The 258,069-nt window shown below is 38.0% G+C and overlaps 1 protein-coding gene across 1 annotated transcript; it reads right to left on the reverse strand.

Annotated features, from left to right (window-relative positions):
* Positions 1-30,869: 30,869 nt before the first annotated feature.
* HOMER1 (homer scaffold protein 1) lies at positions 30,870-194,254 on the reverse strand. The gene is made up of 9 exons (XM_020998449.2): positions 192,201-194,254; positions 132,328-132,484; positions 124,668-124,799; positions 113,344-113,436; positions 102,780-102,919; positions 53,645-53,801; positions 50,546-50,656; positions 49,772-49,852; positions 30,870-31,505 (listed from the first exon to the last, which is right to left on the reverse strand). The coding sequence occupies exons 1-9, from the start codon at positions 192,203-192,205 to the stop codon at positions 31,317-31,319; spliced, it is 1,065 nt and encodes a 354-aa protein (XP_020854108.1). The 5' UTR covers positions 192,206-194,254; the 3' UTR covers positions 30,870-31,316.
* Positions 194,255-258,069: the final 63,815 nt, after the last annotated feature.

Here is a 258,069-nt window from a genome sequence, read left to right on the forward strand (position 1 = left end):
AAGTTAAATTCCTTTGAATGGTTACAGATCTTTCTAGGAGGCTTTGCAATGTCTTGCATCTGGATGCAATCAATACAGTGTAACTTACAAACAGGGGTATGTATGTGTCTGGAGGACTACACCATTGAGGGCAAATTCCTCCTCAACTGGATTCCATGCTCTATCATGGTGGCAAATACTTTGGGAAAGCATACATCCTTCTTACTATTTTATTTCTCAGCTGGGTCGTTATTATCACAGGGTCATTGAACAAGGCTATTTCTATTATATCTTTCAAGGAATCCTGAATGAACTTGATATATTGATGGGAGACCCCTTTTTGTAAGAACACCTATAAGGCAGTATTTTCTTCTACTATATCAATTTTTTTTGTTGAGAGAAATTATTATTAATAACCAGTAATTTGGGGAGATCCAGAGTTCCCCCCTTTCTCTAAAGTCATGATTTCAAAAGTTCAGTCTCTTGAAGAATTACTGATCATGAGATTGAATTTACTGATAATGAGATTGTCCTTATTTTCTTACCAATATTGTTCAAAACCCCACTGGAAGCTATTGTGCTCTACTCAGGTATGGGTGGGGATAAATACTTTGAATAGATTGCCCAAAGCTGGAGGTAACTTAGACATAAATGACACAGTCAAAGTTCATTCGAAGATGTTTGGCCCCTCATTGCAATATTCATTCTCCATTAATTTTTAACCAATCAGAGCTGATTACTACCCTCAAGGGAATACGTCTCTTCCAATGGGCATATAAGCAGTGAGCCTAAGCCATGATCGTCTTTGGTCTAAGAGGGAGATGACCAAATGACCATCCTTTTATTAATAAACATGCTGACATTATTAAGAAAATAATCAAATTACCCAGAAATTATGTCTCTGGAACCTTTTAAACATCACATTTTGTATAATTAATGAACAATAAATATAATGAGATCTTCTATTCTCTACATCTTTCAGACAACTATGAGGTGATAAAGATGTGGTCAATTGTTGAATGTTATTTCCAAAAGTCGTGTTGTTACCCACCAATACATTCATTGAAAATGAATTCAATCTGTGGGCGCCATGTCATGCTACTGACTCATATCGAACTTAAAGGCAACACAGTTTTCATAGGAAAGGCTGTTCAGCCAAGGCTTCCTCATACTCTCTTTGGTCAGTTGATCTTGGGGACCTATGTGTAGGGTTTTACATTCATCTCTCTTTCATTTCTTATTAGATTCTACCCTTCCTTCCAATTCATCAAAGTCTTTTAGGATTCCAATACTGTCATCCGAATACATTAGCTCTCTCTTCTACTTTTGTCATCTGAAGATTTGATAAGCATGTCATTGAAAACTTCAACTTACTAATGAAACTGCTGAACAGAACAGGATCCCACATAGAACACTGTGGCTCTCCACTAAAGACTTCCCCATCAATCGTTTGCATCAATCACTGTTCTTTGGGTCTGGATGTTCAACCAGTCCTGAAGCCACCTAGCAGTACTGTCATCCAGCTAATATACAATCTTGTCAGACTATAACATGTTATGCTGAAACTGAGCATACTATATCTATAGCTCCTTATTGCCTAAGGCAGGCCAGCACAACCTGCAGCCACTTGCAGCACACCAAAGGATTTACTCTGCACAGAGGATGTTTTCCTCTACATTTTTCACAGGCTACCCAAAATCCTTTGGCAAGGTGTCAGCTGCCCAAGGGCCATAAGCAGCCTGGGGCCACAGGTTGTGAGGCCTAGCCTATGGTATTAAATTTAAATTCCTTTGTCTATCATTCAAGGTAATTCACATTTGGACCTCAATCAACAATGTTTTCCCTGACCTACACCCTAGATTATGATTTTAAATTAATATCTTGTTGATGAATCCTTTCATTTACATTGCTGTCATTTTCAATGAACTAACCCCCCAAATAACAAGGTATCATTAAACAAAACAAAGCAACAAAAGAGTATGGCAATGTATGCCTTGTTCTGCACCTAAAGTTCCCTAACTGTCCACAATTTCTTCAGTCAAATGACTGAATGACTCTTATTAAGCTTATATCATGTGCCACAGTGCTAAGCACCTTGGCTATAAAAACAGAAATGAAGCAATCCCTGCTCTCCAGGAGCCTGCATTCCATCAGGTAAAACAGCATTTTGCATATGAATACAAAATATATACAAAGTAAACCCCAAAGTAATTTCAAGAAGGGGGTGGGGTTGGAGCAGAGGGGTGGGAGGTGGGTGGGCAGGAAAGACTTCACATAGGAGGTAAAGCCTGAACTGAACTTTGAAGGAGGTTGTTGTTTATCCCTCATTCTCAAAGAGGATCACGATATCAGGGAGGTGATGTCATGACATGCAAATGAAGGAAGCTAGGATTTCAAAGGAGTCTACCCTAGGCGTGGTAGAGAGTCCTGCAAAGACACAGACAGGAAATGCAATATCATGTACAAAGAACGGTAAGTAACCAGTTTGGCTGGATCAGTATGTGAAAGGGAATAGGATGCAATAGCCCTACAAAGTTAGGTTGGAGCCAGATTGTGACAGACTTTAAATGACAAATGAAAGAGTTTGTATGTTATCCTAGTGATAACAAGGAGTTCCTCCTAGAGTATTCCCTAGTTTATGGGCACCTGCTTCAGTTCCAGTTTTTTGCTATCACAAAGACGGCAGCTCATATGAGACTTTTTCCTTTATTCTTCATCTCCTGGGGTACAGTCCAGCAATGGCATTTTGGATCAATGGGTGTGTACAGTTTAGTGACTTTTCTAGTATAGTTAGAAATTGTTTTCCTGAACTTGCAGACCAATTCATTCATCTACCAACTGTACACCACCAGGAAGACCAGGCCTGTCTTCCTATAGTCCTTCCAACATTTACAATTTTTACCTTTTGTCATCTTTTCCAATCTGATAAGTGTGAAAATTTTACAGCCGTTTTCATTTGTGTATCTCTTATTGTGAGCCATTTGGAGAACTCTTTCACATTATATTTCATATATATGTATGTATGTTTGTATACATATACATAATATTATTACAGGGTTGTATATTACATTTCTTCCTTTATAAATTGCCTGTTCATATCCTTTGGGGTGCCTGGCATGTAGTAACTACTCAATAAATGCTTATTGACTTGAATTGACTTGGTGATTTATCTGACTCATTCTTAAATATTTCTATCCATTTATAATTGATCAGATATCCAGACCTGCATCAATCTACTTTTCTAATACTGTTTCCTACTAGCCACTTCCCCAGCTTCATACACACATTTCACAGAAGGACGATTCATTTCTTTATTGTTCCTGTGTGACCTAAATTTCATGTCTTTTTTCATGCTGCTCACTCACCCAAGAATGGCCTTGACTTCTCCTTTGGCTCTTCAACCCAACTTCATGAAGCTTTCCTTGTCTCTCCATCTCATATGGATCTATCCCTCATCTCAACTCCTGAGCATTTATTGTATTTTCTTATTATTGTCTTTTTTAAAAAACACTATGTTTGTCTTATCTAGGCAGTTAGGTGGTGCAGGCTATACCTGGAGTCAGGAAGACCTAAGGTCACATCTGGCCTCAGTCACTTATTCACTGTGTAACCCTAGGCAAGGCACTCATTTTATAGATGAGGAGAATAATAGCACTTACCTCCCAGGGTGTTGTGAGGATCATATGAGATAATATTTGTAAAGTACTTTGCAAACTTTAAAAGACATCTATTATTGCGCAAGCTAGTCTTTTCTTCCCCTTTGGAGGAGGGTGGGTAGCCAATGGTGTGCTAGTAAACATTTAACAACCAGCTCTCTGAAAAAAAATTTTTTTTGAACAGGACACAGTTTTAAGTTTAATCTGCATTATTAAAATTTTCTCCATCACTTTCTTAAGTCTAGAATTCAACAAAACAATAAGCCAAGCCCTGACTTGTAATGTTTCTTGATTTTCAAGCTATAAATGCTCACACTGAAAATTTAACAACTGACCCTCTTGAGCCAATATGAGTTGGCTCCAGCACATGCAGGTATTGCCCATGGTATCTTGAAGTAGCAATGCTTCAGTAATCTCTGCTGTCATTACTGTGGGTCTTCCTCCTGAGGTCTTGTGACTTGCAGTAACAGAAAAATGCGCTGTGGTGATAAATATCTTCAAACTTAGCTAGGTTGTTCTGTAACTAAGAAACACATAACCTCATTACTGGGTCTATGCTTTGAGACTTACCAGCTTGGTAGGACCTGGACTCTGACCTCCACTGGCATAGGCTTCCAGAGCCAAGCACCACTGCCATACTATGGGAACTTAAATGAAAGAAAGCATATGACAGGTGCTTAATAAAAGTTAAGGGAGGGAAAGGGAAGAAAGGCATTCATAAATGAGCAAAGATCTGTAGACTGTCTTAAGACAGTTTCCAGCCTAGGTGAGAGAGAGACAGTGAGAGACAGAGACAGAGACACAGAGACAGACAGAAGCATAAATGTAGAATTTGTTGCCAAGGCAAGGTCACTTTTCTAGAGAAAATTAGAGGCTTTTAGTAAGAGTGAATACTATAAAAGGAAGTAAAGAAGATATCCCCTGGTGTAGCATTTTACCGGAAGAAAAGGTCCTCCGGTCTCATGTTTAATGGGGAAAAACAAAGGCGCTGGCATGACATTTCCCTTTCCCAGGTTTTGGTTTTATGTTGCCTCAAGGGATCCTCCAGGATGCTTTCTTCTCTATGGGTTTCTATGACCTTAGTCTTTCCTGTTCTCAGTCTCTTTTGCTTACTCATCATCCATATCACACCAAGGTTCTACCCTAAGCCACCTTTTTTTCTCCCTTTATACTCTCTCTGTCTCTGTCTCTCTCTGAGTAACTTCATCAGCTCCCTTAGGTTTAATAATTATCATCTCTATACAGGTATATACAGCTATAGATATCAATCTACAGTAACATATATATACTGCATAAGAGATCTATATATTTATCTATCTGTCTAATCTCCTGCATGGAGATAATGCTTAGCATCTAATAGTGGCAGATACATATAGGCTTAGTTATCTTGTCTATGCAGGTATGTATAGATATCTATATAAGTTTTATACATCTAGATCTAAGTGTGTATCCATATACATGCATAGGTGTGTATATTTTGTGTGTATATATGTAGAAATATATACATATATACATGTGTGTACATACATATACACGTGTGTGTACACACACGTGCACACGCACACACACACACATACATATATCCTGACTAGGAAGGCCATCTCCAGTCATCCTGATCCATATATTGCCACTGGACCCGGATGGCTCTGGAAGAGAAAGTGAGGCTGGTGACTTTGCACAGCCCTCCCTCACTTTAATCCAATTCACCTACTTATTATGGCATCACCTCCCTGATGTCACAGTCCTCTTTGAACACAAAAGACAAACAACAATATACTGCACATATATAATCATCACCTCTATGCAGGTATGTGTGTATACATATATATGTGTATATGTATACACACACGCACACATATATGTACACCTGCATAGAGATAATAGTTATATACCCACACACACACACACACACACACACACACACACACACACACACTGAGCTACACCTCCATAGTATTCCTCTTCATTTCTCTGTCTCTGTCTCTCTGGTTCTCTGTCTGTCTGTCTTTAATATGTATGTATGTATGTATGTATGTATGTATGTATTCACACACATACATATAATATAGATATATTAATGCTTTATCTGTGTCTATATATCTCCACAATCTCTCCCCGAGCTTCATTAAGTTCTTCATCACTAATTCTCTATTGGATATTTTGAACTGGATATCCCAGAGACATCTTAAAATCAACTCATTATTTTAACCCTTAAGCTGTCCCTTCTTCCAAATTTCCCTATTTTTATTAGAGAAGCCATCATCCTTCCAGTCTCCTCAGGTTCAGAACTTCAGCATTGTCCTGGTCTCCTCACTCTCACTAATCACACAAATCCACTCCCTTACTAAACCTTGCCATTTCTCTTTTACGATATCTCTTTCCTCTGGGCCCTTAGCTGAACTCAAACAGCTACTGCCCTATTTGCAGCCCTCATCAACTCTCACCTAAATTCTTGTAGCAGCCTCTTAAATTGGTCTCCCTGCCTCAGGTCTCTCCCTACTCCATTTCATCCTACACACTCCTGGCAATTATTGACACAGGTGCTACATTCCTCCCTGGGTCAGAAATTTTGCAATCCCTTGCCAAAAAGCACCTGGATTATGCTTGAAATCTATAATCATACAGTACTTGCATCAGAGTAAATATCAACTCTTTAACAAGGGTGATTATCCTAGCACTTTAGGCAATCATCCCACAGTACCATTGAAAACAAAAGAGCATTAACAACACATAGAATAGAAATAGCTGAGCTATACCAATTGCACTTGACAGGATGCTTCAGTTACTTAAATGTCTGAGTCATAAGCAGGATACAATCTATACACATCTTTAAAGTACATGCATAGCCATAGTATACAAGCAAGTAATTATAAACAGTAATTTTTTAAAAACGCCTAGCTAAGTAAAACAACATCAATGGGCCTATAAATAAACATGGTATAATGTAGTATATACACAAATACACAAGCAAGACAGTGCAAAGCTAATAAGCAGATGCTACTATGCTATAATCTTAAGCTAAGTACAATAACAAATGAATATAATAAAATGACAAAATAAAAGCATAACTCAAACATACAGCAAATAGCATGTTCATCAATGAACACATACAATTACATGCAAGGCGTACTTTACAGAGTCTGGTCACTGGTCTGGTGGCCACCTGCCATCTCTTCTGTGACCTGCTGACCTCTGTGTCTCTATATTTAAGTTGGTTGATAGTATGAGATGATGATGATGATGGTGGTGGTGTTGGTATAATGATGATAGGCCCATTCTTTAAACCCGAACTTGTAGGAAGGTCAGGCTGAAAATCAGTAGTGCCATGCTCTGGGGGTTGTCTCTGTTCCCTAGAAATATCTATAGTAGAAGTTTTAGGCAAGAAAAAAGTTGCCCACTTCATTTGTGGCAAGGTTGTTGAGTAATAATACACAGTGTATCCTTCACTGGAAACATCACTTTCAAAGTGAGTATTTGGTTCGGACAATCTGTAAAACTGATCGGCAGTTTCTTTTGCTTAAAGTCTTATCTATTGAAGTAAATGTCCATCACTCTTCTCCCCTTTCCTCACCAAGAAGTCCAGCTAACTAAAGGCAATAAAGTGTGATGAATTGTCTTAACCAGACCACTCCCCCCTCCACTCTCTGAGACTACTCTGTAAACAGACCCAGTCTCCCCAAAACTTTGTTAAAGTTAGATTCCCACTGGTCTGCTAACTCGTGGGTCCTTTGAACACCAAAAACATATATGTCCACTATATACAAGTATTTATATATATATCAATAAAGCTGTCCTCCTGCTGGAGGTCTTGACGATATACTCTGGCATTCATTGCATGATCATTTGTTTTTGTCACAGCTTTTCTGAGCTGAAGTCATGGTTTCCTGGTCGGCTTCTTTCATCCTCTCTTTCAGCTGAGAAATCTACTGACTGTGAGTCCTTGAATCAGCTCCATCCTCTGAGATTCCAAAACACCAGTCAATATAGTTGGGAAGTGACTGCCTCCCAAATAGAAGCAAATGTGGTATAAAGCCTGCAGCATTATTCCTAGTGGAGCTGTACTAAATGTACTAAAATGCCACACACTGACTGCTCAGAGATTTCTGCTCTGGTCATAGTGTCCCTCCCCAACACATTCCACAGCATGAGATTGGAATTCTTAGGATGTGGGTCACCTGAGGATGGTAAGGAGTAGTTCTAGACTTCTTCATACAGGAAGAAGCAAAACACAATTTGCCTTCATTGACTATGCCTTGGTCAGAATGGATTCTGGAAATTAAACTAAGAAGCAAACATCTTATTTGCATTATTAGTAGATGAAGAACTAGAAGTAGCTGAAGACGGTTATTTTGATTACATATGGATCATATGTTGCTGAAACATTAGGGATGTTAGGGATGACTTGTTTCTTTTCAAACCTATTGATAGCAATGCCATATCAGGAGAAAATGTTCATCTAATTGGTGGGTTTTTAAGTATATAATAACACTCACTGGTGGATCTCAAATGGAGTTAGGACAAAACTCAGGTTTGCAAGTATTAGTTTAAAAAGTCCCCCCCCCCATGTAATGTGGACACATTGTTTCAGCAATCATTCATCCAGAAATACTGAAAGTACCGTGTACAAAGTAACAGTGATATTGTAAGATGATCTGCTGAGAATGACCTAGCTATTCTCAGCAATACAATGATCCAAGACAACTCCAAAGAAATTATGAAAAAAATGGATCCATCTTCAGAGAAAGAACTGATGGTGTCTGAATACAGACTGAAGCATACTGTTTTTACTTTCTTAATTTTTCTTGAGATTTTTTTGTCTTATTTTTTTTCATAATATGGCTATCATGGACATGTATAGCATGACTACACATGTATAACCTATATCCAATTGCTTGCCTTCTCAATGAGCGGGGTGAGGAGAGGGGGAGAGAATTTGGAACTCAAAATTTAAAAAACCAATGTTAAAAATTGTTTTTACATGTAACTGGGGGAAAATAAAATACTAAATGAAAAGCAAAACAGGGTTTTTTAAAAAGAAATATTGAGTGAGGTGCTAAATACTGTTTTTATCCCCCCTTTACCCCACCCCCAAACAGGACTTTCATTCATGTTCTAAGAAGTGGCGATCACTGGTAGTTTGAGCAAAAGTCACTCTCAGTAAATTACAGCTATCACCTTCCTTTCAGTCTCGAAGTACTTTTTTTAGAAGGGGCAGGGGGAGAATAAGGAAGTATTCATTAGGCCAGCCCATTCTTGGAAGGGGGACAATCAGTGGCAACACTGATAGAGTGCCTGGATGCCTCATATTTGCTCACACATACTGCAACCTAGAGTTGTAAGCTCAGGACACTGTGTTCTCCACATCCCCGTTCCAGTCACACACAGTGCAATGTACTTCTGAATTGGCCAAGCAGCCTCTTGGCTCCTCAAGGCATTTCTGGAAACATTTGTTTGTCATCCTTCCTGCCTGCTGGCCATAGCAATCTGAACAAATACCTAAAGTCAGCCAGGTGCTCACTACTCATGCAGTTTTTCCAGGTTGTGATTAGAGTAATCATCTTTTATAAGAGCAGTCTTTTAAAAGGAAGCTCCTTTGCCAAATACTGACACTGTATAAGGGTAGAGCATGGGCACTTTAATATTGTTGCAAAATATTCTGGCTTCCCTGTGCTAAACTACTCTGAAGGGATTTTGAACTAAAAGAAGAAATTGTCATTTCTCTTAGAGAAAATAGTAAAGATGAAGCAAATATATTTTATTGCAAAAATTTCCTCTGGACACTTGCAGATTTGAAGTATATTTTTGAAAAATTGAGTCCTCAAAATAAATCAATGCAAGGCCAAATTCAGACTCTGATCCAGAAAGTAATTGCATTTATGAAAAAGAGCTATAGACAATAAAATTATAAAATATTTCAACACATTTACCAATTTAAAACACATAGGTTCTGAAAGCTAAATCAAAGAACTACTTATTAACCACTTGACCAATCTACAGTGGCAATTATCATTTTTATTTTAAGGAATTACATGTTTTAAAATATCAATGGGTATGAACTCTTTTGCCATGAACAAACCACACATTTGGTCTTGCTGAACATGAACAGTTAATAGACTTGCCCTATGAGAGTACATTGACACAAGTGTTTGAACCTGAAAAATTTCATTATGTTTTGGCTGTGAGTAAACAAAAACTTCTCTGGTTTATCGACCAAATAAACATAAATTTTACTACCATTTATCTTATTTGCATGAAATGGAGTTTTCTCAGTACCAGACAAAATACTGATCTGGATTAGGGGTCAAAAAAGAATGAGTGGCAGTATCATCAGTGACACACCCTTCACAAAACAAGCCAGCCCATCACATTACTATTATTATAGTTATTTTTCCATAAGCTACAAATATAAAATTTAAAGGAGTTTATCAATGAATATCTATGTATGTTCCATTATTTTTATCATATAGGTAAGATCTACATGTTATAAAAATTGTTACTGAATTTTATATGAATGAAATATGAGCTAAGAAAATATTTGCATAGATCACCCTTGGGGAGGGGGAGGGCAATAAAAGGGTGAGTTGCAATGCAAAGTTTAGAAACTTCTGTCTTAAGGTGACACCTAGTTAAAATGTTGCCAGGCACCCAGTGAAGTGTCTCCCAACTGCAACCAAATCCCTCTGTCCAGATTTGGAGTAGTCAATCTGAATTTTTTTGCTGCACAGCACCACAAGGGATATAAAGAATAAGAAAGACCCTGCCCTCACGGAACTTACAGTCAGGTAAGAAAGTTAAAGAGAAGAAAAATACTTATAGAGCTTTGGTTGCAATGATTTTTACTAAATTACCTAACATCTCCAGTAAATTTTTAAAAATCACTTTCTATGTTTTTATTCTGCATTTAACAACCATCAAAAGTCACAAATATTCAAGCACACAAGCAAGAACAAAAAATAATGATACATTAATCCAGAAACTTCCATGATCTATTTCTACTCAATTTATGGGGTTTACCATCATCAGTTAAATTCCAGTTGGCTTTCTGTTTTCCTGTCTTTTAGGAAAACAAAAAACTGCCCTGCTAAATGCCAAATAAAAATGGAATGAGGAATTAAGGTAATCATCCACATAATCCATAAAAAAGAAATTACCTCAATTTTCAGGATTCTTATTTTAGGTCAAAGTTGTTATTTTGGCTTGAATTATTCAAATAGTTACAACTCAGCATTCTCAAGCAATGTTACAAAATACTTTTCTCATAAAAACCTTGTGAGGTAGGTAGTACAGATATTATCTCTGTCTTAGAAATGAGGAAACTGAAGATGTGAGGAGTTTAGAAACATGATCAGACAGTGTCAGAACTAGAATTTGAAACCAGAACTCTCAGCTCCTGGGGCTCTTTCCACCATCCTACACTGCCTCAGTTCTCCTCCGTACTTAGTTTGTATAGAAATCCTCGTTGACATACTCCTGGTCATCACATATTTCTAAATTATTTAGTAACTTAATGCCAAAATAGGTATGTCTTTGTATGGCCTCCAAAGTGGTTTCTAGTAGTGTTACCACATGGCTGGTCTTGTCTTGCCCTTCACAGTTTTACTGGAGCTTCTGCTATCCATCGAACTCAATAAAACCACTGAGAAGGGAGCACCAGGTTTCACCAGCGCTCATTCTTTGGGAAAGTTCATCTCTTGCTCTTGCTCCATGAATTATGAAAGGTCTGATCTAGTTTCTTCCAGCTGGATGAACATCCTCCGAACTGAATAGGTACTTATCCTACCCCATTCTAATCTAATCTCTACAAACAGAATCTCAGTGTGGGAAGGAAGACTGAGAAATCTAGCACAATAAACATCTCCGAGTAATAAGGGGAAGGAAATAAAAATTTCTGTGTCATCTACTATGTGCTGGGCACTGTGCTAAGTGCTTCACAAATATGATCTCATTTGATCCTCACAACAATCTGCTATTATTATCCCCACTTATAATTATGGAAACAATTGAGGTAAACAAAGGTTAAGTACTTGCCCGGGGTCATACAGCTAGTAAGTGTCTGAGGATGGATTTGAACTCAGATCTTCCTCAGCCCAGGCCCGGTGCTCTATCCACTAAGCCACTTAACAAAACTTCTAAGAATGCCTCTGCTGGGGAACAAGAAGAGAGTTAACTCACACATTGAAAATACTCCTTTTCCCTCCCCAAATAACTATGAGAGCCATAGCTTTCTTTTTCTTTTTTGTTTTTGCTGGTTTGTTTGTTTAGACCACCTGATTCCATCTATGGGGGGAACTCCCAGGGTCAAAACTGTACCAACCCATTTATAAATTCCCAACTCCAAGGCTAGTTCTCTCTCCATTATGCCACATTGTTTCTGTATTGCTGAAGACTACCTCAGGATAGATAGAGAGCTGGCCTCAGAGTGAGGAAAGTCTGGGTTCAAATCCTGCCCTTGACACACTGGCTGGAAGACCCTGGGCAAGTCCCTTAACTTCTCAGTACCTAATATAACTTTCCAGAACTCCAAGTTGGACAGCAGGGGCAGAACTGCATGCATAAAGGGAATTTCCTTGCCAGCAATTCTTTATATCAACGAATTCATAGTTCTGTCCCATCCCTTCCCTCCTCCTCCTGCAAAAAAAGAGAAATCAAACAAAAAAGCCTCAGAAAATTTTTTGTTGTTCTTCAGTCATGTCCAACTCTCCACGACCCCATTTGGGGTTTCCCTGCAAAGATACTAGAGTGGTGGCCATTTCCTTCTCCAGCTCATTTTACAGACAAGGAAACCGAGGCAAACAGGGTTAAGTGACTTGTCCAGCATTACACCGCCAGTAAGTATCTGAGTCCAGTCTTCTGGCCCTGTATCCACTGTGCCAACTGGCTGCCTATTCAATTGACTGCTCTTACCTAAATATTAAGAATATTTTAATTAATTACTTAAATTAATGTAAATATTTAAATATCCATATTTTTTTTAAAAAACTGTCCTTTGGCACCCTGGCACACCCTGCTGGGCACAATCAATGATCCTTTGCATCAAGTCTCTGAATTCATCCTGGGCACAGGGTGCAATATGGGAAGGCAGATGCTCCCCACATTGTTTATTTTTACATTTCTTTAGAAGCCAGAGTAGCTCTCACTTCTGATACAGCAGCATTCTGTGACTGCCATCTTCAGCATGGCAATAGCAGGAAAAAGGAAAGTGTGTATTTAGAGGGGAAAAAATTATTACTTGACAGTAATTGGCCATAATTTTTGAAGAGAAAGAAAATCTCTTTATAGACTCTCAAAAGGGAGGCATTTTTAGGTTGAGCCTGGCTAAATCAGCTACCTGGTCTTTCTTTTTTTTTCCTTTTTCTCTCTATCAGGGATTAAAAAGAGAGGAGTGCTAACACAAAATTTCGGAAATTCTTCAAGCAACCATGTAATTGTAAGAAAATACCATTGTCGAGCAAAACGTCGCATGTGTCACATTTACAAGCTTGTCAGTTTTCACAAAGGCCCTTGAGGATCTGCAGAGAGACAAAAATCATCAGCCTCACTTCCGCTATTTTTACTGTTTGAAGATGAAGGTGAATCAGGAATGCACCTGTACTTTCCTGGCTACCTTTAACAATAAAGGATGCACACGTTTTCTTAATTATTGGGATATTCGGTCAGATGCTTATGCCTCTGTCTTTAGACAAATGTCAAAATGGAACCAGTGGGCTAATTTTGGGGTTCCTATGTTCCTTCTATAAACACATACACACATAATACATAAATCTTCAAAGACGGAAAGTGAGGAGAATGACAAAGGTTTGGGTTACTTAGTGGGTTGAGGTCAACAGAGAGGAGTGTGAATAAAGTTGGAGGCAAAACTTAAGAGTTCAAATCCTTCCTCAAACACTTACTGGCTATGTAACGCTGGGCAAGACACAGCCTCTCTCAGCCTCACTTTCCTTATCTGTAAAATGAAGATAATTCCAGCACCTACCTCACATTGTCTTGAGGATCAAATGCATGAATGGTCAGGTGCCACGTAAAACTAAAGACCGATATAAACTGGTATCATTTGTTCAGTCATGTTCAACTCTTGGTGACCCCATTTGGGGTTTTCTTGGCAAAGATCCTGGCATCAGTATCTTCCTGCATTGTTTGGCATGTCTTTCTCCAACTCATTTGACAGATGAGGAAACTGAGGCAAACAGGGTTAAGTGACTTGCCCAGAGTCACACAGCTAGGGAGTGTCTAAGGCCAGATGGGAACTCAGCAAGATGAGTCTTCCTGACTCGAGGCCTGGCCCTCTATCCCACTGTGGCCACCCAGCTGTCCCAAAGCCTATAGCACCCAGTATTCCAGGGTAGTCTCCCATCCAGGTACTAAGTAAGCCTGACCCTGCTTTGCTTCCAAGATCAAACCAGATTAGGCACATTCAGGGTGCTATGGCTGATGAAAAGTAGTAGTATTACTGCAACCAATTTCTAGCTCCTATTTCACGTGCTCAGCTCCAAACCACTGACTTCTAAAGTGCGAAAGGAAAGAGGGAATTTTCGTGACTAGCCTATCATTCCTGGACTTCCTATGATCTAGCCGCTCTTCAGCCTCTAAGACCCCCAAGCTCCGTAGGGCCTTTGCAAGTGACAACTGCAGCTAGGACCAGCCTACAGACACCACCTGTGCTGTTCTCCCCTCCCTGGCTCAGTGCTTTGTTTTCCTCTTGTACTCCCAACTGTTCCTGGGCTCTCACCTTTAGGCCAGAGCACGGAGATTGGTGGCATCAGAGCTGTTTCTGGATTCAGATCTGGTTTGGAACATACACCAGAGTGGGGTGGATGGCCATCTGCTCCCTTGGCCCTTAGTTTCTCTCTTATCAGGTCTCTACGACGGAGGACAAGTTTGCTCTTAAATGACCTCCAAGACAGGAATCCTTGCTCATCGCCGGGCAGAGAACAGAGGAGCATTTTTAACTTCCTTCCCATACTTTGGTTTTTCCACCCTCTCCCCCCACATTCCACAGTCACAGCAGCTTTTACACGGCTGTGGGCAGGGCTCAGAAGTTCTGCTCAGTCATAGCTGACAAAGAGACTCCAACTATGGATTCCAAGTTCCCTTGTTTTCAGGCTCTGTTGTTCTGGATCAGTACCTTTCTGCATGGAATACCAAAGCTAGAAGGGACTTTAAAGAGCCTTTTGTCCAACCCTTGCATTTTACAAACAAAGAAAGTGCAGAGGGAAAGTGGCTTGGGTTTTTTGTACTTTTACACCTGAGTGAATTGATCACAAGTACTTGAAACCTTGTTTTGCTGAAAATGAACAGGGGACATCTCTATCCAGAAGGACACTTCTCCAAAAAGTGACAGGCAGCACAGGCAGACTGGGATCTGGCCTCAGCATGAGGAAGACCTGACTTCCAATACTTACTGGCTGAATGACCCTGGGCAAATTATTTATCTTGTCAGGGCCGGGGGCAATTCTCAAAAACTAGAAGATGTAAGGGGCAGCTAGGTGGTGCAGTGGATAGAACACCAGCCCTGAAGTCAGGAGGACCTGAGTTCAAATCTGACTTCAGACCAAACACTTGACACTTACTAGCTGTGTGACCCTGGGCAAGTCACTTAACCCCAACTGCCTAACAAAAACCAAAACAAAACAAAAAAAACCCCCTAGAAGTTGCAAAATAAGTACAGATCTACATAGGGAAAGGAATTTTCTCACTGGGAGTTCCCTATGTGAAAGAAATCTTTGGCTTGATCTCCCCACCCCCCACCAATCCCTCATTTCCCCACTAGCTGCATTGCTTTTGGATTTTTTTTGGAATTCTCCATCATGGCCTAGAACGCTCATCATTGGGGAAATCTCATCATCCTGCAAGATCAAATCAGCCTTGGTATTCATATCTCATCAGCACCTTCTGCCCTCTGATTGGACCCTTTGATTGGAAGATGGAACCATGAACTTAAAAACCTCCATTTGAGGAGGCCCAGGACAGTCATCTTCCTATTTCCCACCAGTTACCCGGTCGCTGGATTGAGCTTCGTTATGCCCCCATGCCGGGTACCTTCTCCCACCCATCTTCAACCCTTTTCAGTTTCTTTTTGGCTTGTGGTCTTCCTCCATTAGAGTGAAAGCTTTTTGAGGGCAAGGATTGTCTTTCTTTTTATTTGTATTTGTCCCCCCACATACACTTTGCACATGCTTGGCACATAGTAGGTGTGTTTAATCAAATTTACTATTGACTAATGGGAACCTCCTTGTGGCATGGAGGTGACCCTGGCTTCTTAAGGCTTTGTCAGGGGAGCACAGGCTATCACAGGTTCTACCAAGCTGGAAAAGCTTTGAGTTAAGACATGGAGAAGAAACTGTACAATTATTGTCTGAATCCCTGGTTTCCTTCTAGACTCAGGTGAAATACAACCTTTTATATGAAGCCTTAATTCCCCACGTATGAGTGCCTTCCTGCCCCAAACCACCTTGTATTCTTCTTGTTTATATTCTGCATCTGCCTCTATACGTCCATAATGATTCCACTAGAAGGTAAGCTCCTAGAGGTAGGAACTGTTTTACTTTTGTTTTTGTATCACCAATGTCTAGCAGTGTCTGGCACATCGTGCATGATGAATAGTGGTTGACTGCTCAGCTGAGTTAAATTTGAAGTGATTCAACGCTAGATTGGTCATAGAGACATGAACTTTTGGCCAGAGCAGCCCTTGAAGACCACCCTTCCAAGCTGTAGAGGTGCATCACTAACTATGTCAACGAAAGACAACACTGGATGAAATTAGGGATCACCAAAGTATTGAAATAAGTTTTTAAAAGTTGATACGACGACTTAAATTGCCTGTTCTATCAAATCCAAACTTAGCCTGGAATTTAGGCTCCTTCCTTTCAATTCCTTTTCAGCTCATCTCAAAATCTCCTCTGCTATTGGGGCTGCTAGGTGGCACAGTGGATAGAGCACTGGGCCTGGAGTCAGGAAGACTCATCTTCCAGAGTTCAAATCTGGCCTCAGACACTTAACGCTTACTAGCTGTGTGGCCCTGGGCAAGTCACTTGACCCTGTTTGCCTCAGTTTCCTTATCTGTCAAATGAGCCTGAGAAGGAAATAGCCAACCACTCCAGTATCTTGGCCGAGAAAACCCCAACGGTCCTGAAGAATCAGACACCACTGAAATGACTGAACAAAAGGATGCTATTCCTGACCAGCTCGGCTCCATTGTGCTTCCTCCCCATGAGGGCTTTTCTGCTCCCAAGTTTTTAATTAGTTGTCACAATGTGTGACTTACATGATAAGAATTCTGGGAGTTAGTTCATGAGAATCTTTCTTGTATCCTCAATGGTTTTTCCTTAACTTTTCCAGTCTTTAATAAACCTATGATCTTTTTTTTTTGAGGGGGAGGCAGCTGGGGTTAAGTGACTTGCCCAGGGTTACATAGGTAGTAAGTGTTAAGTGTCTGAGGCCAGATATGAACTCAGGTCCTTCTAACTCCAAAGCTGGTTCTCTACTCACTGCATCACCTAGCTGTCCCCTAAACCTATGATCTTACTGATATATATTAGGGTTGGGATTGGGATAGGGAGAGTCTATTTTTAGCTCTGCCCCTTTACTTCCAAGTTTATTGTGTAAGCACTGCCCGCCCCTTCTTTCCTCACCAATTATCACCTCCACTGAAGGCTCTTGGAGTCACACATTCTAAGTGGAGTGAAGAAGCCCATGAAAACATCTTATACCGAGGATAGATAGGGGCAACTAGCTGGCACAGAGGACAGAGTGCCATGCCTAGAGTCAGGAAGACTCCACTTCCTGAGTTTAAATCCAGTCTAAAACACTTACTAGTTGTGTGACCTTGGGCAAGTCACTTAACCCTGTTTGCTTCATTTTCCTCATCTGTCAAACGAGCTGGAGAAGGAAATAGCAAACCAATCCAGTATCTTTGCCAAGAAAAGCCAAATGGGATCACAAAGAGTTGAACAGGACTGAAAAGACTGAACAACAAAAATGATAGATAGATAGATGAGTAGGTAGGTAGAGCATTTATTAAATGCTTACTATATGCTGTGCACTGATCTAGGAGTTGGGAATACAAAGACAAGTAAGCTAGACAGTCCTTGCCCCCAAGGAACTTGCATACTAATGGCAGAAGAAGGGAGAGGAAGGGGGCAGGGGGAGACATGGTGAGGGGCATAGCTGCAGATGTCCAAGCAAGACAAGGCCCATCAAAGTCCATGGAGGTTTTAGGATGTGGCCTAGAAACACTGAACCACATTCAATTCTTAGAGCCCAGTGAGGGTTTTTGTTTTGTCCTTTTGATGTCTCTCACTACCCAGGTCCTGGAAATCTCCATAGCCTGATACCTCTGCAGGTATGATCCCAGATTTAGGAGGCCCCTTGGAGGGCTTCTATTCCAACCCTCTGATTTTCTAGAGGAGGAAACTGAGGTTTATAGTTTGCTGGAGGCCACACAGGTAGAATGTGAACCCAGGTCTTCTGTTTCTTTTTCTTTTAGGATTTTTTTGGGGGAAGATAATCAGGGTTAAGTGACTTGTCCAGAGTCAGACAGCTAGTGTCAAGTTTCTGAGGCTGCATTTGAACTCAGGTCCTGGCTGCTCTATGCACTGCCCACCGAGTTGCCCCAAGGTCTGGTGTTTCTAAAGCCTGCATTCTTTCCATCGTGTCATGCTGCCTCCCCCACAATCTGGTGATCATAGCAGGTTCTCCATCTCAGTGGAGGATCCATAAAAGGGAATGAAACTCTCCTGGCAGGTCTGGCCCTGAGTCTTGCTCTACCTCATTCCAAAGTCAGGATCATTTGTTTTTGGTTTTTTGTACCAGAAGTGAAAAAGAGGCTATGGCCCTTTACCAAATAATGTAACTTCTTCATCTTTCTGCTCCAAGCAGACAGGAGAGATATTGAGACTTTTATTAGGATTATTGGATTCTAGACATCTTGACTTGATGGTTCAATGCCTAGCCAAAGAGAGGTTTTACATTTGCTCTTAGTTGAAAGTAGGATCATAACCCCACTGGACTTTCAGGGATGCCAGGATCCTACCCAAAAATCTTTCTCCACATCACTTTTCTGAGGCTTAGAAATTATGTTTTTATGTGACCCATAACTTCCTTAAGTCTGGACTTAGAAAGTTTCCCCTCTAGGGATGCCCATCCATTGGAGAATGGCTGAATAAGTTGTGGTATGATTGTGATGGAATACTATTGTGCAATAGGAAATGATGAGGGGGATGGTTTTAGAAAACCCTGGACAGACTTATATAACTTAATGCAAAGCAAAGTGAGCAGAACCAGGAGAACACTGTACACAGTAACAGCAATATCATAACAATGATCAACTGTGATCTTAGCTATTCTGATCAATACAATGATTCATGACAATTCCAAAGGACCCCTGATGAAAAATACTATCTACCTTTAGAGAGAGAATTTATGAACACTGAGAACAGGTTGAAGTATATTTTTTTTGCTTTACTTTTTTTTCTTTTTTTCTTTTTTTAAAAGCAACATGGATAAAACAAAAACATTTTACATACCTGTATAACCTATATCAAATTGCTTGTTGTCTCAGGGAGGAGGGAAGGAAGAATTTGGAAGTCAAAATTTAAAAAAATGAATATTAGAAATTATTTTTATATGTAATTGGAGAAAAAGTAAATATTTTTTAAAAAAGGAAATGTTTTGCATTACTTCACATGTATAATAGTGCTTGATTTCTCAATGGATAGGAAAAGGCTGGAAGGGAGAGAATTTGGAACGCAAAATAAAATAATGAATGATTAAAACAAAAACACCTTTCCCCTCTATCAGCTCAAGGAATTGCTAAATGCCATTGAAGGAAACGGTCAAAACAATGATAAATAGCTCTGCTTGTGCCTTTGCCATGTTGTGGTTAGCTCAATGGCTGGTTTGCAGAGATGGGAAGGAGGTAGTGCCTATCTGGCAGCCTGAACTGGGTTTCTGCTCTGAGTACAAGCTCTGCAATAGTGCCCAGTCATCTGGGGACAGTTGAGCTTGACTATCATATGGGTCAATCAATAATGGTAACTACTGGCGAAGCTCTCATCCTGCCTCAGACTTGGGTGACTGTAATCATGTAGCACAGTGGATGGCATGCTTGCCCTAGAGTCAGGAGGACCTGCATTCAAATTTAACCTCAGACATTTACTAAGTGTGTGACCTTGGGCAAGTCACTTAACCCCATTTACCTCAGTTTCCTCAACTGCCAAATGATCTGGAGAAGGAAATAGCAAACCACTTCAGTATCTCTGCCAAGAAAACTCCAAATGAGGTCACAAAGAATCAGACACAACTCATTGACTAAACAACAACAATCATCCGAAAAGTACAAATAACAGTACAGTATAAGTAACTCCAGGCAATTCCCCAAATCGTGAGCCAGACAATATAACAGCACAGGGGCTACTCACTTCTTCAGTATCTGCTGGACATTCTCTCAACCTCTTTCTTCCCTGAAACAAGGAAGTATCTGATCAATCTTTACTAATTGATTGAACATCTCCACTTGGGTGTAAAGTGATCTGAGGTGAAGCACTGGGCATTGAAATGAGCCCCTTGTTAGCAGCTCTGGTACAGGGATGATGGAGTTCATAACAAACCGTTGTTCATACACTCCAGCCATGAATACACCCGTTCCACAGGACTAAGGGATTGATAGGCCAGAGGATGAGATTTCTGTCACTAACCCACTGGTTTTATGTGACTACTTAAACTCAGAATCAGTATGGTAGCAGTGTAAGGGACTTGGCCGATCATCTCTTCCAATCCCTTCATGTAACAGCTAAAGAACCAGTTCAAGGGAGGTTTAAGAGACTTTTTTTGACTTGGACTTGTGATTCCATTGGTATAGGGAACTCCCAGTGATGAAACTCCCTCTATCACTGAGGATCAGCAACTTGTGTGTAACTTAAAGAGTCTCAGAGAGTGGCCTGGGCCACTGACAGCTTCATTAACTTACCCAGAGGAACATAGCCAGGATATGTCGGAGGAAAGACTTGAACCCAGATCTTCCTGGCTGTAAGACCAATTCCCTATCCCCCACCAACCAAATGGTGTGAAATGATGAGTCCCCGGCAAATGGCCAGGTATTGATTGGCATGTCTGGTACTAGAACTTGCAATGTGTCTTTAAAAGATTCGATTGTTCTAGAGAATGGCTATGAGAAAACTCTTCCTTGAATTATTCCTATTAGTGAATGTCATTGTTAAGAGAAGACCAAAGCATTAATATAGGATCATGAGAGTTAGAACTAGAAAGGACTTTAGAGATCACCTAGTCCAGGGGATTTTTAATCTTTTTTGTGTCATGGCCAACCTTTGGCAGTCTTGGGGAAGTCAATGGCCCCCTTTCAGAAACGCTTTTAAATGCATAAAACAAAGTTCATAGGAATACAAAGAAAACAAATTATTTTGTAATAGTTATAAAATATTTTTAAAGCCCTAAATAAGAATCCCTGATTTAATCCAACACCCCTCCCCCAATTTTACAGATAGAGAAATTGAGGCCCACAGAGAAGTGACTTACCTAAATTCACTGTGAGTTAGTTACAGAGTCAAGAATTGAACCCAGGTCTTCCAACCCCAAATCCAGTGCTCTTTCCACCACACCATGCTGTCTCCCCTACTACTATGGACCATTGGCCAAGTCTGAAAAAGTGGGGAAAATCATGACCAAACTTGTAGCAGCATTAAGAAATACCGAGAGGATACAGCAACATTCCCACTTAGACGGCAGTCAGACTTTGCTGGATGACAAGCAACTAAAACACTGTTCTGAAGAAATAGAAAAGGTCTCTGAGAAATGCAGAAGACAGCTACCACAAAGTCCATGCATTTTATTCCACAGAACAACAGAATCTACTGGTTAGGATTGAATATAAAATTAAACAAAGGATGACGACTGATGAAACAAGCTTGATTATATAGTTTCTCCTGGTAGCCTTCATTTCCTTCACTAGGTTACACTGCACAGGTGAGATTACAGCACTACTTAAACTGTCAATTGTGACCCCAAATGGGGTCATAAAAAATTTGGCAACAGTAAAAGGTTTCTGAATGCACAATGACCAAAAATTAATTAAAAATCAAATGTGTAATGAATCTGAGGTGTTTCTGGCATCTCTTGCCCATGTTGCATCGTGCAACTTCACTGCAGCCTTGGTTCTGAACACAAAGCATGCACACTGTGCACTGAGCATGCCCTCAGGCCACGTAATGCCAACAAAAAACAAGAAAAGGATTCCCAAGTTGAAAAAAAATCTAAGAAGCCCAGGTTTAGAAGCAGGGCTAAGGGAGGTGCTGCTAGAATTCAGACCCCCTGATGACAATGAGAAGTGACAGTTCATCATGGTTAACAGAAAAGACAGAAGAAACATCAGTTATTAAAAGCACAATAATATGGTGCTATTTTGTGTAGAGCTGAATAATTAATCTTGCATACTCTAAATAGCCTCTGAGAGAATCTCTAAATTACTATATTCTATGATAGCTGATATTTAGGTTGATGCCTGAAATCAATCAGGGAAAAGTTAAATTGATGACAATCTTCTTTACCAAGGCAGAATATGTGTGATGTATTTTAGATCTCCACAGAGGTAATCAGTTACCCAGATGTTTAAAACATCCAAATTACCTCATTAAATGACAGAGAATATTCGGTGCCTGGAAGCTGATCAAGTCTGAATTTAATATATTAGAATCCATTCTTTAAGGTGCCTTCAATCACCGAGAATTTAGAAAGAACTTCTCTTGGATAGATGAAACAACAGAAAAGCTGAAGAGATGAAGAAAAGAAGGGAGGAGAAAAAAACAAGGTAACCGAAGGCTTAACACTTATTTTATGATCAAAACTGAATGAATTCCCTGGTGACTGAATGAGTTAGCACTCGTGACCAAATCATTTGACTCTTCCCATCCTCTTACTAAATAAGAAGTTAAATAGCATTGAATTAAAACCTGAGATTAACCTACCTATCTCTACATAGATATATCTATATATACTGGTATATGTGGATTCTAGCAGCACCATCTTCTAATCTATCCAATGTAACCTAGGGAAGAAATGAAGACTTCCAGGAGAAACTAGAATCAAGCTTGTTTCTTCAGTCCTTTGTTTAATTTTATATTCAATACTTATCACAATTGAATGTGGATATATCTCTGTCTGTCTGTGCATCTATCTGTCTCTACCACCTGGCACTTTAGTGCCTGCATTTCATGGGACAATATTTGTCCACCAACTGGTTACATTTGGGATCTTTCATGACTCAGATAATGCTAAGCCTAAGATAATATTCAAAATACCACTAAGTTATTGCCACATAATCACGCAGAAAAATGGGCCAATGGAAATTATTCAGATGCATTATCCCCATGTCTACTTTGGTTATTATGTGCAGTCAATTTTTAATCCCAGTCATATACCCTTCTTCTCCCCTCCTTTACTCAATCAACATACTCAGGCTATTTAATTGTGTTTCTCAGCTGGTGTCTGCTGAAGGAAAGAAAACTAATTTTAGTTTAAGTGAAACATAATGAGGAAGCTAACCCTGCTAGTTAGGGGTGGGGAGAAATCATATGCTGTAGTCCAAAACCAAAAAGAGGATTTCTGGAATCTTCGGCAGGGTGTTATCTCTACTATGGGTAATTGGCACTCTATTCACCTCTGGATGTGGGCCAACCTGAAAAACATTAAGGGCCATTTAAAAAAAACCAACTAAATAACTGAACATACTTTGAATAAAGTCTATTATCAAGGCAAATGAGAAATCACCCAATACTAGCAATAAACACCATTTAAAAATAAATGGTAAAAAGAAAAGAAAGAAAGAAAGAAAGAAAGAAAGAAAGAAAGAAAGAAAGAAAGAAAGAAAGAAAGAAAGAAAGAAAGAAAGAAAGAAAGAAAGAAAGAAACCCAGTACCCATTAGAAAGTAACTGTGAGACATTCAGACTTTGAGGCTTTGGTAAATTAAAAAACATGGAAAGAATAGCTCTCCATCTCACTTGGGCAGAAGCTGGTTTAGTCTTACAGCATCTGAAAGCAGAGTCAACAAGGGCTGTCTGACAAGGGGGCTGGTCAATTCCTAGATACACATTACAACATGTTCTTATGGAAAGTATAGGAAACATGTTCCCATAAAACTATTTGCAGAGGTCCCACAAGTAAAATGATAGTTAAGAGTTTCTACGGTTTTGTATTACTATCCTCCATAAAATAGGTAACATTTATTTGACTCTGGAAGACTTCTAGGCTTTCTGTAAGTATAGGATAAAAGTCTGTTTAGAAAAATCTTCAGTATTTTGGCCCCAAATCCACAGACTCTCACCATTAACTGTGTATTCGTGAACTTCTAGTTGGATGATACCGTGCACTCTCAAACTCATGAATTTGGTCCATTTTGATACAATTTTGGAAGAAAGGGTGATTATATGTCCTTGAAAGTTCATTTTCATTTAAACAAAACCAATAGAGTGGCTAGGTAGCATGGTGGATAGAGCACTGACCCTGGAGTCAGGAAGACCTGAGTTCAAATCCAGCCTCACACACTTACTAGCTGTGTGATCCTGGGCAAGTCACTAACCCTGATTGCCTCCCTCCCAAAAAAACAAACAAAAGCCAAATAAAGATAAAATACCAGTAGTTTCCAACCAGTCCTACAGTAATCATCTATCTGAAAGGTCCTAGGCAGAATATTTCAGTTCTGGGGCTGATGTAATGATTTGGTCCAACCTGGCAAGGACTTGATCACCATCTTCTTCAGGGATTTTGGGGCTAGGATCACATAAAAGTCACACACAACAGCATATACTTAAAACTTGTACCTATGGCTCAGTTAATATTCCCCATTTCTATAGCTCTCTGCAGATTGGGGTTTTTCCCCCAATAATTCTGTGAAAATAGTGTAATATGACCCCAATTTTATAGATGAAGAAACTGAAGTCAAAAGAAATTAAGTGATCTGCTTAAGGTCAAACAGTTATCATATCAGAGGCAGAACTCAAACGCAGTTCTTCTGACTTCAAATTCATCACACTGAAGCACTCAGTTGACCTTAGGGAATGAAGATAAAAAAGGAAGGGTAATTGAGACTTTTAAATTCATTTGAAAAATAATTATAAAACATCTACTGTGTGAAGTACTAGGCACTGGAATATACAGATGTGAAAAAAATGAGAGTTCCTGACCTCAAGGAGTGTATGTTCTCGCTCTTGGACTTGAGTTTCACTATGGAATTTAGCCATGAGTTTGCCTTCCAACTTCCAGAATCTCTCATTTTCTATTTTGTCACATTTTGCAAATTTGCAACTCTAAGGTTAATGTTTTTTATTACTTTAGCCTCTAAGTTGAGGAATTTTCAGGTTATAAAATATATTAGATATAACAATATATTAGATATATTATAATACATATTAGACAAGAAGATCTCCTAGTAAAGTATGATTTGCAATGTAATATTATTTGATACTAGAATACCTAGGCAAAAGGAGACTAAAGAAAGCAAAGCTTAGATGAAAGTATGTTACCCAAGTATAACAGAAATTTGTACTGTCCATGAAGACTGGCTTTTTAGGCAGTGATGGAGAAGGAATCCTCAGAACTGGGAAGGAGCTCCAAAATGCTTTATAAAAAGTGTACTTTTGGGGAAGTTTAGTCTGTCTTTGCAAGAAACAGAAAGACAGCACACTGTAGTGAGGAGATCATCAAACCTGGAGTCAGAGGACCTGGTTCAAATCCTGACTCTGCTACCTACTAACTGTAGGACCCTGGACAAATTACTCAAGTGCTCTAAGCCTTGTCCTCCTTACCTGGTAAATGAGGTTGGATTAGACCAAAGGGGTCAAATGAACTCATTGCCCAGGGCAGCAAAACTTCAGAGTATGACCAGAAGCAGATTAAAATGTAATTGGGAAATGTTCAACGAAATAAATAAGAACACAAGTAATGGTAATTTGCAGTTTTCTAAGTCAATACGAAGCTGTCAGGGATGTTTCTATTTGAGCTTGACACCACTAGACTGGATGATCTCTCAAGGTCCTTTTCACCTCTAAACTTCTAATCTTAGGATGCTGACTCATTGCCAATATACAAAAATGCCTGGAATGGCCCAGGGCAACTCTATATCATGTGGCTTAACTCATGTTAGGGGATTTTCCCATAGAAAGCATATCTTCAATTTCCTTATGGCAATCAGCAAGAAAATGCTTTGATTTACATAAATCTATTTGGTATTCCATAAAATAAATTACTAATAGAAGAGAAAAACCTCTATGTGTGTGTGTATATATATATATATGTATATATATATATACACATATATATACACACACATATATACGTATATGTGTATATATATGTACATATACATATATGTGTGTGTGTATATATATATATGTGTGTATATATATATGTATATGCAGATGAACAGATGAGTGGCTTCTAATAAATGGACAGGCAGAAAAAGTGATCAACTTGCCAGAAAAGTGTTTACTACACATACCATTTCCTCTGGCCACCTTGATTAGATGAATTAAGGCTTTATTGGGAACCATTACCACGGTAACTAGATGTCATTGCAAGAAAAAGCCATTACATCCTTCTAGCAGAAATATAACTGACAAAAATAGGTCAGAACCTCACACAACAACTAGTCCCTAGGATCAGCTATCTTAATCACAGCATCCTAGGATTCAGAGCTGGACTTGAGATCCTTATATCAAGTGATGATTTCAGATATTATGATAGGGTGTTGCCTGAAACTCTAGCTTATTAGCAACCACTGGGAGAGCCCTTTCATTCCAAAATGTTCACATTTGAATGGATTTGATCGGAGAAGACTGCAAAGGAAGAAGCTTTTGGAGGAATGTTATTCATGCTTTGATATCCAGACAGGCAAAATGAAGCACCTTATTAAAAGAAGGTGGCATGAATAACAGTTCCATCCTCCTTTTGGGGACTCATCTAAACCATTTTTGCTCCTAGCTCTTCCTGTCCTCTGGAAAACAAGGGACACAAGGCCATGACAGGCAGGCATAGAAAAGAATGACACATGGCCTCCATCCTGGTTAACACATGTCCTCAGGGCATCTGCATTTTCTGACCAAAAGCCACATTTTTGTCCAGTAATGAAAATAGTATTAATTATGGAAGTCATTTCATTATATCAAATAGATATTAACCATTTAGGAAGTGATTTGTATAAGTGAATAAGAAATCACAAAATTCTCCCCAGTCATTTCAATGCTTTTTTTTTTTAATCTATGTGACCTCTAGAAATGTTTTAAAGGCACTGCATTTAGAGCCAGAGGGCCTGGTTTTGAATCCCTACTCTACTATTCACCACCCATGTGACTATGGGCAAATCACTGGACCCTCTTTGTCCCTTGGTTTCTGCATTTGTAAAATGAGGGTGTTAATACTCGGTGACTTCTGGGGTCCCTTCTAGCTCTTAACTGATGATCCTATAATGTATACAGAAGAGAAATACATAAGAAAATGTTAGGATCGAATCTAATATTTAATGAAAGGATAATGCCCTGTTAAGTTTGCAATTCTACAAATGGGTCACAGAATGGAGTCAAAGATCCATTTACTCCCTCCCCACTCTACCCCCCCACCACGATACTTTTAAATAAACAGTTTCCAAAATAGTTTTTATAACATTTCATATATACATTTTATTCTGAGAAATGCAACTTGCTAATAATAACAGTTAAGCCAGATTCTAGTTGAGCTCTTTAAGAAATGCATTTGTATCAATCTCTGCTTCTTACCTTAAAAATTTTCTTCTATAAAGTTTCAATCGTGTTTTCCACATGAACAATAAAGGAACAATGTCAAGTTATCTCAGAGGCAAAGTTAAGATTCAATGATGCAAAAATACTTATAAATCCATAGAAATCATTTGAAGCTATTTAAAAAAAAGTATAATTAAAGCTAAGGTTAAAAAAAAGAGAGAGAAACACCTAACATCCTGATATTGTGCTAGATTTGACTGAGACCAAACCACAGGTGGCTCATTCTGTTCCAACTGGGCACCTTAACATCGGCAGACCAGGAGCTGGAAAGCCATGTCCTACTCTCAAGCTCTGCCACCAGCTCTACGATCTTGGTGTACAGCCTCTTAGAGCTCTAATTTCCTCATCTATAAATAAAAGAAGGGGGGTAGATGAGGTCTAAGGTTCTTTTCAGGGCTAACATTCAATATTTCATTAAGGCGACAGCACATATGGTGAAGAATAATTTAATTTTTGCTGGATAAAAAATTGAGTTTAAATATGTAGTTTAGTTTTGATAAGGGGCCCATGCCCTTAGGTCTACTTGTAAACATATTTCTCTTTTAGACTAACATGGTATCTAAGGCCACTTCGAGCTCTAAAGTTCTCCAAGTCCAAGATCATTTTATCTCCTTTTTTGCAAGTTAAACAACAGCAAGGCAGTAAAGATAAGTGGGTCCTAGAATTCTTCTAATGGGCCAAGAGAAATGCAATTTCCTGGAAATTTTGTTATTTACAGAGAGAGAGAGAGAGAGAGAGAGAGAGAGAGAGAGAGAGAGAGAGAGAGAGAGAGAGAGAGAGAGAGAGAGAGACCAAAAACTAATTTTCCACGCGGGGAAATACTTATAAAAACCTTTTATGTCAAAGTCAGGATTTCACAACATAACACACTAATGCAAAATCCAGTAGCACCTGTAAGATTTTAAGTAAATGCTGCCATCACTTAGACACTTTTTTTTAATACCTGTAAAAGATTTGAGAAAAGAAAAATAAAGAGAAAAAGTACATTCTCCAGAGAACAGCAAGTGTATTTCAAAATAAAAATTGTATTTTTGTTTTTCTTTTTTTTTTCCAAAATTTTTTTTTAACAAGACTCTACAGTTGTCATATAACAAGTTATACATGATGTGATTGCTCTGGTTCCCCCACCCCCACCCCATGTTGTTCCATATCCACTCCCATGGTTATCTTCTGCCCCAACATTATCTGCTGGCAAATACATATGTGACTGTGTCCCCACAGTTGGATCTAAAGATAGGTACACTATATAGTACTTTTCTCTGGGAAAAATTAGTTTTTCAAATATGTAAATGATCATTTTTATAATATAGAAATGGAGGGCCTACAGGAGGCACACAACCTAATTATGACTTGCAGATGTCAATTTCCAGATACTGACCTGCTGTACATGAACATTTAAAATATTCATAACAATAAAATTTTATTTATATATGCACTTATATCCACCTTATCCCATATAATGTACATGTCTTGTAACAATTTGGGAATTTAAAAGGTGCAGCCTTCAATAGATTGTTAATCTCTAAAAAAACCAAAAACTATCCACTATGGGACAAGGAAAAAAATCTCAAAAAAGTCCAATTTCAAATTTCATTTCAGTAGGAAAATATTAAAAATAATTTTCTGTGTACATACATATGCTTATATGTATATATTGAATGACACATGTCTCACATATTAACACAAGTCACGTGGAGACATTTTAGTGAACTATTTTCCCACATTTAAATGACACCTATGGCAAATTGTAAAAATATTTTAATTATTACATCATTAAAATGATACTTCACTTGCCATGCCATTAACTTACATCATTTTATTTCTTTATGACTAAATTCCCTGATCCCCAAGTCAAAACCTCCACTTAAATGAACACGCTTAGCGCTCCTGGTTCCTTGGGGACTATGTATATTACGACATTTTCTACTTCTAAATTCCATCCGCCAAATCAAATGAATCATGTGACTTACCACAGAAATAGTTCAACTCTGAGCATGTTTAGCTAAACTGTTCTCCCCAGAATAAGAGGTGAGAAAATAGCCTAAAATAGATGGAGGTGACTTACAGGATGTTTGAGCACATATAATATAGGATGATTGAGGGTCTGACAGAAAGTTTTCAGGAAACACCTGATAACTCCCTGTTAAAAGAAAATTGTAATTTTATAAATAAACCATTTGTGTTTATGTTCTTTCTTATATAAATTAAATGTGTATGCATTAGAAGCATACACACATAAATATAAACAGACCCAAATGTTCTAATACAGAGACTCTGTCTGTTAAGTGGAAGTTGCGGTCTGTTGTACAAATTTCTTAACTATCTTAACCTTGTATGTAAATTAACATGGGGTGCAAGTGAAAAATCAGTGCCTCTTGAGACTGATCTTGAAAGTCAGACACTCATTCATCCATTCTAAAAAAGAATCCTCTCCAACATTACAGGTATTTTACAGTGAGGACGGAGTTTGATGCAATTCCTACTCAGTAAGCAGACAAAATGATGCTTGGCTTACCTTTCAAAGATTTTCTTAAAATAAATATATCATATAAAGAAATGCAGGTTTGCCAAAAATCTTTTTAAAATTACATCAAAACAACTTTAAAACATGTTCACTGAGCATAGTCTAGTGAATTCAATTTCCGTGTTGAAACACCTAGTTAACAGTTCAGAATATTGCCTAGTGTGGTTTGGATACAAATGTGGTGTGAAGACCCAGACAGAGTAAACCTGTCTCTATCTCAATTTGCTTTTATCACAGCAGTGAGAAACAGTCCTCTTGGTCGGGCAAGTTCAACATAAATGTATCCCCTTTAAAACAGCTATACATCCTTAAAATGAGCTATAATAAACAGAGTTAGTTCCCCATTCGCCACTATTACACTTAAAATTGAAATGCATTGATCATTCAGAAAATATTTCTTGCAAAATATATAAATAAAACATCTTAATGTAACTGCATATTTTGTAAATATCCTTAACATTGCTAGACAGACCAGACCATTGACGGCCGGCTGTTATATTTCAGTACAGTATGTCAAATTTATCAGAAATTTAAAAAGAAATTTTTTCTGAGGGACTCAGCTGCCTTCATTTGTTGGCTTTAAAATGTGTAATAAAATGGGAGACAATATCTTGTCCTAAATACATGGAATCAATATGGAAAAGTAAACCATACACTGGACAGTATCATAGAACACCAGAGTGAACAAGAGTGAAACATCTTCCAGTATAAAAAAAGGGAAGAACTTTATACAAGCAGTTATATTATCTGTGTTTCAATTAAAGATGCATTTCTCTCTCACTCCTGGCAAGAATTAATTGGTAAAGACACTGCTTCTCAACAGTGCAAAGTATCCTGAGAAATCATTAAGGTTACAACAACAACATTAACAACAACAAAAAAAAAACCCCAAAAAAACCAAAACACAGGGCTTTCATCACTAAGTTTGGGTTGTTTTTTTTTTTGCACAAAACACAGCAGTTAGATATTTTAAATAAATAAATTTTAAAAGCAGGTAATCTACAACTGTGTCCAACACAAAAAAAAAGGGAGGATGTGACCCAGACACTGCTAATTCTCCCACTGGCTAATATCAGAAAAGGATTGCATCAAATGACTATGAATAGCTTTCTAGTTAACTATGGCCAATAATGTACAAGGAGGTAATTTGTAGTTCAAGTTTTTCATTTTGTTTTTAACTAGCTACAAGCTGAAATCTAAATTGTACACTGAAATATCCTATTCCAATTTGCAAATAGGTCCTCCTCGAGGAGGAGTAATATCCTAATTTTGTGCAACTTTGATGCAGAGCCCAAGGTAGTCCTATGAAGAAGAGTCAGCGCGTCTTTAAAAGGATCAGCACTGAAATCCCAGGTCCTTTAGCTGCATTCTAGGAGCTTGGCCAGGTTATCTCGTAACTCTGTTAGTTCGAATATTTTTCCATCAAGAATTTCTAAAAGTGTCTTCAAGTTATTGCGAAAAGCTTCTTGCTCATTCTGACTTTTCTCCAGACGCTGCTCTAGGTCAGAGAGTTGTCCTTCCAGGTCTTTGTTTCGAATTTCTACTTCCTTTAGAGAAAGAAGTGCAAGATGTTAATTGAATGTAAATATAGAGCCTATATCTGATTATGTGCCGTCTGGGGGAGGGTGGTGGGGAGGAAGGGGAAGAAAAATTTTCAACTCAAAAGCATATAGAAGTGATTGTTGATAAATCAAAATAAATTAATAAAAAATTTTTTTTTAAATAGAAAAAAAAGATGTTAATTCAAACCTAGAAGTAGATGTAATTGACTGAGTCCATATCACTTAAAGAGGTCAGGTGAAAAGCATGCAATTCTTTTTCTAGCTTCTCATCTCAAGATTCAAAGAGGTTCTGAGGTCAAAAGTTTAATAAACAATAGGGGAGAAGGGAGAAGGACAAGTCCTATGACTTTATTGGCAAAAGGAATTCTCAGATGAGGAAAACTCCCTCTACAGGTTGGGATCTTTTCTGCAATTTAGTCTTAGCCCCAGGGTCACACAAGGCAATGTGTTAAGAGGCTGCATTTGAACCAGGTTTTATAGGCTCTGAAGCCAGCTTTCTATCCATTTCTTCAGGAAAAAACATAAAACAAAACTGAATTGGAAGAAAGAAAAAAAAACAAGATCATTTAAACTGAGGTGAATTACTTATTTTCTTTACTTCTATTTATTTTATTTTCTATTTACTTATTTTTATATATTTTCAGGTTACAGAGCCAAAGTTAGTATTGCCAAGTGGAGAAATATCTGTTTTGAAAGATAATGTTATCTCATTTCTTTCATTGCTTCTTGTCTATTTTCTCAGATACAAGACACAAGGTTCTATTTCTTAAGGCCTTGCTCTCATTTTGCTATCTGCCTTTGGCACCTAAAATAGGTCAAAGAGAAAGGAGACGAAACATAAATCAGGCAACTTTGCTACATTACTAGTTTGGGCACAAGAGAAGGATGCCAGAAATGGTTCAAATGAGGCTAGAACATATCCATGGCTTTCATCAAACAGGCAGGCTGGCATTTTGGGAAGACTCTTACCTCCCTCCTGCCCCCCCACCCCCACAGCGCTTTCTACCATAGAAAATTACCTCCATATTTAATTTGATTCATAATATATATGTGTATTATCAGATAGCCATTGTGTTCAAGGCACTGTTAGGTATTACAGAGAAAAATGAACAAGACAAGTTTCTTTAAGAAGCCTGCAATCTAACAGGGGAGAGAAATACATGTATTTGAATACTGTGATGCATGTACTAAATACAAAAGGGAGAGTCAAAGAAAAAAAATCACATAAGAAAGTTGAGGAGAGAGAAGACTTTGAGCTAGGGGGACTAGAGAAAGCTTCATACAGAAGTTGACCCCTGAGCTATACCCTGAAGAAAGAAAACAATGTCAACAGGGAACGTGAAAGAAGTCTGCTCTTAGTATGGCTCTCAGGCTGGGAGAGTGTTCAGAGGCAGGAGAGAGAAAGGGAAGAGCAGGGAATGGCTTTGGGAGAGGTTTGCACTTAGGGAGGAGGAGGGAAGAAAGTCAATCAATAAAAGACCCAGAGGGAGAATTTAGTTACCAAATACTGAGGTGTGACTTGAGAGCTACATACAGACTTAGCATCGCATGACCCATTTTGGACAGGGAAGTAAAGTCAGGCCTCACCATGATATACAGCATTTGGATATAACAGATATAACTAAGCAGTTTTCTCTCACACAGTTTTCATTCTGAGCTTAACTATATGCTCTGTAATGTACTAAGCGTGTTGATATGCTGGGTAATATTAGCTAACAGCTAGGTGGCATTGTGGATAGAGCACTGGGCCTAGAGTCAGAAAGACCTTGAGTTCAAATCCAGCCTCAAACACTTAATAATTGGGTGACCCTGGGTAAATCACAACTGATGTCTGCTTCAGTTTCGTCAGCTGTGAAATGGCGATACCACTTGCCTCCCAGAGTGATTGTGGAATGATTGAGATTGAATAATTATATATTTAAATATATTAATAAAATATATAGAATTAGCACAGTGCTGGCTCATAGTAAGCTCTATATAAATGTTAATTATTACTATTATTACAACAACAGTATCATTTATGATCAGTACATTTAATATGTTGCAGAAGATACAAACAGTCTGAGATTGAGAATAATCTTATACCTGGATTCCCATAGGCATCTCAAACTCACCATACACAAAACTGAACTCATTATTCATCCCCACCCCCACCCCCACCTCTGCCCCCTGACCTGAAATCCATCCCTGGATAACTAAGTGGTGCAGTGGACAGAGTAATGGACCTGGAGTAAGGAAATTCAAATCTAGCTTTAGATACTTACTAGCTATGTGACCCTGGGCAAGTCACTTAACCTATTGGTGCTTCAGGTTTCTCATTTATGAAATGGGGATAATAAGAGCACATACCTCTTAGGGTTGTTGTGAAGATAAACTAAGATAACATTTGTAAAGTGCTTTACAAACCTTAAATGTTAGTTATTATTATTATTACTGTTATAATTTGTTAAAGGTTTTTTCTGCATATTGATATAATCATTTGGTTTTGGTTGTTTTAGCTTTTATTTGTTTGTTTTTTTAGGCAACTGGGGTTAAGTGACTTGCCCAGGGTCACACAGCTAGTAAGTGTCCAGTGTTTGGTCTGAGGCCGCATTTGAACTTAGGCCCTCCTGACTTCAGGGCCAGTGCTCTATCCACTGCGCCACCTAGCTGCCCCTTGTTTTAGCTTTTGATAGATACTATTAGTCTTATTGTTTCCTGAATTCTGAACCATCTTTGCATTCCAGGTATAAATCCAACTTTGTCATAGTGAATATTTTTATATTGCTGTAGTCTTGTTTGCTAGGATTTCATTTAAATTTTTTGTGTCAGTATTTATTAGTGATATGGTTATATGCTTCTGTTGCTCAACTCTATCTGTCCCTAGTTTAGGTATAGTGTTCTCATAAAATTAATCAAGTGGTATGCATTTTTTCTTAATCATTGAGACTGGGTTTTAATTGTTCTTTAGAAATTAGCTAGAGTTCATCTATAAATGTGCCTGGACCAGGGTTTTGTCTCCAATAGTGCTTTGTGATTTATTCAATTTCACTGTCTGAGACTGGGTTGGAATCTGATTCATGTTTGGTTAATTTGAGTACCTTGTGTTTCTGTAGGTACCTCTTTATCTACCGTTTCAAATTCTCAGTTTTGCTGGTACATAATTGTATATAGAAGGTTCTAACAATTATTTTTATTTCTTCTTTATTATAAAGCCACTTCATTTTAATTTTGATAAGTTGATTTTCCTCTCTTTATTATTATTAATATCTTTTTGGCTCAGTTGAGTCAAAAGGTTTATTGATTGTTAGCCTTATCAAAGAACCAACTTTTAGCACTGTGACTGTAGTCACTCTTTTCCATTGTATTCATTGTACTCTTCTCCAATAATTTTCAACATTTCTTATTTGGTGCTCATTTGGGGTTTGGTAATACATTGATTACTTGTTGTTCAGTCATGTCTGACTCTCTATGACCCCATTCAGGGTTTTCTTGGCAAAGAAACTGGAGTGGTTTTTTGCCATTTCCTTCTCTTATACAGATGAGGAAACTAAGGTAAATAGGGTTAAGTGACTGGCCCAGGGTCATATGGCTAGTAAGTGGCTGAAGCTGGATTTGAACTCAGGTCTTCCTGACTCTAGACCCAATGCTCTATCCACTGCACCACCTAGCTGCTGTCATTATTTCCTTAGTTTTTGAAATTATATACTCAGGTCATTAATCATTTCTTTTTTTATATTGTCAATGGAGGTCTTCAGAGATAATTTTTCTGTTGAGAACTATTTTACTTGCATTTTAAAAATTATATTGTCTCCTTATTATGGTTATCTTTCAAAGAGCTTTTAATTATTTCTATTTTTCTGTTTATCTTTGTTACATTCATCCAGCTCAGAAAGAGAAATATTAAAATCCCCTACAGTTATTGTTATTGATTAGGATTTTTTTTTTTTGCAATTCAGAACTTCTCACTAAAAAATTTAGACGTTATGCCTTTGCTGCATATGTTTAACACTAGCACTGCGTCATTGTTTTCGGCATCTTCAGACAGAATTTCCCTAATTATCTCCTTTGACTTCATGAATTTATTTTTGCTTTGCCTGACAACACCACTGTAACTCTAGATTATTTAGAATCATCTGATACATAGTAATTTGATTTCAGTTTTTCCTTTTTATTTCATACATGGGCTTCAGTTTTTATGTAGTTCTTGTATTTAACAAATTGCTGGGTTTTATTTTTGTATCCTTTTTATTGTTTTATACCATTTTATTAAATTATAGTAAAGTATAGATTATTATTTACCATTTATTAATACTGTTTGAACCTAGCTTTATGTGGCTAGAAAACTGTTTAATCCAAAAAGCTTACTGTAGAGGTCAGAGACGCTCCAGGGAATCCTGAATCCCACACAGTGCTTATTTTTGTTCTCTCAGGTCTATTCAAAACTCAAATTTTAAGTTCCCCAAAGATTGACACACTTGCTTTTATATGTGTGTGTATGTATATCTATGTATATGTGTGTATATCTACGTATGTATGTGTATGGATATATTTCAAACTGCCCTTCTCTTGGAGACCACTTACTGCCTTGGAGAGGTCAATCAGGAAAATGCATCTCCAGCTCCCCTCTGTTCTGTGCCTCCATTTTTCTCAACTGAGAAATTTCTCACAATATTATCCCCACCTTGTCCCACCTCCAAAAATATTTATCTACTTACAAAGGAGTGAATAAATATTAATTTAGTTCTTATTCATTCTCTTCTCCTGATTCTTTAAGATCGCCTGAAATCCTTAGCCCCTCATATACTTTTTGTCCCTGGTGGTGTAGTGAATAGAACGCTGGCCTGGAGTCAGGAATCCAGCCTTAACCTTTTGGTGCTTTGGTTTCCCCATCTGTAAAATGGAGATAATAACACAACCAAACTACTAGCCAACACAGGTGTGAGGATCAAATGAAATGACATTTGTAAAAAGTGCTTAGCATAGTACCTGGCACACAGCAGGTACTAGATAAATGCTTATTTCCTTCTCATCTGCTTCTGGTTCTTATCTTTTGTTCTTCAACCTTTTTTTAAAAAAAAGTCTAGAAAAATGAATTGATTCCATTGCCTTAGTGTTTTCTTAATTGTACTTATTCACTTTTCTTCTGTTTCTTTTTTTTTACAGTGAGTACCTGCCAATCAAATATTCTGCTCCTCTTTTATTTTAAACATCTCAAGTACCTCTCTTTTGTTAAACGTTCACCTTTTTTCATTGTTTCAGGTTTGTGGCATATGTTATTTTGAGTTGTAATTTGAATTAATTTGATTTTTGGAATATCCTACACCATTCTTTTATCTGATTTCTTGTGGGTATGGATTAATCCTCGGTCATGTGAATTGATATTTCTTCAGTGCTGAAGACTATCCTGCTAGCTGCTTGCAAAGTATGATGCTGGGATTGAAATATTTAAGTTTAACAACTTGGAGTTTCAAGAATTTTTTTTTCCTGGAGAGAATCTGTGGATCTTATCAATGATTTTCTTTCTCTAGTCAAAAGTTCTTGGCAATTCTTTTCTATTATTTACTGTTGTGTGGTATTCAAGTTTTCAAATTTATCATATTTTTCTAGGAAAGCTATGATCTTTAAAGTTATCTTTGCATCTTGTAGTCAAGGTCAATTACTTTGGCTTGTATAGAATTCATGAATTCTTTCAACGTTTTTGGCTTTATTCCCCCCCCCCACTAAATTTTCTTTCATTTCTCTAAGTCTGAGGTCCAAATCTCTCATTGTCTTTTTTTAGTGACCCTCCTACTTTGGAGAGATTGTCCATTATATGTTCTAGGTTGTCTGCTCTGTGGCTTGTCTTTATTAAATCTGATTTGAGAACTCTGATTTCTAATTTAATTTCCATCTCAATATTTTTTTAAATAGTCTTGTCTTACTTTTGACCAATTATGGAGTTTCTTGTTATTGATCCAAGATCTCTGGGGAGTCCCCAGAATTCTCTTTTTTACTGGCATAAAATTTTGGAGATCATTTTCCTTCATAGTGGGGGTAGGGAGGGAATAAGCATTTATGTTGCACTTACTAAATATCTGGCACACAGTAAGCACTTTTACAAATATCTCATTTGATCCTCACATCAACCCTGAAGGATTAAGTCCTGTTATTATCCCCATTTTACAGATGAAGAGACTGAGGCAAACAGAGATTAAGTGACTTACCTAGTCACAAAGCTAGTAAGGGTCTGAGGCCAGATTTAAGCTCCAGTCTTCCTGACTCCAGGTCCAACACTCTATCTACTCAACCTACCATAAGTTCCCTCAAGGGTACAACTTCATACTTGTTTAAGTACAGCCTTTTGGGGATTTTTTTAAATACTTTTTTTTGTTTGTTTTTATGAGTCTTTTTCTAGGCTTGTATTCCAGTCTCTTTCTCTTGGAACTATTGTCTTTCTGTCTCTGTCTTATTTTCCTAATGGTTTCTACCTGGCTTCTCCTCTCCCTCCTGGCTATTCTCTTGCTTCAGCACCCTTTCCCCTGCACAGCTCTCTTAGACTGGGTATCCTCATTCTTCCTGAACTGGGGTGGGTCCAAAATTCAGAGTAAACATTGTAGGGAAAGGTGTGACTCCAGCTAGGTTTCTAGTCACTTCTAGTCACAGTTTGTAGTCACAGCTAGCTTTCCCAGCCTTCACCCAGGTTGACACCCTTCATTTCATGTGGCTGGGAAGAATCAATGTTCTATGACTCTTACGGAGTGTGTGAATGTGGAGGAGTCAGACTGTGTTTGTGGTGTGAGGATATCAGGCAGAGCCCCCTCCAGACCAGGGCCCTGGAATTCATGCTTATACAATTATTAATTCTGGCTTCACCTGGCACACACAATGGGGTAGGGAAGAGGGCAGTGCACCTCTAAACACTGGTGTTCTTAGTCGTTATTCATGAGGCTTTGACCTTATCAAGTATTTCTTATTTGGTAAATTTAGCTATGTTTTTAATATATTTCCTTCTTTTGAAGTTTTAGGACAGATAGAAATGCAGAAACAGCTATTCTATCATCTTCCTGGCCACATGACCTAAGATATTCTGCCTCAATTGGCTTTTAAATGGAACAAAGTTCCAAACACTGGAGAAAGTGAGGAACAGGAAATGAAATGAAGAACAGTGTCTTCCATAAAAGCAAATCATCAGAACACTGAAGTGAGGAGAAGAAAAGAGCCCTGATTAGGAATTTGTTCACCTGGGCAAAACTTTGGTGAGATGGAGAATAGTGTCTGAAAAGTCAATATGACTGTGGGTTATTCATGAAGGCAGAAGGGACCAAACACACTCCGTCTGGAGGGTCTGGGAAGAAAGGTGGTCCCTGGAAAAAAGATGTCATGGCAACAGTGATGGGAGTCTTTCCTGGGGGTGGCTGAGGAAATGGAATTCTGCTATGCAGTGGAGGCCAGTCTAAGACTATGGAGGGAAGGTGGCTGTCTTTGAACTACTGTGGGGAGGGAGCATCCTCCCACCCCAGATACTAGTACCCTGGAGCCAAGTCTTGAATGCCCCAGACCTGTCTCTGGGTAGGGGAAACAGTCAAAACATGTGGTGTGAAAAAGATAGGAAATGCAAGACAATTTTTCTCTTTCTATTCCCTCCCTCCCCATTCCCCTCCCCACCACCACCAAAACCCTGTTGTTCCATGCAACTCCTAGAGATCCACCATTTAACAAGGGGAGCCAGAAGCCTAGTTTTTCTGTCTGAAGCTAAGTAGACTGGCTTCATTAATCAGTGTAACCCAGGAGAAAGTGCCATGCACAAATGAAGAGAGCAGTAATTACTAGGGCTCTCTAGTAAACAGACAAGCAGTTTGTTAATAAAGCTAATTTAAATGTAAAACTAGAGTCAGAGGGATACAATCGCTGACTTCTAGAGGTGTCCTATAATTCTATGATTCAAACACATCACATATTCTTAGCAAGAAAAAGTGTCCATTGGTTAATGAGCATTCTAATTTATTTCTCTGTCCCAGGTGAAAACAAAGAATTTCAGACTCTCTGAACAATTACAATGTACAAAAGTATAGCATATTCTATCTCCTTTGTATATGCAATTGGTTAATATGACGAGAGAGGAAAGCCAATGAAAACCAGAACTGTCATTCTAAATAGTTTGCTGTGATTTCTTGTGACTTATTTTTATTGATTAGTTTGAAGTAGATAATTCAATAGCTGGTCCTAAGTAATACTAAACCTCCTGGTGTACTCATTTAGATTAGTCACTGGCTACTTCTCCCCATTTGTTCTATTCCTACAGGAAACTATTTATAACAGAATGAATTCTAGGCTTCATGGTAAAAAATCTATTACCAGGCTAGTAGGCCAGAGGCATATCCATATAATGAAAATAAATTGTCTTCTCCTGGGTATATATTACTATTACACAAGATGTGTGGGTGAACAGAAAAGAGCCAATTCAGTTATTCAAGGGACTAACTATCCAGTCTCTGGGTTATTCAGACTTTCAGCCTTTCTTTTTGTCTACAATTGGCCCACTATACAACTTTTTTAATTTTTTATTTTTAGGCAATCGGGGTTAAGTGACTTGCCCAGGGTCAACAGCCAGTAAATGTCAAGTGTCTGGTCTGGGGCTGGATTTGAACTCAGGTCCTCCTGACTCCAGGCCCGGTGCTCTATATAACTTGATAGAAATTTCATATGAAGGCAAACAAAAAAACCAAACCAAAACCAAACAGATTTAAAAAAAAGGAGAAAAGTTAGCACTTCTGGGGAAGGGCCTGAATTAGAAGCCTAAAACCAGAGATTTAAACGATGGAGGGATTCTCTTGGTTGTTAATATTGAGTCATTTCAGTGACCCCATTTGGGGGATTTTTGGCAAAGATGCTAGAGTGTGGTCTGCCATTTCCTTCTCCAGTTCATCGTACAGATGAGAAGCTGAGTGAAAACAGGGTGAAGTGACTCGCCCAAAGTCACACAGCTAGTAAGTGTTTGAGGCCAGACTCGGATCCAGGAAGACGCGTCTTCTTGACTCCAGTCCTGGTGCTCTATCCATTGTACACTTCTTCTCTTGGTATACATCTATTATTCTTTTCCTTACTATCAAAAATATATAGGCTACAGTTCCATATGTAGTATGCAAATAAAAAGTTTAGACATGGTTGTACTGAATATGAAGCAAAGAAACAGTGTAGGGAAGAGAAGGGAGCAACTCCCCACTGTGGCCACCATGCCTATGAGAAAGGCTGAAGGAGATGCTTACAACCCAAGGCTGAGAATGAAGCACTGAAAAGACAGGCTGGGACTCCCTTCTAAACCCGCCTCTCCAAAGCCAGAACCCAGTCTCCAAAGGGCACCATCAGTAAGATAAAGGAAAAAACGGATGCTGGTAAAATGGGAGCAACTCTGCAGAAAAATGGAGACCAGGCACAGAACGCTGAAGATGCTCAAGATGCCAAGTGAATTGTGTGAATTTTTGACTACATGCTTTTGGTAACTGGACAGCTTGAAATACCATCTTAACTGGTAGCTGGTGCTTACTGCCTGGGCCCCAGGAGGATTTAGCTTCTCTCATTCCGAAGAGAGGGAGAAGAAGAGGCCATGAGAAAAGGGTGACATGAGAAACAGGGCCAGACCTCCCACTTCACTATCACTTCTTGTGGTGCCATGGCCACTGCTGCCACCTACCACACATGCCCTGGGCCACCACCCCTTGGGGCCTGTACTAGATGTGGGGGCTGAGGCCCCCAAAACAGCCTCAAGGGGGATTATGACCAGCAGAAGCTGCAGAGAATAAGTTCCATGGAAGGGGGAGCAAAGCCACAGTGATGAGACCAGCAGTGGATTCTGGGGGGCCAAGAAGAATTTCTGTGCTGATTCTTTGACTGAACTTGTCAGGGACAAGATCCCAGATGGTGACTCCATTCCCCTCTCTCTTCTTCCTCTCCAGGAAAGCATATATTTGTTCCTTTAAAGAAACTGTTTCTTTTCTGTTTCTTCAAAGTTCATTTTATGCTTCTGGTCACCTAGTCTCTAAAAGCTAGTATAAAGATAAAACTGTGGTTAACACTTGCTTTATTGGTCCATATGTGTTTCACTGCTCAAAGATGACTGAGAGGGAAAAGATAAGGAAAGAGAGAAACAGACAGACAGACAGACAGACACCTACTGACTTTCTAATCTCTAGGATTTTCCCCAGCTGGGAGCTCAAAACTAGACAGAAAAAGAAGTGTTATTAATGATCTATTTTTATAGCTTCTCAAATACAGAGAAGATCAAGTGAAATTGGACTCTCTGGGATGGAGAATGAGGCCAGCAGCTTGGGTGGGGGGCTGTATCTGCTAGACAGAGTGGAACTTCAGACAATTTTCCCCTTTCCCATTGTTCTAGCCTATGAAGCAGGTTTCCCAAGAAGCCCATTCCCCAAAGTGTAGGATTGAGGGCGTTGATTAAAGTGAGTCCTCCCAATGGAAGGAGCTGGGGACAAAAGGGTTCCAACCATACAAGGGTAGGGACCAATTATGAGGTACTGACCAATTCTCCTCAACCAAATGTTTTCTACCCCTACACTGGTAGAAGCATGCCACCACCATTGCTAGACCATTGTGACCATGTTTCATAAAAATGCAGAATTTTGTTTTACTTCTTTTTAAGCTATGTTGTTAGCACACAGAACCTTTTGCTTTTATTTAGAGAGGGAAAGGGAAGATGTCACTTACAGGGCAGATCATAAGTTGGGCTGAAATGGATGGGGGAGTTGAGATTTCTTCCTCTCCTAGTCTCTGGGGACTTGGAAGAGATTTCTGCATATCAGATGGATTGATATGAACACTGATGCCTCTAGCCTAGGTAGGGGCAGGGGTGGGTAACTTTTAAATTTCATTTGTACTTTTCATTGTAGTTTGCTAGAATCATCATCATCACAATATAATGATGACAACAGCAGCTAGCATTTATATGGCCCATTAAGATTTGCAAAGCACTTCACAAATATTATTTCATCTGATCCTTGCAACAACCATGGGAGGTAGTTGCTATTATTAAACCCATTTTTGTTCAGTTATATCCAACTCTTCATGACCCAATTTGATACTGAAGTGGTTTGCCATTTCCTTCTCCCGCTCATTTGACAGATGAGAAAACTGAGGCCAACAGGGTTAAGTGGCTGGCCCATGGTCACATAGCTAGTAAGTGTCTGAGGCCATATTTGAACTCAAGAAGATAGGTCTTCCTGACTCCAGACCCAGAATTCTATCCACTGTGCCACCTCACTGCTCTATGCCCATTTTACAGATAAGGAAACTGAGGTGAATTGGAGTTAAATGATTTGTCCAGAGTCACACAGCCAACAAGTATCTGAGGTCATATTTAAATTCAGGTCCTCCTGATTCCAAGTCCAGTGCTTTATCCACTCTGTCACCTAGCTGCTGTCAGTACAGACTTGACTCTTTCAAATTCAGGGGCCTATTAGGACCTACCTTCCATCTGTCTTCCTCTCCAAAATCATACATCAATTGTGTTGGACACACTAATCTTTTGGGTAATCTGGACTTAAATGATGGTGCTGAGAGGCTCTCCACTAAAATGAATCATGAGTCCTTTCTCTCATTCTGGGTGTCTTCCTTCTGATCAAGAATTCCACAGTTTTCATTTTGCTTCTCCATAATCAGGGTAGGCTCTTGAAAAGTTGTTAAACAACATATGCTAAATGTGAACATGTTCACCCACACTCTAAACTTTCTCCTGTTTAGAAACACAAGGAGGTTTCTTCATTGGGCTTGGCTTCACCGTAAGTCCATGAAAAGAGGGGAGTTTGAAAGTTGTCTTATAGTGCTGTCCTGGGTCCTGCCCGAATTATCATGATTGCTTCTGAAAAGTACCTTTAATAAAAATGAAGCAAAGAATACAAACTACAGAATCAAACTATGGCAGAAAGGAAGCCAAAGCTTCTGATGACCCATCTGTTCCACAAAGCTGAACTTGGTTCTCATCAAAAAGAAAATCTTACAGGAAGAGGTTAAAAAAAATCTCCCTTAATCAAAAACAGAATCAATTCTAGAATTCTCAAGAAAGTATTTAAAAATTATAACTACTAAATATCTTTTATGCTTTATTTATTTATGCATAGGCCAATATGAAAAGACAGCCCACCAAACGATACCCAGTATGGACCAGATGCTTTATTTTGATAACAAGAAAGACTCAAGGAGAGCACAATCCTAATTAAAGAGCTCATGAGTCCACATGGAATCTGTCAGTGAAAAAAGAGGCAATTATCCCTTGTGGAAAGCTCATTTTTGTACTAGGTGAGAACAAAGTTACCTCCTTTTCTTAAAAAATCACACATGTAAATTTAAAAGGACATGAAAGCATATAGGGATCCATGTACTTAATCTAGGGATTAAGTAGATGTAAAAATGAACAAGTCACAGAGGATAAGAAAGAGTCCAGTGTAACCTCTAATTCAAGGCTTCTTAAACTGTGGTCCATGGATAGAGATGAAGGGATCCATGAATCTGAATGGGGAAAAAAATTACACCTTTATTTTCACTAACCTTTGACCTTTGGTTTCCTCTGTGATTTTATATATTTTATGTATTTACAAACATTATTCTGAGAAGGGGTTCGTAAGCTTCACCAAACTGCCCAAGGGGTCAATGACACAAAATCAAGAACTCCTAACCTAAACAAACCTAACTGATCTAAGAGATTAGAAATATCTTCTACAAAAAAATGATTAGAAGAAAAACACACTGATAAGAAAGCATGCAATCATGAAGTCACTTGAACCTAAAGAAATGTGGGCTCCAGAGTCTTGTGTAATTGGGACTATGCTCTCCCCTTGTCTTATTTGTTATTAAATAAAGCATGTTGTGTGTCCTTTGGTGTGCTATCTTTTCATATTGGCCTATGAAAAGATTTAAAATTTAGTTACAATTTCTAAGTACTTTCTTGAGAGTCCTACAGCCTTGAAATATCAATAAAACAATTTCAAGGAATGTCGGCTAAAGGACTGGGAAAATGAAAGGAAGAGATGAAGCAGCTGGAATGAAATACGAATGAATCCAATGAATCTCCATTTGTTCTTTAAGTATTCATAGTTGGAAGTTTACCAGATGGCTTTTTAATCTCTTTCACTAGAATAGCCTGGAAGATGCTAGTAAAAGGAGAAGAGAACTGGAAACCAGTACAATATTTACAAACTCATAAGCCAAACTCATCAAGTTTCTGAACATGGGGTAAGACAGACGTTCTATGATAAAATGACAAACTTCCACTCATGACCAAAGAATCCTGCTGGCCTGCCTGCCTGCCTGTCCACACAAGCAGGCAGAAAGAAGAAGCTTCCAAAAAGAAAAAAAGAGACTCCATGTAATTGTACTTGCGAACAAGGAGGGACACCACCCAGTTTGTTCTCTGAAGACCTCCTGAAGAACTGAAAAGCTCTTGTTCTTGCTGATACTGGCAATTCTTTCAAGGCAAGGAGCAGCCAGGTAGAAGCCACAATTATATGTTTGGCAGCTGCTTCAAGAAGCAACATCATCCCTAAGCAGCTTCCTTTTTTAAAAAAAAAAATACATTCCGGAAAACAGTTTTAGACAGAAAGAAAATGCCTGCAAGGCATTCAAGCAGCTGACAGCCAAGGATCAGTACTGGTAGCCAACTGCTTCATTTGGCTTTTCCATTCCCCACCTGATATACCTTTTTTTCCATGTTCCTCTCTTCTCTCTCATTCTTCACTTGTTCCTTCATGGATCTTATCCTACTAGTTTTCTTTTTGCTGTAGCTTAGAGCCTATCCCTCCTTTTTTTCCCTTTCTCTATTGTCTAGTCTATGTAAAGCAGCTAGATGGTGTTTGGAGTTTGGAAGACCTGATTTCAAATCTTGCCTTCAGTACTTATTACCCAAGTGACCCTAGGCAGATCAGAACTTTCTCTCAGCCTGTTTTACATACTTGTAAAATGTTTTATAACACAGTGCCTGGCATACAGTAAAAGCTTAATAAATGCTTGCTGACTCAAAGGATTATTGTGAGGCTGAAATGTAAAGTGTGTTGTAAGCCTTAAAGTGTTATATGAATACTAGCTGTCATCACTGTCATCATCATCATTACCATCATCACCATCACCACCACCATCATCATGATCATCATTATCACGCCTGATGATACTGAACGGTACTTGAGTGTCATTTCTCAGAGACTCTACTATTGGGCTTATATCCCAAGGAAGCTAACGAGAAGAGGAAAGTCCCTATATATGAGTGGCATGTTTTTGTGGAAGCAAAGTAGAAGCCCATCAATTGGAGAATGGCTAAACAAAGTGTGGTATGTAAATGTAATGGAACATTTCTATGCTATAAGAATGATGTATGTGATCAATATAGAGAAGCATGGGAAGATTTACATGAATTGATGCAGCGTGAAGTAAGCAGAGCCAAGGAGACAACATGCACAAAAACTACAATGTAAATGGAAAAAACAACCACACACTAAAAAAATCAAGAGTGAATGTAACAAAATTAGGAAGATCAAGCATGACTTAATGAAGATATATGAGAAAACAGTTGAACTCCACCCCTTTGTGGAGGTAGGAAGTCCACAGGTTGTTGTACATTGCATGTGTTTTCAGACTTTTTTTTGGATATATTGAAAAATACAATTTGTTTTATGGAGTGGCTTTTTGGGAGGAGAAGGATACCAAGGATAACTATAATGACATAAGTAACAGAAGATATTGATAAAAAACTTTTTTTTAAACTTATTTTTGTAAAAAGAGGGAAGACCAGGAAAAAGGTGATGAGGGCTAGACTAGGGGGCGGAGAGAAGGGGAGAGATGTCAGAGATGTTTTGGGGGGGAGAATCTACAAGGCTTGGCAACTAATTAGATATGGGAGGATTAGAAACAGGGAAGAGCTAAGGATGATTTCAAGGTTGTGTACCTGGACAACTGGAAGGATGATAAAGCACCAACATCAAAAGAAGTGGGGAAGTTATTACATAAAGGATGTGTGTGTGTGTGTGTGTGTGTGTGTGTGTGTGTGTGTGTATATATAAAAGAGAGAGTTTGGGAAGAAAAGATGAACTCCGTATTTTAATACCAAGAGGATTAATAGGAGAAAAAACTTTATCTTTGAGACCCCAGTGAATCAATTATCTTTATTTTGGAGCATAAGTATGAATTATAGTGGGTGTCACAGTGTAAATTTTAGTTAGTAAGGTGATACTGTTGTGATGGGGACAAGGAAAAGCTAATGAACTCACTCAAATTAGACTGAAATTTTACATAGTAAGTCAGACTCTTCATAAGATCTGCTATCTTAGAACTCCTCCTTGTGGCCTCTTAAACTTGTTTCTCCCACTACAGAGAGATTCCAGATGAATATGTACTGAAGTTAGTCTAAATAGGATGAAAAAAAGTCTGAATCTGTAATCATAATTTCAGTTCCTAAGTGTTAAGTTCAATGAATGCAAAATCCGTGATCAGATGTGTTAGAGATGACATGAGATGACTTCAAAAGGCAAAACCCCACTATATTTAAATATAAGTAGAAAGTTATATGAGCTGTCAGCTACAATTGCTGTATTAGATGATATTGCTTAACTTTTTATGGTAAGGTTATTTATTTGTGAGGGATTTTTTTAAATTGAGAAGTGATTGATGTCTTTAATAAAAATCTATTTTAAAAAACCTACTCCATTTTCTCTTTAGGGCCAAGACAGTACGAATGCTTATGCCATTCAACAAGTTAACTAACAGGAGAGATTCTCAAAACTGATAGCTCAAGTGCGATGCTGCCTGAAAACAGTGTGATTTATATATTGTATAAGTTCTTCCAGTCTCTTCCTGCCTCTGATTTGTAGTAAATACTTTAGGTACCATGTAGATTAAAGAACCAGCAGAAGTTTAAAACAAATATTGGTCGTCACTTTTCATTGCCACTTCCAATAGTCTCCTTGCCATGGCCCACTCTCTAACCATATCCACTCCACCAGAAACTGGGCCTCCACCCTTGACTTCTGCAACTGACAAAGTGCGAGCCTCTGTTCCTTCTCAACATGCTTCCATGCTTGGGCAATATTTTCTTTCCTCCTGTTTCCTCCCCTTGACTTTCCAGAACCCCTTTATGGACTGTTTTCCCCCATTAGAATGTAAGCGCCTTGAGGGAAGGAATTGTCTTGTTTGCTTTTACTTGTATCTCCACTAGTAAGTACTTAATAAATGATCCACTTTCTCCCTCTGTCTCTCTCTCCCTCCCTCCCCTTCCTTCTCTCTCTTTCCCTCTCTCTTTCTGTTCTCTCTACCTCCTTCTCTCTCTCCTCTCTCTCCCTTCCTCACTCCCTCTCCTTTCTCTGTTTCTTCTTTCTTTCTTTCTCTCCCTGCCTATCCTCTCTCCCTCCTTCCCTCTTTCTCTCTCCTCTCTCCCTACCTCTTTGCTCTCTGTCTCTCTTCTCCCTACTTCCCTCCCCTCTTCCCTCCTTCCCTTTTTCTCTCTTTTCCTTCCTCCCTCTCTGCTCTCTCTCCACTTTCCCTCCCTCTCCTCTCCCTACTTCTCTTTGCCTCTAATTCTCTTTCTCTCTGTCTCTCTGTCTCCCTCTGGCCCTCTGTCTCTGTCTGTCTCTCTCTGTCTCTCTCTTCTCTCTCTGTCTCTCTCTCTCTCTCTCTCTCTCTCTCTCTCTCTCTCTCTCTCCTCTCTCTCTCTCTCTCTCCCTCCCTCCCTCCTGGCCCAGAAAAGGAAGACATGAAGACATGTACAGGAGCCAATTCAATGTAGTAGGAAGGCAGTAAAAATGTCGAGGAGGAGAAGTAAGGTCGCAGTAACTCATGTCATGTTATTCTTTCCAGCCATCTGCCTCCTTAGTGGAGTAGCCCTGCTACTAGGCTATCTCCTCAAGGTTCTCCTAAGTCCTAGGCCCTCCGTCACCTGATAACAACTGTCTCCAACTCTGGCTCTCTCCAGATTCTTCAAACCTCAACTCCCTGTCCAAACTTTCTTTTGTTCCCTTATTCAAATGCCAACACACTTCTAATCTACAGTTCTCAGGCAACTGGTCATGATCAATTCAGGACTCTGAATGGAAGAAGAGAACGTGAGGAGTACGGAAGTGGTTGCAGATGACCAGGGAGGACTGTAATTACACACCAACCAAAAAGTACGTAGTATCCAAAAGCAGGGTCTGGACAGAGGCAACAAATATCAAATATCAGGAGGTGCATTTTCCCATTAATATTAATTCATAAAAAAAAAAATTCAAATTAAAAGCAAGAAAAAAGAATGTTTCTGTATGAAGGTATAACAAAATCTGATTATGTATAAAGCTTTTTACATACCTGATCTCATTTGATCCTCACAATAAATCTATACAGTCATCCCCCACACCAATTCTATGTAACGCAGGCATTCTCACCCGTTTCACGTATGGGGACCCCGAGACACACAGTGGTCGACTTACCCTGAGGTCACCAGGGCTGGAGCTCAAATTCAGGCCCTCTAAATCCAGGACTCTTTCCTTGAAACCACACTACCTCCCCTCCTTATAAATGGCACGATTTAATAGAAATAAAACTATCTCAATGTGAAGCCACAATTGGGCACAGTTTCTAAGCTGAGTGAAATTAGTTAAGTGGTTTTTCTGTAAAGCAAGGATCTTCAAAATGTTTTTTCAGCTTACACGTGAAAAATATAACTTCATGTACACCTGGGGCTTTTTGGCTATGTAACATTTTTTATGTTAGAAGTGAAAAATATAAATTGGAATGATGTCCTTACTTAGTACAAAACATTAAAAGAATTTACAGAAAATAATCAGCATTTGTAACCGTGTTTAGACAGTAACAGATATATGTCTAGAGCTGATTATGAAAGATACAGACTATCTGAATGAGGTTGCCACACACATTCTGAAAAAACAATATGAAGCCTACAGAACTTGTCACTGTTCAGTCGCTTCAGGCATGTCCAGCTCGTTGGGACCCATTTGGGGTTCTCTTGGCAGAGACCCTGGAGTGGTTTGCCATTTCCTTCTCTAGCTCATTTGACAGATGAGGAAACTGAGGCAAACAGTAGTAAATGACTTGCCCAGGGTCACCCAGCTACTAAGTGTCTGAGGCTAGATTTGAACTCAGGTCTTTAGAGTCCAGGCCTGGCATTCTATCTACCGTGCCACCTACAGGACTAGAAAAGTAAATGACGGGGAACCTGGAAAATGAAGTTCTGGGGGGAAAATCACATTTAGTACATGATATTATAATAAACAGAAAAGAATACAATTTGTATAACATCTCACCTGTAGTTTCTGAGTCAGTGAGTCCCTCTGTTCCTGTAGCTCTCTGGCATTATCAATTTCTTGTTTCAATTTTTCTATTTCCTAGGAAAGGCAGAACATTGAGTGTCTTTAACCATGCTTAACCCTTATCAAGGAAAGGAGTGACCTTATCGCCTCCTGAAAAGATCACCCCAGGCCTAAGAAAACAATTTCAACCTTGAGCTGATGCTGACATTTGGGGAGAGTCCCTCCCTACACATATATTTCTAAGACGGTGTGATCTTTAATAACCACAGGGGAGGCCGCCACACGCCTTGGATGGCTCAGGTTCAGCTGTGCCCAGAGCCTGGACGCTGGTCTTGCTGACCTCCTGGGGGAGCTTCCAGCCTTCTGATGGTGACTCTTTCTTCAGGGATGATGGGACCTTGTGGCTGGCAATGAGCAACACTCTCTGAGAATGCGTCAGCCTCCTGACTGCATTTACTCTCTAATGATTTCCTTTACTCCTAGGGGACACTTTTACAGCAGATGCAATAGACAGAGCTTTAGAATGATGACAGCTTCATGACATGTTATGTGTACGTGCAGAGTGACAGACATGAGATCAGAGACTATGATAGCAAGTTCAGTTATTTAAGTGAAAGGGCTATTTTACAAAAACATCATGCTAAAGAAAGAAACCTTGTCTTCCACAGGAGCACCACTGCATTTCATAGTGAGGCACCCTAAATAACCTGTCTGCATTCTACCCATATCTTAGTAAGATTAGGTTAGTGAGTGAACATTAGCCAATACCTCCTCTTTCTTCTTCAGCGTTTCCTCTAGTTCCTGTATTGTTTGATTTAACTCGGCCTTGTGTGTATGGACCGCATTTGCTTGGCTGCTCACACACTCCAGCTCAGTCACCTAAAAAGGGAATGAGCCCCCATCAAATGAAGTGGTAGTAAAGAAAGGTTCCTTGACAATGACATGCATGATAAATGCCAAAGGGATTGCACATTTTGAATTAGTCCATAAAGGAAGATTAAAAAAAATAATGCCTGATCTATAAGAGGGAAGACCTATCTCCCTACCATAATTACCTTTTTAAAAATTCTACATACAAAAGTCTTTAGTGCAGCTTTTGGGCTTTAATAACTTAATAAACATTTCCACAGTGTTTTATGGTTTACACTTTACAAACATCATCTCATTTGATCTTCACAACCTTGTGAAGCAGATGCTATTATTATGCCCATTTTGTAGATGAGGAAACTGAGGCTGACTGAGGTAATGAGACTTGCCCAAAGTCATACAGCTGAGTATACTTATTTTGCATATAGTTTTATGTGTTTATGTTGTCTCCTCTTTTAGAAAAAACTCCACAAGGAGAGGGACAGCTTCATTCATGTATCCCCAAAGCCTGGCATACACTAAGTGTTTAATGAGGACTGAATGTCTGAGTGACAGACAGAGTTTCATGGGTTAGGATTAGGAAAATAACAAAAGCACTCATCACTCTTTCACATGGACTTGATAAAGTCTGAGAAATCAATACACAGTGACAAGTAGAGAATCCCATATTGAAAGTCTCTTTTAAACTTTTCTTATGAAAACAGATTTTAAAATCAGATATGGCCATCTGCGCCAACCCCCCCCCCCCAGCCCAACTTCTGATTTCTGAATTCTGAAGCTAAGAAGCTTGGCTTCTCCAAACAGTGATGTTTTTCTAAGCTATTTCCAAAATTTAAGATGGTCCAGAAAAATGACGAACTTAAAATACAGCTGTCATCATACTAAATTACACTTACTTTCATTTTAAGTAGCTCTTTTTATCCTGAAATGCACCAGTTAGTCAAAAAGGTGCTCACTTACTCCTCACATGAAGAACACAAAGGAAAGAACAAAGGTTCTGCTCTTGGGTACTTTACAATCCAAAAAAAATGCAAACAAAACAAATTTAATCTAAATAAACACAGATAATATATAATATGCACAGCACTAAAATAGACACCCCTATCACAGTGTCTTACATAAGCCAGTTTTCAACAAGTCTTTGTTGAAATACAAAATACAATTATATCTAAAATGAGTTAAAGAAATAGGCTCAAAGCCTTGTTCAGCTGTTGCTGTACAAACTCTCCCCAAAAAAGATAGAGCATGAAGCCTACAGAACTTCTTGTTATTCAGTCATTTCAGTCATGTCCAGCTCTTTGTGACCCCATTATGGAGTTTTCTTAGCAAATACAGTGAAATGGTTTTCCTGTTCCTTCTCCAGCTCATTTTATACATGAGGAAACTGAGGCAAACAGGTTAAATGACTTGCCCAGGATTACACAGCTAGTAAGTGTCTGAGTCTGGATTTGAACTCGGGAAGATGGGGTTTCCTGACTCCAGGCCCAGCATTATGGCGCCACCTAGCTGACCCACAAACCCACAAAGTTTTTTAGACATTACTCTCCTTTCATCTACTATGTTCAACTTGTCTCAAGTTCCACCCCTCTTTTCTTCCAAAATGTCTCTTTTTGGGACATCGAAAGACAGACTAAAATTAATTGGAAACTACATAATCTAATCCTAAAGTATGAGTGGGTCAAATAACAAATCACAGAAATAACCAATAACTTCATTCAAGAGAATGACAATAATGAGACAACATAGCAAAACTTATGGGATGCAGCAAAAGTGGTTCTTAGGGAAGTTTTATATTGCTAAATGCTTACATGAATAAAATAGAGAAAGAGGAGATTAATTAATTGGACATGTAACCAAAATGTCTCTTTTCTCACTGCCACCACCCTTGTACAGAATCTCATCATGCCTGGGTTTTTTGGACTAACAAAACCTTCCTAGCTGGCCTCGTTTGATCTAGTCTTGACTCACGCCAACCTATGCTATATATCACTGTTAGGTGGACCTTATTTTCAGTATGAAAGACAATGTGGTGCAGCAGAGAAAATGCTAGGCCTGGAGTCATGGAAAACCTTGGTTCAATTAAATCGTTGATGCTTACTATCTGGGTAAGTTATTTAAGCTTAAAAAAAGCCTCAAACAATTCCCTGGGATTTATCTAGTAAATTCTAGCCAGGCTAAAATCTGCCCTGGCAGAGGAAATTCCCATATCCAGCGTTCTTCACACTGATGAAATGGAGAATGATTATAATAATAACAACTTCTATTTGTATATCATTCTTTGTTTCAGAAGCTTACATTCTGCTGGGAGCTATAGTTAAGGGTGTCTCTTGCACCAATTGTAGACATCAGAGTTATCAAGGCTTTCTTCTCTTCCTCTCATTTCCTTTTTCTATCTCTTTTCCTCTTGGCCCCTTTTTTTTTTCCTGTCTTGTTTTTTTTTTTCTATTTCTTCCTCTTCTTTTTGTTGCCATCCCAGTCCTTTGGGACCTCTCACATCTTACTTTGGTGCTGACTGCCACCCTCCCAGATTTCTATAGAGTTTTGCTTTTTTGCCACACTTTTCTGAAAGACCAGGATGCCAATTTTTTTTCCCTTCACTTGGGAGATTTTATTTTTGTAGTTGATTACTAGGAGGGATTTGAAGAATGGGGTAAGTGGACAGATTTCCATGTCCAGTTTATAGTTTTACTTTGGATACTTCAGTACAGAAAGTCCTGAAGAACTAGGACATTATGAGCTTTTGTCAACATGTTTATTACCTTTATCATTAACTTATCCCATACACACACACACACACACGCACACACATGCACAATAACACCACTAACTCTGGTGGGAACAATTTTCTTCCAACAATTCAGGGCACATAATCCAAGTTATGTTTCTATACCTGCCAAGTATTCCCCGGAGGCTTAGCTGGACAGTATCTATGTTCAACTTTCCTGTGACCCAGGCATCCCACTGGTTTTACATTTTTATGTGTATCAGAGCTGACCGTACCCGCTTGTGCAGGCGCTCGGCTTCCTCCTGATAGGCGGCAAGCTGCTGCTTCCATTGCTTGACATTGGCAGTGGACTCCAACAGTGCGGCTGTGAGCTTGGCATTGTTACCTTTCAGCGTGGCCAGTTCAGCTTCCCAGTGTTTGCTGATGGCTGAGCTAAAAAAACATTCAGAGAGAATACCAACCATTACAATATGACAGGTCACTCTCACCCTTCGGGGATTGGGAGTAGTACTTAGGACCCAATGATTGAATTTAATGAGCAATTCAAATACAAATAATTCTAGGAGCAATAAAAAAAAATCATTCCACTGAAATGTCTCCAGGGAAGAAAACTACTGGGTTAATGAACAATTAAATAACTTCCAGTTCATATTCCCAAAGTAGTCAACTCTAGGGACTATTCTGTTCTTCAGTTCAGTACCTCCCACCTTCATTTCTGTAGCTACTGAGACCTACAGGAGTGTTTGTGTGATTACCTCCAGGGACTAAATATTATACCCTGAAAATCACTTAAGAACAGAACTGAGCAGTGGGTTGTATTCCTTAAAAGACACTGAAGCCTGAGATTACACAATAAGAGTGACAATGTATTTTAAAATGCAAGTTTAGATATCCAAATACAAAGACAGTGTGATTTGTGACATGTCATTTACTCTTTTGATGTTTTATTCTGTTATTTTAGCATTTAAAATTTTTAATACCAAATTTTGCCTCAAAATATTGGTTTCTAATCATGTGTCATCGTGGAAGTAGAGAGTAATCCTAACGATCTAGATTTCAGAGATAATTTCAGGTTCTGTTTTGCTTCCCTGAATTTAATGTCACACTGGTCAAGTGATATTCCTTCAAGAACAGCAACAAAGAACATTCTCTAAACAAAGACAATTCCATTAATTGTGGAGAGCTTCCTCCTGAGAATTTGCTTCACCATAAAGAAAGAATTAGTTCATTAAGGGAAATGAGTTTATTTTTCTCCCTTATCACTGAGGAGTCTGTTTCAATTGCTGGATTTCTGCTACCCTTTTTCTACTTAATTAGTGATGCTTCAAGACTTTCACTTGACTCATCTCCCTTAATTTTGATAAGTCATTTACACCACAGGACAGGTATCCTGAGAGCTCTCTGTTTTGCGGAAACGAGTCCTTAGTTCCTATTATCAGTATTTCTAAAACTGACTCCTTAGTACAATTTTAAAAATGAAAGAAACCTCGAGTGGATTGAAGATGTTCAGGGCTGTGACTTTAACACCCAGTTTTCCATTTTTGAAGACAGAGAAATATTTCTCAGATAATATCGAGAATCAAAAGCTAGAAAAATTACTGTTACCCTTCTCTTATTTTTACTGCTATCCATAACAGCTTTTTCTCAGTTAATCAGTTAAGATAATAAAGGGAGAAAAAAATATAAAAATTGTCTAAGTCTTGAAACTTAAGATTAGTTTTCACTCAGGAGTACAGATGATAATAAGCATACTCTTCCAACTGCAGGGTCCCCAAAAGACCTAAGACTGAAAATTAATTCAGTGAAAATCAGTTAGTCAACAAACATTTATTAAGTGCCAATTATGTGCCTGAGATTGTATTGGGTGTTTGAGGTACAAACTGAAAAGGGACGTAGTCCCTGCTCTTAAGAAACTTACAAAAGATAATGGTGGAGTTAAATACAGTACATGGGAGACTGGGTCTTTAATTAAAAATAAATATAAATGAAAATAAACTTTAATTAATACAATAATATATGCTTAGCATGTAGAGTTTCAGAACATCTCAGTTTTTCAATTATTAAAAAATAAAAATTAAAATGAATTTTAATTCAAAAGTTTAATTCATTATTATTTTACTTTAATAATCTAACAAAGAAAAAGGCAACATAGTGTAGTGGATAGAAAACAGGTGTTGGAACCTAGAAGATCTGAGTTCAAGTCCTATCTTTGACACATCCTGGCTCTGTGGTCCTGGGCAGATCACTGAACTTTTCAATGCTCTAGGCAACTCTCTCAGACTATATTTTATAGAGAAGGTGCCAGTATGTTTTAGTATTTTATCATCTAGCAGTTTCCTATTCCAATGAGATCATAGGTCTAGTCTCTAGACCAACTTAAAAAAAGATTTATCAACCTATCATTTTCTAAAAATCAGTCTAATCTTCTCTAGGAGGTACAGACACATAAATAAATCTGGCATCTTCTCATATTATTCATTCAACATAAATCTTCCCTTATCCTTGACGAATGGTTATCAGAATAACTGGTTAACATCAAAATAGAAAAAGTTACAAGATACTCAACAGCTAATCTTAAAAAAATACATTAGATTATAAGGGCTGAGTTTCCGTGCTGCAGGCTACATGTTACGATTTCAGAGAGTGATAGCAGGCATACCACCATTCTATCCTCCCAATCCCCAATCAGCCTTCTCTATTTCTTTGCATTCTTGCTGATACCTGAACTTCTTTCAATGGTAGGCAAAGTCCATCATTTCACAATGACCAAGAAGTCCATGATACAATTACTCTGACAAATTTATATTAAGACAGGGGCAGCTAGGTGGCGCAGTGGATAGATGAGTGGCCCTGAAGTCAGGAGGACCTGAGTTCAAATGAGGCCTTAGACACTTATTAGCCGTGTGACCCTGGGCAAGTCACTTAACCCCAACTGCCACTTTAAAAAAGTTATATTAAGATAAATGACACTAGATTCTTTCCTGAGAACAGAGGAGGCAGAGTACAGAAAGGGAAGGCCTACAGGAACTGAGGTCAAACTTAAACAACTTGACAATACTGCCAACGGCCAGCCCAGTTTGGATAGGTGCACTCTTCAGCTAAAGTTGCTAAGTGGTAAACCGTATGTTATGTGCCTAAAATATTTTCAAGAGGAAAAAAAAAGCCATAGGCATAAAATGAAAAAAAATTATGAAATTATAGGTGGCAAGATTTTGTACAGGTCAGACTAGGAAGTGGGATTTCTTTTGTGGCTGAAGGATATTGATAGGGTGGAGCCAAATTATACGGGGCCTTAAAAACTAGGCAGAAGAGTTTAGACTTGATCTAACACCTCAAGAGGGGACCACTGAAGATTCTTGAGCAAGAGAACAATAAGACAAGTGATATTTAAAAACCATAATCCAGGCCTGATCATGATGACTGCCTGAAATTGGCTGATGCCAATGAAAACAGAGAATTTGTTAACAATGGAAAAGGAAAAAGGGTAGGAGGAGTCAAAGATGACTCCAGTTTCAAGCCTGGGAGACTGGGTGAAGGGTGGTATCATGAAAAGAAATGGAATAATTTACTGCCACGGAGTAATGGATATTAGAGGGAAATTATTATAGCCTGATGTCATTTTTTTTTTTACTTAGCTCTCTTATAATTAAGTATTTTCTGTGCCTGATTTTCCTGAGCTAACAGATGATCCCAAATTATAATTCTGAAGCTAGGCAGTGGCCTTAACACTCATTTAACTGAAATGCAGAGAAGTGACTTTATCTAAGGTTACTTAACTAGTTAGTGGCAGAGATAAGATGAGAACCTAGGACATATCCTGGCTCCTAATCTAATTCTCATTTCTACCAGCAGTGCTAAGCAAAATAACAAGGACTGCATTTACATATGAGATCAGGAATTCTTAACCTTTTTTGTGTAATGGGCCCCTTCTCAGAATAACATTTTTTAAATAACTGAAGGAAATACTAAGCTTTGGTTAAAGATTAGTGTATGGGGGGGAAAGGGGTAATTTTTGTCCTATCCATATTCACAGATCTCCTAAAGTCCATATATAAGACTCCTTGGGGGCTCTAGATTAAGAAAACCTACTCTGAATGAATGTGAGTTCTTTTTTTCATATCTACTTGTTCTTTCCTTTACAGAGGTGAGTTGATTTTAAATGGAACCTTCAATCTATTAATCAATCATAAAACACTCCAGAATGATATCTGAAACCTTATCCAACTTATTTAGTAATCCACCATACAATTTCAACTCTCTCAAACATGTATCATGAGAATAAGAATGACTGTGTGTATGTGTATATATAAATCTAATATATACATATGTAACATATGTGTATAAAATAGTCCTCTTTTAAAAGTTATATAAACATAAAGTAAGGTTTTCATTTTTTTCAACCAGGACAAGAAAAAGTAATAAATGAGAGATTTCTTTCATAGGCTACCTCTGAGGATTTTATTTTATAGTCAAAACAAGACCTCTTCAGGGAATATGAACTCATTCTACATACTAAATCTGTCATTAAAGCAGTGTGATCTTGAAACTTACCTGGGCCTCAGTTTGCTCCCCTGAAAGATGAGGGGATTATCTCAATAACAGGTAGCATTCATCTAGTACTTTATGGTTTGCAAAGTACTTTACAAACATGATCTCATTTTCACCTCACAACAACCTCGGGAGGGTTAAGCTAGCTGGTTAGCTAGCTCATTACTATTCTCATTTTACAGACAAGGAAATGGAGGCAAACAGAAGTTAAATGACTTGCTCAGGATAAGACTTTTGTTGTTCAGTCGTTTCAGTCATGTCCAATTCTTTGTGACTCCAACTGGGGTTTTCTTAACACAGATACTGGAGTGGTTTGCCTTTTCCAGTCCATTTTACAGATGAGGAAACGGAGGCAAACAGGGTTGAGCAACTTGCCTAGGATCACCCAGCTAGTAAGCATCTGAGGCTAGATTTGAACTCAGGAAGATGAGTCTTCCTGACTCTAGGCCCATCACTCTAGCCATACACCACCTAGCTGCTAGTCAGCTGGCTAATTATGACACTCATTTTATAGGAGAAGAAATGGAAGCAAACAGAGGATAAGTGACTTGCTCAGAATTAGACTAGCTGATCCTTAAGGTCCCCTCCAGCTCAGACATTCTGTGACTCTATAACTCTGATGCTGTGTTGAAATCAAGTACCTGACCAGCCTCAACAATCACTCAGAATAATGGTCTGAGATACAATTTTCCACCTTTCCTAATCTAGAACATTGCATGCAACATAAAGTAAATATTCATGCTCTCCAAAAGACTGGCCTTGACTTCCCCTTTAAAGGAAACCAAGCCCTTCAAATTTAAGTCCCACTGACTTGCCTGTCCTTATATTTTGCTTTACAACCAAGTCAATCCCTTTCTGGTGTTCCCTTTATTCTCCCCGACATGATCCTCATTTGTTTGCCTCTGCATCTTGATCTTATCAATATTCCTCATCCCACCCACTCCCACTCCACTGCATTCTCATTTTAACTCTCAGTTCAAGGTCCTTCTTTTCCAGCCAGTATTTTCTATTTCACTCCATAATCCCTGAACCAACTTTTCCTCTTCCCCTCAATGAACATCCATAATTAATTTATCTATTTCTACTGATCACATTGGTCTTATCTCCCCCCTTAGAGTAAAGGATTCTTTGCTTATAGCCTATCCTTTAATATGTACTTCCAAATGCCTAGCACAATGTACTAAAACCCGTGGACATTAGTTACTTGTTGAATGACTAAAGGATAGAAAAAGTATGGAGAGATTAAAAGTATGTCTTGTAAAATTAAGGCAAAAACCAACCTGTTAGTTAACAGGAATTTCATGTGATAAAACACCAAATTTTAAACACTGGTCAGGGACTACTGCAAATAACAAAATGTCAATCTTTTTTCGTTCTTATATGAGGGACGCCGTACTAGACTTACTCAGTTTCTCGACTTCCATTTTAAGCCAATCACGCATGCACATTTCATAAGATAAGAGGTATTTCATCTATAAAATGCTGTAGATCTGGGACTTGTAGAATCTACAAAAGACCGTTCAGTAAGAAGTTAGTTATTCCTGACCAAGATCTTTCATTTGGATGCATTTTTACAAATTATTAGTTGCTGGTAGGAATACTTTTTATTTGAGCGGTCTAGGTAAATAACTTTCACATCAATCAAAATATTTCAGGCCACTGAATTTTTCTGCTACGTTGCACCCATTCAACTAAAGAACAGGTTGACATATTCACCATTTTCTCTCAAATTTACAGAACTTTTAATCCTGAAATTTGGAATGGAATTTAAGAATCCCAGATGGTATAGAGTAAGACACAAGACTGATAAAAATCCTGCTGTCGACTCCTCTATATTTCAATGTTAAAAATCTAGAATTATAGTAAAATGGCAAAATATTCTCTGTACCACAGTTCCACTTGAACTCACTGTTAACTGTTAATTAGGATCAAAGCTTCTAATAAAATGAATCTATGTACTCTTACGACTTTGTTCCTCCCAGTAAGTGAATTAAAAACAGCTCTGGAAATGTGGAATTATACTAAAAAATCTAGCCACTAAAATGTCCATACCCCTTGACCCAGAGCCTTATATATGCCAAAGAGATTAACAACAAAAAGAAAGGTCTCCTATACACCAAAATATTAATATTGGCACTTTTTATGATAGGAAAAAAACTAGAAATCAGGTGGATGCTTATTGATTAGTAAACAGCTAAACTAATTGTGGCATATAGATGTAGTGGAATGTCAATGCATCCTAAGAAATTATAAATATGAAGAAGTCAGAGAAGCATGGGAAGATTTGTATGAAATGAGACAGAGTGATGTTGTAAGAAACAGGAAAACAACAAGTACAGTGACAAGGTAAATGGAAAGAACAAAAACAAGACTTGATATACCATGAAATTAGAATGACCAGATTTGAAATACATCTTCCTTCCTTCTTTGCAGAGATGAGGCATTGTGGTGGTAGAGCAATGCATATATTGTCAAACTCGGATGATGGGTTGGTTAGTTTTGTTGGACTTTTGATTTTTATTATAAGGGATGGCTTATTTGGTGCATGGGTATATTTGTTCAGAAAGGATAGTGATATGAATGTGAAATGTCAATAAAATTAAAAACATATGTATGTATACATACATGCGCACACACATATAAGTACACAGGGTATCTCAAAAGTCAGTATAATTTTAAGCTTGAAACACCCTGTGTGTGTGTGCATGTATACGTACATACATACAGAAAGATCGATATCAATAATGATATATTTATATCAGCAGCTACCAGTATTTATATTTATATCTATATGAACAGTGCTGGGAATTAGGGAGTCAGATTTACCTTGTATGGATACAGTAGTTATTTTTTCTCCATGCTGTTAATTTTTGTTCACATGCAAATAGATTTGGGCTGATTAAAGGACTAATAATTAGCATTTGTATTATGCCTACTATACAAGCACTGTGCAAAGTGCTTTACAAATATTATCTCATTTGATCCTTCCAACAACCCTGGGAGGCAGATGCTATTAGTATTCCTATATTACAGTTGTGGGGAAACTGAGGCAACAGAGGTTATGTGACTTGCCCAGGGTCACGCAGCTAATAAATGTCTGAGGATGGATTTGAACTCAGGTCTTTCTGATTCCAGGCCCAGTGCTCTAGTCACTGAGACCACCAAGCCACCTAGCTGCCTATTAGTATGTTGAAGAGGTATGGAATAACAATGAAAAAGGTAAACAAGTCATTGGGAAGCTTTTTGAAATGGTGATAAAGAATGCAGGAGAAGGACAGGAAAGTGGATCCTGGATAGAAATGGAACACAGAGTCAGTAAGACAATCAACATTTATTAAGTGCCTACTACATGCCAGCCCACGGATACAAAGAAAGGAAAATGACAGTATCTACTCTCAAAGGACCCTGGAAGACAGCACAGACAGGAGGAAAGGGCTTTAGAATGCGATCATGGAAGAAGATGCAAAGTCAATATCATGCCACAAGGGTACTACCAACTGCAGTTCATTATAAGAGTTACTTCAAACACCCATCAAGGACTAAGAACCCGTAAAGCTCCGTTAGAACTAGAAATAGGCAAGATAAGTGCAGTGGGCTTCACGGTCTTTTTACTGCGCAGACTTCAAAACCAGAGTTCCCTGTATTTCAACATGGCAACCTAAAAAGCAGCTGAAATAAATGTCTTCTTGTGTAACACACTGTCTGAGCCTATAAATTACAAATGACCTGCCAATCTGTGGTTCTCACAGTGATGAAATCAGAAGTCCATGCCTTGACTCTCAACTATATACTCTGCAAGAACACAACATCATCGATTTAAACATTTTGAAATTCCGCAGGTTCTCAAGGCGAGAAAGGAAGGGAGGGGGGAGAGAGGGAGAGAGAGAGAGAGAGAGAGAGAGAGAGAGAGAGAGAGAGAGAGAGAGAGAGAGAGAGAGAGAAATAATCTGAAACTCAAAATTGAAAAAATGTTAAAATTCATATTTGCATCTAATTGAGAAAAAGAAAAGAAAAATTAAATGCAAGAAAATATTAAAAGATGAAAGAAAAACACCAATAGACAAGAGGCTGATGAGGGAGTTGATAAATTCATGTGATTCCTTTACTGAGTTCTAGGTTGTTTTGTTTTTTCTCCTAGGTTAAAATTTGCATTCCTTCTCTTTAAGACTCTAAAACATTAAGCCCCAAAGTACAGTCTTTGTTAGTAAGCCCAGATCTTTGGGAGCATGACAAGACAGCTTCCTACCCTCTGGCTATGACTTGTTTCTTCAGTGATGTTGATATCTTCTTTTATATTATATGGTACAAAACACAACTGGGGGAAAATCACATTTTTGATACTCTGTAGACTTTTCTTTCTTCCCCTTATCTTTTTAGCTTCTTAGTATTTTTCTTTTATTCTTGAGGTATAAAAACTGTTCCTATTAGCATATCTATCACAATTTCACTTCATAGTAGATTTCAAAGAAGCAGCCTTGAAGCACTGTTTCCCCCATGTGAGTTCTCTGAAGTGATAATCCTTATGTTCACAACACCTTAACTCATTCTTTCTACAAAATTAGTTTTCTACCCTTTCATTAGCAAGATACTTTTCATTTAAGATACTCTTTCATTTAAGATATTTTCTTAGGAAGATTTTTTTTTTAGTGTTTCTAACTTATGCACTAAGGAATATTTTTTTCTTTAAAATGCTAATGTTTTAATTTGGTAACTAAGATTTCTTGAAAGTCTGAATCTCAAGGTCATTAAAAAAAAAGTTGAGTTGAAATTATTTTCTATTTTGTTCCCTTTTACTACTGAGAGAGTCAGCCTTTTAATTCCTGTAGAGTTTGAGGTAGTCTACATTGCCACAATCTGCTCTCATTGAAGTTCGGTGGATTGTTCAATGGAAGAAATACACAGTGAGTCAGAAGGGATCTCGAAATGCCATCATGATCTCATGTCTGAATATTGGAATCAGGACAGAAGGAACACCAGAACATCTGTTCTTATGATTGTTTGGTAGAGTTCCCTTTCAAAAATGACCAACTGGTTTCCTGTTGGTTTCAGATCTGTAGAAGTAAGCTGAGGAAGTTTAAATTGTTCCAAAAACATCATGTGGAAGGTACTTTAATCAAATACCTAATTTTACAGTTCTCCTTTTCCTTAAGCTCCAGGTCTCTTTGGAAGGACTTGCTATGCCTCACTAAATTATTCAAAATCATGGAGAAAAAAAAAAACTCAAAAGAATATGTCACCAAATCTAGGTACCATATATGAGATAAAATAAACATTCATTACATAGAAAAGTATTCAACATGGAAGGATAAATGTATGCCTCATTCTTATTAGTTATAGGGGGACAAGAGCTAACTACTCAGCTTTGTTTGCAGGGTCCTGTAACAATCACAGGGACCTCCTTATGGCAGACCCTATATGTGGTGGCACAAAGACATGCCCTATGCTAATGAAGTTTTAAAGGACAGTGACTTGGTAGAAATAACTTAAGCACCTGTCTTCATCACAGGCTCTTGGAGTAATTAATTTGTACAACACAGGAACTTCTGTAGATATAAAATGTGTTGCTTTGGAATAAGTCATTATAAGTGTAGAAGTTATTTTGAAATTGAAAAAGCAGGAATATTTTTCTATAGTCTATGAATATATAGACTATATTTAGTCTATAGGTAAGAATAATACTGAGGCTGTGACCTAGAATTTCAAGTTTTTCATGCTGAACTTAAAATGTATAAGCTTATTTGGTTAAACAAAACAACTTAAATGTCTTCTTTTTGTTCCCTTTCTAATACAACTGACAAATAATTATGGCCGCTCAACTGAATTAGAGAGATATACTGCCTTTGAAAATGTTATTTGTCTTTGACTTGTGATTTTATCTGTGAAGGGACCTTATGTGTATAGGCTCCTTCCCCTACAAGAATGGGATGGACAACTCATCAGTAATTTACAGTCATATAGAGTCAGGATGTTAAAGACTAGCTGAAGGTCTCACAGATAGTATATGTCAGAGGTAACATTAGAATTCAAGTCCTCCTGGCTTCAAGGCTAGCTCTCTAACCACTATGAAACTGTCAGTTATTTTTTATGAAATTATAGTATTAATCTGAAACAGTGGATATATGAAATTAATGTATAATAATATGTAAATATGACAGACTAAAAGTGAAGAATGTATATGTAGCTTCTAAAAATGAAGACTACATTTATTTGAGTTTCAAAAGCAACTAGGTGATAGAAAGGGCTGGCCTTGGAGTTAGGAAGACTTGAGTACAAAAACTCACCTCTGACGTACACTATCTGTGAGACCCTTGGCTAATCCCTTAACTTCTCTCAGTCTTAGTTTTCACATCTGTAAAATGGGGGTGGTAATAATTATAGTCACCTCCCCAAGTTGTTGTGAGATTTTATTTTTTTAGGCAATTGGGGTTAAGTGACTTGCCTAGGGTCACACAGCTAATAAGTGTCAAGTGTTTGGTCTGAGGCCCGATTTGAACTCAGGTTCTCCTGACTTCAGGGCTGGTGCTCTATCCACTGTGCTACTTAGCTGTTGTGAAGATTAAATGATTTAACATATGTAAAGCACTGCAAACCTTTGAGGGCTAGCTATTCTATTATTGGCTATTATAGCTTTATATTAAGGACATATTAAAATTTTTTTCTTAATTAAAAAAATAATAAAATATCTTTCTGATTTTTTATTTTTTAAATTAAATTTATTCTATTTTATTTCAATCAAATTCACCCCACTTGTCCTTTGATTTGGGATAAAGCCAAAGTTCTTTCTTTTAAGTACTTTAAACTTTTATTTATTCTGGATACAGGTTTGTTAGTCTCTCAGAGCAAGGTAAGGTATACGCTCATATGATAAGATTTTGTCCTCAGATTTTCAAGTTGATTTTTTAACATAAGGGGAATGGAGAGAGGGAAGGAGAGACAGAGAGAGAAAGGAAGAGACGGAGAGAGGAAGGGAGAGACAGAGAGAGAGAAGAAGTAAGGGAGGGAAAGAGGGAGAAAGGGTTGGGAGAGAGGAAGGGGGGGGGAGGGAGAGAGAGAGATCTTGGTAGCGCAAAGCTGGAGTACTGAAACAATGTTTTGTCTATAAACCGTAACTCAGACTTTAGTGCATGAGTCTCCCTTTCTGTCTCAGGAATGAACACCACATCATCTTGAAGTCATAAAAGAAGAAAGACTTATGTTCCACTAGTCTCTAATTCTCCAAGGTGCCTGGATGCCTCAAAGAAACCACTCAAGCTTCACCCCAGCTGAGAGTCTATTTCTAAAAGAGGCTGTGTTTTATGTCTGCTGAAAAGAACACAGAAAACTTTATGCCTAGCAGAGGGCAATGAGATGGACTACAGTGACACAGTATTCCTCCCTGATTCTGTGCTTGCTCCTAGCCTGAAGCCATGCTCTCAAAGTGGCTGGGTGACAGGGAGTGATCCATTGGCAGAGACAAAGCCCATTCTTCTTTACCTACTTCAGCTCCCCTAAAGGGATTCTTTCTAATGGGCTATAATTCCCCAGAGGTGGGGAGGAAAGGAGAATTCAGTGATCTCTTCCTCTCTGTAATGTTACAATCACTTTACTGGTGAAATTAAATATTACGATCCATTTCAGATTTTCAGCATTCCCAGGAAAGGGGAAGGGCACAAAGAATTTCTGTGGCATTCCTATAAGTGATAAAAGAAGAAGGGGCAAAAAAGGGGGACTCCTTTACTCAGTGCCACACAATCTCATGGTCAACATTCATAAAAATCAATATTTGTACTATTTTAATCTCACATAAAAATTGTAGATTGAAGAAATAAAAAACAAACTTTAAGCCTTTCTGAGAGATTTATTCACAACATTATATTAAGTTAAACTACTAGAGGGGAAAGACTTCCAGAAAAACAGTTGGGTTTTTTTTAATATACCAGATGAATAATTACATTTCTCTTGATTCCCAGGGGCCTCTGAATGTATTCCTATCTTTGCAGGGAGGGTATCAATTACTTTCAAGTCTGCTTTTTTTCTTACCCAGTATTATATGTAATTTATTCAAAGACACAAAGGAATATTCCAACCTGTCCATCTATTAACTCAATTCAATGCCAGAGGCTAGAAATGACGGTATTTTCCTTCAAAAAATGGGTCACTGAAGGAAAATTAATCCTAAAATCTTTAAATCTTTGTGGGAAGTTTGGCCCTATGATTTCATCAATGTGGGGAATGACCTGTGAGGAAATTCTGTCCACTGAACAAGAGGGAAAACTCTTCAGTAACTTATAGTTTTAGGGAGGTATTTAGGCACAATGACAGGTTCAGTGACTTGCCTGTGGTCATATACCTAGGATGTGTCAGAGGAAGGACAAATTTTTCTGATTCCAACTGTGGCCTCTATCCATGATACCATAATGACTCCCAAAATTCATAATGTAGTATTTTGGCAAAGATATCATATTAAAATATAGAGTACAGGGAGTTCTCATAACAGGACCACTTGCCTTACATTAGTACCATGTAGAAAGGTGGGTGCACAATCGCATGTACTTCCCAGAGTCAGGTCTAGAATACGTACTCAGAAGACAATTTCTATATTAGCCAAAGGTTTAAGCTTTTAATAAATAACTTTTTTTCCCTTATTCATTTGTTCATTCACTCATTCTTTAGAAATTGTTCTAAAGCCTGGAAAAGTGTTCTAGCCCAAGTTCTGTCTCATATCATTTAGTGATATGCAGGGGAGCTATTAAGATTACCAAAATTTATTTGGCCCACATTCTCACTGAGATCCTAATCTCCCTCACAACTTTGTGTTACCCAAAAAAGATTATGTGTTCACATAAAAAGTTAGAGCACATTTATTCTTACAAAGGTCTGAAATCTCAGCCTTACATTCTGTGTAGCAGATCCTGCTAAGACCAGATTCTGATATACAAAAGCCAACCAACATCGAAGCACAGAATTTGATAAATCCATAGATCCCAGCTATCAGGGTAAGAACTCACTATTTGACAAAACCAGTTTTTAAAAATTGCAAAGCAGTCTGGCAGAAACTGGGAATAGATCAACACCTCACACCAAATACCAAGATTAGCTCCAAACTGGTATATGTATAACTTAAACATAAAAGATGACATAAATTAGAGGAGCAAGGAAGAAATTACCTGTTAGAATTATGGATAGGGGAAGTGGAAGTGTTCTTGAACAAACAATGGATAGAAAGGATAACTGAAGGTAAAATAGACAATTTTGATTACATAAAATTTTAAAAGTTTTTACACAAACAAAATGCAGCTAAAATTAGAAGAGAAGCCGATACATGAGAAAATCTCCATACCAAGTTCTCTGATACAGGTTTATCTATCTATCTATCTATCTATCTATCTATCTGTCTGTCTGTCTGTCTGTCTGTCTGTCTGTCTGTCTGTCTGTCTATCTATCTATCCATCCATCTATCTATCTATCTATCTATCTATCTATCTATCTATCTATCTATCTATCTATCTATCTATCTATCTATCCATCCATCCATCTATGGAACTGATTCAAATGTGTAAGAATTAGAGCCATTCCCCAACTGACAAATGATAAAAAGGTATGAACAGGAAGTCTTCTAAGGAAAAAATCCAAGCTATCAATAGCTTTGTGGAAAAAAGTGTTCTAAATCACTAATTACTAGACAAAAGAAAATTAAAATGACTCTAAGGTTCTACCTCACATCCATTACATTAGCAAAACTGACAAAAAAGTGAAAATGACAAATGCTAGAGGAACTGTGGGAAAACCAGTACATTAATGAACTGTTAATGGAGCTGTGAACTGGTCCAGTGATTCTGGAAAGCAAAAAGTTATTCAACTGTGCATATCCTTTGGCCCAGTAATATCACTACCAAGTTTTTATCCTAGGAGACCAGAGAAAAGGGAAAAGGATTCATAAGCACAAAAATATTTATGGCAGATCTTTTTGTGGTGGCAAAAAAAAAATGGACATTGAGATAGTACCCATCAATTGTGCTGAACAAGTTATAGTATATTAAATATGATGGACTACTATTGTGCCATAAGAAATTATGAAGGGGATGGTTTGAGAGGAATCTGAGAAGAATTGTACGAACTGATAAAGAGTGAAGTGAGCAGAACAAGAAGAATTTATATAATAAAATTACTGTAAAGACAAATAATTTTGACTTGGGAACTATGATGAATGTGATGCGCAACCACAATTCATTATGAATTATGGTGCCCATCTTCTGACAGAAAGGTGAGAAACTGAAAAATAAAATTATACACATACAACCACAATATGGCCAATGCAGAAATCCATTTTTCATGATTATATATATTTCATACAAAGACTTTGTTTTTCTTTCTTTTTCAGTTAGGGGTGCAAGGAAGGTAGGTTAAGAGAGAAGGCAGGGGCAGCTAGGTGGCGCAGTGGATAGAGCACCAGCCTTGGAGTCAGGAGGACCTAACTTCAAATCTAGCCTCAGACACATAACACTTACTAGCTGTGTGACTCTGGGCAAGTCACTTAACCCCAATTGCCTCAGAAAAAAAAAAGAGAAAGAGGGAGAGGGAGGGAGAGGGAGGGAGAGGGAGAGGGAAAGGGGAGAGGGAGAGGGAGGGAGAGGGAGAGGGAGAGGGAGGGAGAGGGAGGGAGGGAGAGGGAGAGGGAGGGAGAGGAGAGGAGGAGAGGGAGAGAGAGCGCGCGCAGATTTTGGTTTATTATAAATTAAATTAAATTTTAAAAAAATCTAAAAATATCTGTGTTCTCTAATTCACTTTCACCAAGTAAATAGTTATACACCAACATGGTTTGCAGAGAAGAGATATAAAAAATCCCTCCAATGTCAAGTTCACAAAGAAAAGAAGGGAACACTTTCACCATGTGGCAGATAATGATCTCTCACAGACTATTATAGTGATGACATTCATTTCCTTGTCATTCTCCAGGAAAAATCTGGAATTCAATGGTCATCTAAGGGTCTCCCTGGCACCTCTGAGTTCATCTTGTACTCCTCTTGGACCCAGGGCTCCACGAACTCATGTTGCAAGCTTATTGTACGTGCCATCTCTCTGGTAGGTCTGGTGTTTTTCCATATGTCTTCTTCTGACCACTTCTGTTGTGCTTTCCTCTGCAAGCAGTTTAACACAGAGTTGGCATTTTCCTACCTCTGATCCATGTATACACAGGACATGGGAGAGGGGTGTTATTTAGTAGGCTGAGGGTTTTCCACTTGCGCCACCACGAACGCTCAATCTCAGGCATGCAGAACATGTTTTCCCCAAAGTCTTCTGGTGTGTTTCTTTTTTCTTTCTTTTTTTTTTTTTGTCTAGGCAATGGGGTTAAGTGACTTGCCCTGGGTCACACAGCTAGTAAGTGTTAAGTGTCTGAAGCTAGATTTGAACTCAGGTCCTCCTGACTCCAAGGCCAGTGTGCTATCCACTGGGCCACCTACTTACCTCTTCTGGTGTGTTTCTTATAAAACGAGTGACTCCCTGTTTTTAAACATCCTGACACACTGGGACATAACATGACTTTTTGGCAGTTTCAGTAAATTCATCCCCAATAGCTAAATAAGCCACATACTTCCTATCTCTTTGGTGCTTTCAGGGTAGGAATAACACAAGGAATGCAAAGGACAAGAAAGTCTAGGGGGGGAAAGCCACAAAATTGCTTCAGATACAGGTTATAAAAATACTGAAGTATCTATAATGCAATACATATATACATATACATGTACATATATATACACACTGAATTTTGTATAACATAAATTGTGATATAAATATATCACATTGATGGTCCATTCAACAATCTAGAACTGGCTAAATTATTTGTTCTCTATATTTTTAACAGGCAGACCAGTTACTGGGCCCAGAGAGCTGGAGCACTGGGCCTTTTCTTCTTCACTAAGGGACTTCTCTGCTCTGGACCCGTGCACACCATTCATACTGAGTTCAGTCTAGACTGGGAACCTAGTCTCTAAAAACAAGGAATCAGACTACTCACACTATCTCACACTCTGGCTTGTTACATTCAGGGGTGTGTGGGGGCCAGCTCTAACTGCCTCTAGAAATATTGCTGATAAATGTTCAATGTGAGCATTTACACCTCAGAAATTGGCCAACCCTATAAATCAAGGCTTTATTTATATTATTTGGTTGATTACCTAGGCTTAAGAAAGTGATGGAGAAAAAAAACAAAACAAAACAAAAAAACAAAAGGGGGCAGCTAGGTGGCCCAGTGCATAGAACACAGGCCCTGGATTCAGGAGGACCTGAGTTCAAATCCAGCCTCAGACATATAACACTTACTAGCTGTGTGACCCTGGGCAAGTCACTTAACCCCATTGTCTAACCAAATAAAAAACAAAACAAAACAAAACATGAAAGTGATGGAGAAAATACGATGCAGATTAGACCTCTGTCCCTCCCTCCCTCTCTTCCTTCCTTCCTTCTTCCCTTCTCAGGAGAGTCAGTTATTTAACATTTACCAGCACACTCCTGGTTATATTCACCCAGGGGGAAAAAAAAAGCTGTTTAAGGCTTGGGCTGTTAGCTCATGTGTAGGTCTAACCAAAATAGGGAGTGGAAGGGTATTCAGTATATAACATGAATTAGATGAGGGAGACGTATTTATTTCTTAGAAACAAAAGAACTCTCACAAGTTCATTTTGATATAATGACTTAAAACAAGAGCTTAACTGCAATCCTAGACACATCTTCCTTTAGAATGATGCTCAAACACTTACTCAGGAAAAGAGACGCAAAGCAGAAAATGCAGGCAGGGCCCCCAGAACGAGCTGGCCTAGCAGAATCCTGTTACTTTAGCTCTGTGTGAAAAAGATACCAGAATAGAGAGGGGCCAGCTCTTCTCCACCATTTACGAGTTACCTGATACTACCCTGAGTGTCAAAGGAAGAAGGTAAGCTAGAAGTTTTTTCTCCTTTTAATGACTGAAGCACTCCCCTCCCACCTTCACCCCCACTTCTGCTGTTTTCATGAGTAAGAGAAAGGATGAAGGATACGCTCAGAAGTTTTTTGCAGTCAATAAATATTTGTTAGGCACCTACTATGTGCCAGGGACTAGGCCAAGTGCTAGGGATAAAAAGAAAGGCAAAGGCACTGGGCTAAGTGTTGGGGATACAAAGACATGCAAACTTAGTCCCTGCTCTCAAGGAACTCATAGGCTAATGTGGAAGACAATGTATAAATGCCTATTTATAAATTATAGGATATGGATGTACATATATAACATATATTATATGTTATATAATATACAATCTATATTATATACATAGACATACATATATACATATATATGTATATTAGAGATAATCTCAGATGGAAGGCACTAGAATTAAAGGTGACAAGGTAAGGCTCCTTGCAGAAGGCAGGGCTTAAGGTAGGACTGAAAGGAAATGAGGAAAGCCATGAGCTGGGATGAAAGGAGAGTGTATCAGGCATGCAGGTTGGCCACTGAAAATTTACAGAATTCAGAGATAGAGTGTCTTGTGCATGAAACAGCAAATAGGCCAGGGTTAGTGAATAAAAGATTTAAGGAAGGGGGAGGTCAAGAAAGCATAAACTGAGTAAATGAATGTATATGACCTGGATGAAAATTCAACAAAATAGACTAACAGAGAACTTTCAGACAAATGGGGAGAGAACCTGGAGAGAGTAGCTTCATGAAAACCTAGCCACTTTCCTAGTTCAAGCCTTCATCACATCTTTTCTGGGTTATTTTTAATCCCCTCTGAAATAGTCATACTGTATTAAGTTTCTCTCTATCTTAATACACGCTCTACATAACCAACGTGGTTTTTTAAGCAAAGGTCTCACTTGGTAATTCCTCCCCCAGGTGCCCTACTCAATAAACTTAAGTTACTTTCTCTGAAAAAAAAAAAAAAGGCAAAAAACAATCTTTGTTCTGAAAGACCTCATAAAGTCTAATTGGAGATGGAGGGCAAAAATACGCAAATAACTATGTACAAGCAAGCTATATTCGGAATAACTTGAAGCATCATAGCAAAGTTACAAATCATTTCATTGCTAGGCCACCACATGTCTGGAAGAAAACATGAAGGCTGTCATCCTCAGAAGACACAAGCACTGAGTCACTATGTCTCTGGAGTTCCCAGAAGTTTCCAGGAGAACTTCAGGCACAAATTCCCCAATTGGTAAATTCAGACCCCGCTGCTAAGAATTTGATGGTCATGCCTACAACATATGTAGGTAAATGCCTACCAACAATGCAAAACTGTGCACCTGAAGTGGTAGAAAGGATATCAGAAAAGACATGTACTACAGGGAAAGAGGTGGGCCTGTCATATAATGAAGGACAACAGACTGGACACCACCACCACCACCAATAATAATAATAACCAGCATTTAAATAGTGCTTTAAGGTTTGCAATCTTTTATATACATTATTTCATTTGATCCTCACAACAACCTCTGAAATAGGTGCTATTACCATCCCCATTTTACAGGCTGATGAAATTGAGGCAGACAGAAGCTGACTGACCCAAAGTCACATAACTAGTAAGTTTCTGAGGCAGGATTTGAACTTAGGTCTCCTTGACTCCAAATCTGATACTCTATTCACTCACTATGACACCTAGTTGCCTCTTTAGTATTCTACCAGAGATCTAGAAAAAAGGTCCTCAGCACCGTAGGTTGAATCTCCATGGAAGATGCATAAACAGAAAAGGAAGGAGCAGTTACGATCAATCAACAAGCATTTATTAAGGGCTATCATGTTCCAGATCCTATACTAAGCACCGGGGAGCCAAAGAAAGGAAAACAAAACAAAACAAAATCTCTGCCCCCAAGAAGCTCACAATTTAATGGGCTAGTCATACAGATTAGAAGGCATGAATGAGTTAGAATTTGTACAATTAAAGAGTCAACAAAGTATGGTCTGGTCTTTTACATGACACTGTAAACGTAATAAATACTAGAAATAACAAAGATCCAATATAATTCAGTTATGTTGAATTGTCCCAACACAAAGAATTTCAAAAAAATTCCTTGATTTGCAGTCATTAAAATAATAGCTAGCATTTATATGTGATTTATACTTGCAATCTCACTTGGTTTTCACAAGAACCCTCAGGGGCATATACTATTATCATTTTACAGAAAAGGAAACTGAGGTAAAGAGAAGTGACTTGCCCAAGGTCACACAATTACTTAGTGACTGAGATATGATTTGAATGCAAGCCCTCTTGATTCCAAGTCTAGGGCTCTATCCACTATGGAACCTAAATTCCTTTAGCAAAAGAAGTCAAAAATTGGGTGAAAGAATTGATGCAGGAATTTGTGAATTTGGGTACAGCAAAAAACCAACACAAATAATTCAGGTTTAAGACAATCCAATTCATTTAACTTCTCCAAGCATGTCAGATATAGTTATTTCCCAATCAGAAAATATGATGGCTGCCAGGTATTGCCTAGTTCAAGGGAGGGGAACCTGTGGCCTTGAGGCCACATGTGGCCTTCTAGATCCTTAAGTGCGACCTTTTGACTGAATCCAAATTTTACAAAACCAGTCAAAAATGTGGATTCAGTCAAAAGGTCGCACTTAAGGACCTAGAAGGCCACATGTGGCTTTAAGGCCACAGGTTCCCCACCCTTGACCTAGGCTCATTCAGAAAAAGAAAGAAGTTAGCATCATAGCCAGGGTGTTAAGAGGTTACAGATATGGATTAGCACATTGTGTATGAACTTCCCACTAAGGGTCAGACTTTGGTGGACTAGTTTATTTGCTCCTTCACCTATAGAAGGAGGGAGATGAATTACAGGGAGGCAGAATTTGAGTTGGCAGGGGACCTCAGCAGCCATCTCATCTAACCCATACACAAAAGGAACTCCCTACCCTGATACACCTGACAAGTGGTTGTCCAGCTTTTGCTCCAAGAACTTGAAGGAGGGAGAACCCAGAACATTTCCACTTGCCCATCACCTGTTCCACTAATAGCTCTAATTATTAAGAAGTCAAGCCTAAACTTGTATTTTTCTAACTTCTGTCCATGGCTCCTGGCTATGCCCTCTGGGGCAAAATATAACCAATCTACTCCATCATCATTATGACAGCCCTTTGTACATGTGAAGGCAGCTATAGTGTGTCTCTTGAGCCTTCTCCTATCCAAGCTAAATAACCCCAGTTCCTTCAAATGAGATATCTCTAAAGTGCTTAATACAGTGCTTGACATAGAATAGTCACTCAGTAAATATTTATTTCCTTCTCTTCCTTTTCCAACTGATCATCATGTGACATTGACTCAGGGCCATCCTTGATTGTGACATTGAGTATTTGTTGTCATTCATTTGTGTCAGTCATGACCAACTCTTTGTGACCTCATTTGGGTTTTCTTGGCAGAGATACTGGAGTGGTCTGCCATGTCCTTCTCCAGCTCATTTTCCAGAGGAAACTGAGGCAAACAAGGTTAAGTGACTTGCCCAAGGTCATACAGTTAGTGTCTGAGAAGAGATTTGAACTCATGAAGCTAAGCTTTCCTGACTCCAGGCCGAGCACTCTATCCACCACACCACCTAGCTTCCCCAAGATTGATTATAGACTGTCTAAATGGCTGCATCTTTAGCCTTCCCATTAGATTGTTTCTTTATGACTATTTAGATATGATAGTTGGTCTGGTCTTGGTATCTACAAAAGTCAAATCTAATCTCAGATACTCAGTGACCATGTGTACATCATTTGCCCTCTGTAAATCAAAGTGTCCTCAACTGTAAAACAGATATACTAATACATGCCACACCTATATGACAGGAATGTTGCTTCATCAAATAAAAGAAAAGACAAAGCTCAGAGGACCATATTAATGTCACCCATTTTGATTACTGTAGAAGATATGACCTTTCAACATGACATAGAAGCTGCTATGTTTACAAATGGCTGATATTATTTTGTAGTTCAGTGCAATCAAGAGGTACAAAATGAAGTGTTACGTGAATTCCAAGGGAATGGACAATTTAGTTGGGTTTTTTAATTTTGGTAGAAGTCCAAGAGACAAAGATGAGAAAGGAGGGCATCCTAGCCACTGAGAATAGAAGTGGTTTAAAACACGGAGCTGAAGACTGCAATGCAGGTGTAAGGGCAGAACTGTCAAGTCTGGCTGGAACATGGGGTAACCCAAAATGAGGATGGAAATGGATGAAGGATACCAGTCAGTCAACAAGCATTTATTAAGTGCCTACTATGCATCCGGCACTGACCTAAGTGCTGGAGACACAGAGAAGGGCAAAGGCAGTCCTCGTTCTCAAAGAGCTCACAGTGTAATGGGGGAGGTAACGAGTAAACAACTACATGCAAACAAGCTATGCACAGGATAAGCTGCAGGTCACCCGGGAGGGAAGGCACGATTAAGGACAACTGAGAAAGGCAAAGGAGTTTGCACAGGTCTTAAAAAAATAAGCAATAGGAATACACAAACTGTACAAACATAATATGAGGGTAACATGCTCAAAAAGCGTAAATGTCACATTAATTTGCTATAAACAAATGGATGTGCCTGATTACAAATGAATAATGGTGCAGTGGATGGAGGAGTGCTGGGCCCGGAGGCAAGAAAACTCATCTTCCCGAGTTCGAATCAGGCTTCAGACACTTCCTAGCTGTGTGACCCTGGGCAAGTCCCTTAACTCTATGTGCCTTAGTTTCCTCATCTGTAAAATGACCTGGAGAAAGAAATGGAAAACTGCTCTAGTATCTTTGCCAAGAAAACCTCAAATGGGATCAGAAAGAGTTGGACACGACTGAAATGACTGAACAATAATACACTTATTAAAGCATACTGGCAGACTATCTATCCGGCAAAACTTTAGCAGTGAGTTTGAATTACTGCATGTACTTGAAATTGTAAAACTCCCTATTCATAAATATGCTTAATTCATATTTATAACTCAGACTTGTCTCAACCTTTATTAATTATTAGTGATATTTGACTGTACTATGAATTTGTCATGCACACTCCCATTTGAAAGCACAAATGCACCTTCCAAAGACATACACAAATAATTTTCCTACCTAAATAAATGGAAAAATATAAATGGCCACATACATAGTACATTATCTTTGTTATTGCTCTTCTCTATGACTATAGGTAATCTAGAGTTGGCCAAGTAGAGGGAAATGTAGTAGATTGCTATATTATTTATGACAATGTCAAACTATGTGCAAAATCGAAAAATAAATTAGCTTTAGAATTTGGTGAGATACAGCATATGACAATCAGAATGAAAAAGATGAAGGTTATCATCCATCAAACAAATGGAAAGCTTGCTACAGTATGAATTAAGTGGACAAACTAATGATTCAATTAATACAATAATTTTATAAAAAGCCTTAAACATTGCAACATATCTTAGAAAAGCACATTTAAAATTTTATCAAACAATGGGATATTTATAAATAAACATACTTATGAAAAGTACATTTGTTAATGGAGAGAACATTGATAATGATTCAATTGTACAAGCAAAAAGTTATAATCAATGAAAGAGCCTTGATTCCAATGGCATTCTGCACACATAGCCTTTGAATTTTTAAAAACTGTCAATATAAACTATAAGCAGATGATCTCCTTGGTTACTAAGGTATTTTTCTGTGCATTCAGGACTCTCAAAAGTGTCTTTAAAATCAAATTTTGCAGGCTTTTCTTCTTAAGTTTTTATTAAATTGAGATATCTCAGTAATTTCAAAAGTGACTTCACAAGTTACATAATTATTAGTGCCTAAAAATCTTTTAAGTTTTTTTTCCAAGTCCCAATAATAATATGAGTTATTTTGGTATACACAGAAAATCTATGGACATACCAGGGATGGTACTTTTAAATCTTAGCTCTGGGTTTTGATGTCTAAGAAACAGCTCCTTTTGATCAATCTTAATGTTTCTTAGCATCATCACTGGCTCAGAATTAAAAATAAGGCTTTCTTTTTGGCTACGTATTATTTTACGTACAAAGTCCAATGACTACTTTTAGCATAAAAGAGTGAATCCAGTGCTGTGGTATTTCCCTGACTCCACCATAGACTGTATGCATACCAGCTTACAATTACAAAAGAGAAAAGAAAATCTTCCTATTCCTTTGATGGGCTTACTCCTATGACCACAGATACTAACATTTTACAAGATATATGGGGTTGAAATGCCTAGTATAATGGAGAAAAAGAGATGCATATTTAGTCCTTTAGAGTTGCATAAAAATTAGATAATTTAAAGACAGGAAGAAGCCTCCACTAAAGTCCTTCTGAGAGGCCTCAGCAGAGGGGAAGTGACCCAGTGTTCTTGAAGGTAATGCCTGTGGACCATAAGCCCTGGCAAGTGCTACCACACTAGAAAGCCTTGCTTGGAGACAGAGGGTCCTCTAAAGGCTCTCCTGGCTAAGTTCAGGGAGAGACTCATCATGAGAAAACTGGCCATCAAATGACATTGGCTTTTTTCTACCCATTTATTAAAGAACGGATGTACTGTGGTCCATGAAATGGAAGGTGTGTCTACTAAACAGAGAATATATATTTCTGATGAACTGTTTCATTTATATAAAATTGTAGAAGCTGAATCATGGACCTAGAATGGGTCCTATCTGGTCCAGCCCTAAATAGTATGATGCCATTAAACCCAAACCATTCCATAAAAATAAATAATCAATTCCCCCACCTACCACGCTGTGTAAAGACTATTTTTTTTTTTGGTCTTTGCATCCTTAGTGCCTGGCCCAGTGCCCAGCACTCAGTACATATTTAGCAAACACTTATTCATTGCTTGACATTGACATAAAATTGACTGATATTGACAGATAGTCTGTTTTTTCTTCAACACCAATGACTATGTCTAGGTATACCCTAGAGATTGTGAATTCATGCATATCATGGAATGTTTTCCCCTGCATTATAGTAACTGCAAAATGTAGCGCACTCAATTACAGTTATTATCATTTATATTACAGATAACAAACTAAAACCCTAGAAGAAACTATCCCTTAGATATGCATCCTGAGATAGCGGCAATGCTCCTCTTACTTGCGATTTACTAAAATATTCATGACTTGTGAAAATAACTTGACAAAAACCTGGAAGTCTTTCAACTCAATAGTATAAAGAACAGTCTGTTATTCTTTCAGGTACATTTTTATAAAATTGGAAGAAACTAATTTATGAAGGGATCAGATTTTATTCTAGAGTCCACCTTACTTTAAACTTACTTGTTATAGCACCTGGAACACAAAATTACATGACTGAAGGACCTTTAATAGATATTTGCCAATCAAGAAGCACTAACTGAGCACCAATGTGCATAGGACTGTGCTATATATAATGATATATTATTGTTCATAATCCAATAATGCCAATTTCTATTGGTACCCGCCCAAAAAAACTTCACCCTTTATTTTACTATTTAGTGCCTTAACTACATTTGTACATATGTTTTGTGAACTGATTTAAGCCTCCTGGGATCTATTTTCCTAGGAAGTAAAAAACTAAAAAGAGCTCTTTCAGTATTGATTCTCTTGACATCAGAAAAAGATTCACTTTCCTACATGATTAGACAAAGGATGAATTTTTGTGCAACTAGAACAGGGCTTCTTAACCTTTCTTGTGTCATAGACACCCCCCCCCAATAGTTTGGGAAGGCCTACGGGCCTCTTCTTAAAATAATATTGTTATAAAAACTTCATAATTGAAGGAAATACTAAAGTTTAGCCAGGGGATAGTGAAAATAAGGATGTAACCTTTTTTGCCATCCAAGTTAAAGGATCTGCTGGAATCTATTCACAGACTCTTTTTTTTGTGGGGGGAAGGGAGATTGCATCTCAGGCTAAGAACCCCCGCACTAGAAGACTTAAGCACATTTAGCTGAATTTAACTGCATTAACCAACCATGTATTAATAAAGCCATTAATAAAGCATTTTTAGGCTTTTAAGGGGGATGCACAGTACCCATATTACCTCCTTCCCGGGGTTGCTGGAAAGAAGCCTTTGTGATCTTGGAGCCCTTATGAATCATTCTTATAAGCACGTGAAATGGCTCCTGCCTAGAGAAGCATCTCACCTATGAATATTTACAATACAAAGATAAAAATAACAGTATATTAGACAAGTATTTCTCCAATCTAGAAAGCTAGCTTCAGCTTTGGTTCCCATGGCTAGTCGCCCAGCTCCATCTTCTCCCTTTGTAAACAGCCTCTCATCTCTTTCCCTTTCTGTTTATACCCACAACGACAGTATTGGAGACAGGACTCTTGTGACAGAGATCTCCCAGCTCCCTGCCTTGTCTTCAGTCCCTCCCCATCCAACCCCATCTTGCACTCAGCCTCCAGAATTGTCTCCCTAAACACGATTTTCATCACTCTTTTCTGCAAGATCACCAATGGCTCTCCACAGCCAAAAGAAGACAGGCCAAATACATCAGCCCACCATTCCAGACCCTCCATTTCCTGACAGCCTCCCCAACTCTCTTCTCTGCTCTTGCTACTCCACTCCACATGTGAAATATCAATCTTCTCCCTATCTCACCCAGTTCTTAACCATCCTTCAAGGTCTGCTTGTATTCCATCTTCACCCTTGAAGCCTTCCCAGAACCCACAGTGATTGCTTCCTTCACTAACCTTTTTAGCATTTATTTTGTACTTACATTGTTATGTCTAGTTCATTTTAACTATATATTATACTATTTAATGATATATTCTACTATTAACTATACACTATACTACTTCTATATTATACTATTTAGCTATGTATTATATTGTATTAACTATATATTATGCTATTTCTATATTATACTATTTAACTATATATTATACTATATTAACTATATATTATGCTATATTAACTATATATTATGCTATTTCTATATTATACTATTTAACTATATATTATACTATATTAACTATATATTATGCTATTTCTATATTATACTATTTAACTATATATTAATAATTTACAGCACTTATTTTATACTTACACTGTTACATATAGCTAATTTTGATTATATGCTATTGAACTATGTATTATATTGTATTAACTATTATGCTATTTCTATACCATTTAACTACGCATTAAACATGTATAGCACTTATTTTGTACTTATGTTGTTATGTATGGTTAATTTTCCAATGAGACGATAAGCCCTCTGAGCATAAAGACTAAGCCTAACATTTAAAAAAATCTTTTACAACTACCATATCCTTGACACTTACTAGTTATGAGACCCAGAGAAGCACTTACTCTTTGAGCTTCACTTTTATCATCAGTAAAATAGGATACTGCTTGGCTACATTTATGTCACTCCCTTAAAATACTATTTAAACATTAGATGAAATGGAGCAAGAAGATTAACCTGAATGAACAGAGTTGTGGGTGCTAGGAAACAGGGGCAAACAAGGCTGAATAAACAGGATGGGACCAGATTATGAATGGACTTTAATGCCGGGCAATAGAGTTTGAGATTTCTCTCTTTTAAATATTGATCTCTAGTCACTCAACTTCTTTCCCCCTATATAAAACATAAAATTCTAAGAAGGTCACAGGTCAAAAAAGAAAAAATACAAAGAACAAATTATTCAAGCGTTCACTACAGGTTTGGTGCAAAAATGTTAGTGATTGATTTCCACTCTATTCTACTTCCATATCAGCCTTCATGACTGAAACACAGTTATTTCAGAAGATTCTATCTACAGTGAAAGAAACATGACAACATTTATGGTGCTCTCTGCTTCTTTTGGAGTGGATAACCTGTTCCTCACCTTTCTTGTGTTCTTGACACTCCCCTTTCGCAATCTGGTAAAGCCAGGGACCCTTTCTCAGAATAATGTTTGTAAATGCACAAAATAAAATATATAGGATTACAAAGAAAGGCAATTATCTTGAAATATAGGTCTCAAGATATTTTAAAAATAAGTTCACAGACCCAAGTTAAGACTTCCTGCTCTAGATAAAGCCTAAGAAGATATCTAATTATGTTAGTTCTTTACTAAAACTCTAATGAAGTCTGATTGTTATACCTCATCTTGACATGGAGGTGTCTCTGGGTTCTAGACAGCTTTGCCAGGTCATACCAACGTGGAAAGACCCACATGCCTGCTGATGGACTGAACAACTGCTGCCTGTGGACCAGTTAAGATAAATCTGAAAAAGTTCAGCACCATGGTGCTGGTCAAAAGATAGATTTTCTTGCCACAGAAACTCTTGAATCCCTAGAGAGGAACTGCCCATACTAATGAAATCAGATTCTTGAAGCATTAACTCTCCTGGCAAGCTACTGATGATGGTCATGACAGAAACTATATCTCCCTTTCTTTATCTATTCTTCCTGTCTTCCCTAAGAAAACTGGATACAATGAATGTGACAGAATACTATTGTTCCATAAGAAATGATGAGCAGGTGGACTTCAGAAAAACCTGGAAAGACTTGCATGAGCTGATGCTGAGAGAAGTGAGCAGAACCATGAGACGGCAGTAACAGTAACACTGTGTGATGACTAACTTTGATAGACTTAGCTCTTCTCAGCAATGCAAGGATCTAAGACAACCCCAAAAGACTCATGATAGAAAATGCTATCCACATGCAGAAAAAGAACTGTGGAGTCTGAATGCAGATCGAAGCATACTATTTGCTCTCTCTCTCTCTCTCTTTTTTTTTGTTTCTTCTTTCTCATGGTTTCTCCCATTGGTTCTAATTCTTCTTTACAACATGACTAATGTGAAAGTATGTTTAATTTGAATGTATAAGTATAGCCTATATCAGATTGCATGCTGTCTTGGGGAGGGGAAAGGGAGAAAACTTAGAACTCAAAATCTTATGGAAGTGAATGTTGAAAACTAAAAATAAATAAATAATAACGGCAACAACAAAAAGAAAACTGTGTACCAAAGAACACAAAAAATGTCTTAAGAAAGGAGAATGTAATTTCCAGAGGTACAAGGAAAATTGGGGAGTTAGGAGGAGAGGGAAAAACAGAGAGCTTTCTGCAGTAGCATTATTCATTAGTACCAGTACTGACTTTTGAATACTTTGGGAAATGTCCAATGTAGAAGGTTGCAGCTTCTTTACACAAAGACAACCATTTTAATTATTGGCTCAACTCTTAGGCTATTTTTGAACTGACAGAGAGTTCTATTTTGTAAGATTATACCTTCAAACAATGTTGGAAATTTTTAGTTTATACAATCCCAGATCAATTTTTATGAAGGGCTATCTCTCTGGCCTGGGTCCTGAAGAATTTCCCCATTAGACATTCTGAGGCACTGGGCCTCAAAACACCACCAAACCTTTTTAAGAAACAGTCCCTTCTAAAAAAAAAAAAAACAGTCCCTTCTATATCCTTGAAGTAAAATCTGGGCACTGTCACAGGAAATTCTCTTGCTGATAGTCTCCAGGGTCCCTTCTGGCTCTAACTCTGTGATCCTATGATCTTCCCTGCCATATGAGAGCAAACATAGCAAAGCTGGCTCGAAATTAAATAGGATCAAAATCTTTAGAGAGTCAGAGAAATACCCTGATTTGCATTCTTAAACAGAGTAGTGATTAAAGATCGGATATTATCTTTAAGGAAAATTCACTGTATTCTATACCAACTCAAATCTCCAAAATTCAAGGCAGGATGGCATAGTGTATGTATGGGGGATGGGCGGGGCATGGGGGGGAAGAAGAAGGAGGAGGAGGACAGGGAGAAGGAGAGGGAAAGGTGAAAGGGAGAGGGAGAGACTAAGCCAACAAACTAAGAATAGCTGGGTTAAAATCCTGCTTCTGGGATACACTGGCTATGTAGCCCAGGACAAGTCACTAAACCACTCAGGCAATTCCCTAAAACTAGAAGTTGCAGAAGACTTTTACTTAGGAGTTCCCAAACCAAGGAATCACAAGTCCAGTCCTTATGCCTGTATCTACAATGATCATGCTTTCTAAAATACAATCTGCCATTATAATGAATAACTGTAGCCACACTGCATGTAAAAGTTGTTCAGAAAAGGGCATCAGTAGATACTGTGCACTACACAGGTGAGAATATATGTATGTGTATACACACATATGTATGCACACACATACAAATACATATACCCACACATACTCACACATGAGTAGTACTGAATTGAATGTGAGATATATGGTCTAATCCTAACCCACTCAGTATTGTCTTACAGTAAATTTTAGCTAAAAGCTTATTTCTTATTTATAACCCCATCACATTCTCCTATAATAAACTCATTTGCCTCATCATATTTGGGGCATAGTCACAGGCTGAGACATCATGGTCCACTAGATAAAAGCCCAAAAGTGACAGTCAAAGAATATTATTACTAATAAAGCACAGAACCTTTTATCCCTTTTGATACTTACAACCACCTTATGAAAGAGCTAAAGCAGTGGTTATTTTTATTTTACAGATGAGGAAACAGAGGTACAGAGAGGATGACTTGCTGGGGGTCACAGAGTTAATGTGCCATCATCCCATCATTGTGTCTTTGCACTGGCTGGCTGTCCACCCTGGCCAGAATGTCCTCCCTTCTCACTGCCACCTCACAGAATTCCTTCCTTCCTTCAGAGCAGGAGTCCTTTCACCTTTTTGTGGCACTGACCTGCCCCATCCCTTCAGAAATCTGTTAAAACCCATGGACTCCTTCTCACTGTGATGTTTTTAAATAATTGAAGGAAATACTCGATTTCAATTAGAGATTAATGAAAATAAATAGGTAATTTTTTCAGTTCTAACTTCATAGATTCACTGCAATCTATATGAACACACACACACGTGGGAGGGAGGGAGAGAAAAAAGGGAGAGAGTAGAATGCAAGGTAGTTTAGGGAGGGAGGATACCACCAACTAGAGAGGATCAGGAAAGGTTTTTTTAAGAATATAATAAGCCCTTAATAATTTTTTTTATTTACTGATTATAAAGTAGTACTTGAGATGAATCTAAAACAGGGGTTGTTAACCTGGGGTCCATGGATAGATTGCAGTGAACATATGAAGTTAGAACTGAAAAAATCACCTATTTATTTTCACTAATCTCTAATCAAAATTGAGTATTTCCTTCAATTATTTAAAAACATCACAATGTACACACACACACACACACACACAATGTTGTCTTCTCCAACAGAACAAGCTTCTTGAGGACAGGGACTGTCTTTGTTTTCCCCGTTTCCCGCACAGTGTTTGGAATATAGTAGGCGCTTAGTAAATGCCTGCTGACCTGAAAAATAGGAAAGTTCAGGTTTTCTAAAACCAATTCTCTCTTCATTATACAATGCTGATGTTAATTGAGTTGAAGCTAAAATGAAGTCACAGATGTGAAAGCAATTTGAGAAAGTTCAGTATCTGAATGGGAGAACCTAACAGTGCCTGACACAGAGTAGATGCTCAAAAAAATGTTCATTGATTGATGGATAGAGTGCTGGCCTTAGAATCAGGAAGACCTGGATTCAAATCCCACTTCTGACATTAGCTATATTCTGACAATTTTCTCTAACTAGAAGTTATAGAGGGATTGCTTTATATAACAAAAGAGGATGTTCCCACATGGGTGTGGCCTTAAGGAAAATCCTACATTAAATAGAGTGCCATATACGTTTTGTCCCTTGACCATTACGGTGTCAGAGGACTTAGAGGTCTGAACTGATACTACCGAATAAGGTGAACACTAAGGAAAAATATTTTTGTTCCACTCTCACTGCTCTGAAATGAAAAAAAAAAGGCAAGAAATAAGTCCCATTTATTTTTTAATGTTTCCTTTGTATGAGTTAGTCTAGTTTAGGCTTATCAAGCTGTGAGGTGTGACTCACAGGTGAAGCATCAGAGAGCACTAATTGAAGCGCTAAAAGACTGTTACAATTTTCCTTACAAACTTGGTGGTTTTGGGGATCTGGCTGAGGAGAAAACATTCAGACATAACATTGCACCACTTCTTAAACTGTTCATTCTAACTGCCTGAACATGACACATATTGGACAGCACGAGTTAATGGGGGAAAAAACTTTGAAGAAAAAAATTGATGAATGGATTAAAATGACTGAAGAATTGAGACACTTTAATCATGATAATGTTCTAAAGTGAAGCTTCAATTAAGCAATTTCCTTCTGAAGGGTTAGTTATGGTTTTAGAAGATTGGAACTTATTCCTAATTCTAAAGGACTTACAGTGATCATTAAATTGTCTTCTAATCTCATACGCTAGACATAGAAAAATTTCAATAATTCATCCCATTAGAACTAAATCAATTTCAAGATACTATTATGTCTTGACATTCCATACCACTGCCTGAGGATGAAAAATAGTGGATTAAAAATTGAGACCACAAGGCCCATTAGCAGGATTTCAACATGTCTAAGGCCAAACTCAACTTTCTTCCTAGACCCAGCCCTAGTACTTATTTCCCTATTTCTGTCAAGGGAACCATTATTCTTCTAGTCACCCAGTGATCAGAACCAAGGAGTCACCTCTTGACTTTTCATACTCCCTCATCCTCCCTCGCCCAAGTATTTGTTAAGTCTTGTGTATTCCACCTCCATAACATTACAAATATCTGTTCCATTCTCTTCACTCACACCACTATCACCCTAATTTAGTCCTACATCACCATTTATCTGGACTATATTTCAAAGGTCTCCTGGTTGTTCCATTTTTTCCTTCTCTTCCATCCAGCCTCTACCTATCTGACAAATGTGGATGCCTAAATTGTAGGTCTGACTATGTTGTTCCTCCTGCTCAAGAGGCATCACTGGCTCCCTATTGCTTCCAGGATAAGATATAAACCCTTCTATTAGACTTTTGAAGCCCTTCACAATCTGGATTCAGCCTATTTTTCCCTTGCATGCTTTGCATTAAATCCAGACTGAACTATTTGCCATTTCTCATACAAGATATTCCATTTTCTGATCAATCATGAATGACTTAGCCCTTCTCAGCAATACAATGACTCAAGACAATTCCAAAGGATTCCTGATGAAAAAGGTTATCCACCTCCAGAAAAAGAACCAATGGAGTCTGAAAGCAGAATGAAGTATATTTTTTTCATGTTTTTTTTTCTGTTGGTCTGCTTCTTCTTTTACAACATGACTAATATGGAAACGTTTTATGTGATTGCACATATATGACCTATATCAAATTGCTTACCATCTTAGGAAGGGGGGAGTTGAGGGAGGGGGAGAAAATTTGGAACGCAAACTTTTTTTACATGAACTGTTAAAATTTGTTTTCACATGTAATCGGAAAAAAAATACTATTAAAAAAATAGGCTCTGTCCTATTCTTGGAATGCTCTTCTCCCTTATTTCCACTTCTTAGAACCCCTATCTCCCTTTATCTCAGGTACCTTCACCTCCAGGGTACCTTTCTTGATCCCTAGTAACTACCTCCACTTCTCTACTGGTAATGATTTTGTATAATTTTATATATGTATATTTATCTATACATATACAATATGTGTATCTCTTATGTTTACTTCTCTGTGAACTTGCTGTATTCTCCTTCCTCTCAGTAGACTGTAAGCTCCCAGCACACATCACAGCGAGTGCCTGACAGGCATTTAATACATATTCACTAGAATATTTTATGGCAATATGCATATACATCCGTATATACACAGAGGTATTTTATGCTCTCTGACTCTTAGCATGCTCATCCATCTCATGGTTTTATTGCCTTTCTATGCAGATGACTCTCATACCTCTGTCTCTCCTTCAGTCTTTTTAATTACCTGCTGAATATCTCACCAAACTTGACTATCTTAAACTGAAATCACATTCCACTCTCCTGCCCCAAAGCTTGTCCTTCCTCCCAACTTCTTGTTTTCTATCAATGACACCACCATCCTCCAAGTCATCTTTGTCCCCTTTCCACCATCGTACCATCACTAGTGATGTCCTTTGGATTCTACTTCAGCAATCTCTGTTCCATCTATCACCACCTGTCCAGTAGTTCAGGCTTTTGTCACGTCTAGCCAGTACTACTATGATCACCTGTTATTTTTGTCTCTAATCTCTCCCTTTTCCAAGTTGCAGACTTGTAGAACTACTTCATCTTAATTCTTGACTCAAGAACACTCAGTGGCTACCCACTGCCTACCAAAATATAGATCTCCTTATCCTGTTCCCCCAAACTCTCCACAATGTGGCCCTAACCTACCTCTTCAGCTGCAGCTCACACAATTCCCCTTCATGGACTCTACATTTGAACAAAACTGGACTATTCACCTTTCCGTGTCACCGTTCTGTCCTCTTTAATTTCTATGCCTTTGTCAGTATGTTGTCCCATGCTCAGACCAACTCCACTTAGTGAAATCCCTTTTTCCTTCAAGGCAGGGTTTCTTAGCCTCTTTTAGTGTATCATGGATCCCTTTGGCTATCTGGTGAAGTCTGGGGATCCTTTATCAGAATGGTTTTACCTTCATAAAATAAACCACAAAGGATTACAAAGGAAATAAATTATATCGAGATACAGGTATTAATTTTTTTTAAAGTTCATGGACCCCAGGCTAAAATTCCCTGTTTTAAGGCCCAATTTAGGTACTGCATCTTCCATGAATTCTCCTGACATCTTTCCAACTCTCCCTTCCCCTCCTTTAGCTCTAGCTAAAAGCGTTTATTCCATCACCCCCTTCTGCAAACTTCGCATAGTCGTCATCATAGCCAGAGTGCTGTGCCTAGAATGAGGAAAACCCGAATTCAAATCCAGCCTCAGACACTTTCTAGTTATATGATCCTCTAGTTATATGACAAGTCACTAAATCTGTTTGCCTCAGTTTCCTCAATTATACAAGGGGGATGATAACAGTGCCTACCTCTCATAAAATAGTTAGCACAGTGCCTGGCATAGTCTTGCTGTTGTTTAGTCAATTAGTCATGTCCGACCCTTTGTGACCCCATTTGGGGTTTTCTTGGCAAAGATACTGGAGTGGTTTGCCATTTCCTTCTCCAGTTCATTTTACAGATGAGGAAACTGAAGTAAATAGGGTTAAGTGACCTGCCCAGGGTCATACAGCTAGGAAGTGTCTAGGGCCAGATTTGAACTCAGATCCTCCTGAGTATAGGGATGGCACTCTTTCCACTGTACCACCCATCTGCCCACCTGCTACACAGTATGTGTTACATAAATGCTTATTCCCTTTCCTTCCTGTATCTCCCTATGCCAAAATTCCTCACCTTCTGCTTTGTGATTTCACCTGAATATGCTCCTGTAATCTCTTTGATGTCAGTATTTGACTTTTTTCATCTAGAGATATCCCAGTCTAGGACTCTTATAATGCACCATATATATATATATATACACATACACACATACATACATATATATATGAAGTGTGCCACAGTACACATAAAAGAATTCAGAACCAAAGGACATGTATTCAAATCCCAGCTTCTGAGTATCAGTCTCCTCTCAGTGAGATGAGAGGGTTATCTAAAGGTACTTCTATCTTTAAGTCCCACCAACCCAATCCTATGAAATGCTCATTGTTTTTGGAAAATATGTATTTAGTACTATTATTATGGTACTAAATTTACTCTCTAAGGCTATAAGGTAGAGAAGAGGTAATGACCTATATAGGTAAAGGGAATCTCCTCTTCCAGGGGTTCCCTAAATCAATGAAATCACAAGTCAGTCACTATTCTTATACTTTTTCTGGCATTTTAGAGAAAACTTAGAGATGTCTGATTTACTTTTCCTACATAATGTCTGCCATTTTGTATAGAGCATTGTAGTAGCAACTTCTTAAAGATTCAAAACATAATTGAACTGCTTTCCCTAGTCAATATCACATCTGCCCTTCTGAAGGTGGAGTCAGCACTGTAATCACAGATTTCAGTTTTGGAAGAGTCCTTGGAAATCATCCTGTCTAACCTCTTCATTATACTGACAGTTATTGATAAGAATCTAACCTGCTTTTAAAGGTTTCTAGTAAAAGGAGATTCCAAACATCTCCCTTGTACTATTTAAAAGCCCTATCAGTTAATTCCTTCAAAGTTGTCTTAAACCCTTCATAAAGGTTCACCAGAAAAAGAGATGACCTACTAAGGCTATTCCTGATTTATATACTCAATAGACATAGTTAAAAGACAAAATCTATTAAAACCACGTCAGTATCTTTGCCAAGAAAACCCCAGATGGGGTCAAATATTATAAAAATATCTATTTAAAGTACTCTACACAAAATTCTTTCTGCTTCTTGTTCATATACATATATACGCACACATTTTCTAGAAATTGACTAGTAGTTTACTGGGTTTTCCAGTGTCAGCAGCTTCATAAAAACATACTCTATTTCACTGGATTGCCTAGATGCTAAGACATCATGGAAAAACAAAATGTGACATTTATCCAACTCCCTGTATAGACTTTTAATGACAAAAATAATTTAACATTACTTGGGATACTATTTAAGGTTTAGAAAAATACAGTAAGATTAAAATTAGACTCATTATTTTAGTCAATCTTATGTTTAAAGCACTCAGCCCTTTAAAGAGCTTAAAGCTCTGAAAAATAAAGTTTTTATAACTCCTTGAATTTAACATTTTTGCATTTACTTCAATATAATTCTGATCAAATATTTACTATAGTATTTCTCTTATGTAAATGATCTAGAAATTATCTCATCAATTATCTTGTTTTTCACGGGTTACAAGTAAATAAAAATCTGGAAGTGATACACTGGCTATATAATTTGAATATCAAAGGAAAGGGGAGGGGAATGAGAAAGAGAGAAAAAAAACAGGCACAGTAGACCTTGAAATCCCTCCTGTTACATTTGAAAATTAAGGTAAACTGAAAGATAGTGATCTGAGCATGAGGAATTTATTAGTTAGGCTAGCAGTAACCAATAAATTGGGTCAATGGCCTCCCTCAATAACCAAAGATGCCGAGGGACAGTTCACCAGTATTCATATAGTTTTGAGGAGTAGGTAGGTAGGGAAGATAATACGACTGGTTACAAGATAGACAGCAACAGGGATAACATGATTGTTTATTTTAAAGAAAGCAGGCTAGTGACCATTCCTCTTTGACAACTAAGGGAATGTTAATTATTTTACAGAACCCAACCGAATCTGGCAGACCTTGTTAGTAGATCTGAGTTAGTAGATACTCTGTTGCCTAAAAGAGTTTGTTAGGGAAATAAGACCTTCCTTAATTATACAAAAGGCAAGGATGGACAATGTACCTTTTGAGATGATAAGAAGTTAACTTATAATTTGAAATTAACTCAGAGGAAAAGCTGACTCAAATATAAAGTTAATACAGCATAAAATCAGTTAAACTCATACAGTAGAAACTGGAGATAACATTAATTGATTTTTTTGCTCCTAAGCTCAATTTATCATATATCTTTGAGATAAATCTATCATTGACAAAAATAAATGTATACTTTTTCTAGTGGCAAAAATAAAACTGAGGACAAATGGATGTCTACCAATTAGAAGACAGCTAAACAAATTGTGGTGTATGAATGTAAAAGAACATTATGATACTATGCATCATAATAAATGAGGAATTCAGATAAACCTGGAAAGTCTTATTAAAGTTGATGAAGGACAAAGAGAACTAAGAATATACACAACAGCCATAAGACTGAAGGAAAACACTAAAAAAAAAAAATCAGACTTTTGATGAGTGCAATGATTGTGATGCCAGAAGAATATAATAAGGGGGATCCTTTCAATAAAGAGAATAAGGCATATAGTATTATTCATGGTCACTGAGTCTGTTTGCTGTGCTTAACTGTATTCTATTGAAAATTGAGGATTCTACTGGAATGGAGTTATTAGGAAGAGTCAGTGATGCAAAAAACAATCAACAATTTTTTTAATGGGTACACTGACTTTTTTTAAAAGATGCACAGATTACTTAAAGGCAAGAAGATTGGGCTCAACCTGGGATGCTTAAAAAAATAACCAAAGTAGGGCCTCTTCTTAAACTATAGATCAAAATTACCTGAGGTATTACCAATTTTATTTATAATCAAAATACAAAATAGGGATCAACTCAATCAGAGTTCTATGGAAAAATGGCAGCATTCTTTTCTCTTTCCTTTACTTTATTTTCCCCTCCAAGACAAACTATAATCCCAATTAGGAATAAGTTTGCAGTAAGATGATAAATGAGTTAAGGATGATGGGATACTGCACCTATCCCAAACAATCTCCACTTGAACTGTTAAATATTTACCATTTACATATTTTGATTTGTGTTCTAGTGGCAGAAGAGACATCAGTGGAGTGGTTTGATCTTTGGAATAAGGATCAGGAGGCCTATGTTCAAATACTGTCACAGACACTTATACTTGGGTGATCATGAGCAAGTAGCAATCTATTATAACCTCAGTTTCCTCATGTGTAAAATGAGGAAAATGTCTGAACGACACACCTCACATGATTATTAAGAACTTAGTTATTTGCAAACCTTAAAGCACCATTTAAATGTGGCTTTTATTAGCAGGAAAATGTAGGGCAATAAGCAACACCATTTTAAAAATTAGTTTATGAATGTCACCTTAGTCATGTCCTATGCTTAATTTGTAATCTGATGATAAACCTATGTTGGGTTGTAAAATCTGTCTGATTTTTATGTGCAAAATAAATTATCCCATGCCTTAGAGTAACCATGCCAAAACAGTCCTTAATATGACTATTAAGGTCTTGCCTATGGAATTATATATTCGATACTTTTGTGAATTATCTAAAGGTACTAATTTATTTTCATAATCTTTGTATTACAAATATTTTCCTTTGTTTTTATGATATTTGTTACTGTTTTTCTTAACTGGTCTTACATAGACCATACTGGACAAAATATTTATTCTACCCTTGCTTCTCAACCACTTAAAAGAAATTATTAATGCAAAAATACACCTAAGCACTTCAACTCATATGCAAAATTTTTCAACATCTACTAATTCTTATTTTACCTTGTTAAGTTTTAGGTATTCTTTTAAAAGATGTATACAGCATTTTTTCATATTTTCCTTTGTATAAGAGTCTAACTTGCATCTTTCCCCCCATCAACACCTACAATTTAGGATGAAAGGCCCTCTTATCATCCCAATTAAGGGCTGAATATTTTAGTCCTGACTAAATAAATGGGGACATGCACTCACTGTATTTTTCCCTTTTCTTTAATTCACAGCTGCATACAGCTCTTGAATGGAAAAAATGAAAAAAAGTCAATGCAACATTTCAGAAATGAAAAATTTTTATGTAAGGGGTTTATTAATAGATAAATCATATACATTTTTATTAAATCTTACTAGATATAACTGAGAAAATGCAAGTATCTCTTCATAAGTGTAAAGAAGATTCTTGTTAAATTATATAAACAAAAGTAGTGTGTAGCTACAGTAGTATTTCAAATTTAGTGATGGTAGGAGCTATACGAATACACAGAAGCAAACATTTGTGAATTGTAAGCCTTGCTTCAACACATTTTAAAAATCAGCCTCACAACACCCCTGTGAGGTAGGGGAGCATTTAAATTTTACAGGGGAAAAAAAGTTAACACAGAAGGATCTTCATACATGGGGAAAAACAGCTATACTGCTAATATTGTTAAAATCATTAACGATGACAAAGCCCATGCATACATAAAATTCTAATGAAGCTATCCAAAAGAGCTGTTACTGGATGAATAAGGTATAAATGTATTTGAGGTATTTTTCTGTGCCCCACCCTTATGAAAGGACTCCTTGTTCAGTAGCTAAATTGGAGCCCTCTGGAAATTTGGTTAAGCAATGCTACTTTCCTAAAGTCACAAAGGAAATGATAGATTCTTATATGTTGCAAAGCACTTTAAATAGAAAATAGAACAATGATCATCTAAACAATCTGGGACTTATGCAAGAACTCATGCAGTTAGCCACATTCTTTGAAAATGTTTCTTGACTCTTCTTTGTTTGAATTATGGACTGTGATGCTTCTGGCCTTTCAAGTTTTCATTCTTAATTACTTCCTTTAATGCATGGGCAGCTTGCATCTTGCACAGGGATTTTAAATTCGTCTTCAGCAGTGGAGAGCTGTATCTTCATAAGCCGAAAACTAGAATTTAGACATTCTGGGTGACATCTAGTAAATTCCATGATCAGAGCATGGGGTATTTACCAAGATGTCATTCCAGATCATTGGCAACAGGGCCAAATCAATTCTAGAGAACCATTCTTTTTTGAATTGAGAAAGGGCTCGCCAATGGACATATAAGGATGAAAGGATATAACTTCTCTTGAAAAAAATGAGACAAGTTTATTCAGGGAGAAGATAACTACTGGAAGGATTAGCATCGAGGCTCAGGAGATATTAAGTGCAGGAACTCAAATGATGTATAATTATTTGGGTGGAGAGGAGAAGAAGAAAGAGGACACAAAAGACTTTTGATGTTCACAAGGAAAGTAGATTGCCAGACTAAAAAAAAAAGCTAAATGTACTCAGTTTATAGGAGTCAGACTATTGTGGTGGGTAGAATGCTGGATTTGGAGCCTGGAAGACCTACCACAGTGGTAGTAACAACCTTTCCGAGCTTTGTTTTCCTAGGGATATAGTCCCTACCTCGCAGAGTCGTGAAATATCAAATGAGATAATGTATGTCAAATACCTTGTAAACTTTCAAACTGTATATAAATGTCAGGTATTATTACTACAAAAACATAACATTCTCTGACTCAATAAGCATTCGTTCTAATCAGATGTATTTAAATATAATTTTGTTCATCTTCAAAAGAATATTCAAAAAAATACCTTCAAAGCAGGTATAACTGCTAAACTGCAGTCGTTTTCCTGGATATAAAAAAACATTTTTCACCACCTGATGAACACCAAATATTCCTTACACATGGATGAAGGGGGACAAAAGTTGTATCTCCCACTATATAAACTGGAATTGGGCATACAGTGTCAATTAACCTTTAAGCAATCCATTATTATCTGGTAATTTAATTTTAAAGTTGATTTGTGATTGGGTTGGATGAACTGGATGAATTAAATTTATTCTGAAAGATTGAAGTACCTTTAAGAGCATCAGATTCGTGATTTATATCACAAAATCTTAGCAATCAAAATGTTGTTTTGAAGAATAAATGTATTAAGTTGCATTTTCTTTCTTAGAGGCAATAATAACTAGTAAAGTACAGTTTAGTAGATCTTTGGTCTCCAGAAACAATGCTGCTTCTGAAAAGTCTGATTCTCAAGATGGAGAATGATGCTTCTTTGTCTTGCGAGGTGAAGTCTCATTGGCCAGGAACTGGCTCTTTTTAAAAATGAATGAGCTTCTGGTTCTAAAGAATTTCAACATTCACTGTTTTGGTTTTTTTGCAATCTCATATTTATTTATATGTTACATATAAAGTTAAAGCAGTTAAAGATTTGTACAACAGATCTCAAGAAGGGTAGTGTATGTCTAAGGCTTTATGTGAAGCAAAATTGTCTAGATGGTGATTATAACAATAATAATCATATTCATAAAGCAGCTACTATGCACCGTGCTTTCTGCTAAGTGCTTTACAAATAGTACCTCATTTGATCCTCAAAACAACCCTGCAAGACAGGTGCTAAGGGATCATTTCAAGCTAAAACTTCATTTAGTTTTAATTTCAATAACCCTGCTTAAAGTGTTTTTTTCTGGCATAAATGAGCTAACATAATTTTCACGTATGTATAGGCCGACTATTTAAAGCTTTATTAAATACTCTTATGTGAAAGGCAAACATGCAAGTATATGAAAAGTCAATTTCATCCCTTAAGAACCAATTGACAGAAAATTGTGTCTTATGGTAAAACAAACTAGGTGGTAGATTTTTAATTTAAAAATTATAGGGGGCAGCTAGATGGCGCAGTGGATAGAGCACCGGCCGTGGAACCAGAAGGACCCGAGTTCAAATCTGGCCTCTGACCAAACACTTGACACTTACTAGCTGTGTGACCCTGGGCAAGTCACTTAACCCCAACTGCCTAAAAATTAAAAAAACAAAAATAATTATAAACCCTTACTTATCACTTAAAATAATCTCACCAATATTCTGTAATATAGTTAGACAAAACAGAAAATGTTTGGCTGGTGTTTCTTATAGTAAGAGTGACTAAAGACCAATTAACTCACATGAGAAAAACTTGAAGTAAAATTCAGAATTTATATTTGCTGATATTTAGTAATGTCACAAGTTAGTTAGAGATAAGCAATAATGGCTAGAATTCATAAAATAGCCTTGCAAACACAATCTCTCTCTCTGTCTCTCTCTCTCTCTCTCACATACATACATACACACACTCACACACACGCATGTAATCTTTTCTTTCTCTCTCTCCTTGCTCCCACTGATGCTCATTTATTCACATAACAGTCCTTTCAAATAAGTTGAATAGATTAGATATGGAAAGGAAGAAAAATGTCCTACTGGAGAGAAGGAAAACTGACACTCAGTGAAGATCAATTTAAGTCACTTCTTCCAATTACAAAAAAATCACAATGGGGAACTGGCAGTTTAGTAAACGAATTCTTACTCCAACTATCTGCCCTTTAGAAGACATTGCCAAGTATTTCCCCAAGGGTGAAGAAACAAAAAGTGAACGTAAGGAAAGCATATGACTGTATTTGGGAAGCCACAAATTCCTAAAACTGTCTCTAAGGAGAAATGACAAAATAAACTCAGTAGATGTGCAGGACAGTTCAATGGTAACAGCATGATGAAGACATCTACTAAGCTAACAGAATGATCCGAGTTTATAGAATACCCTAGGATTCTATTAAAAGGTTTCAGTGGATACTTTTTTTCCTTTTCAATTGTACCAATTGGCCCTTTTTACTTCTAAAGTAGAACATCGCCATTTCGTAGCTGAGCCAAACACACCTGAGGATCCATGTTGAAGTCATAAGGCAAAGCAGTGGCAGAACTGTAATTAAATGAGAGATTTAATGAACTAGATTTTTGCAGAGTATTAATTACCCTTTAGCACTCTGGAAAGCAACATCATTTTCTTTTGGATTTCAAAGGTATTATCTAATTTACCAAATGTAGAATCTTCTTCACTCTAACTCAAAAAAAATTATTTGAGTTGGTCTCATTTGTCCAGCAATGTTGTAACTAGGCCTTTTCCTTGCCACTTTTTAGTAAGAAACTAGGCCAAGGTGCATCAAATACTACCACTGAATTTTGAGGATACATTTCTGATGTTTCCTTTCAAGCTCAGCCCAGTTGCCACCTTCTATAGGAAGCCAATGATGACCCCTGAGATGCTAGTGACTTCTTCCAACCTAGGAAATTACTTTGCATATAATTTGCATTTATTCTATATATTATTCTATATACATTTCCCTCCAATAGAATGTAATTTCCCCAAGAGAAGTGACTTTCATTTTTGCCTCCTCAGTTCCTAATATACAGCAAGAATTCAAAAAATCTTTGTTAGATATATGATGAAGTAATTTTTCTAATGGTTTGCCAGCTTTCAATCACTGGTTTAGCACAAAGAAGCATCATGAAATTCATGTCTTCTAAGCTAATTATGTGTATATAAATATATACTATACACTTCTCACATCACTCCGAACTATAAGTAACAGAACATTTTATGTTAACTAGAAAATGAAAATTAACAGGTATGTATCATTCACCTCTTAAAATGAATTAAAGTAATTTAAAAGAGATAATAGCTAAAACCAAACCTTGATGCTTGAGGTATCAAAGTATAATGAAATAACTAAAATTGGAGTCTGAGGCCCCTTTTCAAATCTGACTCTGTAACTTCCTATATGACCTTGGCCAACTCACTTTTTTAACCCCTCTGAGGGGTCTTGGTTTCTTCATCTTTAAAATGAGGGAGCTGAACAAGATGATCTCTAAGATCTCTTCATAATGATAATCTATGATCTTATGATCAAGGGAAGAATCTCTAGAGTCAGACTACCTTCTGCAATGCCTCAAAGGAAATAACTGGTCACTATTATCATACAATATGGAAATAATGCTTCTTCACTTCTGTTCACAGGCACAGAAATTACCTACTACACCTGCAATTAAATGAAAAATGGATCATTTTGAATTTTTCAAAATGGTTGGATATAAGTGAATATAGAGACAATATGTATGTGTATAAAAAAAGACCATAAAGTCTTGAATTCAATTCTATGAACCATATGACTAGTATAAAAAGGTTGGCATTTTTAGAGATATAACTTTAAAAAACTTATATGTGCCTACTATTCGCATTATGAAGTTTTATCTCATACCATGAAAACTGGCAAAGATGACCCCCCCTAAAAAAATAGGAAACTGTGTTAGAGAGAGCACATACACACCTTTTTGTAGAGTTGCGAATTAGTTTAACCATGATTGGATGGTTATTTGGATGGTAATTTGGAATCATTTAAGAAGAGAGACTGAACTGTTTATACATGCTGACTCAGTGATCTCAGTCCTGGGCATATATATCCCAAGGAAAACAGAGAGAAGGCAAGGTTCAAGATATACCAAAATATTAATAGCAGTACTCTTTATGGTAGCAAAAAAGTTGGTGCCCGTCATTTGGGACATGGCTAAAAAAAATGGGACATCTGGATGTAATGGAATTATGATTATACAATAAGATGATGGAAATGGTGAATTCAGAGAAACATGGGAAGATTTACATAAACAAATGAAGAGCAAAATAAGCAAAATCAAAAGAATAATATATACAAGAATAATGGAAACTTAAAGGAAACTGAAATGTGAGCAACTGACAAACCAGTAATGGCACCTGAAAATGGATAATAATAATAAGTTCCCTCATCACAGCAGAGAAGCCTTTTGGGAAGAAGGCTCCATACACTGTCAGATGCAATTGTTGAATCAGGTAATTTTTGCTTGTTTTTCTTTTCTCCTTATGATGCTGAATATTTTGTCATGTTGTTGCTCTGTCATGTTTCATTCTTTGTGATCCTATTTGTTGTGTTCTTGGCAAAGATACTGGAGTGGTTTGCCATTCCCTTCTCCAGCTCATTTTACAGATGAAGAAATTGAGGCACATAGGGTTAAGTGACTTGTCTAGAGTCACACAACTAGTAAGTGTCTGAGGCCAGATTTGAACTCAGAAAGATGAGTCTTCCTGACTCCTGGCCTGGTGTTCTATATGCTACAGTGCTACCTACTGCCCCACTGAATATTTTAATAGATATTAATACTTCATCACTCAAAGCCTTTTACAAGTCTAAAAAAATGAATCAAAGTCGGTACAAAATAAGTTTTTAAAATGAAATGCTTTATTGGAAAACTAACAGGATTAAGGTCTTTTTACTCTCACTGCTTCTTAATTTAGATTTTATAAAACTCCCCCATCAGCCTATGAGCTCCCAAGGGCCAGAGGCTTTAACCGACTTTGCACAGTCCTACAAAGAATGCTGACTAAATGCTTCTTTGGGGATGGTGACAGATGTAGGTTAAGTTCAGAACTATCACAGCTGATGGCAATGCTCTCTCAGCTTGATTTGAGATTTAATTTGATGATTTGAGATGAACAGAGACCCTAGTCATTGTAATAGTTGGTGGAGGTGCTTGGTAGAAAATAATTATTTTTTGAACTCATTTATAATTCTTTGTCATTCTCTGTTATGAACTCTATAGCTTTGGTTATAAATAATCTATAATTAAATCTTAATGACAAAAACTTCTTAATGAAATGTCACAGTTCATATACTGCTAGTTTATTCATTTCTGTTGCAGTATGAGTATCATGGCAAAGGGTGTGTTGAGTGTTGTCATGTCTCAGTGCAGAAACTGCCTCCCATTTATTAACAGCAAAAATAAGGAAATTGGGTCATAATTATAGAAAAAAATTATAGAAAAAAAACTAACAACAACAGAGCTTCCCACTAACCATTCCTCCACTCCTTGTTTAAGTCAGAACAACAGGATTATATTTAATAATAATCTTAGGTAGCAGAGTGTATGGCATTCACAGTAAGATTTTTATTTTAAATTGCCCCAAATGAAAATTAAATTAAGAATTCTTGTCACAAAAATATTTAAAGTAAGTAATCCAGTAAGTAATCCAGTTGCAAAGGAATTAGACCTTTCAAAGTCCAATAAATGCGAAATTAATGAACCTCCTAAAAATTAACTAGAATTTTGAGCGGAATGAAAACCATCCACTGTTAGTAAAATTGTCATTGCATAGAACTAAAGCAAAATCAGTCTACTAGAAAAGAAGTTTCTGTGTGCCTCCTTTAACAAAAACTGTAGGAAACATGAACTAGCAGAAAGTTATTATTCTGCTTACAGAATACCACATGCAGCACCAACAAAATGCATAAAATTAACAGCACCATGTGAATGCATACTGTTTACATCTTAAAAATTAATATAAGCAGGGTTAAAAGAACCTCTGAAACTAAGGAAATTAATCAAATTCTTATTAAAACTATCAATACAAAAATAGCTTCCAGAATATATACTAGTAAGTTTGTCCCAAATTCTTGAAATGCTACATGACAGCATCTTTTCAATCTATAATACTGTATATTTGAGGATCATAAAACTGCACTGAACAAATTAAATGGAAATAATGACATTATATGTTAATGCACAAAAAAGTGAAAGATGACAGCTAAGTTCACCACAAAATTTTTATAATAACTTCCATAGTGTCAAAAAGTGACTTCAAACCTAAAAATCCTCCTCTGTTTGGAAATCTTTCAAAATAGGAGGTTTTCCTCATAGCTTCAGAACATGCTCACAGGTAAAGAAACATCTGCTAGAAATTAGGACACAATTTCTTATCTCAAGGATTGTTTAGCTTACTCAGTTAGTAAAATCAAAATTTCCTTGTGCATAATACTTGTGAGGTGAACAATTGCTCAGATGATAGAGAACCAAGAACATACATCCCTGTTCTTATATGTTATCCAAGGCAAAGGCAGTCGGACTGAAGTCTTACGGGAGAGAATGAGTAACAAATTAGTTAAGATTCTCTTTGATGAGCAAGCCAAACGATGCAGCTTAAACTCAAAGGTAATCAACCTTTCAAATGAAGAGTTGTTTTAAACTCAAAGGTAATCAACCTTTCAAATGAAGAGTTGTTTTGAAAAAGATTAGAAATTTAGATGGAATGGAATTCCATGTGGAATTGCTTAGATTCTTGGGGCCATCCCCCTCTCCAAAAGGTAATTTCATCGGTGTAGGACACTCTCAGATAAAGAAACTACCTCTACTAACAGGTCAGCAACTTCTCTACAATGTTTTTGTATTAGAAATTTGCCTAGAAGGTTTACAAGTTAAGCAACTTGTTCAAGGTCATCCAATCAGTATGTGTCTGTCATGTATGGGTCAGGACAGAGAAAAGAAGCAAAATTCAAACCAGTCAGCATTTTAAAAAAATCAGAATTGATTACTGAGGTTGGATATTATACACTACATAAGGCGTTTTTTTGCTTTTTAGGTTTTTTATTCTAGTCCTAAGTTTGGTACTAATTGTATGACCTCAGTTTCCTCATTTGTTAAAATTAAGACTTTGAAATCCACCTCTAAGGTCCCTTCTAGCTCTATCTTGTTCTATGATAATACCAGCTGTAAGAAACAAAACATCTATGCAAAAATATTGTCATCTAATTTTTCTAGACTTTAAAGCAAAAAAAAAATTCCTTTTTTGTACAGCTATTGTAACTCATATCAAAACAAAATCAAAGATCATGTCTTGTAAAAGACATACTTGGAAAGACAGTAAGAGAACATTAAAACTATTTGTGCTACACATTTAAGTAGCATAATCAAATGTGGCCCCTTAATATTAAATGCTCCCTGAAGTGAGAGGTTTCACATCTACCATGCTTTACCAAGACACTGAATTTTTTTTACAAAAGATTTTTAGGGAAAATAAATATCAGCGTTTAACTCTAACCCTTCTATATCTGCAAACAGCCAAGCTATTTCCATTTAAGTTGGACATTCAAAATCAAACATGGCAGAAATATAAACAATGTTGGGGCTGAAAACAATTAAGTGGTTCCTGTGAGCAGGATAACACATTCATGACTGAACTGCAGCTGCTCCTAGTTAAGACAGTGGTACATTAAAGAAAGGGTGACTATACACTAGTGAGACACCCTGGCATATAAAATGTCACTAGTAAAAGACCAATTCTAACTGGCAACATCAAAAATGGAACCTAGGTAGAACACTAATAATGTTTCCAAAACTAGAGGTACCTGAAAGTAAATAAATGCCAGGTAGAATTTGCAATTGCTGACAAAATTTTTAGCTTTGAAATGCTACAAGTTAATTCACACAGCTCATTTAAATGACAGTCAAAGAAAGCTAATACTTAACTATGTTTAGGGCAGCTAAGTCAACCATCCCATGGGCAAGGCTGGCAAGAACTTTAAGAACCACACGTAAGAGGATGTGGGATTTTCCTTTCCCAATCATCCCAATTAATGTCTTTTATACAAAAACAAAAACAAAAAAAAAAACAACAGCCCACTCAAATGTTGAGTCCAGCCCTCTTAAATACTAAGTCTCTCTTTTGTTCACTTGCAATTGAATATTCAAAAACATCATGTGACAAGTTAAACATAGAGACAGTCAGTAGAAATCAACAGAGAAACATCTCTTTTTTTCATGCAACACAATTGTTCTGATATAAAGTTGTTTACTGAGAACAGTTCAAAATATAAAAATATACAACCACTCAAATATATTTTTTGCATTAAGCAAAATTCTTAACATTGTGAATAATAAAATGTAATATCAGTTTTCCCCCCAAATCTAATAGGTATTTAACTACTTCTTAGAAAAGACTTCGGTATCCAAGACATATGATTCTGACTAAAAAAGCTTAAGACTTTCCTTCCTCTGGTCCAGATTAAGAATTACTTTAAGACTGAGCTACACAGAAGCTGGGCAAGACAATGGGGCTGGTCCTATGTTGTTCTAATTCCAATTTAATCAACCTAAACTTCAAAAAATGCAATTTGTAAAAAGCTTTCATTCAGAATATTTTATTTTCGTGTCTAGCCCATTCCATAGCATGCAAACCAAAGTCTTAATACCATAGATAAGAATTCAATTTTAATGCCCTCAAAAGGACTAATGAAGAACAAAGCAAAACACTTTTATACCATTTCTATGAATTTTAAATATGTTATCTCTTAAGGTTTCAGTGAGAGAAGTGCTTCCTTAAAACTGAGATAATCCAAGTGTCTACTTCATATTAACTTCACAGAAGTTCTGTAACTCTCCTAAAACCACCTACCACATCTGGTCAGACTTATTGTTTTGGTACAAAAGTAAAAATTGATCTGATATTTTTAAAAGCACTCATTTCACTTAAAAAGGTATTTCAATATTATTTCTTGTTAAAAGAATCTCTAGAATGAAATAGACAAAAAAATCACTATATAACTTCTCAAATCTCAACTAGCTTGTTTATTTCCTCTATGAAAACCACTTCTGAAAACAATGCTATAAATCCTCATTAATTCAAATCTGGAAAGACCAGACAATTATCATTTTGTTTTCAAGAAAGATAGTTGTGTCTCTTAAGTACATATAGTAAAACCTGAACTAGGCTAATCAAAGAAGGGCCCTTTGGGCACCTTGTTAAAAAACTAAGAATCACAATCTTATTCACTGTTTTACTGAAATCTTATATTAATTTGTTCAGCAAATCTTTTCTGCATAGATAGTACAAAAGTAAACTTTAGCTCAACCCAGCTGAATGATTGTAAATTCCAAATTAGTAAGCTTTTATGGTATTTCATTTGTGGGTAAATAGAAACTGTACCTTTTGGAAAAAAGAAAAAGAGACCCAACATGGAATTTGCATTCAGTGTTATTATACCTTATTAAACGTATGCAAGGTAAAAGCACTCCACACATTTGTTACTTAATCATGATGCTTGAATTGAATCTGTACCTATGTGAAAATGGCAATGCATTCTGGGTTGGTTCAGCCCTTGGTTCTGAGTTTTGTGTCACTTCATGAGTTCTTTCATCATCTGTCCCATTAATACTTTCTGGTGTTAAAGGAGACTGAAGATCCCCTCCTGCTGATTCCTTTAAAAAGAAAAATTGAACTTTAGTTAAACATCATGTCATTAGAAGTATGATGTACGTTCATTTATGGTCCATATTTCAACTAAAACTTAAAGGTCATACGGAATTAAAAATTAAACTTGGAAAGAAATACATAAACAAAGCAACTCATACAGGAAAGTAAAAAAATTTACAAATATTCTGTTTTTAGAAGCAAACAATTTAAATTAATCTTAGAGTTTATCAGTTATCTAAGCAATTACTTGTCCATAATTGAAGGTATTTAAAGAAAATAGTAGGAAAAAAATGAAAGCACAAAAGAAAATGAACAAGAGTTGAGGGGGAAAATATTAGAGTCCTAGGAACAAGAGACAACTCTTGTAGATTCATCACTTCTCATCTCTGACAAAACCATGTATGCAAAGGCAAATTAGAAAAGAAAAATAAAAGAGCTTTAAAAGGAGCTCTCATGATAATGTTTCTTCATTTTGGCTTTGCCACTCTAGGATTTCATGCTCTGATCATTTTTCTTCACAAAATTTCTCATCTTTTTTTTTTCTGTCTTTAATCAATGTTTGCATAACAATGCAAGTTTAATTAGTCCCTCTGGAAAACAATGAGAGTTTGTTTTAAGTTCAAAGTCTTATAATTATTCTTACTATGACAGCTTCCATCATGGTCTCATATTTGATATTGGAAGCTGGTACAATTTGACAAATCTAGTTAAAGTTACGTAGATGAGGGTCCAGAAAGAGTCAGAGGATAAAAAGTTGCAGCTTGAAAAAAAGCAGGGATGGAATCCCTTTAGGAGACCTGAACTTACAAAATTTACAGCAAAGAAGCATGAAAGAAAGGAAAGGAAAAGGCTTTCTTATGCTTCCCTACTGTCATTTTTTACCTTCATCAGCTGATTCCATGGGGCAGGTACCCCTAGACTGTTATAACCCTTGAAATAATCTACTTGAATCCTCCTCTCTTGTAATACTCATTAACTGCAAATATGTGGGCTGAGAAACATTGTCTCTGCAGCACAGGGAAGTTTAACACTGCTGCATAAGGAAGGGAACCATGAGAGATCTCTGAGCTTAAATGTTTCATGATATACACAATCTTTGCTACTTTGGTGTGTGCTCTAATTACAGCAGTTCTGAGCTATCCCTACTACCCAGAATGAGTCTGGGTTGACAAAAATAAGTTAGAAAGCAACTTTTCTCTCTAGCACTGAAAGACACAGTCACCCCTTTTCCTAGAATAGAATAAACCGAACTAAAAAATCTGGATTGACTAGATAACTACTACCAACAGCTAAGTAACAACCCCAGGTAGGTAAAAGTCAATGGGAAAGTCTTTGCAAACAAGATAATTTGGTTTCTGTGATTCCTACTTGGCATGCATGCATTTATCTAGAGGATTAATGGGACAGGTTACGGGTAGGGAGAAAAGCAGATCAGTTACAGACTAAGAGTGTAGGTAGAAAAGACAGGAATGTTTGGGCTCCAGGTTCTATTCCCTTCCAACATCAGGGCAAATGCTACTGTGGCTCCAGGGGAGAGAAAAATCAGGGGAATGCTGCTTTACAATCTTTATTAAGAGTGAAAATTGCAGGGAGAAGTATAGAAGGGTGTCTAGATTAAAGGGAATGGGAAAAAGAGGGAAGAACAAATATATCTGGAAGGCTATAAAGTCTTCTAAATTCAGATAGAAACAAGGTAAGGGAGGGTTGAGGGGAGAGGATAAGGAAGGGAGCTTTGGAGGGGAGGTAGGTTAAGTAGGAGGGCAAGGTAATGGGTAGAAATAAAATAGAGGAGTCAGGAGGGATAGGAAATGAGACATGCACACAAATATAAAATAAAGATCAGAAGTAGAATTTATTAGGAAAAAAAGCAGGAGTAGTAATTATGATCTCAGATAAAGTTAAAGCTAAAATAGATTTAATCAAAAGAGAAAAATAGAGAACCTATACCATATGTTAGCTATATTAATCAATATTGTTTTAGACCATTTAAAATAACTAGAGAGTATAAGGTTGGAATATGGCTGTGGTATAGGAAATGATGTGTTGGTGGACTTAGAAAAACATGGAAAGACTTGGACTCATGAAGGAAGATGTTATCTCCATCCTCAGAGAAACAGACGAGAAACAAGTATAGCATGGTCTTACATAGATACATATGAATTATATGTCTATAGATGAGTATGATTATAGTTATCTAAGTATATGCATGTATGTATAAGTGTATGTATAGGTATATATATGTGTTTGTACAGGTATATATATATGTATATATGGGTATGTGCATGTATGTATTTTACATATAGGCATATGTATGTATAGACACAATTGTAGCCTTCTTGGGGAATGGGGGAAAAAACAAAGTAAAAAGTGCACAGCAGAGAACAAAAGAAAACTTACAAAGAAGCAAAGAAAAGATGGACAGCTCTGAATACAATGTGTAGTATTTATTATATAGGCTTTCTTGAAATGGAAATTTACTGCTATATATTTTGAATCCTCTCTTAGATTCTGCTGCACACATGGCAATGCTTTTTTTTCTTTTCTTATTGTGTATTTAAGTTTTAATATCTAAATTTTAAATAAATTAATTTTTAAAAAGAGTGAAAATTAAAGGCTGGAGTGAGAAAAGGGAAGATGAAAGACAAAGGAAAGAGCTACAAAATTAGACAATCCCACAAGTGGTATTTCAATCCTCCAGTATTTGGGGAGCTGCCACCCCACCTGACAGGCTGCAATCCCAATTAACACCCATGCAGCTGTACTACTGCCTACTTTCAGCCCAGATGGTATTACCCCACCTGCTGCAATTCCCACGAGCCACCAGGGCAGCGGTCACCACCCATGAGCCAAGATTACAAGATTCTGCCTTAGCCAGATAAAGTGGACCAGACCCAGTATAGGACTACAGGACTGAGAAATCAAGAGCACCCCAACCCACTTCCAGCTTCCCCAGATCTTTCATCCTGGGCCTCTATGTATCCATGAAGTCAGTGCAAGGAGGGCTGGCTTTGGAGTCAGAGAACCTGGGCTTGAATCTCAGCTGTCAATCCCTGTGTGACTTGAACAAGTCACTTAACTCCTTGGCCTTAGTTTCCTTCTTTGTAAAATAAGGAGGTTTAAACAAGATGGCCTTCAAAGACCCTTCCGGCTCTAAAACTATGAAAGCATATGTCCAATTAGGCATAATCGAAGTTTAAGTTTAAAAAATGTTATATAACTGGACCCTAGAGAGTTGATGGATTGACAACTAAAGAGGAAATCTGTTTTACTTAATTAAGCTTGTTATAAGAGATGTTTTTTTTTAATTTAGGGGAGAACTGGAGGGAAAAGGAGGATAGTGATCGATGACCCCCCCCAAAAAAAGAAAAGCATCATTGAAGTTTTTTTAATGCATTAGATAAACATAAGGAAGTTCAAAGATAAGTGGGACAGTTTTGAAACTGTTAAATTTATTACATATCTGAAAATAACTGCAAACTATACATAACAGAGATTTATAGTTCCCTACGGAATCTTGTTTTCTTGTTCCTCATTATATACGGAGATGTTCAGGTTGGTATATATTTTTGTTAGGTTCATGATAACAAAAAATTAAAAATCAGACCAATGTTTATATAATTTGTTTCCATTTTATCCTAAATTTGTGTCACTTCTTGGGGGATCCAATCTAGCCCCCAAAGTATACAGCTAATCATATTAAGTCACAGCCATAAATGTCAAATTAAATGTAACAAAAATGCATGGTTTTTAAATGTATGTCTCTTTTAGAATGCAAGGTCCCTATGTGCAAAAACATTCATTTTGTAATTAGGATCTCTTAAGCCTATTTACATGTACACAACAATTAGGATTAAAAAAAACATTTTAGAAAGAGTAACTATAAAGAGATTTAATATAAGAGAATGAAAGCAGCAAAAATTGCATCTCTCCGTTCATGATCCTCACCCCATGCCTTCCCCATGGGAAAGGTGGAATTTTCTCAAAGTTAAAAGTGAGATCATAAAAATGTGAAATTATTTTAAAGAAGACATCTGACTATTTCTAGGAAGACTTTTTCCTAATTCCGTAATCAGGAAAGAAGAGCTAGCCAAAATACAGAAAATATGTTGCAAACATCTAGTCCTGGCAAAAATCTGGTTATATTCACAAGTTTTGGGGCACAGATCATCAGAAAGCCAAAGGCAACAGATGTGACCACATAATTATTAAAAGAAACAGGATGTGTCAGAGATTTGCCACAAAGCTGTACTCAAGCATTCAAAGTTCTTTCTTTCCTGAATTCCATACAGAGCAGTTATGGTCAGAAAAGTCTATCCTTTCTATCACAAATGAAGAAACACTAGACATACATTGGTCTATACTGCTGGTGAAATAAGGAAAAAAGCACACATTTGAGTAATGTAATTTTAATATCCCAATCTTGAAAACTTTAAAGGAAGGTGATAGGGGAAAAGGAAGGAGAGCAGAGATAGAAAGTCATGTACCCAAACCTACTGCTCTGTTATAATATTTCACCATTTTGTCTATGGCTGGCTTTGCCCTTGGCAAGCCATAATCCCCAGAGAGGCAGTATGACTGGAAAGTGGAGATCTGTCACTGGTACTGATACAGATAGCCTTGTATCTGAGAATGGCCTTATACTAAAAGCAGAAACAGTAGAAGTCAGATTATGACAAATGGGAAATAAATGCCCCATATTTTTATGCCTTTATGGGGGCAGCTAGGTAGAGTGTTGAACCTGGAGTCAGAAAGACTTAAGTTCAAATCCAGTCTCAGACCCTGGCAAATCATTTACCTGCTGTCTACCTCAGTTTCCTCAACTATAAAACAGGGACAATAACATCTACCTCTAGGATTGTTGTAAGGACCAAGTAATATATATATACATATATATATATACATATATATATATATATGTATATATATATGTATATATATATATGACATATAAAATACTTCACAAACTTTAAAATACTATATAAATATGAGCTATCATTATTATTATTATTATTATTATTATGGGCCCCAAGTGTCAGCATAAAAATTATAAATAGTATAGAAATAATACTTAAGTTCCAGGAGTTTGAATAACAATTTATCATTTTGGGCGGGAGGGGGGAGATAAGGTCACCAAATGCTATCTGATTCTTTTTATTTTATTTTAGGCAATTGGGGTTAAGTGACTTGCCCAGGGTTACACAGCTAGTAAGTGTCAAGTGTTTGGTCTGAGGCTGGATTTGATCTCAGGTCCTCCTGACTTCACAGCCAGTGCTCTACCCACTGTGCCACCTAGCTGCCCCTATCTGATTCTTGAAAAGGGAACTTTCAATAGTACGGTATCTCTTTTCTCTGAATAAACTCATTTCTAGAATTCTACTACTAGTTTCAAAGTAAGAAAATATTTATTTCATTGAAAATGGGAGTGAGAACATCTACTCAGTAGGAAACAACATAGGTAAATTATAACAGATGGATGTGGAGGTGGGGATTTCGGAATTAACTCCAGATCTGAGGCAAGTGTTACAGACTTGTGGGATATCTTCCCACCAATCAAGTCTATACACCTCTGGCCAGTAAAAATTGTGGTAGGCTATGGCCTAACACAGAATGGTAGCAGCAGAACTGGGAGTAAAGTCTTTCTATAACGGTTTTAATGAGACTTGCATTGTTAGAAACAATGGCTTTTGTAGGTTATACAAAACCAAGGACCTAACTTCTTGCAATCATTTTTTCCCAAAAACAATTTTAGACATTCATTAAATTTGATTTCATGCCTATAAGATTGACATCTCTACTTGAAACCTTACCACGTAGCCTTTCTTCAATAAAATATGCCCTGATTGTTCGAAGGAAGTGGTCCCACCCTGATGGGTTCCCCTTCTGCTTTTTTCACCTCTTCTCTGTTCATAGATAAGCAAAACAGAGTACAAAAAAAATAAAAGCCATTTGGGGCCACAACACAGCAAGGTAATACTTGAATAAAGTACACCCAGCTTCAGAGGAAAACTAACCCACAAGTTAAAGAAACTGATCAATTCTTAATTAAAAAAAAAAGAAGGAAAAATTATTTTAGACCTGAAAGAGAACTTAAACTTTTAGTCAAGGCTGCACATTTTTACAAATGAAGAAAGACACAGAAAATGAAGGGGGATGTCTAGCATTATGATGCTACTTGGTGGCAAGATCCCCATCCCCACCACCCCTACTACCCCCACCACTCCCACCACCACCCTCCTCCCCCACAAAAAAAACCCAACAGCCACAGACTGTCTTCAAATGATTAGAAGACAAGACTGAGGCTGCTGGCATCTAATGAAAAATAATTCATCCAAAAGAAGAATATTAAAAAGGTAGCATGAATTCCACACCAAGGCTTTTATCATATGTATTAGAAAAATGAAATAGATGACTGAAGACTTAGAGGGGCTTGTGATTTACATAATGGAGGGAAAACCCACCACCAATAAAATAGCTGATCAAAATAAGGATTATTATATGTTAATGAAGATGGAGAAAAAAATTAAATGATTATTAACATGTGATTCAACTTAATCCTGGAAAGGACCTTAGAAATTATGTAGTTCAATCTCCTCATTTTACAGGAAAGGTAATAAACAGAGACAACCTGGGTTTGAACTTCAGCTCTTCCACTGGCTACCTCTATGGCCTTTGGACAGGCCATTTATTTTCTCTAGGTTTCAGTTTCCCCACTTGCTAAATGAGGGAACTGGACTAGATGGCCTCTGAGATCCCTTCCAATAAATGTGTAATTGTGAGAGGTGAGGTGTGCAAGTTCATAGTTAGCTAGTGGTGGTGCCTGGACTAGAACTGAGTAGAACATAAATTCCTTGAGGGTAGAAATGCTGTGTTTCTGTCTTTGTTTCCTTGGCCCCTAGAACAATTCCTTGTATACACTGTAGGCACTACTAACTATTTGTGGAGTTGACTCTCCTGATTCCTAATGAACTACCCAATCTGGCTCCCATCAGTAATGCCAGATTTATTTCATATTATTCAATTACACATACACTCTCTGTTCCAAGCCGACTTACTACCTATTTCCTGTGCTTAGCATTCCATTTCCTGGTTTCTCCAATCCTAAAATGTATTCTTCTCACCTCTTCCCTTGGTTTCCCTCAAGGCTCACAATTCAAGTACCAGCAATTCTTCCAGTAATCAATACTCTCTCCCCTCCTCGAAGATGTTTTATTTTTCTGTGTTGTGTATCTCTCAGTAGAACATAAGCTTCTAGAGGGCAGAGATTGCTTATATGTTTGTTCTCTTATCTCCCAGCATCTAGCACTGTGTCTTTTATACAACATATACTTAAATGCTAGAGGAATTACATTTTTACCATGGCATTCTTCTTTTAGATAAGACTTTTCCTCCCAATGAGGATCAGTTAGAAATGTAATACCAGGCAACTTACTTAAGTATATTCCTTTAAGTAAGGAATCTGATAAGGAAAGAATTATCTTTGCCATAACTATCAGGTCCCTTTCAAAACACCGAAAAAGTGACACTTTTTTAAGAATATTCAAAGGCCAAGGCATCTCTTGAATCTCCACTGGAATTCCTAGATAGTGCTTCCCCCATCAGGTAGAATACAGACTAACCCTTGGGTTGGGTTAAACCTTGAAAGTCAGATATTACCTTCCAGCAGGGCATGGTGTACATTCCTTTGAATATTATGTGCTGCTACATCAGGTCTTTACTGGGCTTAGGGCCTGGGTGGCCAAAAAGCCCTAAGAGTTCAAAATGAAATGAAGCTTAAATGGAAATCCAAAATAGTTTGGTAGCTAGTGTGAAAGATGAGCATACTGAGATCAGAACCCTCAACATGATAATTGGTCCCTTCTATGTAAAACAAATGAATAAAGGCAAAAATTAAAATTAAAAGGGCAATAAGAGACAGCATACTTAGTCTCTGAAGCACATTTTCACATAAAAATTTATAAAATTTTTTTATGAGAAACAATTTGAAAAGAGGAAAGCAAAATTAACATCGACTTGTATAATTTTTTGAAAGACATGATACTCTCTCTGAAACATGCCTCTGAGGCAAGTAACTCTTTTAAAGGGACTTCTGCCACTACTCAAGTGTAAATGTATATGACTACAGATCTGAAAATAAAGGAACAATTAGGGAAACTTTCTGGCTAAGTCAGTACTATAGCAAAATTCAGGGACATTAGAGACCCTTGGATCACATCATTATTGAAACTGCTGTGGAATCTGCAAGAGTAAGACATCAGTTTGTTTGCTGAACTCCAATGATTAGATTAGGTTTAATAAGTCCACCTAAACCAGCCCTCTAGGTTTAAAGGGACAAAAACATACAAAAATACAAAAGGGCTATGCCAGTGGAAATAGGAAAAAAAGATCTCTAAGAAAAGTTTTATTAAAAATGATTCCAAAGTGATCATCAAGTTATTCTAACAATCTACATACAGACATTGCCAGTGCCTTGGACCAGAGATCAATCTGAATCAGTCCAAGAATACAGCATTTAAAAAAAAAAAAGGCTCCCTTTCAGGCACTGGCAAAAATTTAAGAATTTAACTTTCTATATCCCCAAAGAATCACTAAACTAAAGACAATATAAGTAGGTTAGGAGGTAGGGGATCTTGTAAGGGGGGGGGGGAGCTGTGGTTTCTGCAGTTTTCAATCAATAATTTGGCTAAATCAATGAATTTACCTTACTGTATATATTTTTTCCCAGCTGAAAGAGAGAGTAGATATAACAGAAGATGTTTAAATTCTGATAAGACATTTAAGTAAGTGATACTCCTTTATACAACACTGTAAAGACTAACTCTGAAAGACTTAAGAATTCTGATCAGCAAAATGACAAACCACAATTCCAGAGGATGGACTAATGATCTATATTACCCACCTCCTGTACAGTGAAACACATATTTTTGGACACAGCCAGTTAGGGTTTGTTTTGCTTAACTATGCATATTCCTTATGAGGATTTTTTCTTTCCCCTCTCAACAGGAAGACAGGAGATTGGTTAAGGTGTAGGGTATGTTCAGGAAAGACTAGTACCTCTGGTGTGAAGGCTGCCAAGCCTTCACAGGACAAGAGGTAGGAGGGAGAGAAAATAAATGCTTAATTGAAAGAAAAAAGTTTTAAAACTATGATACAATTTATACAGTATTCTTCTTTTATATATCAAAGCCAAAAAGCCCTAAAGGTTTGGGCATTAGGGATATGTCATCCTTAACTGTCCTTTTTATTTTTGCCTTCATTCATTTGTTTTACATGGAAAGGACCAAGAAAATGGTGATTCTGAGGGTTTTGATCTCAATAGGCTCATCTTTCACCCTGGCTACCAAACTATTTTGGATTTCAATTTAAGCTCTTTCTTTTTGAACTCTTAGGAATTTTTGGCCACCCAAAAAGCTTATTTTAGAAAAAAACAATCATATCAGAGACATGCTCTATTTATCAGGCTACAACATGTCTTAAGACGATTGTTACAAATAAATGCCTTTTAGCAAACTATGCTAATGCTAAAATAAGTTCATGGATTTGCTCTTTAAATCACAATATGCATGGTGAACTCTGGTCTGTGGAGTGTCACAGACGAGACTCTGGGCTCTAGAAAACAAGTGTTGGCAAGTCCTAAGCTGCAAAGACTTAGAAGATGAGTCTGAAAATGTTTGGGTTTGTTACATTAGTGTAGGACCTAACTTGAGAGAGGCTCATGTCCAGAAGAGTAGTTCTCGGGGAATGGATTTTTTGGCCACAGCATAATGATGACTACTAGCTAAGAATATAAGGGTTACGGTCTAGTCAGGGAAGGGAGGACATATACTGACAAGATCACAAATGCCGAGATTCATTTAATGAACCCGCTGAATAGAATTCTAGACCTATTTCAGGAAACTTTATTTGGAGTTTTGATTGACTTTCCGAAGAAAAGTATGATGAATGAAAGGTTAACAAGCACTAACTCAATTTGGCAGTGTGGGGGGAAAAAGCCACTTATCAATGACTCTTATAAAATTATAACCTTTACAGTGTGTTGAATATTGCTGGGTTTTAAGTAGGCATGAGGAAAGTATCTGCTGAACTGATTTTAGGTTTTCCCCATCTACAGAACTAGGATTATAAGAAATAACACAGCCATCACATATTTAAGTTAACTTATTTTAACTCTAAGTACCTTGCAGATTTTTAAAAAGTTGAGTTTTGACATTTAAAAGCTAATTTTAATAAACCAGACCCCTCTGGATCAATAGAGCATGGAACTACTCTCCACCAATGCTGGCAGAATTAAAAAAAAAAAAGACTGTCTTTCGATTTTCATTTTGAAAATTACCTTAATTTTCTCCATTATTTTTCCTGATTCAAACTGAGCATAAAGAAAAGTACCTGGCACACTAGGCCTGAGAGAGGAGAAAAAGAGCTTGATACCCACCTGGGAGGGCGTACTCGTGAGCTCCATCTTCTCTTGGGATTTCTCCTTCGCTAATCGAGCAGCTTCTTTGAATTCCTGAAACTTTTCTGCAAACTGAAGGCATGAAGAAAACTATATACATTAATCAAACAAAAAGCTATTTCATAAAATGTACTTTGAAAATTTTCTAAATGGATGGGCTTTTGGAAGAGATGCACTGTTTAAGTATGTGAAAAAAATCAATTAGGCATCTCTGATACCAAAATGGTGACAAAACAAAGCATTAGATGAAACCACGAAAGTTTACATTAGCCTATTGCTAAGACTTCTAAGTGTCAGCAAATCTAATAAAATGTCCTAATATTAAGTGGGGGTAAAAATCAACAAGAGAAACAATATATTAATCCAGACAGGATCCCCTTTAAATAGACTTTATTTTGATTGCTTATCACCCAGATAATTAGATTTCCCACAGCAGCCACTCTTGAGAAGTATGATATCTGGAGAATGCTTTTTGTTTTTATATTATGCAGTGAGCTCTTGTACATATGTTACTTTCTTATTTTCATCAATACATGAATCCTATAGTAATGTTGAAGTACTTTTCATTTCTGTTCTAACATCATCAATGAATGCTAGCTAGCTCTGGGAATAGTGTTTTAGTCAACAGCTGCTGCAACGTCAGCAGAAAGGAAATGAAGCATTCCACAGTGTCCACAGAACTGGCCGCACTCACAAAAGCAAAATAAATTAAATGAAATGCTAAGTACTGAGAGCACTTAGGAAATTATAAAAAGTTATGGTTAAAAGTGAACAGCATCTCTTTACTTTCTGAAGGTGGTGGCCTCCTAGTCTATTCCCATCAACGTGTGTTAAATTTGCCAAGAAGATTGACCATAAAAAGAAAAAAAACCCAACAACAACAAAAAGGCCAGCCTCCATGGAGCTGGAGATGGGGGTAAAAATAAAGGGAACGGAGTCACAGTCAAGCCTGACCAAACTTCCTCTTAGGTTCCTACCCTATTTCCATTTGGGGAAGAAAGAAAGTACTCTATAGCAGCTGAGCCTGCCCAAAGGGTAAAAAAATAGAATAAACGTGCATTCGTGTGTGTATGTGTGTACATGTGCCTACACATACACACACACATATACACACAGGTATCTAGCTCCAGCTAGGTATATACATATATGCATGTGTGCACACATGTGTATATGTGCACATATCTGTGTATACACATACATACATGACGCACGCTTATGAACGGTGTTATTGAAAATTTTGTAGAATCGGCAAGAGATAGGGATCAGTTTGTCTGATGAACTCCCAGGCATATTTATGTCAACAAAGTTCTTTGCCAGAGAGCAAAGATCATTTCTGATTAGGGATTAAAAGAATTACATACACATTCATAAATATGTAAAGTACATACAATGTGTATATATATGTATATATACACACACACACCCTTACACATAAAGATATGTATTCATGTGTATGTCTGTATATATGTATGTGTGGGTGCATATATTTACACATACTCAGAAAAGGGCAAAGATTGCTTTTCATCTCAAGCATTATATACCACCTACAACCTGATTACTCCAGCATTAAGGGTTAAATCTATTTCTCTCTAGTCCTTTAAAATTAAAGGTGAGAAAATTTAGAAAACTAAAAAGTTCTAAGTCAGAAAAAAATAAAATAAAAGCAATGTTAAAACAAATTTCCTCTGATATAATTTGTCAGAGTATTTATATAAAATACTTCTTCCTCATTCCTGATTAGCATTCCAAAGTAAGTGTTCAAAATTCACTGTTAACTTCCTATGAATTCACAATATCTTCTTAACTATTATTGTCTCGTCTTCTGAGGGAAAAATTGAAGTCAAGTTACAAAGTTCAATGAAAATGAGACTAGTTGCTTAATACTGGTATTTCCTTGTGCCTAGAATGGCATCCGCATACTTTCCACATCTATCTGTTAAAATTACATTCATTCATAGCCCAGCTCAAGTGCTATCATGAAGCACTAATAAGAAATGATCCTTCCTTCCTTCCTTGTACCTCACTTTATTTTCATACTTCTCTTCAATTTGTAATGTTTTGTATAACTACTGCATATCTGTTTATATATCTATATATAATATCACCTTTCCCTCCAACTCACCTCCCTAGCTAGATTATGAGCCCCCTGAAGAACAGGCCTTCTTAATTATCTTCCTAGCAATGCTTTCCACATTGTAGAAAGGCTATTAATAAATGAGTGCTTAATGAATAAACATACCAGAACTCACACATCTCAAAGGAAAGGTAGCCAATTTTAATAGAAGTAACACTGAATTTAATATGAGAAAACCTGAGTTCATATCCTGACTCTAAAACTCATTACCTGAGTGACCTTTGGCATGGCACTTGATGTCTCAGAATCCCATTTTCTTCATCTATAAACGAGAGATTCAGACAAAAAGCTATATCTATTCCCCTGTGAAATGACTGCATCTTCCTCAGAGGAGTCACCTTAGGAATCTATACATTTATTTCAATGGTGCCAGCAGTGAAAACACTTTTGGAACTCATCTTTTGGGTCTGAAGTTTGTGTAAATTATGGATGAACTCTGATGGCAATCTCATTCCACTATGATTATGCTTTATTTGGGAGCCCACTTAGTCAACCAGTCATTCATCAGATTTGTCTCTAAAAATGTTTAGCTATCATAAAAAAATCATATTCACCCTAAAAGGAACAAACTGGCCACTGCTGAGGACATTCAAAAGCCATTCCCAAATAAGAGTTCAAAAATGTATTTCAGTAACATGAGCATCACTGGAATAAGTATAGAGCCTCTCAGAATGACTACTCTGAAGAGAACAACATTCTTTGGTTCATATCCATTCTGATATGATTGTTTGGAAAATAACCTTACAAGTTTGTTTTAAAAATGCCACTGCTTATATGTCATTCAGCTCTAGTCTACAATTCATGAAACATACCTTAAAAAGTTGATTACATGCTATGCTTTTGGCAAGATAAAATCTCACTTACCAAAAAATAGTCTGATTCATTGACAAAGATTATGATTTCTTCAGATTGATGGTTTAAAAAAGACCATAAAATCAACAGTTCTTGAATGATAAACCTAAGACTTTTTTAAAACAATTACTCTTTAAAGGATCTTTAGTGATTCCTGTTTTAGGATGAAAATTTCAGTCTTTGCACAGGGTTCAATACTTTGAAATATAAAAGAGATAGTGTAGTGAATGGGGGAAAAGACCCAAAAAATACTCCAACAAACATTGGACCTGGGGATGAGATATGAATCCAGGTTTCCTAATGCTGACAATTATTAGCTACTTGATCATAGTGCAGGCCATTTAAACTATCAACTTCAGTTTCCTCATCTGAAAAAAATAAGGAAAGGATATTTGCAATACCTATTTCACAAGATTGGAAGGCAAGCATTTTGTAAACTTGCAAGAGCTATATAAACTTAGGGTCTAATTCTATTCCATGGTATCTTGTACAAAGATTCTTGAGTTAAAAGTGTTTTTAAAAAAAGGTATAAAAAGATCAATTTGACTCCTCTGAAATGAACTAGTCTATAAAATGAGGGAAGCTGGCCTAGCACTCAAAGCCCTAAATACTCACTAACACAATGAAACCAGAAGTCAGGGGCAGAAGCAAGAAGTTCAGATGGCTTGGGAGACCTATACTAAAAGCTTAGTATAAAAGCTTAGGATAAAAGGAAATATGCCTCCGAGTCATATTGAGATGCCTTACAAATATCAGTTACAGGAATCCGGAGCCAAAGAGCCAGGGATAGGAGATCAAACTTAACTTGCATCTCCATTCTACTCGCCAAGAGAAAGACAATCCATTTAGCTACCATTTGCTAACAATTTAAAAAAATTCTTCCCCCTAATAACATGCTTTGAGCCGACAGTAACTAGTTTTGAGCTAAGGGGGAAAAAAATGCAAGGTCTAGTGATACGCTTTTTTTTTTTTGCTCTTAAGTATTCCATATTCACATTTCTTTTATTGCTTCTTTAATCTCAGGTAACAACTTTCCACTTGCTCAACTTCTAATGCTTTCATGCTTCTTTCTAATTGAACTACTTGTGAAACAATAGTCACTTCTCTCAGACTTCTAAAGCTTCATATCTACACAAAGTTTCTGGGAAACAGTTTATTTCTATTCCTAGATCTAGTCTACATGCTAAAGTGAGAGAAATTTTAACTGAATAGGGTCTCTTCCAAAATCATGACACTGTGGTTGATAGTTGCATTATTTCACTGAATATGTGTCATTAACATTAACAAAGTATCGTATTATTTTGAAAGATATAATAATACAGGGGGAGCTAGGTGGCACAGTGGATAGAGCTCTGGCCTTGGAGTCAGGAGGACAAATCCGGCCTCAGACACTTGAAACTTACTAGCTGTGTAACCCTGGACAAGTCACTTAACCCAATTGCCTCCCCCCCAAAAAAAAGATATAATATTACAGTTTAAACAATGTAGATCCCTTTACAATGTGTTCCTTGACCTATACAAACTGATTGCACAAATGATTAAGCCACAGTGCACAGGAAAACTGGAAGATTTAAACACTACATTCTCCAACCATATTACTTCATTTAGATGTTGCTATATTCATTGCAGATTTCCATCTGGATTGCACAGTTACATGTAGCAAGGTAGTTGTACTACTTAAGAAGTAAATTATCTTCATGAATAATGGAACGTTTCATCAATGTTACCTAGAAATTGAAACTTTCTAAATTTTTTTTTTGCCATTTTTCTCTGATACATAACCTTCCTCCCTCTCCCCCATTCAGGATATTATTTTTGTCCAAATTAAAAACTAAATGTAGAAATCAAGGATTTGTAAATGCCTATTATATGTCAAGCACTGTGCTAGGCACAGGAGATACAAAAACAAAAATGAAACAGTGTCTGGCCTCAGGAAGCATGTAATCTACTAGGGGAGAGGATAGGAAGACTTAAGTGTACAAAAACATATACAAGATAATTGGTGAGGGAGTCAGGAAAGGCCTCTGAAGCATGTGATGCTTCTCGGGAGTTTTGAAGGAAATGAAGAGAGAGAACAGTATGTCAAAGGTACAGAACTGAGAGATGGAATGTCAACAGTGAGTAATAGTTAGAAGGGTAGATAGGTTGGACAACAGAGGAGGTACAAAGAAATTATTTCATGATTAATAAAGGAGAAAATTAAAGAATTCTGTGCAAACTGAACTTCTTTCTCAATTAATCCAGTCATCAATGAATTATGATGAATTGCCTTGAGAAATCCACTTAATTGTTCTTCTCAAAAGCTTCTTCTGCAAAATGAAATTACCATGAAGTAATGAATTGGTGTCTATTTAGACACTTAGACTGCTTGAAATACAAAATGTGGCTAATCTCCTAACAGTGATTATTTAATTTCTTTTGATAGTGGGCTGTTTTAAAATTTTCAGCCCAAAGTCTATAAAGCATAGTTAAGATTTTTGATTGAAAAATGTTGGTTTAGTTACCCATGATGTAGCAGAAAGAAAATTGGCTCTAGGGTGGGAAAACTTGGGTTCAAATCCTACTTCTGCTGCCCATTACTTGTGTGACCCCGAGCAAGTCACTTAAGTCCTTGGCCTCAGTTTCCTCATCTGTAAAATGAAGGGGTTAGACTAGATGACCTCTGACTTCCCTTCCGACTCCACCTTTATGATTCTATGCCTTGTAAATAAATAAATAATAAAATGAATAATAGAATGTGGTATATAATAATAAAATTAAAAGATTCCTTACCACTTTTCTGGAAAAAAAATAGGACACTTGGAGATTTGGGTGACTATGTATTTGTAAGGCTAAATATCAGCACTGTTTTTACATTTTCTCCATTCTCCAGTACTGACCATCTTTTAAGTCAGCTTTTATGTGAAGAGTCTCCTCTGCTATTTTTCTAATCTCCAATATCTATCTAGGCCAGGCCTACACAACCTGCGGCCCACCAAAGGATTTCAGACTACCCACAGAAAGAAAAAAAACCCTTTGGTGGGCCCCAAATTGTGAAGGCTCAATCTAGGCCTTGATAACTTTGACTTTTTATTTCTAGATCCAAACTTCCCTTTGCAGCTTTAGTATTCTAATAATGTTGTTCTTAATCAGGGCCCAGTAAACTTGTTCTTAAAATAAGAATAAAAACAAACCTGATAACTGTATTTCATTATAAGTGGTTTCCTTCATTATCCTATGTATTTTATTTAATGCACTTAGAAACATAATGCTAATGAGGTCTCTGGGCTTTACCAGAACCTGATAACTCTATTTCATTATAAGTGGTTTCCTTCATTATCCTATGTATTTTATTTAATGCACTTAGAAACATAATGCTAATGAGGTCTCTGGGCTTTACCAGACTGCCCAAGGAGAGTCAGCCATGACATCAAAAAGGTAAAAAGCTCAGCTTAGATCAACTAGAGAAAATCAAGCTTGAGTTTGTCTAAACACAAATGAAAATGTTTAGAAGGAGAGTTATTTTAATTTTGGTTATGAAATAATTTCCTCATGTGGTAGTCGATTGTAAATTTTTCTTATATAAATTAAAAATTAAATATATTGAGTATTAAACACTGAAGGAGTTCTGAAGACACAGAATAGAGTCTAGGAGGGAAACTGGAATTTCTTAATCTAGAAAAGCACAAGATAAATGGATGATTGTAAGCACATGAAGTATTTGGACCTTCTCTAGCTTTGCTATAACTTTCTTAAGGCGTGAAAGTCAAAAGCATAGAGTACGATAAGCATGGATGCAGCGTGGTTTCATGTAAGGGAAGGGTGATTATTTCTTGGGTTTACAATACTATTCATGATGATACTGTGGACTTAATTGGTCTTTTTGGCCATACATCCTCTTTTTCCTGGGTCACAAATGATAGGCACCAAGCCCATCATCCCATGGACTCTTTTTTCCTAAGTATACCGCCCTCATATCCATTTATGCTCAGTCTGCTCTACCATTTTTCTTCCTATCCCCACAATCCCTAAAATATCACCTACAAACTTGGAAAATTCTATAGTGAACTCCTTTTCAAAAGCTTATCCAAACTGAATTCAGGAGACTTTCATGTTTACTTATGACCACTTAGCTCTGCTACTTTATCATCTTAGGGGCCAACTGTCCCAGCAAGAGTATGGCAGTAATATTTCCTCCTCCGTGGGCTAGTTCACTTGGGTCACATAATCCTAGTCACTGACAAGACAGCGCAGTCTGACAATGTGGTAAAGCCCCAAATTAAAGGGGTCATAAGGTTTCCTTTATAAGAGAGAGCCTATACTCAAATACTTCAAGAGCTATATGCTCTGAAAAAACTTCAAGGTGTCCTGTATTTTAAAAAAATTATTGTAAGACCTTTTAAGGATCAGACATCATTGGAATTCTCTTTTTCAAAAAAGACATGACTTCTAATTCCTTCCTGTCTGCTTCCCATAATAAGCAATCCAAACAATCTACTGTTAGGCTGAAGGTATGATTATCACATGCTGACTACTGAGCAAATTAGTTACTGAGAAGTTGCCTTTTTCTAAAAGATGAACAGCAAGTGTCTTGTTGGAATAAATCCCACAGTGATTATTTGTTGTGAAGCTTTGGGGGTAAATGAAGACTGAAAAATCTCCTTGTTGCTTCATTCAGAGATCTTCTATTAATCTCTATGGTTTGTATTTTTAATCTAGTTGTTTTAAAGCATATTACATACTTCATTGCATGAAAAGCTCTACTCTAAGGGCTATTAAGAGGGCATTTTGCTGAAGAACTTTCCAGCTGGAGAACAAAATGGTTTGAAATGAAAAGAAGACAGTGATCATCCATGGATTTCATCCCAAGGAAGAAGACACACTAGGCTTCATGTAACTTTTATAAGTTAGCCACGAAATTGTCTAGAGCCCTCAGGCCAAAACACACACACACAAACTATTCCCCATGATGATTTTGGGGATCCATGCTCAATGCAAAACTTGAGAAAATTAAAATCTAGGGAAATAAGGGCTTGGAAAAGAGACCTGAAGAAAACAGAAAAGAAGAACCATAGACCTGATCAAACAACAAAAATGCCAAACTTTATTATTTTGTCATTATCATGTTAAACGCAAAAGTGGATTGTCAGATATAAACCATTCTATTCAAAATTCATTGCAGGCACATTTTCCTGGCAAACAGTGAATGTATAACAGACTCTTAGATTGTAAACTCCTTGACAGCAAGAGCTATACCTCAACATCTCTCTATCCCCAGCAGAGAAAGTGTTTTGTAGATCGAAGGCACTGAATGATTATTCAATCTAAATGAATCCTAACCATATGACAAAACAATCCTCCTAATTCCAAGTCAATGTACTTTTTCACAGAAATTAGTCATCTTTTCTGGAGGATTTAGATGAGAGCTCAGAGAGCAACCAATTTTTTAATCATGGCAATGGACCTGTGTTTTCGAGGGTATAGAGAACTCCCAAGAGGAGAAAGTCCCTCTATTAATGCAAGTCAGCACACTGTTTGCATCTTGGACTCTGAAAGGTGATATGCTTTGCCCAGGGAACTATAGTCAGTCTGTGTCAGAGAAGAGACTTGAATCCAGGTCTTTCTGGCTTCAAGGCCAGTTCTCTCTTCAATAGGCCATGCTACCTGAGTTAAAGAAGCAGGATTCAAATCCCTAGTTCCACTACTTACTTACTATGTGACCTTGGCCAAATCACAGTATTTCTCTCACCCAGAGTTTCTTGATTAGTAAAATGAGGGCAATGAGCTCTAAGGTCCCTTCCAGATCTACAGCTATGACACCATGATTATAATTAGCTCTTTAAATGCATTCCTCACAATAACTTTCCAAGCTTTCTATTCTTTCTTCAAGCGTCCCACACACCACACCCTCAACAGCAGGCCTTACCTCATTTTTTGAGAAAATAGGAGACCATGTACCCTGAATTCCTTTTTCTCCTCTACTCAACTTCTCAAAATCCTTTGACACCATCCCCCATTCTCTGCTTTTACTTCTGTCTCTGAAGAAGAAGTGGCCCCTTTCTTCACCAAAGCTGATGCCTCTACTCGCACCCTTGATCCCACGCTTATGCCACTCTTGAATTTTCAGCCTGTATCTGCTGGGTCCTTCCCTAATGCCTACAAGGATGCCCACGATACTCTCACCCTTAAAAAGCCCTCACTTAAGTCCACCATTCTTTCAGTCTACTGTTCTGTACTTGACCATGCTGTCCCTTCAGGCTACTGTTTCATATTTCTCTTTTTCACAGCCAAGCTCTGTACATGCTTGTCCCCCCTTCCTTTCCTCTCATTCACTTCTCAAACTCTTGAAATCTGGCTTCTGGCCTCACTCCACAAACTAAAGTTACCAATCATCTCATAACTGACAAATCCAATGGGTTCTTCCTAGTCCTCATCCTTCTTAACTTCCAAAGCATGAGACACTTAGGACCACCCTTTTTTCCTGCATGCTCTCTCCCCACTCTGGGTTTTTGGGACACGGCTCTCTTTTGGTTCTCTCTTCCTCCCTGCCTGGCTACTCCTCCACACTCTTGGTGGGATCATCATCATCCACGTATGTCATTATCCCTAATTATGGATATGCCTCCAGATTTTCATGGGCCTTCTTTTGTTCTCTCTTTATATTCTTTTCTCAGTGATCTCATCACCTCCCTTGGGTTCAGTCTTCTCTATGCATATGATTCCTATACTCTGCCTTAGTCATTCTACTGACCTCGGTTCCCATATCACCAATTGCATATTGGATATGTCCCACTGGAATTCCCATAAGCATTTCAAACTCATAGCCAAAACAGAACTTCTTATCTTTGTCCCCAAAAACCATATAGCTCTTCCAAATTTCCCTGTTAAAGGTGAAGGTATCATCATGCTTCCAGTCATCCAGGTCTACAATCAGAATCATCCTCAATTCTTCCTTCTTGATCACTCTCCCTCTACCATATCCAAGTCTCGTTGATTTTCTCTCCAAGATATTTCTCAGAGGTATCCCCTCTCCTCCAATCACACGGCCACTGCCCTAGTTCAAGTCCTTACCCCTTTTATCCTTGACTTGCTGCAATAATCTCCCAATTACTCTCCCTGCTTCAACCAGTCTTCCATTTGAATCTGTATTCCATGTAGCTGCCAAAGTGACATTCCAAAAGTATAAATCAGACCACATGACTCCCTTCTCAAAAAACTGATGGAACCCTGACTTAAAAGATAAAATATAAGCACCTTTCTTCAGGATTTGTAATCCTTCACAAGCTAGTTACAACCCCCATGGTCCAAACTGGACTAACTTGCTGTTTCTTTTTTTCTTTTTAATTTTTTCTTTTCTTTTCTTTTTAAAATTTTTTAAAATTTTAATTTATTTTATTTTTTGCTGTTTCTTGTATACAACATTCTATCTCTCACATCTGCGCCTTTGTACTGGCTGTCTGTCATGTCTGGGATCTCTGCCTTGTCAAAACCCTAGCTTCCTCAAAAGCTCAGCTCAAAGTTGTTGTTCACTCATTTCAGTTATGTCTGATCCTTCATGACCCCACCTGAGGTTTTCTTGGCAAAGATCCTGGAGTGGTTTGCCACTTCCTTCTCCAGTTCATTTTAACAGATGAGGAATTGAGGCAAACAGAGTTAAGTGACTTGCCCAAGGTCACATAGCTTGTAAGTGTCTGAGGCCAGATTTGAGCTCAGGAAGATGAGTCTTCCTGACTCTAGGTCTGGCATTCTATCTACTGCACCACCTAGTTGCCCCAGCTCAAGTGCCATATATTTTTTTTAATTTTTAGGCAGTTGGGGTTAAGTGACTTGCCCAGGGTCACCCAGCTAGTAAGTGTCAAGTGTTTGGTCTGAGGTCGCATTTGAACTCAGGTCCTCCTGACTTCAGGGCTGCTGCTCTATCCACTGCTCCATCTAGCTGCCCCTGAAGTGCCACATTTTAAATGAGGTTTTCCTGAGCTCCCCAAATTACTTTTCCCCAAAACACAAATATGCAGTTTGTATTTACATAATCATGTACATGCTTTCCCTGTTAGAATGCAAACTCGAGGCTATCAGGTACTACTTGTTTTGATCTTTATACCTCCACTTCCTAACATAATGTCTGGCACTAGATAGCAGGCACCTGATAAATGCTTGTTGGTTGACTGATTTTATAATCTTCTGGTTTAACTATCAGATGCCCTAGAACTAGGACCCTCAAAATAGCTACTATCTTTGTTTTCTGTATCCTGTAATAAATTTAAAGTTATATATCATTTAAATCTTCTAATGACTAAAATAAACAGATTTTTCAATTAGGGTTAATGATTTAACTTACTTTTGTAAGATGATGCTCAGAGGAGAATCCCAAACCATAGACAGTATTTGCCCTACTGTCTGCCCACTGGCCAAACTTCTGAGATGTTTTAGTGAATGTCATGTTTGGGGTGATGGTGCTATTTATTATTGCCTGAAAAAGAAAACAAAATCATCTGAATATCAAGTCAAACTTTGAACACAGTTAGCACAAGGCATTTTAATGACTGACTACTACTTCCTTCCCCATCAAATATTTCAACTGAACATTTTTGAAACAGGACAATTTTAAAGTGTCTCACCTCCTCCTTTACCCTCTGAAGGTTTGACCTGGCAAAGTAAAATAACTAAAACGAGATTAAATTTTTAAAAGCAAGAGGAAAAAGTAAGTGTGAGGGTTATGAACAAAACCAGATATTGTGTTCTTTGTCCTACATACACAAAATGATGCTATTCACCCACCATTAGTAGGACATGCACTCAGAGAGCTTTCCAGAGTGGTGACTAGCTCCAACAAGCTATGTACACACTCTCACCCATTCTTCCTGTATCCAAGTGTATGCATTTTTAAGACAGCTGCTGGGGTTAAGGGTAAAAGTCTGTGGGAGTATTTCTTTGGGAAGATAACTGGACCATATGGAGGATCAAACCCACAAGCTCATTAGCATCATAATCCAAAGAACTGAGCTAATTGAACCAGAATAAGGATGAAAGAAATCTCTAAATATTTCATTTAATGTATTTTCCTGTATTTATTTTTTGAAAAAAAGAAATATACCTTCATTTTCCAGAATGTATTATAAAAAAAATTTTATTCCAACAAAAAGCTCTATAATTTCTGCTTAGCAATGTGGTTTTATAGAAAACACACATTCTTATGACAACCAGTCTGCTGTATGTTAACTGAGTGATAACGTATAGGAACCAAGATTAATGTAACTATATAAGTCCAATGTAAGGGACCTTATTCAAGTCCTGTACGTATATAGAATTCAACTCTTTTCAGTCAACTCTCTAATATCCATCAAAATCTAGGTTGAATTGGTAAACTATAATAATAGGAAAAATCAGAAGTGTGCTACTAAGTGTTTAATAACCAGCTTTCTGAGGGAAAAAAATGCACACATGGCATACTTTTAAGATTAATCTGCATTGATGATTTCAGAAAAAACCTGGAAAGACTTACATGAACTGAGGCAGAGTGACGTGGGCAGAACCAGGAGAACATTGTACACAGTAACAGCAATATTGTACGATGACTTAGCTATTCTCAGCAATACAAGGATCCAAAGGACTCATGATGAAAAATGCTATCCACCTTCAGAGAAAGAACTGATGGAGTCTGAATGCAGATAGAAGCATACTATTTTCACTTTATTTTTTGGAGGGGGGTGGGTTTCAAGTTTTCTTCCACAAAATATGACTAATATGGAAATATATTTTACATAATTGCATATACATAACCTATATCAGATCACTTACCTTCTCAGCAAGGGAGGAGGGGTAGGGGGAAAGGTGAGAATTTGGAATGCAAAATCTTAAAAAATGAAAGTTGAAAGTTGTTTTTACATGTAATTGGGGAAAACACAATTAAAAAAGACTAATCTGCATTATTAACATTTTCTCCATCATCAACAAAATAATAACTCTAGCCCTGATCTGTAGTGTTTGCCAATTTCTGAGATATAAACGTTTATAATCTTGCAGAAGATGACTACAGCACTCCTCTGACACAGGGACGATCTCCATTTGGCTATGAAGGGGTAAGAATTCGGAGAGTTCCACTAAAGAACAAAGGGTGTATTTATGTAGCTATATACGTGTATGCATCCATACATAATACTACAGAGTAAAACGCCTTCTGTCAGTTATATGGGTACTAGTAAAGTACACTTAGTAAAGTATACAATGATACTTAATAAATGCTTGTTGACTTCACATATAGAGAGAGTATCCTAGATAACCAAGAATGACTATCTTCTCATTCTTTAGGTAAGAGAAACCTAGCGAACAACATTAAAACATTTAGACATATTTTAAAAAACAAGAATTTAAGAGATCAGAGATTTCAGCATAGATGGAAAATATAAAAACTTTTAAATATTTAATATTTAAAAGTTCAATTTTTTTCAATTTGCGTATTACCTGTATATTTAATTAAATGCATCTCAAATACAAACTTTATTAAGAAAATGATGGTTTATTCCAAACTTCATCTTGTTTGTAGGGCCTTAATTTTCTAGTTTGTATAATAACAGAAATAAAGGTCATCTCATCCAACTCCTTCATGTTACAGATGAAAACTGATGAACCAAGAAAGTGAAATGACTTAGAGAAGGTCACACAGCTAACTAGGGAATGAGTCCAGACTAGACCCTCCCAGCACAAGGAGGTTCTATGATACCAGGTAACCCCATGAACCTAACTTAGATACTCACCTTCTTCTATAATTTAAAGTCTTATTTTGAGCTCTCAACTAAAAATCTCTCTTCATTAAGATTCAACACACATTTTAACTTCCCTATTTTTATTTTATTTTATTTTTTTGCTAGGCAATGGGGTTAAGTGACTTGCCCAGAGTCACACAGCTAGTAAGTGTTATGTGTCTGAGGCCAGATTTGAACTCAGGTCCTCCTGAATCCAGGGCCGGTGCTCTATCCACTGCGCCACCTAGCTGCCCCCATTTTAACTTCCCTAAAGAAAACAAGGAATCTTATAATAGTATCACTTAGGTCAGCCTTATTTTAACTAGAGCTCCAAAAAGCTTCACCAGTAAATGCAGAGAAGTGAGAAGGATCATTTACCATCAGCGAATAGGTTAAGTTAAGAGATGAACAGCATGAAACACATCAGTGGGAGAGCCAGGAAAGCTTCAGATTTTGCTGTAGTCCAGGGACAGCAGAACACTTGTTTCTGAAATGTACAGACGTGGAATCTGTACTCTTGAGATACTGAACTTAGGGTAGATTATACAAATTGAAGAATTATAAAAACAAATCATATTTTCAGGTCACTGGATAGTGGAGAGAGTTCTAGACTCAAACTCAGGAAGATTCAAGTCTGTCCTTTGACACACACTGGCTTTAGAATTAATGACCCTGAATAAGTCACTTAAATCCCATTCTTCCAGGCAACTTTCCAAGATTATCAGTTGCAAAATCACACTGGTAGGAAGAAATTTCCTCATCTGAAGTTCCCTTCCAACAACAAAACCACTGGTCTAAAATGAATAAAAGGGTATTGTCACTGACTTTGCCTTAAGTAAGCCCTTTGACATAAACAGGGTCTTTGTTTATTCTAGCCTGTGGTAACAAGGAAAAAGTCTTTTAAACCAAAACATTTAATTACTTTTTTCAACCCTAGGGAAGTTATGAATCACCCATCTTATGTTCCTTTGGGCTGATGCATTGTATCTGTACGGGAAAATTATGGTCTATCCTCAGCAATGGCTTAGAGAACTGGAAAGAGTTCCAAGCAAATGGAAGTAGAATAAGAAATCTGGAAAGCTTTTCAATGCTTCCTTCATACTCTGGATTTGTTATTTGATTTGAAATACTCAGAGGGAACCTCAGAGACCAAGTAGTCCAACTTCCTCATTTTACAGTTGAGGAAATTGAGACCAGTGACATTAAATGACTTACTTAAGAGCACATATTCAAGGCAGGATTGGATCCCAGGTCCCCTAATTCCAGAACTAATAAATTTTCTACTGTACCATAATACTTCCCTTTGAACGACCTAAAAATTGAACACTACCATAAGCACATATGTATGAAAAAAGGAAAATGCTTAAGATTTTTAGATCTTTTATGTTGTTATCCTATTCATTTAACATGGGGAAAATGGAAAATAAATAAATGATACGTAGGCCATTCATCTCTCTTCTCTATAGAGACTGATGTCTTTTGTCACTTCTCTTGAAATTCCTTGGCCAAGACCATGTTCCTGATGACTTCAAGCAAATTCACTGTGTAGCGGATGGAGTCTACTTCAACCATTGGTTGACTTCCTTGAGATTTCAAGCATATCTTCAAACATCACTATTTTTGGGTCAAGAGAACTAAAACTATATGTTTTTCTCCTTTTATTTACTATGCAAAGAATCTTACTGACAAAGACTCATTTTGATAGCTCATTCTCAGCTTAGGAATGGCAGGGGGAGGGTCAGAGGTGAGATAAGAGGGATTTAAGTTCTAGAATGAACGTAATCTCCCAAAATACCTTAATGAAACATATTGATGATAAAGAGAGGGGACAGACTGATGTCTCTTGTCACCTCTCACAAAATCCCTTGGCCAAGACTATGGTTCCTCCTTGCAGGAATTAAGATCTGGGAGGGAGTTAAGATCTTTCTTATTCCTTCTCAGGAGAAGAGATGGAATGGAAAGGCACCAGACTGAAAAGCTGAGATATATACCTTTTCATAATTAGTCCTCAACTCAGACCTTGGCTACCTACAGCAGCAGATTTCCAACGGCATACTGCCTGCTTCTGGGACGCTAGACAAAAATATTCTACCCGGCTCTGCTTTGTGTTTTTATCTCTCTTGTCCTTGTTCTTAAGGTTCTTCTAGCAGTCCACTTTCTCAGTGCCTTCTTTTCAAAGGATCACTTATTTAGAGCTAGGGGGAACCTCAGGGGTCATCTAGTCCAAACTCTTCATTTTACAGATGAGAAAACTGAGGTCAGGCTGGATTTTGTCAAAGGCAGGCTTTGAACCAAGGTGCTCCAACTCCCATGCCCTTTCTCTGGTCAACCCAAGTGACTATATTTTAACATCATCATTTCCAGCAATCATCCCTTAATCTACGACCACTCTTTTTGGGTTTGGGGGAGGGGAACTTTTTTTTAAACCACACCAGTTCTCAAGAGTAGAAATGTAATGGGCAGCAATTCTAACAAGAATCAGAGAAGGGACTATAGTGGTTGTAAAGAACTTGAAATTTCAATTCAATTTTCATTTTTGACCTTTTTGTAACCTAGCATATCTCTGACTCATTGACTTTGAGTTTATTTCAACCTTGAAGGAAATTTTGGATGTGCTAATGCTCAATAAATACACTTTTATTGAATTCCTAAATGTCTTCAGATAGTAACATATTATAACTTAAAAACAGACATATACCTTCCCCATTTTTCTATCCAGCTGTTCTTTGCTCTAAACAGCAAATTTAGAAATGCTGTATCATTACAAATAGAAGTATAGTATGCTGATTGTGGCATTTAACCAACCTGATGTTTTCACAACCTTACTAGAAGGCCTTAAAGCCAAGATTAGATTCACAGAGAAGTAAAAGGCGTGTAGTGAGAAGAATCAGATTATGTTTTCGAGGTATGGGCATTCTGAGGAGATTTTCATCACTCAATCAGGTGCTTAACAGAGAAAGTGACAGCTTAAACATTCTTATAAATGAAATAAATTGTGATGTCTGTTAAGAAAAAATGCAGTCATCACTGCAGTATTCTGCAGTAGTTCATAGAACTAGAACATAGAACTAAAATGAGCTTTAATTCACCGTATCCATTTAAGAAACTGACTAAAAGAATGATATATACAACAGAAAAACAGGCAAATCAATTATTAAAGGAAATTTATTTTTTAAAGGATATCAAACCCCCTGTTATCACAAAAAACTACCAAGTTGAATGATTCTAAATAGGAAAAGGTGGCTCAGTGGATAGAATGCCCAGCCTAGGCCTGGAGTCAGGAAGACTCATCTTCCTGAGTTCAAATCTGGTCTCAGACACTTACTAGTTGTGTGACCCTGGACAAGTCACTTAACCCAGTTTGCCTCAGTTTCCTCATCTGTCAAATGAGCTGGAGAAGGAGATGGCAAATCACTCCAGTATCTTTGCCAAGAAAACCCCAAATGAGGTCACAGAGATTCAGACATGACTGAAAAAGATTAAATAACAACAACAAACAGTCAAAAGACAGAAGAAACTCAAGCAGTAGTATCGAACCCTGTTTCCATGTAGCCTCAAGAAGAAAAAGGTGCATATGATGACTGACTCACCAGAACTGCTTTCTAGGTAGGCGTTTCTTGGAAATAAGTCACTGAAGGACTTTTTACTCCTCAGGTGAAAGTCTGGTTAATATGAAGTCTATTCAAAATACTTTCATGTGGTTTCTCTCCTTATACTAGGACTTCTGTTCCCATCAATTTCTTTGTCACCTTTTAACCACCACCTACAAATGTCAAAGCTCCAAAGGACCATTTAGGACAAAAGAGAAACCAGGGTATTGGTGGTGTCATCGTTCAGTCATTTTCATTTGTGTCTGACTCTTTGTGATGCCATTTGGGGTTTTCTTGGCAAAGATACTGGAGTAGTTCACTATTTCCTTCTCCAGCTCATTTGACAGATGAGGAAACTGAGGCAAACAGGGTGAAGTGACTTGGCCAGGGTCACACAGCTAGTAAGTATCAGAGGCTGGATTTGAACTCAGGAAGATGATGAGTCTTCCTAAATCCAGGCCCAGTGCTATGTGCACTGTGAAGCTATATAACTGCCCCAAGAAACCAGGTACATATGCCTACAGAGCTACACTAAGGGACAGAGTCAACCTGTTTTATATTCCAAGTCTTTATGTATTCCACTCAAGTGAACATATGCAGAAAAAAGAACAAGGATAGTGACTTAGTAAAACTTCACAGAAGCTCCAGTAGCTATCTCCAAATCATTTTGCCAATGGCCACGCATTGTTCTAATAAAGAAAAATTAAAGTCAAATCAACGAATAAAAATATTCTCATTAATTATGTTCAAGTCACTGGAAAGCATACAGAGAAGTCTCAAAGATCCTGCTTTTAAGCTTGTAATCTAGTTTAGGTGACAGGGCATTTAACATATAATACAAGAATCAAACAATAAAGACAATCACGAAGAAATGATCAGAAGACAATAAATATGTGATTAGTTGCCAGAAAAGTGATATAAAGGAGGAACATTATGGGGTTAGAAGAGAGAATGGTATAACAGGATTATAGGATTTTAAACTGGAAGACACCTTAGGAAATCACCTGGACCAACTCCTTTATTTAAAAGATTAGGAAACCAAGATTCAGAACAGGTAGTGATTCACCCAAGGTCACACTGGTTAGGATTCCACCCCACCCTTTTTATTGTTAATCCCAGTGTTCTTGGCCACAACACCCCATTACTCTAGGCCAGAATAATCTGGTAAATCTTCACTGAGGAAACACCTAGAGACACCTTCCCACCGATTTTATATAATGTTATACTGCAAATTTGATATTCAGATATATAACACATCTCTAATGTGACTATAACATAAATATAAACTTTAATATTCTCAATGATAGAGAAACTGACCAAAGTTAAATAAGATACTCTGAAATTTTACCTTTATGTTTCAGACACGAAGTGTGCCAAGTATAGTATTAATTATAGGCTCTGGAACAAACCAGGATTCACATAGGCTCTTACATAAACTCAGGAAGCCTATCTGAATTAAACCATCTCAAATCTACTGAATGTTCTGGTATATATCTGTAAGTGTAGTAGGTATACTGATCAAACTAACTTAGTGAAACTTTTTCATTACCTAAAGAATCAGGGATGGTAATATTTTTAAGTATTTTTAATACTTAAAAAATAAATGTTTAATACTATAGCATCAAGAGCAAGACAGAAATATTTGAGAAAAAAAAAAAGAACTAACCTTTGAGCCATCTAAGCTGATTATTCTATACACATTTCTTGTGCTGTCATAGAAGTAGGACACCGTAACTGCATGCTTGCTGGTGGGAACCCAGTTTTTCTTTGTGTTCGGGTCAATCTGGAAGACATGAGCTCGAGTGCTGAAGATGGGTTGTTCCCTGAGGGACAGAAAGTAACAATAATCAATCTGATTAGAAGCAATGGTAAGAAAAAAAACCCCAGGACATAATATGTCTCCAACTTTTAAAAAAATAGTAGTCTGGGGGTTTACTGAAATTTAACATTACACAGACAAAGAATCATCTCAAAGGGAAAAAGTCACCTGTGTAGTCATTGAGAGTATAAGATGATGCAACATATAGACATTTAAAACATTAGTTCTTTTTTAAAAATTAATTTATTTTTAGTTTTCAACATTCACTTCCATAAGCTTTCGATTTTAAATTTTCTCTCCCTCCCTCCCAGTCTCCCTCCTCAAGACGGCATGCAATCTGATATAGGGTCTACATATACATTCATATTAAATATATTTTCACATTAATCAAAAACATTAGTTCTTAAAATACAGCTAAATACATATATACATTATTATAACCTACTTCATCTCCAGGCTTAGAGTGCTGAACTTGGTGTCAGGAAGACCCAAGTTCAAATTCTGCCTCAGACACTTGCTAGTTTTGCAATCCTAGGCAAATCACTTAAACTCTCTTGGCTTCAGTTTCTTTCTCTGTGAAATGGGGATAACTGTAACACCTATCTCACAGGATTGTTGTGAGGATCAAATGAGATAACACATAAGTGCTTTGCCAGTCTTGAAAATACTCTATAAATGTTAGCTGCTTTTATCTACTAACATTCTTGGTGTTAATTGTTAATACACGTTATAATTATCAGTGGATCAAAAGGAACAGAATTCACACATTAAATAGTTTTCTTCAAACTTTAATATTCTGATTTTTAACTTTTAAGTTGTAATCTGAAACAATTATACTAGTTAAATTATGGGTTGGCTAATCCTCAGTGACCAGAATATATGTTTAATTCACTCAAAGCTCTGTCCATGAAAAACCTAAAAAGTAATCAGCACTTCTCAAGCACTAATCATATGCACGATTTATGAGAATCAGAGCATCCATAGCTGGAAGAAATCATGTAATCCCCACACCCTCATTTATAGAAAAGGAAACTGGGGCCTTGAGAAGTCTAGGGACTCCCCTCAAATCACACTGAAAGCTACATCGGGAAGGATTCTTTTAGGTCCATATCCAGAGTTCTTTCCCCCAAACCTGCACTGCCTCAATTAAGTAACATAAATAAAAAGTTTCATTTTCTCAGCAGTGTTCTCAGAACAACAACAACAACAACAACAACAACAACAACAAAAATATCATTCACCTCAGTAGATTAGCAGTGAAGTACGCCTTCCTCCATTTGGCAGAGGTCATAGATTGCAGGTGCAAAATGAGACATATATATCATCAGACATGGCCAAGGTGTTAATTTGTGGGCTTAATTTGTTCCAAATGAAGGTTTGGTTTTAGACGAAAGGGGTGGATGGTGGGGTAGGATGGGAGCAGGTGTCACCAGGAAGTGACGGTGATGTTTAAAAAGAGAACATCAATAAAATACAATTTTTTTAAAAATGTGGAACAAAGCTGCTGAAAGTAATTCACTGGAGATGATGAAGAAGGTGGATCTAAAACTTCTGTCTGTATTCTGACAAATGAAGTTTAGTTTTTGTTAAGTATTGTTTTTAAGATGAACATATACAACTACATTTTTAAAAAATTACAAATTATATTTCAAAAAAGAACTACTGACATATTATAGATTGCCAAATTCTACCATAATCAGATTTAATTTTGTATATTGTAAAAAGGTTTAATTTCCATTGTGGCATACTGCCTTTTATCCAACAAAAATCTGAAATGTTAATTTTTTAAAATCTGAGTCCAACACTTCTTTCTCAAATAACATTTTTATGATATCTTTTTCTACAGTCTAAAATTGTTTTTTTTTAAATTTCCTATGCATAATAGTTTTCCTTTCTAAAAAGCTTAAGGTCTTATGAAGAGAATTTTATATTGGCAATATTTAATGTTTTTTTAAAAATTTATAAATGAATGAAGAAATTAAAGTAGTAGTAGGGGAAGGAAAAAGGAAGGTAACAGTTAAAAGCAGATTAAACAAATTCAATTTCTAAGCAAATGGCTTTCATTTCAGGTCACTGAATGTTCCACAACTCTTTCTTACTTGCTTCAGCCTTCAAAAATGTCACATAAGGATTTTTCATTATGGAAGTAGTAGTGGGGAAGAAGGATAATTTGAGTACTCACTCTGTTCTTCAGTAACAGCCTAGGCTTCTCTCAAACTTTTATTTCTAACAGCTTCAAAAATACTTTTCAGGGCACAGAACCTGTTTCAAAAGGCTGAATTGCCAAATACATACCAGAGAGTAAAGATACCACTTCCCTTTCTCTCTACAATGCAAACTTAATTGCCATTGTGAAGATATAGGTGGTATTTTCTGTCCTTATTTATTTATTTGGTTAGTTAGTTAGTTGTTTGTTTGTTTGTTTGTTTACTGAGAGGAAGTGTAGTATAGCGGATCTAGAGCCTGCTTTAGAATCAGGAAGGTCTGAGTTCAAATTCTGACTCTCACTATACTGGTCATGTGACCAGTTATGTTAATTTTGACCATTATGTTAGTGTTTCCTTTCACTACTTAGATGCCATGTCAGTTGGTACATGCATATACAGATATATAAATGTCTATATATGTATAGATCTATATGAAATATTGATATTTTTTCATTATCTACTATTCTTTTAAGTACAATGTAATTTTTATGGTTATCTCTTTTAGCCATGTCTATTTTTATTATTACCTTGTCTGAAATAATTGCCACCCCAACTTTTTTATCAGTCATAATAAATTTAGCTCCAGCCCTTCATTTTTAACTGTGTGAATCTTTATATTTCAAGTATGTTTCTTATTTTAAAAAAAAGAAGAGAAAGAACATGCTGTTTGATTCTAATTTCTAATTCATCTTGCAACTCTCCTTCATTTTATTGGTGAATTAATTTCATTCATGATCATTATGATTATTTACTATGTTTTTCTTTCTTTATATTTTTTCTTTATCTTTATTTTCCATATTTATATACTTTCTGTATCTTCATCTTTCTTTATCTACTTGTTCTCCTTTCCCCTCCCCCCTCCAAAAAAAATCTCTCTATAAGTTAGTGAATGGTATTCAAGAATTACTGTGGCCAAAACATCTGTCTGATAAGTTTTTCCACATTTAGCTAGACTGGTTGTTGAACAAAAGACACATACAGTCTAGAGAAAATTCATAACTGGTCTGTGAGGCTTAGCAGGACCTGCTTCAGTTGGCATAACCTTTAAAAATTCCATGCCACAGTGAGATATCAGAATAGGGCTTCTGAGGAAAAAATGTTTACGCTGAAATTTCACATTACTCTTTAAAAAGTTTATTTTCCCTTATGACATCTGCCTTCTATAAATAATCTCTAGTCAGACTATTTCAGATCTGTAATACAACTAAATCCAGAGAGTATAAAAAGATGGAAACAAGGATTTATTAAGTGTCTATTATATGCCAGGCACTGTGCTGACCACTTTGCATATATTATCTCATTTGATCCTCATAACAACCTGGATACTCTGATTCTGGAGTAAGTGCTCTTTCTAATGTACCAAGTTGCCTGGAATTCTTCAATTCTAGAGTTTTTTCTATACTGTTTCAGGTCAAAGTTTATCCTAATTGTGAAAGTTAAAACTATCTTATGTAGTCAGACCAAGTAATATCCAATTATAGATACTCAATAAGACTAATCTTAGACATTATTTTCTTTGCTGTCACCATTTACATTTTATGCTAGTTCAATGTTTTAACAACCAACATTAAAACTGAAGTCAAATGAAGTAAAGCTATAAATTCACTAAATTAAACCTTGACCAAATCAGTAGCATGTTTACATTCTTCTTGAGATTAAAAAACACAGAGATACCCAAGAGGGGGGGAAAACTTTCACGCCAAAATACACAACTTACTGAAGTCTGGTCTGTATTATCTACCAAATGTTTGACATGACATAGTCTCAGTACTGAGATGGAAGCTATAACCAATCACAGAATCTCAGAGCTAGAAGGGACCTAAGAAGTCATTTCAATTAATTGTCTGCTCAGCAAGAATCCTCCTAACCACATACCTGCCAAATGCTTATTCAGCCTGTTTGAAGATTTTTTGGTGGAGGATGGGGGTTGGGGGAGGAGGGTTTGGGGGGAAAGGAGACCCACAATATCCACTTTAGGATAATTCCATTTATCAGAAAGTGTTCACCCATTGCTCCTAGTTTTGCCCTTTGGGTTCAAAGACAAGTTCAATCCTTCATGACAATGCTTCAAATACTTTGAGAGAGCTATCATGCCCCAGCTTGGATTTTTCTTCTTCTCTGGGACTAAATAGCCCCAGTTCTTTTTAACCAATCCCCATAGGCCATGAAATCGAATCCCTTCATCATACTTGTAGCCCCACTGTTTGTCAATGCCCTTCCTAAAATTTGGTACCTAGGACTAAATACACTACTCCAGAGGTGTTCTGTCCAGGGTAGAATGAAGCGTAACTATCACAAACATAGTCCTGGGCACCATGACCTCTCAATGCAGCCTAAGAGCACATCAATTTTTTTAGATAATATATTACACTATTAACTCACATTACACCTACAGCCCACCAACATGCCCTGATATTTTTCAGATAATGTGCTGTGCAGTCATATTTCATCCATCTTGTACCTACACTGTTGATTTTTTAATTTAAACTTAAGATTTTATGCTTTGCCTTATTAAATTTCAGTTTTATTAAATTCAGTGGAATCTTCTAACCCATCAAGACTCTTGGATCCTGGCTCTGTGACCTAACATGTTACTTATTCCTTCTAGCTTTGTGCCATTTGAAAATTTGATGAGTGAAATCCACACCTGTACCCAAGTCATTGATGAAAATGTCAGCTGGCCTGTACCCAAGTCATTGATGAAAATGTCATCTATAACACAGGGCCAAGCACAGATCCCAGATTACTAAGTTAATTTTATAATTGTGTAAAAAATTTAGGTTTTATTTTTTAGTTATAACAAAAACATGCAGTCATTTCTCAAGAAAAAAATACATTCCAATTTCACTGAAACCACTAAAAATCCCATTCAATTACATCTTTAGATGACCACATCTAAAAGCCTAATAATTCATTCAAACACAACTTAAAGGCAGAGAAGTTTTAACCAAAACATAAGTCCAAAAATTATTTAAACTGCCATATAGAAAAACCTCTCTGAAATGAATTCATTTGGCTTGCCTTCCAATCTTTTGCTTCTCAAATTACAAGACACAGACCATTAACTAATTAAGATACATATCAACTGGTTCCAGTTACCAAGACGCTACAGGAGAAATCTCCTGTAATACTTCCCCTAATAGTTCACAGATGTGAAATTTAAGAGGCTGCCTGTAAGAACACAGCATTTAAGAACCATCTGATTCTTTACACTTTCACTCAGCTTTTGGTAAGACGCTATTATTTAACAATAGACTGTTGAATGAAAGAAAAAAAAGAATTAGGTGAGCCTAGCCAAAAAAAAAAAAAGGAAAACCAAAACCAAACTGATTTAAAATGTAAAAATATGTGTCTGTATACACATACATATGTATATACCCAATAGTGTGCATGTATATACACATTTATATATCCACACATATGCATATATATACATATGTGTATGTATACATATGCATTCACATCACACACCTATAATTTCAGGGCTGCCAGAACCAATTCTAAACTAAACTTCTTTATTTTTTTTATTTTTGGTTACGCGATGGGGTTAAGTGACTTGCCCAGGGTCACACAGCTAGTAAGTGTTATGTGTCTGAGGCCGGATTTGAACTCAGGTCCTCCTGAATCCAGAGCCGGTGCTCTATCCACTGTGCCACCTAGCTGCCCCTAAACTTCTTTATTAGTAGAAGAGAATATAATGTGTATAAATTTTTAAAGAGTGAGGAACTTGCTAACCATTAAGACTTAGATATAAAAATCTAACAATGCAAAAATGACAGAAGTCTTTTTAAAAAGCATCCATGTTCAGAGGAACCAACTTAAGTCACTTTCCTCCTCATCTCTTTTGCATCCTGGTCTCTAAGTTGTTCCTTCTCAATTTCTCACCTTAGGTTAGACAGAATGAGCTATTGGAAAGGTCACCAATCTAGCTGAATGACAACAACAACAAAAACCTAGTTTGATGGAAAACAAAGGAAGGAGGCTAGCTAAATTGAAGTATAACGCACATGACAACAAATATTACTAACCGTACTATGTACATCCTGCCAATGACAGGCTGTTGCAGTCTCTAAGAAGACGTGCATTACCTGCCTCCTGACAGGGAGGTGACAGACCCAAGATACAGAATGAGACATGTATTTTGGACATGGCCAATGTGGAAATTTTTTTTGCTTGACTATGCATATTTTAAAAGGATTTTGTTTTTCTTGAATGGATGGAAGTGGAATGGAGAAAAAAATGCTTGTTAATGGGGGGGGAAGATTAGTATTAAGAAGAAGACTGAGTCAGGTGATGAAAGTATTAAGGAAGTTAGGAAAAGTCATGTGCAAGTGGGTAGCTGGAAATAATTTTCATCTGTAAGGATGAGAGAGAGAAATGGAAGGTGTGAACTTCAAAGAAGTTGACAGTGGTAGTCATATATTTAGACCTGGAAAAGATCTTAGAGGTCATCTACTCAAACAAGGAAAATGAGGCCCAAAGGAATTAGGATTTGGGAACCCTTATCCTCTAATATCCTCTTTCCACTGTACCATGCTTGACCACATTGCTAGCATAGAGGAAGGGTGTGAGGAACAAAGAGCATGCTTTCTCCTCCTCATCCTCTTGTCCCTGTGAGTCAGAGAGCTTTAGAAAAGAATGGCTAGATGATCATCTCCAAGGAAAAAGGCAGCTTTCAGTGAAGTGCCAGGAAGTAGGCATATAAATTATCCAACAGACTATAATCTCCACAGTTACACATTTGGTTAATAAAGACTCAATTAGTAACAAAGGGCTGAGAATTGCTTGAATTCCATATAAACACCCACTTTCTGTGGAGTAACCTACCAACTACCTAAGTGTACCAGCCTGGCAACATCGCCATCTAGTGATAGGCTAAGCTCAACTCAAGCATGAATATTTCACTGAACGTGTGGTATGTACTTAGTCCAAGTGGAAGTATGACAGAAACCAAGAGGAATTACAGGAATGAATGCATGTTTTTTAAATATCAATATAACTGTACATGTATAGCCTATATCAGATTGCATGCCATCTTGGGAAGAAAGAGGAAGGGATAAAAAAGATCACACAAGATTTCTTAATATATACATTGACAATATAACAGCTTAATAATCTTCTCATTATTAATTTTTAAAAATCATTAAATTAGCTGTAAGAATGGATTAATTTTAAGAGAAGACACTGCAATGCATAATTTTGGCTTTGTATCTATTCATATAATTTCTCCACTCAAGTATGAGATGTACAGAGACATGTCTAAATAGTTGGTAAGTTGTAATTGATCACAATATTGAACAGCCAAGATTGACAGAACAGCCAAGATTGGCAGAAGTTAAACTCTTAGGTTTCTTTTGGTTCCTTGATGTATGATTTAACCAATTTTATAATGAAAAGTTTATACAGACGTATATAAGATATTGAAGACAGTTTAAAATTAGATGCCCTTCATTATTTGCTCAGGGTAAGGGGGATTTTGCAGGGGTAGCTTATTTGTTTGACATGAGTAATTGAATATTCTATTTCTAAAAATATTTCTATAATGTCAGTCATCTTTTTTTTTCTCAAAAATTTTCCATGGAGATTTTTAAAACTCTAAAAATAAGTTTAAATAAAATTGTTGTGATTGAAAATGGAGTACATAATCATAAATTAAAAAATGTAAATCCATCAGTTTTTATTTACTTTGTAAAAATAAAAAAGTATGTAGGAAGGATAAACAAGAAGTACTATTAAATGATATGATTTATACAGGAGTCCCAAAAGTCTTAATAAGGGTTAAAACTATTAAAGCTTAAAACTACACTAAAACTTTTGGGATACCTTGTATAACGTCAAATTTATGTAACTCTAAAGAAATCAGAATTTCTGTGTTGGAAGCTTTAATACATAGGTTATCAAATTCTATCAAATTCTATGTGTTAATTAGGAACTATTCAATGATATAATTTAATTGGACTTTTCATATGCTAAGTTCTGTGATCTTCATAGATCCAAAATTGAAATCATCTTCTCTCATAAATATGCTCATACTTTTAATTTCTCCATTTCTCTTGGTGTTGGTGAGAATGTTAGCATTACTATCAGCACTAACATACTCTCAGTCCCTCGACCTAAAACTCATACATCATTCCTGAGGTGTGTCCTTCATCACAAACCATCAGCTGTCAAAACCTATCCTAACTCCACAATTTCCCTCATGTCATCTCCCTTCCTCTCCAGTCACAATACCATTGACTTTGTTCATATTCTTATTAACTCTTGCTTGGATTTTAATATCTATTTGGCAAGTGTTTATTCCTCCACCCTCTAATTTTTATCTATGATCTATCCTCACCCGGCCAAAGTAATTTTTCTAATGCAAAGATCTGATCATCACATTCCTTTGTCTAAAATTAATAATAATAGCTAGTGTTTATATAGCACTTTAAGGTCTGCTAAATTTTATTTCTATATATATATATTATATAATAAATAAAAAGATATAATATAAATATAATAAAATAACAACATAAGTAAATATAAATAAAATATAGTCCTCAAAATAACCCTGTGAGGTAAGTAGATGCTATTATTATCTCTATTTTACAGATGAGAAAACTGAAGCTTTGAGAGGTTAAGTGACTTGTCCAGAGTCACAGAGTTAGAAAGTGTCTGAGGCAGGCCTAGAACTCGGCTTCTACCTGACTCCAAATCCAGCACTTGCTGTGCCACATAACTCCTCTCAATGGTTTCCTACACCTATAGCAAACTCCTCTTCTGGATATTCAAAGCTGTCCATAATCTGGTTCCACTTTTCCTGTCTCATTTCCTGGTATTCCCTTTCCAATGTTCCTCTTCCTGGCCAAACACCCAGTCCTAGAATTTATTTTAGATTCTCTCACCTCAGCACCTTTGCATATACCTATCATCTACACCTAAAAGACTGATTTCCAAAATCCTTTAATTTGTGTCCACTGGAAAGACCTAGATCAGGTGCTACCATTTTATTTACAATGCTTTCCTCAATCTCCTTGGTTAGTATCGATTTTTGGGATCACAGATGAAGCAATAAACTTTTCTTAAGAGCTTACTATGTACCAAACACAGAGCTAAGAGACCATTAAACTCAGTCTGCTAAATGGAGATTGTACTCCGGAAATGGGCCCTGGCACAATCCCAAGAGGTAACCAACAGAGAGTGGGGAAGTTCAGTCACATCCTACCCTCACCACAATAGCTGATCTCAGGGCTTGTCTGGACAGGACTACCCCACTCCCTTCACCTGTTTTCTGTAACTCCAACACTTCCCCACTGTGTTTCCTCCCTTAGACTGCTTCCTGTGGCTATGTTAAGCTCCCATCCTCTCCCCTTCTGCACCCTGACTGAAGCACTCACAACAGTTATGGGAGAATTGTTGGGGAAAATCCCCTCTTCCCTCCTCAGTGTAGCCAGATGATCCTCTGGATGACCATGGCTGTGGCTGATATGCTTCTCTGCATAGGCTCTGAGTTTATATGGGCAATGGCTGATAAGAGCCCGTTTCATTTTCAATAGCACACTGAGCTGTTAAAGATAATCTTGGAGATTATCTTTCTTCCTAAACCCTTCCAAGGACTTCCCTCTTTCTGTCCTTATCATTACTTTCCTAATCTCCAAGATTCTCTTCCTTTTAGTAATCCTTAATTCATCACTCAACTGAAACTGCTCTCTCCAAAATTAACACTGATCTCTTAATTGCCAAATCTGGTGGCCTTTTCACAATCCTCATCTATCACCTTTTCTCCAGCATTTTGACAATGTTGACCACTCTGTCCTCTTACTTTTTTTCCTCTCTGGGTTGTTGAAAACACTGTATCAACCTATAAAAACTCTAATTATCTACACACAAATTTGGAGACAGAATTTTCTATCCTGATTAATTATCTCCCTAGCAAAGAGCTTCAGTAGATTTTGAAACCTCTTGTTAAAAAAATACAAAACACACAGCCTTCAATTGGTTAGCAAGAACTGATTAACATCAGAGAAGATGCAAATGTGGTATCTGAAATTCAACAAAAACATATGAATAATTGGTGCCTAGTGCTGAAAATGTGAATGCCATGATTTAGTAAACAGCCAATAAAGCCTCGATTTGGATCTATGTGAAGTACCAAGAAACCAGGTATTAAAATAAGACTAAACTTAGAACCAGACCCTCAAATCACTTGGATCAATGTGTTAAGCCACAACTTTCAAAAATAATAAAGCATATTAAATCACACTGTTCTCAATAAAATAATTACTAATAATATTTTACTAAGCAAAACAGGTTTGGGGGATTGGACTGGGATTCTATCGTTTATTTTAGTACTTATTAATTATCATTAATTATGTATTATATTAACTTATGCAATGCTATAGTATAACTACATAATGTGATATATTATAATTGTTTATGGTAACATTAATAAACTGTGTATAATTATATATTAATTTTATTATTTTTTAACTTATGTGATTCTACTAATATAGGGCACTCATAGGTAAGAAAACTCCCTCTACCAATGCAAGTCAGCACCTTCTCTGCATCTCATAGTCTGGAATTACCTATCCCAGAAGAGAACACTGAAAGGATCACAGCCAGCACGTCAGAGGCTGGAACCCAGATCTTGCTGATTTTAAAGCTAGTTCTCTTATCCACTATGCCAAGAACTGCTAATAAGTAAAATGTTATTTTCAAAGTTGGCTCATTCATATCACACTCCCTATCTGTAGCTGTAGCAACTTATGCCCTTCCTCTGAAACTACCTACATTTAACTGCTTTCTAGATATCTGTATTTATTAAATTTATATGTATGCTGCATGTATGTTATTGGTGCTTGTTATGTCCTCCATTAGAATGTAAGATCCTTGCAAACAGGAATTGTTTTGTTTTTTGTACCTGTATTGCCAGCACCATGCCTGGCACAGAGCAGACACACTTAATAAACATTTGCTGATTTATTGACAGCTCCTTTTGTCAATAAATAAAATGTCATTCTGGTTAAGATATTATTTATTATTTTATGTCATGCATAATCATTAGCACAATGGTACATGTATATTATTTAGAAACAGGCAAATATACACAAATGAAGGCATGTGCTAAAAATGATAGAAGCCTATAATGAAAAAAAAGGGAGGTTTTAGGATCATATAATCCATTAGTTGTCTTTACTCTCTCCTTGAACCTCTCAGGCCATTATCACCTCTCCTATTCAACAAATTGCTCATCTTCTAATCAATATTAATAATAACAATAGCTTGTATTTATATAGCACTTTAGGTCTGTGAAACACTTCACATGTTATTTCACTCAATCCTCACAACAACCCTATTACTGTCACTTTTATTATCCACTCTTTATATAGCTGAGGAAACTGAGAAGGAGAGAGGGTCAAATGACTTGCCCAGGGTCACAAATGGCTGAAGAAGGATTCAAATTCAGATCCTCCTGACTACAAGTCCAGCACTCTATCCAAGAGGCTTCATTGTTATAATACAGCTATAATGATCTAAGTATGGGTGGGTGGGTGTGTGCGTGCATGTGTGTGTGTGGGTGTGTGTGTGTGTGTGTGTGTGTGTGTGTGTGTGTGTGTGTGTCCATTTTTCCTTTCCCCTATAAGACTAAATTCCTTTGAGGACCAAAACCTATTTTTGTATCCCTGTTGCCTAGCACAATGTCTTGTACTAGCTGGGTACTTAATGGTTATTGAATTTAAACTGAATAATTCAGTCTGTTTTTATTCACTTCAGTCCTTTATTAGATTATGATATGTCACACGTTGACATCTTCACTGAACAGAACCTTTCTTCTAATTTCAATTTTTTTTGCTTATAAAAATATACCAAAGTTTTTATTAATGAGCATAATAAAGGCTTCAAAAGATATATTCTCAAACTGCACTGTTAAATATTTTCTCTAATGATTATATTTAACAATAACTATCTACAAAGTGGTTTTTCTCCTTCAGTAGGTAAAAATAACTTCATCCAAAATGACAGATTTTTAAGTACTTAGGCCTGACATCTCAACTATTTGAAAAATTAATTTGAATTTATCACTTCTGTTCAAGTATCAAATAAAACAGGCTGTTCCATTTAATATGCAATTCTGAGAAAAAGACAATGAAAGCTAGTTAGCACTAAGGAAAACAGAAGCTAGGCAAGTATTACAGCTTAACTTCACATTTGCTACTGCTTCTGAAAAGAGTTATGTAAAAGGATTTTTAAAAATATTCCATAATTTGCCAGTTAACTTTCCAGAATAACTTGAGAGATGCACAAAATTAGAAGCACAAATTTTGGCACTGAAAGGGACTGGGGTCCCTGAAAAACCTTTCACATTCAATAAGCACTTGGTTTTAAGTCAGAGTGCAATATACAAACATGAATTCTCCCATACAACCTCTACCATATCAGTCAAAAGGACACAACCTCCATGACCTCTAGACCCTGAACAGAAGCCCATATACCTGTATAGTAAAACACACACACACACACACACACACACACACACACACACACACACACACACACACACACACACACACACGCGCGCGCGCGCGCGCACACAGACCCAGTACAGTTGGTTATGCTTTCCTTCCAAGGAGAGCTGGGGTGAGGTATTTGTACATACTAGATAAGATTAAAAACTGTATCCAGGGTACTAACTGTACCCATGGGGCTAATCTCCAAACAAATGCCTTTGTGCCATGGAAAGCAGAATTTTCTGGTATGAAACATGAACATCCATCTTTCAAAAATATTTAAAAGTATTCCCCAGTAGAATAACACATATACTGTAAGACACGGTTCACGTATTACTTAGGTTTTTTAATTGCCTTTTTTCATCTTTCTTCTTAAATTTCTGTTAAAACAGGAGGAGGGGGCAGCTAGGTTGTGCCCTGGAGTCAGGAGGACTCCTGAAGTTCAAATCTGGTCTCAGACCAGACACTTGACACTAGTTGTGTGATTCTGGGCTAGTCACTCAACCCCAATTGCCTCACCAAAAAATAATTAAATAAAAATAAAAGATGAGGAGGGATATATTCAGAAATGAATATGATGTAAGGATGAAAGGTATCAACTAAAAAGAAAATTAAAGTCAAATAAAGGTATTTCCCATTCCAAGTCACCCCCCTCCTTATTGTACCCTTGGCCATTTACTGTCTCCCTTGCTTAATCATATTCTTGTTCTAACTGGAAGCCCTCCCATGGACTGAGTGCTCTGTTGAACGTTAGCAGCTCCAGTAACTAGGCTATTATTCCAGTTTGCAGCTGAACTCATCATGTGAAATGCATTTACCATAACCACTTGGGCTGGAATAGTTCACTAGTCCTGTTCCTATTTATTGTACTGACTTCATTCAATTATCAAATGCTCCCAGGTACAGAGTGTATAGCCTAGTTGAGTGTCACACACTGGGGGCTTAATCCCAACTTACTAATTAAAGTCAGTTAACAGTTTTATCAATTTAAGTAAGATTAGGTAAGTATCCATTAGCATAAGTGCTAAGTAGAGAAGATCTGGAGTTTGTAAAAATTCAGCTCTCTCTTGTCTACATGGCTGAACCCCCCCCCAAATTACTGGTATGTTTTAAGCTGTTGAGTTTTGGGTTTGTTTGTTTGTTTTTAAGATCCTGATAAAGAACTCTGTGTCATGAGACACATTTAGCCCCATGCATATAAGTATACCTATACCCTACTAAATGTTTTAGGTAAAATATACACATAAGCAAGACTACTCATATCTCTAGCTTCTAAATTTAATGACATCCATTATTTTTTAAAAAAAAGCAATGTTAGATATTAGGGGACCAATATTTCAAAATTTATAAGTATTGTGTGTAGTGAAATATTAACTCTCCCACCTTTTTACCCAAAGAAATTTCTATTTCTACAGAATTGCTACCTTCCTAGAAGCTTTTATAAAAATCTCATTATTAAACCTTAACACTGAACTTAAATTTTATTCCTGGTTCAATATGGTCATGATCACTGAAGAAACTATGTCTATATAAACTACTGAAGATTAAATCAAAAGTAAAATAAAAAATCAGATAATGTTAAATATCTGAATGACAGTATTGAATAACTTAATCATTTTAAAAATAACTTAAGAATTCTAAAAACCTTTCTAGAAGAGAGGCTGAAATACCTTGGTATAGAAAGCTGACAAGGATCAAACTTAGAGCAAGACCACATTAGGAATGTTTGACAATGAACAGGCACACTTTTGGACATAATTTACAAGAGGAGCAAAGATAGATTAGCATATAGTATTTCATCATTCTCAGCTGTCACGCTACCTCTGACTGGCATCTCCCAAACTGGTCCATAAAACTCTGGTGTAATGTGATATGAGTAAGTAAAAATCTAAGACATAAAATATCAAACATAAAATCAAGTTTCTTCTGAAACAAACAAACAAACAAAACCAAAAAACCTCTATCCTTTTAACAATTATTCTTCTGGTGATGTATATGATATAATCTCCATTGTATCAAAATGGAGTTCACCCAAAGGGCCATGGAGAGATTCCTGACTGGTATAAATAAATGACAACATATTGTCAACGATAAGTCGCCTGTAAAAACAAAAAAGCAAACTCAGAAAGTAACAAGGAATTCTATGACCCTAAGGAAGGCTAGGCCAATCACAGAGCAAGTGCATGAGATAACAAACAGCCTGAGTGTTGTATTGGTATCAGCAAAATGTCAAGAGACTTGGAGGAAATCTTAGAGGAAAACTGGGCCCTGAAGTTTTAAGAGTAGGAAAATCAATCAACAGGCATGTATTAAGTAATTATGTGGCAGGCACCATGCTAGGTTATGGAGAAGCAAATAAAAAAATGAAACATTTTTCGACTTCAAAAGGGAAACAATGTGTACACACAGAAGTAACTGTAAATATTACACACATAAAGAAAATACAAGGTAATTGGTTGGGGGAGGGGGAACACTAGCAGACGGGGTAAGAGAGAGATTAGGGAATGGCCTCATTTAGGAGGTGGCAAACTTAAGCAGAGTTTTAAAAGAAACTAGGAATCCTAAGGGGAGGGAGGTGGGAGCTGGGGAGAAGAGACTGCATTCCAGCCATGGATAGACAGCTTATGCAAAGGTCCAGAGATAAGAGCTAGAATGTTGTGTGTCAGGAACTGCAAGTAGGCTAAGTCTGTCAGGAATGAAGGATGTGAGAAAGACAGTAATGTGTAAAAAAAAAAAAGGTAGGCTGGGGCCAGACTCTGAAGGGCTTTAAAGGCCAAACAAAGGGCCCTGTATTTTCTCCTAGAAGCAAAAGGAAGCCAGGGTAGTAGCGTTTGGAGCAGGAGAGTGACATAATCAGACCTATGCTTTAGGAATATTACTCTGGCAGACAGATGTGTAAGGAAGCAACTGCACTGAGGCACAGACACCATTTAGGAGGCTATTGCAATGTCCACGGGAGGTGAGGAAGGCCCAAGCTAAGGTGGTTGCTGTGTGAGGAGAGAAAGGGGGTGACTGTGGGAGATGTTGTGGAGGTAGAGTCAACAAGCCTTAGCAATGGGTTCTTTGACCCAGCAATATCACTTCTAGGGCTGTATCCCAAAGAGATCATAAAAATGAGAAAAGGACCCACATGCACAAAAATATTTGCAGCAGCTCTTTCTGTGGTGCCAAGAATTGGAGACTGAGGGGATGCCCATCAATTGGGGAATGGCTGAACAAGTTGTGGTATATGAATGTAATGGAATACTATTGTTCCATAAGAAAGGATGAGCAGGCAGACTTCAGAAAAACCTGGAAGGACTTGTATGGACTGATGCTGAGTGAATTGAGCAGAACCACAAGAATGTTGTACACAATAACAGCCACGTTATGTGATAACTAACTTTGATAGCCTTAGCCCTTCTCAGCAATGCAAGGATCTAAGACATCTTCAAAAGCCTCATGATGGAAAATGCTATCTACATCCAGAGAAAGAATTATGGAGTTTGAATGCAGATCGAAGCATACTATTTACTCTTTTTTTTTAACTTCTATTTTGTTTTGTGTCCTCTTTCTTGTGGTTCCTTCTATTGGCTCTAATTCTTCCTTACAACATGACTAATGTGAAAATTAAAAAAAAAGACTGAGCAGTGGGTTAACTATGGGGACTGAGGCAACATGAGGAGTCAAAAGTGCCTCCAAGGTTGTGAATCTGAGACAAAGAATGGTGGTATCCTCACAGCAACGTTGTTAAGAAGAGTGGATTTGAGGGAAAGATAATGAGTTGTTTTGGACATATATAGCTTAAGATGCTTATGGGACACTGTACAGGAAATGTCCAGTAGTAGATGGTGATATGGGATTCTGGAGATTAGGAAAACCACCAGGACTGGATTTACAGATATAGGAACAGCATAGATGGAGACAATGATTAAACCCACAGAAGTAGATGATCAGTAAGAGAGAGTATAGGGAAAGAAGAGGTCTCCAAGACTAAATCTTGGAGCATCCCAACTGTTAGGGAATGAGACACCGATAACTGAGAAAGGGTCATTGGATTTGGCCACGAAGAGGCCACTGGTAACACTGAAGAAAGTAATTTCAGCTGAAGGATAATATCAGAAGCCAGATTTCAAGGGGTGGAGAAATGAGTAAGTGCAGAGGAAATGGAGGCAGCAGTTATAATAGACAGCTTTTTCTAGGATTTCGGCTCTTGACAGGGAGGAGGCATATAGGATAACTTAGAGCAACGGTAGGGTTTTTTAAGCTTAGGAGAGTCCTATAAATATTTGTAGGCAGAAGGGAAAGACCTAGGGAGTGTGACAAAGAGTTAATTAAGGAAGAATAAAGCATTGCCCTGTGGCAAAGAGTGTCTAGTTCAAAGCTGATGATAAAAATTTTAGTGTATTCATTAAGCATGGTTGAATGATATCCCTTGGGTAATTTCTCCAATAAGGCAAGCAGATATGGAAGGTGAGTAGGAATGAAAGGTAATCCAGGGCTGAGGCAAAGGCAAAAAGGATTCAAAGGTAAAGGTCAATGTAAATTTGAACTGGTTAACTCTAGGGAAAAGACTGGGAAGGGAGAAAAGTAAAACCAGATTATGGGTGATGGCCTGGGAGAACTGAGGGTTGAAGGAAGGCTCACTGGGAAAGACAAAGAAGTTAAAGAGAAATAAGGCATATGGAAAGATGAAATCATTGGGTATAATCAGGTAGAATTCTGAAAAATTAAAGTGAGACATTTATGTGTGATAGTGACACCAAGGGGGTGAATACCCTCATATGTGGCTGAGCAGCTAGGGTACATGAAAATATATGTCATGGAAGTTAAGAAAATTAAAGTACTGAGAAAGCTGGGTCTTTGAAGGGAATATCAACCTGTTATAAACTATAAATTATCCTAAGTTGCCGTCTTGTGTTGGCCTATGTGGCACTTCCCACACTGACAAGATCTCAGGTCCTTGACCTGCTGATCCCAGTTCACAACAGCCCTCTAGTTTGGTCTCCCAGCTTCAAGTCTCTCCCCACTCTAGTTTGTTCTCCACTCAGCTGTCAAATTAATCTTCCTAAGGCACAGATGTGGCCATATCACCCCCTACTCAAATGCCAGTGGCTCTCTATCATCTCCAGGATAAAATATGAAACTCTGGAATTCAAAATCCTTCACAATCAGGAGCCTTTCTCTCCTTCCAGTCTTCTTACATGCACTCTCCTCGTATGCTCTGTAACCCAGACCCAGTGACACTGGCCTCCTTGCTGTTCCTTGAATAAGATACTCCATTTCCTGCCTTTTTACTGGCCATTTTCATTTTACTGGCCTGGAATGTTCCTCCCCTTCATCTTCACCTCCAGGCTTCCCAGGCTGCTTTTAAGGCCCAGCTAAAATCCCATCCTTATACAGGGAGTCCTTCCTAATCTCCCTTAATGCTATTGCCCTCCCTCTACTGATTATTTCCAATTAATCCTGAATATATCTTGTTTGTACATAGCTGTTTGCTGGTTGCCTCCACAATTAGATTGAGTTCCGGGAGAGCAAGGATTGTCTTTTGCCTTTCTTTGTATCCTCAGGGCTTAGCACAGTGCCTCACACATAGTAGGTACTTAATAAATGCTTATTGACTGACTACTTAATGATTATTTATGGTCTGTCCTTTCAATTAGAGTAAGTTGACAGATTCAGAGAATTTTAGAGCTGGGCAGTTCATTCAGGGTGTTTGTTCTAGGAGGAGTCCAAAGAGGTTTGGAATCTTCATGAAATAAGAGCTTGACATGCCAAAATGATGCTCAGCAAGCAGTTTTCTGACAGTGTGAGGAAGTAGGGGACTTGGGACTAAGGTGAGGCCCAGCCAGCAGCATCAAGGAAATAAGCAATGAAGACAGAAATAGCCAAAGTTACACAGTCATAAGGGCGAGGCGTGCAGTCACAGATGATACCAAGCCATTCACCCCTCTAGGGATGGTCAGTTCTCCAGAGGTCTTATACATAAGCCTTTTGGCTGCAAGTAACCAAGCTACTGGAAAGAGGGTATCTTCCAGTAGGGCTAGGAATAGCTGAGCCCCTCCTTTGAGAAGTAGGTACAAACATGCCAAATTTATTTCTTTATGTAACAAAGGGTGGGTTTACAGGACCTGGGGGAGGTGCAATTGGGTGCCAGGGACACATAATTCCACAAAGGTCAAGAGGCTCAAGGTTTCTAATAGCTTGGCATCACAGTATGAGTACTGATCTTTCTGAGAACAGTTTGGTATGCAAAGATTGCTATTTGATAAGGCACTACAGATGGACGCAAGGAATATGTAAGTTTAACGGGATCAGGAGACAGGGCCTTCTAATAATTTTGTATTTTATATAGTAGTGTTCTAAGTGTTCCATCCTATTTCTAAGCTATGAGGATACTTGTCTGCCTTGCATAGTTGAGGTTGATTAAAATCTAGAAATGTTTATTTCTGGTCTGGTGTCATGAATGATTCTATAGAATAAATGGGGTTTAGGGAAATTTGGGCAACAAAATAGAAAAATTTATAACTACCGTCCTACCACTACATCTTTATCTTTTGAAATCCCTAGTTTCTTTCAAAATTCTGCCCAATCAACTCCTTTGATATGAAGCCTTTCCTAATGTCCCCCAAATTTACTTTGCATTTGTTTATATTTCATACACGCATTTACCTAGATATTTCCTGACAATGGAGACTATTTCATTTTTGCCTATGTATAACAGAATGCCTAAGCACAGTTCTTGGAATATATTAGGCTTTCAATAAATATATAGGTCAGTAGCTCAGTGATATCATTAATCTGGATATATTCAGTATAGTGGGAGGAAGCCATAACCCATTTCTTTCTCATCTCGTGCTACTCTTAACCATGGTTCCTTTCTTTTTCCTACTCTTTATCTTCTCTTATGGGATCTCATTATCTCCCATGGGTTTTCAGTTATTTCTATGCAGTTGACTTCTCTACCTATATATATGGCCCTATATGTAATGGCAGAAGAAGTTTCTCACCTGGACCCTACAGGTGTGGTCCAAAAAAATCTCCATCAAGATTTGCTACTGCATTACCAATTGCCCAACCAACATTTTAGTTTCACTTGATGTCCCAGAGATATTTCAAGCTCAATACACCCAAAACAGAATTCATTATCTATTACATGCCCCCCTCAAAACCATGCTTTTCCAGACTTCTCTATTTCTGACAAAGAAATCATCATCCTTCCAGGGTCCCAAATTAAAAACCCTGGAGTCACTTTTGACTCCTCATGTTGCCTCAGTCCCCATAGTTAACCCACTGCCAAGTCTTGTTCACTCTACATCTCCCACAGCCAACCCTTTTTCTCTCCTCACACAGCAACCACCTTAGCTTGGGCCTTCCTCACCTCCCGTGGACATTGCAATAGCCTCCTAAATGGTGTCTGTGCCTCAGTGCAGTTGCTCCCTTACACATCTGTTTGCCAGAGTAATATTCCTAAAGCACGGGTCTGACTATATCACTCTCCTGCTCCAAACGCTACTACCCTGGCTTCCTTTTGCTTCTAGGAGAAAATACAGGGCCCTTTGTTTGGCCTTTAAAGCCCTTCAGAGTCTGGCCCCAGCCTACCTTTTTTACACATTACTGCCTTTCTCACACCCTTCATTCCCGCCAGACTTAGCCTACTTGCAGTTCCTGACACACAACATTCTAGCTCTTATCTCTGGACCTTTGCATAAGCTGTCTATCCATGGCTGGAATGCAGTCTCTTCTCCCCAACTCTCACCCCCCTCTTAGGGTTCCCAGTTTCTTTCAAAGCTCTGCTTAAGTGCCACCTCCTAAATGAAGCCATTCTCTAATCTTCCCCTTACACCATCTGCTAATGTTCCCCCTCCCCCAACCAACTACCTTGTATTTTCTTTGTATACAGAGGATGCTCCAAAAGTCTACAACTTTTGTAATACTCTCTTTTAGTGGTTTCTTCTATGTGTTTGCTATTTCCCTGGATAGGATGTCAGTTTCTTGAGCTCAGAAAATATTTGTTTCAGTTTTTCAAAACTTTGTTTCCCTACAGCCTGGAAGATAGTAAGCACTTAATAAATGCTTACCATTTGACTGAATACAGCCTTTGATCCCTGAGAGTGAGAAAAGACTGAACGACTAGCTCACATTCTCAAAGCCAGTAGTGTTAGAGACAAGACCCAAATTCAGTTCTTCTTAACTTGGAGGTCAACTTTCTACTATATCATGTCCCTGCTAAACGTTATTTTATCAATAACATGCATAATGTAGATAATGTGGAATGGTGGAGAGCTGGCCATACAGAGTTGGGAAAACCTTGGTTTAAGTCATTTCTCTGGCACATACAGGCTGCGTGACCCTTGGCAAATCCCTTAACTTCTCTGTGCTCTTCCTCCCAGGCAACTCTGTAAGGTTATAAGTTGCAGAGTAAGTGTTGACCTGTAATGGTAAAGGAAGTTTCTCACCTGGACCCTACAGGCGTGGTCCAAAATAATAATGGTAGTGATAATAATGCTTTATGAGACAAAAATTCACCTCACTTGCCCCTCACACATAACATCTGGCCAATATTTAAATCAACCAAAAAGTACTTATTAAGCATCTATGTGCTGGGTACTACACTAGGTTTTAAAGGCACAAAGAAAGTATGTTAAAAGCAAAAATACAAAATCATTCAGAAGATAATTCAAGGCTCTAAATATTTCAAGGTTTTACGGCACTAGGAGTAAAATAAGACTAATATGAACAACAAATCTTTTCACTTTCCTCAAAATGGCTTACTAACAATGGTAGCAGATTTTGTTTTTTAATCTAAACAAACCTCTGTAGTTTAAGGTGGGTTTTTTTTTTAAGAGAGAGAGAGAAGTAAAAAAATGAACAGCAACATCACTGAACATAGGGAGCTATTTTCTCGGCTGATTTTGTGATTGCCATTTTGTGGTTCTGTCTTCTACTCAACCAACTGTTGTTGTGAAACAAGGGTGATCCAGAATGTGAATGGCAAAAACAAAATGTGATGGTGAATGGGATGGCTGCTTCTCCAGCAAAGTCTTACATCTCAATGCAGTATGGAGATGACTGGCCTTGCAGAGGTTTTGCCAGAAAAGGGACACATTCCCTATCTCCAATCTATTCTCCAATATTATCATTTCTACCTTTACAACAGGAGCCCTTCTCTCCACTCACATACTCTTCCCCCTAGCATAAATGCTCATTTTCTCTCTATCTCTCTCAGCTGGACTATTGCTTCACCCTGCTTCTGGTCTCCCTGCCTCTTAGTCTCTCCCCGCTCCAGTCCATCCTCCACCCAGTTACCCTGCTAAAGCACAGGTCTGATCATTATCAACTCTATAAACTCCAGTGGCTCCCTATTACTTTGAGGACCAAGGAAATTCTCAGTTTAGCATTTACAACTTGGCCCCTTTCTGATTTTCCAGTCTTAAACTTTGCTCTCTTCCACACACTTGCTGTTACTCTGACAAGGCAATTCATCTCCTGACACCTTAACTTTACACTGGCTAAATGAAGTCTATTTCCTCATGCCTGAAATGCCTTGACTGTTCTCCCCTCCCCTGCCCTCACCTCTCCCCCTACGTTACCCCCATGTTTGAAATGCTTTCCTTCTTCATCTTTCTTTCCTATCTTCCCTGGCCTCCTTCATGATTCAGCTACACAGATCATCAGGAGGTCTTTCCTAATCCTCCCCACTGCTAGCACCTTTCCTCTGAGATTACCTTCCATATATATTTAAATGTAAGTAATTGTTTGCCTGTTGCCTTTGCAATTAAATTATTTGAGCTCCTTTAGGGCAAAGACCATTTTTTGCCTTTCTTTGTATCTTCAGCCCTTGGCACAATATAAGGCACAGGTTGCTGTTGTTCAGTTGTTTCAGTTGTGTCCAACTTTTCATGACCCCATCTGGGACTTTCTTGGCAAAGATACTAGAATGGTCTATTTCCTTCTCCAGTTCATTTTACAGATGAGGAAACTGAGGCAAACAGGTTAAGTGACTTGCTCAGGGTCACACAGCTAATAAGTGTCTGAGGCCAGATTTCAATTTAGGTCTTTCTGACTCCAGGCCCAGAGTTTTAACCATTGTACCACCTAGCTGCCCAATATGGCACATAGTATGTGCTTAACAAAAGTTGATGACTGATTAATAAATCCTAGTAAGCTGAAAAGGCTATGCAGTGATAGGTTGTCTGTCTCACTGAAGGATGGCCCACGTGAACATCAAAAATGCTTCACACTGCAAGTTTGGCCACAGCAATTCATTAAGACAGCACACCAATGAAACCATAACTCTTTTAATACATGAATATCAACTGCTGTTGGGAACAGCAGAAAATGGAATTATTTGGCAAACATGCAGTAAAGATCATTGAAAACACCATAGCACGTGTTCTGAACATCCTGAAGTGAAAATAGTAAAATGCTTCATTTAACCAATACTAAAACCCTCAAGGAGAACTTTTCTAACTAAGAGTTAAAGAGTGATAATACAAACCTCTTGGGACATCTGAAGCAGCACTATTATGGGCTGGTTCAGCAGCCAAAAAGAGATTTAGTTAGTGAACAACCCAAGTGACCACAAGGAGAGGAATGCCAGAAAGTAGATAAAAAAGAACAATGAGGGGGCAGCTAGGTGGTGCAGTAGATAGAGCACTGGCCCTGGAGTCAGAAGGACTGAGTTCAAATCCAGCCTCAGACACTTACTAGCTATGTGACCCTGGCTAACAACCCCAATTGCCTCAAAAAGAAAAGAAAAGAAAAAGAACAAATAGTAGGAAAAGTAAAGACCAGGGAGAGTTTTCTTTTTCTTTTTTACAAAGTACCTTATACACTATCATGCCTCTTTTTTTGTGCAATAAGTCACACAATACCTACTAATAACTCATCATGGGGAAAAGAGTGGTATAGGAAATCTAAAACATGTAGGTAAACCCTTACGCAAACCTGATCAAGAAAATATAAACCTAAAAAAGAGATAATTGGCAAGTTCTTTTGACCTTTTTGTCATGCAAACATAAGTTCATTGTATTTTTTTTTAGCCACACTTCACCACAGAAACCAAATCAAGATAGGAAGAATAGAAAACTTTATTTAAAGGACTAAACAGTTTTCATGTATGTAAAGCCCCAATTTTACCCAAAATATGTAGATTTTTTCAACATATGTTTCTTTTTCAGGAATACCCTCTGCCACTAAATCTGGTATATTGTTAATCAGATAGTATATACTTCAGAACAGTTGATTAAATATTGGTCAAACCAAATGCATTCACCTCTGCAGAGAGGTTTGTTTATTCATCTGGTTTATTCTGTTGCAAAAGTGGACTGATCATTCTATTAATCCTCAGGTAATAATAGCTAGTATATAGAGTCTGTTAGGTGCAGGGTACTGTGGTAAGTGCTTTACAAATTTGTCTCATTTGTATCTTCACAACAACCCTGGAAGGTAGGTGCTATGGTTATCCTCATTTTACAGTTGAGAAAACTGAGGCAAACAAAGGTTAAGTTTCTTGCCCAGGGTCACACTAGACCTTGGGTCTGAAGCCAAATTTGAATTCAGGTCTTCTGACTTCAGGCCAGAATTCTATCTACCTTGCCTGTAGATCAGAGATAAAATCTTAGAGGGGACCCTTATAGACTATCTGTGGCTAAAGATGCCTCCCATAAGGAAAACTTACTGTTTCACCACTGAGAAGTTCAAATTTTTAAAAGAAGGTTAAAAGCTATATAACCTATATCTAATTGCTTACTATCTCAGGGAGGGGGCGAGGGGAGGGAAAGAGAGATAGAATTTGTAACTCAAAACTTTTTTTAATGTTAAAAAATTGTTTTAACATGTAATTGGGGGAAAAATAAAATATATTGAAAAGTAAAATTTATAAGTGGGGGGAAGCTGCATTCTTATAATTTCTACACATTCAGTTCAAGAATTTTTCTTGCATATGACCATTCTTAAGAATCTGAAAACAGCTAATGTAATTTTAGACTACAGTAAAAGGAGTACGTTCATAACAGAGGAAAGAATTCTGATGTGCTAGGTCTTTTCAAATAAACAATGATGCTCATGGTTGACTTTTACACAGTACTTTAAGGTTTGAAAACCAATTTATACATATTATCTCATTTGACTGGGTATCACAACAACCCTCACAGGTAGGAGGCATTATCATTAACTTATAGATGAGCAAATGGAAGCTCAAAGTCACACAAGGAGTATCAAAGGTAACCTCTGAACTCAGGTCTTCCTGACTCCAAGACCACCACCCTATCCACCATGCCACCTGACAACTGAAGCCAAATGCCTGAAGTTCCTTCTATCTTTCTCAAATGGTATTGTTTCTCCTAGTTCTTAAAATACAGCATCCAGAACGCAAATGCAATTCTTCAGGTGATTTGACAACTATACAGTACAATGGAAAAACCTCATTCATTCTGGCATCATATTTTTATTAATTCAGTGTAAAACTTCATTAGCTTATTTTTTGGCAGGATGCTACACTATTGGCTTACACTGTACTTTTAGTCAACTGAAGTCTCTAAGTCTTTTTGCCCATGAACTCTTGATATACCAAGTTTCCTAGTTACAGAATTTATTTTAAACCCAAGTACATGGATTTATATTTAAAACATAAATATTATTCCTATTAAATTCTGAATTGTCCCATTGTTGTCATCTATGCACATCTTTTTAATCCTGTTTGTCTTCCAACCTATCTACTAACTCTCCCAGCTTAGAATCTACAAAATTTTCTCTTTCTTTCCAAGTCCTTGCTAAAAATGTCGAACAAAAGAGGACCAAGGATAGAGCCTTCAAATATACCACCAAAGATTTATTAAGGCTTAGATCAATTGACACTTTGAATGTCATTCAACAACTACAAAATCCTCCATCTTATTTAAAAGAGTGTCACAAGGGATTATGTCAGAAATATTGCTGACATTCAAATACGTTGTAATCAAATGCATTCCCTTGACATGCTCATCTCAAAAAAAAATGGAGGTTTGGCCTGATTTGTTTTTAGGTAGACCACGCTTGTACTCCTCAAAGGTCCAAAATATGCTTGAAAAATTTACAAGGAATCTACAAATCAATTCCCATTTCCTGGAAATGCCTCCTGCCCCCACCCACATTTCATAAATCAGGAGATTTGCTTATATACAGTCTCTTGCCAGCTCTCAGTTACCCATAGTTCCTTAAGGATTACCAGTACTGGTTTCATGATCAGGTCTGTAAGTTTTCAGTGTCCACGGTATAGTTCACATGACCCTAGAGACAAACTTCATTTAAAACAGCTATATATTCACACTCTTTCTACCTTACTCACCTAACTCGAACTTTACTTACTTCTTAACTAGGTTTACCCTTTCAAGCCTAAAGAGCATTCTCCTTAACAAAGAAGATGAAAGCAAAGTAGGTACAGTGGTTCTTTTTCTTTTCCATCATCAGCTAACAGTAGATATCACCACTCTCCCAAGGAACAAGTCTATGCCTTTCTTCTTACTTGGAGAATATCTTTTTCAAAGTATTTTGTTCCCCTTGAATTTTACTTCCAGGTTAAATTTATTCAGAAATTTGGCCTTCCTAAATGCTATTCTTACACAACTAAACCACATAGGTGATCCTCCAGAGTTATAGATACTTCCTCCCACGTGTCCTTTCTAAAGGAGAGTTCAAAAGAGCACTCTGAGTTGCCCCAGAAGTTTTAGATGTCTTCCTTCCCCCTTTTCTTCTACATCAGAATCATTAGGGACCAGAATTAAAAGTGTTCCTTTCAGTGGTTGTTTTCTTCCTTTTTACAAATATTTGGTCATGGTCTCGTGTATTTGCCTTTTGTTTGAACTATTTGAAATCTGCTTTATCAGAGGTTCTGTTTCTAGCAGAATTAACACTTCCAAGAGCTGGCTGAATGGCTGAAATATATACACACCACTACTGGCACGAAGCCTGGCATGGAGACAAAACAGAGTAATCTCTATTACACTCATGTATAGCATGAGCAGTTAGACTAAATGACCTAAGAAACCTATCAGCTTTCATAACGTGATATTCTCTGACTGGGCAGGCAGTCCTATAACATACTTTCACATTAGCTTTATTTCTTGCTCCTTTTATCCATATCCAGTTACTTGTGACCATATTTCCACAGTTACTTTATACTTCATGAAATTTCCATAGTTGTGTTGATCTTTGCTACTCCCCCAAACCTATAAGATCTCTTTCTCTTAAGCAATAGCTACATTCCCAATGCCATAGTCCAGTTGTGAGCCTGAACCCCAACTCCAGATCTCAGGGAGTGCCAAATTCTGAGGACATAAAGATAAAATAAGACACAACCCTGCCCTTGAGGAATTTATAATCCAGTAGGAGAATATATGCACACAAATAATGTAACAACCACAAAATAAGCAGCATAAAACATATGAAAAGGGAGAGATCTTTATGAGATTCTATTTTTCTTCCTTGTATTAATTTCACATTCACTTTATCACCCATGCTTTGTGTATTGGAATAAGCGCATTTATAGGAATTACATTTCTTGGTGCTTCTAAATCTCATTAGGAAATGAGAAACACTTCTCCAAGCCCAATGAGGTGTTACAGTACCAATCCATTTCATAAGACAACAAATGATGTATCTAGCCAATCGATGCAATCTGCTTCCTTGTATAAAATCAGCTAAGCACACTTATCTTTGATCATACCATCACTTGTAATGTAGATTTAACCATAGTTTTGCTAGCCTTTTTTCCTCCATTTGTGTCAACTAAATTATCTTACAGAAGTAATGAAGAAGATAAGTCAATAACTTACTGTTCTATTCCCTGGACATGCATTCCATGCTATTTAATCAAAGAAATAATTCTTTCAGGGTAGCTCTGTGGTAGACAGAGCACTAGGCCTAGAATCAGGAAGACTCATCTTTCCGAGTTCAAATCTGACCTCAGCCACTCACTAGCTGTGTGACCCTGGGCACGTCACTTAACCCTGGTTGCCTCAGTTTCCTCTCTGTAAAATGAATTGCTGAAGGAAACGGCAAACCACTCCAATATCTTTGCCAAGAAAACCCTAAATGGGGTTACAAAGACAGAACAACAAAAAATTCTTTCAATTTATACCTACTGCAGGGTAGCAATAAAATATCCAAGCCTTGATCTACTACACACACACAAAACATCCTCAGAATTCAATCACTGACGTTCCTTCTCCACGTGAGATTGCTATACTTGCTACTCACTACCATCTCATGCCTTCTCCTGCGCAAAATGGAGAAATTGACAAGGTAATGGTAAAGCAGTTCTATCATCACTTAGCTTCAAGGTCCTTTTCAAGCTAACTTTAGGTCATGGGGATCTACTTTCTCTTTAGTCAAGTTACTTCTGTTGGGAATGCAGGAAGTCAAGATACAAGATGTCCTTAAAATCTTAATTGAGTTTTAAGCACTGCATTTCCAGAAGAAGTAAATTAAGCTATTAAAGCTTTAATAGTTAAAAACTGCACTAAGACTTTTGGGCCACTCTGATATAGTCAACTGCAGTTTAAAGAGTACAATGCTGTTAATGCTACCAGCCCACCAGAAATTCTGTTCTAGTCAATAAACATTTATTAAGTGCCTACTACATAATAAGCAATGGGAATAAAAGACTTAAAAAATAAAGTCCTTGATTTCAAGAAGTGGGATAAAGCAAACAATAAAACAGTAAATACGAGGCAGACTGTGAGTTGTAAAGACCTAAACAACTTTTTTTTAACTTGGTTCCATCCAACAATTCTAAGAAGATGATCTGGATGAAAGAGGTATGTCAGCTAATCAACCATTCTTAGGCCTCACTTCAACCAAAATGCAAGTCTTCTCTAGTAAGACTGTCTTAATACTCAAGTGGAATGCACATGCTTAGACATACTGAAATGGACATTTGGGGAAGCGGGGCCTATTAAACATATAAATCGTGTGTGTGTGCGTGTGTGTGTGTGTGTGTGTGTGTGTGTGTGTGTGTAAAGCTCTTCACAAACCTTAAAGTAACATATAAATGCTAGCTATTATTATATTTTATAAAAGCTTATAACATTTTTGTAGTCAATTCTTATACTTAACTATGTATATATGGTATTCCCAGAACCTTGCACAGTGTCTTACATGTTTATCGTTGTTCAGTCACTTTTCTGATCATGTCTAACTCTTTGTGACTTCATTTGGGGTTTTTTTTGGGAAAGATACTGGAGTAGTTTGTCATTTCTTTCTCCAGCTCATTTTACAGGTGAGGAAACTTGCCCAGGGGTCTTGCATAGAGTAGATGCTTAATAGAAGTTTTACAGAATGAACTGAACACACTGTGGCAGGAAGAGTAGTGTGAAGAACATTTTTCCAGAAAAGGTTTATATTATAAACCACCTTTTAATGCCTTCCCATAACAATGGTATTTCTAAGTTAGAGGATATTCTTTACCGCTATAATAGTAGGAACTTTTCTTCTGCATCATCACATATAAGCAATTCGCTGTTTGTGATATAGCCACTTTTGTTAAAGCCTCAATGATTAGACTAGTTAACTGACAGCAGAACAAAAATCAACAGTATACTTACTATGTGCCAGGTACCGAGTTAAATGCTTTACAATTATTATTGACCCTCACAACTACCTTGGTAGGTAGGTGCTATTATTATTCCCATTTATCAGCTGAGGAAACTGAGGCAAAGAAAGGTTAAGTGATTTGTCTAGGGTTACACACAGCTAGCACGTGTCTAAAGTTGGATTTCAACTCTGGTCTTTCTGACTCTGAGTTCAATATCCACTTCACCACCTAATATCCCAATATTAATATAGTAAAATGGGAGTACATTCTATTACACAATGCGTTTTAATTGATAAAATGATTCACACCTCAAGTTGGTAAAATTTGTATTATTTTAACACAACACTCAAAAGAATGGATTTCTGGCCTCTAACTGTTTACTCAATGATTATAAAAGTTGTGTATAACATTAGTTAAACACTTTTAAGCATTAACATTAAGCTTGACAACTGGCAATGTTCTGCTGAAGTCTGATTTGCCATCTAAACCTCCTCTGGAGTATCAAATTATTGTTCCACACTAGAACTAAGGGCTGCACAGTAACAAGGGAATGAAGAGATAGGATCTGATACAATGTGGAAAAAGGCATCAAGTTTTATCAAACAAGTGTATATCTGGAAATTTGGCAACAATGTTATCAAAATGAAATTGCAAAGAATGAAATAAATGACACCCCCCCCCCCCCCGGTTAAAACTACATTTGTAGTTATGGTCTTTCCATTTCTAATTTTGTGACCAACTCTATAGTGGGAGCGAGTCAAATTTTTGTTAGTCATCACTACCAAATAAAGCATCTATAATTATTTGCGTTGTAGGTTCACAGGAGTTTTGAGTTGGAAGTCACCTTGCAGTTCACCTAATCCAACCTTGTCATTTTACAAAGCCCAGGAAAATGAGCGTGAAACCTTTAGCTCGACAGAGAAAGGGACTATGGTGAAATAGATATCTTTCCCTTTGCAACACAGGAGAAAATTTCTATTTCTTTCACAAAAACCTTCCCTGGAAGTCTGAATTTTTCCACTCATTACAAGTGAGTTTTTCCACACACAGAAGCTTATATGGCATTCATTTATCATTAGGGGGTCTTGCTCTGTATTCTTAACTAGAGAAATTTCTCTCTTATCTTTGTCATCAGGACCACCACTGCTCCCTCCAGACCATCAGATCCACAGAGAAGCAGCTCTGGGAGACAATTTACTCAGCTTTGGAACCATAGCCCTGTGGCCATACTATTTTATTTAAAGAACAAGGCAACAGTAAACACACATGGCCCACTCTAACTAGCCTTCCCCAGACCACGCTTCATGGTTCATCTGTTTACCCTGGCTATCTCCTTCCCAGTTAACCTGCTACCCCCCACACCCCTACCCACTCCCATATTACACCTCAGTAATTACATCACTTCCGCCTACAATTGCTTCTCAAAAGAGTATGACAAATGACTAACCTCTGGCCCCAGTACCCACTTCTGCAACTCCCCAAACCAAATCAAAACACCTTCCTTAGCCACCATTCCTCATTCTGCCCACCATACTGGGAGCCTAGGGACTGTATTGCTTTTGCATTTGTAACCACAGTAAATGACACATAGTAGGTGCTTAATAAATGTTTTTCATTCCTTCATCTTACATCTCTACAATTTTCTACTAGGACTTGTGAGCTCTTCAAATACTAGAGGATAGCTATCTTGTCACCAAAGACTTCTCTAGTTTAAATGTTCCCAGTTCCATTATCCCATCCCTCATGGCGCCTGGTGATCTCCAGTCCCCTCACCATTGTGGCTACCCTCCTCTGGGCATATTCCAACATGCCAATGTCACTTCTAAAATGCAGGCCCCCCAAATGAGCCACAACTCCAAATATAGTATGAGAAAGATCATCTTAGCTTTACAGTGGTCACACCATATTGCTAACCCAGTAAACCTAAAGAAGACTTGAATAGCTGGGTCTTTTAAATTAACTGCTTTTTAGCCATCCCCTCTCCATCCTTTACTGAAGATTAAAAAGCCATACCCAATGCCAGCCACATCTAACATTTTCCCCCTTATCTCTGTTCCCACAGCCCCCACCCTAATTCAGGGCCAGACCAGCCCATACATGGAAAATAGCCTCATTTGTCCCCCTGCCCAGTTTTCCCCCCACCTTCAGTCCCTCCTTTACACACCTGCAAAATAGTCTTCTTAATAGATATGTCTTTCCCCCAGCCCAGAAATACCTGTTGTGGTTTCCCACTTACTGTAAGATAAAATACCAACTTCTTAGCCTGGCTTTTAAGGTCCTCCCACAAACTACCTCTAGTTTATTTCACAGTATTCCTTTTCACATACTCTGTGTTCTAGCCAAGCTGCTTGTTGTACTTAGCGTGCCATCTCCTGCCTCCCTCCAATGCCCTTTTGCAGGCTGGCTCCCATACTTGGAATGCACTTCTGCCTCACCTCTCTCAAGTGAGCTAGAAAATATCTTCCTTATCAGGTTCAGTTTAGGAACTACTTCTGCTATGAAGCATTTCCTGATCTCTTCAACAGAGAATAGCTTCATCTTCTAATCTGTCTGGATCTCTGTTTTGTCCTATCACATTCAACCTTATCATTCACTTATTCGTGTTTATGTCATATCCTCTTGAGTAGATGGTAAGTTTGAGAACTGGCATGATGTCACTTTTCAGCTCTGCATTTCCAGAGCCTGGCACATCCTACATGCTTGCTTATTAAGCTGAATCCCTATTAAATGTCATCATTCCCTTTAGCCCATTGTTCAGCCTGCTTTGGGCTTTATGGAACCCAATCCTTTCATCCACTATATTGGCTATCCTTCCAAAATAAACTGTAATATTGATACATATGAAAATACTATAAATTATAATACTAAACTTTGGTGTGATGGTTATTGGAATTCCACAATTCCCAAATGATAACAGTTTTATGGAAAAGAAGATCTCTCTATATGTACCGCCCAACTTACCAACTTGTAGAACACAATTCATTTTTAAGTTAAGAAATGCCCATCTGAAAAAGTAGTCATCAGTCCACAGTAGTGTTTGTGTATGTGTGATAAATGGCTGCCTGAATCAATGAATGTGTGTTAGTTTACTTTCTACCATTAGCAAGAGAAAATATATTGGACACATATTCAAAGGAGATTTGGGTTCCTGCCCAGGCTGTACCACTAACTAGCTTTGTGACTTTGGGAAAATCACTTCTTTAGAAAACGAATGCTTCTTAAGAACTCTGACCAACACAATTACTAACTCTATGATGTCAGAGGACTGATGATGAAGAATGCTACCAGTTCCTCAGGGAGTGACTAAATGTGAAGAATGAGACATATTTTTGACATGGCCAATGCAGGAATTTGCTTTGCTTGCTTCTGCATATTTGTTTTGTTTTTCTTATTTTTATCCAGTAAAGAAGAGGGAGAAAAAAGAAAGAAAATAAGTGCTTGTTAATTGGAAAAAAAATTAATAAAAAGGCAAGAGAGAAGAAGAAAAAGAAAATGAGTGGTTTGGTATAAAAGAGAGAAGGTACTTTTCATTACTGTGGCTCAGGGAAAAATTCTTAACTACCTAAAGGAGATAAGAGATCATAAAAAGCAAAAGATAACTTTGATTAAGTAAAATTTAAAAGCAAATACAAATGAAATCAATGTGGTTAGAATGAGAGAAATTATAGATTGCAGAAAACATTCACATCAAAAATCACCAAAACAATGTGATATCCAAAACATATAGGGAATAGACACATATTTAATCCTAAGAGCCATTTCCCACTAGGTAAACTTACTACCTGTGAATCTTGGAGAAAATACTTAATTTCCCTGGGCTTCAGTTTCCTACACTGTAAAATGAGGGAGTTAAACCACATGGCCTCTGAGACCCCTCCCACCTCCAGATCTTTGATCCTAAGGTTTCCCCTCATGCCCTGCAAGTCAGCTAAGATGATAGAAAGTGGTGAATAGATCAACAGGAGGGTCTGTGGGAAAAGAAGCATATTAATAAATTGTTGATGGAGTTGTGAATTGGTCCAATCATTTTGGAAATTGGTTTGTAACTATGCAGGAAAAGGGACTAAATTGTCCATACTCTTGGACCCAGTGATCTCCAGACTAGACAAATAAGTCAGAGACAGAAACAAAGGTTTGCTACATATCAAAATATCACAGTGGCATTCTTTATGCTGGGGAATCACTGAAAAAAAAAAACTATGGCGTATATACAGGTAATGGGACATTATTGCGCAGTAAGAAACAATAAATGTACAAAAATATCCATGGCAACAATTCTTGTTGTAGCAAAGGCCTAGAAGCAAAGGAGGTACCCATTAACGAATGGCTAATCAAATTATGATATATAAATGTTATGAAATATTACTGTGCTATAAGAAATGGAAAAAAAAAGGAATGGATTCAGAGAAACTTGGGAGAACCTGTACAAACTGGTACAGAGTCAAATGAATAGCCCCTTCCCATCTCAGAATCCATTCAAGAATGGCTGGGCAGTGGGAAGACTTGCTACCATTAGGGAATCTTTCTTCTCTCATGTATTTGCTCAGAACCCATTTAAGATTCTTCACTTGGCTTAGGTGATATGGGAGTCATCAATTCTGTTCCTTCTGCTGAAATGGAAGACTACCAAGCCTTACCATTTGCCCTGTTATCTACCATTTCTTAAAGTCTTCTATTCCATATCATTTGCCCTGCCTGCCCCAGGCACTGTCATCTGACCTACTAATATAACCTACAGAACCCTGGGCTTTGCCATCAGAACACAGCGACTTCTGGGTCCTTTGCATGTGCCCTAGCTGAACTTTCTTTTATGTGTTACCCCTGTCTTAATTGAAGTGTAAACTTTTTGAGGGAATAGGTTGCCTTGATTTTTAAATTTTCATCCCAAGCACTTAACTAGTGGTTGGCAAGTAAGCACTTAATAAATGCTTTTTTTCATCACTTTATCAATTTGTAAAATGATTCAGAACGCTGAACCATAATGCAATGAGCAATGATGAAGGATGCTACTCATCTCCTGACTGGTGATGGCCCAGGGTTACAAAATTTTCAGACAAAGCTGATGTGTGGATTCATTTTGCTTAAATATGCTTGTTTGTTACAAGAGAGGCGAGGGGGAAGGAAAGGGAAGGGGTTAATGATAGTGATGCAAAAAAAGGGAGGATGATATTTCAAATCTTCTGATACTGTCAGCATTAGCAAAAAAGTAAACATTATTCAAGAGTTGATGGCAGTTCTGTTTATAAAGGAAGTAATTTTCTCCTTTATAAAAGACAAAATAGGTCATCAGTTCTTGCTGATGTCCAGGAAGAAAGAAACATTTAATATAAATTTGAAGCATATGAAAATCATGGCTATAATGATGAATATAACATGAAGGGCTTGTGGGCTGTTTTCTATTAATTTGTCCACTAAACGTTAAGTTTGTATCATATCAGTATAAAAACTATTAGGAACATAGTTTTTTGCTTTTCAATATATGAAAAAAGCCCCCCCCACCCTAAAACAAACAAACCCTAGAACTGCCTAATGATTCATTCATTTAGCACTATCAGTAACAGGGTTAAGTGATCAAGGCTATGTATGTCCCTAGGCATACTTCCTCTGGGAAAGAATGTAACAGGAGCACCTCGGGCAGTGAATGGCAAATGACACCTACTTTGTATTGCTTAGGACAAAAGCCAGCCATAACAAAGAAAATACCACATTAAAAAGTTGTGAACATTTCTAAGCACACAGTCAAAGGTGTGATATAATTATGTTCTTATGCTATTTAGGAAAAGGGGGCTTTAATTAATTTTGAATCCAATCCAAAATTTCACATTTTAAGTTGCTGGAGACTCCTGATATTCAGTTTTCCCTTATCTTTCCAAGATAAAGAAATGATCAAAGAAAATTTTAGAAACAGAGGTAACAGCACTGAATTTTTAGTCAAAAGACCTGGATTCAAATCTCAACTCTGCACTGAAGCTTTCTAGGATTCAGTGTTTTTATTATAAAGTCCCTTCTAGCTCAAAATCTGATGATTATAAGATGTTATTCAACTATACCATGAACTCTGTGAGGATAGGAACAATACCATATTCAAACTTTGTATTTTCTATCCAGAGCATATAGTAGATACTTAACAAATGTTAATTTGACTGAAATGAGTGCTTTTTGACTATTAAAGACACACACACTTTATAAAGAAGTCAGTCAAGGGAGAAAAAAGGATGTTGCTAAGGACACACAGCAAAATAACTTTCTATATGCTCTGTTTTCTTTCATCTAAGACTTCTTTTATAATGGCTGTTGCCGAAATTTTTCTATAATAAGAAAACTAAAGAGAGGCATCACAAAATAATGAGCAGAGAATGACTCTCAGAGTAAAGAAGACTTGGGCCTAAACCTTACCTCAACATACTCTAGTCATGTGACCACAAGGGAACTCAGTCATTTAACCACTGAATGTCCCAGGCAATTCTAAGGCTACAAATTACAGGTGAGCAGTTTTATCTGCATTGGAGGAAGTGTCTACACTAGATTTCCTCTGACCAAATGAAATCACAGATCCATGCTCAGGAAAAATGAAGACAACTACTTGATTCAGTCATTATGCACCTGTTAAGTCAGGACTTAAGACAGCACATAGTCATTTTTTCAGCCGTGTCTGACTTTTCTTGGCCCCTTTTGGGGTCTCCTTGGCAAAGATACTAGAGGGGTTTTGTCATTTTCTTCTTTAGCTCCTTTTACAGATGAAGAAACTGAGGCAAACAAGGTTAAGTGACTTGCCCAAGAAAACACAGCTAATAAATGTCTGAGGCTGGATTTGAACTCAGGAAGATGAATGCTAACTCCAGGTATGGCATTCTATCCATTGTGCCTTCTGGCCGCCCCAAGACAACACATAATGAAGTGTTAAATTGTGTGAAAGAGGTAAATATTATAAGAATTCATAAAAGGAATCTATGGAAGCTAGAGTAGCCATCCAGTAAAGACTTCATGAGAAAAATGTAGACTAAGCTAGATCTTAGAAAATAGGAGGGCTTTGGACAGACAAAGGGGAAATAGGTGGTTATTTAAGATAAAAGAACAACATAAACACAAATACTAAGGTGCTAATGAGCATGGTGTGTGTGCTCATGGACTAATGAAAAGAATGGATTGATATGACTTCAAGTAGACTCTAAAATACTGGGGTGTGGGAGAGATGGATAGGCAGGTCTGGGGGCATGTAGGAAGGGCATTTTATGGAGGGCAGTAAAAGCCAAGCAAACAATGGGCACTCAAATACCTTGTTATTAGTGTTGTGAAACAGTCCAAACATTCTGGAAAGCAATTTGGAATTTGGGGAAGAAACTACCCTTTCATCTAGAGATTCTACTGCTAGGTATATACCCCAAGGAGGTCACCACCATTTCTCCTTCAGACTCTGATGGGGACAGCCCAGAGCCTTGAGCCCTAAAACCTTGGGAATAACAGTAACCCCTCCCAAAACCACTAGAGCTGCGTACAGCCCACCTCCCAACCATACCCCCTTCACAGAAGAAGTGGTGCTCTCCTAGGGCAGAATGTCATATACATTGTCAGGCCGCTTCATTATTGGGGGGAGAAATCAGGGAGAAGAGGCCCACCTTCCTCATCACTACTGACAACTGCTGACCCACAGTGCCACCAATAGGCAGATAGGCTCAGGGGCTCTCAAGAGTGACAGCACTTTCCCAGACCACTGGTCCTGCTTCCAGTCGGGCCTTCACAGCCTTCATATGCGAAGCCAACTCCTGTAAAGAAGGCGCCAGCCATTCTTATCAAGTGTCAACCAACTGCCACACACAACAGCATGTGCTAGGGAAGTCAATCACCTTGACCACCCTCCTCTTCCCTTAGATATTGATGGAGACAGCTTAGGATTCTAAACCCAAGGGCCCTGGGAAGCCCTGGCTTCCAACCCAGTGCCCTTAATCATCATTCTAGGAAGCAAACCCTGTGGACAGATGTCCTGACAACTTCTCCTGCAAGTGTTACAGCCGTATCTACCTACTCAAGAAAGTTCTTGCCACCAAAGTCCTTGGCATTGTCCAATCATTCAACATGAGAAACATATAATTTTATCAGTGGACATGGCATTAAGGAAGAGGCATTACCATCTGCTTTACTGTTGTACTCAGAGGTCCATAGGACTTTTCTATGTAATTTTCAGATGAAATATTCCGTATATGCAATCTCCCCTGCTACAATATGAGCTCTTTGAATGTAGGATGGTTTACTTTTTTATTTGTTTCCCCAGGGCTTACCGTGGTGCTTTGCACATAGTAAAAGCTTAATAAATGCTTTATTCATTCAATGATTTTTTTAAAAGGGGCTCCATCTACACCAAAGTACTTTTAACAACATTTTTTTGTAGTAGCAAAAATACACAGAAATAAAGTAGAAATCCACTCATTAGGAAATGGCTAAATAAATTTGCGTTGCATAAATATAATGGAATATTACTGCAATGTGAGACATGATGAATATAGACAATCATGGAAATATACATGAAAGCACAGTGAACAATCACAAAAACATAAAGACTACATTAAAGTAAATCAAAAGAACAACAAAACAATGTAAACTAAACGCTATGAAATTATAATGGCTAAACTTGACTCCAAAGTATATATGAGATAAGACACTTGCCCCCTCCCTTCTCTGCAGAGAGCAGGGGGAATTATGGGTGTAGAACTCTATGATGACTGACTTCTTTGATGTGTTGGTCACCACTTATACTGGGAAACGATGATATAAAAACAACAAAAGATAAAAACAATAAAAGATTTCAATAAAAACATTCTTTTTAAAAAATGCCGAGCAAAGGCAATTTAGAAACAGGAAGTCATTAAATGTCTGAGCAGAAGAATAAGGATTAGAAACTGGATCTGGGATTCCACTTAAATAGGGAGCTCCCAGTAAAGAATTCTCTATGCCAGTACATACATCTCTGTAACCCAGAAAGTTGCCTACAGCACAAAAACATTAATTAGCTTTCCCAGGGTTACATAGCCAGTATATATCACAAGCAGGAGTTCAACCTAGGTCTTCTTGGCTCTAAGGCCAGCTCTCTTATCCATTATACCATGCTGCCCGAAAAAAGAATAACACAATGAAATATTGTTTCATGATAATAGGCAAGATTAATTGGAGAGCAAAAGAACCTAGACTCCAGAAGGCAAGCTATAAAGCTGTTTTAGTAATCCAGCTGGGAGGAGTTGAAACTTTATATTACAGCTATGGCCATGGGAATGTAGTAGAAGGGATATATAAAATGTTAAGAAGAAAAAAAATTAAGCCTTGAATAATGACCTGAAGATTCACACTAAGCATTCAAAAAACATGAAATAAAACAATCCCAGATGGTAACACAAGGGTTCCATATGTGAATTTAAGTTTGGCTAAGATTAATTTTGTTCTCAAACATAACTAAACAGGCTTGGTTGTCTTTGCAATATAACTTCAAAGAGAACTACAGAATTTCTTTAGGGAAAGAAATTTCCAATTGGCATAAAGATGGATGGAGTACATGAGAATCAGACACAAGATTAATGCAAATAACCACAAGCTGATCCTCACACTCTGCATTTTGGACATTTTTTTTCCTTTGGCAACAAGTCTAGGATGATTATTCTCGCCACTTTTTTTCTTAAGTTCCTAATAATTCTAGGTAATCTCATATACTCAGATAATAGATGTCAGGGATGTGAAAGTCAATAAAATGAAGGGAGAAGAGATAACAGTTTCTCTATAAACAAGTACAAAAGGCAACAACCATGGTTTCACAAAGGGCCATTGAACCAGATAAAAACTGGTACTGAAGGCAAGAGAGCACACAAATACTGGCTAGATTATTTAAAGCTTGTTTGGGGAAAAAACAATATGCAATAATAAAACAGAACAAGTCATGAGCTAGAAAAAAAGCTGAAAGGCAAAAAAGGAAACGAGATAATAAATATGCACTTTTTTGCCAATTGGTGATATTGAGAATAATATGAAATAAATTAAGCTAAATTTAGTAGCATCTTTGGAAATAACTACCAAACTACTCATCTGTGGTAAGAATATATGCTCAGTTTAAAAGGTGTATTTATTGTATCATACTAGTCTAAAATGGAACTTATTTTCTTCCACTGCCCAAAACTGTTCTCTTCCTGTCAAATTTTGTCATCATTTTCTGTGGCTGGCCCATCCCCCTAGTATTTCAGCTTTTCCAGTCACCTTTAATTCCTCCCTTTCCAAATCCGGAATCTCATTAAATACTGCTATTTCTCTCTGAGAATGTTGCTCGAGTCATTCTTTCTTTTCCCATTTTGAGGAAATCAGTAACTTTCTGGTATGTATGTCAAAAATGGCATGCAGCCAAGTTATTTCCACCATACTTTCCTCTCCCTGCCCCCTACCTTCAACCTAGCTATGGAAGATCCATTATCAAACACAAGTCAGCAAAGAAAGAAGTCTTTTCTCTCCCATCAAGTCTCTGGTCAGGGATTTCACATTTCCTTTTAGTCACCTCACTCCCAGAGTTGACACATAGTCAGCATCTCACCTCCCCCTACCAAAAATTGATGTGAAATCAATACCTCCCAATGTGCCAGAAAAAGGGGAGGTGAAAACTTTGACATAGCATTTTTTGAAAGCTGCCAACCTCTCCAACAGCCACCAACAACCTAGATACTTTTTACCACAGCTTTGTGCCAACCTGCAACCTTGCCAATCCTATCTACAGTGTCATTTTCCTCAGAAGACTACTAAGACTCCCCAAACTAGCACCTGAATCAAATTAAAACAATCCATTGTAGGCTTTGATAAGATCTTTATTATACTTACCCCTCTAAAATCCATTATTTCCCATTACTTTTGATATTGTATTCACCAATCCTTCCAAGCAAATCATGTGTACTGTTCCCATCTCATAATTCCTCTCCTACTTTCACTTCTAAGATTCCTGTTCCCCCCCTTAATTATAATGACCTATATCCCTCCCCAACTGCTCTAAATAAAACACAATCTTATCTGTTTCTCCTTCAACATACTACTCATAAAATAACTGTCTCCAAGATACTTTATCAGATTAATTTTTCTTGGTTCCAGTCACTCTATCAATAGTTTTGACACCTGTTCATTTCTATACACATTTACCCACTATGTATGGTTCATTTGGTTTTGTTCATAGCATCCTTCCCCATTACATCAAGAATTATTTGAAAGCAGAAATCATTTTCTCCTTCATAGTGCCTCACAGGCCTACCCCATAGTGTCTTGGATGTTTTATACCAAATATCAGATCCTTACTGCATCTCAAAGTAAATGGAAGTAAATAATGATGATGATGATGATGATGATGATGATGATGATGATGATGATGATACAAGGGTGGCAGTATAGGAAACTGGGTATTTATTTTAAGGTTAATTTTTTAAGATACTGAAAAATTTAAAGTTTCTCTTTCAAAAGACAATTGGGGAAGAAATATTAAATAGTAGCCATGTAAAGGTAACCATTCACAAAATAGCACCATGAAACATGAACATATTGTTTGACATTTTCCCCATGAAAAGCTCTCATTTTTAAACATCCATCTAGAAATATCTATGACACCCAAGTCGTTGCCCACTCAGTACTGATGGTATTCCAAAATTTTACTTTGATTATATAACTTGGAAGGTAGAAAACAAATCTAGTATCTATCAGGGGCAACCCTGGTTCAAGAAAAATCTGACAAACCACAGTATAACCTCCATTTACTGACATGATTAATTAAGGAAGGCGATCTTCAGGTTAACTAAGGCATCCCAATTATACAGTTAAAAACGTCCAACATAAGTCTCCTGCTTTATTTTGTTTTCTGAAAACTTTCTGCTGTTGATCTCTTAATTCAATAAAAATATTTATTGGGAACCTAGCATGTTAATGAGTCACCCTACTTAGGTGCTGCCATTCGGTAATTCTTTACCGATATATCCCTTTAAAGTACCTGTAAGAAGGAGCCTAAGAACCATGGAACACCTAGGCCTGGAAAGGAAGGGAAGCCAGCCATATCTCAAGAACAAGAACCAAAAGAAGGACAAACTGAAGGAGTACCACTGTAACACAACATCTCAGAAGAACTAACTGATGGCCTTAAGTGTCAAGAGGATTGATGGAGAAACAAAAATGCCCAAGAAAGCACTAAAGATAAAGTTATTACTAGCAGAGGAAATGCTACCCATTGATATGAGATCACAGATATAACTACCTAAATATCACTTTAAATTCACTGACTTTTAGAATTAGAACTTTATGAGATTCAATAGATCAAAACATTAAGAGTACCTTTCAAAAATCAAAAATTAAAAGGTGTCTTTCACAACTTCAGATTAAAAGTACTTTAAAAATTAAATTGAATATAATAAAATTAAATAAAAAATTTACCCAGCAGAAAACTTTTAAATTTCCTTTCAGTCCATGAAAAACTGAGATACTTCAAGAAAATTTTCATTAAAAATTTAAATAATTCGAGGTCTTCTTGTACAAAATGACTAATACGAAAATGTTTTACATGATTGCACATGTATAACCTATATCTGATTGCTTGCCATCTTAGGAAGGGGGGAGGGATAGAATTTGGAACTCAAAACAGGAGGGGGGGAACCCAAATGTTAAAAAAAAAGTTTCAATATGTAACTGGGGAAAAATAAAATATTTTCTTTTTTAAAAATTCAAGAAATTAGAATTCTGACTGCCAATGAGAAAAATTAGAAATTTTATTTCAAAATAACCAGGCTTTACACGGTAATGCTAAAAAAAAATCTTAAGCTGACTCTGGATCTCTTGGCTAACCAAATAAACTAGACTGTGGTTTAATAAAGGTGTTTTTTTTTAACCACAGACAAAATTATAGTTCAGTTAAGTTGAAACTACCATGGGAGAAAATAGAAAGCTTTCCCCCAAGACTTCTCTTCCCAGGTCCTTAAACTGAATCTGTGACCTGCCATGGAATGTTCTTCAAGCCCCTGAACACCTTTCTTGGCAAGTCTCCCAAGTTGTCAATACCTTTCCTAAAAGATGACTCTACAATTGTTTTGCCTATGTGATTCTTTCTGCATTCAATCAGAAATTGCTTTTGTGCTATCATTTTGTTTCTGTGTTTTGCTTTGGGTATATCCTAGCTTCCCGGCTTAAAGTATGACTTCTTTTAAAATCAGGAGCCAAACAGTATACTTCTTTGTATCGCTCACATATAACAGGAATTCAAAAAGTACTTTTAAAAAAGCAAAGGACGGGGGGCAGGTAGGTGGTGCAGTGAATAAAGCTCTGGCCTTGGAGTCAGGAGGACCTGGGTTCAGACACTTAACACTTACTAGCTGTGTGACCCTGGGCAAGTCACTTAACCCCAACTGCCTCATCAAAAAGCTAAATAAATAAATAAGCAAAAATCAAAGGACATTCGAGCAAGAAGAATCTTTAGAAATTATCAATCCTCTCATTTTCTAGACCCTTCCAAACCCAAATGTATGATCCTATGACTTGCCTGAGATCACTGAGATAATTGGTGGCAAAATTTATTCCAAGTCCAGTGGAGGCCTTTCATTATACCACAATAGTTGTGAAGGAATAAATAACTAAACTTGGATTTTTTTCCCTCTCCCTCTCACTTTACCTTCTGTATTAAATATCCACAATCCAACAAAATAAATTCCAACATCACCCATGTCCAGCTCTTACATTAATAAAATTATTTTTTTTAAGTCAAGAAAAAAAAGAAAATAGCTTTATTGGAAAGTGAAAGGTAAAAAAAATAGTCACCAACAGTGCTAAAGCAAGGTGGGTTACTGACTGGTGGCTTTAATTATGAGAAATATTTCCAAATGATTTCTAAAGCTTTTTCTTTCTTTTATCTGAAGCTATCAGCTGAGCAAGTTTTACCTACAGATCTTTTTAGCATCTCACATAGTGATATTCAAAGTTAGCCTCTCACCAGAAGTGTTAATATATTGGAATATACAATATAACCAGCAAACAACAGGTGTTACATGTCCAACAAATGCTACAATATAATCATCTTTCATGAGAAGGGATTCCAGTGTATTCAAAATCTAAAGAAATTCTTTTTGCAGAGAATCTTTGATGATATCTTTTTATAGAGCTCTGGACTTAAGAGTCAGAAGGCTTGGTCGGCCTCACAAATCTCAACTCAGACACTTACAACCTATATGACCACAGGCAAGTCATTTAAACTCAATCTCTGTTTCCTCATTCTATAAAGATGGAGATAATAGCACCTACCTGAGAGGGTTATTGTGGGGATCAAATGTGATCATTTATGTAAAGATAAAGATTACATAAGGTGCTTTAAAAATCTTAAAACACTATATAAATGGCAGCTATTATCATCAATAACTAGAACTAGAATTACGACTAATATTACATGCTACATTCTTTTTAGAACATAAATTCAGAGAAGACAAAAGTACATACAGCATTACTGGGTATTACTTTAAAATTTCATGAGGGTCCCAGAAAAACAAAATTATATTTCTCCAACCATGTAGCACTAACAGATTTTTTTTCTCCTTTTAATTGTTGCAATCTAATGATTACATCTCCTATTTGTCAGCGAGAATAACTATTCTAACAGTGGCTAATCCCCTCCAAAGTTAAAGCTTCCTTAGCAAGTTCATTTAAAATAGACCCAAATTTAAAACTGAAACCCACTGATATAAATGTGTGTGTTGGTAATTTGTTCACATAATAAAGTGGGACTGTTGCTGCTAGTGGACTTGGTGGTTTGGTAATTTGCTCACTGTACCTATATCACAACTCCTCATCCTATATCTAATGAAAACACAGCATCATCTGAAACACCTAAATATTTACTCCATTAGTTTTCCTTGCTTCCTCACAATTTTTATTTTAAATATGCAGAGAGCAGCAACATTAAGCAGTGATAATGTTAGAAAACTGGTGTACTGCATTTTTTCTTTTTTCTTTTTTTTTTTTTTTGGTGAGGCAATTGGGGTTAAGTGACTTGCCCAGAGTCGCACAGCTAGTGAGTGTTATGTGAACTCAGGTACTCCAGACTCCAGGGCCAGTTCCACCTAGCTGCCCCTGTATTTTCTATAATAGGGACACATAGCAACAAAACCAAAATCATCACTAACAATATTAGGAGGGTAAGCAAGTATTGAAGACAAACTTCTAGAGAACAGAGGCTGAATAGGGAAAAAATGCAAACAAATGCAGCCTAGATCCAGACCTGAAAAGGAATGAAATTCTATTAAAAGGTAGCTTAGCATTTTTCCTACTCTCAACATCCACACCCTCAGCTGAATTGAGTAAACAAGACAGATAAATACATTGAGGTGGCAAAGCGATTAAGCGGAGCACATGAATTTTAATCATGGCGCAGTGCGTGACACTAAGGTTCAAAATACCAGAGTAGTAATACCACCACTAAAACAATGTTGACAGAACCTTTCTTCCAAAGATAAACATGTATTATATAGTTCAACTCATTAATGCCCAACGGGAATGAAGACATAGCCCTCTTTTACAAAAAGACTCCTAAAACGTTACCACTGAAAATATCTTAGAAAGAGCCCAGTAGTCCAAATGACCTCCCCATCTTAAATTGGAGCAAAAAGACACAAGGTCAAGTACATATGAAGCAGTACCCACATACCAAGAGACCCACAGGTGGCATATACAATGGATTTAAAGAAGTACGAATCACCCTTGGCTTATCTGTTCCATTAAAGAACCAATGGCTGACAGTCACTGGACTTCCTGGCATGGTTACTCTGAGCTCTTTAAAATCAAGTTCCATTACTATGCAAATACAGTACACCCCAATGAAGAAGTTTCAAGGGACCATTACGAGGAACTTAATTGGAAAAAAACAAACTATAAACTGGACATAAAAATTTGCATGAAGCAAGAAAACTAACTTTAAGAGGGTTATTCAATAGAAGGCATTCTATAGAAGAGCAAGCTGTTAGTAAGATTTCCTGTGGGAAATAGGGTCTGATTCCAGTTTGTTTAAAGTCTCTAATTGGTATGGCAATTCAACATTTATTAAGTGCTTATAATATGGAAGAGACTAGGCATCAGGGATACAAAGTCCAAAATGAAGCACTCTTTGCCCTCAAGAACCTATCATTCTCTTGACATGTTCAGCTGGAGATGGCAACAGGACAGACAGGCAGTAGCATGTGTCTAGCAATAGAGTACTGAAGTTCAGGGGCAAGGATTAAGACTGGATATACAAATTTGGGTGTCTTCTGCATAGAAGCTTCCCTCTGATCATTACAATCACTATGGAAGAGTGAAGATACAGTCTAGAACAGAGCCTTGGGGATACACAGACACACGCATAGGGGGCAGAAAAGGAATGACAAGCCAGCTTAAGAGACTCAGCAGCAGTGGTTAGACAGGTGGGAAGAAAACCAGGGGGCAGCAATGTCACAGAAACCAGGGAGGATAGAATTGGGAAGGGGGACAGAAAGAGGGACAATGTCATTATCAAAACCAGCAGAAAAAAACAGACCTGTGAAGTCTCAGATTAGGAAGGCAGAGGGCTCAGTGGTAGAGCTAAACACTGAGCTTACCCTGGGGCTCTAGAAACCTAAAGTGGGGATGGCAATGATACAAAGAGCCAGAACCAAATATGATGGAGAACAAATCCAAGTCCATTACGCTGGCATAGTCATTTTGGACAATGAAGCACTGCCTGTACACCTGCCACGGTTTACTACATGTTTCTCATATATTCAAATAGACTGATGAAGTGATGTTAACAGGTAGATCACTTAATAAGCAATGTTTGATTTCATCAATAATATATTTTAGTGCATTTTATTATCTGCATATCTTCACTCACACTCACTATCCCACAAGTAAGAAGCATAGATTGAGTTGTCCCCCTAAGAGGAAGTCTAATCATATTGCTCTAGAGACAAAAGGTCCAAGGAGAGTGACTTCCCCAAGGTCACAAGATAAGGAGCAGATGGAGGAAATCAGATAGCATGCCTCATTCTGCACTCATGCTCTCCCCCTCCCATGAAAGATGAAAAATTCAACTTGCTTTAAAAATTGGTTACTGGTTCCTAGATCCAAATCAAATTTGCTGAGACTGTTTTAACTTGTCCCACTATTTTAAATAATAATGATAACTAATTATTAATTGTTAATATTATATTATTAATTATTAATATTATAGCATAATTTCAACATATCTAAAAATTACATAATTATTATGCTTTCTTTCAAGAGCCTAGCTCTGTCTAAAAGAAATTCATTTCTTTCAAGTCTTAGTAAGCATTACATATTTATTTATTTTTTAGGCAACTGAGTGACTTGCCCAGGGTCACACAGATAGTAAGTGTTAGGTATCTGAGGCCGCATTTGAATTCAGGTCCTCCTGACTTCAGAGCCGATGCTCTATCCACTGCACCACCTAGCTGCTCCTACATTACATGTTTAGAAAAGCTTCTAAATATAAGGAGTTGAGAACCAAAATAACAAAATGATCCAGAAGACTGATAAGAAAGAATGCTACTCATCCTCCTGACAGAGAGGCAATGGACTCAAAATGCAGAATAAGAAACATTCTAGGGCAAAGTCAACGCCAGAATTTGTGTCGCTTGACTATGCATATTTGTTCAAAAGGGCTTTGTTTTTCCTTTTTCCAATAGCAGAGGGAAGGAAGAGAAAAAATTCTTTTCTTTTCTTTTTTTTTTTTTTGGCTTTTTGGTGAAGCAATCAGGGTTAAGTGACTTGCCCAGGGTCACACAGCTAGTAAGCACCAAGTGTCTGAGGCCAGATTTAAACTCAGGTCCTCCTGACTTCAAGGCCGGAGCTCTATCTACTGTACCACCTAGCCCCCAGAAAAAAATTCTTAATTGAAAATAAAATTTAATAAAAAATCACAAAGGAAAAGGAGGGGCAATTTAGCTACCTTGTAAAGAAATGCCCTTACATTTTAACAAATTTTTCAGAGTGATCACAATCTCTAGGGGTGGAAGGGAGGTCCCACCTCCTCATCTTACAGAAGAGGAATCCAAGGTCCCTTAGAGGTAAAATAAATTCCCCAAAGTCACACAGGTAGCAAGCAAGAAGCAGTGCCAGGATTGAAAGCCAGGATCTGAGACTCCCAAAGCAGGACTCCTCCTGTTACCCCAAGCTGTTGCTGCTCCTATTTATTAAGCTCCTAACACTAGTAAGGCATTGCACTTGCTTCTGAGGTACAAAGACAAATGAGCAGCACAATCCAGCCGGGATGATGTGCCATAGGCACCAAAAATTATCGAAAAAGAAAACAGTGTGCTCAGGGAGCGAGACACACACAGAGACAGCTACTATGCGAGTGCAAAGGCAGGAAAGATTACTTTTGAATGACAGGAACTGAGAAAGCTATAACAGGAAATGACTACTGGAGTTCATTCTTGAAGGCCAGTGAGAATTTCAGCAGGTGGAGATTTGGTAAAGGGGGAGAAGAGGTAGGGAGGCCCAGGAAGGGTAGGCGTTCCAGCCAATAAGAATGGTGTGAATAGCTGTGTGACCCTGGGCAAGTCACTTAACCCCAACTGCCTCACCAAAAAGCAAAAAAAAAAAGTGTGAAACATGTAGTACAAAGGAAAGGGCAAAGTACTGAAAGGTAGAGAAACTGCAGGAAATGAGGACAAAGATAGGTTTAGGAGAGGTAAAGTGTAAGGAGAAATGGAGTAAAAGGAGATCATAACTGAAGTCAGAGATTGCCTCCGATGCTCACTCCCTTGTGTGACCTTGAACAAATCACCTAGCCTCTTCCCTGGGGTGAGGTGGGGGGTATTGGACCAGATAATCTCTGAATTCCATCCACCTGTAAATCTATGAACCTACATTCAGGAACGCTGAAAAGTCCATTTTAGCTAGAGTATTGAGTAGGAAGGGAAGTAGGGAAGAAGTGAAAGATAAAGCTTGAAAGGCAGTTGGTATCAAATGATAGAGGGCCTTGCACCCTAGACAAAGGAGATGGACTTGATTTAGTGGCCAGCAGGGAATGGCTGATGCGTTTTCAGCAGAAGAATGATGAGAACAGGTCTGTGCATTAGAGAAGATGAATTTGGCAGTAGTGAGCCCCAAGGTACCAACATTCTACTTCTCCATCTTTTCCGTTTGATTGAACTAGGCTGCAAATTGACCCAGGAAAATGAGAAGCCTTCCTTGGTTCTGAGAAAATTACCAGAAGTTATTTGTAGGGGAAGAAAAAAAGGAACATTCCTGTCCACAGCTGTTCCATTTTAGTTCTACTCAGAGTTTATACATCGATGAGCCCTAAGTCATTAGCCATCCTTTCCACTGGGGATTAGGTTTGGGATCGAAGATACGCATGATGGAGGCAACTGATGTTGTTCTGTATGTGTGTTTGGGGAGGGAGGGCCCAAAACCACAGAATGTAAAATTCTCACCCAGGAGGGGAGAAAACCAGGCTAACCACTTCAATCCTGCTCATCTTGGAACCTCTAAGCACTAAAGCCCTCCCACACACACACACACACAATATGTCTTGCTCTCCAGACACTTCTATACCTTCTCCCTCTATTACTATCACTCAGCAACCTCTTCCTTTTGAGGTTCACTCTATCCTATCTTCTCACCCACTGCAGAGCCTGATGGCTATTATCTATGGACTCGTAGGACATTCTCTTTCCCTTTTCAATGAGTCCAGTGCCTTGCTGATACTCTCCCTCTCTATCCCAACTCAAGCCCTCATACTAAGGGACTTAAGCCCACAGACTGATGTTCCCTTAAATACAGGATGCTCCCAACTCAGTCAGCTCAACCCACAGCACCTACTCCTCCACTCCACCTAACCTGGCTTTGTCATCACTCCCAAGTGATTGATTACGAACTCCAACATTCTTTGATCCAATTATGATTGCCTTTCATTCCATTTCTCCGCACACCTTGCTTCTCCTAAACCTATTCTTTGTCCTCCTCATTATCTGTGATCTCTCTACCTCTCAGTACTTTGCCAGACTATCACCCTTGCTCTTCGTAGACTCTTCCTTTCCCAATCTTAACAACTCCCTTGCTGAATCAGTTCAACCTTAAGACATCACCTGTGAAGTCACTAGTCCTCTTAAAAAATGAAGGATGAAGAACAAAAACTGTACCAACTTCTACTTTCAAATCCCTTGGTCACTCATCCTATCGCTATTCATGTCTTGCTAAAACCCAGCCCTAGGTTACTCCCACCATTTACCTCCAGTCCAACTCAGATGCTGCCACACAGAGGTGGAAGTCATGAAACCATACTGACTGAGTCTTCTACAAATTTGTTATTTATACTCAGCTAAGCCCTCAATAAAGCAAGGCAATTATTTTACTTCTCACTGATTCTCTATCTCATTCTCTACAACTGTTCCAAGTATTTTCTTGTCTCCTCAATCTCCCTGCAGCACCTCCTCCCCACACACTCTCAGCTGGAGATTTTATTTCGTATTTAACAATAACAACAATAGAGGCCCTTCATTAAGGGCTTCCTTCTCTCCCATAATTTCACAACTGCTTTACATAATTCCCACCATTTCCTCATTCCCTCCTGTCACTGATGAAAAGGTAGCCTTTCTCCTTGACGAGGCCCACAAAAACCTTTTCCCTATCTTTAAAAAAACTCTCCCAAGGTTCCATTCCTCCTAATTATTGTCATATCTCTCCTGCCTTTCGTCTCCAAACTTCCTAAAAAAGGAGTTGTTAGCCCTTCACAATCTGGCCTCCAAATTCATCATTCAAATAAAACTGCTCTCTCCAAAGCTACCAATGATCTCTTTCTTCATTGCCAAATTGAACAGTTGTCACAATCTTCATCCCTGTCAACCTCTCTCTCCTAGATAAATCTTCTTTTTTAGGTTTGCAGCACAAAGGTTTCTTACTCATTCTTACCTCCTTCTCAGTATCCCTGGTTCATTGTATCATCCATGTCATACCAGCTAATTGCAGATATAGCCTAAGACTGAGCTGGGATGTTTTCTCTTCTGTCTATACTAACTGGGAGACCTTAAGAACTCCCAATGACATCTATGAAGATGACACCCAGATCTATATACCTATCCACTTTTTTTCTGAGCTCCATTCCCATATCACCAACCGCCTATTACACATTTCCAATTAGATTTGCCATAAGCATCCCAAAATCAACATACCCGAAACAGAACTCATTTTTTCACCAAAACCTGCTCGCTCCTCTTCAGAACTTCCCAATCACTCACTGTTTATGGCTCCACCACCCTCCCAGTCACCCAGGTTCACAACCGAAATGTCACCTTCATCTCTTTTCTCTCACCTAACGTATTCAGGCAGTTTTTAAAATTTGCCCTTTCTTTCATCACAACATCTCTCCCGATCATCTCCTTCTCTCCACTCATATGACTGGGATCCTGGGTCAGGTCCTCATCACCTCTTGCCTGGACTACTGCAATACTTTTCTAGCTGGTGGCCCTGCCATGTGTCTCTCCTTTCTAATTCATCCTCTATTCAGCTACCAAAGTGAGTTTCCTAAAGTGTTGGTCTGACTATGTTAATTCCCCTATTCCATGAACTTCGATAGCTCTCTATTAGCTCCAGGATCAAATGTAAACTCCTGTTTAGCACTGAAGTCTCTTCACTTCCTATTTTTCCAGTTTTCTTATACATCATTCCCTTCCCCACATTCTAAAATGCAACCATACTAGTTTACTTGCTGTTATACATTCATATATATGTACATATGTGCACGTATACAATATATACATATATATGTATATTCATACCTACGTAAGTGTACACGTGCATATTCTACATAAAACATATGCATATATACATGTATGCAATATGCACTCCACACACAAATACAGGCACATAGGCATACATACATGTGTACATATGTGTGTGTGTGCGCGCACATATATACACAGAGAGTGAAATGACACTCCTGCTCCTATCTATTCCTTTGCCCTGACTGTCTCCCCATTCCTGGAATATATTTCCTTCTTGTTTCCACCTTCTGAAATCCCTGGTTTCCTACAAGATAGCTAAAGCTTTATCTTCCAAATGAGGCCTTTCCTGATCCCTCTAGCTGCTGGTGAAACTCTTTTCCAAAATGACCTTATATTCACTTTGTATATGTTATGTATATGATCTTATACAAATCACACATACCTCCCCTATTAGACTATAAGCTCCCCTTGAGGGCAGGGACTGTTTCATTGTTGTTTTGTATCTCCAGCACTTAGCACAGGGCATGGCACATATTCAGTATTTAATAAATGCTTGCTGATTGATTAAAATATATTAACAAACACTATGGTTAACATAGCTATTTAGTAAAACTTGAAATATTTCCATTCTTTTTTTTTTGGCTAGACAATGGGGTTAAGTGACTTGCCCAGGGTCACACAGCTAGTAAGTGTTATGTGTCTGAGGCCACATTTGAACTCAGGTCCTCCTGAATCCAGGGCTGGTGCTCTATCCACTGTGCCATCTAGCTGCCTTGAATATTTCCATTCTTGAGGAGTTAAAATGTGCTTACAACAGTACTGCCTAACTGTGGAGCCTTTCCAAATGTGGGAGACTATTGATAAAACCTGAAGTATCCTGAGACTCTGAAGTGAACTCAAGAAGTTCTGTGGAATAAATGGAAGTCTTTCTGATCATTTAAAACATCTTGTTCATTCCACAAATCTAATGAATGATATAAATCACAGAAGCACTCTGCTGTACAAGTCATGGGCCTGTGATTAGATGACAGACTGTGAAATAGCAGATATATAAGATAGAAAAGAAATATATGCACATTTTATTCAACTAAAACATTGCTTCATTTCTGAGTAAGCTATTTTCAAGTGGATGGATACTGTATACACCTAACTTTTAGTGAAATTTTAAACAAAGTCTTTCATACTACTACTGTGGAAAAGATAGATATGAGCTCAATGATAGTATAATTAGATAGATTTAAAACTGGCTGAACTGGAACCAAATATTGGTCATTAATGGTTCAAGGTCAGTTGGGAAGGACATCTCCAGTGGAGTGCCCTGAGAATCTGTTCTTGGGCCTATGGAGTCTAAAACCTTCACCAATGACAAAAGTCAAAGATGGCACACTTATCAAATTTCTAAGTGACAAAGGCAAGATTTAAAAAGACCTTGACAGGGTAAAAATCTGAGTTGAGATACAATTACTATGCCACCACTCCAAAGAAATTCCAATATGAAAATTCTGAAGAATGTTATTGTCAGAAATCAGAACTTCCATATAAAAGAAAAAATAGTCCAAGTATCCAGAAAGAAATAATTCAAATATAAAGGAGCCAAAAATCACAATTGCTCAAGATATATTAGCTAGCACTTTAAAGAAGCAAAGAACATGGAATGAAATGCCTACAACCAATAACTTAACCCAACAAAACAGAGTATCATCCTACAAGGAAAAAATGGGCCCTCAATAAAATTGATCAGGGGCAGACAAACTATAGGGACAGAACAAATCTGACCTGCAACCTGTTTTTGTATGGCCCATGAGCTAAGAATGGGTTTTTATGTGGTAGCTTTTTTGATCCTCATAATAACACTCCTTTGAAGCAGATGCTACATAGAAGAGCCATGATCTGATTCTGGGAAGGAAGTATCCACCTGAATAAAATCATGGGTCTTTTGATCTTGTAGAAGCTTCCATTATATAAGCCAAGTTACAACACTAAGCTGGGACAATGTCATTTGCTTCCCTATGTAGTTCATGCTCTACTTCTAGAGGTAAGGCAAAGGAATGCCCTATCTGGGGGACCAGCCTTTACAAGTCTCTTCCTTTCCTCAGTTTTTTTTTCCCCCAGGTGATTTGTTAGAAGCATAACTAAAAGGATAAGATGCTTTGGAAAAGAGGAACTAAGAGAGGGGCAGGCCATGTGACAGCCAGGTGATAGGTCTAGGGAAGACCTAGAAGAGATTTTAGATAGGCTCTATTCTTTAAAAGGCTTTAATGTTATTACCTCTAAGTAGGCAAAAAAAAAAAGCACTGGAGGGAATCCTGTATTCTCCTTTTTGAGGAAATGGGGGAAGGAAGAATCATTCCTACTCCCAAGTCTTGCCAGCATCACTACCAAAAAACAATGGGTAAAATTTACACAGTGGAAAAGGAGAATGAAAGATCAGCTCTATTCACTCAGTATTCATGTAGCAGGTTATATGTGTGAGAGAAGAGAGGCACTGGAAGAATGTGATCTTACCAGTGGGTAGTAAATTATTGGGAAGGGTGGAGGGAGAAACTAACTCCTTGAGAACATTAAGGTATCAGTTATATGCTACACTGAAAGAAGATACTAAAAGCAGGGCTATTATTCATTGCCACATACAATTCAAAATTAACCTTATTTCAAAATATAAACAGGTTCCTTCCTAGTCTTTGGTAAGCTCAGACCTGAAATCTCTTCTAGCTTCTGCACCTTAGACATAAAAGTCTTCAATTAATATTGATGTGTAATAGTTCATTCTGGAATATGCCAGCTACAAAAATCCATACTGCCACTTTTTTTGGTCTTGAAGTATACTTTATCATTGTATGCAACTCTCAGTGTGGAAACTTCTTCCACTGATACAAATACGTAATTTTGGAAGTGTTCCTAGTCTGGAATCAGAAGGACCCCAGTTCAAATCTAACCTCAGACTCTTACTACCTCTGTCCTGAGCAAGTCACTTGGCCTCAGTTCCTCATTTATAAAATGGGCTGGAGAAGGAAATAGCAAACCACTCCAGTATTTTTGCCAAGTAAACCCCAAAAATGTGGTCACAAAGAGTCAGACATGACCGAAATGAGTCAAGAGCAACAATTTGGACAACAGTCATAGAGAATTGCCCATGACACCCAGAGGTTAAATGATTTGCACAGTCACACAGCCAGTATGTGTCAGAGGGCTGGGGCAAGTGACAGCAAAGGAAAGGAAAATAAGGTATCTTCTTCTAAGAGGGAAAACCAGGGGTTATTGGGAAAAGGCTACTTTTAAAGGGATCTTACCAAATGGCAATATACTCAGATTCTAGGTGCTTCTCAGAGTCTACAGATATGTTTTCATTAGGCAGAAATGTCTGTCCTCAATTGTATAATTCTTAATTCTGAACTGAGTGGCAGTACTTTTGAATAGCCTACATTTTACCAAATCATATTCTAGATAGATAGCATGGGGAGGGGAGAAGGGAACTAAACACATAGTTAAATAAATCTACATTTAAAGTCAAGAGGAAAAGCATGGCACAAAAAAAAGGTTTAGACTGTCTAACTCTAGAGCCAGCGGCCCTCTATCTGCTAAACCATGCTGTCTCTGCTCATGTCGCTCAGGCTATAAAAATCTAGTTTCCAAATTTGACAGTCAGATTATCTATGGTTGTCTGCTTAATTACTTGCTTTGTTGACATTGCAGATTATTCTTATTCTTACTCTGCATATCCCAGCAGGGAAGATCTTATAAAGATGTAAATGCAAACTTAGTTGGGTTTTTTTCTTCTTTTTTCTTTCTTTTTTTTGGGGGGGCTAGGTAGAGAGGAGAAGGGAAGGTTGAAAAACAATGGCTCAGTTTAGCCAGGTACAGTTCTTGCATCCTCAAGAGAAGGGCACATCTATTCCCAGCATCAGAGTGGGTTACAAAGAAGATATGAACAGGGATATGGAAGGAAATATTTGACAGCTGCCCAACTACTTCTCAGCCAGGTCTTCAAAGCTTCATTATTAGCTTAGAAGTGAATCTGTAACTCACAAAAACCCCAAATGGAAGTATGATTAAAAAAAAAAGCCCCATACCACAATCTAACCCAATATACAATGCCTTATGATTAGCTCCATGTAGCATTAGGCACACCTGTGATACTTCATGAGTATCAATAATCAAGAGTTGACCATTAATAGATATGGTGATTGATAAAAACACAAGGGGTATCAAAAAGGGGATCCTCCTTGGTAAGAAACAGACATCCTTGTAGGGATGGTTTTCAGGGAACATACTCCCTTCACTGTCATTTTTTGAGTCACGTTTCTCTTGATAACATTCTGTTCTAAATTTGGGTTCAGTAAAATGAAGGTCTGAGGAATTCCTTTAAGTGAGTTTTCTGATCCCCTTCCTTTTTTCGTACATAGCCACAAATCTTGTGAAGTGGATTTAAGCTTCAGCAAAGCAGGGAAGCTGCTGTCCCAGGGGCCAGCCACAGTTTCTAGCAGGTTTTCAACTGTTACCTCCCAAGGGAAGACAAGAAAACAACTAAAAGATTGAAGCAAGGAGAGGTGGAGGTTTCCAGATATAAACTTTAGTACGGTTAACACACTGAAGGGACTCAGGGCTCCACCCCAGGAAAGGGGAATAAAAAGGGAAAAGTAAGAAGTGGTAGAATGGTAATACTGCAGTAAGAAGAATGAGGGAAGGAGTTTCTCTAATATAGCGCAATAGAGACCCATTCACCCTGACAATCATCTGTTGAAATAATTTCGTCATCTGAAAAGCTTCATCCCATACTGAAGGCAAAAAATTCTCCCCAAACATCCCTTGTGTAAACTAAGAACTTGCATATGAAATAAACAGTAAAGTTTTGCTTTTGTTTTTTTAATTTTTAAGTCGACCACAGCTATCTGTAGTCTCTTATTGGAAAAACACTGTTTCTGTGTAAATTGGTAGACTTGCATCTACTTTGTGTTCTCATACTTTAAAAGGGACTCTTCTGAACTCCCTTTGGTGAAGATAAGGCTTTAAATGACCTACCTAAGAGAACTATTTTTTTTCTTTTTAAGTGAGTCACAACACATAAGTGCTTTACAAATTAATAATTTCAGTGCACTCACAGCAATAAAAAGCAACAGTGCATGTATCATCCAAAACACTCAAGCTGATTTGTCTTTCATTTCCCACCATCTTCCAGGAATTAAGATTTTCTGCAGAAGCCAAGTGAAAAGTCAGTGATTACACCTATTTTTCCTTTTTCCCTCTTTCCCTTTCTGTGCCCTCCCCCCAAAAATTCTACTTCCTCTTTTTGCCAAGTTTACTTTGACACACAGAATCCTTCATAATTCAAATGAAGATAACAGTTATATTAATCTTTTAACTTCATTTATAAATCATAACCAGTATAAACAATATCAAACACTTAACTCACATTAGCAAATCTAGGTTACAATGTCAAAAGATAATATTATTTTTGCATGGATTCAAAAGACTGTGAACTATTAAATTTAAGATGGATGTATAACTTTTAGTATGATCCATTACTTTCATTCACAGGTCTAAGTTTATACCTAAGTATAAACATCTAGATATTCTAGCTACATAAAACTGGAGAGCTAAAAAGGAACTTTGATCTAATTCAACACAGCCAAAAAAGGCAAAAAACTGAGGTCCAGAGTGCGAAAAGTGACTTGCCCAAAATAAAAATAAGAGTGTCAAAGCCAGTGAAACAAGCTTTCAAAGCAATCACTTCAAACTGTCCTTTATATATCTTCCTTCAAGTTTTAAGATTATATATATATATATTGCAAGTTGTCACCCTCTTTGGAATTAACCTGACTTAGCATATTAACACATTTAAAATTATGCTGAGAACATAAACAGAAAGAACAAAACAAAACAAAATCAAAACTGACTGCTGAGTAATTGCAATGACGAAACTGGAGGCTGCCCAAAAAAAGATATAGGAATGCACCTGCTTCCTTTCTTTGCTAAGGTGAGACACTATGGGTACAGAACACTACCTATACTGTAACACTTAACTGATATATTGGTTAGTTTTGCTAGATTTCATCATCTTTCTCTTTTTATTACTCATTGTTATATGGGGTGGCTCTCTGGGTGAGACATAGCAGGAAATCAAAGTGATGTAAAAACAAAAAATTGCAATACAAAATTTGCAAAATAAAAAGCAATAGCAACCTAACTTAATATTATGTCATTATATATATCATGTCTTGACATTTGGAGATTGGTCCTAACAGTTTTATCAGTAAAAATGATCAATAATCAGTGGAAAGGTTGTGGCAAACTGATTTTTCTTACTGTACTTACACTCCTTAGTCTAATGTGAGACGGCAGTTCTCAGGAGAGGAGTTGCCGCTCCATCTGTCCTCCAACATGCTTCAATCAGAAAAGAAAAACTGAGGCTATTTGAAGGAAGCCATCTTTAAGCTTTCCTTTTCAAGAATTTGGAATACTAGTAACCTCACATTAAATCAAAACACTTTCCCAAGCAGTTTAAGTTGTAATTACTTCCCAATTACTGTTAATAAAGTGATGAAAAATGAGATTTTGGTGAAAATAACTCTCTCTCTGAAGGAAATACATGTCAAGAAACCCCACTAAGGATAACAAAAACTGTACTGGAGGTAGGCTGAGGGGAGAGAAAGGGAAAAAAAACCAGAATAAAGCAAGTATAGGTGAAAAGGACCTTAGAGAACATCTAGCCATTAAGAAACTGAAGTCCAGAGAGATTAAAATGGTTAAAGTGATTGCCCAAGGTCATCCAGGTAATAACAGCAGCGCTAGTACTCTCTAGACCAGAGCTAAGATTCTCAAGATTCCCAGTCTACTCGATTTTTCCATTAAGTCTTTCTCCTATCACAGACATTTTCCCTATTACACTGTAAGTAAAAGTTTTAAAAGTCAATACTGTTTCCAAATGAATGAGGAAGTCATTGAACCCAAGAGAAAGCTGCTTAAAATTCATAAATAATATTTAAAATTCTAGCTTTTAGATAGCATGACATGAAATCTTTCCTTAAAGATGAATATGCAGTTTTTAAAAATGTAACAGTTTTTACAAGATGCAAATCACATTGCTAGAACAAGTTTTGAAAGTCTTCTGCTAAATCCCTTAGACATACATATATTCCCTATATATGAACATAATCCTTACATATATTCATATTGCTTAAATATATATATATATATATATATATATATATATATATGCAAATTCCTTAAATATATATTGAGGCAGCACCAAAACTTCAAGTCAAAAAACTGAGTTCAAAGTACAGACTGCCATACTACTCCAGTGACCTTGGACAAAACCTCACCTGTAAAATCAGTAAATTTGACTAGGTGACCTTTAAAGTCCCTTCCAGCTCTACATCTTTGTACTTATGTTTCAACAAATTATAACAGAAAGTTCAGGTCTACACAATAATCAACACCAAATACAACCAAAGATTGAAATAGTCATGTAATACATCTGATAAGTTATTCTAAAACACTGATCCATTTATATAATGGAGAGTCAATAACTAGTGGCACAGTCAGTTCCTACACCATAAAGCTGGCAGTATTTTCAGTCATGTTTCTGAAATTATTCAAAATACATGCTTAAATTTATATGAAGTACTGATTTATCCTCATGACGATTTAAAATTGGGAAGCATCATCTATATTTTTTTAAAAGTTTCATTATTTAGGGGAAAGTGGGCACAAAGGGCTGGGAAATTCCCCATGGGGAGGGCAGAGATTGGAAGGCTTTTTAATTCAAACTAAAGCCTTTAAATAAAGTCGCAAAATAAAAGATATTCTACAGCAAGAGAAACTCAAGAAGCACCTGAAGTCCATAAGTACTATATCTGCCTGAAATTCGCACTTTAATGCCCCAAGGAACAGGTTAATTCTTTACAATTCAGCTTCTGGGCTTCTGAGCCTAAAACAGAATCCTCTGTACATTCTTGCACAGCAGAGCGTAGTTTATATGGGAGATGCATTTTTCAAATAAATGACTTTATTACTCACTAGTAGCCAAGAGATAGCATGCTATAGTGGAAAGAGTAGTGTAGACAGGAAAGACAAGAGTTCAAATCCTACCTCCGATTACCACTAGCAGGACACACAAGTCACATGAAAATAAGGCAGTTTCTTCATGCATAAAATGAGATTAAGAACAAGCCAGATACCTAACTTACAGGACAGTGGTGATGATCAGATGAAATAATGTATGTAAACTGTTCTGCAAACCTTAAAACGTTTTTAAAACATCAGTTATTATTTTTGTTATGACTACTACTACAACTAACGTTTACAAAACGGAAAAACAGAGAATTCAATCTTCTCCCCCCTCCTTTTTTTTTTGCTGGGGAGGGCGGGAACATACGGTGAAAACCAAACAATAGAATTCTGTAATTATGGTTAGTGAAAGATTTAAGAATTCTAAGAAAGAAGGATTTTTTCTGGTTGAACACCAACATTCAAATTCTGATTGCCTTCAAGATATAAACTCAAAAGTCCTTAAAAAAGACAACTTCTTAGTACCTAAAACACCTTTAAAATAAGATGATCCTCTAAATGTTAATTCTTACAACTGCGGACTTCAAAGCGAAATAATCACGAATTTAGCCACAGATTGAGAAGTCTTTTGCTTAAAACATACCCATCCCAAAGGTTCCATTCCCCACCCCACCCCCATCCTTATTTTCTCTTTAGAAGATGCAAAGCCTAATGCAAATATCCTTACCCCATTTTGCCCAGTGAAAACTTCCACCGAAGTTGCTCTACGGAAGAATTTCCCAAGGAGTCTTTTCAGTGGCTTTACTGCTGTTGGTTCCCCCACGTGATCCGCGCGTGTCTGGAGGTATTTCAAGGATGCCGAGACAATTCGGCTCGTTTCCTCAGGTAAATGAATCTCTCGCGTGGAGATCCCAAAATGTTCAAAGCAAAGGAGGTGGCATCTGCTGGAGAGAGTTAAAATGCCGCGCTGGGGAGCAGCGGAGTCCAATTCTCATTCCACAGTGTGAGTCCGCGTGGGTTTGATGCACAATCCAGGTTCATGGAGTCCTATAAGAAAGGAGTCCGGCGGCCGCTGCTCGCATGTCCTTTTGCACAAGAATGCAGTCCCCGCGCCAGGAGCGAGAAGGATGCTCGTCGTCTTTTTCCGAGCTGCAGGGAGAGCGGGCGGCGCGTTCAAATCTCCCTGGCACCCCTGCAGGTCTACCGGGTAGGGTGCGCGGCACAATGGGGCATGCAATTTTAAAATTGATAAAAAATGGAAATCAAAACCCTAAAATGGGGAGGAAATGCAACTATTTCTGTCCCCTTGCAAATAGAAAAAGATTTTTTTTAATAGAAAAATCTCAAAGCGCAAACCCAGCAACTCCCAAACGTGCACGATACTCCACGGAGGCGAAATCTTTTCCTTCCCCCTCCTCTAGGACTCTGAGCATAGAGGAGGTGGGGAACAGGAAGAGAAGGCTGGGGAGGATCGATTCATTCTCCTGAAGAGAAGAAATGAAGCCATTTCAAGGCTGGCAGCAGGAGGGGAGAGCAGCAGCACATCTCGGGGGAGGCCGAGAGATAAGGGGGAGAAGGGCCCCAAAAATCTCACCTCCCTCTCTCCTTATTCGGCTGAACACAATGGAGCCTTGCCTGCGCTGGTCCTTTCATTCACTGCTTTTATTTTTTTAATTAAAAGATATATTCATATTCTTATTCTCTCTCTTTTCCCCTTTTTCGCTCTCCCTTTCTCTCTCCCTCTTTTAAAGCCAGAGACTTCGAACCTCCCAGACAGCAGAGAATGAATGAATCAGAGAGAGCCGAGCCCCCCACTTCTCCCCTGCACCGAGCCCCCAAAAGCACAGTGCGGACTGAAGGCAGCAGGAAGGGAGGGAGGGAAGGAGGGATTGTGGGGGTCAGAGGGGAGGGGATATTAGTATCAATTGGCTGCACGGGCCCCTCGGAGGATGCAATCTGTTCTGCCCACCCGCGGGGGCCCGGGAAATGTGGCTCCGGGGTGCTCGCTGGTAAGCTGCAGCCGAGGGAGCCAGTTCACATGCCTGGCCAGTCCTCCTCCTTCTCCCCTGCCTCACACCTCCATCCTCACCCGCCCCCGCCTCGATCTCTCCTCTCTCTCCCGCGCTCAGAAGAGCGGCACCAGCCCCGGCCGGCCCTGCTCGCTGTTGCTGTTGCTGCCGCCTCCTCGGCTGCCGGGCTCCCGGGCAAGCAGGCGGGGAAGCTGCTTACCCCACCGCTGGCTACCGCCTGGGAAAAGGAGGAGGAGAAGGAGGAGGAGGAAAAGGAGGAGGGAGGGAGAATGGCAGGCAGAGCAGGCAGGATGCGGGAGGAGGGAGGAGGAGGAGGAGTGGTGGAGTGGGGGGAAGGGAGGGTGGGAGCGCTCGTCTCTCGGTCCCTCCCACTAGCAGCAGAGGAGGCAGACACAAGCAGCGGCCCGAAGGACCAGCCGCTAACCTGGCCCCGGGAGAGGAGGACCAGGGAAGGAGACGGAGCCGGCAGCAATGGGGAGCGTAGGGGTGATGCCGCTGCCGCTGCTGCTGGTGCCGGCGGAGCTCAAGAGCTAAGCCGGCCCTGGCGGGGAGAGGTCACTGGGTCCTACCCCCTGCCTCCCTTATACGCCCCCGGTTGGCCAACCGCACGGGCTGCTTCTCCAGCAGCTCCTTGCCCCAGCCCCTGCTGCTGCCGCCGCCGCCACCGCCGCCGCCGCAGCCTCTTCCAGTGCCCACACCAGGCGCGCTCGCTGTGTCTCCATCCTCCCCTCCGGAGGACCTTTAAATAGCAACGTCACCGCGTTCCCCTCCGCACTCACGTCACCCGCCGCTCACGTCACCAAGGTGCGGGGGATGATGTCACACAGCCGGAAGTACTGCTAAATTAGGGAAGAGTGGGGGAGAGTAGAATGCGCTGCCAGGTTCTCTGTGCCCACCTGCTCTAGCATCTCTTTAAAGGCCAAAGTACAGGAGAGACAGCCCAAGAGGGGATCGGAGAAGGAAGTGGCGGGAGGGAGGGATTTTCTAGCAAGGAATAAGCCAGATACTAGTGAATCATTCATAGCAACCGCGCCCGAAGTGTCAAGCAGGTGATTTCCTATAGCCCACTCACTGCTGCTGCTGTTAGCAGTATCCTTGGGCTCCTTGTGTCCCAGCCAGCGATGGCGTGTGGGAGGGAAAGCCCTTGTTCTTACTGGTCTCTAATAATGATTTATACAGCATCTTAAGTCGATAATATTTTCAGGAAATCATAATTTTAAAAGTATGTATTAAATACCCTGTGGGCATGACATGCTACAAAAGTTTTATATTAATGAAAAACAAGTTCTTGATTTCTTGAAGATTACTTACCAGCAAAGTTTGTAGAAAAGGAAGAGGCTAAGTCTAAGTCCAAGTTTTTGTGAATTGTGATAATTAAACTCAATAGCTAAGAAAATGGAGCCATTTTTTTTAAATTTGTAAAACCTTGTCATAGTGCTCCTAATAGTTTGAGTCAGACCTAATCACAAAAAATATCACCACTAGAGATAATTTTCATTTAATGATTTCTATAAAGTGCCATTAAGTATGAGGCATGCCTTTGTCATACTCTCATTTTCTGGGTTTTTACTGAAAATACCACCAAGTGTTATCATTTATGCTAATTATAGAGGCAGGCTAGGATCGGCAGCCAAAAGAAATTTAAAATCAAAACATTTCCATTTCTCCTAGCCTCTTTGGATATGAACAGAAAGCTACATTACAATATTTCTTCTATACTTTGTAAGATGGATGATTTAACTCATATGAACATGCAGTCAACAAGAATTATTAAGTGCCTATTATGTGCTAGGCAGTGTGCTGAGTGCTGGAGGATACAAATGTAGCAGTGACTACCCTGATCAGCACTGCCTGAAGACCAGATATGTTACTTTGCACCTCTCTCCCAGGGTTCTCCAGTACGCTTAAGGGAGTTATGGGTATCTAGTGTCCTTGTCATTGGCTCCAGCCCAGAACAATGGGGTTTCTTCAGTTTTAGGGGTCCCCTACAACCTAATTCCATTTAACCACCTAACAGCCAGATTAACTTTTACAAAGGAATATTTATTTCAAAGTTGTAGCAAAGAACAAATGTGCAAACATTTTCCCCAACATGGAATAATGCCCCCACACACACATACACACACTCCAACCCAGGCCAGATTCTGGTAGGCAAGGAGGATGAGGTTCACAATTCAGCTCAGTTCCTACATATCTTGAGCCCACCCTGTGCTCAAATCCCACCACCTTCAGTTCTAGGGGCTTCCCTGATGGACTGGCAACATCATCCCAACTGGAATCCTGTTTCTAAGGGAGTTGACCCCTCCAGGACCTAGAGATTCCACTATCTGTACCTAGAGCAGAAAAGAGCAAAAGAAAAAGACCCAAAGCCCAAGCCCAGGATCACAGGGCCTAAAAGGGGCAAGGACAAGGACTATCTCTCTCAATAGTTCAGTTCATGATGCCTGTCTTGTGAGTGAACAGTTCTTTCACCCCCTCTGGACACAAGTAGAAAGAGAGAAATTGAGAATGTTCTGGTAATTTTAAAGATGCAGCCTGTCCCAGCTATATAGGCAATGGAAAAAGGCTACTCCCACCCACATGGTAGAAGAATACAGAATGTCTTCTCTCAGAAGCAGGTCTTCAGCATCTCCCACACGTTAGGTTCTCTGGGCATATGCAAATCAAAGCTCCTTTACACAAGGAGAAGCAAAAACCAGTCTCTGTTCCCAAGGAGTTCAGAGTCTCCTACATCATAGAAGATTGTACTTCTTCCAAATCTGAGGGACGGGTCTTCATGAATAACTCTGGACAGAAAAATTCTTTAGCTGATAGCCAAACTAGTGGACATGGGCCTCTTTGAAATTAGGCTGGTTCTGAAATGGCGGACACATAATCTGTTGCTTGGCTGGAATTCAAAGCCTTTCTAGCTTGGGAAGACCTACCAGAGCTTATGCTCTACCAACATAACCTTTGATGACCCAGAGTCATGGGATCACATATTTTGAGCTGGTAGGTAACCTGAAAGACTCCTCTAGTCCAACTCCCTGATTTTATAGTGGTGGTAACCTCTCCATGGTGACAAGGCATCAGAATAGGACTATATTGGAATCCTTGGCCATCTAACCTTTTATATTTTTATACTTACTAAGATTTGCTATTTTCAATCTACCAATAGAAATTATATGCATGTATACAAATAATATAAGATGGAATGCAACCTATTAGAATACAGATTGCTGTTCTACAAATCTACATACAAATTGATTGAATCATGGCTCCAGAAACATAATCATCAATAATGGCATATTAAATTATGCTTTACAATAAAAAAACCCTTCTACCTCTATTATTTTATCTGGTACTTCACAAATGAAGTAGGTATGGCAATACTTGTGCAGTACCTTAGTGCAAGTATCACTATTCCTATTTTACAGACTGAAAAATTGAGGCTAGCATAAATGACTTGTCTAAGATAAAAAAAAAACAGAAGCACAAGAGTTATAAACCAATTTCAGTGTAATTATAATGTGAGAAACTAAAACTAAACAAAATTAACCTCCACCAAAATGCTATTTAAAAAAAATTAAACTGTTTGAATCACTCTTATTACAAAGAATTTACTTTTAGGCGGTCTAGATTTTAAAAGACTAGCAAAAATTTAGGAATATTATGAATAGTACCAGGCCATATTTTCTTGTGATCCTTAAAATGTAACATCAAGACTTCTCTCTGATTTTAGAATGTTTTGAATTTAGAAGCAGTAAGGAAAAAAAGTTAAAATGTAGTTGCTCAAAAACTTGTCTCTACTTGGCTAATTAAATGTTATGTATTATCATATTGATCATTATTATTATCATATGATCATATCATTTGAGTCAAAACAAATGGGTTTTCCTGCTACTTAATTCTAAAACATTAAAATTCATGTTTTTCAAATAATTCTGTCTCATCCCTTCTATAAATTCAATTTCTAATTTACCTGTTGCTCTCCTACAATTTATTTCTCTACAAAACATTTTTTGCTTGAGCTAAATTAACTTTTCTGCCATTTTCATTAAAGTTTCCTTGCACCTTGGTATCACTGCCTCCTAGTTTAAAATCTTTTTCTCATCTCAGCGTAACTCAACTGTCACAACCATTTGTCAACTTCCTCTTTTCTTCAGATTGCTGACCCCTTATTGGAGGTTCTGCTTAGCAGAGACTTTCTTCTCATCACTTTTGTCCACTGAAGATCTGTAACAGGCTTATTCTACATAAATCAAATGGTAACCTGGGAGAGAATTATCCAAAATTTTATCTGATTACATCACATCAGCTTCTGCTCTCATTCTAGAAAATTCATTCTATAAATGGTCAATCTTTCCTCCTAGCATGTGTGGGATGAACTATATATGGGAGCACATATGCCCATGTTCACAAGAGAAACAAAATTCTATTTTTATGAAAGATCTATTCAGAAAAAGATGAATGCAAAGAATTTCCTCCTTTGAAATGTTTCTAGTGAAATTGTCAAAGGTACCCAGGAGTGCAAATATTTTCTACCCCAACAAGAACAATGTAACTTAAATTACATTAAGTCAGGAAGCCTATCTTTTCACTTTTCTATCTATGTTTCCAAGTAAAGTCATCATATTGTCTTCCAAAGTTGCAACCTTCCTAGAAAGTAGAAAGTAATGTATTTTCTTTTACCATTAAGGACAAAATTGCTTTAGTACAGAGTTTCAGTTTTAACAGTTCCTGTTTCCCACTTACACTTTGAAATTTGTAGAGAGGTTCATGAATACCCTCTGATTTTAGAAACTGTGGGCGAAAGCATCTGTTTTAGTTACAAATTTCCTTCCGTGCCCTTAATAGGAGATAACAATCTTCAATGGGTTGTTTATAAATGGGTCATGAGATCTGTCTACTTCAAAGAAAGGACACTTGAACATAGGAAGGCCTTCCAAAATGTTTTAATGCACCTGTGGCATACCCTCAGAAAAGTGACATTCCTCCACTTTATTGGGCTTCTTCAACTTTCTCATTGTTTCTTCCAAAAGAACAGGTAAATAGATCAGTGTCATCCAAATATCTACTTACAAAGAAAAACCATATGGGTACTTAACTTTTTTAAGCATAAATTTCCCCATCTGCAAAAACTCTACTATGTACATTGCCAGATTTTGTGAGGAAAACAGTGAGCAAACTTTAAGGCAACATACAAATGTGACCCATTTCTGGTTCACATAACTTACAATATGAGCTCTCTGGTAAATTCAATTTTAAAGAAATTATATAAGTCAATCAACAAAAAAAAAATCATTTATTTATTAAGCACTCACTATGTGCCAGGCACTGTGCTAAGCACCAGGGACACAAAGAAAGGCAAAAACCCAGCTGTGCCCTCAAGGAGCTCACATTCTAATAAATGCAAAAGGAAGAGTAATAGAAGATTACAAAATAACATAATATAATATATTATCATAGAAGCAGGAAATTGCTGTCCAGGCATTTAGTCCAGCCTCTTATCCCCTACAGGAATAATAGCTATGATATCTCAATCTATTTCATCTTTGGAAAATTTTAATTATTTAGAAATCATTCCTCATATTGGGCCAAAATCTGTCACCCTGTAATTTCTACCCATTTTTCCTAATTCTGCCTTTGGAGCTACATAAAAAATATGCATCTCTTCCATAAAATAGTTCTTCAATTGTCTGAAGGTAGCTATCATATTTATACTTAGTTTATTTATATTTAAATTTATATTTATTTCTAAATAAATCTTTTTCTAGGCTAGTCCCAATTTTCAGAAGACAGATGATGAAACATATTTCTCTCCTTTAAGTAGAGAGTTAGGGGACTGTGGGTATGGAATGTTGCATACTACATTAAATGTAGTTGCAGGGTTAACAGCCAAATTAACATAATTTCCTTTTCTGATCTGGGTTACTAGATTGTTAGATCCAGGTAACAATAGACTTTAAATAAGTTTCATTTAACTTTTCCTTTGTTGCAAGGGAGACATGTAGAATGAATACATATTAGGAGATGACTGTGGCATTTTTTTTAAAAGGAATCAATTAAAAAAAAACTTCAGCGCATCATGATTCATTGATTTGTACAATCCTTAAAATGGTACAGAGAACAACTCATTCATACTTCTCATCCTCTGTCATTGCTGTCCATTTTCGTCTTATAAATCTTAGATAGACTATCTACCCAACAGAGTAGAGGTCACTCAAGCTGTCATTCTATTATTCCTCATTCTTAATACACAACCGACCTTTTCAGAGATACATTTCCTGGATAATACTTTTTTACACCCTCTTCTTACATGCAAATTAATCTTAGGAATACTCTTCTGCTACCATGTATCTCTCCTTTTTATTTTAGGTAGTTCACAATTTTTATTCTTCTAAGAATGTGGTATTCTATGTTCCACAGCTATATATAACTTCTTCAAGATACTATTCCAATCAATCTGTGATCTCATTGGTTTAGGAGTTCCCTCCAATGACACTATTTGCATACCTGCCTATTTTATATAGCTCCTAAAAGATTGCCACAGAGAACCATTGCCACTCAACACGCTGGAGGCCTTCCTTTCTGCCCAACAACATCATGAATGTATTCATGGAGCATTCTGTCTGTCAGGCTTCATTCTTGTCACACAACCAGCCCATCTTCTTTCTCCTAATTATATCCTTTCTTCTTATTTTTCTTTGTCATTTCTTCTTTTAAATAATATATTTTATTTTTCCCAATTACATGTAAAACAATTTTTAACATATGTTGTTGTTGTTTTTAAAGTTTGAGTTCCAAATTCTGTCCCTCCTCCCTCCCTTGCCCCTTCCCTGAGAAGGTAAGCAATCTGATATAAGTTATATGTGTGTAATCATGTAAAACACGTTAGTCATTTTGTGCAAGAAGATTCAAAAGAAAGAAAGAAAGAAAGTGAAAAATAGCATGCTTCAGTCTGTATTTAGAAAACATCAGTTCTCTTTCTGGAGGCGGATGGCATTTTTCATCACAAGTCCTTTGGGATTGTCTTGGATCATTGTATTGCTGAGAATAGCTGAGTCATTCATGGTTCTTCATTGTACAATACTGCTGTTACTGTGTACAATATTCTCCTGGTTCTTCTCACTCCACTTTGTGTCAGTTCATGTAAGTCTTTCCAGGTTTTTCTGAAGTCATCCTGCTTGTTATTTCTTTTTTTGTTGTTTTTTTTTGGGGGGGGGGTGGCTAGGTAATGGAGTTAAGTGATTTGCCCAGAGTTATGCATCTAATAAGTGTTATGTGTCTGAGGCTGGATTTGAACTCAGGTCCTCCTGAATCCTGGGCCAGTGCTCTATCTACTGTGCCACCTAGCTGCTCCCTGCTTGTTATTTCTTATAGCACAATAATATTCTATTACAATCATATACTACAACTTGTTCAGTCATTCCCCACTTGATGGGCATCCGCTTGATATCCAATTCTTAGCCACCACAAAAAGAGTTGTTATAAATATTTTTGTACAAATAGGTTCTTTTCTCTTTTTAGAAAAATCTCTTTGGTATACAGACCTAGCAGTGGTATTGCTGGATCAAAGGGTATACACAATTTTATAGCCCTTTGGGCATAGTTCCAAATTGGAATGGTTGCATCAGTTCACAACTCCACCAATAGTGTATTAGTGTCCCAGTTTTCCCACATCCCCTCCAATATTTATCATTTTACTTTTTTGTTATATTAGCCAATCTGATATTTTCTCTAATTTCTCTAGTGAATAGTGATTTAGAGCATTTTTTCACATGACTATAGTTTTGTCTTCTTCCTCTGAAAACTGCCTATTCATATCCTTTGACCATTTATCAATTGAAGAATGACTTGTGTTCATATAAATTTAACTTTGTCCTCTATATATTTTGAGAAATGAGCCCTTTATCAGATACTTGCTGTAAAAAATTTTCCCCAGTTTTCTACTTTCCTTCTAATCTTGGTTGCGTTGTAAAACTTTTCAATTTTATCTAATCAAAATTATCCATTTTACATTTTGGTTTTCTTTTGTCATTTCTTGTTGGTTATATGTTGCAGCTTGCTCACCTTCCATGTACTTCTCCATAGCCCTCTGTGTATGACTCATCTTTAGTTCTTTGGAAGCAATGGTGTTCCCTGTCTCACTACCATATAGTAATTTAGGGATCATTGAAAGTGTTGCACAATTTACTAAATGCAATTCAGCCTGCTCTTCCTCCAATAGAGTTTTTTATCCAATTCATTGTCCATCTGCAATACATGTTAAAAATGACAGAATTACTCAATAAACATATAATTTGATTGCATGCCATTAATTGTGAAATAGATATTTTTCACTTGGTTTTTTCCTGTGTGGATTGTTAGGCCAATCTCTCTTGACTAATCATAAATCTCATCAAGGAGGACCTATAATATTACTGTGTTTGATATAATTAACATGATGTCACCTGAACACTGAAACATTTCACCACCAATCTATCTATCTATCTATCTATCTATCTATCTATCTATCTATCTATCTATCTATCATCATCTATCCATACTCAATGCAGGACATCTTTCATGACAGTGTCAAACACCTTTAACAGGCATCTATCTTCTTTTATGTCTTGAGTGGTATTAATAATCAGAGGATCACTGAGTAAAGTTATCTTTGTGATTGCATCTACATTGGAATTTTGCATCTTCTTAACATACATGTGATAAATGCTTTGTTAGAAGACAGAACCTTTTTGTTCTATTGAATCAAGTACTTAAAAAAAATAATTAACCACCATAAATATAGCAGTACTTGCCTTCCCTATACCTTTCAATCAGCTGTGTGACTATGAAGGTGTGGGCTGTTATAGAAAATTGTTCTCAAAATTCTGCCTGTTACCATCCTTATCATGTTTCCATAAAAAAAAATGCCCTTGATAGATGTGTAAATCATTCTGATAAAGATTTTATAGAAATGAGAAAGTAGGCATGTGAGTAGGTAGTTGCTGATGGGTCTCTGTCACTGTTTTTTGGGTTGTTTTTTTTTTGTAATGAGTCAATCCGTGTTTTCCCCCCAGTTATTTGGTATTCTCCCTCACTTGAAGTATCTTAAAAATCAGTCACTCATTCCTTTCAAAATGGTGTCAGCTCCAGCATGAATTTCTTTTGTTGCACCTATTCTTCCTGACTTTGTTTCTTTATGTTATATTTTTTGCTTCCTCAAACAGCACATCAGGGATCAAGTTATAAATGTACAAATGTAGTGTTTCCCATTTCATTGCTAATGAGAATTGATTGCTATAAAAATGCTGGGAAATCCATTCCATCTTCTATCTGTGTATTGCTCTCCTTTCAGTTTCATCTATAAATGGCTCTTGGGGTAATCTATCTTGGTTGGGTCTCATATCTAGCTTTTTTTTACTCATTGCCCCATTCACTGTTTTATGCCACTTTATGAGGGAAGACTGATTATTTTGCCATCCTTACTCATGATGTTTGGGAGGAGGGGCAGTTGGAAGTGGGGGAGGAAGAATGCCAACTCTTGCTGCATTAATAGAAGTAGAGTGTACAAAAATAGGGAGGTGATAACACATTGTAATTTGGGTTGATCAGACTGCATCAAAAAGGTTGTGTTCAGTCCTAACCACCACTGGTAGTAAACTGAATAGATTAGAAATCTAGTGAGGGAATTTTTTGAAAGAACCAGAAATTTTTTTTAATTGATAAATTTTGTTTCAATACATCACATTATGATAATAACTATTGTTGTGCTTGCAACATAATCCCAGATGAAGCCTCTTCAATGTACAATTTCTAGAAACAGTTCAGTGAAATAGCATAAAAGAGTGTTCACAAAGTTTCACTTTCAGAGTTTTCAGCAAACTTTATAAATTATTACAAATATTGTCTGGTTTGTGGGGTTTTTTTAAATCTGCATTTTGTTGCCATTTCAAAGTTGTTTTCATTTCCATAGTTGTAGCTTCTCTAGCTAGCTGGCTGGGTGTGGCTGGCTGGGGTTTATATCACAAAAGAGCCCTTGGAGCTATCAGCTAAGAAGCTGGATCTCTGCTGTGCTGCAGGTGAAGATTAGTTAGTGGTAGCACAGTGTATTAGTAGCTCAGAAAAAAAAAACCCATCATGGCTGAAGACACAGCAGTGTGCCAGCTCACTAAAAAAAAAAAAAAAAGCTGCATCACAGTTGATGACCACAAGAGAGCAGCATCTACTCAACAGAGATGCCCAGTAGATAGCAGAGATGTCCAGCAGAGAGCAGCACAGGGAGTAACGTGATGACATTGCCAGAGGTCACTAGCTGTATAAGGGGCATGAATTGTTCCAGCCATGCATGCATGCTCCCTGCCCATCCATGTTTCACGTGTGTGTCCCTTCAGGTATGTTCCCTGCATATGTCCCCTTTCTCACTAGTCATGGGGTAACATGTAGGAGAGGGCAATGGGAAGGAAGCTTGCTCACTCTTGAGACCCTAGAAAACCACTCCAGATTTAAGGTACTTTGGGGGCTAGGATCAACTCAGAATCATAGTTCATGAGTATCTGATGGTGTATTTACTTTTACCAGGCTAACCTGAAAATACATTAGTTCAAAACAAAAGATTGATAAAGTAATCAAATAGCATGGCAAAAAAAGTAGTAAGAAAGCTTTTTCCCAAACATAAAGGTGCACCCTCCCTCAGGTTTCCATACAAATTGAAGGTATTTTTACTATTCGTGTGGGTTTGCAATATATTAATTTGTATTGTTATTTATCTTTTTGCTACATTTGTCATGTCTTCCAAATTGTGCTCCTTACTCATAACACCCTATATATATTTTTGATTGAATGGAGTTATACTTGTTTGTATCCTCAATATATAGCCCATATATTAAATGCAGTAGATTCCCACTGGATATTTGGTGATGATTGAAATTAAGTATTGACATCAATGATGTAATATTGGATTCATGCCTTTACTACAAGGTGGGAATGAATCCAGGTATGGAAAAATAGGTGTCCACAACCATCTGATAAGAGTGGAATGGCGAGGCACTCTGCATAGTTACTAAGGAACATACTTCATAGTTGTGGTTTGCTACTGTTACATTCTCCACCAGTTTTTCTGGTCAAGATATCTTAGCTGCTTTCATTCTTCCCATTTCTCCATTATTTCTAGCAAACTCCCAAGCAGAAGAACATGTATACTAAGTGTGGGGACTGTGTTTTGAATTAAAAGTTGGCCATTTCTTGTTTAGAAAATTAAGAAATAAAGAACATATTGGGACCACTGCTTTACAAAAATTAAATATGCTGATGTGGGAGATGAAATTTAAATAATTACATAATACAGCAAGATCCATAAATTCATGGAGAATTCCTTTTTTCTCAAGAGTACCTTTGTAAAACTTTTTTAAAACTATGAAATATTAAGTTTAATTTTTAAGTTTAGAAATCAATTAAACATTTCTTGATTGAAGGTGCCTATGGACATAGACAAGAACATAGAATTGAGGGCTATTTATTCTGTTCCATTCTTTAGAGTTTCTATTACCTTGGTAATATTTTCCAGCTTCTGTTCTAAGTGTTTATTCTCTTTCCAAATATTCCTTCTAATTTCATTCTTTATTTCTTCCTTCATTTCCTATCTACTCTGAGTTCTTGTCAAGACAAATCCATTTTTTCTTCTTCTTGGGTTCTACTTACAATATTTTAATATAATTCTCTTCTTTTAGAATTTTATCCTGAGGCTCTTAGCTCATAGTATTTCACCACTATATTAGGACTTTTCTCATGTTATTCATTTCTGCCCTCAAGGAGCTTACAATCTAATAGGGGAGCAAATGTAGACAAAGTAAGCTATTTACAGGGGCAGCTAAGTGGCAAAGTAGATAAAATGCCAGGCCTAGAGTCAAGAAGACTCATCTTCTGGAATTCAAATCTGGCCTCAGACACTTACTAGCTGTGTGACTCTGGGCAAATCACTCAACCCTGTTTGCCTCAGTTTCCTTATCTGTAAAATCATCTGGAGAAGGAAATGGCAAACCACTCTATTATCTTTGCCAAGAAAATCTCAAATGGGGTCATGAAGAGTCAGACATGACTGAAACAACTAAACAACAACAAAGCTGTAAACTGGATAAATAGGACATAATTTACAGAGAGAAGGCACTAGAATTAAGAAGGACTGGGGAAGCTTCTAGTAAAAGATGAGATTCCTAGTGGGACCTAAGGAAGTCACGGAGGTCAATAGGTAGAGTTGAGAAGAGAGAGCATTCCACGCATGGGGGACAACTAGAGAAAATGCCCAGATCTGGAAGAGGTTTGGATGCTGTTGGACTGCATCTCAGTTCAGCCTCGGTTTTTATTTTTTCAAATCTTTATTAGTATCTTTTGTTTTTATACCCCCTTTATTTCTGAATACATCTTTCTCCTCTCCCTTACTCAGAGTCATCCTTGTAACAAAGAATAAAAAAAGGGAGGAGGGGAATCAATTCAGCCAAACTAACACATACAGCAGCTCAGATTTACAGTATTTGTAATCAACCTTAATTTCAACAAGAGTTGATTGCGTCTTCCTCTGTGACCCTGGGTAAGTCATTTTCCGTCTCTGTCACCTCAGCTTCTCAAGTCTGTCACTCCCTACAAGGTGGTGTCCATCCCTAAACTGAGAATGAGTTGCACGTTCCTTGCTGTAGGCATGATTTACACTTCTTGCCCTGTGTGCAAAAATTCCTAGTCATGGCTCTGATATATACTATTTCATTTGATCTTCATAATAATTCTGAGTTAGGTGTCATTAATACCTCCATTTTATAGATGATGAAGCTGAGGCTAAGAGGTGAAGGGCTTTGCCCAGGGTCACACAGATATTAAGTATCAGAGGCAGCATTCAAACAACTGTCCTCTTGGCTTCAGTACAATACCTTTGCCACTGTACCCCAGGCTCTCACTAATCAGAGGTCTGGATAGTTTGTAGGCTTCTCTGAACCCCAGAGAGAAAATAAATTGAACCAGGTCAATTCAAATTTAAACAAAGGAAGAACCCCTATTGACTGTGTGCAGCCAAATAAAGGTTCAAACTGTTTAGTGAGGGAGAAAGTAAACAGACATTTCCCCATGAGGGCTTCATAATCACTTCTTCATGATCTTGTCTCTCCTTTTCCAAGTACTATGCCATTTAAAAATAAACTAATAAGAAAGAAGAAAGAAGCAAGAGGCTTCCATCTAATTTTTCACTTCCCTGCTATATGTCAGAAGAGGTGACACCAAGAGAAACATCCTTTGATGCAATAATTTATTTGAAATATAGCTTTAATCTACATTAGATCTCAGGAATCTTCAAACCCAGTTTTTTCCTTTTACCAAAGAAAAGAAATTGATACGGTTTTAATAGATTCATTCCATGAACATACCCGTGGTAATCTAAAATCTTAACCTTCTTCAACAGACTTTGTAATAATATACCAGAGGGAAAAAGTCAGAGTATTGGTACTTGGGAAATTCTCTGAGTCCAATGTATCTCCTGCTGGGCTTCTGAGGATGGATTTATTATGAAGTTCCTTATTTTATTACCTTGTCAGTAAGCTCCTTTTAGCATGCTGCCATCTCTCTCTTATATATTGGTGGGGATGAATAAAATTATAGCTGTCCCTTAATATTTTTTTTTTACGAAAGAAAAGAATCAAGAAGTTTAGCTATTTGAATAGTGGTATCATTCATTCCTTCATATAATGAACATTTATCATAGAACCATAGCTTTGAAACTATACAGGACCTCAGAAACCCTCTATTCCAATCTTTTCATCTTACAGATGAAGAAATTAAGGCCTTTTGTTATGGTTCGGTCGTTTCAGACTCTTTGTGACCCCATTTGAGGTTTTCTTGGCAAAGATACTAGAGTGGTTTGCCATTTCCTCCTCCAGTTCATTTTACAGATGAGGAAACTGAGGCAAACAGGGTGAAGTAACTTGCCCAGGGTCACACAGCTAGGAAGTATCTGAGGCTAGATTCAAACTCAGGAAGGTGAGTTTTCTTAACTACAGGCATTCTATCCACTGCGCCACCTAGCTGCCCCAACTGAGGCTTAAGCATGTTAGATGACTTGCCCAAGGAGCCAGCACTAGTAAGCATCAGAAGCAAGATTCTCTAAAACTGTCCCTTTCAAAATTTCTTAAGACACAGTAATTTCCCATTACATTCGTATGGGCTCTGTCAGAAATGTCATAGGAGGGCTTAGAAAGGAAGGGGTGCAGGGTAATCTGTCTTCCGAGAACCTTGGGTTCTTAGTAGGAAGCTCCAGTAGAAAGAAGGAACCAGAAGCTAAAGGACGTGTACCCCACCCCATCTGCTACCCCCAGTGCTGGGCTGGTGTGGTATGGGGGAGGATAGGTAGTCTGCTCTGAGCTAGCTCCTTGTCCATCAGAATGAAGGTGGAGGAGAGCGGCATTCCGCAAGGCTGTGATGCGCTCTGCTGCATTGCTTGGCAGGGCAGCCGGGATATGCTAGATGTGCTCCCAAGGGATCATCCTGGAGTTAGCCAATGGGTCTACTTCTCTGAGACCTTTTCAACGTGGAAGTTCCCTCTGTCATCATCCCCAGAAGCCTTCAAACCCTGGAAGATCTCTCTGCTTCTGCAGCATTTTCCTCTGATTGATTACTTCTTCCTGAAACCTCCATTTTAAGGAGGTCTCCTCCATCATGCCCCTCCTCCACCCCATCAGCTTCCTTTCTATTGTTGTTGTTCTTCCACCATTAGAATGTAAGCAGGGGGTCCCTTTATTTTTGCTTTATTTGTATTACCAGTACTTAGCACAATACCTGGCTGCTTGATCATTGTTCAGGTTTTGATTGCTCAAAGTGAATGTAAATAGCAATTGTTTGTGTTTTGCCCAGAAACCCTGAGGGTCTTCCTCTCCCAGATTGATTTTTTTTAAACTAGGTAAAAGAGGCCATTTTTTTGCCTCATTTCTTACCTAGCTTTAATCACTTGAATGGGTGTTACCTCAGACAAACTTAGACCTGGGAAAGACCTTAGCTTAAAAAGGCCAAGGTCTCCCACTGCATGGGGCCATCACCAGATCTATATTTTGCCACTGGACCCAGATGGCTCTAGAGGAGAGAGTAAGGCTGGTGGCTTTGCACAGCCCTGCCTCACTTAAATCCAATTCACTTGCAAGTCAAGACATTTCCTTCTCCATGTCATTGGTCCCCTTCAAAAATGAAGGACAAGCAACAATAATATGTATTATCTTTCCTTGTTACAATGGAAGCTTTTTATGGGCAGAGGGTGGCCTTTATTTTTGCTTATATTTGTATTACCAGTACTTAGCACAATGCCTGGCACATAGGAAGCACTTAATGAATGCTTATTGACTTGACTTATTGACATATATCATAATTTGTTCATCCATTCCCCAGCTGATGGGCACCCCTTTAGTTTCTAGCTGTTTTCTACTACAAAAAGAGCTTTTACAAATATCTTCATGTGTATGAGTTCTTTTCCTCTTTCCTTGACATCTTTGGGGTGTAGGCCTTATGATGGTATTGCTGGTTCAAAGGATATGCACAATTTAGTATCCTCTGGGGCACAATTCCATTTCCACAATGGCTACATCAGTTCATAGCTTCATCAACAGTGTACTAAAGTGTCAGTCTTCCTGAAACCCCTCCAAACGTTTCTCATTTTTCTATTTTTCCAACTTTGCCAATAAGATGGATATGAGGGAAAACCTCAAAGCTGCTTTAATGTGCATTGATCTAGTAATTTTGGATTTCTCTAATTATGATGATGATGATGATTGGAATATTTTTACATTGCCACTGAGCTTGGACTACTTCCTCTGAAAACTGCCTATTCACGTACTTTGACCATTTATCAATTGGTACCTGAAGAATTGTTTTTAAAGTTGCTTATGACTGAAAGGTTGATTTGTCCAAAGGGAACCAAAATTTAAGGCATTTAAAAATCTCATGTCATTATTAACATAAGTAAAGACCTGGGACAAAAGTGTGTTGTAAATATTTATTACGATGTACAAGTTGGTCCAAATGGGTTTCAGCATTCGTAGCCAAATGATGCCAAATGCCACTACATATAGAATTGAAAGCACAATGTGTTTGGTACTATGCCCTGAAGATCAACAAACTAGAAATTTCACACACACACACGCACGCACGTATACAAACACATATATATATACACACATAGACAAACATAGATGTGTGTACACAAACATATATATATACACGAACATAGACACACAGACATACACACATATATACATATCCACATAATGTATGTATATATATGTTTTATATATATATATATATTCAAGTTTGTGTATCTATCTAGATATATACACTTGGGTAATGAGTTTCATTTAGAGGCAGTTAGGTGGTGCAGAGGATTGAAGGCTGGACTTGGAGTCAGGAAAACATGAATTCCAATGCTACTTAGCATCTGGACAAGTCATTTAATATCTCACAGCCTCAGTTTCCTTTTTTGTAAAATGTGCATAATAACAGCTCCTCCCTCACAAGGTTGTTAAGAAGATCCTATATATATATATATATATTATATATATATATATATATATATATATATATGGAGTGAATGTGTATATGTGTGTGTGTGTGTGTGTGTGTGTGTGTGTGTAGCACACTTTGTAAACCTTAAAGTGCTATGTAAATGTTATCTATTACAATTTGCCTTCACTCTCCCACTCTCCTTAATTTATTAAAGGCAATCTTAGCTAGCTGCTTAGCTGGTACAGCATGGCCTGGTGCTCCTCTACAGAACTTCACACCAGTAAGTGACCTCTTTTCAGTTCTTGTCCAGTTTTACTAAGAAATGTAATACTTAGGTGATGAACAACTTCACTCTCATTTGCCATTAGCTTTGGCATAGCTTCTGAATACTACAATAAGAGTTTATAGGAAAGAAAGAAAAGAAGGAAACAAGCATTTATTAAGTACCTACTATATACTAGGAACTCTGCTAAGTGCTTTAGAAATATTACCTCATTTGGTCCTTATAACAACCCTAAAAGGTAGGTGCTATTATTATCCCCATTTTACAGTTGAGGAAACTGAGGCAGAAGAGGTAAATAGACTTGCCCAGGGTCACACAGCTAGTAAGTGCCTGAGGTGGGATTTGAACTCAGATTTTCCTGATTCCAGGTCCAGCTCTTCACTGTACTATCTAGCTGCCAATAGGGAAGAAATTTATGAAATTCTGGTTTCTAAAAGTTTTCCATTTGTTAATATCCCTGATAGCAGGCTTTGATTTCTACTTGCCTTCTTATAAACGTATTTTGGTTTGCATATCTATGAATGTATGTGTAAAGTAATCTCACCTGACTTTCTATAGCACACTGGTCTGTATTGGCTGTCATGCTATCGATTATATACAATGCAAGTAAATCAGATCTTGAGGATAGGTAGGGCATATTATCCTTAGTCAGAGGTTCTTTAAACCAAGTCTCAGAGTTCCTAGATGTGCTTTCAGTCTACTTTATCTCTCTCATGTATTCCTGAATATACAGCTGGAAACAAAATGGCAGAATGTCTACTTTAGGAACCTTCGTTTAAGAGAATAATAATCAAGAGAAAATTTTTTTTTAAATCGACAAATATTTATTATATGCGTACTGTGTAGAGGACACAGTGCTGGGTCCTAAAGTATTATACTAAGGAGGAATTTCTCATTGTCACCTACTTTTTATGAGGAAGATGTCAGACAGTTACTCTTTATATTTCTAGAAAACAAGAAGTGATATTAAGATGCGAGGAATTTTAGTAGAACAAGTGAAAGAGCTTCTTGATCTTCAGAGTAACACTTGAACAGGCTACCCAGGGAACTTAGAGAGTCTTTTCTTTTCTCTATTCCTCTCCCTCTCCTCTCCCTCTCCTCCCTGTCCCTCACCTCTTTTTTCTCTTTTTCTTGATTCACAAAGAATAGACAAACCTGTACTGAATAGTTTAAATTAGGAGCCAGTTATCTATTTGAGGTCTGAATATGATTGGTAACCAATGAGTCAACAAACATTTATTATAGCATTATTATAAATAATAATATAATTATTACTATTTATTTGCTGTGTGCCAAACATTGTGCTGGGGATACAAGGAAAGGCAAAAGACTGTTTTGCTCTCAAGGAGCTCACAATCTAATGGGATAGCCAAGGTTAGCAGAAGTGCCCTTATAAATAACGCCACTTTGAGGAGGCACATATCTGGTAAAGAACCAGCATGAAAAGTATGCCATGGGGCAGCTAGATGGCACAGTGGATACAGCACCGGCCCTCGAGTCAGGAGGACCTGAGTTCAAATCTGGCCTCAGACGCATAACACTTACTAGCTATGTGACTCTGGGCAAGTCACTTAATCCCCATTGCCCAACAAAAAAAAAAGAAAAAAGAAAAGTATGCCATAATAGAGTAAGAGAAGAGACATTGTATCCTGGAATCAGAGAATGTAGAGGAAATATATTTACAAATTGATTTGGGCTGACAGTGTCCAAAGATACCACGGGCAGACCGAAAGCATAGACCACAGAAATGGAAAAGAAAGAAAGAATAACAAAGGAAGTAGGACAAGCTAAGATACAACAAGAAGAAAGAAAGAAAAGCAAGAGGAACATACAGTGAAAACTGGTAGATTGTCATCAACAAAAATTGAATGACAAACTCAGGAACTATATGAACACAGTTACAAGACACTTTTCATACAGATAAAGGCATATCTAAACAACTGGAGAAATACCAATTGCTCACAGGTAGGCCAAGCCAGTGTAATCAAAATGACAATTCCAGTTAAATTTATTTGCTTATTCAGTGCTATACCAATTCAACTACCAAAGGATTGTTTTATAGAGTTAGAAAAAAAATGCATCTGGAAGAACAAATTGCTTTTGGTTTATTCTCCTCTTAATAGTTATTTTTCCCTTTCTGAGTCAGGGCCCTCAATACTTCTCCACCTTCACCAGAAGAATTGCTGAAATTTTCAGTTGTCTCAATTCCTTACCTTTATTAAGGCTTTATATATAAAAAGGATTCAGTAGTTATAAGGGTCCCCAAACAAACAGAGGACCATGAAACTGATTATATCTCAAAAGATCATGTGGTTCAACCTTCTAATTTCACCCATTTAGGATGACTAAATCTTGTATTTTTTTTTGCACTTTATATAGAAATATAAAAATTCCAACTGACAAACATTTATTGAATGATTAGTAAAACAGTCATTTTGTTTGATTTTTACTAGCAGCGATGAATTTATATTGTTCAATCCACACTTACTTGGTCTCCCTTATATTCAACAGAATATATCTTCAAGACAGTGGGTCAGATTCAGTCTATGGCCAATTGGCCTACAAGAGGAATGAACTCAAGATTTTGATCTTATTATCAGGGTACTTTAACCAACCAAACTAGCCAGGCCCAGGCAACCCACAACACTGGTACCATGGAGTTGACTAAAATTAATATTTTTATAGAAAAGTAAAAAGTTTTATACCATGTGGAAAACTTTCATGTACAGACCATGAGCCCTTACCTAGATACCACTACCTAGTTGTTGGGTTTTTTTTTATGTCAAACCAAATAGAAATATGGTGCCAAAGAAGAACTAAAACAGTTTTTGGAAAGCTTGACTTCTAAACTTGGACCTGTATATTGTTAGCAAATGTCCTTAAAACACAGAGTGAAATGGAAATTTCTCATTCAGGTAGGAATTGAACTACATAGATTCTCAAGTCCCTTCTAATTCTGACATTCTGTGACACACAAAGAGACAAAAGAGTCAGAATAACTTCCATGAATTATTATCAAAGTGGCCTTTTAGGGTTAATTGTTTATAGACCTTAAAAGTTATATGTGATAAGACTACTATAGGAATGCAGTTGACCAACTGGCTAATGTAGAAATGTTTTACAAGACTTCATATGTATAATGGGTATCATATCTCTCACCTTCTCAATGGGTGGGGCAGAGGGTGGAGGGAGGGAGAAAATTTGAAACTGCAAATTTAAAAAGAGAGAAAAAAAAGGAGAGAAAGAAGAAAAGGAAGGAAGGAAAAAAGTAAGAAAAGAAAGACAGAGAGAAAAAAAGTGGAGAAAGAGAGAGAGAAACAAACAGACAAACAGAGGCAATCCCACTGGAGCATGTACTTTGGCCTCATAGAGAAGGGAAGCTATTTTGGCTCTTTGCTAAAAAGACGTGTACCTTGACCATGACTAGTATCATCCACTGAGCCAAAAAGAATAGTCTGCTCAGAAGGCCCAAAACAGTGACTCTGTCCTCTGGCTCTGTCTCTCTTCTCATCTGCCAAACACATGAGGACTCTTCTGGGATTTTTCTTGGATGTCCAGTTCTCAGATACGGCAGTGAACATATGTGCTTCTTAGATAAGCTGGAGCTTCATCGGGCTCCTGACTGCCTCTCTCGTTTGGTGCTTCTTTTCCTGGTCATTGGTGACATTTCTAGCCTCAGAGGCAACTTCAGGAATTCAAGAATTAAGGGGTTCCTGGGTTCTTCAGGCAGAGCTGAATAGTAGGAGGAAAAGTTTTCTGCTACACCTTTTTTGGAGAAGATAATTATGGCCAGGAAAATGAGTCCAACTCAAGTACAGGTTTGCCAGAAGATCTAAACCTTGAGGAAATTGTTGGGAAGGTGCAGATTCAAGGTGAAGGTGAAATGACTGCTCAACAGTCTGGCAAAATGTTTCAGGTTTTAAGCATCAACTTACTTTTTAAAATTTATTTATTTTTAGTTTTCAACATTTACTTCCACAAGATTTTGATTTCCAAATTTTCACCATATCTCGCCCCTACCCCTACCCCAAGATGGCATGCATTCTGAATATCCCTTCCCCTAGTCTGCTCTCCCTTCTATCTCTCCCCACTTCTCTTATCCCCTTCCCCTTCTATTTTCCTGTAGGGCAGAATAGATTTCTGTAACCCATTCCCAATATTTCTTATTGCCCAGTTGCATGTGAAACATTTTTTTTGAACATGTGTTTTTAAAACTCTGGGTTCCAAATTTTTTCCCTTCCTCCCACCCCACCCACTCTCATTGAAAAGGCAAACAAGTCAATATAGATTATACATGTGCAGTTAAAGCATCAACTTTCTAAGAGAATATAATGGGAGGTTACTGTTTCACATATAACCCATACCCCAAAGCCTATCAGGATGGAATTCTCTCCTTTTTGGTGGAGACAAAGGCCCTGTCCTGCAGAAGGGTGGGCTGGAGTTGGCAAGAAGTGAGAAAGCCTTTCCAGTTCCTCTTCAGGACTCTTCAGGAAGAGTCCCATTTGGAGATTCATCCAAGTCTTTTTCAAGTAAGACAGGTTGCTGAAGGAAAACACTCTAGGAAGACATGAGAGGAGCTGGCAGTCCCCACCATGTCTCTATATCTAGATTGCTACTCTTGAGACTTCAGGGAACTTCCCCTTTGGGTGAGATCTGGGACCCTCTCTCTCTCTCTTTTTTTAAACATAAATTTATTTATTTGTAGTTTTCAACATTAATTTCCACAAGTTTTTGAGTTCCAAATTTTCACCCCATCTCACCCTCCCCCCACCCCAAGATGGTGTGCATTCTGAATATCCCTTCCCCTAGTCTGTCCTCTTTTCTTTCTCTCCCCTCTTCTCTTATTCCCTTCCCCTTCTATTTTCCTGTAGGGCAGGATAGACTTCTGTACCCCATTTCCTGTATTTCTTATTTCCCGATAGCATGCGAAAACTTTTTTTTAAACATATGTTTTTAAAACTTTAGGTTTCAAATTTTCTCTCTTCCTCCCTCCCCACCCACCGTCATTGAAAAGGCCAAGCAACTCAATATAGGTTGTACGTGTGCAGTTATGCAAAACACTTCCATAGCAGACATGTTGTGAAAAACTAACTCTATTTCCCTTAATCCTATTCTGCCCTCTGGGACCCTCTCTCTTGGTTGTGCTAAGTTACCTCATGCCTAATGGGAGACCTCCTTCACTCTGAATTGTCTAGTATATGTTCCCCCTACGTATGCCTTCTCTGATTTCTGTTTTACCACTGAATTGGATAAATGGATCTCTTTGCTATTCTTTATGTGTGTTCATTGTGGAACTGGTATTAAGTGGGAAAGAGGCCAAGCCTTCCATATGGTTTGGGGTCCTCCTTCCTCCTCAAAATGACAAAGCAGTCAGAAGTTAGATGGAACCCAATCAAATCCTCCAGACTAATAACATTTAAGGAAGCAAATAGATATGTTTTTAGCCCAGTACACCCTCTCTTTAAGGAGAGCAGAGTGGTGGCCTCCTACCCCAACCTCCTGCTTCTCTTCCTGGTGGGAATGAAAGTCTCCTTTGGAGAATAGGGGAGATGGGGGAGAGAAAAGAGGCTAGTGATGTCTATTCTGCCTCCCTTCAAGCTATATACAAGGATAGCCCCTTCATCACAGGTGGTTCTCACTACACATGCAAGGTCTGCACACTCTCTCCTTACATGTTTTAAGTCTTCATTGATGTGCCCTGATAAATCTTTTACATTCTAAACATTTCTTTTCTGTGGAGGATATAAATAGCTGTTCTATACTTAAACTACTTTGTTCAATGAACACTTTTCTTTCTGATTGTCTCTGAGGAGACCCTATATATGAACCAAATTTAAGCTTTAAGGTGATGTTTCCCCACACTCTGGGGTAGCAGATAAAAGAGACAGACAATGGGAAAGAGCCTGACCCTTCTCTTCAGAGTCCCAGGCTTTGCCAGAGCTGTCTTTGACTCCCTGGATCCAAGAGCTGGAAACCCTTAGTGGGAGAGGGTGCACAAGCCCCACTGAGATGAGTAGTATTTGTTGTTATAGGTATGGGGTTGTCCCCTTTGAACACTTGCCTCATGTTCTGGAGAAATTAGGTCAAAGGATAAATCTAGCCCTTGAACCAAACGTCCTTCACCTTGTGTAATAAGCTTTAGATACTCTAAACAACAAAAAAAATTGCTTTAATTTTTCTTAAGCTAAAACCTTTCCAAATTTCTTTCAAGTTTATGTGTGCTTAAAAGATTATTTTGCCTTTCATTTAACTTAGATAAATGTAGATAGCAAGAATATTGAAGGATATCTTGAAAATACATAAAAGTGATATGCATCAAATAAGGCAAATGGAAATATAAATAAATGAACTCTCTAGTAGGGTTTAATTGAGATAAGGGTCTTAAAGCCTGTACAGAAAATATTTTTAGGTTTAGGTAGCTAGGTGGAGCCGTGGATAGAGCTTTGGGCCTGGAGTCAGAAAGACCTGAGTTCAAATCTTGCCTCAGACACTTAGTAGCTGTGTGACCTTAGGCAAATCCCTTAACCTCTGTTTGCCTTAGTTTTCTCTCCTGTAAAATGGAAATAATAGCTTCTACCTCCCAGCTTTCTTATGAGCATCAAATGAAATAATAACTGTAAAGTGCTTAGCACAGTACCTGGTACATAGTAAGTACTACACATACGTATTATTATTTGTAGTATTGGTATTATTACTGGAAGAAAACAGCTAATATGCAGTATTCATATCAAGAGTATGAGAAAAATTGCCACATGTAAAATAAGTCAGTTCGGACATTAAGAGGACAACTAAAATACTGTGGCTGAAGTGGAGTAGGAAGGTGCAGAGAAGAAATGGAAATAAAGTAAACAGATAGGAAGGAATAGAAAAAAATCAAAGTAACCCAATGCTATTATAGAACAGGACACAAAAAAATGTAAATGTGGAAAGTATTTTTTCTTAATAGTATTTAATATTTCATTCATTCAAGTGTTAAAAAATGGAAAAGTGATATTTATTGTTCATAATTTAAATATCATGTTTCTTTTCCCCCCTAAACCTTCTACCTGAGATTTAAGGATAAAGTTAGGATTGCCTTTTTAAAAAATATCACCCCTTTCAGAGAAAAAAGTAATGTTTTATAGTTTTGTGAGCTATTGTTTTTCCTGCTGAGAATTTATACTCTATTACAAAAATGAAATTAAATGCATTTCAGGGTGCCCTCATAGCCCATCAATAAGAACATTAAATTCAATATTTGTGTGATACCAATGTTCTGAGTAGGATAATATTCTTTACAAGTGTCCAACTCACTTGCTTTTATGACACATTTACCATTTCAATTTTTTTTATCCTGTTTGTAAATAAGAAAGCTAAAACACATTAGTCAACATCAATTTCCTGAAGGGCACAGTGCATTAATGATATGGAGGTAGCTAGGTTATGCAGTGGACAGAGCACAGTTCTGGGCCTAGAGTCAAGAAGACTTGAGTTCAAATCTGGCCTCAGACACTTACTAGCTCTAGGACTGGAGCAAGTCACTTCACTTTTGTCTGACTCAGTGTCCACAACTATAAAATGGTGATAATAATAGCACTTACCTCCCAGTGTTGTTGTGAGGATTAAATGAGATGACATTTATTTGTAAAATGCTTAGCACATCTATAAGAAATGATGAAGATGATGCTTTCAGAAAAACCTGGAAAGACTTATGTGAACTGATGCAAAGTGATACAACCAGAACCAGGAGAACATTGTACACGGTAACAGCAATACTGTATAATGATCAACTGTGGATAGTTTAGCTATTCTCAGCAATAAAATGATCTAAGACAATTCTGAAGGATTTATGATGAAAAAATGCTATCCACCTCTAGAGAAAGGACTGATGGAGTCTAAATGCATGTATTTTAAAATTTTCATTATTTTTCTTTCTTTCTTTTTTTTTTTTTGGTCTGTGCTTTATTTCATAACATGACTAATATGGAAATATGTTTTAAATGATTGAACATGTATACTCTACACAAAATTGCTTGCCTTCTCAGTGAGGAGGGAGGGGAGGAAGGGAGGGAGAGAATTTGGAACTCAAAATTTTAAAAGTGAATGTTAAAAATAGTTTTTACATGTAATTGAGAAAAAATAAAATTTTTTCAAAATGCTCAGCATATTCTCTGGTGTATAATAGGTGCTTAATAAATGCTTTTCTTCTTACTTTGTGGCTACATCTAGCTATGAGATTACAAAATATTTTTCACTTTTCTTCAATCTTCTCCTCCATCCTGATAGTTATTAATACGTATCAGGGGCCTGGCCAATGAGTCCTGTGAACATGAATGTTTGGGCAGCCTAATTCTGGAAGTATCTGATATTATAGAATGAAAGGGCCTGGCTCTCCACTTTAGAGCATGCACAGGCACTGTTTCCAGTCTGTTTACCACATAAAGAAGAGGAACCTTTTAATCAGCTGCAAAGCCAGAACTGGGAGTCCATTCAAAAGTCACTAACTGGTCAAGGTGTTTCCTCTTTCCTGCCTGGTTAGTGTGAATGAGAGAAGAAAAAAAAAAGTAAAAAAAAAGAAATTTACATGATAACGTTATTATATAATTAAAAGGAATAGCAATTTGTATATAATGGATTTATAGTTTCATGTGCAATCATCTTTTTAAAAAAACTATAGTGTTATGGAAATGCTTGTCTTATTCCATAAATTAAAAATAAGGTGAATAAAATTTTTTAAAAATTAAGGGAAAACTTCAAAATGGGGGCTTGAGCCAACAGCATTAGAGAAAGACATCCTTGACTATTCAGAACCCTCAGAGGGAGATGTAGCCTTGATCTGTGAACTTGTGTGAGTAGGAGTTAGGTTAAGGAGCTCCAGGAGCTTATGTGAACTACAAATATTTAACACTGTGAATTTTTGTCTTGTTAATGAATGAACTTAGTCAAGCATGTATGCAGTAAATTGATTTTTTAAGTCAAGATTCTATATCTTAGGAGAGGGTGAAGAAAGTCATTCTACCAATGCAGGTCAGTACTTCTCTCAACTTAAAATCTTAAGCAAGTTACCTAGAGCACTTGTGTTAGGAATATATAATAATGAGGGGACAAAAAGCTTTTTTGAACTGTGTTGTTAATACTGTTAGTGATATTATATAAAAACCAAAAAAAATTGTGTTCTCACACCAACAGTTTACCTGGACATCATTTTAGGACCTTTAATATTTATGCCTTTTAGGAAAATATTTAAGGAAATATTGCACAGAGACATTTTTGAGAAAAGGTAATAATCATGTGACACTGCTGGAAGGCCAGAGAAAGCCACTAGAGGGTGTTCAAAGCTGTTATTTTCTGATGTATTCTTTGGATTTTTTTTTTATTATGTATCTTAGGTGACATTTAACATTTCTTACACACTTTACAATCAATATAGAGGGTTCCTCTATCTAAGTCCCTCCTATCTTATTCATCTTTCTTGCATAATTTGGCATAGTATACTTCTTGTCACACTATAAAAATGACATCACATTTTAAAACCCTTTCCTAGGCTCTCTTAGAATAATTCTTTCCTGTAGAATTCCCTAGGGAAGTTTCTTAGGGTTTTTTTAAAATGACCTTTTGCAATAGGAATATTTGTTCATTTCTTCGATGACATTTTGAAATTTGAAGATTACTTACTGCATTTCCATTAGAAGCAGTAGGCACAATGATGAGAATTTTTCAGCGGTTTAAATTTTTTTTTTACTGATAATCTATTTGACAACAACTTAAATTTCTACAAAACCTTAAGGTTTTACAAAACACTCTTCCCCATGTTGAAAGACATTCCTAATGGTCCCTTCCCTTCCTGGAAGGTATTGACTAGAAATATCAGTGAGTTGCCAAGGGAAGCTACATGTAGGTGAGCATCCTGAAAATCCTCTAGTTTCCCCTTCCTTTGTCCTTGAAAAGACTTTTGGTTCGCCACTCTAGGCCATTTCTTCCCCATTAATAGAAGTGGAGAGGTTTCTGAAACCAAAGCTATTAGTGGGAAGAGGGCAGTAACTGTTTGCCACTTGTGGCCATGGCTATGAACCCTACTATTACTACCACTGCTACCCAAGCTAAGTGCAGTGACAAATGCCCTGGAATAGATCCTGGAGAACTGTAGCAACTGCAACAGAGAACTAAATTCAGAGACTAGAAGTAGAGCTGGACCAGCAGGATTGGACCAGGGGTTGTGGTAGAGTCTAGACTGGAGAAAGACTGAGCCCAATTGACATTTGCTATGAAACCCCTAGCCTTGATGAGACCAAGCAGAGATGACTCTGACTCATACATATTCCCTACATCCTACACAAGTTTTCTCTGATTGCTTGTTGTGCATTTCAAGCCCTTCATAACCTAGTTCCATCTTACCTTTCCAGTCTCCTTATATCTTATTTCCTTCCACATACTCTTTGATCCAGTGACACTGGCCTCCTCGCTGTTCCTCAATGAGACACTCCACCTCTCACCTCTGGCTGGCCATTTTTTCTGGTTGTCTCCCAGGTCTCATATGTTCTTCTTCATCTCTACCTCCTATCTTCCCTGGCTTCCTTTAAGTCCCAGCTAAAATCCCATCTTCTGCAGGAAGCCTTTCCTGATCCCTCTTAATTCTAGTTCCACCCTCTCTGTTGAGTATTTCCTATTTATTCTGTCTATAGCTTATTTGTACATTGTTGTTTGCATGTTGTCTCCTCCATTAAATTATGAGCTAGTCAAGGACAGGGGCTTTTTTTGCCTTTTGTCTTTCTTTGTATCTCTAGAACTTAGCTCTATGCCTGGCATATAGTAGGCATTGAATAAATGTTTATTGGCTGACGAGGATCGGTGTGATGAAAGAACTCCATAAATTTTGAAGTACTATATAAATGTGTCATTTTCATCATCAAAAAATTATTATAGATAAATTTTAAGCATGTATAGCTTTGATTCTATAATTCAATTATTTTACTGAATAATAATATAGCATGGGGTGGTAGTCAAAATTTCAAATCTGGAGCCATAGGTCTTGGGTTGAAACCTCAGCTCTGTTACTTCCTAGGTGACCAATGGCAAGTGAGTTAACCACTCTGGATCTTAGTTTCCTCATCTAAAAAAAAATGGGAAGGGCTAGACTATATGCTCACTAAGGTCCCTTCCAGCTCTAAATTCTGTAATCCTATTGTCTAGGCTATTAACATTACAAAGAAATCTATTTTCTTCAAGGAGAACAAAAATATTTCCTTTGGAATAAATTCTTAGCTTTAATGTACATGCAGAAGTTAATGAGAACTAAAACTTCACAAAGTACAGTGAATGAGTATAACACTGAAAGAACTAAAGCCTGCAGTGTGGATAGGAAGTCTAAATATGGTCAAATCTAAAGAGAAGGCTGTGAATGCAACTATATTTAAATTGGCTTACAAAAGAAAGTATTGACGCAAATATCCCCTTTTCATTGATGTTCCAAAAAATGAGAACATAACAATAATGGGTAAATCTTCTTTAGAAAATACAAAAATGATCATTTCTGGTCTCTGTTATAAGTGTGAAATTGTTGCCATACAATTAAAAGTTCATGTTTAGAACAAAGGAGAAACTGATTGGCTGTTCAGACAAAGCTTCCTCACATGGTGTCTGCCATGGGTTCCAAGTATTGTCTTCAGCTTTGCAGACTCAGGAAGTTGTTTACATAAGTTAAGGTTCTGAAGATTCATGTTGGGGCAGCTAGGTGGCACAGTGGAAAAAGCATTGGCCCTGAAGTCAGGAGGACCTGAGTTTAAATCTGGCCTCAGACCAAACACTTGACACTTACTAGCTGTGTGACTCTGAGCAAGTCACTTAACCCCAATTGCCTAAAAAAAAATCAACCCATGCTAATAAAACTACTGAAAGGCTTATTTTTAAAAGCAAAATGTCAATTTGTTAATTTTTCAAGACATGCGCATGCTCTTTGACGCCATGATACAACTACTAAGGCCAAAGAGAGAGGAAAAGTTCCCACATAGCCGCACTTTTTGTGTAGTAAAGAACTAGAAAGAGAATGAATGCCTTTTGAGTGGGGAATAGCCAAACAAATTGTGGCGTATCCATTTATTGTATCTACTATATGCTAGCCATAGTATATGAAAGTCTAATGGAATATTATTGTTCTGCAAGAAATGATGACTAATGAATTCAGAGAAACTTGGAAAGACTAGTATGAACTGATGCAAAGAGAAGTAATTGGAATAAGAAGAACAATTTATGGGGCAGCTAGGTGTTGCAATGGATAAAACTCTGACCTTGGAGTCAGGAGGACCTGAGTTCAAATCCAGTCTCAGACATATAACACTTACTAGCTGTGTGACCCTGGGCAAGTCACTTAACCCAGATTGCCTCACCAAAAAGCAAAAAAAAAAAGAAAGAAACATGTCTTATTAGAGAGGCAGTGGACTACAGTTGTAGAAAGAGGCACACATTTTTTATACATGACCACTGTATTGATTGGTTTCACTTATTTTTAACAAAGGATGAATTCTATTGGGGGAGAGGCAGTGACAGTGGCATTTTTTAAAAGAGCATTAAGCATTTAAAAATTCCAGGGAGGGGGACTAGGTTTCTGATAAGATAATTGATACCAGTCATTGGTATATGGCATATTGTCTTGGTAGGTTCTCTTAGGGGAACAACCAGCAAATTACCTTGCCTTTTGATTTAAGTGTAGTAATTGTTATTTATAAGTGTATCCAACCAAGTTCCCCTTTTATGGACCAGTAACCACTCCTTTAGAAAAATTCTTTAGATGTGATTGATGATATAAAGGAAATACATATACTTTTAACTTTAAAATGTCCAAACTGGTTGGGGGAAACTTTATACTTTGTTGTAAGACTTGGTTTTGATGTTGGCTAACTATGAGACCACAATCAAGTCACCTGGTATCTTGGGCCTCCTTTCTGTAGGAAAAATAATGCCTATCTTTTTTTTTTCCCTTAGGCAATTGGGGTTAAGTGACTTGCCCAGGGTCACACAGCTAGTAAGTGCCAAGTGTTTGGTCTGAGGGCACATTTGAACTTAGGTCCTCCTGACTTCAGGGCCAGTGCTCTATCCACTGCACCACCTAGCTGCCCCCAAATAATGCCTATCTAGCAGAACTGTTGTGAAGATCGAGTGAGCTATGATTTTAAGAGCATACAAGATGATACGTGTAGAGTGCCTTACAAATCCTTTGTCAGCGTCAACTATCATTGTTTTATCTATTTGTTCCTTCCTTTAAATGAAGAATTATTGCTGTTGTTTTGGAGCTACATGTGTAAACCTAGAAGACACTCCCACTTTCTAACTTTAAAATCAAAGATGAGTTAGTCAACAAGCACATGTTAAGTCAAGTCCTGAATAGCACTGTAGATACAAAGAAGGGCAAAAATAGTTCCTGACCTCAAGGAATTCATATTTTAATGGAGAGGAGAGGAGAGACAATATGGAAACAACTATGTACATATAAGTATATACAGGAAATACAAGGTAGGATTTAAACTGAGTCTTGAAGGGAGCCAGAGAAGGCAGGAGACAGGGATGAGAAGGGACAGCATTCCAGGCATGAGACATAGCCAGTGAAACGCCCAAGAGTTGGGAGGTAGAGCGTCATGAGTGAGGAGAACCATACAGGCCAATGTCACTGGATCACAGAGTATGTGGAGGAGAGTAAAATGTAAGAAGACTGGAAAAGTAGGGAGAGGCCAGGCTTAAATGGCTTTAAAAGCCCGAGGGTTTTAGATTTGATCCTCAAAATAATAGGGAACCACTAGAGTTCATTCAGGAAATGGGATTGACTTGTGCTTTAGGAAGGTCAATTTGACAGCCGAATGAGGGACGGGCTGGAGTGGAGAAAATTTTCTGGGAAACCAACCAGCAGGCTATTTCAATAGTACAGGAATGAGGTGATAAAGTCCTACACTACGGTGATGGTGATGTCAGAGGAGAGAAGGGAGCATGTAGAAGAGATATTATGTGGGTGGAATGGATAGGCCTTGGCAACTGATCGGACTGGGGGTAGGAAGGAGTGAGGAGTGAAGGATGACACCCAGGTCGCCAGGTTGGGGGACCGGGAGGAGGATGGTGTGCTTGAAAGTAAAAGGGAAATTAGGGCTAAGTAAACCTTCTTTTATTCACTATTCCTACAAGTATCTCATTTTGTATTTAACACTAAGCCTAAACTAGCAGGACCAACTTGAATCAGACCTGCCCCTAACTAGGAACTTTGAGTCTTCCCTAGAAATTTGAATGCAGAGTGGATACTATCTAGGCTTTTTTGCAACTTGTACAACATGGACTCCTGTGCACAAAAGGGTGGATTCACTTTACTGATTTAATCATCTAGATTTATTTTAGCTGTTCTATCTACTCTATATAATATCCTAAAAAGCTTTTGTTTCACTTTTTATTGATGTTAACTTGCCCTGTTGATGTTTGACTTGAATTATTATGATGACTATGGGATCTATCGTATATGAACAGGTTTTAGAGCTGGAAGCTCTGAAGAGATTTATCAAAACGTTCAATGGGCGCTAAACCAATTGGGCACTTGCTACTGTTGAATTATTATAATACAGGCAGGCTACCATTAATAATGGGGTGCTCTGAGTGGCATGTCTGAATTCTGAATCTATCCCAAGTGAACCAATATGAAGAGTTCCATAAATTTCAAGCTGGAAGGGTTCAACCCCTCCACCTTACAAGTAGGGGGATTGAATGGGGAATATTAAAGAAATGACCTCACGTAGGTGGTGGAAGTATTTCCATGACAATCACATCATTTTCTATCCCTCCAAAAGAGTTGGCCCCCACATTGTTGATCACACGACTAACTATGAACCTCCAATGAGCAGATTTTAAGCTTAGGACAGCCTACCTGTTTGGCCTTTAGTACCAAATGCTAGTTACACAAAAGATCACCACAAGTAGTGAAGAGCAAGTAAACTTTTTTTTTTAATCCAGGCAAATAGCAAATAGAAATCTGAGAAATTATACAGATTAGAGTATACCAGAAAATTCACAAAGGGAATGAGCTGTCCTGCTGGGAGCAAGTTATCTCAGCTCAAACCAAGAGAAATACCCTAGTCCCACTCAGCAGGGAAAATTCCCTGAAGTCTCTATGGAGACAAACTGGAAATCAGGGACTTGTTGAGGAACTGGTTTTCCCTATAGCTTGCAAAGTCTCTCTGTCCCTCCCTATATCTGGAGTCAGTCCTCAAAAGATTCTGGCACCACATGTGTCTTCTCAAAGAATAAATATCTTTCCTTTTTGAAGTTCTCACACCAACTTTGCCCCTAACTGATAGGTTTTGCTTAGCATTCTCTCCATCATTTCAGAGACATGCCTAAACAGCAGCCTGCAAAATTCTCCAGGCTAGAAAACCAAGGTTACATGTTTATATAGAAAACAGACCTATATGGGCTTGTAAATGTGCCACATCATCAGATACAACAGATACAAACATACTGTTTATGATAATTGCAAGGCAAACCCCAAGCCAGGCCAGCTCTATTTTCACTCCCCTCAACTAAATGTGATGCCCAGCTATCTGAGGCTATAGACCTAAAAGCAGGGAAATAAAGATAAACCCCAGGGGGAAAGAGAATTCCTCAGCTATAAAATCAGAGAGATCAAGCCACTCTCTATAATGCTTTGCCCATAAAAGCTTTGAGCGCATTGTACTAGCTGACATAGGCTTAGGTAATCTACCCTCTGGAGACCAGAACAACACTAATTGGGATTGGTGGCAGGGTGTGGCCCAAAAGAAAACATCTCATTCTAGACAGGACTGACTAGTGTTCCAGTATGTGTCTCTTTGTGGGAATTACTGAATAAAAATGAAACCAAGGATTGGTATGTGCGTGTGTGCGTGTGTGCGTGTGTGTGTGTATGTTTGTGTGTGTATGTGTGTGTGTGTATGAGCACATATATGTGCATTGCTTCATTTCCTTGCTAAGGAGAGCACTGTGTCACTGCTCTACAAAATTTAGAGACGGTAGAGACTGACCCCCTACTCCCCCTGTAAAAACTGAATAAAATGTCTGCTCCTTATGGTGCAGCCTCTTGCCAATCCCCAAGCATATATTTTATATGACTAGACATGTAAGCCAATGTCATATAGTAATCGTGGCCACCAATATTTTTAGGCAACTGTATATAAGGTCTTAAATAGGCCCACATGGCCTGCTATTGCCTGAGGAAGAGTGGGTTCCCCTTTGGTAGAGATCTTCAAGAAAAAGCTGGATAAAGGATATCGAAGAAAGAGAATATGTACAAAAATATTTATAGCAGTTCTTTTTGTAGTGGCAAAGAAATGGAAACTAAGAGAGTATCCATCAATTGGGAATGTCTGGACAAAGTATGGAATATGCCATAAGAAATTATAAAGGGGATAGTGTCAGAGAAACCTCAGAATTGTATGAATGTATGCAGAGCGGAGTGAGCAGAACCAGGAGAACAATTTATACAATGGAAAACAATATTGTAAAGACAAACACTTTTAAAAGACTCAGAAACTCTGATCAATGTGGTAACCAATTATTCACAGTTCCAGAGAACTAATGATGAAGTAAGCCACCCACCTCTGAACAGAGTACTGAAGGACCAAGAAAGTGTGCAGAATAAGACACACTTTTGACATGGCCAGTGTAGGAATTAAGTTTACTTGAGCAGATTTTTAAAACAGTAATTTTTTTTTTTTGTTTTTCAGTAGGAGGAGATGTAGGAGGGAGAAAAAATGCATGTTTTTTAATTGAAGAAAATGTATTATAAAAAAAAGCTGGCTAATCACATCCTATATATATATATATATACATATATATATATACATATATATATATATACATATATATACATATATATATATACATATATATATACACATATATATATATATATATATATATATATATATATTAGATGGTCTCTGGGGTCCCTTCTGACTCTGAGATCACATCCTATATATATATTAGATGGTTTCTGGGGGTCCCTTCTAACTCTGAGATTCTATGATTCTTCAAGGTTATGTGCCTAAGAGAAAATATCAGAATGATTCCCACAGTTGGGAGAGACCTTCTACCAATGGTATTCCACTAAGTCACAGCTTTGAGTTACTGGGAGGAGTTCTAGGGTGGTATCTGGACTGATGTTGACACCCATGAAATGAAGTAAGAGGTATCATAAGATCATAAATCTAGGGCTGGAAAAGACCTTAGAGATAGTCTAGTTTGACCTCTAACCTCTTGGAGGTCATCTAATCTGACCTCAGTTTACAGATGAGGAAACTGAAGCCCAGAAAAGTTGAGGAACTTGACCAAGGACACTCAGATGGCAAGTGGCAGATGTATAGCTATCCTGCCTGGTGGAGAATTGGTATTCTAGCTTGAAGTTTAAACAAGGTTTAAATTCACATCTCACTATGATGCTGTCTTGTTCAGGGTAGAGAACTCATTCCTTAACCAGTTTTGTGATTCAAGGGTGATTTTGATCACCAAAAAATATCCTCAAAGCCCTTTCAGTGGTTTAAAAAAATCTTAGATTTTATGTAAACGTAGAGGGGGTCAATTGAATCAGTTGCCCTATTCCACTTGAAGCAGCTGACAAAATGCTCTGGCCCTGATACCTTTGTCAGGTGAAAATATGTACATTGGATCAATCAGTCCATCAAGAGTACTGAAATAAGGCAAACCTTGTCCGTAGCCTTTGAAAATTCTTCACGGGGTCTGTTGGAAAGAAAACTGTCACATTTCTATTTAGTAATAATTATTTTAAAATTGTAAAAGAAAAATGATACAAAATATCTGATCTATACTATCTGGGTTATGTTAATAATGTACATAAAAAAGGGAATAAGTTATGTAAACATTCTATCAGGGAGTACGTTTAATTTATTTGAAAGACATTTTGAGATAGTTCCATGCCATCATTTTCATGTAAACAATTAACATATCAATTAAAATTACATTATCATTAAATATTTAAAAAAGAAATAAGTGCAAACAACCTAGTTAATCATTTGGGAGGGATTAAAATGCTTACATGAAATTAAATAATACCATACAAGAAGTGTACCGGGATTCTCTGAGAAGATTCAGTCACATTCTATGGGGCTTTATATCAAATAGCAAGCTAGTGAGGACCCCAGAATTCTAGGGTCTGGTGATCTGTTCTGAAGGAGAGAGTGGTGCAGCCAAGCCCCTGAGAGGGAATCACTTGTGTTGGGGGGTGGGGGTGGGGAAGACTCCCTGTTTCTTCCCTTCCCCCACCTCTCTTGACCAGAAGCAGACCTTTCAAAACTTCAAAAAATCTGGAAGACTTGTCCTTTCATGGGCATCCTAGAAGCATCCTCAGAACAGCAGTGCCTGCATCAGGAGCCAGGAACAAACGAATCACACTGGATAAAAGAAGCTTCAGGACGCTGCAAGGAGCCCAGCAGAAAGCTCCCCCATGCTCTAGGAGAACTTTATGAGTACCCCATGGAGGGGAGAAAAGGACCTCCAGCAACTAGAAGTTGAGCTGCTTCCTTGTCACAGGTGCTTTCTGAGCCTGAACCCACTTTCACTTGGACTCTGTATGTACTTGTGGGAGAGTGTGCATGCAGTGTAAAGGGGATTTTTGTCCCAGTTTTTCTTATTATACTACCTCAGTGAGTACCTGTTACTAAAAGCTAATTACGTCTGGCTGGCTAATTGATATTAGTTGGTAATCACTGGAGACATCACACTCGTGGGGCACGGTGAGCAATACTATTAGAGCTGTTCCTAGGGCCCCCAGATCCATGAACTTGGATTGAAAAATTATCTCTTTTTTCAATGTAATCAGTTTCCTTTGTAAGCCTATATATTTTATTTTATGCATCTAAAAACCAAACTGACAAAGGGATCCATGGCACACAAAGAAGATAAAAAGCTCTTAACAATGGAGTCACCTCTCAAGGCTTCTGGGTTACCCCTTGAACCTTGAGGAGAGAAGTAATCACTTGCCCTCTGGGGACCCAGTCTGCCAGGGCAAGCCCATAGATCCTATGCTACATATGTATCATAGGTATCAAAATAGCAACACCATTTAACAAGCCATCAGGCTGTGTGATTAATTTAAGGTGTTCAAGAAAAGAAGTATCCATTTTTGATAGGAGAACCTATGTTTCTAAAAGTTTTCGCTTAGATCCATTTGTCCCCAGGAAAAGAAAATATGTAGATTTCAAATACGATCCTTATTTCCAGGAAACAGTAAACACCTTCACTCCTACATGTTCTCCACTCTCAATCACAAGCAGTTTTTTACCAGTCAACAAAATCCTCTTGTCAAATTTTATCAAACTGTCAACCACAAGCTAAAAGCCCCTAATTCGTCAGCAGGGCTCTTTAACATTAATATATATGTGTGTGCATGTAAGTATGCACACATATATGCAAATATATACATATGCACATGTACATGCTATACACACATTACATATATGCAAATATATACATATCTAAATATATTTCTATGTATATTAAATTTTATATATTTTAATATATATTTCAATGCTTATTTGGGAGAAAATTACTTTGATGGTTTATAACAGAGTTCAGTAAACTACTACAAGGTTTTATTTTATTCAAAAATATAAAAAAACATTCCTAGTTTTCCCTTACAAAAACAGATGACAGGTCCTCTGGCCAAAGTTTATTTACCTCTGATTTATAGCAACTATGGTGGGTTTTATTTAAATACTGGGTTGGATATTCAGGAATTAGTTGGAAATTTTTTTCAAATAAAAGAATATGTTTTTTAAAAAATACTGAAACAATGAAAATATGTATTCCCCTCAGTTCCTTCTCCTTAGACTTGAAAGAACAGAAATCAAGAAATATCAAATGGAGCTTATATGGATAACTTTGCTGGCTTCAAAAATCAAAGTCTACAATCTCCTTCATCAGGATTCTGATGGAAGTTTTTATAAGTATTCTCAGGATCCTCAAGAGGCAGCCCTATGTAAAACACAGGAGCTACTGAATGGGCAGAATTTCAAGATGACCTTCATTGCTTTCACATCTTTTTAAATATCCCTTATTCTCAAGCTTTCAAATGTTTACCTCTTTTGGCAGTTCAGTTGTACTGTTTAAGTCATGCCTTGAAAGGGGGGCAACCTGGCAGTGGCCCCTGTGGGATTAGGGGAGAAGTTGGGCCCTGAGAGGGATGTGTCATGGAATTGATACCTTGGGGATGGCAACCTGGGGGGAGAGAGCTGAGCTGTGTCATGTAGCTTAGGTCAAGAACACCGAGATGGTGTTACTGGTGTGCTGGTAAATGTTTAATGACTGATTCTACACACACAAATGTACACAGCACACATTTTAAAGTTTAATCTGCATAATTAACACTTTTCTATCATGTTCTTAAGTCTAAACAACCAATAAACAATAAACCAAGCATTTGCTAATTTCTAAGTAGTTCATTTGTTGATTTCAGCATTTGCCAGTTTTGAGAAGTAAATGTTCACAGGGGAAAGCCCCTTTTAGTGGGTTCTAGCTACCCCCTAGATTAAGGAAGGCAGGAGTTAGTCTGCTTTCCCCCTTGGATATAGGCTCCCCAGAGAAAAGCTATTGATTGTCTCACATTTGGTAAGACTGCCAGGGTCGTACCAAAACAAAACTGACTGGTTTCAGTTTCCCAGACATACAAAGGGGAAGTACCAAGTAGGAGCGGGGCAAGGGTGGCTACATATGCATGTGATGGCATGATTTGGAGCTGGTGACCAGGAAGCGAGGTAGAAGCTTGGTTCTGGATGAGATAAGGCAAAAACAAAAAAAAAAAATCCCAAAAAAACTCATGTAACAGGGCCCAGGATGATTCTCACAGTGTGAGTCCACATTTCCAGTGGGGAAGAGGAAGACTGGATTGGAAGTAGGATGTGTAGTTCCTGCATTACATCATTATGTAGCTGATTTACCCCCTAGCAGTTGGGGGAAAAAAAATACTCACATGAAAGTCCTGATCTCCTAGGCATGCTTGCGTGGTAGCAAAGGGGAAGTGAACCCCTCTGAGCTTTTGCCCTCCCTGCTGACTTAGAAATGTTAGTTGGAACTTGACCTATTAAAGAAATAAGAGGATATTTAGCAGAGAATTGGCCTACAGCTGAAACATTAAAAGCATGCTATGAGAAGCCAAGAGAGCTGATCCTTGTTTAACCCTGCCATTGCCATGAGTTGCTCAGACAGCATAGGTTCAATGAGAAAGGGGAGTATTTGTTTGACAGTGAAACCACTGCCCTTCCCCCAATGTACTTACCTTCCCAGGAGAGTCTAATGTTTACTCAGAGCTCGCTCATCCTTTAAAAACCAGCTTAAATGCTACCACCTCCTACTAATTAGCTGTGCAGTGAAATTGCTGCCTTATCATATACCGTCCTATTATTTAAGTATTTGTGCCATATAGTTGAGCACTTATTTAAATAAACCTTAATGCGCTTTATAAATGTAAGCTATTATTACATCATCACTATTATCTTATTCACCATCTCGCACAGGGGCTAACCAGGCACAGAGACCACAGAGGCTGCCGACCTTTGCCAGTGTCAGACTTTTTCCTGACCTCATAATTTGCCTTGGGTTCATTGCTCTGGGGTTGCCTGTCTCCTCAGTAGAGGAGCTAGGCTCCCGGGACTCCAGTTCCATTCCCACCAAGAATAGGAACAATTCCAGTTTTGTCTCTAGCCTAAGGACTAGAGGAGAGAGACAGATTGGAAATAAAGAAAGGTACCCAGAACATAAATATAAATTAGGTATAGACGAAGTAGTTTTAATTCCATAGAGAAAAAGAACACTAAGCAGTTTTTTAAAAATCATGGAATGATTATAAGTTGAGAGTCTAGATTTGCTGCTGTCCAGTTGTTTCCGTTGCACTCCCCTCTTTGTGACCCCATTTGGGGTGTTCTTGGTAGACGTGCTGGTGTGCTTTGCCATTTCCTTCTTAGGTTCATTTTACAGATGAGAAAAGTGAGTCAGGCAGGATCAAAGTGACTTGCCTCGGATCACACGGCCCGTAAGTGTCTGAGGCCGGATTTGAACTCAGGGTGATGAGTCTTCCTGACTCCAGGCCCCAGCACTCCATCCATTGTGCCACCTAGCTGCCCATGAGAATCTCATATGTGAATCTTTTATTTCTGGAGGTTTCTCTGTGGATGACTCCCTCTTGGTTACTCTGTTGTTGCTACTGTTGCAATTTCAGCGCTCTCATAGCCAGTGTCCCACATAGGACACAGGAAAGAGTCCAGTTACCTTTTGAGATCTCACAGGGCCTTGAATCAAAAGGAAAAAAGACACAAGTACCAGGTGGCCCCATCCTAGAGAAAGGCTCACCTACTAGGTCATGTATTCATGTTTGGACCAGGTGAGGAGAGAAGCCATTCCCAAGAGCTCAAACTTTCAGGGCTTCAAGAGTTGTCCTTACACCTCAGGGCTTGCAGGAAGAAGAGACCTTGACAATGGAGACTGTCCCTTTAGTATACCCACGGAGTTCCAGTTCAACAACTAATGACCGACAAGAAGGGTCCCCACCTCCATTATACATTCCCAAGGGGGTATTCCACTCAATTGTTTTATACTTGCATGTCATGTCCTCAGCTGGACTGTAGGTTCTTTCTGAGTAAAGACTACGTCTTATATTCATTTTTATATCACTCCATATTTCTCGCTTGCTTGATTTTTCTACAGTGAAATTAACCCAGACAATGGTTTTAAATGTGTGGCTCATAAAAGTCACAATAACATTATTAACAACAACATTCTCATAAACAACAATATTCTGACTTCACAAAGAGGGAAAAATTCTTGGAAATGTATAGTACGTTTCTATTAGAGAAAGCCTGGGTAACTAAAGTTTTTAATATCGATTGATTGAAATAGCTGGAAACTCTAAATAGGAGGAATCAGGGTTGGGGGGGGCATTTTCATAAAAATAAGATGCAAAGGATTTTTTTCTAAAGAAAAATACCCAGAAATATCTTAAAATAAGAATTTCATTATTATAACCCCAAACTACTGAACCTGGAGTTGTATATCAGGCATACAAATATTCCTACTATCTGACAAAATAAAAATGGGAAAGTTAACAATTTTACCCTATGCAGAGTCATTAAGATCAACTTTCCTTTTCTCCAGGTTCCTTCTCTCTCATACTATAAACCCAATTCACTTTGGATCTCATGGATTAGACAACAATAGATCCCTGCCCAAGCACCATTTAATGGTTATTTTTTGGGCCCTCCTGGCTCAGAGTTTCTCTTTAGGCCAGCAACCCTGAGAGTCTTCCCTCCCAGTCCGATTGTGATTTTTATTAAAGGGGCCATCCCATGACTCACTTCTTAAAGAGGCCTATTCACTGAATGAATGTTGCCTCACTCAAAGAGAAAACCTGGAAAGACCTTAGCTTAAAAGGGCCAAAATCTCCCACTGCATAGTTGGCCATCTCCAGTCATCCTGATCAATTTTTGGCCACTGGACCCAGATGACTCTGGAGGAGGACGTGAGGCTGCTGACTTTGCACAGCCCTCCCTCACTTAAATCAAAGGCAATTGCAAGTCATGTCATCATCTCCCTGATGTCATGGTCGTCTTTGAGAACAACGGACAAACCACACATTTGCTATCTAGATAGAATTGTAGTGAGAGATAGACCAATGGTCATAGGAGGCTTGAGGACTAATTTTTACTTTCTCCACTCCACACTTTAGTCTCAGGAAAGCACACCATAAAATTAAAGTCTGCTCGATATAGAATCAGAACCATGAATATACCTCTGAAGAATCTAGTTGTAATCTGTCACAAGGAATATATAATTAAGAGTTGACTTTACCTAAATTATCATGTGTGCAGAGCACTCTTACATATATTTCTTTATTCCATCTTCGTAAAATACAATAAGGTAGACACTGTTGCTACTATAATCCTCATTTTACAGATGAGGACTCCAAGGCCCAGTGGGTTGAAGGGATAGGCTCTTGGTCACACTGCCACTGTGTCAAGGAAAGCCTGAATTTCAGATCTCTCCTCATTCCACGTCTGGCACAATTTCTACTACCCTATACTGTTTCTCCCACTCACATTACCTGCTATACTACACTACAATCGTGAAGGCTTGGGGGAAAGTATGGCAAAATTTGGTTGCCCAGAGAAGTTAGTCAGGAGTTTATGTCAGTTTCACGACGGCATGCTTGCACAGGTTCTGGATAATGGACAATGCTGTGAAGGGAATTACAATTTTTCATATTAATCAATATGCTATGTGTAATGAATATACTAATAGATTAGATTCTCGGAATTGCCTTTTCTACCTTGAGAATCAGATTTACAATGCAACTTGAAATGACCAATCAAACCCTTGACAAAACTCTCACAAACACTGCATTCTTGTTCCCTGTACCTTAAATGAAGGGAATCAAAGACTGTAGAATTTGTTGTCACAGAGCTCTGGTCCTGTACTCCACTAAGTAACAACCCTCAAAGACTTGAGCAATATTGCTCCCAAAGGACTTCAGAACTTATGTCTTCCACTTGTGGGCTTGTTGCGGAGAAACCACTCAGGCCCTGGGAAACAATTGTTTTTAATCCATCTTTCCCCCTTCCCTTCCCACCTATAATTTATGTATATAATCTCTGTCTTTACTTTAGCAAGGTGGAACTCTGATCAGGACAATTCCTGATTTGCAAATCTGTTCCTCACAATGAAACTAATTAATTAAACAGCTACCTGATTACTGGCACTTTTTCTCTGGCTTGCTGTTTTGTCATTCTCAGGTTAGACTAGCTCAGTAAATCCTGTTAACAATGCTCTCATGCTTTGCCAATCACCAATGGAGTGAAGCAGGGCTATGTGCTTGCTCCCATTCATGATGTTTTCGGCAAAGTTGTCAGACACCTTCAACAAGGACTAAATAATATCAAGGTCAGCTACCACACTGAGGTACATTATTTAACTTGAAAAGGCTACAAGCCAAGACCAAAGTAGAGGGAGAGTTGGTGCGTGTTTTTTTTTCTTTTGTTCAAAGATGATTGTGCACTTGATGCAGACTTGAGGCTGAGATACAACAAAGTATGGATCAATTCTCTGCTGCTTATGCTAATTTTGGCCTAACAATTAACACCAATAAAATAGCTTCTCCATGAGTCAGCACTTCTCCCATACATATATGGAATCATTAGTTACAGTAAGTGGAGAAGTATTGAATGCTGTGGATAAGTTCACTTATCTTGAGAATATACTTTCCAGGGATATACACATAGATGATGAGGTGCATGCATTGCCAGAGCTAGTCAGTGTTTGGCAGGCTTCAAAGGAAAGTGTGGAAGAGAAGAGGTATTAGACTGCCTACCAGGCTGAAGGTCTACAGAGATGTTGTGCTGACTTCATTGTTGGATGCCTGTGAAACCTGGACAGTATGCCAGTGATATTCCAGGAAACTGAATCACTTCTATTTGAATTGTCTTAGGAAGATTCTGAAGATCCCTTGACAGGATAAGGTAGGTCCTTTCTTGAGCTGAACTGACAAACATTTAAACTACTATATGGAGCACAACCCTGATTGGCTGACCATGTTGTTGGGTGGCAAAGCACTATTTTACAGAGAACTCACACAAGGCAAGTGCTCACACGGAGGTAAGAAGAATCAATACAAGGACACTCTCAAGGTCACTCTGAAGAACTTTGGAATCAATTGTGAGACATGGGAGACACTGGCACAGGACTGCCCAGCATGGTGTGCCCTCACCAAAGAAGGCTCTGTGCTCTATGAGCAAAGCAGAATTACAGTAGCTCAAAAGAAACATGAGATGTGCAATTCAGAGGTATCTCCACTCCAAATGTTCATATTGTGCCTGTGCTGTGGTAGAGCCTTCTGAGCTTGTACTGGTCTGATCAGCCACAGTTGGGCACACACTGTAGCTTGACCCCAACATAGTGATGTCATTTTGGTCCTTTTTGAGAATGAAGGATAACAACCACCTGCTAAGTTCTAATACTTCCATTCTAAGAGACTTCCTACTACTCAAAGTTTAGACTCCCTCTTTAGGGTCTGTGGATTTCCATTTTCAAGTACTGTCACCACTAGAAGCTATAGCTCCCATAGTCCCACAATTTTCCCTTCCCATATTCAAGTATGCAAGAATATTTCCTAATATGTAGAACTTATAGCCCTGGGCATAAACATTTTTTTGTTGCTCGGCCAAAATGTTGTACCTCTTGTGCAAAACTGTTAATTCCATTTCCAATTTTTTGTTCCATATCTCTCATTTCTTTTTCAATTGTTTCCTTTAGCACTCATTTCATTTATTTAAAAAAAAATTCTTTTTTAAGAACTTTTGCTGTATTTGTTTCAGGAATTCTAGTTGAATTTGGGCCCAAGTTGTATTTTTCTTTGAGGCTTTACTTTTATTTTGGATAATTCTCTTCTAGGTTTGTGTCTTGACCATCCTTGTTACCATAATAGCCTTTTATGGTGAGTTTCTTGCTTTTTTTTGTTTATTTTTGTTTATTCATTTTTCCAGCCTACTTCCTGACTTCAGACTTGATGTTAGGGCTGGACTCTGCAGCACTTCTGCAGGAAAGGTCTAGGCTTGTCCTGTTGCTTCTTCCTTGGGGTATTGAGTATTGTATTGCTCAAGGATCTAAAGGACAGCTCAGGCTGGGGACCTGCAAGCTACTCACCTCCCCCAATCCACCCCTCTGAGTTTTGTAAAGTCCTGACCTAGGTTTGGGTATGAGCAACAGACTGCTGCTGGACTCAACCTCTATCAGCCAGCTGGTAAAGAGTGACAGAAATGCAGGCTCCCTGCCAGTCTGAGATTCTTGCTGTAGTTATTCCTCCATGGGCTTTCTACTGACCTAGAAGCTACTACTCAGCACCTGCTCTTCTCCTGAGACCTGAGCCATAGGGGTGCTACTTGTTTCTGAACTTCCTCCTTTCTCCATACATTGCCTAAGGTCTGAAATGACTACTCTTTATCTGACACAACTCCAGGGTTTAGGTTTCTGCTTCAGTCTGCCTTAGATCTGTGATCAAAACTGATTAGTGGCTGTCAGATGGCACCCATTCCCATGTCAGTGCCCCATATAGGTCTGAGACTTCTTGTTTTGGTACACAGCCTTTCCTGTGAGCTGGAGGACCCCACATGGCAGTTCCTGGCCAATTCTCTTTTTCAATGTCCATAGATCTCACAGTTTGTCTCTCTGTGCTGACCTGACGTAGAAAAATGACTCACTATGACTTTTCCTTTCATTTCACCATCAGAATTCAGTTTGGTGCATTTTCTTTTTTTTTTTAAATAATATTTTATTTTTCCAATTATATGTAAAAACAATTTTTTTTAAAGCTTTGAGTTCCAAATTCTATCCCTCTCTCCTTCCCTTGGCCCCTCCCTGAAACAGTAAGCAATCTGATATAGGTTATATGTGCATAATCATGTAAAACATTTCCATGTTAGTCATTTTGTGTAAGAAAACTCAAAAGAAAGAAGGAAAGGAAGAAAGAAGGATAGAAAAGAAGAAAGGAAGGAAGGAAGAAAGAAAGAAAGAAAGAAAGAAAGAAAGAAAGAAAGAAAGAAAGAAAGAAAGAAAAAGAAAGAAAGAAAAAAAGAAAGAAAGAAAGAAAGAAAGAAAGAAAGAAAGAAAGAAAGAAAGAAAGAAAGAAAGAAAGAAAGAGAGAGAGAGAGAAAAGCAGAATGTTTCAGTCTGTATTTAGACAACATCAGTTCTTTCTTGGAGGTGGATAGCATGTTTCATCATGAGTTCTTTGGGATTGTCTTGGATCACTGTATTGCTGAGAATAGTGAAGTTATTCACAGTTTTTCACTGTACAGCATTGTATACAATGTTTTCCTGGTTCATGTAAGTCAGTTCATGTAAGTTCATGTAAGTCTTCATGTGACTTTATGTGACTTGATACATGAAGTCTTTCCAGGTTTTTCTGAAATCATCTTGCATGTCATTTCTTACAGCACAATAATATTCCATTACAATAATATACCACCACTTGTTCAACCATTTCCCAATGGATGGGCATCTCCTTGATTTCCAACTCTTAGCCACCACAAAGAGAGCTGCTAGAAATATTTTTGTACTTATTTGTACTTATTCTTTTCCCTTTAAAAAAAAAACTCTTGGGGATATAGACCTAGCAGTGGTATTGCTGGATCAAAGGGCATGCACCGTTTTATAACCTTTTGGAATAGTTCCAAATTGCTCTCTAGAATGGTTGGATCAGTTCACAACTCTACCAACAATGCATTAGTGTTCCAGTTTTCCCACATCCTCTCCAACATTTATCATTTTACTTTTTTTTTTGGTCATATTAGCCAATGTAATAGGTATGAGGTAGTACCTCAGAGTTGTTTTTGCATTTTTCTAATGAATGGTGATTTAGGACATTTTTTTCATGACTAGAGATAGCTTTGATTTCTTTTTCTGAAAACTGCCTGTTCATATCCTCTGACCATTTATCAATTGGGGAATGACGTGTATTCTTATAAATTTGACTCAGTCCTCTATATATTTGAGAAATGAGGCCTTTATCAGAAATACTTGCTGTAAAAATTTTTTTTGGTGAATTTCTAGATCTTTTTGGAGGAATTTTTGATGGTGAGTTCATTGCACTACTTCCTTCTACTCTGCCATCTTAGTTCCTCCCACCCTGGACACAAGTATAACCCAACAATTCAATTTTTACCCTGCAAGTGGTAGAGAAATCCAGAGAGAGAGAGAAAAAGAGAGGGAGAGGGAAAGAGACAGAGAGAGGAAGGGAGAGAGACAGACAGAGATAAAGCTAGGACGACAAATTTAGAGGGAGGCTGAGTTTCAAGGACTCCATGATTCTGTCCCTGTCTCCAATGACCTGGGAAGTAATATGATATCCAGGCTGCCACTGTCCTGTGGAGAAACCCCCCTCGTTTTTGTCTACTATTAAATGGACGGAAATAAAGTTTAAATGTATATACCTGATAGCAAGACAAGATGGTGTGAGAGAGCAGAAATACAACTGAAGGCCATTGACAGAGAACTCCAGGGCGCTTACAGTATCTTCATCATATGAAGCTAATTTACCCCCAGTTGCCTGCAAACAAAAATCCTCAAGTGAAAGTCATTGCCTGCTCTGGCGTGCTTATAGGCAGAGAAATGAACTGAGTTTTTGCTCTGCATACCTCTTGGGAGACTAAAGTGTAGATGAAAACGGACTGGGAATGCCCATGTGTTTGGGCATTGATGTTAATCTGTTATGCTTTATTTCTAGCATTCGAATTAAACCCTTTATGTAACATGTCTTTTTAAATGATCTTAAATCAAATATGGGGATGAATGAGAGTAGACAAGCAGGGTGGGGGTATGACAGCTATCAGAAAAGATTGGAGGAGAAAGAGGAAAAGGACCTATATGTGTAGAAATATTAACAGTAGACCTTTTTGTGGTGGCAGAGAATTAGAACCTGAAAGGGTACCCGTCAATTTGGTAATAGCTGAACAGGTTATGGTATATGAATATGATAGACTTGGTTGGTTATTGTCCTTTATTCTCAAAGAGGACCAAAATGACATCACTATGTTGGGGTCAAGCTACAGTGTGTGCCCAACTGTGGCTGATCAGACCAATACAAGCTCAGAAGGCTCTACCACAGCACAGGCACAATATGAACATTTGGAGTGGAGATACCTCTGAATTGCACATCTCATGTTTCTTTTGAGCTACTGTAATTCTGCTTTGCTCATAGAGCACAGAGCCTTCTTTGGTGAGGGCACACCATGCTGGGCAGTCCTGTGCCAGTGTCTCCCATGTCTCACAATTGATTCCAAAGTTCTTCAGAGTGACCTTGAGAGTGTCCTTGTATTGATTCTTCTTACCTCCGTGTGAGCACTTGCCTTGTGTGAGTTCTCTGTAAAATAGTGCTTTGCCACCCAACAACATGGTCAGCCAATCAGGGTTGTGCTCCATATAGTAGTTTAAATGTTTGTCAGTTCAGCTCAAGAAAGGACCTACCTTATCCTGTCAAGGGATCTTCAGAATCTTCCTAAGACAATTCAAATAGAAGTGATTCAGTTTCCTGGAATATCACTGGCATACTGTCCAGGTTTCACAGGCATCCAACAATGAAGTCAGCACAACATCTCTGTAGACCTTCAGCCTGGTAGGCAGTCTAATACCTCTTCTCTTCCACACTTTCCTTTGAAGCCTGCCAAACACTGACTAGCTCTGGCAATGCATGCATGAACCTCATCATCTATGTGTATATCCCTGGAAAGTATCTTGGGGTGTATGGGATATTCAGGGAAGATTAGTATTTCTGATATGAAGGCTGCCAAGCCCTTTTCAGGGTTGCTTTTCACTTTTGGTGTCTGCCTGATTCACCCAATTCTCACCTATGGCTCCAAGAAGTTGATGGTTTAGAACGAATGTAAATAGTAATTGTCTTCTGTTCTGGCCAGAAACTTTAAGGGTCTTCCCCTCCCAGATTGATATTTTTGTGTTGGCAAATTAGGCCATCTTTTGTCTCAATTCTTACCTACACCTCAGTCATTGAATTGCCTCTAGGAAGCCTGGCAAAGACCTTAATTTAGAAAGGCTGAGGTCATCCATTGCATCACCTGTCATCTTGACCTTGGTCTTGCCACTGGACTTTGATGACTCTGGAGGAGAGAGTGAGGCTGAAGACTGCTCTGCTCTGCCTCACTTAAATCCAATTTACATCCAGAAATCAAGACAATACCCTCGTGATGTCATTGGTTCTCTTCAGAACTATGACAATGACCACCACCAATCACAGTTAAGCTCTAAACCAGATATGATCAGTTGCTCTCTTTGCTATATGTCCCCAACATCTATAGCTTTTGTTCCTCTCTTTCTCTCTCTTTTGAATTATACACACTGTCTCATCCCAATGCTGCATTCTCATACCAAATTTCTTGACTTTCTGAACTACTCCACCTCCTCACAAACCTTGCTCATCTCAGAACAGCTCTGACTTTGGCTTGCTTTCCTGATTGTTGTTCTATGGGTGCTTTCTCCCTGCCATATGATTTCCAACTCTTCTTTATATTGTGTCTTCCTCTATTAGAATCTAAGCTCCTTGAGAGCATGAAATGTCTTGTTCTATTGTGTTTATATCTTTAGTGCTTAGCTGAGTACCTGGCTGCTTTATTTAACCTTGTGGCTTGTGTTAAAGCAAAGATCTGGGTTCAGTGATTCACAGGAAATTGGTACTTGGGAGGCAAGTACAAACACGAGTTTTATTATTATGTAGTGCAGCAAGCAGACAAATAAAAGCACGCACACAAACACTACATGGGAATACAGACAGATAGAAGTTTGTCCCCATTGATACAAAACAAACAAACAAAACCGCCAGCTCAAGGTGAAGGGAGTTGTATATGGGTGACAAAGGCCTTGGGGGAAATACATGTTCAAAGTAGAGGTCTGAGCAGGGAAGTTTTATACCCTAAAATGGGCTTGAGAACAGGTAATCAATGCCAGATGTGGGAGGAGGCACTCCTAATCAGACCCAGATGTGGCAGGGAAATTCCTAGGGTCACTTATTAATACCAGACTTGGGTTGGGAGTTTCCTTATCAAACCCAGAATTTGGGTGAGGGTTTGAATTGACTATCTGAGGCAGTAGGAAAGCAGTGGCTCACAACCTGCTGCACTCAGCCTGGAGTCTCATCCATTTGGAAGCTGTGATCATGATCATTAGCTGCCTGACACAGGGTTGGAATGGGTCAGAACTGAGGAAAAGTACTCAACTGTCTGTTATTATCTATATGTTTTATGGACATTAAGACCACTTAGCCTAAGTGACTCCATATTGGAGTCCTGTCATTATAACTACAATATCAAATAATATATTTTAAAATTACAGTTATCACACTGACAGTAAGTGATTAATAAATGTTTTATTCATCTATATCTATCTATCTATCTATCTTTCTATCTATCTATCTAATCTCCAAGCAGGTATGTGATCAGAGGATGTTATAAGTTCAAAAGGTCTGGAGGTCTCATTAGAGGTCAGAGCTGAATGGCAGCAGGTGAGGAATCCTGAGTCTGGTGGCAGCTGGCAGAAGGGAAATTTTCTACATTTAGAGAGAATGGCCACCAGTAAGAGAACTGGCCCAAGCCCAGACTCTTTTCTTTTTTGAAACAAGCACATTAAAGGGTTCAGTGCCAACGTAGAATCTGAGATTTCTGAATAGTAGCATTGTAGAATTGCTTTATGTTCTGATGAGGCTTCAGTAATAGTCTCCCAGCTGATTATAACTGTAGTTATGTTAAATTACTGAATTTTGTTCTCCTCATTTTGTTAATGCACACTACGGTTCCTCTAAGGTTAACATTTCTATAGGAATAAGCTACCGGTCCCGTACTGGATTCATATTATACATGGAGTACCTCTTTTACTGCCTTCCTTTGGAGTCCCTAGTTTTGTTAACAAGCCAATGAGTGCAAGAATAGGGAGACTAATTCTCATAACTAGGGGCCAGGTTTCCTGAGACTGTACCCATTCCACAAACTGTCACACTTAGGTATAGGAAAGGGAGGGTTGAGTGCCCCAGTCCCTATGGGGCTCAGCTAAGTAGTCTCTCGATTTCTGCTATGCCCTGAGGCCTCTCCCCTTACATTGCTTCTCACCAGACACTATGAGCAAAGGAGTCCAACCATGAACAGTAGACGAGGCTGATTAAGATGGAATAGGCCAATGGTGACTCAGGTCTTTTGAATGTTTCCATAGTCTATCAAAGAGCCTCTTATTTACCCCATGATTAGCTAACTGGAACAATTACAGAATTGTCAGTGCTCCACAGTCTCTCCAGAGCTTCTATTCCATGTCATTGCAATTATCCCAGAAATGGTCCTAAGCCTCTCCAAGTGGAGAGACACCATATAAGGCCCCCATGCATATGCCAATCCTCTTTTACACTCAGAGAAGCAAAGACCTTCAAAAGGGACCTAGAATTGGTAAGAGTTGTTATTCATTCCACTACAATGCTGTATAGGTTTCCTAAAGTTGGCAAAACTGAGAAAACCAATCCAAAACACCTCTAATCAGTATTATGAAGAAAAAAATAACTGTCACAGTCAAGGTAATACAAAGATTGAAGTACTAAAGATGGGGAAAAGGAAATTTTTACTAATTGAATTCATTTTTTCATTCAAAGCTTCACCAAAATCACTGTCAGAAGAAGACCAAATAGGCTTATAAGATGTGGGCATCTTCATCAAATTGTAAAATATCTACTCAAATTATGTTTAGGGGAGTTTTTATTTCCAGTTGGTCTAGAGGTCTTATGCCAAATTGTTCCAGAATTAGAGACATTCCCAAATAGAGATGAACAGTAATATGACCTAGTACCATGCTATACATCATAAGAAGTTAAGACAGCTATCCAAGAGGTGGAGATAAATGTGCTTTAATTACTTTGGAACTCATATGATTTAAACCCTATTGGAAACTTATGGGCTCCAATCAAGATTAGACATAGAAAAGTATACTATTTGTTAAAGGTACATTTAATATGCAATGTGTGGTTTCATGATGAAGAATTAAAGAATATTTGTCTGTGATAGGATTTGCTTCCTTGACTTCCCTGAGGAAGTTTCCTCTACAATCTGATTGGTTCTTGTTTCCCTGACTCAGCTTTCTGGCATGGGGACATGAAAGGTTCCAGGCTCCTGTTGTAGGGGCCTCTTAGTCTTCGTAGTTGTCTGAAACCATGCAAGTTAACCTACACTGTTACATATTGAGCAAATACATTTCCAGATGGAGATGAGGGGGCCATGACCAGAGCAGCTAAGTGCCATTGTATCCTTGCTGAATAGACTTGCCGTGTCAGGGTAAAGTAAACCTTCTCCTCTGTTTTATGTTCAGTAACACAACAATTTGTGAGCAGTAGTAGCTGCCCCACTGGGGACCCAACCAGCCGCTTCCAGTTGGGCAACACAGCTCCTTCCTTCCTTCCTTCCTTCCTTCCTTCCTTCCTTCCTTCCTTCCTTCCTTCCTTCCTTCCTTCCTTCCTTCCTTCCTTCCTTCTTTCCTTCCTTTCTTCCTTCCTTTCTTCCTCCAGAGGAGAAAGTGAGGCTGATGACTTTGCACTGCCCTGCCTCACTTAAATCCAATTCACTTGCAAGTTATGACATCATATTCCTGATGTCATCATCCTCTTTGAGAAGGAAGAACAAACAATGAATAACTTTCAGTGCCTCCTTTTAATCAAACCTGAATTACAGGCACTGGGGTTACAGATCGCTTATAGCAAGGGTCAAACAAGAATCAAAATCCTTTTTCTACAAATATGATTTAATATTGTGTTTAATAAGATTTTGATACTTTTCTTATTCTTCATCATAAAACCATATTTTTATCACATTGAATATTAAGGGTACATTTAACCAATTAACTCAATCAGCACAACACTGTGTATAGACATTTAATGTCCTGGGATTTATATCACCTTTCTCCTCAGATATTTTCACCTATGATTTTCTGTCTCAACTACTTTTCTTTATTTATTGTAACTTCTTTCACTCCTCTATGGTATCTAGCTTGTTGTATATACACTGGCCTTTACCTTTCTCATTTTTTTTTTCATTTCAATGCCCTTTTGATCAGATTTGCAAGATACCTGGCATAACTATATTCTTTCTGCCTTTATTAGGTGGTTTTCCTGGACCAACTCTCCTGCCCTCTGTGGCTTCCACCTACCCAATTTGGTGCTAGCTTCCCTGGGTCAGTTCTTCTACCAACTCTCCTGCCCTCTCCTTTTCTTTTTTCTGCAGTTCTAAACTGGATAGAGAAGATTCTAAGTCTTTTTGTATTTATCCTGATCTTTCTAAGACCACTTTCATGTTTTTGTTGTGGTTTCTTGGGAGATCTGGACTTCTGTACAACCTTTTACATTGCCATTTTAAATAGATGTTCTTTTTTCTTCTTTCTTTAATCAGATTGCATTCTAGGCTTTCATTGAGTATTTTTCTCTTGAAATTTTTGGTGGTTTAGCCTTTTAAAAATATTCCTCCACAACTCCATTTTTGACTCCTCCTCTTTTGCTGGTGGATATACCTCAAAGTCTAGGTTGCGAAGTTGCCTCAGATGCTGTGCTTTCAGGGATATAGGGTTCACTGGCCTGGAGTCCTGGGCTTAGTACCCTCTGGAATGACAGGATTGGCCATAGTTGGGTTTCAATGTCTTCTCCTTCAGGCCTACCACAGCTATACACCCCAACCTACCACCCTAATTTATCTGTTGGCTCTTTTCCTTTCATTCTTATAGCTAGGCTAAATCAGTGTCTCACGTTTTTTACAGGGAGGTGGGATGGTGGGGAGGGTGTTTCAGACAGGTTCTTTACAACTTTAGTAGTCCCTAATGTAGAGCTGGGCCCCAGTTAGAAGTCAATATATTTTCAATCCCTATCTACTCTATCTCTTCATATGACTGAGCTGTCAGTTTCTACTCTTTGTTGCGGGAGAGAGCGAAGGAAGGAGGGAAGTTTTCCTGCAGAGGGTCTGTTTCAAAGGGTATCTCTTGATGGGCCCCAGGTACAAATCTGTTAGGATCCCTGCTAGGAACATGAAAGCTAGAGGGTGAGGGCTGCTGCTAATCACTTTAAGGATTAACAATTTAGAGTTTTCAAGTGTTAATTTATAGGGATTTTACCTCGTTTGGGTTCTCTATGATTTGTCTTGTGGATTATACTATAATTTTTCTATCTGGTACATAAAACATTTTTTAGAGGGTTAGAGAGTCAAAGATCTGGAGAAAATGAGTAATGTGTCATCTTGCTGTTCACATGATTCCCCTTAATGCTCTCTTTAAAAAAATATTCTGAACTTGACTAGCACCAACAAATAGCAACGTTACTATAAAGAAAAAAAAATAAGAAGAGGATTCTATATGAAATCAAGAATCTCTGTAGCCTATATTTTTTAAAGTATATGTTAGTTTCAAAGCTGTCCTGCTTGTCTATGTCTTTCTGTGAACTTCCTTCTGTTCTCTCTGTGTGTCATTTAAAAATATTTCTATGATACTTTTCTTTTTTTTTTTTGCATCACTATCAATAATACTCTTCTCTCCTCAATTCCCCTCCCCATGATTTTTTAAAAAATAAATCCTTCTCTTGTAACAATAAGCACAGTCAAACAATACAAAAATATGTATCTCATTCTTCACTTTTAGTCCATCATCTCACTCAGGAGGTGGGTAGTATGTTTCATCATCAGTTCTGTGGAGTAATGGTTGGTTACTGCATTGATCATAGTTCTTAAGTCTTTCAAAGTTGCTTTTCTTTATGATATTGTAGTCATTGTGTATATTGTTTTTGTGGTTCTACTTATTTTACTCTCTATTAGTTGATACAGGTCCTCTCAAGTTTCTCTGTATCCATCCCTTTCATAATTTTTTATAGCATAATAATGTTCTTTTACACTTATATAGTATAATTTGTTCAGCCATTTCTTTAATGGCCACTTCCTTAATTTCCAGTTCTTTGCAACAAAAGAAAGTGAATGCCATTATTATTTTTGTACAGGTGGGTCCTTTCTTTCTTTTATGCTGTTGGGGTATTTTTCTTAGTAGGGGTATAGCTGGGTCAAAAGGTATGCACAGTTTAATGACTAGGAAAAATTCCAAATTACTAAACTAATTTGGAACTCTACCAATAGTAGATTAGTGTCTCTGTCCTCCCACATCCCCTCCAACAATGATAAATTTTCATTTTTTGTCATCTTTGCCAATCTGACAGTTTTCAAATGGAACCTCAGAATTGTTTTAATTTGTACTTCTCTTATTATTCATGATTTGGAGCACTTTTTCATATAGTTATTAGCTTGGGATTCTTCCCTTGAGAACTACCTGGTCATATGCCTTGACCATTTGTCAATTGGAGACTCTATGATCAACATATCTTGCTCTCTTAATTGCTAGATCTAATGGCTTTTTTAATTGTGCATCCTTCTTGATTTCTCTTTAGCATTTAGCATTGGTTACCCTTTTCCTCCTAGATACTTTCTTCTCTCTGTATTTTACTGATATTGCTGTGTCTTGGTTCTCCTCAGTTTCTTTTACTGGTTTACCATTCATCACGCTCCCTAATTGTAGGTGTACCACAATGGCTCTGTCTTGAGCCTCTTTCTTTTCTCTCTTTATACTCTCTTTCTTGGAGACCTCATTGGTTTCCATTGATTTAATGATCATCTCTATATAGATGACTCCTGGTTCTACATATCTAGCCCTAATCTGTCTCCTCAGCCTCAGTTGTGTCCACCACCAACCGAACATTTAAAATTGGATTTGCTGTATGTATCTCAAATTTATGTTAAGCCTAATGAAACAGTGACTACCACTGACTGAAAGTTGGTGAGTTAGATTTCACTTAAATCTCCTGCCCCCAATTTTTCCTCCCTCGGGGTTCCCTAGTCCTATTGCAGGTGTTTGGGCTCTCTTCAAATACTTGAAACCCCTACTGATAGTGTTCTCTAAATTGTGGGGGGTCCCCTGCACCCAAGTTCTATTTAGCCACTAAGTCAGATTAGCTTTTGTACAGAAATGTTCATTTCAGAAGGTATAATCATAGATATAAAAATTTAGTCCTCCCCAATACATGGGAGCTATAATCTTCTTCCTCCCTCTGTACCAACTCAGCCTCTGTAGAAAGGATAGGGATGAGGTTCATAGCTTAACTTGATTCCCACACAGCACAATACCAATTCCAAGTCCAGATCCCCCATAAGACTCACATCCTAGGCATCCTGGCTTCTCAGGGCTTCCATGCTGGGTTAGCTGGCTATACCATACAGCCTGCAATCCTGTCTCCAAGTTTGTCACAACTTAAATTCCTGGCTCCCATGAGGATTACCTCTGACACCTGTAACTGAGGACAAATAACACAGAACAGAAACAAACACCCCCTGGTTAATTTCTCAGATCAGGAGTAAAAGGGGGAGGGCAGGAGAAGGAAGACCTTCTTACCAGTTTGGTTCACAGCACCCATGTTGTAAATTAACTATAATCTTTATCTTCTGGACACAGAAGGAAAGAGTGGTGGCAAAGAGAGCAATTGACTCAGTTTCTCCAGTTTTAAAGACTCAGGCAGTCAATCAAAAGAGGCTTCTCACACCTAGGTGATAGGTGGATGCAAAATCCCTCCACATTAGGCAATCTGGACATGTTCCAAAGGCCCCTCAAGGGTGCCTCCATGTTAAGTGAACCAAGCATGCCAAAACATGCCTGGGTTGAATTCTTGTCATGTAGGGGCTAGAGAGCTGGCTTTGAAACCAGTAAGTTCTGGGTTCAAGTACCACCTCTGACATGCACTTGTTATGTAACTATGGGCAAGACACTTAATTTAGTGCTCTAGGAAACTCTTTAAGACTATGAGAATTATAGAGATGGTGCTGATTCATGTTGGTAGAAGGAAGTTTTCTCATCTGGAAGTTCCCTATGCCAATGAAATCATAGGTCAAGTCCCTAGCCCCTAACTCAACCTCAGTGTGGCCCAAGCAGAAATGACCTTTCCCTCCAAAGTTACCCCTTCCTCCAATTTCTTCGGTGTACTTTTTTTTTTTCCAGTTGGCCAATTGTATTTTTTAAGGACTTGTTTTCTACAGTTAATTTTGTCCTTCCTTTTCCAAGCTATTGACTCTCTCTTGCATACCTCTCATTTCTTTTCCCATTTTTTCTTCTACTTCTCTCATTTGACTTTTAAAATCTTTCTTGAGTTCTTCTAAGAAGGCTTTTTGGGCTTCAGACCAGTTCATATTCCCTTTTGAGGTTCCAGATGTGGGTTTATTGACAATGTTGTCCTCTTCAGAATTTCTGCCTTGATCTTCATTGTTCCCATAATATGAATCTGTTGTATATTTCTTTTTGTTCATGATGCTTGCTTATTTCCTGGCCTTTAAAGAGATTAAGCTCTCCTGCTGGGAGCAGAGGGCACTGACCCAACCTTCTTGTGTTCGGAGCCTAGGTCTGGTCACTGGCTTTGTGTTCTGGGGACTCCAATGTTGGCAGTTGAAGGCTGTAGGGTTCTGGAAGCTTACCTGGTGTTGGGCTGTAATCAGCACCACTGGAACTCTAGGGGTGGGATTGGGTAGTGTGGCCCCTGAAGATTTCCTGCTCACCTGGGCCTTTCCTTCCTTTCCCTTTCTTCAGCTCCTTTCAGATGGATGTTGCAGGGTATTTATCTACCTGGGGCCCCTGGGAGAGCTGCTTCCCTTAGTTTTGCTGAGGCACTGGAAGAGCGGTTGCTGTAGTATGCTGGGGCACCTAGTGGTTTTTCAAGCTGGTTTTCACCAGTTCTCCACCATCACTGAGGGACTCGGGGGTCCAGGTGTTGGTGTTTGCCTGCTTCACCACTTGGTTTTCAGGATCTCCTCCTGGTATGCTGAGGTGGGGCTTTCTGCTGGCTTGCTGGGATGCTTTCGTTCTGTACTGCTCCTCTTCCCCCCATGGCAAGAGGGGCCTTTCCTGTTAATCCCTCAAGCTACCTGGGCTACTGGACTGCCACCCCCCCTCTTTCTTTTGGTTCAGCTGTTCTAGGGTTTTTCCTGGGGCAATATTTTCTAGGCTTTCAGAGGTCAATAAGGGAGGGTAAGAGTGGCTTACTTCTTACTCTGCCATCTTGGCTCCTGGAAGCAGAAGTCCCCTTCCTCCAATTCCCCTTATTTCCATGTAGGACACTACCATCCTTCCAGTCATCCAGGTTTATGACCTCAGTCGCTCTTGACTCCTCACTCTCAGGCATCCCAGATAGCAAATGAATTATTATCATTTCCATACAATCCCACTCCACTCACACAGAGACCACCTTAGTACAGGACCTTTTGCCTGGACCCGTACAAAAGACTCCTAACTGGTCTTTCTGTCTCAAGTCTTTCCCCACTCCAATCTATTATACACACAGCTGCCAAAGTGAATTTCCTAAAATGAAAATCTGACATTATCATCTGTTCTACCCTACTCCCCTACACACACATGCACACACACTAACACACATACACATATACTCCATAAACTACAGTGACTCCCTCTTACCTCGCGGATCAAATGTAGACTCTTTTGTTTCTCATTTAAATTTTTTTGCAAACTGTTCCCATCCTGTCTTTCCAGCTGGAGCCTATATAAACTCTGGTCATCATCCCCACTCCCACTGTCAATCCCTTGGAGGTAGCTAAATCTCTCCCCTCGAGGTTCAAGGGGACAAACTCAAAGGGTTAAGGTGATTCTTTCTAAGGTTATCAGCTCAACCCTCATTCTGGTGTGTATGCCCCCAAATCAATCTTGAATGATGACTACTTAGTATCATTTAATCAATATCTTCTTAATACCATTGATAAGTAATTAATATCAATTATCTGTCTGAGAGGGATATTTACTTAAAATATATAGCAAGAGCCAAAGAACAAAACCATCCCACTGAATCTGGGTATACTCTTCCCTTTATCCTTCTCTCCTCTGGGAGGACACAAAACCTTTGTTCACCAAGTTCACTTTTATTTCAAGTGTGGCATAGCTGATGGATGAGTCATTTCCCTACTTGTAGGACAAGATGTGTCAGCTGCTAAGTCAGTTTTCTGTTGAATTTCATAGATCACTCCTTAGGCTGTTCTCTCAAACTGTGCTCAGATGCCAAGAGACATATGAATTCCAGTTCCTGGCTCTTCCAAGCTTTCAAAGCTCACAAGGTCATAACCTAGTCTGTTCCAATTCCAACACTCATTCACTTAAGAGCAAGAAAGAATGAAACACAACAAAGACTGAAAAACAGTCTCATTGTCTACTCACTCATGGTTTCATTTGAGTTCAGGTGAAAAAAGTAGACTGCTGGCACTCCCTTTCTTAAATCAATCTGGAGTCCCTTTCTTGTTCATAGGGAATCCGTGGAACCACACCTTTCTAGAAATGTTGTATGTGACTAACCACTATTTTGAAGGATGTGTTGCCAGGGTCACTCATCTACTTCAAATAATCCTGGCTGAGTATCATGGTTTTTACTTTTTCAAAATATCCTTCAAAATATCTTCCAAATATGTGAACCTTTCCTTATTGGTTAGTTAAGTTTAACTTACCTGCCACAGAATGCTGTTGATTGGCTTTATACTCTAAATGGACCTAAAAAGGTATATAAATTAAATCTGTACAATAGGAAAGAGGGACTGCTATCAGTTGATAGTCTCCCTTGGGGTGCTAATACATTTCTTTTCCTTTCAGTTTGTTTGACTTCCAGTCTTTCAAATTGCTGATAGGTGAAATACTCTCAAATCACAAGAGGCCAACTCCCTCCAGGTCAAGAAATTCCACACCAATCACTATCAGGAGAGAGAGGGCTCAATTTGGCTGGATTAGCATCTTTTGTATGTAAGGTCTCTGAGCCAACCTAAGGTAGGCAATAAGCCATCAGGAAACAGTCACAGAATTCTTGCACACATTTTGGAGTAAGCCCTCCATTATGCTTTTCTGGAAGTAGGTTCCCCAATCATCCACTGTGTTGCCAATAGGCAGAGCAGACTACCCACGCCCCTCTGAAGTGAAGAGCTGAGACCCTTTATTCTAAGTCATAATGATCTTCCAGAAGCAAGATCACCAAACAGCCATGTAATTCCCTTGAGCACGCTCCCAGATCTGAGCCCTAGGTGGCCAGTCCTTGGTTATACAGCCATATTGCCATCATCACAAGAATTTTTTACTTCTTTTCATTAGTCTTTATCATTTGGGGTTCAGGATTGCCTTTCCTCTTTAGATAATTTGGCTGTCTGAAGCCTGTCCCATGGGATGTTAAAATTTAGTGAAGGTCCTTTCTGAGATAAGAAACCAAAAGGGAAGCCTGGTTTCCCAAAGTAATTTGACTTGTTTTATTTGTGGAAGGAACCCAACAGGATCCAAACCTGTGATAATCTTCTGACAGATAAATTTCTCCTCTCAATCAGCCAGTTGTGAACTCTCTAAATGTAGTAAGATGTAACTTGCCTTATTTTATCTACAGAGCCAAACTAAGTCTGTTTTGGGGCAGGTAGGTGATTCAGTGGATATGATGGGGTGCTTTGGTGCTTGTGTTTGGGTGCTTGTGCTTGTACTTGTACCCCAATTTCTCCCTAGCCTCAGAAACACTATCCCTGACAGTTTCTCCCCAGCCCAAGGACACTGTGCTTAGCAGTTATTCATGCATGGGCCTCAGCACGACCCTTATCTCTCTCCCTGGTACAACTAAGCAGAGCTGGGCTGCTCAGGCCCCAGCCCTCAGATCATGTCTCTGGAAGCCTCCCAATTCCTTAGTAGTTCCTGTCTTGTAAGAAAGCTTTCCCTTGTTGCAGAACATTCTCTCATCAAGACAGAGGGAGAGGGGTGCCTTGCCTGGCCCAAGGAGTTTTGTCCTTGGCCAGCCCAAGGACTCTTCCTCCTGCCAGACTCCAAAGATCCATACCTCTGTCATCTCCCTCCCTGTCCAGTATACTCCCTGTACTTTCCCATCCATAGCCCCCAAAGACACCTGTACCTTTGGATTACCTCATCAGTGTCCCTGGCATTTCTTTCCCGTGCCCTTTTCCATATAAACCCTAGCTACATTCTCAGTCTCTCCCAGGATCCTTTAAGAATCCTTGCCCGCTGAAAAGCGTAACAATAAATCTTTGCCACCTTGAATTAAAGAATGCTTGAGTCTGTGAATTCATTCCAGACACCTGTCCTGTATTCCAGTCTTTGAGGGGTCACAACCTCTCAACCTCTTACACCGCAACAGATAGAGTACCATGTTACAGTCAGGAAGACTTCATGAGTTCAAATCTGGTCTCAGACACTTATTAGCTCTGTAACCCTGGAAAAATCACTTACCCTTGTTTGCCTCAGTTTCCTCATATGTAAAATGAAATGGCAAACCACTCCAGTATCTTTGACAAGAAAACCCTAAATGAGGTCATAAAGAGTGAGACACAACTGAACAACAAGAAGTCTGTTTTGAATTTTACAGCCTTGGAGAATGTATGTATAACTGCCTCCTCTTTGATATGGGTGAATGAACAAAAATTATTTCTCTCTCTGATATAATCAAAAATTATATATGCCTTGTTAGAACTCTAATCAGGGTTCAGAGTTATTTTTCTGAGCTCTAAACCTGTGCCTAAACATAATAAAAGCTAGGTTTTAACCTCTGGAATCTCTGTGTGGTGATAGGATAGCAGCAATTTATGTATTACAAGAATATTTTTCTTGTAATACTACTTTCTGTTTTATCCCTTGTAGAACATTCAAACTGGCCTGCTTGTATCTTTATCTCCCTATCTTTGCACTGGCCATCTCCCCATGCCAGGAATTTTGTCCTCACCTCCAACTCTTAAAATCCCTGGTTTCCTTCAAGACCCAGCTCAAAGACTACCTTCTTCACCAAGCCATTCTAGATCCCCGTTGTAAAGGACAAGGTATCATGCTCCCACAATTTAAGATAACCTTTGACATCTTACAACATCAGCAAAGAAGTTACACTGTTTTAATAAGCTTGCAAAACCTTGAAAGGGCAAGCCAATGAGAAGGGCCCTAATCTTTCAATAGACTCCAAAGATCTAGAGAGAAGAACCGGTTTTAACTAGCCCAAAGTAGGACAAAGGGCATGGGCTTTTGGATGAGGAGGGATGTGGGGGCATGTTGAGGGGACATGGGATGGGTGGACTTATAAGATTGTAACCCGGAAAGGACTGGACAGATCCTGGCCTGGAAGGGAGGCGTCTCGGCGTTCCAAGAACATAAAACTTTTTCTTGCTCTGTAATCGGTGCAATCTCTTTGCAGAGGTTTGCCTGGTTCTCCCAAGAGCCGTAAAATAAATGATTCTTGACTCACTCCGAGCTTAGTTTCGTTTTTAACTAGAGGGCTTGATTTCTCTAAGCCTTATTTCTAACACCCCTGCTACTAGGGCCTATTTTGCATATTATTCATATAATATTTGCATATTGTTATTATATGATAGAATATTGCTCATTGAAGGCAGGGATTGTTTTGCTTTTGTCTTTCTGTCCTTACGTTGGTACAATGCTGTCACAAAAGCAACAACAAATGCTTGTTGCTTCCTTGTTACAATAGAAAATTCTCAGGAATGAAACATAAAACTCATGGATATGAACCTCAATAAGTCTTTAGTAAATGAAATTTATTTCCATGGGAATGTTAACTAAATTTTACTGGAAATTAATGTAAAAGGAGATGCAATTCCTATTCCTTTTTGCTGCCTTGTGTTGAATTAGCATGCCATTTTTGGTTTTTTGATAACATAGAGCAATAAAATACAGAGGCAAATATAATTATTGTTTCTAAATGGAACGTAAAACATTTCTCATTAATTTATATGAAATTATATTTCTATTTTCTGTAGCCTTGAAGGCATAGCCTAATGCCATTTTGCAAAATAAGCTTGCTTGTAGCTTGAAGAATATGTTTACAGGATTGGTATTTGAATCTTTTTCTCTCAGCAAACCAGGAGAGAATGTTATTCCAGAAAACCTAGAGAGAAAAGAGTATAAGAAAGAATGGGATTGACAGTATCAAAGACTGCAGAGAAGTTAAGGATGAAAACTGAGAAAAGTGCATTAGATTTGACAATTATAGAATCATTGGTAATTTTGCAGAGAGCTATTTCTTTTTGTGCTATGAGCTGTTCCCCCACTTAGGATATGACTTTCCGTCTAAGCACTTGTCAAGGCTCCCCCTCCCCCTCTGTTGTAGTTTCCTTTCGAACTAGGTCTAAGGTAATGGTGGATTTCTGATTCATCTGGCCAGTTAACATCCCATATTGTTTCTGATTCTTGATACCCAGAGAAAACATTGGTTTGCTTTGTATCTGCCTGAATGTGCAGTCTCTTTTGCTCGATAACCATGGGAATTCCTTAAGGTTCTGTCCTGGGTTCTCTTCTTTTCTCCTTCTATATTATTTCACTCAGTCATCTCATTTACTCCCACAGATTCAACCATCACCTCTATACAGATGATTCTCAGATCTACTTATCTACACCTAACCTGTCTTTTGACCACAAGAATTATATCTCCAACTGCCTATTAGACATCTCAAAATGCATGTCCTGTAGATATCTTAAACTCTACATGCCCAAAATTCAGCTCATTATCTTCCTTTTTTCTTAACCTACTTAATTTTTTTATATTTTATTTTTTCCTGTTGCATCTAAAAATAATTTTAAATATTCTTTAAAAAATTTTTGAGTTCCAAATTCTCTCCCTTCCCTTCCCCCTCACCGAGAAGGCAAGCAGTCAAACTCATTATCTTTCTTCCAACATTGCCCTCTGTTCAAAAGTCCTTGTTACTGTCAAGAATACTACCATTCTCCTACTCAGTCATGCAAGCTAGGTGTCAGCCTTGACTCCTTACTCTCATAACCCATATCCAATTTGTTGCTAGTGATGTAGATTCTACCTTCACATCTCATGAATATCTATTCCTTAGGCTTTTGTGACACTGCCACAACTCTGGTGCATGCCCTCATCACTTTACAACTGGATTATTGCAATAGCCCTTCTGGTGGTCTCCCTGCCATACAAATCTCTCCTCACTCCAGTTCATTCTCTACTGGGCAGCTAAGGTGATTTTCCTAAAATGCAGGTCTGACCAAGTCACTCAATAAACTCCAGTTGTTCTTCATCACCTCCAAAACTAAATATAAAATCCTATTTGGCATTCAAAGCCCTTCATAACCTGTTCCTCCTCCTTTTCTAGTCTTCTTACACCTTATACCCCTCCTCCCTCTACATGTTCTTTGATCCAGCGACACCAGCCTCCTTACTGCTCCTTGAACAAGACATTCTGTCTCCCTTAGGTCTTCTCTCACGTCTAGAATGCTCTCCCTTCTCATATCTACTTTCTGGCTTCCTTCAAGTTCTAGCTAAAATTCCACCTTTTACAGGAATCCTTTCCTAATCTTATCTTACTTGTAGTTCCTTCTCTGCTGATCATTTTCAGTTTATCCTGTATATACCTCATTTGTTTTCATGGCCCATTAGATTGAGTTTGAGAGCAGGAACCGTCTTTTTGCCATTTTCTCAGCCAGTGCTTAGTATACTGCCTGGCAACATAGTGGGAACTTAATAATTATTGATTGCCTGATGCACTTCTGACCCTGTCACCCCCTCTTAAATTAACTCCATGGCCCCTCACTTCCTCCAGGGCCAAATAAAAAATCCTGTTTCATTTTTAAAGCCTTTCATAACCTGGTCTCTTTATAACTTTCCAGTCTTCTTACATCTTACTCCCCTCCATGTCTCCTGAAGTCCATTGACGCTAGCTAGCCTGAATGCTGTTCCTCACACAGGACACTCTGTCTTCCAACTCAGGCCATTTTCACTGTCTTCTCCCTCTTTATATCTCTACCTTATAGCTTTAATGCCTTAGTTGTAGCCTCACCTTCTTCAAGATGCCTTTCCCAGTCCTTAATCTTAGTGTCATCCCCAAGATTATCTCTTAATTTACTTTCTACATATCTTGTTTATACACAGTTGTGTCTGTTCTACGAGTGTGAGCTCCCTGATAGCAGGGACTAAGATTTTGGGGTGGTTTTTTTCTTTTGGACTTTCTTTGAATCCCCAGGGTTTATTTATAGCACTGTGCTTGGTCTACATAAGTAGACTCTTCAATGCTCAATGCCGGACTTTAATCAATCAACAAGCATTTTTATTAAAGGCCTATTATAAGCCAGGCACTATGTTGCTTACAATACAAAGACAAAAAGTAAATAGTCCCTGTTCTTAAAGAGCTTACATTCTATTGGAGGAAACAATCTGTATGCCGGTAGATAAAATATATGCAAAGTAAATACAAGATAATTTGTGGGGGGGAGGGGCTAGCTCACAGTCCTGGTGTACTTACTAGAAACTGGTGGAGTCGGGGGGTGGGGTGGGTTGGGGAATCAAGGAGGGCCTCCTATAAATTGATAAGATCTCAAAATCTATTAAAGGTCCTGCAGGGAGCCTTCCACCACTGATAAACCCTTGGAGCCATCTTTCTTTCATGTCTACCTGCGGCAGCACCGTTATTGAGACTGTAAAGCTCTGGAGGGCAGAGATTGTCTTTTGCCCATTTTTGTGTATCCCCACGACTTAGCACAGTGCCTGGCACATAGTAGGCGCTTAATACATGGATAATTGAGTCTCTGTTAATATCTCTCCTCCTCCATGCCCCTCTCAGGGATCACTTTCCCAGCAACAACGGAGAAAACAGTGTTTGGATGTCTGGTCAGACGACGAGTAGGAGACTTAAGAGGGAGTCATACAAAGGAAGAGGGGTGGCAGTTTCAAGGCGAGAGAAGATAAACCAACACCTTAGCGCCCACACCCCCAGTCATCGGGCGTGCGGGTGGGGGTGGAGCGGGGCGCGCGCTCTGGCCGGCTGCCGCGGCCCCCAAGGTCGCAGGCCACAAAGGCACATTGCTGACGCTCCAGCCCAGGGGCGGGGGCGACAGTGTCCATGGAGATGGCAGTCGGGGAGCCTCTCCAGACCTTCCAGGAAGGAACCAGTCCCTTAAAATCCAGGTTGCGAGGCTACCAAAAGCAGTGCTGTGTGCGAAAACTTCCACCTCGGGGTGCTAAGAGAGTCAACATCAAGCCCGAATCCCCTACCCTACCATCCGCGCCGGTCCCTTCCCCGGACCCCGTCTCTATTTCTGCGCAGCCTCAGAAGCCGCGAGGAGCCGGGAGCGACCCCAGGCCAACATCGTGCGCGCGGTGCTCCTCCTTCACATGCGTAGACCGTCGCCGAACTTCGCAGCGGCGGAGGGAACAGGCGCGCGACCTCCCGCTCCTTTCC

The sequence above is a fragment of the Phascolarctos cinereus genome, unplaced genomic scaffold, assembly GCF_003287225.1.
Source record: "Phascolarctos cinereus isolate Bilbo 61053 unplaced genomic scaffold, phaCin_HiC Scaffold_4;HRSCAF=312, whole genome shotgun sequence".
Classification (NCBI taxonomy): domain Eukaryota; kingdom Metazoa; phylum Chordata; class Mammalia; order Diprotodontia; family Phascolarctidae; genus Phascolarctos; species Phascolarctos cinereus.

Bases quoted from the DNA above. Each gene is read 5' to 3' on its own strand.
- HOMER1 (XM_020998449.2), bottom strand. The intron at 50,657-53,644 runs GTACGGTCAGCT...TTCCCTTTTTAG, and splicing joins CCGAGCGCCTGCACAAGCGG to GTGACTGAGCTGGAGTGTGT. The intron at 49,853-50,545 runs GTATTGGCTAAT...TGCCTTTCCTAG, and splicing joins CGCTGAAGAAGAAAGAGGAG to GAAATAGAAAAATTGAAACA.